At 43.4% G+C, this 288,358-nt stretch overlaps 2 protein-coding genes across 24 annotated transcripts in view; both read right to left on the bottom strand.

Annotated features, from left to right (window-relative positions):
- Positions 1-133,058: 133,058 nt before the first annotated feature.
- LOC142256686 (uncharacterized) lies at positions 133,059-265,030 on the bottom strand. 23 transcript variants are annotated; one of them, XM_075328510.1, is made up of 82 exons: positions 264,996-265,030; positions 261,409-261,465; positions 260,838-260,870; positions 257,316-257,366; positions 255,742-255,792; positions 255,478-255,528; positions 253,440-253,481; positions 251,381-251,419; positions 246,570-246,620; positions 241,119-243,956; positions 240,978-241,010; positions 240,829-240,879; positions 235,911-237,074; positions 234,202-235,425; positions 233,932-233,955; positions 231,960-232,007; positions 229,144-229,164; positions 228,335-228,364; positions 223,354-223,410; positions 217,982-219,205; positions 217,550-217,573; positions 217,413-217,460; positions 215,379-215,399; positions 215,142-215,192; positions 215,034-215,066; positions 212,170-212,223; positions 209,189-209,242; positions 208,220-208,246; positions 207,621-207,674; positions 207,237-207,290; positions 205,264-205,317; positions 204,167-204,193; positions 203,576-203,629; positions 202,893-202,922; positions 201,478-201,507; positions 201,093-201,146; positions 199,537-199,590; positions 198,175-198,201; positions 197,583-197,636; positions 196,900-196,929; positions 195,342-195,371; positions 194,957-195,010; positions 192,776-192,829; positions 191,681-191,707; positions 191,090-191,143; positions 190,407-190,436; positions 188,872-188,901; positions 188,487-188,540; positions 186,699-186,752; positions 185,338-185,364; positions 184,746-184,799; positions 184,061-184,090; positions 182,190-182,219; positions 180,255-180,308; positions 177,330-177,383; positions 174,382-174,435; positions 172,444-172,503; positions 171,747-171,776; positions 171,335-171,388; positions 171,094-171,120; positions 168,436-168,495; positions 161,883-161,912; positions 161,520-161,573; positions 159,987-160,040; positions 158,025-158,054; positions 157,799-157,834; positions 157,686-157,712; positions 152,383-152,457; positions 151,268-151,297; positions 151,026-151,070; positions 150,889-150,915; positions 150,714-150,755; positions 146,009-147,235; positions 145,887-145,916; positions 145,183-145,218; positions 142,760-142,783; positions 142,335-142,376; positions 139,427-139,465; positions 138,673-138,702; positions 138,283-138,322; positions 134,033-134,081; positions 133,059-133,313 (listed from the first exon to the last, which is right to left on the bottom strand). In XM_075328510.1, the coding sequence occupies exons 2-81, from the start codon at positions 261,458-261,460 to the stop codon at positions 134,075-134,077; spliced, it is 10,764 nt and encodes a 3,587-aa protein (XP_075184625.1). In that variant the 5' UTR covers positions 261,461-261,465; positions 264,996-265,030; the 3' UTR covers positions 133,059-133,313; positions 134,033-134,074. The 23 variants fall into 23 exon arrangements, with proteins under 23 accessions (XP_075184625.1, XP_075184626.1, XP_075184630.1 ...); XM_075328511.1 differs by lacking the exon at positions 145,183-145,218; XM_075328515.1 differs by lacking the exon at positions 174,382-174,435.
- A 12,095-nt stretch (positions 265,031-277,125) lies between these two features.
- LOC142256895 (TYRO protein tyrosine kinase-binding protein-like) overlaps positions 277,126-288,358 on the bottom strand; it is a 25,462-nt gene continuing 14,229 nt past the window's right edge. Inside the window, exons 2-5 of the mRNA XM_075328861.1 lie at positions 285,813-285,833; positions 284,264-284,395; positions 279,251-279,303; positions 277,126-278,015 (exon numbers count right to left, since the gene is read on the bottom strand). Of these exons, the coding sequence (XP_075184976.1) occupies positions 277,959-278,015; positions 279,251-279,303; positions 284,264-284,395; positions 285,813-285,833 (263 nt within the window). The 3' untranslated portion in view covers positions 277,126-277,958. The remainder of the gene's footprint in view (positions 278,016-279,250; positions 279,304-284,263; positions 284,396-285,812; positions 285,834-288,358) is intronic.

The following is a 288,358-nucleotide window of genomic DNA, read 5'->3' as shown; positions in this document are numbered from 1 at the left end:
TACTGGTGACACTATATATCATCTCCTCTATACAGTGTATACTGGTGACATTAAATATCATCATCTCCTCTATACAGTGTATACTGGTGACATTATATATCATCATCTCCTCTATACAATGTATACTGGTGACACTATATATCATCATCTCCTCTATACAATGTATACTGGTGACATTATATATCATCTCCTCTATACAATGTATACTGGTGACATTATATATCATCATCTCCTCTATACAATGTATACTGGTGACATTATATATCATCATCTCCTCTATACAATGTATACTGGTGACATTATATATCATCATCTCCTCTATACAATGTATACTGGTGACATTATATATCATCATCTCCTCTATACAATGTATACTGGTGACATTATATATCATCATCTCCTCTATACAATGTATACTGGGGACATTATATATCATCATCTCCTCTATACAATGTATACTGGTGACACTATATATCATCTCCTCTATACAGTGTATACTGGTGACATTAAATATCATCATCTCCTCTATACAGTGTATACTGGTGACATTATATATCATCATCTCCTCTATACAATGTATACTGGTGACACTATATATCATCATCTCCTCTATACAATGTATACTGGTGACATTATATATCATCTCCTCTATACAATGTATACTGGTGACACTATATATCATCATCTCCTCTATACAGTGTATACTGGTGACATTATATATCATCTCCTCTATACAATGTATACTGGTGACATTATATATCATCATCTCCTCTATACAATGTATACTGGTGACATTATATATCATCATCTCCTCTATACAATGTATACTGGTGACATTATATATCATCTCCTCTATACAATGTATACTGGTGACATTATATATCATCATCTCCTCTATACAATGTATACTGGTGACATTATATATCATCATCTCCTCTATACAATGTATACTGGGGACATTATATATCATCATCTCCTCTATACAATGTATACTGGTGACATTATATATCATCATCTCCTCTATACAATGTATACTGGTAACATTATATATCATCATCTCCTCTATACAGTGTATACTGGTAACATTATATATCATCATCTCCTCTATACAGTGTATACTGGTGACATTATATATCATCATCTCCTCTATACAATGTATACTGGTGACATTATATATCATCTCCTCTATACAATGTATACTGGTGACATTATATATCATCATCTCCTCTATACAATGTATCTATATGTGCCACATTAATAGTAATAATATCATAATATTATCTGAAAAACACAACATATTTTAACCCTTTCACCCTTTCTTGCAATCGTCCCCTCGTGACCCTTTATCCTGGTAATATGTATATATGTATATATGTATAATAAGGTTAGGTAATAGACACTATCATCTATAATGTCCTGCATTGCTCAGTTTCTATGTTTTATTTCTTATTTTAGGTTTTCCCAGAAAATTATACAGTCCAAAGATAAAACTTTATAATTGATGGAGACCTCATATCTAAAAAAAGAGAAAAAAAAGAAACAATGTTCTACAGATATTTGCTTCCATTCATTTACTCTTGGCTGCATCACAAGGTGTCTGATACTATGTGTCCAGATGTCGCCACTCAGTGGTCACGACGTGCACTGCAGCCTGTGAAGGGTTCATTACTGAGCTGCACTGATAAAGAGGCAGCAACTCAACTGATCCTGTTTGTTGATTAAATGCACCATTATCCCGTACCCCGCGTATCAGTGCCATTATCCTGTACCCCCAGTGTCAGTGTCATTATCCTGAATCCCCAGTGTCAGCATCATTATCCTGAATCCCCAGTGTCAGTGTCATTATCCTGTACCCCCAGTGTCAGTGTCATTATCATGTACCCCCAGTGTCAGTGTCATTATCCTGTACCCCCAGTGTCAGCATCATTATCCTGAATCCCCAGTGTAAGTGTCATTATCCTGTACCCCCAGTGTCATTATCCTGTACCCCCAGTGTCAGTGTCATTATCCTGTACCCCCAGTGTCAGTGTCATTATCCTGTACCCCCAGTGTCAGTGTCATTATCCCGTACCCCCAGTGTCAGTGTCATTATCCTTTACCCCGAGTTTCAGTGTCATTATCCTGTACCCCCAGTGTCAGTGTCATTATCCTGTACCCCCAGTGTCAGCGTCATTATCCTGTACCCCCAGTGTCAGTGTCATTATCCTGTACCCCCAGTGTCAGTGTCATTATCCTGTACCCCGAGTGTCAGTGCCATTATCCTGTACCCCCAGTGTCAGTGTCATTATCCTGTACCCCCAGTGTCAGTGCCATTATCCTGTACCCCCAGTGTCAGTGTCATTATCCTGTACCCCCAGTGTCAGTGTCATTATCCTGTACCCCCAGTGTCAGTGTCATTACCCTGTACCCCCAGTGTCAGTGTCATTACCCTGTACCCCCAGTGTCAGTGCCATTATCCTGTACCCCCAGTGTCAGTGTCATTACCCTGTACCCCCAGTGTCAGTGTCATTACCCTGTACCCCCAGTGTCAGTGTCATTATCCCGTACCCCCAGTGTCAGTGTCATTATCCTGTACCCCGAGTTTCAGTGTCATTATCCTGTACCCCGAGTGTCAGTGCCATTATCCTGTACCCCCAGTGTCAGTGTCATTATCCTGTACCCCCAGTGTCAGTGCCATTATCCTGTACCCCGAGTATCAGTGTCATTATCCTGTACCCCCAGTGTCAGTGTCATTATCCTGTACCCCCAGTGTCAGTGTCATTATCCTGTACCCCCAGTGTCAGTGTCATTATCCTGTACCCCCAGTGTCAGTGTCATTACCCTGTACCCCCAGTGTCAGTGTCATTATCCTGTACCCCCAGTGTCAGTGTCATTACCCTGTACCCCCAGTGTCAGTGCCATTATCCTGTACCCTCAGTGTCAGCGTCATTATCCTGTACCCCGAGTGTCATTATACTGTACCCCCAGTGTTAATGTTATTTTCCTGTACCCCCAGTGTCAGCATTATTATCCTGTATCCCCAGTGTCAGCGTCATTATCCTGTACCCCCAGTGTCAGTGCCATTATCCTGTACCCCCAGTGTCAGTGTCATTATCCTGTACCCCCAGTGTCAGTGTCATTATCCTGTACCCCGAGTGTCAGTGCCATTATCCTGTACCCCCAGTGTCAGTGTCATTATCCTGTACCCCCAGTGTCAGTGCCATTATCCTGTACCCTCAGTGTCAGCGTCATTATCCTGTACCCCGAGTGTCATTATACTGTACCCCCAGTGTTAATGTTATTTTCCTGTACCCCCAGTGTCAGCATTATTATCCTGTATCCCCAGTGTCAGCGTCATTATCCTGTACCCCCAGTGTCAGTGCCATTATCCTGTACCCCCAGTGTCAGTGTCATTATCCTGTACCCCCAGTGTCAGTGTCATTACCCTGTACCCCCAGTGTCAGTGTCATTATCCTGTACCCCCAGTGTCAGTGTCATTACCCTGTACCCCCAGTGTCAGTGCCATTATCCTGTACCCTCAGTGTCAGCGTCATTATCCTGTACCCCGAGTGTCATTATACTGTACCCCCAGTGTTAATGTTATTTTCCTGTACCCCCAGTGTCAGCATTATTATCCTGTATCCCCAGTGTCAGCGCCATTATCCTGTACCCCCAGTGTCAGTGTCATTATCCTGTACCCCCAGTGTCAGTGTCATTATCCTGTACCCCGAGTGTCAGTGCCATTATCCTGTACCCCCAGTGTCAGTGTTATTATCCTGTACCCCCAGTGTTAATGTTATTTTCCTGTACCCCCAGTGTCAGCATTATTATCCTGTATCCCCAGTGTCAGCGTCATTATCCTGTACCCCCAGTGTCAGTGCCATTATCCTGTACCCCCAGTGTCAGTGCCATTATCCTGTACCCCCAGTGTCAGTGTCATTATCCTGTACCCCCAGTGTCATTATCCTGTACCCCCAGTGTCAGTGTCATTATCCTTTACCCCCAGTGTCAGTGCCATTATCCTGTACCCCCAGTGTCAGTGTCATTATCCTGTACCCCCAGTGTCATTATCCTGTACCCCCAGTGTCAGTGTCATTATCCTGTACCCCCAGTGTCAGTGCCATTATCCTGTACCCTCAGTGTCAGCGTCATTATCCTGTACCCCGAGTGTCATTATACTGTACCCCCAGTGTTAATGTTATTTTCCTGTACCCCCAGTGTCAGTGTCATTATCCTGTACCCCGAGTGTCATTATCCTGTACCCCCAGTGTCAGTGCCATTATCCTGTTCCCCCAGTGTCAGTGTCATTATCCTGTACCCCGAGTGTCATTATACTGTACCCCCAGTGTTAATGTTATTATCCTGCACCCCCAGTGTAAGTGTCATTATCCTGCACCCCCAGTGTCAGTGTCATTATCCTGTACCCCCAGTGTCAATGTTATTATCCTGTACCCCGTATATCAGTGTCATTATCCTGTACCCTGATTATCAGTGCCATTATCCTGTACCCTGATTATCAGTGCCATTATCCTGCACCCCCAGTGTCAGTGTCATTATCCTGTACTCCAGTGTCAGTGTCATTGTCCTGTACCCCCAGTGTCAGTGTCATTATCCTGTACCCCCAGTGTCAGCATCATTATCCTGAATCCCCAGTGTCAGTGTCATTGTCCTGTACCCCCAGTGTCAGTGTCATTATCCTGTGCCCCCAGTGTCTTTATCCTGTACCCCCAGTGTCAGTGTCATTATCCCGTACCCCCAGTGTCAGTGTCATTATCCTGTACCCCCAGTGTCAGTGTCATTATCCTGTACCCCCAGTGTCATTATCCTGTACCCCCAGTGTCAGTGTCATTATCCTGTACCCCCAGTGTCAGTGTCATTATCCTGTACCCCCAGTGTCAGTGCATTATCCTGTACCCCCAGTGTCAGTGTCATTATCCTGTACCCCCAGTGTCAGTGTCTTTATCCTGTACCCCCAGTGTCAGTGTCATTATCCTGTACCCCCAGTGTCAGTGTCATTATCCTGTACCCCCAGTGTCAGTGTCATTATCCTGTACCCCCAGTTTCATAATCCTGCACCCCCAGTGTCATTATCCTGTACCCCCAGTGTCAGTGCATTGTCCTGTACCCCCAGTGTCAGTGTCATTATCCTGTACCCCCAGTGTCAGTGTCTTTATCCTGTACCCCCAGTGTCAGTGTCATTATCCTGTACCCCCAGTGTCAGTGCATTATCCTGTACACCCAGTGTCAGTGTCATTATCCTGTACCCCCAGTGTCAGTGCCATTATCCGGTACCCCCAGTGTCAGTGTCATTATCCTGTACCCTCAGTGTCGGAGTCATTATCCTGTACCCCCAGTGTCAGTGTCATTATCCTGTACCCCAGTGTCAGTGCCATTATCCTGTACCCCCAGTGTCAGTGTCATTATCCTGTACCCCCAGTGTCAGTGTCATTATCCTGTACCCCGATTATCAGTGTTATTATCCTGTACCCCCAGTGTCAGTGTTATTATCCTGTACCCCCAGTGTCAGTGTCATTATCCTGTACCCCCAGTGTCAGTGTTATTATCCTGTACCCCCAGTGTCAGTGTCATTATCCTGTACCCCCAGTGTCAGTGTCATTATCCTGTACCCCCAGTGTCAGTGTTATTATCCTGTACCCCCAGTGTCAGTGTCATTATCCTGTACCCCCAGTGTCAGTGTTATTATCCTGTACCCCCAGTGTCAGTGTCATTATCCTGTACCCTCAGTGTCATTATACTGTACCCCCAGTGTCATTATCCTGTACCCCCAGTGTCAGTGTCATTATCCTGTACCCCCAGTGTCAGTGTCATTATCCTGTACCCCCAGTTGAATGGAAGGGAATCATGGTTAAAGAATTTTGCAGTGTGCCAGTGTTTAAAGGGTTTGAGGAAGGTATCGTTTGCGCTGGATAAGAGGCGTCCTATTTCATTTGATTTGTTAAGAAGATTATGGGGAATACTTAGTGAGGTATGTTTTTATAGTTTTGAGCTTATTTTGTTTAGGGCTATTTTTATTGTTTCTTTTTTTGCTGCACTTAAAGTGGGTAAAGGGGTATCTAATAATAAGAATAGCACATCGGGTTAATTACGGGAGGATATAGTCATAAAAGGAGTGTGGCGCCCCTGAGGCTTTCGTCGCCACAGGAACATTGCATCCCAGCCAGAGGCGTAATGTCTAGTGATGAGCGAGTACTAAAAAGCTCGGGTGCTCGAAGCTCGGGCCGAGCCTCCCAAGATACTCGTGTACTCGGGCCGAGCAACGAGCCCAATGTTATCCTATGGGAGACCCGAGTATTTTTGTGAAATGACCCCCCGGCAGCATGGAGAAACCCTAAAAATGGCACAAAAGTCTCAGAAGAGTGCTCAAATGACCCTGCAACAGCATGGGGAAGACCCCTTGAAGCATTTATCACTGAAAAGTCACAGCTGTGAACAATTTTGTCCGCGTTTTACGCCATTTTTACGGACTCACCAGAAAACCTTCCAAAATGACCCCAAAATGATTTTTCATGGCGGAAATGTTAAGGGCACATACCCAATAGTGAGATAGAGCTGGTGTATGTTACTTTTTGAGATTAATACATGAAAGATTTTACGTGAAAAACATTGTGTGGCACTCCGATGTCCCTGAGAAGAGACGTACATGAAGGCCTCTTGAGTCTAATGTGCCCATTTTGAGGAAGTGAGTCTTTGTAGTATTTTCCTTTGCCAGGGCAGTCCAAAATTGTGAGGTTCACCAATGCCCCTGCATACAGACGTGCATGAGGGCCTGTAAACCTGAAGTGCCCATTGTAAGGAAGTGGGTCTATTGTAGTATAGCCCTTAGGCAGGGCAGCCAAAAATTGGGAGGCTCCACATTGTCCCTGGGTAGAGACGTGCATGAGGGCCTCAAAACATTAAGTGTCCATTGTCAGGAAGTGGGTGTATTATAGTATAGCCCTTAGGCAGGGCAGCCAAAAATTGGGAGGCTCCACGTTGTCCCTGGGTAGAGACGTGCATGAGGGCCTCAAAACATTAAGTGTCCATTTTAAGGAAGTGGGTGTATTATAGTATAGCCCTTAGGCAGGGCAGACGAAAATTGGGAGGCTCCACATTGTCCCTGGGTAGAGACGTGCATGAGGGCCTCAAAACATTAAGTGTCCATTTTAAGGAAGTGGGTGTATTATAGTATAGCCCTTAGGCAGGGCAGCCAAAAATTGGGAGGCTCCACGTTGTCCCTGGGTAGAGACGTGCATGAGGGCCTCAAAACATTGTTCCCATTGCAAAGGAGCTGGTCTCCTGTCGTTGTAATGTCCATTCTGAAAAGAATGGGCGAAAAAATTTACCACTGGGGGTATACCTGAAACAAAGGCCTAAGTATTGCAATTTGTAACGGTCATCATCATGGTGGCGCATGAGGAGAAGGAGGAGCAGTCCAGCGATTATCCAAAGTCCAGAAGTGTGTACCCATGGGTGAGTGGAGGTACATGGCAAACTTTAAATTCCGCTCTCATTTGCTGGTGGTGTGGTGAAGTCTGGCCCAATCCAACCCTTGTTCATCTTGATCAGAGTCAGCCTGTCAGCATTTTCAGTTGACAGGCGGGTGCGTTTATCTGTAATGATTCCACCTGCGGCACTAAAAACACGCTCTGACAAAACGCTAGCAGCAGGGCAGGCCAGGACTTCCAAGGCGTAGAGAGCCAATTCATGCCACGTGTCCAGCTTGGATACCCAATAATTGTAAGGCACAGAGGAATGTCGGAGTACAGTTGTTCGATCTGCAAGGTACTCCTTCAGCATCTGGGCAAACTTAGGATTTCTTGTGGCACTACCCCGCACCTCAGGGGCTGTGGTACGTGAGGGGCTGAGAAAACTGTCCCACATCTTAAAGACTGTTCCCCTACCTCTGGCGGATTGGACTTGTGCCTCTCTCGGCTGTACGCCTCGGTTGTCCACTGATTCATGACCTATGCCGCTAGCGTTTTGTGAGGGGAATGCTTTGCCTACTTCCGTGAGTATGGCCTTCCGAAACTGCTGCATTTTGGTTGACCTCTCCTCCACGGGAATAAGAGACAAAAAGTTCTCCTTGTAGCGTGGGTCTAACAGTGTTACCAACCAGTAATGATTGTCAGCCAAGATGTTCTTAACGCGAGGGTCACGAGACAGGCAGCTTACCATAAAGTCAGCCATGTGCGCCAGACTCTTAACAGCCAGGACTTCAGTAGCCTGACCAACAAGATGACTGAACATGCTGTCCTCCTCCTCCTCCTCCTCCTCCTCATCTACCCTGTCCTCTGGCCAGCCACGCTGAACCGAGGATATGACTGGTGTGCATGTCATATCCTCAATTTGGCCGGAGAGTTGCTCCATGTCTTCATCCTCCTCCTCGTCATAGTCCTCCACTGCACGTTGTGATGAGACGAGGCTGGGCTGTGTGTTATCACCCACACCCACTACTGTTTCTTGCTGCAACTCATCGCGCTCCGCCTGCAATGCATCATGTTTGTTTTTCAGCAGAGACCGTTTTAGAAGGCAGAGTAGCGGTATGGTGACGCTAATAATGGCGTCATCACCACTCACCATCTTGGTGGAGTCCTCAAAGTTTTGGAGGATGGTACATAGGTCTGACATCCATCTCCACTCCTCAGGTGTTATGTGTGGAGTTTGACCCATTTCCCGACGGCTTAGGTGATGCAGGTACTCAACAACTGCCCTCTTCTGCTCACATATCCTGACCAACATGTGCAGAGTTGAATTCCAACGCGTGGGGACATCACACACCAGTCTGTGAGCCGGAATATGCAAACTGCGCTGAAAGCCGGCAAGGCCGGCTGAAGCAGTAGGTGACTTTCGAAAATGTGCAGGCAGGCGGCGAACTTTTACCAGCAGATCAGACAGCTCTGGGTATGACTTTATAAACCGCTGAACCACGAGGTTGAGCACATGGGCCACGCATGGAACATGTGTCAGCTGGCCTCGCCTCAAAGCCGCCACCAGGTTCCGGCCATTGTCACACACGACCTTTCCTGGCTTTAGGTTCAGAGGTGTGAGCCAGTGATCTGCCTGCTGTTTCAGAGCTGTCCACAGCTCTTCTGCATTGTGGGGTTTGTCACCTATGCAGATTAGCTTCAGCACAGCCTGTTGCCGCTTCGCCGAGGCAGTGCTGCAGTGCTTCCAGCTTGTGACTGGTGTGGAGGGCACAGTGGATGAGGATGCGCAGGAGGAGGAGGAGGCTGAAGAGCATGACATTCCGGAGCTGTAGAGTGTGGGTGAAACACTGACTGAGGTAGGGCCTGCAAACCTTGGTGTGGGAAGGACGTGTTCCGTCCCTCGCTCAGACTGGGTCCCAGCTTCCACAATATTAACCCAGTGTGCCGTCAACGAGATGTAGCGGCCTTGCCCACAAGCACTTGTCCACGTGTCTGTGGTTAGGTGGACCTTGGGTGAAACAGCGTTGTTCAGGGCACGTGTGATGTTTTGTGACACGTGGTTATGCAACGCGGGGACGGCACACCGGGAGAAATAGTGGCGGCTGGGGACCGAGTAACGTGGGACAGCTGCCGCCATCAGGTCACGGAATGCTTCTGTCTCCACCAGCCTAAAAGGCAACATTTCCAGCGCAAGCAGTCGCGAAATGTTAGCATTTAGAACTGTGGCATGTGGGGTGTTGGCAGTGTATTTGCGCCTGCGTTCAAAGGTTTGCTGAATGGATAACTGAACGCTGCGCTGGGACAAGGACGTGCTTGATGATGGTGTTCTTTCTGCGTAGGCAACTGCAGATGCAGGAGTGGAGGAGGCTTGCTCGCAGGCAGCATGGACAGAGGATTGGCTCGCATGCACAACCAGCGAAGACGTAGCAGTGACATCAGCAAGCACTGCTCCTCGACTCTGTTGTACTTCCCACAAAGTCGGGTGCTTGGCTGACATGTGCCTGATCATGCTGGTGGTGGTCAGGCTGCTAGTTTTGGTACCCCTGCTGATGCTGGCACGGCAGGTGTTGCAAATGGCCTTTTTTGAATCATCTGGATCCAACTTAAAAAACTGCCAGACTCGGGAAGACCTAACATTTGTACAGGCAGCTTGTGTCGTCGTGTTGTTCCGGGGAACGGTTGCCTGACTTCTGCCTGGGGCCACCACCCTGCTTCTTACTGCCTGTTGTGATGCTACGCCTCCCTCCCCCTGTGCACTGCTGTCCTCGCTCTGCATATCCTCCTGCCAGGTTGGGTCAGTTACTGGATCATCCACCACGTCGTCTTCCTCTTCCGCACCCTGCTCCTCCTCCTGACTTGCTGACAATTGTGTCTCATCATCGTCCACCACTTGTTGAGACACGTTGCCAACTTCGTGAGAACGTGGCTGCTCAAATATTTGGCCATCTGTACAGACGATCTCCTCATGACCCACTTCAATATGAGCTGGCGAGAGGCCAGAATGTGTGAATGGAAACGTGAACAGCTCTTCCGAGTGTCCAAGTGTGGGATCATTAATGTCCGAGGAGGACGTGTACTCAGCCTGGTGGTAGGAAGGAGGTGTTTGTGGTGGTGCCAATCTGACTGGAAGCATTATCTGCTATCCAACTAACAACCTGTTGACACTGGTCTTGGTTCAAGAGCGGTGTACTGCTGCGGTCCCCAAGAATTTGGGACAGGACGTGCGAGCGACTAGATGTGGCCCTTTGTTGTGGCGAAATTAGAGCTTGCCCACGACCTCGGCCTCTGCCTGCACCACCATCACGTCCACTTCCTTGTTCCTTGCCAATGCCCTTGCGCATTTTGCAATGCTGTGCACGGCTGACGTGTATATTCACTACTTGTGCGTTATATCAAAGTTTGTGGAAATTGCACACAAGTGCACCTGTACGCTGCCACCAACAGGCACACACGTGCGGTTTTAAAAACCAAGCACGGACGCAATAATAACCTAACAGGTTTTTTTGGGGAGCGACAATTACAGACAAGTCAGACACTATCTGGACTGTTTTACACTGTGTACACCAGCCCCATATATGATGAAGGCTGGTATACGGTCACCACTACCCTGCCTGCCTGCCTGCCTGTATACTGGTACAATAGTCCTGACAAGGACTCTTTTGGTCACTAGCCTGTATTCAGACCTGGCTATACCCTGCCTGTATATAGCAACAATAGTCCTGAGAAGGACTCTGCTACTGTACTCCGACCTGGCTATACCCTGCCTGCCTGTATACAACTAGAATAGTCCTGAGAAGGACTTTTGGTCACACTGTTTGCAGCCCTGCAACTGAAAAAGCTATAAAGGGCCGCAAAGCTTTCCCTGAATCAGCGACACTCTCCCTACACTGACTGTCTGAATAGCTGTGAGCAGAGCACAGCGCGCCGGCCGATATAAAGGCTCGGTCACGCTGTGCAGGCCGGCCAATCACTGCAATTCCACAACTAACAGGGCTGTGGCATTGCAGTGGTCTGCCAGCCAATCCCTGCATGAGGGCTGGCTCTCAAAAGAGCGCCAACATGCAGGGATGAAGACCACGAGTACAGCACGAGTATCGCGAGATTACTCGGTCCCCGCCGAGCAGCCCAAGTACAGCGATACTCATGCGAGTACCGAGTAGTGACAAGCATGCTCGCTCATCACTAGTAATGTCCCATCCTGGGTAAGGAAAGGAGTAAACGCCGGTCCACAGGCAAATTTGCACTACATCCATTGTTAGGCACACACAGGGACCAGGGACAGTGGCAGCAACCCCCCAGGCTGCATGCTGGGGGGCCGTAAGACCCATTCCTGCTTCCATAGGGTGGGAGCTTAGCAACAGGGAGGTGGGAGGAGCCAACAGCTAGTGTTAGAGTAGAAGCAGGAATCAGTTTGTTTCAGTTTACCTCAGGTAGTGAGAGAGTGAAGACTGTGAGGCAAAGGAGAAAGAGGTAGTTACCTCAAGAAACGTCTGAAGAGAGCTGAGTTCCTGGTGAAGACCCTGGGACCCAGTAGGTCCAGGTGACACCACAGCAGAACAAAAGGGATTCCAGGGCCACTATAGAGCTTTCAAGCTGGTGGCCTGTTCCACAGAAACATCGGTGGAGGGATCAAGCTGCAGACAGGGGACGGTCCCTAGAAACTGGAGGAGGAAAAGTCATCTCCAAAAGTAAAAACCGAGGCCCAGGGAAAGCTGCAAGCTCCCCGGGCCACAGCCCACAGCAGAACCTCTAGAAAGGGGGTAAATTACCGACAGGCAAGCCCCTGGCCCGGAGGCTGTAGTGGAGGCCGAGACAGGTTCAGCCAGCAAAGGCAAAGCTTAGAAGTCAGCTGAAGAAAAGAACACATTAGAAGGGTGCACCGGTTTTTACCCCCAGATCTACCCAGGATCGGCGGAGGTCCCTGACAGTGGGTCCCAGCAATCCAAAGGCACCAGTGTGCTTCAATCCAGGAACTGTGAGTAAACAACTTGAAACTGCACCCCCTGGTGTTGCCTCTGTTATTTTGCCTGCACTATATCACCACTGCATAGACTTCCATCATTGCATAGACTTCCATCACTGTATAGACTGTAATAAGCACCAACTGTTGCCCCGGGGCACCGCTCCACCTGTGGGGAGCAGGACCATTCAAGCGGCCATTCCACCAGCCCCGGAGGCCTCATGCAGCAGCGGCGGCTTAATAGCCGCAAACCACAGGTGGCGTCACGAATATAAAGTTTAATTATCACCCCCACTGAAGCCTTATTAATTGACCCCACCAGGGTACGGAGTCGGGCCCAGCCACCACTGACGTCCCCCGGACTAGTCCGGCCCGGCATCGGTTGTCCCATAGCCCTGGGGTGGGCGAGTCAGGAGCGTTTGTTTTTCTTTTTATTAAAAAATCAAAAACAGACCAACTCAGAAAAGGTGTTTCCTTGAAGTTGAAAGCCATACCGGGTTGTACTGTTTGTGCATTCGTCCTGACATTGCAGGGGTTGCAGGGATGGTTCTTCAGTTTCCCGGTTTCAGTTTTCTTCAGTCTTAAAGAAATGTTTGGAGAAACTGAAGTTGGATGGGAAAGGTTATTCGTCCCATTCATTTAGAATTGGGGCTGCAACTGAGGCTGCGGCTGCGGGTGCAGGTTTAGGGGTAAAAAAGATTCGCAGCATTGGAAGACGGACTTCCAACAGGTACAGACTATATATTCGTCCTAACTTATTGTAATGTATGTATTTTTTCTCCAATTTTTTAGGCCCCTTAGTCACCTGGCTGTTTGGGCACTCGTTCATCCATTGGGCCCAGATCAGAGCATCGAGTAGAAATTATTCGGAGAACCTTTCATTTAATCTGGACTCTGTAAATGTTTTTTGGTTCGGTATTAGAGGTTTAAGAATTGGAAGTTTGGTTTCTAGTGTAAAAAAGTTCATAGGTCGGTACCCTAATCCTGATTTATTGGTTTTTCACATAGGGGGTAATGATCTGGGGAGAATAAAAACGTCAGAATTGTTAGGCCAATTGAAGAGGGATTTTTCTCTAATACAATCGCTTTTTCCGGGTTCTTCGTTGATTTTTTCAGAAATTGTTCCTCGACTTATTTGGAGCAGTAGCAAGTTAGTGTTTATGGACAAAAATGCGTAAAAGGGTTAATCGGTCAATGAGTAAGTGTTTCCAGCAAATGGGTGGTTTTTCCTATAGGCATATAGATTTGGAGGGCTATATTCAAGGTTTGTATAGGAAAGATGGGATACATTTATCGGAGGTGGGCCTTGACATTTATAATGTGGGAATTCAGAATGCAATTGGGCAGTGGCTGTGTTGTTTTGGGGGGCCTGCGCATCTTTGATACTCAAGCCGGTTTGGGAAAAAATCACCCAATTTTTATTGGGTGGATTTTTGGTATTATATTTATATGTGGATTTTTGGAGTAATTTTGGTATTTGGTATATTTAATATTTGATGGAAAGTTATCTAATTTATTCTAATTTATGTATTTTAACATAACCATTAATAAAACAACACGACCATTTGCCAATCTATTTCTGTAGTCATGTGTAATTATTTATTGTTGTGAATGTGCATGTGTGTGGGCTTTATGCTACCATGGTATTTTTAGCCCAAATATGTACAAAAAAAAGGTGAATGGTGTCATATACAAGGACAACAACATATACGAGGATGGGGGACAAAAATACAAGCATGGGATGGAAAAATTGGATGCTGAGAGAATAAGGCTCTTTCCCTCAGGACCCAGCTTCTGCATGCTTTGCTGTACATTTGTGCCTAAACCCCACTTTCCCATGTTCTGCTATACATCTTTCCCTCAGTACCCAGCTTTCCCATGCTCTGCTATACATCTTCCCCTCAGCACCCAGCTTTCCCATGCTCTGCTATACGTCTCTCAGCACCCAGCTTTCCCATGCTCTGCTATACATCTTCTCTCAGCACCCAGCTTTCCCATGCTCTGCTATACATCTTCCCCTCAGTACCCAGCTTTCCCATGTTCTGCTATACATCTCTCAGCACCCAGCTTTCCCATGCTCTGCTATACATCTTCTCTCAGCACCCAGCTTTCCCATGCTTTGCTATACATCTTTCCCTCAGTACCCAGCTTTCCCATGTTCTGCTATACATCTCTCAGCACCCAGCTTTCCCATGCTCTGCTATACATCTTCTCTCAGCACCCAGCTTTCCCATGCTCTGCTATACGTCTCTCAGCACCCAGCTTTCCCATGCTTTGCTATACATCTCTCCCTCAGTACCCAGCTTTCCCATGTTCTGCTATACATCTCTCAGCACCCAGCTTTCCCATGCTCTGCTATACATCTTCTCTCAGCACCCAGCTTTCCCATGCTCTGCTATACATCCTTCCCTCAGCACCCAGCTTTCCCATGCTCTGCTATACATCTTTCCCTCAGTACCCAGCTTTCCCATGCTCTGATATCAACGGCAGGTTGGGTGCTGAGGTAAAGATGTACAGCAGAGAATCGGACAGCTGAATGCTGAGGTAAAGATGCATAGCAGGACATCGGAAAGCTGGATGCTGAGGTAAAGATGTACACCATAGAATCGGAAAGCTGGATGCTGAGGTAAAGATGTACACCAGAGAATCGGAAACCTGGATGCTGAGGTAAAGATGTACACCAGAGAATCGGAAACCTGGATGCTGAGGTAAAGATGTACACCAGAGAATCGGAAACCTGGATGCTGAGGTAAAGATGCATAGCAGGACATCGGAAAGCTGGATGCTGAGGTAAAGATGTACACCAGAGAATCGGAAACCTGGATGCTGAGGTAAAGATGTACACCAGAGAATCGGAAACCTGGATGCTGAGGTAAAGATGTACACCAGAGAATCGGAAACCTGGATGCTGAGGTAAAGATGCATAGCAGGACATCGGAAAGCTGGGGGCTGAGGTAAAGATGCATAGCAGGACATCGGAAAGCTGGGTGCTGAGGTAAAGATGCATGGCAGGACATCGGAAAGCTGGGTGCTGAGGGAAAGATGCATAGCAGAGAATCGGAAAGCTGGATGCTGCAGTAAAGGTGTACACCAGAGAATCGGAAAGCTGGATGCTGAGGTAAAGGTGTACACCAGAGAATCGGAAAGCTGGGTGCTGAGGTAAAGGTGTACACCAGAGAATCGGAAAGCTGGATGCTGAGGTAAAGATGTACACCAGAGAATCGGAAAGCTGGATGCTGAGGTAAAGATGTACACCAGAGAATCGGAAAGCTGGTTGCTGAGGTAAAGATGTACACCAGAGAATCGGAAAGCTGGGTGCTGAGGTAAAGATGTACACCAGAGAATCGGAAAGCTGGATGCTGAGGTAAAGATGCATAGCAGGACATCGGAAAGCTGGATGCTGAGGTAAAGATGCATAGCAGGACATCGGAAAGCTGGATGCTGAGGTAAAGATGTACACCATAGAATCGGAAAGCTGGATGCTGAGGTAAAGATGTACACCAGAGAATCGGAAAGCTGGATGCTGAGGTAAAGATGTACAGCAGAAAATCGGAAAGCTGGATGCTGAGGTAAAGATGTACAGCAGAAAATCGGAAAGCTGGATGCTGAGGTAAAGATGCATAGCAGGACATCGGAAAGCTGGATGCTGAGGTAAAGAAGTACAGCAGAGAATCCGAAAGCTGGATGATGAGGTAAAGATGTACACCAGAGAATCGGAAAGCTGGATGCTGAGGTAAAGATGCATAGCAGGACATCGGAAAGCTGGGTGCTGAGGTAAAGAAGTACACCAGAGAATCGGAAAGCTGGATGCTGAGGTAAAGATGCATAGCAGGACATCGGAAAGCTGTGTGCTGAGGTAAATATGCATAGCAGGACATCGGAAAGCTAGGTGCTGAGGTAAAGATGCAGAGCAGGACATCGGAAAGCTGGGTGCTGAGGTAAAGATGCATAGCAGGACATCGGAAAGCTGGGTGATGAGGGAAAGATGTATAGCAGAGCATGGGAAAGCTGGGTGCTAAAGGAACGAGTGATATCAGAGCATGGGAAAACTGGGTGCTGAGGAAAATATGTATAGAAGACCATGGGAAGGTAGGGTGCTGAGGGAAAGATCCGAGTGTTAGCATTATTAGCCTGTACTCCGAACTGTGGGGGGGGGTGAGAGGAGATGGGGTGGGGGGCCAGGTCAAAATTTTGCACCTGGGCCCATTGAACTCAAGTTACACCACTGATTGTGCAGTCCAGAACTGAGTTGCCCCCTGGTGGTGGAAATAATTACAGAATACGATTTTGCTGGATGATTTTTTATTGTATAAGCGCGGTATAATATTTATTGCATCAATCACCATAAAGTATTTATCCACCCATATCATTATTAGTATCCTGAAAATAAAAATCTCACTTCCAGGTGTAATCAGAAGGCTGCAGTCACCAATTTCATGATTGCAGATTTAGAAAGAAAATAAAGATCATTTATTAGCATTTTTCTTTTTAAGCAAATTTCAATAAGTGAATATATGAGACCCTCCAGGTTCTGCGCTGCTTATTCCAGGTGACAACTTTCCTCCAATCTCTTCCAGGAATCACAATATTAGAGGTTATTATATAGGCACAGAACCTGCGGACGAGAAAAGAGAATTAATGGCCAATTTCTAACCAGACGATTTTATTTCTTATTTTTCATTTATTCTTATTTTGCATGGATCTAGGAATTACACTTCCATTATCGTTTTTATTTATTAAAGGGGTTTTTTTTATTTTTTTTTTTTTAAAGTAAAAAATAGTCACGCCATTCAAATATGGCCATTTTGTTTACTGATTTGTGATGTTTCTTTTTAGAATGTTGATATAGAATGTGATTATCTCATTTATTCTTCATTGTTAGTAAACATAACGCTCTGACTTTTCTTTTACCACTTATAGAGTTATATTGAGATGTATCTAAAGATTGCTACAAATATTTTTTAATTTTTTTTTTGGTCAATGTAAAGTGTAACTGTGAATTACCATTTTATTCAGGCACCACCAAACCCTCAGGCGCTGGAAAAATAAAGGAAAAAATATTCATAACAAGTCAAAAAGACAGAAAAAATAAATGTTAAAACTGAAGAATATGACATTTACACTTTGTATACCCGGGGCCTCTGACCAACACACCATGGACTTTGAGTACCCAGATGTAAGAAGACTGAATGGTGTTCTGCAGAGTGGAATTGAACCCAGATGTTAGGAGACTGAATGGTGTTCTGCAGAGTGGAATTGAACCCAGATGTTAGGAAACTAAATGGTGTTCTGTAGAGTAGAATTAAACCAAGATATTAGGAGACTGAATGGTGTCCTGCAGAGTGGAATTGAACCCAGATGTTAGGAGACTGAATGGTGTTCTGCAGAGTGGAATTGAACCCAGATGTTAGGAGACTGAATGATGTTCTGCAGAGTGGAATTGAACCCAGATGTTAGGAGACTGAATGGTGTTCTGCAGAGTGGAATTGAACCCAGATGTTAGGAAACTAAATGGTGTTCTGTAGAGTAGAATTAAACCAAGATATTAGGAGACTGAATGGTGTCCTGCAGAGTGGAATTGAACCCAGATGTTAGGAGACTGAATGGTGTTCTGCAGAGTGGAATTGAACCCAGATGTTAGGAGAATGAATGGTGTTCTGCAGAGTGGAATTGAACCCAGATGTCAGGAGAATGAATGGTGTTCTGCAGAGTGGAATTAAACCCAGATGTTAAGAGACTAAATGGTGTTCTGCAGAGTAGAATTGAAGCCAGATGTTAGGAGACTGAATGGTGTTCTGTAGAGTGGAATTAAACCAAGATATTAGGAGACTGAATGGCGTTCAGCAGAGTGGAATTGAACCCAGATGTTATCAGACTGAATGGTGTTCTTTACAGTGGACTTGAACCCAAATATTAGGAGACTGAATGATTTTCTGTAGAATGAAATTGAGCCCAGATATTAGGAGACTGAATGGTGTTCTGCAGAGTGGAATTGAACCCAGATGTTATCAGACTGAATGGTGTTCTTTACAGTGGACTTGAACCCAGATATTAGGAGACTGAATGATTTTCTGTAGAATGAAATTGAGCCCAGATATTAGGAGATTGAATGGTGTTCTGCAGAGTAAAATTCAACCCTGATGTTAGGAGACTGAATGGTGTTCTGCAGAGTGGAATTGAACCCAGATGTTAAGAGACTGAATGGTGTTCTACAGAGTGAAAGTAAACTCAAACATTAGGAGACTGAATGGTGTTCTGTAGAGTGGAATTGAACCAAGATATTAGGAGATTGAATAGTGTTCTGCAGAGTGGAATTAAACCAAGATATTAGGACACTGAATGGTGTTCTTTAGAGTGGAATTGAACCTAGATGTTAGGAGACTGAATGGTGTTCTGCAGAGTGGACTTGAACCCAAATATTAGGAGACTAAATGATGTTCTGCAGAGTGGAATTGAACCCAGATGTTGGGAGACTGAATGGTGTTATGCAGACTGGAATTGAACCCAGATGTTAGGAGACTGAATGGTGTTCTGTAGAGTGGAATTGAATTCAGATGTTAGGAGACTGAATAGTGTTATGGACAGTGGAATTGAATTCTACTCAAATTTTACAAAAAAAACCCCACATTTGTAAAAATCTGGATTTTTTTGTAATTCACTGTTGCCATTTTTCTACACCTTAGAGGGCCATCAGAACATCACACCTCACCTCTTCGCTCCTCGCCATCACCCGTCAATTCATTACTGCATCTTCAGATCGCCGCCACTCAAGCTGAAATCCTTGGGCTCCTTACACTGGGATGAGACTTTTGGATTTGTCTAGGAGAGTTCTGTACATGCGGTCAGGACATAATATATGCCGTGATCTTTCTCACACTTCCGAGTCTAATCACAACCGGAAATCCTGACCCTGCCTGAGAGGTTCAGCTTGAGCAGCTCAATCTGAAGATGTGGCCAGGACTGGATGAATGACGTTGAGGAAACTAAATCTCTATCTCAGCGCACATGCATACAGAACTATAAGACAAAAAGAGCTTAGGAGAAAAATAAGAGTAGGGAGGAAACAACAAGACAATGATAGAATTCCACAACAACTCTTCGCACAAAGTAATACATTCACTAGCAGGACTGGAATACAACAGCACACGGACCGGTTTAGCAAAAGCTATAGTTGGCATGAGAAGACAAGCTCTACCATCTTTAAAAGGTGGGGAGTGATGCCCATAACATGTGATCCAAGAGGTATCAGAGATTAACTCCTGTAAACCCGATCACTAATGAGCACACATCTGGCTGACGCCCGAGCCTTTCTGTGCAACTCAGAAGCACCAAAGGAGGCATAGTGTAAAGTGTCAGATTCTGCAGTGTGAACGGTGTCAGATGCCGCCAATACACTCGGCGAATTTAGAGCCAAACACCGTGTGACAATAACAGTGACCTGATTACATAAAAAAAACAGATTTTTTTAAAGAAAGATATAATTTTATCATTACAACACTATTCATTTGTAGACTTACCCGTCTCCGCCTTCTCTGCGTTTCCTTTGCAAACTCGCTTCTATACCAATTCCTAAAACAGAAATAACAATTGTTCAGCCCCCGATGCAAACACGGATTATCCCCAAATTTATAAACTTTCTGCTCTTTGAAATTAACAAGAAAAATGTAAGTATCTTCAAAAACAAACAATGTAACGATTGGTTTTGATATTTCGATTTTTCTCTGCATTTATTGCAGTTTGATAGATTTGACTTTATGAAAATGCAAATGGCTACAAAATGTTTCCTTTATTTTGATTCATTATAATGTATAGATGTCAATTACCCCCAATATCCAGTTCTGCACACACAGGATCTGGAAAGATAAAACAAAAAATAGTAAAGACAAGTCCAAGCCCAGAACCAGTAAATATGAGATACTGAGGAATATGTCTTACACACCTGGAATACTCGGTGCCACCGTCCCATAGCACTTGCCATCTGATGAGTACCCAATACTTAGGAGACCGTAAGGTGCTATGAAATTTTGCACTTCATTGACACTGGAGCCTGCACCGTAACAAATTTCTGACCAGACGTACTGAGGGTCAGGGAAGGGATTCCATATTGCATTTTGTAGAGGTTTTCCATTAAATAAGAATCCGGATATACTGGAAGACTTCGCTGTGATCATGGCACAATTATGCGCAAAACCCTCCTGTCCAATGAGATTGTAAATATGGGCGAAGGATTCAGTGTCCGGGATTTTGGTCATGAAAGTACCGTAGGAATTGCCTTGAAGATTTTGAGCCAAGGCATAAAATATGACCTGGGTTTTCTCTGTGCTGTGGAGGATTAAGGGCACGGAGTGAGAGACCGTAAATGTCATCACTTTTCCTGCGTCGAGGGTGGTCTTCAGCTTTTGTCCACCTTGCTGGTACTCGAGAATGGTGGGTTTAGAAGCCAAGACATAAACTAGGCAGTTACTAGGTAAGAAGGAAGGGGCTGAGACATAGAAGTGCTTTCCCCAATTATCTACAGGCAGGAGCTGTTCATAAACGAGGCTGCAATCTTCGACACCAGGAACACATGAATGGCCAGATAGGACGGCCACAGGATGTTGGGAATCCACCGTGGTTCCGGAGAGGCCATCTCCAGTCCACAACTTCAGGTACTGGTAGGGCCCCAGATCCACGATCAGGGTGTCCCCCTTATTATAATTCTCCCCATTGTATTGCACAGCTCCGCCGAGGACCATGGTGACTCTTGTTAATATTTTATTAGCAATAATAGTAACCAATGCATAGTTCTTCGAAGGTCCATCGGTCGGGGTGATTATGGCATATTTGTTTCCCCAATGGTTAACCGCGTAATTCAAAGCAATATCTCCGCTGTTTCCTACAAAGCTACTCGAAATCACATTGATGTCCCTCTCGGCCGTAATGATCATGCTGTCGGAAGATATCCCTGGTTCTGTCATCTGCTGGGGATTTGGGAACTCGAATGTCGCTGTTTGTCCTTTCGCAACTGTGGCCTCTTTCTTATAATTAGAATTATTTATAGATGTAGATACTGGGGTGGAAGGTTGACAAGGCCGATTAACAATAATTAATCCATCTGAAGGGATGCCTACTTCATTGTGCAAATACAGTGTGACATATTCTCTTCCTCCGGGGGTGACTATATCCACACCTAAAATGAAACTTGCAGTTAGATTTACAATATGGGGTTTTATTTAATAAAATAATATTGTCATAAATCTAAATTGGTCAATGAACACAGAAAGTGACTCCATAGACTTCATTAATTCAAATGTCCACAGCTTAGAGGGAATGTCCACATTGTCCATCTTTGTCTTCTCAACTGCTCTCCGACGTCATATTCACCATACCTGACATATGTTCACTGTGAGAAAGAAAGCCGGACTCTTTACCGGCCACGGTGAACGCCATCCTCTCTACTGAATAGCAGATGGGGCAGGAAAGACAATGCCAGCAGAGCAATACAGAAGGGTCACGGTGCATCGTGCAATTACAAGGACCCTCGGGGGATGAACCTATTAGTGACCAGTGATGAATATGTGGCCACATTGTTTTCCCCTTTCCTATCTTCAGCAGGGGCCATATTTATATATTTTCATCTTTACATTACAAACTTAAACACTTGCGGACTTACTGAATTGTCCTGCTGTTCCTTGAAATCCCACCATCAGACCAATCCCTGGAGAATAAAAAGCACAAATTACTTAATCTTCCACAAAGTCTTCAGTTTCACTAATAAATAACCATAGACAAATATTACACACAATTATGTTTTATTTTACAAAGGTTCAATGTCTTGGACTCCTAGACAGACAGATAGATAGATACAGTCATATGAAAAAGTTTGGGCACCCCTATTAATGTACCCTTTTTTCTTTATAACAATTTGGGTTTTTGCTATTTCAGTTTCATATATCTAATAACTGATGGACTGAGTAATATTTCTGGATTGAAATGAGGTATATTGTAATAACAGAAAATGTGCAATCTGCATTTAAACAAAATTTGACCGGTGCAAAAGTATGGGCACCTCAATATAAAAGTGACATTAATATTTTGTAGATCCTCCTTTTGCAGAAATCACAGCCTCTAGTCGCTTCCTGAAGCTGTTAATGAGTTCCTGGATCCTGGATGAAGGTGGATTTGACCATTCCTGTTTACAAAACAATTCCAGTTCAGGTAAGTTTGATGGTCTCGAGCATGGACAGCCGCTTCACATCATCCCACAGATGTTCAATGATATTCAGGTCTGGGGACTGTGATGGCCATTCCAGAACATTGTAATTGTTCTTCTGCATGAATGCTTGAGTAGATTTGGAGCGGTGTTTTGGATCATTGTCTTGCTGAAATATTCATCCCCTGCGTAACTTCAACTTCGTCACTGATTCTTGCACATTATTGTCAAGAATCTGCTGATACTGAGTTGAATCCATGCGACCCTCAACTTTAACAAGATTCCCGGTGCCGGCATTGGCCACACAGCCCCAAAGCATGATGGAACCTACACCAAATGTTACTGTGGGTAGCAAGTGCTTTTCTTGGAATGCCGTGTTTTTTGCCTCCATGCATAACGCCTTTTTGTATGACCAAACAACTCAATCTTTGTTTCATCAGTCCACAGGACCTTCTTCCAAAATGTAACTGGCTTGTCCAAATGTGCTTTTGCATACCTCAGGCGACTCTGTTTGTGGCGTGCTTGCAGAAACTGCTTCTTTCGCATCACTCTCCCATACAGCTTCTCCTTGTGCAACGTGCGCTGTATTGTTGACCGATCCACATTGACACCATCTGCAGCAAGATGAAGCTGCAGGTCTTTGGAGGTGTTCTGTGGATTGTCCTTGACTGTTCTCACTATTCTTCTTCTCTGCCTTTCTGATATTTTTCTTGGCCTGCCACTTCTGGGCTTAACAAGAACTGTACCTGTGTTCTTCCATTTCCTTACTATGTTCCTCACAGTGGAAACTGACAGTTTAAATCTGAGACAACTTTTTGTACCTTCCCCTGAACAACTATGTTGAATAATCTTTGTTTTCAGATCATTTGAGAGTTGTTTTGAGGAGCCCATGATGCCACTCTTCATAGGAGATTCAAATAGGAGAACAACTTGCAAGAGGCCACCTTAAATACCTTTTCTCATGATTGGATACACCGGCCTATGAAGTTCAAAGCTCAATGAGGTTACAAAACCAATTTAGTGCTTTAGTAAGTCAGTAAAAAGTAGTTAGGAGTGTTCAAATCAAGAAATTGATAAGGGTGCCCATACTTTTGCACCGATCAAATTTTGATTAAATGCGGATTGCACATTTTCTGTTAGTACAATAAACCTCATTTCAATCCAGAAATATTCCTCAGTCCATCAGTTATTAGATATATGAAACTGAAATAGCAAAAACCCAAATTGTTATAAAGAAAAAAGGTTAACATTAATAGGGGTGCACAAACTTTTTCATATGACTGTAGATGGATAGATAGAGGGAGGGATAGATAGATGGAGGGATAGATAGATAGATAGAGGGATAGATAGATAGATAGAGGGATAGATAGATAGATAGAGGGATAGATAGAGGGATTGCATTTCTGCAGTAGAAGAGAGTGGCTGGATGATGGCTGTAGACATGGGTGGAGAGTGGCTGGATGATGGCTGTAGACATGGGTGGAGAGTGGCTGGATGATGGCTGTAGACATGGGTGGATAGTGGATGGATGATGGCTGTAGACATGGGTGGAGAGTGGCTGGATGATGGCTGTAGACATGGGTGGATAGTAGCTGGATGATGGCTGTAGACATGGGTGGAGAGTGGATGGATGATGGCTGTAGACATGGGTGGATAGTGGCTGGATGATGGCTGTAGACATGGGTGGATAGTGGCTGGATGTTGGCTGTAGACATGGGTGGATAGTGGCTGGATGATGGCTGTAGACATGGGTGGAGAGTGGCTGGATGATGACTGTAGACATGGGTGGATAGTGGCAGGATGATGGCTGTAGACATGGGTGGATAGTGGCAGGATGATGGCTGTAGACATGGGTAGATAGTGGCTGGATGATGGCTGTAGACATGGGTGGATAGTGGCTGGATGATGGCTGTAGACATGGGTGGATAGTGGCTGGATGTTGGCTGTAGACATGGGTGGATAGTGGCAGGATGATGGCTGTAGACATGGGTGGAGAGTGGCTGGATGATGACTGTAGACATGGGTGGATAGTGGCAGGATGTTGGCTGTAGACATGGGTGGATAGTGGCAGGATGATGGCTGTAGACATGGGTAGATAGTGGCTGGATGATGGCTGTAGACATGGGTGGATAGTGGCTGGATGATGGCTGTAGACATGGGTGGAGAGTGGCTGGATGATGGCTGTAGACATGGGTGGATAGTGGATGGATGATGGTTATAGACATGGGTGGATAGTGGCTGGATGATGGCTGTAGGCATGGGTGGATAGTGGCTGGATGATGGCTGCAGACATGGGTGGATAGTGGCTGGGTGATGGCTGCAGGCATGGGTGGATAGTGGCAGGATGATGGCTGTAGACATGGGTGGAGAGTGGCTGGATGATGACTGTAGACATGGGTGGATAGTGGCAGGATGTTGGCTGTAGACATGGGTGGATAGTGGCAGGATGATGGCTGTAGACATGGGTAGATAGTGGCTGGATGATGGCTGTAGACATGGGTGGATAGTGGCTGGATGATGGCTGTAGACATGGGTGGAGAGTGGCTGGATGATGGCTGTAGACATGGGTGGATAGTGGATGGATGATGGTTATAGACATGGGTGGATAGTGGCTGGATGATGGCTGTAGACATGGGTGGATAGTGACTGGATGATGGCTGCAGACATGGGTGGATAGTGGCTGGATGATGGCTGTAGACATGGGTGGATAGTGGATGGATGATGGTTATAGACATGGGTGGATAGTGGCTGGATGATGGCTGCAGACATGGGTGGATAGTGGCTGGGTGATGGCTGCAGACATGGGTGGATAGTGGCAGGATGATGGCTGTAGACATGGGTGGAGAGTGGCTGGATGATGACTGTAGACATGGGTGGATAGTGGCAGGATGTTGGCTGTAGACATGGGTGGATAGTGGCAGGATGATGGCTGTAGACATGGGTAGATAGTGGCTGGATGATGGCTGTAGACATGGGTGGATAGTGGCTGGATGATGGCTGTAGACATGGGTGGAGAGTGGCTGGATGATGGCTGTAGACATGGGTGGATAGTGGATGGATGATGGTTATAGACATGGGTGGATAGTGGCTGGATGATGGCTGTAGACATGGGTGGATAGTGGCTGGATGATGGCTGCAGACATGGGTGGATAGTGGCTGGATGATGGCTGCAGACATGGGTGGATAGTGGCTGGGTGATGGTTATAGACATTGGTGGACTTTAGATATTGTCTTGCCTGGATGATGGCTGTAATCTGGAGTGGAGGATAACTATAGACACGGCTACATGATGGCCTTCAGAATGGCCTAATGTTAGTGTTATGCCGGGCTGGAGCATGGCCGTAGACACTGTAGGAATTCCCTCCTAATATAATACAATTGTCATCCAGCTCATAGGGATTCGATGTCCTTTTCATGAACATTACAGGATCTTTGTTGGATTTAATGGACTTTTGTTTTTACATACTAGAATAGTAGATTTCATATAGTGTCTTGTAATACCGCTCCACACCACACGGAGCGCTGTTTATATTACCATGACCGATTATGCACAGATCAGTTTCAGTGATGAATAATGCTCTATCCTGCCATCTAGTGGTGGATACAATTATTACATTAAAATATAAACACTATAGCTAATAGAAAATATGATCTCGTGTATCCTGGTAACTACTCTCTGTGGTTCAGTTTCTTATTAGGAATATTGTGTCATTTACAGAGGATTTATTAAATGCTATTTTAGGTCTTACCACAGAGTAATATAGACCACAGACAAAATGTCATGATTGATTGAGACCCCATATCTGAAAAAGAAGAGGATAAAGGATACAATATTATACAAATATTTCCTTCCATTCATTTGGTCTTGGCTGTATCACAAGATGTCTATTACCCTCTATGTGTCCATATGTCGCCACTCAGTGGTCATGACCTGCACTGCAGCCTGTGAGGGGTTAACTACTGAGCTGCACTGATGTGGAGTCAGTACAGATAAGGCACAGCTCAGGACTGATCTTGTCTTTTTGGTTATCAACATCATTGTCTTGAAGATTCTTAGCAAACATCCTTATCTAATGGAACTACGACTTTCAGAGGTCACTAAGGAGGCATCACTACTGTGAGGGGCACTAAGGAGGCATCACTACTGTGAGGGGCACTAAGGAGGCATCACTACTGTGAGGGAAACTAAGGAGGCATCACTACTGTGAGGGGCACTATGGAGGCATCACTACTGTGAGGGGCACTAAGGAGGCATCACTACTGTGAGGGGCACTAAGGAGGCATCACTACTGTGAGGGGCACTAAGGAGGCATCACTACTGTGAGGGGCACTAAGGAGGCATCACTACTGTGAGGGGCACTAAGGAGGCATCACTACTGTGAGGGGCACTAAGGAGGCATCACTACTGTGAGGGGCACTAAGGAGGCATCACTACTGTGAGGGAAACTAAGGAGGCATCACTACTGTGAGGGGCACTATGGAGGCATCACTACTGTGAGGGGCACTAAGGAGGCATCACTACTGTGAGGGGCACTAAGGAGGCATCACTACTGTGAGGGAAACTAAGGAGGCATCACTACTGTGAGGGGCACTATGGAGGCATCACTACTGTGAGGGGCACTGAGGACACATCACTACTATGTGGGCACTAGGGAGGCATCACTACTGTGAGGGGCACTAAGGAGGCATCACTACTGTGAGGGGCACTAAGGAGGCATCACTACTGTGAGGGGCACTGAGGACACATCACTACTGTGTGGGCACTAGGGAGGCATCACTACTGTGAGGGGCACTAAGGAGGCATCACTACTGTGAGGGGCACTAGGGAGGCATCACTACTGTGAGGGGCACTAAGGAGGCATCACTACTGTGAGGGGCAGTGAACACACATCACTACTGTGTGGGGCACTAGGGAGGCATCACTACTGTGTGGGGCATTTAGGAGACATCACTACTGTGAGGGGCACTAAGGAGGCATCACTACTGTGAGGGGCACTAAGGAGGCATCACTACTGTGAGGGGCACTAAGGAGGCATCACTACTGTGAGGGGCACTAAGGAGGCATCACTACTGTGAGGGGCACTAAGGAGGCATCACTACTGTGAGGGGCACTAAGGAGGCATCACTACTGTGAGGGGCACTAAGGAGGCATCACTACTGTAAGGGGCACTAAGGAAGCATCACTACTGTGAGGGGCAGTAAGGAGGCATCACTACTGTGAGGGGCAGTAAGGAAGCATCACTACTGTGAGGGGCACTAAGGAGGCATCACTACTGTGAGGGGCACTAAGGAGGCATCACTACTGTGAGGGGCACTAAGGAGGCATCACTACTGTAAGGGGCACTAAGGAAGCATCACTACTGTGAGGGGCACTAAGGAGGCATCACTACTGTGAGGGGCACTAAGGAGGCATCACTACTGTGAGGGGCACTAAGGAGGCATCACTACTGTAAGGGGCACTAAGGAAGCATCACTACTGTGAGGGGCAGTAAGGAGGCATCACTACTGTGAGGGGCAGTAAGGAGGAATCACTACTGTGAGGGGCACTAAGGAGGCATCACTACTGTGAGGGGGCGCTAAGAATATTTTACAACTATATAAGAAAATGCTAAGGGGACCTCTTTACTATGTGTCATCCATTGTGGACAGTATAAAGTTTATGGGACACTTTTTATATGATTACTGTTTGGGAGCTTTAATAGTGCAGCATTACTGGGATATTTTTAAGGGATGATGCTATAATTGTGGGGAAACACTGTAACCAGATTTGTGTCCTTATTATTAGAGGGGCCCCACATGATGCGACCAACGTCTGCTGACAACACCCCATTTGTTGCAAGATATTGATTAATTTTGTTCTGACTACCAGGGTCTATAAAACAAAAATTCCTGAAAACAGCCCCTTTAATTAAAAGCAGTAACACCAAGGGTTTTCTAAACCAAATATTCCCTTTAAGTAGAATATTATTATTTTTTTCTTAATTCTTAATATCTTTCACTATTTTGGGTGTTTTATGGATATTAAATGTAAAATATTTTAAAATATTTTACAATATTTATTTATTTATTTCCGTTTTACAATAAATAAATAAATTAATAAATAATAAATAAATGTAGAAAATTAAAAATATTAAAGTATTTTTTTATATATCTATATCTGCGTAATGAGTGTAATGGATAATGGAAAAGGTGATAGGTGATAGTAAAGCTTACCTGCTGCTCCTGTGCTCAGGACTGTGACTGCCTTGGATGGGGCGCTGTATATATATATATATATATATATATATATATATATATATATAGGGTCCTGGCTCCCTACTTACCTGAATTTACATATATTACAAAAGTGATGTTGTCCAGTAAACCTCCCCTAATAATTGTGCGCAACACATGTATTCAGCTCATTGTGATAAGACTGGCAGAGCACCAACATGTACAATTATAGCAAGTGACTGCTCCGAGGCATCCCTGTAGGATTGTATGTACCTGATTGCCTCCTTATCTAAGGTGGATATGAAAAGTTTGCACACCTATGTTAAAATGCCAGGTTTTGTAATTCCCACCTTTAATATAACCTATAATCTGTACAATTCAATCTTTTTGGGTGTAAAAACAAAAATAAACAACTAAAATAATGTGGTTGCATAAATCTACACACCCTTACACTAACATTTTGTTGAAGTCCCCTTTGAGTCTTTTTGGGCTGGAGTCAATCACACAGCACATCTACAATCATCGATCTTTGCTCGCTCTTCCATGAATTAGCTTCTCTTCTGTGTACAGCGCCCTCTTCAGCTCACTCACAAATGTAGGTCTCATTGAACTCAATCAGTTCACCTGAGATGAGATACTTGAGTTCAATGAGTTCACCTGAGGGGAGGTAACTGAGTTCAATGCGTTCACCTAAGGTGAGGTACTTGAGTTCAATTAGTTCACCTGAGGTGAGGTAACTGAGTTCAATGTGTTCACTTGAGGTGAGGTAACTGAGTTCAATGTGTTCACTTGAGGTGCGGTAACTGAGATCAGTGAGTTCACCTGAGGTGAGGTAACTGAGTTCAATGAGTTCTCCGGAAGTGAGTTTACCTGCAGTCACAGGGGGTACCGTGATAACCTCCAACTGGGACCACAGGTAAACTCAGTGACGTCATCGATCACAGCTGCAGCTCAGTCAGTGTCTGACTGAAGCCACAGCGGGTGGCCATGTTCTCTAATATGCCCAACTTCAGTATGTAGCAGAGCCTGGATTGTTGTGGGACATCAAGGTGTGGATTATATTGGACCTTGGTGTTTGGGGGGTTAATAAATTAGAGAGAGAGGGTTTTTTGTTTTTTTAAAGTATTGTTTTGTGTGTTTTGTTTATTTTTATTTACAGGATTAGTGGGGGGTCTCATAGATTCCTACCCATTACTAACCCAGTGTTCAATGGCAGCTGGGACTTTTGACAAATCACAGCTGTCATTAACTCCTTATATTACCATGATTGTCACCACACCAGGGCAATCGGGATAAGCCAGGTAAAGTGCCAGAATTGTCACATCTAATGGATTCGACAATTCTGAGTGGCTGCTGGCTGCTATTTTTAGGCCGGGGGGTCCCAATAACCATGGACCTCCCTTGCCTGAGAATAACAGCCCCCAGCTGTCGGCTTTATTTTGGCTGAGTATCAAAACTGGGGGGACGACATGTCGTTTTTTTTTAAATAATTTAATTAAATAATAATAAAAAAAGCTGCATGGGGTTGCTTGTATTCTGATACAGTACACAGCCAAGAGAATGTGCAGGGCTGGGGGCTGCAGCCTGTAGCTGTAGGCTTTATCGGCTCTAGGTATCAATATGCGGAGGACCCTATAACATTTTTATTTTACATTTATTTATTTTTACAACACTATGAGGACACAGACAGCGTTTATGATTCCAACTGATCACAGAAGCTGTCATAGAGGGTGGCGGCGTGGACTGTAGCCGTCTGCTTTATCTGCAATAGGTATCAATATACAGGAAATGCTAAGTCTTTTTTTAATTGATTTATATATTTATTTATTTATTTTTACACTCCATTAGTGGATCCAGACAGCCTTTGTGAGGGCAGCCAATTAGGGATGCTGTTAGGTCCAGGTGGTAGTGGATCCTCTGGGCCGTGTACGGGACTCCCCCAGTGAAGGTTTCAACCCGGAGCTAACCCCTATACAGGGACTGTCCAGTCACCCCACCAGAGGGCCTAGGTACACGGTAGCCGGAGTACTAACGGGCCAAAGTCAATGTCCTTCAGGAGACGAGTAGAACGGGGTCCCAGGAGCCACGGGGGTCCAAACAAAGATGACTTGAGGGTGGTACCGGTGCCGGGAATGGACCGTGAGCGGGGTCCAGGTGAAGCTGGTGTGACGGTATCGATAGCCGGATTTGACCGGGAACACAGACGGAGACCGGGAGGTGTAACGATAAGGATCTTCTCTGCCGGTAGTCACAGGAGGACCTTTTGCTAATCCCGGATACAGGACCCGATCACGGAGGCAGGACGGGTACTAGAAAGAAGACAGGGTTAATGTCTGTGCAGCACAAGAGGACCTGGACTTTTGGCTACTGAAATTCGACGAATAGGCAACGCCCCCAGCAGGAAGACCCCTATATACCCTACACCTGATTTAAGCGATATCCTGTTTCCGAATGCTGGCCCTTTAAGAGGAGGTCAATGACCGCGCGCGCGCCCTAATGCGCATGCGCGATGCTCGAGTGCCGGAGACCAGCGCAGGAAGCGGTACATAGGATGCAGGGGAGCCCGTGTGTGTGTGTCCGGGGTCGCAGATGTATGCCGGGAGCGGGGAGCAGGGAGCCTGGAAGGCGCAGAGGAGGCAGAGCGGGCTGAGCAGCCATGGGCTGAAGGAACGTGGACCGGAGCGGTGAGTGGAGGGCGGGGTCTGGACCTGGGAAGCGTGACAGACTGCAACCAATCAAAGATGCTGTCTCAGATAGTGGGTGGGGGAAACGGTGAATATGTATGAAGGCTAATGAGCGGACTCGGAAGCAGTGTGACAGCCGCGCTTGTGGAGACTTGAAGGTAGTCCCCTCATCAAACACCTCCCCCCGCTCATCATACATTACTACTATCCCAGCCAAAGTCATAAGTAGAAGAAAAGCAGAAGTGAAGATGTGAACAGATGTAGCGTCCACGGGGCCTTGGGGTACTCGTCACCGGGTCAGTGGTTCCTTGGGGTAGCTGTGACTGGCCTGACCCAGTTCCATGACCCCATCGGCTACATGTTAAATTAGAACATCAAATGGACAAGTGTCCAATACCGATGGGGATGGAAGGAGGGTGACGGGCCCCTGGGAAGCGTCTCGCCGGTTGCTGGTGTCTTGGCCTCCTCCGCTGCGGACCCTTCCTGCGACTAGTCCTCTCCCAGGGGCAGTGCTGGATGGGGAGTGGGGATGCTTTGCAGCGCCATCCCCAGTATGCAGTCAGGAACTAGCGGCCGCTGCACAGTCTCTCTACGGGGCAGGTGTTATGTGCAGCCGGGATGGTATTGCCCCCCACGGGCGGAGCGGGGTACCCTGGGAGGTTGGTGAGAACAGGGGCGGCAGTCCACAGGAGCGCAGGGCGGCGGCAATTACTACTCACAGAGTCACCAGTCACTTTATTTACTGGCTCAGGTGGTATCGCACCCCGGGTGCTTGTCCTCGCCATCAGAGTCTCCGGTCGCTTTCCGGTCAGGTAAGAGGCTGGATCCGGTTTGGTAATCTGTGGCCTTTTTCCTCCATGCACAACTCTGTGCTCTTCCCTGGTCTCGGTCTGCACGGCCGGCAGCCTGGGCCTCTCGTGGGCCGCACCTCTATCCCCCTCTCTCAGGCTCCCTCTCTGCGGCCGCACCTCGGCCACCCGAACTAGGGCTCTGTACCTCTCTTGTGCCCAGTCCCGTCTCTCTGGCGACTGCTCCCTTTTAGTCCACGATTACAGGTGCCGGGTCCCGTCTCTTTAGATGTTACTGGCCCCCCAGCTTAGTGGAGCTGTCTGTTACACCCAGACAGCTCTGCTCTGCCTCCCTGAAGGCCTGACAGCCTCCCCTTCACGGAGCTGCACCACTGTGCATCTGCTCTGTCTCATGTCCAAGCTTATTCTGAGGTAAAGTGAAACTGTTTTCTACTCCTAACTGCTCATGCCCCCACTTTTGCAAGTTGCTATGGGTCTGCTAAGAACTGGCTGAGTCACTTCCTGCGTCTGTAGAAACATTGTTAACCATTTCCTACTGACTGCTTCTCCCTGCTGTATAGTGGTCTGAGGTGTGTGTAGAACTTACTAGATTAGCATCTTGACCTGCCAGGGAAGGATATAATGAGATACCCTCTAGCGACCAGTCTCAGGGGCGCTACACAGTTACCGAACAAATGCTGAGTTTTGCCAATTTTGAGAAAAGTGTTCGGGGATCCGAATCCGAATGGGCAAGTCTCTTACCAAATTTCAGATTTGTGAACTTTTTCGAACAGGTTCACTCATCTCTACTGATTACATCTGCTATTTGGCCAATAGTAGAATTAAACTGTTCCTACACAATGCAGCCCTAACATAGGAGGAACAATCCCTAATGTGACCAGAATTGGCTCCGGCTTCATAATATTCCCCACTTATTAGAATCGCTGAAACTTTAATTTCAATCGCACTTAATCACAATTAATATGAGATTTGGGGTTGGAGCCAGGTTCCTCAGTATCTGTTTTGTTTTTTGGATGTCCCTATTCAGACCAAAAATGTACGTGCCCATTTATATATCTATAGACGCATTATATTCCGTCCTGGCACTGGGAAATGCAAAATCTGATCATATTCTTGTGTCTTTCACATTATGACCCTGTAGATTGGGGAATTCCGGAGGAGACCACCAGAGATTCCCACACAGCAACTATACTGTATATACTGTAATCAGGGGTTCCCAACCGGAGCTCGGGAGCCACATGTGTCTCGTGGGCCTGTGATGTGTGGCTTGTGGCTGTCTGCCACCAAATGGCTATGAAAAGCGGGTCTCTACACAGAAGAGCAGATCTGGATGTGCGTATGAGCTCCTTGGGGGTGGAACAATACCACTTTGTAAAGTAAATTCGCTTGAATCTGCCTCAAAGGTCGCAATTTAAAATATTTGTATGTAAAACAATAAAAAACTTGAAGTCCTTGTTTTATTTAGTGTTGCCATTCACACCATGATTTCAGGAGCTGCCTGTCACGCTTCACTATGTTGTCTTGCAGTCATTCCACCAAGTAGCTATCACTGGTGACAGACAGTCATGTGGTTTCTGGCCATAGAAGGTCACAGCATTTGACTGCGCAGAATGCTCCCTGAATTTCCATTGTTGCTGCTGTCAGTATTCATTCATTAATCTCGCTCCCTTTTTGACCCAGCAGGAGCTCACCTTGCACTCAGCTGCTGATGATCAGTATTCTCTTGGTGCTTAAATACCCCTTCTTTCCTTTAGACTGGTGCTGGTGATATTTTCAGTTCCTTCAAGCCTAAGTTGCAAACAGGTGGCTTGTACTCCTCTGTGGTATCGTTGCTGAATACTTTGCTGATCTTTTACCTGTGTCATATGGGGATAAGTAGTTCATCCTTTTCCCCATGAGTGTCCTCCTTGGGACTTTTATAGTGTTTAGTGGGGTTTATGAAGCTCATCCCATCCGTTCCCTTTTTAGGGCCCAGCCCTAGGGATACCTAGGGTCAGGTAGCCGGCTTGGTGCATAGGTGTGAAACCTATCTAAAGTGTGGAGGGACCCTAGGAACCAGCAGTAGGTTTGGTCAGGGGTCACCACCCTCCCAGGGTTTTCCGTCCTTTTTTGGCTTCAAAGAACTGAAAATATCACCAGCACCAATCTAAAGGAAGGATGGGGTATTTAAGCACCAAGCGAATACTGATAATCAGCAGCTGGGTCCAAAAGGGGGAGAGATGAATCCAGCAGGAAAAACTACCTATACCAATGAATACTGACAGCAGGAACAATGGAAAGTCAGGGAGCATTCTGTGCAGCCAAACACTGTGACCTTCTATGGCCAGAAACCACATGACTGTCTGTCACACGTGACACACCCATGACAGTAATGTCACACTAGGTACGGGGAAGTACCAATCACATGGCAAAAAGGACGGAAAACCCTGGGAGGGTGGTGACCCCCTGACCAAACCTACTGCTGGTTCCTGCTTTCCCTCAACACTTTACATAGGTTCCTCATCTATGCGCCAAGCCGGACACCTGGCCCCAGGTATCCCTAGTGCTGGGTCCTAATTAGGGAATGGGTGGGATGAGCTCTTTGTCAACTCCACTAAACACTATAGAAGACACAAGGAGGACACAAGGGCGAAAAAGCATGAACTACTTATCCACAGATGACACATGTAGAAGTTCAGCAAAGCTTCAGCAATGACACCACAAAGGAGTACAAGCCACCTGTTTGCAACATTGGCTTCAAAGAACTGAAAATATCACCAGCACCAGTCTAAATGAAGGAAGGGGTATTTAAGCACCAAGCGACTACTGATGATCAGCAGCTGGGTGGGAGGCGAGCTCCTGCTGGGTCCAAAAGGAGGAGAAATGAATCCAGCAGGAAAGCTACCTATACCAATGAATACTGACAGCAGGAACCATGCAAAGTCAGGTAGCATCCTGCACAGCCAGACACTGTGATTTTCTATTGCCAGAAACCACATGACTATCTGACACACGTGACACACCCATGACAGTAGCACAGCCAATCATAATAGTCTCTCAATAGACTCTCACATTCACTATCTTCTCATCATACTGTCACGTCCCCACCGGAGCCCGCTCCTGCGACTTCTGCTCCGATCGCCAGACGACGCCATGTTCCCACCATGGATAGTGCTGGTGATGGGAGAGGAGTCGGTGCCCGTGGCTCTGCGGAGCACAGGCTCCGCTCATCCACTAGGCTGGGTTTCCCTAGAACCTGCAGTACAATTGGCTGACTGTAGGTGGCGTGTGTGTCTTCCAGCTGAAGTTGCCAACATTCACCTGCAGCCAATGGGAAGACACCACACCCTTCTTATTCCCCCTCCTGTCACATGACCACTGCCAGAGATAGTTCTGTACTCCTGGCTCATGTTCTGTTTGTATGTTGATTCCTGTGCGCTGACGTTTGCTTGTTGTTTGACTACCCTCCTGCCTGTCATTTTTGTACCTTGCTGCCAGTTCCGGATTTGACCTCTGCGTTGTCTCCTCACTATGCCCTTGCCTGCCGATTCAGTTCCTGTTTTGCATCTCCTGGTTTTTGACCCTGCCTGATGACCACGGACTACAGCCTACCACAGGTAGCGATCTCTGGAGCTCTGTGTAATTCCGAATCCCTGTATAGGGGTTAAAGGGTTGCAGAGTTCTTGGGGTCCTGCATTGTGAGCGGCTTTTCACTAGATTCCCCTTACAGCCAGTCTGAGTCTGTGGCTCCAATCAGGCATTACACATACGCACTGTCTTATCTGCTATTATTTCTGACTGCGCTCTGAGATCCTCTCTGCTATCTTCTTCTTCGGCTCCCAGAAAATAACAGTTTAATTTCCTGCTTGGGCTTTTATAGTGGCTATGATTCATCAGTGACCTTATAAGGTTACTGATGAATCATAGCCACTATAAAAGCCCAAGCAGTTAATTAAGCTGTTATTTTCTGGGGGGAAAAGAAGAAGATAGCAGAGAGGACCTCAGAGCGCAGTCAGAAATAATAGCAGATAAGACAGTGCGTATGATGAGAAGATAGTGAATAGGTTTAATTTCCAGAAATTAATACAGACCGGGAAAGGCACCAAATGTTCTCCTTATAATGCCAGGCTGTGTGCTGCCAAATGTTGCATTTTCTTCCTTGCTGTACCCAATAAAGTAATTTTAAGAAGGTCCGGTGCCTTGGACATCCATTACCATTAGACAATCCTCTATCTCATGTATAAATGTGACTTGCAAACAGTTGTCAAGTTTCAAAAACACTAAAAAAAAATATTTCCAAATATTTAGTAAAATAGAAGAAAAATGCATTTATGAAACTGATCTGCTAATATGAAGGGCATCACTTACAGTCTATACATTAACATTAATGTGTGAGACTTTCCGGGGGTCTTCAGGATCTTCCTAGCTGGTGACAATGTGATAGACACAAGTATAATATCAGTGCTTGTTTTTCCCTGTGCCAGGATGGAATATAATGCATCTATAGATATACACATTCCTTGTCATAATGGAGACACCCACAATACAAAGCAGATACTCAAGGATTTGGCTTCAACCCAAAATGTCACATTAACTTTATACACTTCAGAATTAAATGTCATTTAAATTAACATGTCAGCAATTATAAGGAGTGGGGGCAATTATTAAACTGGCGCCCGTTCTTCTATGCTATGGCTCCATTGTATCGAAACAGCTTCACTCTCCTAATAGCCAAATAGCAGATTTAAAGGGAACCTGTCACCAGGAATTTCCCTTATGAGCTGCGCCCACCACCAGTGAGATCTTATGTACGAGAGTCTGCTGATAAGTCTTTGGCTTCACCCAAAAAGAAACGAGCTAGGATGATAAAGCTTTACATTGTCTCCACTGATGACAACACACGTCTTACATCGGTATTCCAAGTTCTGTAAGTCTAGCAAAAAGAAAGATTTCGGTTGTGCCTCATCCAGTCATCCGTAGCAGCCATGGCATTAGAAATGGTGTGAAATTTGGTACCCTTGAAGTAGTTCTTCAGGTTTGGAAACAGATGATAGTCGGAGGGAGCTAGATCTGGTGAATAAGGTGGGTGGTCACCAGCTGGAAGCCCGGCTCTGCCAGTTTTGCCGTGGTCGCTTGTGCAGTGTGAGTGGAGGTGTTGTCTTGCAAGAAGAAGATTCCTTTGGACAGCTCGCCGCGCCTTTTGGCTTTAGAGCTGCCTTCAATTGGTACAAAAGTTCAATGTAATACCTTGCATTGATGGTGGAACCCTTTTGAAGGTAGTCCACTAGCAGCACACCCTCCTTATCCCAGAACACAGACGCCATCACCTTAGTGGCTGATTTTTGCCCCCTGAACTTCTTTGGATGACGAGAACCACTGTGCCTCCGCTCTTTTGACTGCTCCTTGTTTTCCGGGTCATATAAATAAATCCAGGTCTCATCCATAGTGACCGGTCGCTCCAGGAAGCTCTGATCAGTCCGGAAACGCTGACAAATGACCCGGAAAGTTGTCACTCGCTGCTTCTCTGATCTGTTGTCAGACATTTGGGGACCCACTTTGCAGAAGCTTCCTCATGTCCAAATATTCATGGATAATTACACAAACACATTCACGGGAAATCCCCATGATGTCTGCTATTGCTTTACCTGAAATTGGTGGATTCTCCAGTATGAGGTTGTGTGCAGCATCGACAATCTCCGGAACAACAACCGCTCTCGGGCGTCCAGGACGTTTCTCATCACTGGTGCTGAAGTGGCCCATTTTAAATTTGGCGATCCAGTTCTTAACTGTGGAATATAAAAGGCATTGATCCCCAAATGCCTGCGACATATCACCATGAATATCTGCCGAGGACTTTCCTCGCAGAAACAAGAATTTTATCACTCCTCTGCTCTCAGTTGCTGTGAATATCGCATTAGACTCCGCCATTTTTTTTTCCCGAGTGCCTAGAACACTTTTGCCATAAGCAACAAACACAAAATTTTGAAAACATATATTAGACACATAAGGCTTTCATGGGATGTAACATTCGTTACCATACAAACAAGAAAACATCACAAAGCCAAAGACTTATCAGCAGCCCTCGTATAGTGTTCCAGAATACTGTATATAAGATCCCGGGCTGCTGTGTAGACTGTAAAAGAACACCTTAATAATACTGACTAGGGGGTGCTTGGTTCCGATGGGTGTTGCTGGTCTTGGTCCAGCGCCTTCTCCATCTTGTGCGATTGCCATCCTCCTGCCCATCCCTGTGTGCATGACGCGTCCTATGTCAGCTACACAGTGCCCTCTATTGCCCTCCTGACCTGCTGAGGTCAAATCAGAGTACAGTCGTGCGCATGAACGGGCGGTCTTTAACCTTTTTTTGCGCCTGCGCATTACAGAACTTTGCTCTGCCCTCAGCAAGGCAGATCAAAGTACACATGCGCAGGAGCACAATGGAGGCCTCTGTGTGAATGATGCAGGATGCGTCATCCACATGGTGCTGGGCAGGAGGGCGGCGATTGCACAAGATGGAGGAGGCGCCGGAATAAGAGCAGCGACGCCCATCAGACCAGACTGCCCCCTAGGTGAGTATAATAAAGTTGTTTTTTACATTATACAGATCAGCTTGGGCTCTGAAATAATAATGTATTGGGCCATTACAGAGGTGACATTAGGAGTCTCATGCAGTTAGGGAGATGTGGTAGCACTGGATGGGGAAGGATATAAAAGTAGCGATAAGTGTGTGGAATACACTCATCCCTTTGCATTTGGTTCTTCGAACGATTTAAAGGGGTTGTCCACTAATTGGACAACCTTTTCTCATTCCCATGTCATTGTTACGACACGCGAGCCCCATGACCAATTAGTGCCCGGTGTCTGTCTCCTTGACTTCGGATATTGAGCAGGATATGAGCCCTGTGCTAACTTCCTGCTCAAATGTCCAAAGGTGGGGAGAAGGAAGGTGGTGTTGGTCGCCGGGCTGGCATGTCATAACAATGTCACTTGGGCCTCGAGAACGCGACTTCAATCATTGATGGAGCTGCCGCTGTATCGGAGGTGAGTATAGGCTTATTTATTTTTAAGGTGGCGAACCAGTGGAATGAGTAGAGGTTGTCCAAGTAGTGGACAACCCTTTTAGGATAAGTGAAGAGCTGGTCTGCAGGGGTGCAGTGGTGCACTGTCCACCAAGTAAAAGAAGTCTCTTACCCATTGTGCACAAAAGAAATATAATAAGCTCCCCACCTAGCTTGATTTTGAATGAGAAAAAAACTGTCACCATTGGGTACCGGTACCAAAGTTGAAAGCAACCCAAATCATTGAAGATTACCTTAATTTTACCAATTGTAACCATGTAAACATTGTATGTTTACCATGGGATACCTTTATTAAAAGATTCTTAAAGCACACAAACCGGTTTTTGGCTCTGGACCAAAGCCTTCATAGGGTTAGATTCTGGCCTGGAGCCTTTATCAGGTGGTACTGTGGATCGGAGCCTTCATCAGGTGTTAGTCTGGACTGGAGCCTTCATTAGATGATACTCTAGACCAAAGCTTTCGCAGTGTGAGACTCCTGACCTAAGCCTTCATCAGATGTATCTCTCTACCAGAGCCATTGTCAGGTGGTACGTGGGACCATGGCCTTAGTCAGTTGATTCTCTGGACCAGAGTCTTCGTTAGGTGACTATTTGGACCAGAACCTTAGTCAGATGATTCTCTGGACTGGAGTCTTCATCAGGTAATTCTCTGGATGGCAGCCTGTATCAGGTGATACTTTGAGCTGGAACCTTGGTCAGATAATACTCCAGGTCAGAGTCAAAAACCATTTCTTGAGTTTTAAGAATTTTCGAATAAAGTAGTTACAACTATAATTGGTAAGAGACTTTTACTTGGTGAAAAGCGCACCACCGCACTCCTGCAAACCCGCTCATCATTTGAAGTTTTTGTCATAGAGCATACATTAATGCTTCCATTTTTCTGCATAATTACTGTAGTTTCAAAACGTTGACCAATTTGGACAGCCCCTGTTCTTGTGATTGGTCCCTAGTAATGTATTGATTGCAGGAAGCCAACAAGTCTTATCAGAAATGGTCCCGGCAGATGGACCTACTTGGTCTTCCATTTCTTGAGCAGATGCTTTTTGTTCAGTCTTCTGACTTCTCTTTTAAGACTCTTTGTGGTATCTCTTCCCTTTGGCTTATAAGATGTAATGGTTGATGTATCGATGAGGTAGACCATGGCTCCAACTGTTATGGTGTTGACCATATTGGACAGCCCCTGTTCTTGTGATTGGTCCCTAGTAATGTATTGATTGCAGGAAGCCAACAAGTCTTATCAGAAATGGTCCCGGCAGATGGACCTACTTGGTCTTCCATTTCTTGAGCAGATGCTTTTTGTTCAGTCTTCTGACTTCTCTTTTAAGACTCTTTGTGGTATCTCTTCCCTTTGGCTAATAAGATGTAATGGTTGATGTATCGATGAGGTAGACCATGGCTCCAACTGTTATGGTGTCCATGGAAGGAGAGAAGAGGCAAAGCTCTGGTTGGTGTCATCTCCTTTCCTGATGGTTGATGAGAAGCTGGAGAAGTTGTGCAGGACCCCAACAATAGAGAAACTGCAAAAAACACCAAAAGAAATTGAGCTGTAACAAATGTTCGGTAAAGATGCATCATTACAAGCATGTGAATGGCAGCCTCAAGACTAGAAAAAAAACAAAGAGAAAAATTGTATGAAAAATACCTGACTATAAATAAATAAATTGCAAATGCTTAATAACAGGGTACTAAAGGCCACTTTACACGCTGCGATATCGTGACCGATATCGCTAGCGTGGGTACCCGCCCCCATCGGTTGTGCGACACAGGCAAATCGCTGCCCGTGGTGCACAACATCGCCCAGAACCGTCACACATACTTACCTGCTCTGCGACGTCGCTGTGAACGGCGAACCGCCTCCTTTCTAAGGGGGGCGGTTCGTTCAGAGTCACAGCGACGTCACTGAACCGCCGCCCAATAGAAGCGGAGGGGCGGAGATGAGCGGGACGAACACCACCTTCCTTAGTTCCTTACTTCCGCATTGTGGCCGGGACGCAGGTAAGGAGAGCTTCCTCGTTCCTGCGGTGTCACACGGAGCGATGTGTGCTGCCGCAGGAATGAGGAACAACTTCGTTACAGCTGCAGCAGCGATATTCGAGAATTGACCCCCCCATGTCACCAATGAGCGATTTTGCATGTTTTTGCAACGATGCAAAATCGCTCAAAGGTGTCACACGCAACGGTATCGCTAATGCGGCCAGATGTGCGTCACAAAATCCGTGACCCCAACGAGTTTGCTTGGGCGATATCGCAGCGTGTAAAGCGGCCTTTAGTATATACATTTTTGCAAAAAGGTAAGCTGTCCCACCTCGTCACGGTGTACCCATCTGAGACAGTCCCTAACCTACTAAAGTTAAAAACATTTTCTATACCTGACTTGTGTCTATCAAAACTCCAATGTGAATGGTGGCAAGTGGTCAGCTGGGTCCCATTACCATCCATATTGAAGTTTTGACATGACACAAGTCAGGTACAGAAAATGGTTTTAACTTTAGTAGGTTAGGGACTGTCTCAGATGGGTACACCGTGTCGAGGTGGGACAGCTTCTTACCTTTTTGCAAAAATGTATATACTAAGTACCCTGTTATTAAGCACTTGCAATTTATTTATTTATAATCAGGGTATTTTTCATACAATTTTTCTCTTTGTTTTTTTTCTAATAGAGAAACTGCGTGATAAGTCATAAAAATGCTGTAGGTCTCGATACAAAGTTGAATGTGCCCTCTCTTCAGGTAATGATGACCCTGGTCTTATAGTAATGAATTGGCGGCTGAATGTTATTTACAGCGTCTTACAGTCAGGATTATTGACTTATTGGCCAAGAGAAAGTAAAGCATAATTAAAGTAAACATTTTATGAGCTGTACATCAAACTTTCTAGGAATTTACACGTAATTCAAGGAGAGAAAAAAGAGAATTCCCCGAGGGCCAATATTATCTTCCAAGTCATTAAAAGTCAATTACATTTATAATGACAAGGGCCATTGTTCAGCAGGAAAACAAATGCAGAAGAGAATGCCGACATGTGACATCGGTTGTACTGAGGATTTACTAATCACAGTGGTCCGATGTTGAGACCCCCAGCTGAGGAAATCCACCAGAAAGGAAAGTGTTAGACATTTACTATTAAAATTACAGCAATTTTCATGGAATGAATAAATGTATTGGGTCCTCCAGAATGGCACAGATGGTAGCTGCTGCCTATTCTTGGAAGGGTTGTGGCTAGGGATTAGCTGACCCATGGATATTCGGGTTCGCCAAACCAGCACAGACTAAAAAATAATTGGGTTTGGCAGCAGAACTTGACCCCAAACTTGACCTAGGCCAACGAACCTCATACAGGTCAATAAGGACAAGAAGTTCTGGGCTGTAAAATGGCCTGTCACGTCCCCACCGGAGCCCGCTCCTGCGACTTCTGCCTCGATCGCCAGAGGACGCCATGTTACCACCATGGATAGTGCTGGTGATGGGAGAGGAGTCGGTGCCCGTGGCTCTGTGGAGCACAGGCTCCGCTCATTCACTAGGCTAGGTTTCCCTTGAACCTGCAGTACCACTGGCTGACTGTAGGAGGCGTGTGTCTCCCGGCTAAAGTGGCCAACATTCACCTGCAGCCAATGGAAAGACACCACACCCTTCTTATTCCCCCTCCTGTCACATGACCACTGCCAGAGATCGTTCTGTACTCCTGGTTAATGTGTTGTTTGTATTTTGAGTCCTGTGCGCTGACCTTTGCTTGTTGTTTGACTACCCTCCTGCCTGTCGTTTTTGTACCTTGCTGCCAGTTCCGGATTTGAGCCCTGCTTTGTCTCCTCACTACGCCCTTACCTGCCAATTCGGTTCCTGTTTTGCATCTCCTTGTTTTTGACCCTGCCTGATGACCACGGACTACAGCCTACCACAGGTAGCGATCTCTGGAGCTCTGTGTAATTCCAAAATCCCTGTATAGGGGTTAAAGGGTTGCAGAGTTCTTGGAGTCCTGCTTTGTGTGCGGCTTTTCTCTAGACTCCCCTTACAGCCAGTCTGAGTCTGTGGCTCCAATCAGGCATTATATGGCCGTAGTAAGCACTAGGGGGCTACAAATGAAAGTTAAATGGTAGTAAGAGCAGAATAGTTATACATACTTGTTCCCGGTGTTTCCTGGAGGATAACACTGCAGTCAGACTCTCTTCTGGGCTCGCTAATTAAAGTTCATCAATATTCACTGCTTACCCTGCCCTCCATGTGTACCAGTGTCTGTGATTGGTTGCTGACTGCTATCCACGCCCCACAACCCTGTTTCTGCATCTGTGATTGGTTCCAGTCAGTTTTCTGTATGGTAATGTAAAAATAATTAAATAATTAAAACAATTAACACTGTCTCCTGCCATATATTTATAGCCAGCACGAATAAAACCGCAGCGGACGGCCTCCACCTGTGAGCTTTACTGTGACTGGATATCAAAATAGAGGGGGATTCTATGCCATTTTTAAAAACTTAACTAAATAAATAATTTTAAAAAAAGGTGTAGGACCCCCCCATAATTGGTAACCAGCCACGGTAATGCAGACAGGTGGGGCTGGTATTATCAGGATGGGAGGAGCCATGGATATTGGCTCCACCAGCCTAAAAATACCAGCCTGCAGCTGCCCAGAATTGACACATTACATTAGATGTGCCAATCCTGCCACTTTTCCTGGCTCATCCCAATTGCCCTGGTGGGGTGGCAATTGGTTACCCTTTCTGGTTAATTTCAGCACCAAATCTGCATCTCTTGGCAAAAAACCTTGTTTTTTTTACCAGGAGACGCAGGTCTGATTGAACTAATTTCACCTGAGTGAGGTCACTGAGTTCAATCAGTTCATTTGAGGTGGGGTTACCTGTAATAACAGGTGGGGCACCATGGGAACCTCCAACTGTGACCGCAGATAAACTCAGTGACATCACCGCTCACAGCTGCGGCTCAGTCAGTATATGTCTGAAGCCGCAGCGGGTGATCATGTTCTGTGCCTGTGCTTTGCCACTTGAGGATGTAGGAGATCCGGGATTGTTATGGGACCTCGTGTAGATTATGTCAGACCTGGGTGTTTTGGGTGTTAATAAAAGGGTGAAAGAGGGTTATTTTGGGTAGATTTTATTTCAAATAAAGGATTTTATTGGTGTTTGTGTTTATTTCTTTTCACTTACAGGAATAGTAATGGGGGCTGTCATAGATCCATACCATTTACTAATCTAGGGCTTAGCGACAGTGAGCTGTCATTAACCCCTCATATTACACTGATTGCCACTGCTCCAGGGCAATCGGGATGAACTGGTATAGACTGAAATTGTCTCATCTATTATACGTGACAATTCTGGGCTGCTGCGGGCTGCTATTTTTAGCCTGGGGGCCCAATAGCCATGCGCCTCCCCAGCCTCAGAATACCAGCCCCCAGCTGTTGGCTTAATTTTGGTTGGGTATCAAAATTGGGGGAGACCGCATGCCGATTTTTAAATTTTTTTATTGAAATAATTTAAAAAAGCTGCATGGGATCACTCTTATTTTTATACACAGCCAAGATAAGAAAACAGCTTTGGGGCTGCAGCCTGTAGCCATCTGCTTTTTCTGAGCTGGGTATCACAATATGGGGGGACCCTACACCAATTTATTTATTTTTAGACCACTATAGGGACACAGACAAAGAGTGTCAGTCCAACCAATCACAGACGCTGTCTCCCAGTGGGGGAACGGTCTGACTGCAACCAACCAGAGACGCCGAGACTCCTGGTGATCTGGGGAAGCAATGAATATGTATGAGGCTTAATAAGCAGACCTGGAAGCACTGTGACAGCGGCGGGGAAGGTTGGTAAGTATTCCTTGCCCTGCTTTATTCCTTATTTTCTTTCTTTCGCAGCCCACCTAGCCCTTACTAATAGCATTCACCCTAGCCCTTACTAGCACATACGTTTTGCCTCCCATTGAATTCAATATTGTTCGGATATGTTCCTCATTATTTAGGGTTAAGCTTTTTTTGTCATGGGTAGGAGAATCTTAATCATAAAGTTGGTTAAATTTGTTCATATAGTTGAGAAACAAATTAAATGCTATATTTTTGTCCAAAGTATGACATAGGCAACGGACGCGGCAGTGGGATAGAAAAAAAATCTAACATCACGGATAAGAATGTGGTAGCTATTAGTAGCAGCTCTAACACCCAGGGCTGCCACCAGGAGTTTCAGGGCCCCTTACTGTCAAAATTTTGGAGCCTCTTTGAGATTCTGCCCAGGCTCCACCCCAGCTCCACCTCCACTCCTCAACTCCACAGTCTTACCGCCACTCTTGGAAAAACTCTACATGTACACTACATCCTCACCAATCACACATTAACAGTTCCTATCAAACACCACCTGCTGGCTGTATAAATATATATGGCAAAAATGTTGGTGTCCCTAAAATTGCTCCAGAAAATGAAGTATTTTGCTCCAAAAATTATTATTAATGATAATAATAATAATAATGCACCCCCTACACTGCTCCTCTATATAATGCACCCTCTACACTGCTCCTCTATATAATGCACCCTCTACACCGTCCTTCTCCATAATATCTCTTCCACACTGCCCCTATGTGTAATATCCTCCCATTCACACTGCCCTTCTGCATAATATACCCCCACATATTGCCCCTCTGTATATAGCCCCCACACACTGTCCATCTGTATAATATAATCCCACACACAGCCCCTCTGTATAATAGCCCCCGTAGACTGCCCTTCTGTATAATACCTACATGCACTGCCCCTCTGTACAATAATCCCCACATACTGCTCCTTTATATAATATACCCCCACATACTGCTCCTTGTAATACTGTGGCCCTTTCACAATTTCCCCTATAATGCGTCCTCGTAGTAACATTTTGCCCATGCCCCTGCCTTCCCTCCCCAGTAAATGTTAGGACATATAGTCTTCAGCTCATCCATGGAATGCTTACCATTCCTCACCTCATGCTCGCCTCCTTCACTCAGCTCCTCATTGCCTGGAGGAGTGTGATGAGGTCGCAGCATGATGATCTCATCACACTGCTGAACGCTGTGCCACGGGATGATGAACACTGCTGTTCCCCACTGCCTCTTTTGCCACCACATGGCTATCTTGCATGCAACAAGCCCGAATCTGCATCGCATGCAAATAGCCATGTGTTAGCGTGCACTCAGCTTAAAGTGGTTGAAGCAACACGGCTTGCCCACTAGGCTGCGGCCATACTTTCTGCAGCCTGGGACTACGATGGGGCTTAATAAAGCTAAATAATTGCCCCTGGGCTTGGGCTCCCCCTTCACCAGGCCCCATACAGAAGTAAAGACAGTAATTCCCTAATGGTGGCCCTGCTAACTCCACGAGTGATAGTGGCAGCAACAGTCCTGGCAATAGTAGTGCTAAATGCAAGTCCCATTTTGTGGCCTTTTTATACTCTGTCATGATCATTAGCAGGGATTAAGCAGAGGGCATAATGGCGTATATGTTCAATCACTAATCTGAATCATAGCAGGTTTAAGTAGCCTCTGACATCAACATCATCAGGCTGAATCAGTGTTCTGCTTAATTACCTTCTCAGACACCATAACAGTTGAGGACGCACCTCCATCAAAATTTGTATCCTCTTAATGAATTGCAATCATCATATTATACAGTTAGGTCCAGAAATATTTGGACAGTGACACAAGTTTTGTTATTTTAGCTGTTTACAAAAACATGTTCAGAAATACAATTATATATATAATATGGGTGAAAGTGCACACTCCCAGCTGCAATATGAGAGTTTTCACATCCAAATCGGAGAAAGGGTTTAGGAATCATAGCTCTGTAATGCATAGCCTCCTCTTTTTCAAGGGACCAAAAGTAATTGGACAAGGGACTCTAAGGGCTGCAATTAACTCTGAAGGTGTCTCCCTCGTTAACCTGTAATCAATGAAGTAGTTAAAAGGTCTGGGGTTGATTACAGGTGTGTGGTTTTGCATTTGGAAACTGTTGCTGTGACCAGACAACATGCGGTCTAAGGAACTCTCAATTGAGGTGAAGCAGAACATCCTGAGGCTGAAAAAAAAGAAAAAATCCATCAGAGAGATAGCAGACATGCTTGGAGTAGCAAAATCAACAGTCGGGTACATTCTGAGGAAAAAGGAATTGACTGGTGAGCTTGGGAACTCAAAAAGGCCTGGGCGTCCACGGATGACAACAGTGGTGGATGATCGCCGCATACTATCTTTGGTGAAGAAGAACCCGTTCACAACATCAACTGAAGTCCAGAACACTCTCAGTGAAGTAGGTGTATCTGTCTCTAAGTCACCAGTAAAGAGAAGACTCCATGAAAGTAAATACAAAGGGTTCACATCTAGATGCAAACCATTCATCAATTCCAAAAATAGACAGGCCAGAGTTACATTTGCTGAAAAACACCTCATGAAGCCAGCTCAGTTCTGGAAAAGTATTCTATGGACAGATGAGACAAAGATCAACCTGTACCAGAATGATGGGAAGAAAAAAGTTTGGAGAAGAAAGGGAACGGCACATGATCCAAGGCACACCACATCCTCTGTAAAACATGGTGGAGGCAACGTGATGGCATGGGCATGCATGGCTTTCAATGGCACTGGGTCACTTGTGTTTATTGATGACATAACAGCAGACAAGAGTAGCCGGATGAATTCTGAAGTGTACCGGGATATACTTTCAGCCCAGATTCAGCCAAATGCCGCAAAGTTGATCGGACGGCGCTTCATAGTACAGATGGACAATGACCCCAAGCATACAGCCAAAGCTACCCAGGAGTTCATGAGTGCAAAAAAGTGGAACATTCTGCAATGGCCAAGTCAATCACCAGATCTTAACCCAATTGAGCTTGAATTTCACTTGCTCAAATCCAGACTTAAGACGGAAAGACCCACAAACAAGCAAGACCTGAAGTCTGCGGCTATAAAGGCCTGGCAAAGCATTAAGAAGGAGGAAACCCAGCGTTTGGTGATGTCCATGGGTTCCAGACTTAAGGCAGTGATTGCCTCCAAAGGATTCGCAACAAAATATTGAAAATAAAAATATTTTGTTTGGGTTTGGTTTATTTGTCCAATTAATTTTGACCTCCTAAAATGTGGAGTGTTTGTAAAGAAATGTGTACAATTCCTACAATTTCTATCAGATATTTTTGTTCAAACCTTCAAATTAAACGTTACAATCTGCACTTGAATTCTGTTGTAGAGGTTTCATTTCAAATCCAATGTGGTGGCATGCAGAGCCCAACTCGCCAAAATTGTGTCACTGGCCAAATATCTCTGGACCTAACTGTATAGCAATATGTACTTACAATTGCTCATTTGGTCCTTCTACCCAGTTAATTCTTCTGTTTTCCATTCAGTCTATGATATCATATGTTTTAAAACAGACTACCTGAATCGTTCTAAGCTCTTTATGGAAAAAGGAAGTCTATTTTCCCTTCACAAGTCATCACTGCAGAAGTCTCTGGCAAGAGTTGAAGAGGATGATGAGTCATCCTCTTTTAATGTCATTTGGACACTAAAAAGGCTATGTTTGCATTGCAGAGCTCAAAATATGTTCCATTGATTCCAAGGAGAACTGACAGTTTTTTACACATATTTTCTAGGCAATCAGCGGCTTTTTAACTCCTTAATGCCATATGAATTACAGCATATGTCATATAAGGGTTATCTGACTTTGCGCACACATCTTTACTGGGCGATGATGGCTGTGGTAATCAGCCATCATCTGCCTCTAACAGTACCCTAAGGGTACTAACAAATACAGTAAGAAGTAAAAAAAAGTTTTAAGAAATATGAAAAAATGTATTTGATTTTGCAGAAAAAAATAAGTATTTGATCCCTCTGACAAACAAGGTGGCAAAAACCTTGTTGGCAGCCCAGCAGTCAGACGTTTTCTGTAGTTGATGATGAGGTTTGTGCACATGTCAGGAGGAATTTTGCTCCACTCCTCTTTGCAGATCATCTCTAAATCATTAAGGTTTGAGGCAATTGCTTGGCAATTTGGAGCTTCAGCTCATCCATAAGTTTTCTATGGGATTAGGGTCTGGAGACTGGCTAGGCCACTCCATTACCTTAAGTGCTTCTTTTTGAGCCACTTCTTTGTTGCCTTGGGTGTATGTTTTGGGTCATTGTCATGCTGAAAGACAGAGGGAAGGAGGTTGTCACTCAGGATTTTACAGTACATGGCTCCATCCATCGTCCTTTGATGCAGTGAAGAAGTCTTATGCTCTTAGCAGAGAAACACCCCCAAAACATAATTTTTCCCCCTCCATGCTTGACAGTGGGGATGGTGTTCATTGGGTCATAGGCAGCTGTAATGATCTGATAACCGTGGACGATCATGAAAAATTGCATTAATAAGGAAAAAAAAAAAACACAAGAGTAGTTGGAAACTGAGCTAACCGTAATTCCCTATCTATCAGACAACACTAGAAGTAGCAGTGGAATGTACCTAACACACCTAGACACCTTGTCACTGCCAGAGAAACTTGCTACACCTCTAGGATAGAAATGAGGAATCCTAACTTGCTTCAGAGCAGTCCCCAACGAAATAGCAAGCCCCCAACATGTAATGACAGAGATGTAAGAAAACACAATACACAGATAGAAAATATAGATCAGCATAGGTGAGGCCCGACTTTCTAGATAGAACAGGACAGGACAGATAACTGATTGCGGCCAGCAAAAAACCCTGCAAACAATACCAATCTCCTGATAGGAAAAATATCTGAGATCACACAGTCTCTTCCCCACTATATCAGGTAATCTTGTGCTAGACACTTTAAACAGAACTGCAGATATAATGGGACGAAACAAAATCACAGAACAAATAATATTCTAAAATGCAAATACTCCAAATATGAACAGGGAGCAAGCTCCCTTTCTTTGCTGGAGGAACTGCCCTGCTCACAGAAGCAGAAAGACAGATTTTCACATGCAAGAAACCAAACACAGAACCAAATGGAATATGCAGAACACTCTAAGTGCAAATCCAGCAATTAAGCATAGAAACATTAAGCTTATCTGGAGTAGATTCAGGTACCAAATAAATGGGAAAAGCAGAAGGGAAAACTCCCAGCCATCTTCAGAAGCAGGCAGGAACATTTATCATTTGTTAATGACACACACTGGATCAATGTGTGATGCCCTGGACTAGCCAGGTAGTCACAGGTAGGCCCTTGCATAACACCAGTCCCACACAGGTAACACCAGCAAAACACATACACCCTAGTCACCTCCCTCAGTGCTTAATGGACACACTAGGAGGGCAGAGCCAGGCAGTTGGCCACGCCCACCGAGGAGTTCAGAGGGCCTGAGGCAGGAAACAAACAAGTTCAGTTCAGTTCTAAGTCAGATCAGTCTGTAGTGTTGAGGAGTGAAGGAGTGTGCAGCAGGCCTGTGGTGACAGGTCTGCAGCGGGAACTGACAGGTGCCAGGGTCGTAGCCCTGGTACCTTGGCTAGGAGTAATACGGTGGCCTTAGCCTGCAGGAGCCGGCCAGGTGGAACAGGGTAGTGGCCCACCGGTACCGACCCAGGGAACCGACTGGAAACCGGAGCACACAGGAGGGTACTCAGACCCTGAAACGAGGTCCAGAAGCCTGGACTGGACTGAGTTAATTCACTGATTGAGGTCTGGACTATAGTTCCTTTCCCACCCAAGTCCCGACTGAAGACAACAGCCCACCAAGGGGGATAGAAAGCCACCGCACAGGCAGAAAGATCCCACGGGCCAGCATCTGAGAGCAAACAGACTTTCCCAACACACATACCGCCGGGGAGCGGACTCCCAGCACTGAAGCGAAGGCAGTCTACATACACACTACATGGTGCAGGAGAAACGCAAAGACCACTGAACCGGGTGGGGGACCAGACGCAGCCGGCTGCGGGCATCGATCACCATCATCTTGGTTTACCAGAGACTCTTGTGCATCAATCATAGTGAGTACAACTGTGCCCTCGGGCCGCGCACCGCCCTGCACCGCCAAGCATCGACATACCATCCCAATCGGGTCCTGGGGCCATCACCCCTACCCATGGAGGGGTTAACACCTTTTCTGTGCAACATCTCCCCCGGGTGCCTAGTAAACAGCAGCGGTAGTGTCCACATTCACCACAGCCTGTGGGTGGTGTCACGAACTTAACTAAAAACCACGGCCCGGCCGTAAACCTAACCCCTACATAGCGCCAGCATTCTTTCAGAGCGAAGTGATCCCAGGTCCGGAGGTGCTCGAGCCACCCACCAATGAGCCGGGATCCGAGCGGCTCGGCTGCAGCCGAACGGGGCGGTACACATCTCTTCTTCATCACCAGAGTTTTCTGCTCCCATTACCTCTTCCTCCTCAATTTGTTGCTAGGCTCCTGCACTTGCTTTACTAGTTTCTCTACCAAAATATGTGAAAACACACAATGAAGTATGATAATCCAATAAATTTATTTGAGGTATATAAATAGCATACAAACATATATCAGAGAAAAGAACTCTGTAAAATAATACACAGTAGAAAAAAGAGACAATATCATGGAGGAGGTAAATCTCAACAAGGCGGGGACCAGGTGACTAGATTAGTATCAATTACCTGTAATAGTCTGGGGGGGTGGGCAACAGAATGCAGGTTGGGTGAAAAACACTCATTATCCTACTTCCCACAGACATAATATCCTAGCAAAATCCTGCTTATAATTAGAGCGTTATATTCATTGTGACCCACAACAACCCGTGATCCATGCAATATAATATCATAAACAATGGATGATCAGGGGTGTTTGGATGAAGGTACACATAGTAAACACATTACATACCCTTTGAGTAGATAAACAGGATTCAATAGTCCCCAGTCCAGGCCCGACGCGCGTTTCATGATCCTTTTTCAAGGGTCACCACACGTTGTCTGAATAGACCCAGTATACCCGTCTTTATATTCGTAATTCCCGCCGCGAACAGCTGAGCCAGCCGTCTATTGCGCGTGCGCCGTCATAGGAACCCGGAAGTCAATTGCACCTCACCCGGCGGTAATCATCGGGCATACGTGCATGCGTCGGGAAAATTCTTTTCCCAGACGTCACTTAACGCATGCGCGGCTCGATATCTGCCACTGCCAGGTGTATGCACCAGGAAGTCCCATTTGCACGGCCCACACAACGCGGTTACCCAGCTGCCCGCATGGGGAAGCACCAAGAAAATTAGAACACATCACATGCAGGTCAGTGTATAAAGCATAACAAAATAAGACCAAACAGGCAATCAAATAAGTGCCCACAGTCTAGTCACTTGGGGTAAGTCACATATGCTCAGGCCCACATAATTAAAGAAATTCATCAGTTAGAATAACGTTCAATGGGTCATACATCTGCATAAGAATAGTAACTAAATAGACGCATATGCGAAATAGAGCAAATGGTGACAATAACACCTACACTGTTATTATGGGATTACGTGTACATAATTATTATAACGCAAGACCATTTATTTATTCTTTATCCATCAGGGTGGTGTAGTCCTTGGACTTGAAACAGGAAAGTGTCCATGTTATTTCTGGTAATCGTCGCGCATGAATAGAAGAAGTCTGCATAAGGTAATTCATCAATCAGATTTACATTACTAAAAGAAAAACAGACAACATATCATTAAAAATAAGCATAAAAACACCCGAGCATCCGGACTTGCGACAGTCTTTTCACGAACCAAATTAAAAAAGTACATAGCTACCACAAGTAGAGATAGTTATGGGGCTATTATGTATTGAGATACGGAGCAAAGCTGAACTGCTCCTGCTCATTTAGGGGCACTTTCCACGCTGCGACATCGCAGGCCGATTGTTACGGTTGCTGCGAGCACTGGAGACTATGTCCAGATTTCTTGCTACTGCACATGTGCGAGCGCTGGAGACTAAGTCCAGATTTCTTGCTACTGCACATGTGCGAGCGCCAGAGACTAAGTCCTATCTTGGAGCCATTGCACATGTGCGGGTGACATGATCGCTGACACGAGGTCACATGTCTCTGACACCTTCTATGCCGATTGGTCGCTGGTCATGTGCTTGTGATGCCTTGCTCAGTGATAGGCCAGCATGACGTCACTCCTGTCGTTCTGGCAGCGGATTGGCTCTGGTGTCCTCCATCTTGGATGAGGCACAGAGTCTATATAAGACCCTGACACACGCCGCATGGCGCTCAGTCCTCTTGGTTCATGCATAAGAGTAGACGCTCTGTGCGCGTTCCTCTAGGCATTCCTCTGTCTATGCTAGGTGAGCGCTACCGGCAGGGTAGCGTTCTTATACCTTACAGCTTCGGCTGCTGTCCGTATCCTTACCTCTTAGGGGAGCGGACATAGGCAGGTGCCTGAGGCACATGGTCTGGCTGGGCCTTGTGGTTCGACTCGTAGGTGGACGTTGCCGCTAGGGTAACGTTCCTTATACTGCGTCTGGCAGTTGTTCGTATCCTCGCACACTAGGGGAGCGAACAGAGGTAGGAGCTTTGTGCGGCTTACGCTGCTGTTCGTCTCTTTTGCACCACTAGAAGAGCGGACATAGGCAGGTGCCATATCTAGTGGTTCGTGTCCTCGCACACTAGTGGAGCGAACGCAGGTAGGAGCTTTGTGCGGCTTACGCTGCTGTTCGTCTCTTTTGCACCACTAGAAGAGCGGACCTAGGTAGGTGCCATTTCGCACACATTGCCTTTGTCTCTGTGATTATTAACAGAGATCATTCCACATACCCTCCAAGTACGGGAGGAATTGCTTTACTTACTTATTATATCCTTCTGTGAGTTAACAGAGGTATTGCACTCTGCCATAGTCTGCAGCAGAGTCTTTGCACGGTGGACCCTGACTGTCTGATACTCCTTTAGGTTATTATCAGACAGCTCCCCGTAACACTGATGCTGCAATGCCGAGCGCGATAGTGCCCGCCCCCGTCGCAACTGCGATATCCTTGTGATAGCTGCCGTAGCGAACATTATCACTACGGCAGCTTCACATGGACTCACCTGTCCTGCGACCGTCGCTCTGGCCGGCGACCCGCCTCCTTATTAAGGGGGCGGGTCGTGCGGCGTCACAGCGACGTCACATGGCAGGCGGCCAATAAGAGCGGAGGGGCGGAGATGAGCGGGATGTAAACATCCCGCCCACCTCCTTCCTTCCGCATATTCTACGTCGGTAGGAGATGTTCCTCGCTCCTGCGGCTTCACACACAGCGATGTGTGCTGCCGCAGGAGCGAGGAACGACATCGGACTGTCGCGTCAGCGTAATCATGGATTACGCCGACGCTGCACCGATGATACGATTACGTCGCTTTTGCGCTCGTTAATCGTATCATCAAGCTTTTACACACTACGATGTCGCATGCGATGCCGGAAGTGCGTCATTTTCAATTTGACCCCACCGACATCGCACCTGCGATGTCGTAGTGTGCAAAGCCCGCCTTAATCCTGCAGGGGATAATGTTCCAATTGAGAAAATCCACTTGCATTCCAATCTGGCTAGCATGGCCTTTAAGTTACCACCAAGGGTCCCGCCATTGATCAAGTCTATCCCCATCACCTTCAGACCTCTTGGGTCACAGTTGTGATGTATTTTGAAGTGTCTGGGGAGAGTCCTCAGCAATGACGGGTCCGTGGCGGATGGTGCTTTAAGGATATTGCGTACATGTTCGCGTATGCGTATCCGCATTTGTCTCGATTTGAAGCCCACGTATATTAGGTCACATGGGCATGTGGCATAATAGATGACGTGTGTACTACTGCATGAAATATATTTTTTTTATTTTAAAACATTGTTTTTTGTCTGCTGAGTGGAATTCTTTTCCCCTCACGATGTTTCCAGAACTGCAGGTTACACAATCGCCACAAGTAAAGCATCCAACTCTAGGAGGGTCACATCCCAAAAGGTCTGTTGGAGTTTTTGCCACATAGTGGCTATTAACCAATAAGTCTCGAAGACTCCTACCCCTCCGTGGGGTCACAAGTGGAGTCTCGGATAGCTTATTCTCTAGCACTGTATCCGTCTGTAAGACAGACCAGTGTTTCGAGAGTGCCTCCTTCATCCGTCCCCATTGTCCATTGAATGTTGTGATAAAACCTATCTCGCCACCACCTGCTTTTCGCGTGGCTGGATGGGATTGATATACTAGTTGGTTCCTTGATGTGGCTTTCGCTCTTTGGTATCCATTTCTGACACCGCGGATGCCATAGACCCTCTCTCTAAATCGCATGCACAGGTCTCTGGCCTGTTCTTCAAATCTCTGTGGTGTAGAGAAGATTCTTTTTGCTCTGAGGAACTGCCTCGTGGGTATGGCTCTGATCGTGGACCTCATGTGGGCTGAAGACGCGTGTAACAGTGCGTTAACCGAGGTGGTCTTATGGTATAGAACGGTCTCAATCAGTCCATCCTCCCCCACCTCCACCACGACGTCCAAGAAATCTACCCTTCTCTTATCAACTTTGTATGTTAATTTTATATTAGAGTCATTCTGGTTTAAATCTGACATAAATTGATCCAGCAGAGGTCAGGTACCTTGCCACAGGAGCAGCACATCATCGATATAGCGGTACCAACATACTATATTCTGGGCAAGGGACAAGTCATGAAGTATAGACTGTTCCCACTTGCCCAGAAATAGCCCTGCATAAGATGGTGCACATGCCGCTCCCCTGGCGGTACTACACCTCTTTACTAGTTTCTCTGTTAACATGAGCCTGCCTCTATTGATGGCCTACTCTCTCCTGTGACACCCACCAGTGCGACGACTGTCCAGACCTTCCAGGAAATGTTATCCTTTCCGCATCCAGCTTTTCCTCTGGGACCCCAACCTCCTCCCGCAGACTATTCAAAGCGTGCTCCAACATGTAGATGAACGGAATAGTGATGCCGATGACGGCATCATCAGCACTAACCATGTTTGTAGCCATTTCAAAACTGTCAAGGAGGGTGCAAAGGGCCTTCATCTGTGTCCACTCCGCAAACATGATTTATCCCACATCTGTATGGCGTTGTCCAAGGTTATGCCTTAAGGTGTGCTGCAGCAGGCCGTGTTGCTGCTGGCACAGTTCCTGCAACATGTGAAGAGTGTAATTCCACCATGTCAGCACATCGCATATCAACTGGTTAACCAGTAGGCTGAAAATCCTTTGTATCATTGCTAGTTGATTAACCGCGGTGTGCGAACAGCACACACCAACCATACCTTCTGCAGAAGTGCATCCAGCCCGGGATACTGGGCTAGAAATATCTGTACAAGTAGGTTCAGAACGTGAGCCATGCAAGGCACATGTGTGATGTTGCCCAGGCGTAGGGCCGCTAACAGGTTTGCACCCTTGTCACACACGGCCTTCCCTGGCTCCAGGTTCAGTGGACACAGCCATTGATCTAACTCAGCCCGGATAGTGATCCACAGCTCCGCAGCTGTGTGACTGCCTTCTCCAATGCAGATTAATTTCAGCACTGCCTGATTGCGTTGAGCCCTGGCCGAGCTGTACAGAGGTGAGGGGATACTCTCTGCATTCTCTGCACTTGTGTTACATTAAGAGAGAGGTTGATAGCGCAGGTGAAGGCAGTAGAGGAGGTGGAGGAAGCAGAAGAGGAAGCGATAGATCCACAATTTTGGCCTGCAATCCTTGGGGAGTTCAACACATGGGAAACAGCCCGTTCCCTGCCACCAGAGTAATCTAGTGCTCAGGCAGCAAGATGTAATGTCCCTGCCCATGCTTGCTCGTCCAGGTGTCAGTGGTGAAATGCACTCTGAGAGACAGTTTTCCAAACAAAAGGTAGTCTTGGCTACAACCTGATGATATAGCGCAGGCACAGCTTTATTAGAGAAGTAATGGCAACTGGACAACTGGTACTGGGGGACTGCAACAGCCATGAGGTTTCGGAAGCCGTCTGTATCCACCAGCCGGAAAGGCAACATTCATGGTTAGCTGTGGCTTACAGTTTTGATATGGAGAAATTCAAGCACTTTGCTTTCTCATGTGTGGTAGGAAATTCTATTTTATATTTTTTATGTGACCAAAATTGTGTGTTCGAAGGCTGGCTCCAGTGCTGAGAGAGGGTGGAGGAAGAAGTGCATGGTCTACCAGTGGACCGTGCGGGGGTGTATGGGTAGATGTAATGCTGGACTGAGAACCATTTTGGGTGCTCAATTCTCACATGGATCTAAAAAACCAGGCACGGTCACATCCGGAACACCTGACAGTCCCTTACTCACCCCCACTGTAGCGGGTAGACAAGAGGAGGTTCTGCAGTCGGAGACCTGTTTTACAATACTTTCGCCAGTGATGCAGTAGGAGGAAGAAGTGGCAGACTATGTTGATTTGGCAGCTGGTGGTTGGGTAGGCCCATTAGTCCATATTTTCGTTCAGTGAGATGCCCACAGTAATGCATGTTATTTGTGCATGTGCCTGTTCATGCTTGTAGTAGTCAAATTATTACAATTTCTGCCTCTGCTTAATCGCTGTTTACAACATTCGCAGATAATGGAAGTTGGGTCATCTTTTGCGGTTTCAAAAAAGGCCCAGGCTAGGCAACACTTCCTGCGAAGTGCAGACTCGCAATCGCTGCTGGCCACAGCCAGAGTTGTAGCTAAGGAAGCAGTGGTTCTCATGGATGCACCACTACATGTTTGTGTGGGAATCGCCACTGTAACATCTCCGCCTTCCTCATACTCCTCTTTAGAGATGAGCCACCCCCTAGAGTTCGGTTCGGTTCTTGGAATGGAGGACAAGTTCGTCGAATGTTCGACGAACGTTCGACGAACCAATTTGAACCCCATTGAAAACAATGGCAGGCAAACACAAGCACATAAAAACACATTATACATGTACACATACAGTTAATAAACATTGCCATAACACTTACAGGTCCCCACGATGCGTCCTGCACTCTGGCTCCCGCCGCTTTTCCTTCCGATAATCGCTGCATCCTCCCGGTAGCCAGCAGTGATGATAGGACCTTCCGTGACGTCAAAATAGCATGGGACCAGTCACGTGTCTATTATCTCATTGGCTACAGACTGGTCACATGGCTAGACGTCATGCTAGGTCCTGTCAGTGCATCTTTCCGGTACGCGGTGCTTGTTCCAGCATCTCCGTATACCAGCGAGATGCTCTGGCACATGGTCGGCTTCCTCGTTCCTGCATGTGGGCGCTCTTTACAGAGTCAGCCCACATGCAGGGACTGGCTGCCACAGCCAGTAAATAGCGGCACTGGGAATCACTTGATCGGAGATTGTCGTTGCTATAGTAATGGTGGCAGCGGTGACGTCACCGCTTACAGCCAGCAGCCTCTGCTCACTCTCACTGACGGCTTTTATACAATCAGCTGATGCATCAGTGCAAAAAAAAAAACTACACACTTCTGTGCAGACTCCTGTCCGACAGCATCAGCTGATAGTTTAGCCAGCCGGGCGGTAAAAATCCGGCCTCACCGCTCGACTTATAGTGTCAGGTGACCACATCAGCTGATCATCGCCAGGTCTGAGAGAGAGAAAAGAGAGAGAAAGGAGAGAGAAAAGAGAAGAGAGAGAGAAGAGGAGAGAAGAGGAGAGAAGAGGAGAGAAGAGGAGAGAAGAGGAGAGAAGAGGAGAGAAGAGGAGAGAAGAGGAGAGAAGAGGAGAGAAGAGAGAGAGGAGAGAGAAGAGAAAGGGGGAGAGAGAGAGAGGAGAGAGAGAGAAAGTGAGAGAAAGAGAGAGAACAAGAGAGAGAGGAAAGAGAGAGGAGAGGGAGGAGAGAAAAAGAGACAGAAAGAGAGAGAAAGAGAGAGAGAGAACAAGAGAAAGAGAGAGAAGAGAGAGAGGAGAAAGCAATGCAGCCTCATTCCATGAACTGCTCCTATTTTAGAGGTGTGTCCCGCGGCTCACAGCTGATGTCTGACTCCTCCACTCAGTGCATAATTAAATTAAATTAAATTTATAATTATAAGTAATTTAAAATAAATTAAAATCTTTAAGCTGGCAGGCGGGACTTGAACTCGTGAACTAATGCACCCTAGGCAGTATCTCTACCCATTGAGCCACTGCCTCTAATGGGAACCATAGGAAGATTTGGTTATCTTGACGTCTGCATTGCAGAGTGAAGTCTCCGGTGACAGCACGGCTCACTTCAGGTGCTGCGTAGAGAGGACACAGAGCGATCATGTTCTACGATGCTGCTGCATCTTCATTAGCAGAGCTGACATTGTCGTGTGGATTACTTCAGACCTGGATTGTTATTTGGGGATTAATAAAGAGGTAAATGAGGTTTTTTTTTGTCTTTTATTCCAAATAAAGGATTTTTTGTTGTGTGTGTTTATTTACTTTCACTTACAGGTTAATCATGGAAGGTATCTCGGGGAGACGCTTGTCATGATTAACCCCGTTATTACCCCGATTGCCACCGCACCAGGGCAATTAGGGATGAGCTGGGTAGAGTCCCGGGACTGCCGCATCTAATGGAGTGGCAATTCCGGGCGGCTGCTGGGTGATATTGTTAGGGTGGTGGGCTCCCCATAACGTGGCGCTCCCCATCCTGACAATACCAGCCTCCAGCCGTGTGGCTTTATCCTGGCTGGTATCAAAATTGGGGGGAACCGCATTTTTTTTTTTTTAATTATTTATTTATTTTACTGCACGATATAGACCCGCCCACCAGCGGCTGTGATTGGTTGCAGTGAGACAGCTGTCACTCATCGTTGGGGCGTGTCTGACTGCAACCAATCATGGGCGCCAGTGGGCGAGGAAGGCACGGAACACCTGATTGAATAATGCAGCGGTAGCAATTTTCAAAAAAGGAAAAGCCGCCGGAGATTTGTGACAGCCGGGCAGCGAGGCGCCAGTGATCAGTGAGTAGGAAAGAGAGAGGGATTGTGCTAGGGATGCAGGACACATGCAGATACGCAATGTACGCACATACTTACTGTGAAAAGCCACGCTTTTGGTGATCGAACCGTTCTCAAATGGAACTCGAACTGCTGAACTTTTAGCAAATTGTTCGAGTTCGTCAAACGACTCGAACACCCCACAAAATCACTCGAACATGGAATTGGCGAACCGTTCGACTCGAACATCGCTCAACTCTACTCCTCTTCACCTGGTGAGCTGCTCGGTTCCGAGCCTGTGGGTTGAGAATAAGTGGAATCTTCAATTTTGTTGTCATGCTCTATGATGTCCCCCTCCTTCTCTTCCTGACCTGACATCATAGCACAGTATGCTTGCGACTGAGGTATATGAGGCCTCATCATCATCACCTTCACCCCCAGGGGTTCTCAGTTGATGAGGGTTGGGATCCTGCTGAGACAGTACTTTGTTTGGCACAGGATCCAACTCACAAAGATTTTTTGGCATCAGTGCATATGCTTTCCTCTTCTTCAGTCTGGGAATCTTTGGAGCGGACCTGTGATGCCCATGGGATAGAATGTGTGTACAGTGCTGCAGACTAACCCATGTGTGGTTCCCACCAGTCAGTTTGCCGGTTAGAGATTTGTGACGTGGTCGCAAACAAGTGTAATTGGGGTGGCATCTCTGAGGAATGAACTGTGTGTTATGTTGAGGTGGAGGAAGAGGAGGATAGGCCACTTGATGCAGCACTTGCTATCCACTCCAGCACCTGCTGTTTATCACCTTCATTTTCAAGTTCAGTTGATGTGAGGCTGTCAAACAAATTTACTGTAGTAAGCTTTCCAGTAACAGAAGTTGTTCTCATTTCTCTTGGGACAGGCTGAGCTGGTGTTTGCTCACTAGACCTTTGACTAACAGAACTTCCTACACGTACACCTCCAACACCCTGCCTGTTCCCCCTTCAACAACAACCTCGATTTACCACTCATGGTGTATGTACCCTTCCCCTTTCAAACAGATGTTTCTCAATCCTACACCCACACCTGTCAGACAAGTGACTCAAAGATAAACTATTGATTTCCTGCCTAAGTTGCCAGTATTGAGAAGGCACGAAAAAGTACCACTACCTACCATACCTACTGAATATTTTTGAACAGACACGGAAAAGTTAGAAGAACTCCATTTTACCTTCTTCAATAGAAATTTTTTAGCAGTCACCACTAACAATACCTATAAATTGATATCAGTGCGTAATTTACAGCAGACCCAGAAAAGTGGCAATAAAACCTATATTAGGCCCGCCAATAATAAGTGGGTATACCGAGAGTGGTATTTTTAAATTGTTGTAAGGGCAATAAAAATTGTCAAGATACAGTGTGTAGATACTTCACTAACAATACCTATAAATGTATTAGCCTGTGTAATTTGGAAAAGGAAGCAATATCTATTTGGAGGCCTCACTGACAATGTTAAAGAGAATTCCACAGTTTCGGGAAAGATATCTCCTTTTTAACAATGAATGTCTGCTGTAGTCTCAGATTGAAGGTCACTGAGAGCCGGCGGAGAAATTCCGACCACACAATATAGCTGGTATGAATTCCTTCCCAGTGAAGGTGCACATGTGACGTGCTTTTATTATCACAAGTCTCTTTATAGAGCAACAATGGGTTAATCTTTTAGCAAAATTCCCAAGTATACCATTGGTTATATTAAAAGCATATGCAAAAAGCCTGGGGTGTTTATCCATTTTTTGGGACTTCCCCTCCAGCCCTTCCTGTGTTCCAACTACATAACTTGCAAAGTTTTTGTCACATAGCATCTCAGCCATGGATCCAAACTTTGTAGTCAGTCATCATCATTATCAATCTCTTCATTCTGTTCCCTCGTTTCATGATATCAGCTGCTGACCTTGGTATACACATCTTTTGTTACTTATATAGAAAAGAACGCTTGGTTATAGAAAAGGGATGAAGTAGAAATATATTGGTTTCTCACAGTAGTAAAGCACACAGAAAAATATATTGTATTCTCACAACAACTATTTTTCAGGTTCTAGAAGTACCTCCAATCCCTATTTCTATGATTACATGTGCCGATTTATGGCATGATAACACCTGTCCCTGCACTGCACGTCCCTATTCTAAACTATCGCTTTCTATCTAGCTAAACTACCAGCATTAAACCCCTAATCTCACTGTCTACCAGCAGCACCTTCCCTGACGAGCAACATTCAGAAAATGGAGCTCACGCAAAATAACTACTATGTATATGCACACTGACATGTGACTTAGCAAGCCAATCACTGAAGCAATTGGCTGCAGGAACATCGACAAATAAAGTTAAGAAAAAAAAAAACATGGTGCCACATACCAAAACCCTTCTCCCGGTGCAGAGTCTTCCCCTCCTCCACTGATTTTACACATCCTAACATCAAACAGCACCGCAATCCTATCCAAAAGCACACAAAAGGCTATAAAAAAAGGTATTTTTGGAAACGTTGCCAGCGTTTGGGGGGGGGCAGAAAACGAACCAAAATGAACTTTACCAACTTTTGGTGGTGGGGCTCAGGTTTGAATTTGAAATTGGCAAACCTTTATCAAACAGGTTCACTCATCTCTAATCAGGAGTGTCCCTGAGATTAAGAAAAGTTTAGTGTTCCCTAGCTTGAGGGACAGCTAAGGAGTCCCAGTTCCCCACCTGTTCCCAAAGTCATTGTGACACTGTCTCTACTGCTGTGCTATACAGATTCACCTCAGTTTGGCTGCTGCATTCCCTGCCTCAGCTTTTATACAGGCTGTGATAGTTCCGTCTGATTGGCTGTGCTATACCATGTGATGTGATAGTTTCAAGACATAATGGGAGGTCATGTAGGCCTTCTCTGTCTGATGAAATCTGCAATGTGGAACACGGTGGCACCATTTTATTTTTTTTTTTTATTTTTTTTAGAAATTCACAATAATCAGATCACACACCAGGTCCAGGAAATTTTCTAAAATTTGAAATAAATTTAAATCACATCAAATCAATTTGCTCTTCCCTTCAGGTTTGTGTGACTGCACCCTGAGGGGTCAGAAATGATGAGCAGCCGCGGAACATGTTCCCCCCGACCCCATATAACCTCATAGTCAGGGACTTGTATGGTGATGGATTGTGCAGTCCGGAACTGAGTCGCCCCCTGGTGGTGAAAAGAATTACAGAATCTGCTTTTGCTGGATGATTTTTTATTGTATAAGCGCGTGATAACATTTATTGCATCAATCACTATAAAGTAAAGTAATTATCCACCCATATCATTATTATTACCCCAAAAAAGAACATTTCACTGCATTCATCAGTTTCTCGATTGCAGATTTAGAAAGAAAATAAAGATCATTCATTATCATTTTTCTTTTTAAGCAAATTTCAATAAGTGAATATATGAGACCCTCCAGGTTCTGCGCTGCTTATTCCAGGTGACAACTTTCCTCCAATCTCTTCCAGGAATCACAATATTAGAGGTTATTATATAGGCACAGAACCTGCGGACGAGAAAGGAGAATTAATGGACAAAACTTCACTAAAAAGACAAGAAAGACCATTTCTAACCAGACAATTTTATTTCTTATTTTTCATTTATTCTTAATTGTAACAGCCATAACTTTTATTTACTCTTTGTAAGTTAAGCTGCCATTTTGTAGGGGCCATGTATCTAGAAATTAGACTTCCGTTATATTTTTTTTGCATTTTTTTAAAAATTAATAAATAATTCACGCCGTTCACCAATGACCGCATAAAAACCGATTTGTAAGAGGGACGGAGATACCAAATATGGCCACCGTTCTGTTTACTGATATCGGATGTTTATTTTGAAAAAGTGAATAAGGAACGTGATTATCATATTTATTCTTCATTATTTGTCATTTTTTGTAAACAGGACTTTTCTTTTACCACTTATAGAGGAGCTACAGTTGAAACCAGAAGTCTCCTCCGCGCTCTATACAGACACATCTGCAGGTTTTTCCCTCCACTCTCTATAAAGACACATCTGAAGGTTCCCCCCCCCGCTCTCTATACAGACACATCTCCAGATTTTTCCCTCCACTCTCTATACAGACACATCTGCAGGTTTTTCCTTCCTCTCTCTATACAGACACATCTGCAGGTTTTTCCCCTCCGCTCTCTATACAGACACATCTGCAGGTTTTTCCCTTCGCTCTTTATACAGGCACATCTCCAGATTTTTCCCTCCATTCTCTATACAGACACATCTGCAGGTTTTTCCCTTCACTCTCTATACAGACACATCTCCAGATTTTTCCCTCCACTCTCTATACAGACACATCTGCAGGTTATTCCTTCCTCTCTCTATACAGACACATCTGCAGGTTTTTCCCTCCACTCTCTATACAGACACATCTCCAGATTTTTCCCTCCACTCTCTATACAGACACATCTGCAGGTTTTTCCTTCCTCTCTCTATACAGACACATCTGCAGGTTTTTCCCCTCTGCTCTCTATACAGACACATCTGCAGGTTTTTCCCTTCACTCTCTATACAGGCACATCTCCAGATTTTTCCCTCCATTCTCTATACAGAAACATCTGCAGGTTTTTCCCTTCACTCTCTATACAGACACATCTGCAGGTTTTTCCTTCCTCTCTCTATACAGACACATCTGCAGGTTTTTCCCTCCGCTCTCTATACAGACACATCTCCAGATTTTTCCCTCCACTCTCTATACAGACACATCTGCAGGTTTTTCCTTCCTCTCTCTATACAGACACATCTGCAGGTTTTTCCCTCCGCTCTCTATACAGACACATCTGCAGGTTTTTCCCTTCGCTCTCTATACAGACACATCTCCAGATTTTTTCCTCCACTCTCTATACAGACATATCTGCAGGTTTTTCCTTCCTCTCTCTATACAGACACATCTGCAGGTTTTTCCCTCCGCTCTCTATACAGACACATCTCCAGATTTTTCCCACCACTCTCTATACAGACACATCTGCAGGTTTTCCCCTCCGCTCTCTATACAGACACATCTGCAGGTTTTTCCCTTCGCTCTTTATACAGGCACATCTCCAGATTTTTCCCTCCACTCTCTATACAGATACATATGCAAGTTTTTCCCTTCCTCTCTCTATACAGGCACATCTGCAGGTTTTTCCCTCAGCTGTCTATAAAAACACATCTGAAGGTTTTCCCTCTGCTCTCTATACAGACACATCTGAAGTGGAGGGAAAAACCTGCAAATGTGTCTTTATAGAGAGCGGAGGGAAAAACCTGCAAATGTGTTTTTATAGGGAGCAGAGGGAAAACCTGCAGATGTGTCTGTATAGAGCGGGAGGGAAAAACCTGCAGATGTGTCTGTATAGAGAGCGGAGGGAAAAACCTGCAGATGTGTTTTTATAGAGAGCGGAGGGAAATTTCTGGTTTCTGTATCTAGAGATTGCTACAAATATTTCCCTCCATTCTCTATACAGACACATCTGCAGGTTTTTCCCTTCACTCTCTATACAGACACATCTCCAGATTTTTCCCTCCACTCTCTATACAGACACATCTGCAGGTTTTTCCTTCCTCTCTCTATATAGACACATCTGCAGGTTTTTCCCTCCACTCTCTATACAGACACATCTCCAGATTTTTCCCTCCACTCTCTATACAGACACATCTGCAGGTTTTTCCTTCCTCTCTCTATACAGACACATCTGCAGGTTTTTCCCCTCTGCTCTCTATACAGACACATCTGCAGGTTTTTCCCTCCGCTCTCTATACAGACACATCTGCAGGTTTTTCCCTCCATTCTCTATACAGAAACATCTGCAAGGTTTTTCCCTTCACTCTCTATACAGACACATCTGCAGGTTTTTCCTTCCTCTCTCTATACAGACACATCTGCAGGTTTTTCCCTCCGCTCTCTATACAGACACATCTCCAGATTTTTCCCACCACTCTCTATACAGACACATCTGCAGGTTTTTCCCTCCGCTCTCTAAACAGACACATCTGCAGGTTTTTCCTTCCTCTCTCTATACAGACACATCTGCAGGTTTTCCCCTCCGCTCTCTATACAGACACATCTGCAGGTTTTTCCCTTCGCTCTCTATACAGGCACATCTCCAGATTTTTCCCTCCACTCTCTATACAGACACATCTGCAGGTTTTTCCCTTCGCTCTCTATACAGGCACACCTCCAGATTTTTCCCTCCACTCTCTATACAGACACATATGCAGGTTTTCCCCTTCCTCTCTCTATACAGGCACATCTGCAGGTTTTTCCCTCAGCTGTCTATAAAAACACATCTGAAGGTTTTCCCTCTGCTCTCTATACAGACACATCTGAAGTGGAGGGAAAAACCTGCAAATGTGTTTTTATAGGGAGCAGAGGGAAAACCTGCAGATGTGTCTGTATAGAGCGGGAGGGAAAAACCTGCAGATGTGTCTGTATAGAGAGCGGAGGGAAAAACCTGCAGATGTGTTTTTATAGAGAGCGGAGGGAAATTTCTGGTTTCTGTATCTAGAGATTGCTACAAATATTTCATTATTTTTGGTCATTATAAAGTGTAAATGTGAATTACCATTTTATTCAGGCACCGACCACTCAGGCGCTGGAAAAATAAAGAAAAAAATATTCAGAACAAGTAAAAAACAGGAACAATAAATGTATAATACTGAAAAATATGACGTAGACACTTTGTATGGATTTTGAGCACCCAAGTGTTAGGAGACTTAAGGGGGCTTTACACGCTGTTTTGTCGTCGGGGTCACGTTGTTAGTGACGCACATCCGGCGTCATTAACGATATCGCAGCGTGTGACACTGACCAGCGACCTTAAGCAACCTCAAAAATGGTGAAAATCGTTCACCATGGAGAGGTCGTCCCAAAACCAAAAATCAGTAATGATTGATTATCGATGTGGTTCATCGCTCCTGCGGCAGCACACATCGCTATATGCGACACAGCAGGAGCGAGGAACCTCTCCTTACCTGCCGCCGGCCCCAATGGGGAAGAAAGGAGGTGGGCGGGATGTCCCACTCATCTTCGCCCCTCCGTTTTGATTGGCCGGCCGCTTAGTGACATCGCTATGATGCCGAACGTCCCTCTCCCTTAAAGGGAGGGATTGTTCAACAGTCACCGCGATGCCGCCGACCAGGTAAGTGCGTGTGACGCTGCCGTAGCGATAAAGTTCTCTGCAGCAGCGATCACATGAAATCGAATGCACGATGGGGGCGGGTGCTTTTGCATACGATATCGCTACCAATTGCTAACAATATCATAGCGTGCAAAGCCCGCTTTAATGGTGTTCTGCAGAGTGGAATTGAATCCAAATGTTAGGAGACTGAATGGTGTTCTGCAGAGTGGAATTGAATCCAAATGTTAGGAGACTGAATGGTGTTCTGTAGAGTGGAATTGAACCCGGATATTAAGAGACTGAATGGTGTTCTGCAGAGTGGAATTGAACCCGGATATTAAGAGACTGAATGGTGTTCTGCAGAGTGGAATTGAACCCGGATATTAAGAGACTGAATGGTGTTCTGTAGAGTGGAATTGAACCCGGATATTAAGAGACTGAATGGTGTTCTGCAGAGTGGAATTGAACCCGGATATTAAGAGACTGAATGGTGTTCTGCAGAGTGGAATTGAACCCGGATATTAGGAGACTGAATGGTGTTCTGTAGAGTGGAATTGAACCCGGATATTAAGAGACTGAATGGTGTTCTGCAGAGTGGAATTGAATCCAGATGTTAGGAGACTGAATGGTGTTCTGCAGAGTGGAATTGAACCCAGATATTAGGAGACTGAATGGTGTTCTGCAGAGTGGAATTGAATCCAGATGTTAGGAGACTGAATGGTGTTCTGCAGAGTGGAATTGAATCCAAATGTTAGGAGACTGAATGGTGTTCTGTAGAGTGGAATTGAACCCGGATATTAAGAGACTGAATGGTGTTCTGCAGAGTGGAATTGAACCCGGATATTAAGAGACTGAATGGTGTTCTGCAGAGTGGAATTGAACCCGGATATTAAGAGACTGAATGGTGTTCTGTAGAGTGGAATTGAACCCGGATATTAAGAGACTGAATGGTGTTCTGCAGAGTGGAATTGAACCCGGATATTAAGAGACTGAATGGTGTTCTGCAGAGTGGAATTGAACCCGGATATTAGGAGACTGAATGGTGTTCTGTAGAGTGGAATTGAACCCGGATATTAAGAGACTGAATGGTGTTCTGCAGAGTGGAATTGAATCCAGATGTTAGGAGACTGAATGGTGTTCTGCAGAGTGGAATTGAACCCAGATATTAGGAGACTGAATGGTGTTCTGCAGAGTGGAATTGAATCCAGATGTTAGGAGACTGAATGGTGTTCTGCAGAGGGGAATTGAATCCAGATGTTAGGAGACTGAATGGTGTTCTGCAGAGTGGAATTGAATCCAGATGTTAGGAGACTGAATGGTGTTCTGCAGAGTGGAATTGAACCCGGATATTAAGAGACTGAATGGTGTTCTGCAGAGTGGAATTGAACCCGGATATTAGGAGACTGAATGGTGTTCTGTAGAGTGGAATTGAACCCGGATATTAAGAGACTGAATGGTGTTCTGCAGAGTGGAATTGAATCCAGATGTTAGGAGACTGAATGGTGTTCTGCAGAGTGGAATTGAACCCAGATATTAGGAGACTGAATGGTGTTCTGCAGAGTGGAATTGAATCCAGATGTTAGGAGACTGAATGGTGTTCTGCAGAGGGGAATTGAATCCAGATGTTAGGAGACTGAATGGTGTTCTGCAGAGTGGAATTGAATCCAGATGTTAGGAGACTGAATGGTGTTCTGCAGAGTGGAATTGAATCCAAATGTTAGGAGACTGAATGGTGTTCTGTAGAGTGGAATTGAACCCGGATATTAAGAGACTGAATGGTGTTCTGCAGAGTGGAATTGAACCCGGATATTAAGAGACTGAATGGTGTTCTGCAGAGTGGAATTGAACCCGGATATTAAGAGACTGAATGGTGTTCTGTAGAGTGGAATTGAACCCGGATATTAAGAGACTGAATGGTGTTCTGCAGAGTGGAATTGAACCCGGATATTAAGAGACTGAATGGTGTTCTGCAGAGTGGAATTGAACCCGGATATTAGGAGACTGAATGGTGTTCTGTAGAGTGGAATTGAACCCGGATATTAAGAGACTGAATGGTGTTCTGCAGAGTGGAATTGAATCCAGATGTTAGGAGACTGAATGGTGTTCTGCAGAGTGGAATTGAACCCAGATATTAGGAGACTGAATGGTGTTCTGCAGAGTGGAATTGAATCCAGATGTTAGGAGACTGAATGGTGTTCTGCAGAGGAGAATTGAATCCAGATGTTAGGAGACTGAATGGTGTTCTGCAGAGTGGAATTGAATCCAGATGTTAGGAGACTGAATGGTGTTCTGCAGAGTGGAATTGAACCCGGATATTAAGAGACTGAATGGTGTTCTGCAGAGTGGAATTGAACCTGGATATTAAGAGACTGAATGGTGTTCTGTAGAGTGGAATTGAACCCGGATATTAAGAGACTGAATGGTGTTCTGCAGAGTGGAATTGAACCCGGATATTAAGAGACTGAATGGTGTTCTGCAGAGTGGAATTGAATCCAGATGTTAGGAGACTGAATGGTGTTCTGCAGAGTGGAATTGAACCCAGATATTAGGAGACTGAATGGTGTTCTGCAGAGTGGAATTGAATCCAGATGTTAGGAGACTGAATGGTGTTCTGCAGAGGGGAATTGAATCCAGATGTTAGGAGACTGAATGGTGTTCTGCAGAGTGGAATTGAATCCAGATGTTAGGAGACTGAATGGTATTCTGCAGAGTGGAATTGAACTCAGATATTAGGAGACTAAATGGTGTTCTGCAGAGTAGAATTGAACCCGGATATTAGGAGACTGAATGGTGTTCTGCAGAGTGGAATTGAACCCGGATATTAAGAGACTGAATGGTGTTCTGCAGAGTGGAATTGAATCCAGATGTTAGGAGACTGAATGGTGTTCTGCAGAGTGGAATTGAACCCAGATATTAGGAGACTGAATGGTGTTCTGCAGAGTGGAATTGAATCCAGATGTTAGGAGACTGAATGGTGTTCTGCAGAGGGGAATTGAATCCAGATGTTAGGAGACTGAATGGTGTTCTGCAGAGTGGAATTGAATCCAGATGTTAGGAGACTGAATGGTGTTCTGCAGAGTGGAATTGAACCCGGATATTAAGAGACTGAATGGTGTTCTGCAGAGTGGAATTGAACCCGGATATTAGGAGACTAAATGGTGTTCTGTAGAGTGGAATTGAACCCGGATATTAAGAGACTGAATGGTGTTCTGCAGAGTGGAATTGAACCCGGATATTAAGAGACTGAATGGTGTTCTGCAGAGTGGAATTGAATCCAGATGTTAGGAGACTGAATGGTGTTCTGCAGAGTGGATTTGAACTCAGATATTAGGAGACTGAATGGTGTTCTGTAGAGTGGAATTGAACCCGGATATTAGGTGACTGAATGGTGTTCTGCAGAGTGGAATTGAATCTAGATGTTAAGAGACTGAATGGTGTTCTGCAGAGGGGAATTGAACCCAGATATTAGGAGACTGAATGGTGTTCTGCAGAGTGGAATTGAATCCAGATGTTAGGAGACTGAATGGTTTTCTGCAGAGGGGAATTGAACCCAGATATTAGGAGACTGAATGGTGTTCTGCAGAGTGGAATTGAACCCGGATATTAGGAGACTGAATGGTGTTCTGCAGAGTGGAATTGAACCCGGATATTAGGAGACTGAATGGTGTTCTGCAGAGTGGAATTGAACCCGGATATTAAGAGACTGAATGGTGTTCTGCAGAGTGGAATTGAATCCAGATATTAGGAGACTGAATCGTGTTCTGCAGAGTGGAATTGAATCCAGATGTTAGGAGACTGAATGGTGTTCTGCAGAGGGGAATTGAACCCAGAAATTAGGAGACTGAATGGTGTTCTGCAGAGTGGAATTGAACCCAGATGTTAGGAGACTGAATGGTGTTCTGCAGAGTGGAATTGAACCCGGATATTAGGAGACTGAATGGTGTTCTGCAGAGTGTAATTGAATCCAGATGTTAGGAGACTGAATGGTGTTCTGCAGAGTTGAATTGAACCCGGATATTAAGAGACTGAATGGTGTTCTGCAGAGTGGAATTGAACCCGGATATTAGGAGACTGAATGGTGTTCTGCAGAGTGGAATTGAACCCGGATATTAAGAGACTGAATGGTGTTCTGCAGAGTGAAATTGAATCCAGATGTTAGGAGACTGAATGGTGTTCTGCAGAGTGGAATTGAACTCAGATATTAGGAGACTGAATGGTGTTCTGTAGAGTGGAATTGAACCCGGATATTAGGAGACTGAATGGTGTTCTGCAGAGTGGAATTGAACCCGGATATTAAGAGACTGAATGGTGTTCTGCAGAGTGGAATTGAACCCGGATATTAAGTGACTGAATGGTGTTCTGCAGAGTGGAATTGAACCCGGATATTAAGAGACTGAATGGTGTTCTGCAGAGTGGAATTAAACACGGATATTAAGAGACTGAATGGTGTTCTGTAGAGTGTAATTGAACCCGGATATTAAGAGACTGAATGGTGTTCTGCAGAGTGGAATTGAACCCGGATATTAAGAGACTGAATGGTGTTCTGCAGAGTGGAATTGAATCCAGATGTTAGAAGACTGAATGGTGTTCTGCAGAGGGGCATTGAATCCAGATGTGAGGAGACTGAATGGTGTTCTGCAGAGGGGAATTGAACCCAGATATTAGGAGACTGAATGGTGTTCTGCAGAGTGGAATTGAACCCGAATATTAAGAGACTGAATGGTGTTCTGCAGAGTGGAATTGAATCCAGATGTTAGGAGACTGAATGGTGTTCTGCAGAGTGGAATTGAACCCAGATATTAGGAGACTGAATGGTGTTCTGTAGAGTGGAATTGAATCCAGATGTTAGGAGACTGAATGGTGTTCTGCAGAGTGGAATTGAACCCGGATATTAGGAGACTGAATGGTGTTCTGTAGAGTGGAATTGAATCCAGATGTTAGGAGACTGAATGGTGTTCTGCAGAGTGGAATTGAACCCGGATATTAGGAGACTGAATGGTGTTCTGCAGAGTGGAATTGAACCCGGATATTAGGAGACTGAATGGTGTTCTGTAGAGTGGAATTGAATCCAGATGTTAGGAGACTGAATGGTGTTCTGCAGAGTGGAATTGAACCCGGATATTAAGAGACTGAATGGTGTTCTGCAGAGTGGAATTGAACCCAGATATTAGGAGACTGAATGGTGTTCTGCAGAGTGGAATTGATACCAGATGTTAGGAGACTGAATGGTGTTCTTCAGAGGGGATTTGAACCCAGATATTAGGAGACTGAATGGTGTTCTGCAGAGTGGAATTGAATCCAGATGTTAGAAGACTGAATGGTGTTCTGCAGAGGGGAATTGAACCCAGATATTAGGAGACTGAATGGTGTTCTGCAGAGTGGAATTGAACCCAGATGTTAGGAGACTGAATGGTGTTCTGCAGAGTGGAATTGAACCCGGATATTAGGAGACTGAATGGTGTTTTGCAGAGTTGAATTGAATCCAGATGTTAGGAGACTGAATGGTGTTTTGCAGAGTGGAATTGAACCCGGATATTAAGAGACTGAATGGTGTTCTGCAGAGTGGAATTGAACCCAGATATTAGGAGACTGAATGGTGTTCTGCAGAGTGGAATTGAACCCGGATATTAAGAGACTGAATGGTGTTCTGCAGAGTGGAATTGAATCCAGATGTTAGGAGACTGAATGGTGTTCTGCAGAGTGGAATTGAACTCAGATATTAGGAGACTGAATGGTGTTCTGTAGAGTGGAATTGAACCCGGATATTAGGAGACTGAATGGTGTTCTGCAGAGTGGAATTGAACCCGGATATTAAGAGACTGAATGGTGTTCTGCAGAGTGGAATTGAATCCAGATGTTAGGAGACTGAATGGTGTTCTGCAGAGTGGAATTGAACCCGGATATTAGGAGACTGAATGGTGTTCTGCAGAGTGGAATTGAACCCGGATATTAAGAGACTGAATGGTGTTCTGCAGAGTGGAATTGAATCCAGATGTTAGGAGACTGAATGGTGTTCTGCAGAGTGGAATTGAACTCAGATATTAGGAGACTGAATGGTGTTCTGTAGAGTGGAATTGAACCCGGATATTAGGAGACTGAACGGTGTTCTGCAGAGTGGAATTGAACCCGGATATTAGGAGACTGAATGGTGTTCTGCAGAGTGGAATTGAACCCGGATATTAAGAGACTGAATGGTGTTCTGCAGAGTGGAATTGCACCCGGATATTAAGAGACTGAATGGTGTTCTGCAGAGTGGAATTGAACCCGGATATTAAGAGACTGAATGGTGTTCTGTTGAGTGTAATTGAACCCGAAAATAAAGAGACTGAATGGTGTTCTGTAGAGTGCAATTGACCCCGGATATTAAGGGACTGAATAGTGTTCTGTAGAGTGCAATTGAACCCGGATATTAAGAGACTGAATGGTGTTCTGTAGAGTGGAATTGAACCCGGATATTAAGAGACTGAATGGTGTTCTGCAGAGTGGAATTGAACCCGGATATTAGGAGACTGAATGGTGTTCTGCAGAGTGGAATTGAACCCGGATATTAAGAGACTGAATGGTGTTCTGCAGAGTGGAATTGAATCCAGATGTTAGGAGACTGAATGGTGTTCTGCAGAGTGGAATTGAATCCAGATGTTAGGAGACTGAATTGTGTTCTGCAGAGGGGAATTGAACCCAGATATTAGGAGACTGAATGGTGTTCTGCAGAGTGGAATTGAATCCAGATGTGAGGAGACTGAATGGTGTTCTGCAGAGGGGAATTGAACCCAGATATTAGGAGACTGAATGGTGTTCTGCAGAGTGGAATTGAACCCAGATGTTAGGAGACTGAATGGTGTTCTGCAGAGTGGAATTGAACCCGGATATTAGGAGACTGAATGGTGTTCTGTAGAGTGGAATTGAATCCAGATGTTAGGAGACTGAATGGTGTTCTGCAGAGTGGAATTGAACCCAGATATTAGGAGACTGAATGGTGTTCTGCAGAGTGGAATTGAACCCGGATATTAGGAGACTGAATGGTGTTCTGCAGAGTGGAATTGAACCCAGATATTAGGAGACTGAATGGTGTTCTGCAGAGTGGAATTGAACCCGGATATTAAGAGACTGAATGATGTTCTGCAGAGTGGAATTGAACCCGGATATTAAGAGACTGAATGGTGTTCTGCAGAGTGGAATTGAATCCAGATGTTAGGAGACTGAATGGTGTTCTGCAGAGTGGAATTGAATCCAGATGTTAGGAGACTGAATGGTGTTCTTCAGAGGGGATTTGAACCCAGATATTAGGAGACTGAATGGTGTTCTGCAGAGTGGAATTGAATCCAGATGTTAGAAGACTGAATGGTGTTCTGCAGAGGGGAATTGAACCCAGATATTAGGAGACTGAATGGTGTTCTGCAGAGTGGAATTGAACCCAGATATTAGGAGACTGAATGGTGTTTTGCAGAGTTGAATTGAATCCAGATGTTAGGAGACTGAATGGTGTTTTGCAGAGTGGAATTGAACCCGGATATTAAGAGACTGAATGGTGTTCTGCAGAGTGGAATTGAACCCGGATATTAAGAGACTGAATGGTGTTCTGCAGAGTGGAATTGAATCCAGATGTTAGGAGACTGAATGGTGTTCTGCAGAGTGGAATTGAACTCAGATATTAGGAGACTGAATGGTGTTCTGTAGAGTGGAATTGAACCCGGATATTAGGAGACTGAATGGTGTTCTGCAGAGTTGAATTGAACCCGGATATTAAGAGACTGAATGGTGTTCTGCAGAGTGGAATTGAATCCAGATGTTAGGAGACTGAATGGTGTTCTGCAGAGTGGAATTGAACTCAGATATTAGGAGACTGAATGGTGTTCTGTAGAGTGGAATTGAACCCGGATCTTAGGAGACTGAACGGTGTTCTGCAGAGTGGAATTGAACCCGGATATTAAGAGACTGAATGGTGTTCTGCAGAGTGGAATTGAACCCGGATATTAAGAGACTGAATGGTGTTCTGCAGAGTGGAATTGAACCCGGATATTAAGAGACTGAATGGTGTTCTGCAGAGTGGAATTGAACCCGGATATTAAGAGACTGAATGGTGTTCTGTTGAGTGTAATTGAACCCGGAAATAAAGAGACTGAATGGTGTTCTGTAGAGTGCAATTGACCCCGGATATTAAGGGACTGAATAGTGTTCTGTAGAGTGCAATTGAACCCGGATATTAAGAGACTGAATGGTGTTCTGTAGAGTGGATTTGAACCCGGATATTAAGAGACTGAATGGTGTTCTGCAGAGTGGAATTGAACCCGGATATTAGGAGACTGAATGGTGTTCTGCAGAGTGGAATTGAACCCGGATATTAAGAGACTGAATGGTGTTCTGCAGAGTGGAATTGAATCCAGATGTTAGGAGACTGAATGGTGTTCTGCAGAGTGGAATTGAATCCAGATGTTAGGAGACTGAATTGTGTTCTGCAGAGGGGAATTGAACCCAGATATTAGGAGACTGAATGGTGTTCTGCAGAGTGGAATTGAATCCAGATGTGAGGAGACTGAATGGTGTTCTGCAGAGGGGAATTGAACCCGGATATTAGGAGACTGAATGGTGTTCTGTAGAGTGGAATTGAATCCAGATGTTAGGAGACTGAATGGTGTTCTGCAGAGTGGAATTGAACCCAGATATTAGGAGACTGAATGGTGTTCTGCAGAGTGGAATTGAACCTGGATATTAGGAGACTGAATGGTGTTCTGCAGAGTGGAATTGAACCCGGATATTAAGAGACTGAATGGTGTTCTGCAGAGTGGAATTGAACCCGGATATTAAGAGACTGAATGGTGTTCTGCAGAGTGGAATTGAATCCAGATGTTAGGAGACTGAATGGTGTTCTGCAGAGTGGAATTGAATCCAGATGTTAGGAGACTGAATGGTGTTCTGCAGAGGGGAATTGAACCCAGATATTAGGAGACTGAATGGTGTTCTGCAGAGTGGAATTGAATTCAGATGTTAGGAGACTGAATGGTGTTCTGCAGAGGGGAATTGAACCCAGATATTAGGAGACTGAATGGTGTTCTGCAGAGTGTAATTGAACCCAGATATTAGGAGACTGAATGGTGTTCTGTAGAGTGGAATTGATCCCAGATGTTGGGACACTGAATGGTGTTCTGCAGAGTGGAATTGAATCCAGATGTTAGGAGACTGAATGGTGTTCTGCAGAGTGGAATTGAACCCGGATATTAAGAGACTGAATGGTGTTCTGCAGAGTGGAATTGAACCCGGATATTAGGAGACTGAATGGTGTTCTGCAGAGTGGAATTGAACCCGGATATTAAGAGACTGAATGGTGTTCTGCAGAGTGGAATTGAATCCAGATGTTAGGAGACTGAATGGTGTTCTGCAAAGTGGAATTGAACTCAGATATTAGGAGACTGAATGGTGTTCTGTAGAGTGGAATTGAACCCGGATATTAGGAGACTGAATGGTGTTCTGCAGAGTGGAATTGAACCCGGATATTAAGAGACTGAATGGTGTTCTGCAGAGTGGAATTGAATCCAGATGTTAGGAGACTGAATGGTGTTCTGCAGAGTGGAATTGAATCCAGATGTTAGGAGACTGAATGGTGTTCTGCAGAGGGGAATTGAACCCAGATATTAGGAGACTGAATGGTGTTCTGCAGAGTGGAATTGAATCCAGATGTTAGGAGACTGAATGGTGTTCTGCAGAGTGGAATTGAATCCAGATGTTAGGAGACTGAATGGTGTTCTGCAGAGGGGAATTGAACCCAGATATTAGGAGACTGAATGGTGTTCTGCAGAGTGGAATTGAATCCAGATGTTAGGAGACTGAATGGTGTTCTGCAGAGTGGAATTGAATCCAGATGTTAGGAGACTGAATGGTGTTCTGCAGAGGGGAATTGAACCCAGATATTAGGAGACTGAATGGTGTTCTGTAGAGTGGAATTGAATCCAGATGTTAGGAGACTGAATGGTGTTCTGCAGAGGGGAATTGAATCCAGATGTTAGGAGACTGAATGGTGTTCTGCAGAGTGAAATTAAACCCAGATGTTAGGAGACTGAAATGTGTTCTGTAGAGTGGAATTGAACCCGGATATTAGGAGACTGAATGGTGTTCTGTAGAGTGGAATTGAATCCAGATGTTAGGAGACTGAATGGTGTTCTGCAGAGTGGAATTGAATCCGGATATTAAGAGACTGAATGGTGTTCTGTAGAGTGGAATTGAACCCGGATATTAGGAGACTCAATGGTGTTTTGCAGAGTGGAATTGAACCCGGATATTAAGAGACTGAATGGTGTTCTGCAGAGTGGAATTGAACCCGGATATTAGGAGACTGAATGGTGTTCTGCAGAGTGGAATTGAACCCGGATATTAGGAGACTGAATGGTGTTCTGCAGAGTGGAATTGAACCCAGATGTTAGGAGACTGAATGGTGTTCTGCAGAGGGGAATTGAATCCAGATATTAGGCGACTGAATAGTGTTCTGTAGAGTGGAATTGAACCCGGATATTAGGAGACTGAATGGTGTTCTCTAGAGTGGAATTGAACCCGGATATTAGGAGACTGAATGGTGTTCTGTAGAGTGGAATTGAACCCAGATATTAGGAGACTGAATGGTGTTCTGTAGAGTGGAATTGAACCTGGATATTAGGAGACTGAATGGTGTTCTGCAGAGTGGAATTGAACCCGGATATTAGGCGACTGAATAGTGTTCTGTAGAGTGGAATTGAACTCAGATATTAGGAGACTGAATGGTGTTCTGTAGAGTGGAATTGAACCCGGATATTAGGAGACTGAATGGTGTTCTGTAGATTGGAATTGAACCCGGATATTAGGAGACTGAATGGTGTTCTGTAGAGTGGAATTGAATTCTACTCAAAGTTTAGAAAAAGAACGATATTCGCCAAAATGTGGATGTTTTTGTAATTCACTTCTGCCATTTTTCTACACATTAGAGGTCCATCAGAACATCACACCTCACCTCTCCGCTCCTTACCGTCATCCGTCAGATCATTACCGCATTTTCAGATCGCCGCCACTCGAGCTGAAATCCTTGGGCCCCTCATGCTGGGATGAGACTTTTGGGTTTGTTTAGGATGGGTGAAGTTCTGTACATGTGCACAGGGTCAGGGCATATTTTACGCCGTGATCTTTCTCACACTTCTAAGGGGTACTTTGCACACTGCAACATCGCAGGCCGATGCTGCGATGCCGAGCACGATAGTACCCGTCCCCGACGCAGCAGCGATTTCCTTGTGATAGCTGCCGTAGCGAACATTATCGCTACGGCAGCTTCACATGGACTCACCTGTCCTGCGACCGTCGCTCTGGCCGGCGACCCGCCTCCTTGTTAAGGGGGCGGGTCATGCGGCGTCATAGCGACGTCACACGCCAGGCGGCCAATCGGAGCGGAGGTGCGGAGATGAGTGGGATGTAAACATCCCGCCCATCTCCTTCCTTCCGCATATCTTACGGAAGTCACAGTGACGCCGGTAGGAGATGTTCCTCGCTCCTGCGGCTTCATACACAGCGATGTGTGCTGCCGCTGGAGCGAGGAACAACATCGGACTGTCGCGTCAGCGTAATCATGGATTACGCCGACGCTGCACCGATGATATGATTACGACGCTTTTGCGCTCGTTAATCGTATCATCTAGGCTTTACACACTACGATGTCGCATGCGATGCCGGATGTGCGTCATTTTCAATTTGACCCCACCGACATCGCACCTGCGATGTCGTAGTGTGCAAAGCCCGCCTAAGTCTAATAACAATCGGACTTCCTGACCCTGCCTGAGATATTCAGCTTGAGAAGCTCAATCTGAAGATGCAGCCAGGATTGGATGAATATATTGACAAAAGGTATATAAGTATACCTTACAGGTATAAGACAAAAAAAAGGAGAAAAATAAGAGTAGGGAGGAAAAACAATACAATGGGAGAATTCTGCAACAACTCGTCACACAAAGTAATACATTCACTAGAAGGACAGGGATACTACGGTTTAGCAAAAGCTATAGTCGGCATGAGAAGACAGGCTCTACCATCTTTAAAAAGCGGAGAGTGACGCCCATAACATGAGATCCAAGAGGTATCAGAGATTAACTCCTGCAAGCCCGATCCCTATGAGAATAGGTGGTCGACGCTCATAAGCACCAAAGGAGGCATATTGTGGAGTATCAGATTCTGCAGTGTGAACAGTGTCAGATGCCACCGATACACTCGGCGAATTTAGAGCCAAACACCGTGTGAGAATAACAGTGACCTGATTACATAAAAAAAACAGATTTTTTTTTAATGAAAGATATAATTTTATTTTGTTTGTAGACTTACCCGTCTCCACCTTCTCTGCGTTTCCTTTGCAAACTCGCTTCTATACCAATTCCTAAAACAGAAATAACAATTGTTCAGCCCCCGATGCAAACACAGATTATCCCCAAATTTATAAACTTTCTGTTGTTTGAAATAAACAAGAAAAATGTAAGTGTCTCCGGAAACAAACAATGTAACGATTGGTTTTGATATTTCGATTTTTCTCTGCATTTATTGCAGTTTGATAGATTGGACTTTATGAAAATACAAATTGCTACAAAATGTTTTCTTTATTTTGAGTCATTTTAATGTATAGATGTCAATTACCCCCAATATCCAGTTCTACACACACAGGATCTGGAAAGAAAAAACAAAAAATAGTAAAGACAAGTCCAAAAACCAGAACCAGTAAATATGAGATACTGAGGAATATGACTTACACACCTGGTATACTCGGTGCCACCGTCCCATAGCACTTGCCATCTGATGAGTACCCGTAAGTTAGGAGACCGAAAGCTTCTATGAAATTTTGCACTTCATTGACACTGGAGCCTGCACCGTAACAAATTTCTGACCAGACGTACTGAGGGTCAGGGAAGGGATTCCATTTTGCATTTTGTAGAGGTTTTCCATTAAATAAGAATTTGGATACACTGGAAGACTTCGCTGTGATCATGGCACAATTCTCAAAACCCTCCTGTCCAATGAGATTGTAAATATGGGCGAAGGATTCAGTGTCCGGGATTTTGGTCATGAAAGTACCGTAGGGATTGCCTTGAAGATTTTGAGCCAAGGCATAAAATATGACCTGGGTTTTCTCTGTGCTGTGGAGGATTAAGGGCACGGAGTGAGAGACCGTAAATGTCATCACTTTCCCTGCTTCTAGGGTGGTCTTCAGCTTTTGTCCACCTTGCTGGTACTCAAGAATGGTGGGTTTAGAAGCCAAGACATAAACTAGGCAGTTACTAGGTAAGAAGGAAGGGGCTGAGACATAGTGGTGGTTTCCCCAATTATCTACAGACAGGAGCTGTTCATAAACGAGGCTGCAATCTCCGACACCAGGAACACATGAATGGCCAGATAGGACGGCCACAGGATGTTGGGAATCCACCGTGGTTCCGGAGAGGCCATCTCCATTCCACAACTTCAGGTACTGGTACGGCCCCAGATCCACGATCATGGTGTCCCCCTTATTATAATTCTCCCCATTGTATTGCACAGCTCCACCGAGGACCATGGTGACTCTTGTTAATATTTTATTAGCAATAATAGTAACCAATGCATAGTTCTTCGAAGGTCCATCGGTCGGGGTGATTATGGCATATTTGTTTCCCCAATGGTTAACCGCGTAATTCAAAGCAATATCTCCACTGTTTCCTACAAAGCTACTCGACATCACATTGATGTCTCTGTTGGCCGTAATGATCATGCTGTCGGAAAATATCCCTGGTTCTGTCATCTGCTGGGGATTTGGGAACTCGAATGTCGCTGTTTGTCCTTTCGCAACTGTGGCCTCTTTCTTGTAATTAGAATTATTTATGGACGAAGATACCGAGGTGGAAGATGGACAAGGCCCAGGAATCACCAGACTAAGCAAAGGGACACCACTGTATAAGTCCTGTGAAGATATTGTGACATATTCTCTTCCTCCGGGGGTGCGTATCTCCACACCTAAAATGAAACTTGCAGTTAGATTTACAATATTGGATTTCATTTCATAAAGTTATATTGTCGGGAATCTAAATTCGTCAATTAACACAGAAAGTGACTCCATAGACTTCATTAATTCAAATGTACATACCTTGGAGGGAATGTCCACACCTTGGAGGGAATGTCCACACCTTGGAGGGAATGTCCACACCTTGGAGGGAATGTCCACACAACTGCTCCCTGACATGTGACATTTACCATACCTGACATATGTTCACTGTGAGAAAGAAAGCCGGACTCTTTACCGGCCACAGTTACCACCATCCTCTCTACTGAATAGCAGATGGGGCAGGAAAGACAATGCCGGCAGAGCAATACAGAAGGGTCACGGTGCATCGAACGATTACAGGGCCCATTGGGGGGATTTACCTATTAGTGACCAGTGATGAACATGCGGCCACATTGTTTTCCCCTTTCCTCTCTTCAGCAGGGGCCATATTTATATATTTTCACCTTTACATTACAAACTTAAACATTTGAGGACTTACTGAATTGTCCTGCTGTTCCTTGAAATCCCACCATCAGACCAATCCCTGGAGAACAAAAAGCACAAATTACTCCATCTTCCACAAAGACTTCAGTTTCACTAATAAATTAACAATAGACAAATATTACAGAAAGATAGATAGAGGGATGGATAGATAGATAGAGGGATAGATAGATAGATAGATAGATAGATAGAGGGATAGATAGATAGAGGGATAGATAGATAGATAGAGGGATAGATAGATAGATAGATAGATAGAGGGATAGATGGATAGATAGAGGGATAGATAGAGGGAGAGATAGATAGATAGATAGATAGATAGATAGATAAATAGATAGATAGATAGAGGGATAGAGGGATAGATAGATAGATAGATAGAGGAATAGATAGATAGATAGATAGATAGATAGAGGGAGAGATAGATAGATAGATAGATAGATAGATAGATAGAGGGATAGATAGATAGAGAGATAGATAGATAGATAGATAGAGGGATAGATAGATAGATAGAGGGATAGATAGATAGATAGAGGGATAGATAGATAGAGGGATAGATAGATAGATAGAGGGATAGATAGATAGATAGATAGAGGGATAGATAGATAGAGGGATAGATAGAGGGATAGATGGATAGATAGATGGATAGATAGATAGAGGGATGGATAGATAGATAGAGGGATAGATAGATAGATAGAGGGATAGATAGAGGGATAGATAGATAGATAGATGGATAGATAGATAGATAGATAGATAGAGGGATAGATAGATGGATAGAGGGATAGATAGATAGAGGGATAGATAGATAGAGGGATAGATAGATAGAGGGATACATAGAGGGATAGATAGATAGAGGGATAGATAGAGGGATAGATAGATGGATAGAGGGATAGATAGATAGATAGAGGGATAGATAGATAGAGAGATAGATAGAGGGATAGATAGATAGATGGATAGAGGGATAGATAGATAGATAGATAGAGGGATAGATAGATAGATGGATAGAGGGATAGATAGATAGATAGATAGAGGGATAGATAGAGGGATAGATAGAGGGATAGATAGATAGATAGATAGATAGATAGATAGAGGGATAGATAGATAGATAGAGGGATAGATAGATAGATAGATGGATAGAGGGATAGATAGATAGATAGATAGATGGATAGAGGGATAGATAGATAGATAGATAGATAGATAGATAGATAGATAGAGGGATAGATAGATAGAGGGATAGATAGATAGATAGATAGAGGGATAGATAGATAGATAGATAGAGGGATAGATAGAGGGATAGATAGATAGATGGATGGAGGGATAGATAGATAGAGGGATAGATAGAGGGATAGATAGATAGATAGATGGATAGATAGAGGGATAGATAGAGGGATAGATAGATAGATAGATAGAGGGATAGATAGATAGATAGAGGGATAGATAGATGGATAGATAGATAGATAGAGGGATAGATAGATAGATGGATAGAGGGATAGATAGAGGGATAGATAGATAGATAGAGGGATAGATAGATAGAGGGATAGATGGATAGATAGATAGATAGATAGAGGGATAGATAGATAGAGGGATAGATGGATAGATAGATAGATAGAGGGATAGATAGATGGATAGAGGGATAGATAGAGGGATAGATAGATAGATGGATAGATAGAGGGAGAGATAGATAGAGGGATAGATAGATAGATAGATAGAGGGATAGATAGATAGAGGGATAGATAGATAGATAGAGGGATAGATAGAGGGATAGAGGGATAGATAGATAGATAGAGGGATAGATAGAAATTAGATGGATAGATAGATAGAGGGATAGGTAGATAGATAGATGGATAGATAGATAGATAGAGGGATAGATAGATAGAGATATAGATAGATAGATAGATAGATAGAGGGATAGATAGATAGAGATATAGATAGATAGATAGATAGAGGGATAGATAGAGGGATAGATAGATAGATAGATAGATAGATAGAGGGATAGATAGAGGGATAGATAGATAGATAGATAGATAGATAGATAGATAGATAGATAGATAGATAGATAGATAGATAGAGGGATAGATAGATAGAGATATAGATAGATAGATAGATAGAGGGATAGATAGATAGATAGATAGAGGGATAGATAGATAGAGGGATAGATAGATAGATAGATAGAGGGATGGATAGATAGAGGGATAGATAGAGGGATAGATAGTAGATGGATAGATAGAGGGATAGAGGGATAAATAGATAGTAGATGGATAGATTGCATTTCTGCAGTGGAATATGCTGGATGATTCTTCACCTGTTGATGGACTGTTGATGCAATAAAGAGGTAAATAATCAGGGATAATGATGGCTGTAGACATTCTGCCATTATGACCCATATCTACAGCCATCATCCAGCCATTATCCTTTTATGTCTACAGCCATCATCCAGCCACTATCCGCTCATGTCTGCAGGGTATGATGGCTGTAGACATGGGTGGATAGTGGCAGGATGATGGCTGTAGACATGGGTGGATAGTGGCTGGATGATGGCTGTAGACATGGCTAGATAATGGCTGGATGATGGCTGTAGACATGGGTGGACAGTGGCAGGATGATGGCTGTAGACATAACTAGATAATGGCTGGATGATGGTTATAGACATGGGTGGATAGTGGCAGGATGATGGTTATAGACATTGGTGGATAATGGCTGGATGATGGCTGTAGACGTGTGGATAGTGGAAGGATGATGGCTGTAGACATGGGTAGATACCATAGTGGCAGGATGATGGTTATAGACATTGGTGGATAGTGGCAGGATGATGGTTGTAGACATGGGTCAATAGTGGCTGGATGATGGCTGTAGACATGGGTGGATAGTGGCTGGATGATGGTTATAGACATTGGAGGATAATGGCTGGATGATAGCTGTAGACATGGGTCAATAGTGGCTGGATGATGACTGTAGACATGGGTGGATAGTGGCTGGATGATGGCTGTAGACATGGGTGGATAGGGGCTGGATGATGACTGTAGACATGGGTGGCTAGTGGCTGGATGATGGCTGTAGACATGGGTGGATAGTGGATGGATGATGGCTGTAGACATGGGCGGATAGTGGCTGGATGATGACTGTAGACATGGGTGGATAGTGGCTGGATGATGGCTGTAGACATGGGTGGCTAGTGGCTGGATGATGGCTGTAGACATGGGTGGATAGTGGCTGGATGATGGCTGTAGACATGGGTGGATAGTGGATGGATGATGGCTGTAGACATGGGCGGATAGTGGCTGGATGATGGCTGTAGACATGGGCGGATAGTGGCAGGATGATGGCTGTAGACATGGGTGGATAGTGGATGGATGATGGCTGTAGACATGGGTGGATAGTGGATGGATGATGGCTGTAGACATGGGCGGATAGTGGCTGGATGATGGCTGTAGACATGGGCGGATTGTGGCAGGATGATGGCTGTAGACATGGGTGGATAGTGGATGGATGATGGCTGTAGACATGGGTGGATAGTGGCTGGATGATGGCTGTAGACATGGGTGGATAGTGGATGGATGATGGCTGTAGACATGGGTGGATAGTGGATGGATGATGGCTGTAGACATGGGCGGATAGTGGCTGGATGATGGCTGTAGACATGGGCGGATAGTGGCAGGATGATGGCTGTAGACATGGGTGGATAGTGGATGGATGATGGCTGTAGACATGGGTGGATAGTGGCTGGATGATGGCTGTAGACATGGGTGGATAGTGGCAGGATGATGGTTATAGACATGGGTGGACTTTAGATATTGTCTTGCCTGGATGATGGCTGTAACCTGGAGTGGAGCATAACTATAGACAAGGCTATATGATGGCCTTCAGAATGGCCTAATGTTGGTTTTATACGGGCTGGAGAATGGCCATAGACACTGTAGGATTTTCCTCCAAATATAAGACAATTGTCATCCACCTCAAAGGCCTTTGATGTCCTTTTCATGAACATTACAGGATCATTGTTGGATTTAATGGACTTGTGTCCTTACATACTAGAATAGTAGAAGATTTCATATAGTGTCTTGTAATACCGCTCCACACCACACGGTGCGCTGTTTATATGACCATGACCAGTGTAGTGCACAGATCAGTTTCAGTGATGAATAATTCTCTATCCTGACATCTAGTGGTGGATACAATTATTACATTAAATTAGAAACTAAAGATAAATAATATAAAATATTATCTTGTGTATCCTGGTAACTCTACTCTCTGCTGCTCAGTTTTGTGTTAGGAATATTGTGTAATTTATAGAGAATTTATTAAATGCTATTTTAGGTCTTACCACAGAATAATACGGACCACAGGCAAATTGTCATGATTGATAGAGACCCCATATCTGAAAAAGAAGAGGATAAAGGATACAATATTATGCAGCTATTTCCTTCCATTCATTTGGCCTTGGCTGTATCACAAGATGTCTATTACCCTCTATGTGTCCAGATGTCGACACTCAGTGGTCATGATGTGCACTGCAGCCTGTGAGGGGTTAACTGCTGAGCTGCACTGATGTAGAGGCAGCACAGATAAGCCACAACTCAGCACTGATCTTGTCTTATTGGTTATCAGCATCATTGTCTTGAACCCTAAGATTCTTAGCAAATATCCTTATTGTGTGCTGAGTATGTAATGGAACTACGACTTTAAGAGGTCACTAAGGAGGCATCACTACTGTGAGGGGCACTAAGGAGGCATCACTACTGTGAGGAGCACTAAGGAGGCATCACTGCTGTGAGGGGCACTAAGGAGGCATCACTACTGTGAGGGGCACTAAGGAGACATCATTACTGTGAGGAGCACTAAGGAGGCATCACTACTGTGAAGGGCACTAAGGAGGTATCACTACTGTCAGGGGCACTAAGAAAGCATCACTACTGTGAGGGGCACTAAGGAGGCATCACTACTGTGAGGTGGCACTAAGGAGGTATCACTACTGTGAGGAGCACTAAGGAGACATCACTACTGTGAGTTGCACTAAGGACGCATCACTACAGTGAGGAGCACTAAGGAGACATCTCTACTGTGAGGGGCACTAAGAAGGCATCACTACTGTGAGGGGCACTAAGGAGGCATCACTACTGTGAGGGGCACTAAGGAAGCATCACTACTGTGAGGAGCACTAAGGAGGCATCACTACTGTGAGGAGTACTAAGGAGGCATCACTGCTGTGAGGGGCACTAAGGAGGCATCACTACTGTGAGGGGCACTAAGGAGGCATCACTACTGTGAGGGGCACTAAGGAGGCATCACTACTGTGAGGAGCACTAAGGAGGCATCACTACTGTGAGGTGGCACTAAGGAGGTATCACTACTGTGAGGAGCACTAAGGAGAAATCACTATTGTGAGGGGCACTAAGGAGGCATCACTATTGTGAGGAGCACTAAGAGGCAACACTACTGTGAGGTGCACTAAGGAGGCATCACTACTGCGAAGGGGCACTAAAGAGGCATCACTACTGTGAGGAGCACTAAGGAGGCATCACTACTGTGAGGGGGCACTAAGGAGGTATCACTACTGTGAGGGACACTAAGGAGGCATCACTACTGTGAGGGGCACTAAGGAGGCATCACTACTGTGAGGGGCACTAAAGAGGCATCATTACTGTGAGGGGGAACTAAGGAGACATCACTACTGTGAGGGGCACTAAGGAGGCATCACTACTGTGAGGGGCACTAAGGAGGCATCACCTACTGTGAGGAGCACTAAGGAGGCAACACTACTGTAAGGTGCACTAAGGAGACATCACTACTGTGAGGTGCACTAAGGAGGCATCACTACTGTGAGGAGCACTAAGGAGGCATCACTGCTATGAGGGGCACTATATTCAGTGTAAAAGACTGATGAAAACGGGTTTTCTTGCCGCGCTAAGAGACCACGAGCATGTATAAAACAATTTGTTCTTTTATTTTAGATCATTCCTATGAGGAGCACTAAGGAGGCATCACCACTGTGAGGGGGCACTAAGGAGACATCACTACTGTGAGGAGCACTAAGGAGGCATCACTACTGTGAGGGGCACTAAGGAGGCATCACTACTGTGAGGAGCACTAAGGAGGCATCACTACTGTGAGGGGCACTAAGGAGACATCACTAGTGTGAGGGGCACTAAGGAGGCATCACTACTGTGAGGGGGCACTAAGGAGAAATCACTACTGTGAGGAGCACTAAGGAGGCATCACTACTGTGAGGGGCACTAAGGAGACATCACTACTGTGAGGGGCACTAAGGAGGCATCACTACTGTGAGGGGGCACTAAGGAGACATCACTACTGTGAGGAGCACTAAGGAGGCATCACTACTGTGAGGGGCACTAAGGAGGCATCACTACTGTGAGGGGCACTAAGGAGACATCACTACTGTGAGGGGCACTAAGGAGACATCACTACTGTGAGGGGCACTAAGGAGGCATCACTACTGTGAGGGGCACTAAGGAGACATCACTACTGTGAGGGGCACTAAGGAGGCATCACTACTGTGAGGGGCACTAAGGAGACATCACTACTGTGAGGGGCACTAAGGAGGCATCACTACTGTGAGGGGGCACTAAGGAGACATCACTACTGTGAGGAACACTAAGGAGGCGTCACTACTGTGAGGGGCACTAAGGAGGCATCACTACTGTGAGGGGCACTAAGGAGACATCACTACTGTGAGGGGCACTAAGGAGGCATCACTACTGTGATGGGCACTAAGGAGGTATCATTACTGTGAGGAGCACTAAGGAGGCATCACTACTGTGAGGAACACTAAGGAGGCATCACTACTGTGAGGGGCACTAAGGAGGCATCACTACTGTGAGGGGCACTAAGGAGACATCACTACTGTGAGGGGCACTAAGGAGGCATCACTACTGTGATGGGCACTAAGGAGGTATCATTACTGTGAGGAGCACTAAGGAGACATCACTACTGTGAGGAGCACTAAGGAGGCATCACTACTGTGAAGGGCACTAAGGAGGTATCACTACTGTGAGGGGCACTAAGAAAGCATCACTACTGTGAGGGGCACTAAGGAGGCATCACTACTGTGAGGTGGCACTAAGGAGGTATCACTACTGTGAGGAGCACTAAGGAGGCATCACTACTGTGAGTTGCACTAAGGACGCATCACTACTGTGAGGGGCACTAAGGAGACATCTTTACTGTGAGGGGCACTAAGAAGGCATCACTACTGTGAGGGGCACTAAGAAGACATCTCTACTGTGAGGGGCGCTAAGGAGGCATCACTACTGTGAGGGGCACTAAGGAAGCATCACTACTGTGAGGAGCACTAAGGAGGCATCACTACTGTGAGGGGCACTAAGGAGGCATCACTACAGTTAGGAGCACTAAGGAGACATCTCTACTGTGAGGGGCACTAAGAAGGCATCACTACTGTGAGGGGCACTAAGTAGACATCTCTACTGTGAGGGGCGCTAAGGAGGCATCACTACTGTGAGGGGCGCTAAGGAGGCATCACTACTGTGAGGGGCGCTAAGGAGGCATCACTACTGTGAGGGGCACTAAGGCATCACTACCGTGAGGGGCACTAAGGAAGCATCACTACTGTGAGGAGCACTAAGGAGGCATCACTACTGTGAGGAGTACTAAGGAGGCATCACTGCTGTGAGGGGCACTAAGGAGACATCACTACTGTGAGGGGCACTAAGGATGTATCACTACTGTGAAGGGCACTAAGGATGCATCACTACTGTGAGGGGCACTAAGGAGGCATCACTACTGTGAGGAGCACTAAGGAGACATCACTACTGTGAGGAGCACTAAGGAGGCATCACTACTGTGAGGAGCACTAAGGAGGCATCACTACTGTGAGGGGCACTAAGGATGTATCACTACTGTGAGGGGCACTAAGGAGACATTACTACTGTGAGGAGCACTAAGGAGGCATCACTACTGTGAGGGGCACTAAGGATGCATCACTACTGTGAGGGGCACTAAGGATTCATCATAGGAAAATGCTAAGGGGACGTCTTTACTATGTGTCATCCATTGCGGACACTGTAAAAGTTTATGGGACACTTATTTATATGATTACTGTTTGGGAGCTTTAATAGTGCATCATTACTGGGATATTTTCAAGGGATGATGCTATAATTGTGGGGAAAACACTAAATAGAATTGTGTCCTTATTATTATAGGTGACCTACACGATGCGACCAACATCTGCTGACAGCACCCCATTTGTTGCAAGATATTGATTAATTTTGTTCTGACTACCAGGGTCTATAAAACAAAAATTCCTGAAAACAGCCCCTTTAATTAAAAGCAGTAACACCGAGGGTTTTCTAAACCAAATATTCCCTTTAAGAAGAATATTATTATTTTTTTCTTAATTCTTAATATCTTTCACTTTTTTGGGTGTTTTATGGATATTAAATGTAAAATATTTTACAATATTTATTTATTTATTTCCCTTTTACAATAAATAAATAAATAAATAATAAATAATAAATAAATGTAGAAAATTAAAAATATAAAAGTATTTTTTTATATATCTATATCTGCGTAGTGAGTGTAATGGATAATGGAAAAGGTGATAGGTGATAGTAAAGCTTACCTGCTCCTCCGGTGCTCAGGACTGTGACTGCCTTGGATGGGGCGCTGTATATATATATATAGGGTCCTGGCTCCCTACTTACCTGAATTTACATATATTACAAAAGTGATGTTGTCCAGTAAACCTCCCCTAATAATTGTGCACATCGCATGTATTCAGCTCATTGTGATAAGACTGGCAGAGCACCAACATGTACAATTATAGCAAGTGACAGCTTCGGGGCATCCCTGTAGGATTGTATGTCCCTGAATGCCTCCTTATCTAAGGTGGATATGAAAAGTTTGCACACCTATGTTAAAATGCCAGGTTTTGTAATTCCCACCTTTAATGTAACCCATAATCTGTTTAATTCAATCTTTTTGGGTGTAAAAACAAAAATAAACAACTAAAATAATGTGGTTGCATAAATCTACACACCCTTACACTAAGATTTTGTTGAAGTCCCCTTTGAATCTTTTTGGGCTGGATTCAATCACACAGCACATCTACAATCGTCTATCTTTGCTCGCTCTTCCATGAATTAGCTCCTCTTCTGTGTACGGCGCCCTCTTCAGCTCACTCACATATGTAGTTCTCATTGAACTCCATGAGTTCACCTGAGATGAGGTACTTGAGTTCAAAGAGTTCACCTGAGGGGAGGTAAATGAGTTCACCTAAGGTGAGGTAACTGAGTTCAATGAGCTCACCTGAGGTGAGGTAACTGAGATCAGTGAGTTCACCTGAGGTGATGTAACTGAGTTCAATGTGTTCACTTGAGGTGAGGTAACTGAGTTCAATGAGTTCACCTGAGGTGAGGTACCTGAGTTCAATGAGTTCACCTGAGGTGAGGTAACCGAGTTCAATGAGTTAACCTGAAGTGAGGTAACTGAGTGCAATGAGTTTACCTGAGGTGAGTTTACCTGCAGTCACAGGTGGTACCGTGGAAACCTCCAACTGTGACCACAGGTAAACTGTGACGTCATCGATCACAGCTGCGGCTCAGTCAGCGTCTGACTGAAGCCACAGCGGTTGGCCATGTTGTCTAATATGCCCGACTTCAGTATGTAGCAGAGCCTGGATTGTCGTGGGACATCAAGGTGTGAATTATATTGGACCTTGGTGTTTTGGGGGTTAATAAATTGGAGATAGAGGGTTTTTTATTTTTTTTAAAGTATTGTATTGTGTGTTTTGTTTATTTTTATTTACAGGATTAGTGTAGGGGGGTCTCATAGATTCCTACCCATTATTAACCCAGTGTTTAATGGCAGCTGTGACTTTTGACAAATCACAGCTGTCATTAACTCCTTATATTACCATGATTGTCACCACACCAGGGCAATCGGGATAAGCCAGGTAAAATGCCAGAATTGTCACATCTAATGGATTCGACAATTCTGAGTGGCTGCTGGCTGCTATTTTTAGGCTGGGGGTCCCAATAACCATGGACCTCCCTTGCCTGAGAATAACAGCCCCCAGCTGTCGGCTTTTCGGCTTTATTTTGGCTGAGTATCAAAACTGGGGGGACGGCATGCCGTTTTTTTTAAATAATTTAATTAAATAATAATAAAAAAAGCTGCATGGGGTTCCTTGTATTTTGATACAGTACACAGCCAAGATAATATGCACGGCTGGTGGCTACAGCCTGTAGCTGTAGGCTTTATCTGCTCTAGGTATCAATATGCGGGGGACCCCATAATATTTTTATTTTACATTTATTTATTTTTACAACACTATGGGGACACAGACAGCGTGTATGATTCCAACTGATCACAGAAGCTGTCATAGAGGGTGGCGGCATGGTCTGTAGCCGTCTGCTTTATCTGCAATAGGTATCAATATACAGGAAATGCTAAGTCTTTTTTTAATTGATTTATATATTTATTTATTTATTTTTACACTCCATTAGTGGATCCAGACAGCCTTTGTGAGGGCAGCCAATTAGAGATGCTGTTAGGTCCAGGTGGTAGTGGATCCTCTGGGCCGTGTACGGGACTCCCCCAGTGAGGGTTACAACCCGAAGCTAACCCCTATACAGGGACTGTCCAGTCACCCCACCAGAGGGCCTAGGTACACGGTAGCCGGAGTACTAACGGGGCAAAGTCAATGTCCTTCAGGAGATGAGTAGAATGGGGTCCCAGGAGCCACGGGGTTTCAAACGAAGATGACTTGAGGGTGGTACCGGTGCTGGGAATGGACCGTGAGCGGGGTCCAGGTGAAGCTGGTGTGACGGTATCGATAGCCGGATGGGACCGGGAACACAGATGGAGACCGGGAGGTGTAATGATAAGGATCTTCTCCACCGGTAGTCACAGGAGGACCTTTTGGTAATCCCGGATACAGGACCCGATCACGGAGGCAGGATGGGTACTAGAAAGAAGACAGGGTTAATGTCTGTACAGCACAAGAGGACCTGGATTTCTAGCTACTGAAACTCGACAAACAGGCAACGCCCCCACGGCAGGAAGACCCCTATATACCCTACACCTGATTTAAGCGATATCCTGTTTCCGGATGCTGGCCCTTCAAGAGGAGGTCAATGACCGCGCGCGCGCCCTAATGCGCATGCGCGATGCTCGAGTGCCGGAGACCAGAGCAGGAAGCGGTACATAGGATGCAGGGGAGCCCGTGTGTGTGTGTCCGGGGTCGCAGATGTATGCCGGGAGCGGGGAGCAGGGAGCCTGGAAGGCGCAGAGGAGGCAGTGCGGGTTGAGAAGCCGCGGGCTGAAGGAACGGGGACCGGAGCGGTGAGTGGAGGACGGGGTCTGGACCTGGGAAGCGTGACAGACTGCAACCAATCAAAGATGCTGTCTCAGATGGTGGGTGGGGGAAATGGTGAATATGTATGAAGGCTAATGAGCGGACTCGGAAGCAGTGTGACAGCTGCGTGTGTGGAGACTTGAAGGTAGTCCCCTCATCAAACACCTCCCCCCCGCTCATCATACATTACTACTATCCCAGCCAAAGTCATAAGTAGAAGAAAAGCAGAAGTGAAGATGTGAACAGATGTAGCGTCCACGGGGCCTTGGGGTACTTGTCACCGGGTCAGTGGTTCCTTGGGGTAGCTGTGACTGGCCTGACCCGGTTCCATGACCCCATCGGCTACATATTGAATTAGAACATCAAACGGACAAGTGTCCAATACCGATGGGGATGGAAGGAGGGTGACGGGCCACTGGGAAGCGTCTCACCGGTTGCTGGTGTCTTGGCCTCCTCCGCTGCGGACCCTTCCTGCGACTAGTCCTCTCCCAGGGGCAGTACTGGATGGGTAGTGGGATTGCTTCGCAGCGCCATCCCCGGTATGCGGCCAGGAACTAGCTGCCGCTGCACAGTCTCTTTCCGAGGCAGGTGTTATGTGCAGCCGGGATAGTATCATTCCCCACGGGCAGAGCGGGGTACCCCGGGAGGTTGGTGGGAACAGGGGCGGCAGTCCACAGGAGCGCTGGAATGCAGGGCGGCGGCAGTTACTCACAGAGTCACCAGTCACTTTATTTACTGGCTCAGGTGGTATCGCACCCCGGGTGCTGGTCCTCGCCATCAGAGTCTCCGGTCGCTTCCCGGGCAGGTCAGAGGCTGGATCCGGTTTGGTAATCTGTGGCCTTTCTCCTCCATGCACAACTCTGTGCTCTTCTCCGGTCTCGGTCTGCACGGCCGGCAGCCTGGGCCTCTCGTGGGCCGAACCTCTATCCCCTTCTCTCAGGTTCCCTCTCTGCTGCCGCACCTCGGCCACCCGAACTAGGGCTCTGTACCTCTCTTGTGCCCAGTCCCGTCTCTCTGGCAACTGCTCCCTTTTAGTCCACGATTACAGGTGCCGGGTCCCGTCTCTCTAGATGTTAGTGGCCCCCCAGCTTAGTGGAGCTGTCTGTTCGGTGTTACATCCAGACAGCTCTGCTCTGCCTCCCTGAAGGCCTGACAGCCTCCCCTTCACGGAGCTGCACCACTGTGCATCTGCTCTGTCTCATGTCCAAGCTTATTCTGAGTTAAAGTGAAACTGTTTTCTACTCCTAACTGCTCATGCCCCCACTTTTGCAAGCTGCTATGGGTCTGCTAAGAACTGGCTGAGTCACTTCCTGCATCTGTAGAAACATTATTAACCATTTCCTACTGACTGCTTCTCCCTGCTGTATAGTGGTCTGAGGTGTGTGTAGAACTTACTAGATTAGCATCTTGACCTGCCAGGGAAGGATATAATGAGACACCTGTGACGACATGGACTCTCATGGGTTATAGTTTCTTAAAATTCATCCAGACAGCATGATAGATTGTTTATACACGGGGGGAGAAGTCCCTCATTGTTTTTACAAGACTCTTGTTGATTCAATGTAATTGTGTTGGCCACTGAAAGCCAGACGTATTGTTCTCTAGACTCTTCCAGTAATCCTTGTATTGTAGTTGTGTATTGCTAATGTGATTACCTTAGTAGCCATTGTCTAGTCGGTGACTCCCAGACTACATGTAGATATCCTCAGTCTTTCTGTAGACATCATTTGGATGAACATTGTCCATGCAGCTTGAGATTCATCCAATGGGAGAGGCGATCTTGTCCAACCAATCGATGAGGACGCAGTGTATCTAAGTGGAAGGCTGTGGCTATAAAAGGGACTTCTTTAAGCCACCAGGTTGTTGATGGATGCTGATGGATCCAGTCTAAAGGCCCCGTCACACTAAGCAACATCGCTAGCAACATCGCTGCTAACGAACAACTTTTGTGACGTTGCTAGCGATGTTGCTTAGTGTGACATCCAGCAACAACCCGGCCCCTGCTGTGAGGTCGTTGGTTGTTGCTGAATGTCCTGGGCCATTTTTTAGTTGTTGCTGTCCCGCTGTGAAGCACAGATCGCTGTGTGTGACAGCGAGACAGCAACAACTAAATGTGCAGACAGCAGGAGCCGGCTTCTGCGGAGGCTGGTAACCAATGTAAACATCGGGTAACCAAGACGCCCTGTCCCTGGTTACCCGATATTTACCTTTGTTACCAGCCTCCGCCGCTCTCACTGTCAGTGCCGGCTCCTGCTCTGTGCACATTTAGCTGCAGCACACATCGGGTAATTAACCCGATGTGTGCTGTAACTAGGAGAGCAGGGAGCCAGCGCTCAGTGTGCGCTGCTCCCTGCTCTCTGCACGTGTTGCTCCGTGCGCTGGTAACTAAGGTAAATATCGGGTTGGTTACCCGATATTTACCTTAGTTACCAAGCGCAGCATCTTCCACGCGGCGCTGGGGGCTGGTCACTGGTTGCTGGTGAGCTCACCAGCAACTCGTGTAGCGACGCTCCAGCGATCCCTGCCAGGTCAGGTTGCTGGTGGGATCGCTGGAGCGTCGCAGTGTGACATCTCACCAGCAACCTTTTAGCAACTTACCAGCGATCCCTTTCGTTGTTGGGATCGCTGGTAAGTTGCTTAGTGTGACTGGACCTTAAGCTCTTTGGAGCTGACTAGAGGATCAGGATATCTTATGGCTTCAATCTAGGGGCTCCGTTGAAGACCATATCCACAGCCTAGGGATTTCAATTTTGGCTGCCAGGATTGTAACATCAAACCAGGTCTACCTAAGGAGGACACTCAGGTTGGGACAGTTCAGTCACCTGTTACAGACTTTGCAGACCTCACACAGCTTCCTAAATCTGGCGTTATTCCAGTCACGGTGGGTGCCCGCCGAAAGCGGGGTGCTGCTGGATTGGAGTAAGTAGCCCTGGAACCTGTGAGGCACGGACATTCTAATCCCTGGTGAGCAGTGGAAGGGTGAGACTCTGTTGCCTGTTACATTTGTGTGTTTTGCTGGTTATGTGTTATGTGCCATTAATTGTTTGGGGATCCAATAAAGTCTAATTATTGTGGTTCCCTCACCCTGTGTTGTCTGAGTAGTTTCCGCCCACGGTTAAGGAGGCCGGCGTTCAGTTGGGATGAGCCCTGAGCCACGCTGTCTTTCTAAAGGCGGCGGGTTTTAGTGGACGAGAGCACCCACTGAGCCCCGTGTCTCCAAAGGAGAGCACCCACTAAGCCCCGTGTCTCCAAAGGAGAGCACCCACTAAGCCCCGTGTCTCCACAATACCCTGTAACGTCTCAGGGGCGTTACACAGTTACCGAACAAATGCCGAGTTTTGCCAATTTTGAGAAAAGTGTTCGGGAATCCGAATCCGAATGGGCAAGTCTCTTGCCAAATTTCAGATTTGTGAACTTTTTCGAACAGGTTCGCTCATCTCCACTGATTACTTCTGCTATTTGGCCAATAGTAGAATTAAACTGTTCCTACACAATGCAGCCCTAACATAGGAGGAACAATCCCTAATGTGAGCAGAATTGGCTCCGGCTTCATAATATTCCCCATTTATTATAATCGCTGAAACTTTAATTTCAATCGCACTTAATCACAATTAATATGAGATTTGGGGTTGGAGCCAGGTTCCTCAGTATCTGTTTTGTTTTGTGGATGTCCCTATTCAGACCAAAAGTGTACGTGCCCATTTATATATCTATAGATGCATTATATTCCGTCCTGGCACTGGGAAATGCAAAATCTGATCATATTCTTGTGTCTTTCACATTATGACCCTGTAGATTGGGGAATTCCGGAGGAGACCACCAGAGATTCCCACACAACAACTATACTGTATATACTGTAAATCAGGGGTTCCCAACCGGAGCTCGGGAGGGACATAAGTCTCGTGGGCCTGTGATGTGTGGCTTGTGGCTGTCTGCCACCAAATGGCTATGAAAAGCGGGTCTCTACACAGAAGAGCAGATCTGGATGTGTGTATGAGCTCCTTGGGGGTGGATCAATACCACTTTGTAAAGTAAATTCGCTTGAATCTGCCTCAAAGGTCGCAATTTAAAATATTTCTATATTAAACCATTAAAAAACTTGAATTCCTTGTTTTATTTAGTGTTGCCATTCACACCATGATTTTCAGGAGCTGCCTGTCAGGCTTCACTATGTTGTCTTACAGTCATTCCACTGGTGTCACACAGTCATGTGGTTTCTGGCCATAGAAGGTCACAGCATTTGACTGCGCAGAATGCTCCCTGTCTTTCCATTGTTACTGCTGTCAGTATTCATTCATTAATCTCGCTCCCTTTGGACCCAGCAGGAGCTCACATTCCACCCTGCTGCTGATTATCAGCATTCCCTTGGTACTTAAATACCCCTTTACTTCCTTTGGGTTGGTGCTGGTGATATTTTCAGTTCCTTCAATCCCTGGTTGCAAGCAAGTGGCTTGTACTCCTCTGTGGTGAAGTTGCTGAAAACTTTGCTGAACTTCTACTTGAGTCATCTAATGATAAGTCATTCATGCATTCCCCCCTTGTGTCTTCTTTAGTGTTTACTGGGGTTGACGAAGACCTCATCCTATCCGTTCCTTTTTTAGGGCCCAGCACTAGGGATACCAAGGGTCAGGAATCCAGCTTGGCGCATAGGTGCGAAACCTATCTAGGGTGGTGAAGGACCCCAGAGGCCAGCATTAGGTTTGGTCAGGGGTCACAACCTTCCCTTTCCCTAAGCACAGGGTTTCCCGTTTCTTTCGCTGTGTGCTAGGTACTTCCCCCTCCCTTGCGTGACATTATCACCAGCCCCAGTTCACAAGAAGGAAGGGGTATTTAAACACTGATAATCAGCAGCTGGGTGGAAGGGGAGCTTCTGCTGGGTCCAACAGGGGGAGAGATGAATCCAGCAGGAAAGCTATCTATACTACCTATACCAATGAATACTGACAGCAAGAGCAGCCAGGTGCTCTGACCTTCTATGGTCAGAAACCACAGGACTGTCAGTCACATGTGACACACCAGTGACAGTAATGTCATGCTAGGTACAGGGAAGTACCAAGCACACGGCAAAAGGGAAGGAAAACCCTGTGTTTAAGGAAAGGGAAGGTGGTGACCCCTGACCAAACCTACTGCTGGTCCCTAGGGTCCCTCACCACCCTAGATAGGTTCTGCACCTATGCGCCGAGCAGGATACCTGACCCTAAGTATGGCGAAATACCAAGAGAACACCAAAAGGGAAGGAAAACCCTGTGTCTAGGGAAAGGGAAGATGGTGACCACTGACCAAACCTACTGCTGGTCCCTAGGATTGTTCAACACTTTAGATAGGTTCCGCATCTATGCGCCAAGCCGGATACCTGACCCCAGGTGTCCCTAGTGCTGGACCCTACTTAGGGAATGAATGGGATGAGCTCTTCATCAACTCCACTAAACAACTATAGAAGACACCAGGGGGACACATAGGGGAAAAGCATGAGCTACTTATCCACAGATGACACAGGTAGAAGTTCAGCAAAGCTTCAGCAATGACACCACAAAGGAGTACAAGCCACTTGTTTGCAACCTTGGCTTCAAAGAACTGAAAATATCACCAGCACCAGTCTAAATGAAGGAAGGGGTATTTAAGCACCAAGCGACTACTGATAATCAGCTGCTGGGTGGGAGGCGAGCTCCTGCTGGGTCCAAAAGGGGGATAGATGAATCTAGCAGGAAAGCTACCTATACCAATGAATACTGACAGCAGGAACAATAGAAAGTCAGGGAGCATTCTGTGCTGCCAGACACTGTGACCTTCTATTGCCAGAAACCACATGACTGTCTGTCACCTGTGACACATCCATGACAGTAGCACAGCCAATCATAATAGACTCTCAATAGACTCTCACATTCACTATCTTCTCATCATACGCACTGTTTTTATCTGCTATTTATTTCTGACTGCGCTCTGAGGTCCTCTCTGCTATCTTCTTCTTCGGCTGTCAGGAAATAACAGTTTAATTTCCTTCTTGGGCTTTTATAGTGGCTATGATTCATCAGTAGTCTTATAAGGTCACTGATGAATCACAGCCACTATAAAAGCCCAAGCAGTTAATTAAGCTGTTATTTTCTGGGGGCAAAAGAAGAAGATAGCAGAGAGGACCTCAGAGCGCAGTCAGAAATAATAGCAGATAAGACAGTGCGTATGATGAGAAGATAGTGAATAGGTTTAATTTCCAGAAATTAATAAAGAGCAGGAGAGAGAAAGTAGTGATAGGTGTTAAAGGCACCAAATGTTCTCCTTACAATTCCAGGCTGTGCGCGGCCAAATGTTGCATTTTCTTCCTTGCTTTAACCAATAAAGGAATTTTAAGAAGGTCCGGTGCCTCGGACATCCATTACCATTAGACAATCCTCTATCTCATGTATAAATGTGACTTGCAAACAGTTGTCAAGATTCAAAAACACTAAAAAAAATATTTCCAAATATTTAGTAAAATAGAAGAAAAATGCATTTATGAAACTGATCTGCTAATATGAAGGCCATCACTTACAGTCTATACATTAATGTTAATGTGTGAGACTTTCCGGGGGTCTTCAGGATCTTCCTAGCGGGTGACAATGTGATAGACACAAGTATAATATCAGTGCTTGTATTTCCCTGTGCCAGGATGGAATATAATGCATCTATAGATATAGACATTCCCAGTCATAATGGAGACACCCACAATACAAAGCAGATACTCAAGGATTTGGCTTCAACCCAAAATGTCACATTAACTTTATACACTTCAGAATTAAATGTCATTTAAATTAAAATGTCAGCAATTATAAGGAGTGGGGGCAATTATTAAACTGGCGCCCGTTCTTCTATGCTATGGCTCCATTGTATGGAAACAGCTTCACTCTCCTATTAGCCAAATAGCAGATTTAAAGGGAACCTGTCATCAGGATTTTCCCTTATGGTAATAATAATCTTTATTTCTATAGCACCAACATATTCTGCAGCGCTTTTCAATTCAGAGGTACAGTATATACCAGGATGGGGAACATTTTTACCAGGATTGGGTTATATATACCAGAATGTGGCCTAGAATGGGGAAGATATATATCAGGATGGGGACATGTATACCAGGATGGGGGACATATACAAGCAAGTAACAGTTACAGAAGATACAATAATTAGAGAAAAAATACAGACAATCCTGCTCATGAGAACTTACAATCTATAGTGGGGTCAGGTGGAGGTGACACAAGGTACAGGGGCTTATTTACAACGACGGTCCAGCCATCTCAAAGAAATGGGGGATAGATAAAGGTTGCATGAGCTGTTGTGGCGCCCTGGACAAGCCAGGTAGCCACATAAATAACATTCGCACCCCCACCCCCCCCGTACAGAAACACACGTCAAACACAAAACCCTTGTTGCCTCCCTCCAGGGGCTGATGTCCACACCAGGTGGGGTGGAGCCAGGCGGTTGGCCCCACCCACTGAGTTCACAGTCCTGGAGGCGGGAAAACAGTGCAGAACAGTTTAGAGAGTGAGAGTGTGAGGAGCAAGTCTGGTGTCTGGGTTGGAGCCCGGACACGTACAGCAAGGTTGGCAGACGGTGGTGGCCGTCTGCAGGAGTTAGTGGAGCTCCGCAGAGCCGAAAGGACCGGGGTCAGGCGTCGGCCCGCCGGTACCGGAACGGGGAACGGAGTGAAACTAAGCACACACAGGCAGGGCCATCGGACCCCGACCAGGCTTGGAGCCGCCGTTTAATTGTCAAATCCGACTGTGACGGGAACCCCAGGGGTTTCCCAACTACCAAGTCCCATTTGAAATCAAACGTCCGCACCGTGCGGGTATACAGCCACCGCCAAAGGCTAGAAACCCAAGGGCCAGCGCCTGCGGGCAAACCGGGCTCCTACGGCACCTATACGCCGGGGAGCGGACCACCGTTGGGAAGCCATCTGAGTCAAAAGCAAACTACTAAGGTGCAGGGAAAGACAGCCACCATCACCTGTCCGGGGAGAGAGACACTGCGGCCGGCCGCGGGAACCGTTCATCCAGCCGTTTGGTTTACCGGAGACTCTTGTTACTTTCCATTGCTGAGTGAGTACACCAGTGCCGTCCGGCACCACGCCGCGCTGTCCCAGTGACCCTGCACCTCGCCAGCCCTGCCTCCCCGTCACCTCACCGGGACCACCAGCCCCTAGCCACGGAGGGGGATAACATCCCAGCTGCTCCCTAACAACTCTCCTGGGATCCCTGTCACCAGCAGCGGTGGTGTCCACCTTCACCACAAACGTCACGGACTCAATCCCCAAACAATCCTCCCCTTTTCACTCACGGGTGAGGAGCGCCGCTCGAGTCCCCGGATCCGGCCCACCGCTCGAGCCACCGAGCAGCAGCAGCAGCAGCAGCGGCTGTACCCGAGCGTTAGCGTTAGCCAAGCAGCGCCCCGCCGCCCGCGACACTGTCATCTGCAAATCTTTGTGATTCTCTTGGGTGCGGTGGAGTTTGATAGAGAATTATGTTCTGAGGAACAGTGGAGGAACTCTGTGAATTTAATTTGATTAGGCAATGTGATAGGCCGCCCTAAAAAGATGCATTTTTAGGGAGTGTCTGAAGCTGAGTAAATTGTGGTTCGTCCTAGTTTCTTAGAGTAGACCATTCCAGAGGATTGGTGCAGCTCGGGAGAAGTCTTGGAGCCGGGAATGCGAGGTTCGGATTAGTGTGGATGTTAGTCATTTGCGGAGCATAGAGAAAAGGAAGGGTGATAGACAGAGAGGAGGGTGGAGATGTAGGGGGGTGCAGCACTGTGGAGAGGACGGGTAGGTGATAGAAAGTAAGGAGGGTGAGGGTGTAGTGGGGTGCTGCTCTGTGGAGAGCTTTGTGGGTGAGAACAAGCAATTTGAATTGGATCCTGTGATATATGGGTAGCCAGTTCAATGACCCGCACAGAGCAGAGGCGTCCGAGTAAAAGCCCCGTTACACGCAACGACGTATCTAACGAAATGTCCCTGGGGTCACGGATTCCGTGACGCACATCTGGCATCGTTAACGACGTCATTGCATGTGACACCAACGAACGGCTGTTAACAATCAAAAATACTCACCTTATCGTCCATCGTTGACACGTAGTTCATTTTAAAAAAATCGTTGATTGTTGAGGACGCAGGTTGTTCGTCGTTCCCGAGGCAGCACACATCGCTACGTGTGACACCCCGGGAACAACAAACTACAGCTTACCTGCGGCCGCCGGCAATGAGGAAGGAAGGAGGTGGGCGGGATGTTACGGCCGCTCATCTCCGCCCCTCCGCTTCTATTGGGCGGCGGCTTAGTGACGCCGCTCTGACGCCGCACGAACCTCCCCCTTTGAAAGGAGGTGGTTCGCCCGCAACAGCGACGTCGCTAGGCTGGTAAGTCCGTGTGACGGCTCCTAACGATTTTGTGCGCCACGGGCAGCGATTTGCCCGTGACGCACAAACGACGGGGGCGGGTGCTTACACCAGTGATATCGCTAGCAATATCGCTGTGTGTAAAGCCCCCTTTATGGTTAGCCAGATAGGTGACCCTGGCTGCTGCATTAAGGATGGACTGTAGAGGAGAGAGTCTAGTTACGGAGAGACCAATTAATAAAGAATTGCAGTAGTCAAAGTGGGAGTGGATCAGGGCAACGGTGAGGGGTTTTGTGATTTCTATGGTGATAAAGGTGCGGATTCTAGAGATGGTCTTCAGGCGCAGGCGACAAGAATGGGTGAGAGATTGTATATAGGAGGTGAAGCATAGATTTGTGTCGAGCGTATCCCCAAGACAGCGAGCCTGCTGCTTAGGAGTTATTGTGGTGCCACACACAGAGAGGAAGATGTCAGGTTTAGGGAGGTTAGAAGACAGAGGGAAAAGAAGAAGTTCAGTTTTGGAAAGGTTACGTCCGGATAGAGAGCAGACATGATGTTGCAAACTGCGGAAAGACAGTCACTGGTGTTCTGTAGTACAGCGGGGGTGAGCTCAGGGGATGAGGTGTATAGCAGTGTGTCAGCATAAAGATGGTACTGAAAGCCAAATCTGCTGATGGTCATTCCAATTGGGGCAGTGTAGAGGGAGAAAAGAAGAGGGCCGAGGACTGAACCTTGAGGGACCCCAACAGTGAGAGGAAGAGGAGAAGATGTGGAGCCAGCAAATGATACACTGAATGAGCAGACAGAAAGATAGGAAGAAAACCAGGAGAGAACGATCCGAGAGAAAGGGAGAAAACCAGGAGAGAGTGGCCCGAGAGATAGGAGGAGAACCAGGAGAGTGCGGTGTCCTTTAGGCTGATAGACTGGAGCATAGAGAGAAGGAGATGGTGGTCAACAGTGTGGAAGGCAGCAGAGAGGTCAAGAAGAATAAGCAGAGAGTGGTCACCGTTAAGTTTTGCTGTCAGAAGGTCATTGGTCACTTTGACAAGGGCAGTTTCTGTCGAATATAAGGGGCGGAAGCCAGACTGTAAAGGATCTAGAAGAGAGTGAGTGGAGAAGTAATGGGTGAGGTGGGAATAAACCAGGCGCTCCAAGAGTTTAGAGATGAAGGGGAGATTGGAGACTGGTCTGTAGTTATTTGTACAGGATGGGTCAAGAGAAGGTTTTTTTTTAATAATGGAGTAATGAGAGAGTGTTTTAGGGAGGAGGGGAAGATACCAGAAGAGAGAGATTGAAGATTTTAGTTAGGTGAGTAGTGAAGACTGGAGCGAGGGACTAGAGTAGGTGTGAGGGCAAGGGATCAGTAGGGCAAGTGGTAGGACGAGAAGAAGAGAGGAGCCTGGAGACTTCTTCCTCAGTGACTGGGTCAATTGTGGAAAGTGAGCTGGATGGGATGTGGCGAGGGATGGGAATCACGACTCTTGGTGGCTGTGAGCTGATCTCTCGGTGGATGTTGCCTATTTTCTCTCTGAAATAGGAGGCCAGATCATCAGCATGAAGGTCTTTGATAGGGGTCTGTACTTTGGGACTGACGAGGGAATGAAAGGTGTTGTGGAGCTTTTTTGGATTGTTGAAATGTGAAGAGATCAGGGTGGTGAAGTAGGTCTGTTTGGCGAGGTGAAGGTGATACTTAGGATCAAAGCCTAAAGGGTACTTTACACGCTGTGATATCGGTACCGATATCGCTAGCGAGCGTACCCGCCCCCGTCGGTTGTGCATCATGGGCAAATCGCTGCCTGTGGCTCACAACATCGCTAACACCCGTCACTAAGGGGGAGGTTCGTTCAGCGTCATAGCAACATCACTAAGTGGCCGCCCAATAGCAGAGGAGGGGCGGAGATGAGCGGGCCAAACATCCCGCCCACCTCCTTCCTTCCTCATTGCCGGCAGGACGCAGGAGGTACGGTGAGTTTCCTCATTCCTGCAGTGTCACACATAGCGATGTGTGCTGTCGCAGGAAGGACGAACAACCTCGCTACTCACCTGTCAACAATTTTTGGTGTTGGAGCGACCTCTCCAAGACCAACGATTTTAACCTCTTTTGCGATCGTTTTAGGTCGCTCAGAGGTGTTACATGCTGCGATGTCGCTAACGACGCCGGATGTGCGTCACAAACACCGTGACCCCGACCATATATCGTCAGCGATGTCGCAGCATGTAAAGCACCCTTTAGGCAGATGATTCTCTGGACCAGAGTCTTCGTCAGGTGACACTTTGTATCAGAGCCTTCATCGCATAATTCTCTAGACTGGAGTCTTCATCAGGTGATTCTCTGGATAGGAGCCTGCATTAGGTGATACTTTGGGCTGGAGCCTTGGTCAGATAATACTCCAGATCAGAGTCAAAAAACATTTCATGAGTTTTAAGAATTTTCTAATAAAGTAGTTACACCTATAATTGCTAAGAGACTTTTTTTATTTGGTGGAAAGCGCACCACCGTGTTCCCGCAAACTAGCTCTTTATTAGAAGTCTTTGTCATAAAGCATACATTAATGCTTTCACTTTTCGGCATAATTACTGTAGTTTCAAAATATTCACCAATTTGGACAGCCCCTGTTCTCGTGATTGCTCCCTAGTAATTAGAGATGAGCTTTAGTGTTTATTGTGAAATTGTGTTTAGTGTGAAATTAGTGTTCGAGTTCGGTTCGGTTCATCGAACGGCGGGTGTGTTCTGTCCTGCATGGAGGATGCTGAGCCTTGTAGTTCTGCAGCTGCTGTCTGCTCTCCTCCATACAGACAGCAGACAGCAGCTGCAGAACTAGAAGGCTCGGCATACTCCATCCAGGACTGACGTGGGCTTCGTCATATTTTTGTATGCTAGCCAGGTACAGCAGGCAGCTACGATCTGCCCCCAACCCCCAGCTGCATGTACCCAGGTGGGAACCAAAAATATAGGGAACCCCTTTTTTTTAATTATTTCACGAATTTCATGAAATAATTAAAAAAAAATAACGTGGGCTTTGCCCAATTTTTGTGTCCAGACAGGTACAACTAGGCAACTGGGGATTGGAATCCTCAGCCCAGGTTGGCCCAAGTATTCTGGGCACCCCCGCTGTGAATTGCAGTCCGCAGCCGCCCCAGAAAATGGCGCTTTCATAGAAGAGCCATCTTCTGGCGCTGTATCCAACTCTTCCAGCTGCCCTGGTGACGGGTGGCTTGCTGGGTAATAATGGGCTTAGGGCTAGCTGTATATTATCAACTGTCTCTAAGCCCGAAATTCATGGTGTCACGCCAAATTTCTAGTACAGATAAAAAAAACACAACACACAGAAAAATATTTTTATTAGAAATAAAACACAACACAATAAGTGACTCCATCTTTATTGAAATAAAAAAAAACCCTCCACAGTAATCCTGGGTCAAGGGTCCCGCGCCGTCCAATCCGGATCCAATATCATATGATCGGTTTGCTGGAAGGCAAAGCAATCAGATGATGTGTCAGGTTCAAGGGCCTGAATCACATGACACATCAGCTAATTGTATAAACGGCTTTTATTCAATCAGTTGATTCATCAGTGCAAAAAAACCCAAAACTACACACTTCTGTGCAGACTCCTGTCCGACAGCATCAGCTGATAGTTTAGCCGGCCACACGGTAAAAAGCCAGGCTCACCGCTCGACTTATAGTCTCAGCTGATTCCGTCAGGTGACCGCATCAGCTGATCATCGCCAGGTCTGAGAGAGAGAAGAGAGAGAGAAGAGAGCGAGAGAAGAGAGGAGAGAAGAGAAGGAAAGAAGAGAGAGAGAAGAGAGTAGAGGAGAGAAGAGAGAGGGAGAGAGGAGAGAGAGAAGAGGGAGGAGAGAGAGAAGAGTGAGAGGGAAAGAGGAGAGAGAGAGGGGAGAGAGAGAAGAGAGAGAAGAGAGAGGGAGAGAGGAGAGAGAGAAGAGGGAGAGACAGGAGAGAGAGAGGAGAGAGAGAAAAAAGAAAGAGAGAAGAGAGAGAAGATAGAGAGAAGAGAGAGAGGAGAGAGAAGAGAGAGAAGAGGAAGGGGAGAGAGAGAGGGGAGAGAGAAGAGAGAGGAGAGAGCGAGGAGAGAGAGAAGAGAGGAGATAAGAGAAGAGAGGGAGAGAGGAAAGAGAGAGAGGAGAGAGGAGAGAGAGGAGAGAGAGGAGAGAGAGGAGAGAGAGGGGAGAGAGAAGAGAGAGGAGAGAGAGAAGAGAGAGGGAGAGAGGAGAGAGAGAGGGAAGAGAGAGAAGAGAGAGAGGAGAGAGAGAAAAGGGAGAGACAGGAGAGAGAGAGAAGAGAGAGAGAGGAGAGAGAGAAAAGAGAAAGAGAGAAGAGAGAGGAGATAAGAGAAGAGAGGGAGAGAGGAAAGAGAGAGAGGAGAGAAAGAGAGAGAGACACTGGACACTGAAGGAGCAAGACACTGTAAGATGAGCTCCTGATTCAACCAGAGTTTATACCTTATAATGAGCAGATTGGAGGACATAATACGGAAATCTACAGATATGACGGAGTACTAAGCACACTGGACAAACTTTTTAAGGACTTTAAGCAATGACAAGAAAAATCACAAGAAAAATTAATACACAGATGGAAAAGGAGGACAAGATTGCCTAGTGGAAACCCAGCAAACAGACCACCATCAAACCCTACCAGCACAGCGCATCCCCAAGGTAAGGGCTCCATGCCAATCCACTGCTAAAATAAGAATTGATCGTATATTACGCATTAGAAAATATAAAAGAAAGCCCTTTAAAATGAAACAACACGGGGATAGCACTGTAGTCAATGCAGGAGACCTGGAGAAGGCAACTGGAGCTAGCAGGGGGTCTGACACATTAGAGATAACCTTCCCTGAGAATGCCAAATCCAAGGAAGCTAGAAAAGCCATAAAACTAGACTCTATGAAGAAAAACCCAGAGACACTACTAATAGACTTGAATGAACAGGGGGAAAAAACAAATCTGTTATTCTACTCAGGGCACCATGAAGCCTGGGACCAGACTCTCAGCAAACATTACAAGAACATCAAAAAACGGGGCATTAGCAGGGGCAAACAAATTAGAGTACAGGATGAGGAGGACCCTGAGACCTTTAATCTCTCCATAAATATGTATAGAAATGGAACTATCATGGTCCAAGGAACGGAACAAAAAATGGAGGAATTTCATCAACAATTCCTGCACATTAAAAAGCAAGTGAAAACCCTAATGAAGGAAGGAAGCATATCCACAAGTGACCAGACCATAGCAGACAGAATCTCCAGCCCCCCCCCAGCCCCATCTACATCCCAATCATCACAACCCCCCAGGGATATACTCAGAGACTGCCTGTCCCAATTAGAATGCGAGTTTATTCAATTCAAAGAAGAATTTCAAAGAAGCCAAGGTGAGAAAAATGCAAATGACCAACTGAGGGGGGAAATGTCAAGTGTGAAAACAGACCTGTGGGAATTGCAAAGGTCACTTCAAAGGCTGCAGGAAGAAAATGCATACCTCAAAGAAGAAATAACCCAGCTAAAATCCTCAATCCTACAACAAAAACCAGAGAGGGCACCTCAAAGTATAAGCACTCCCCCAAAACAAATGCCTGCACCAACTACCCTGGTGCCAGATATATCACAGACCTGCGACAACCTCAGCCAGACGGACTCTACACATAACCCCAGCAATATCAATACAGCCCCACAAGCACAGCATATCAGGGTGTCCAACACCCCTGGACCCAACAACACGAAGGAAACCCCTACCATCAACCCCAGCAATGAAAATGCATCATCACAACAAACAAGGGCAACCAACACGCAAAGGCCCAACACACAGAAAACAAATGGGCCAAATAAAACACTGGATCCTGACATAGTCCTAATAATAGACTCAAATGGGAAATACCTGGACACTCAGAGACTGTTTCCGACGGCTCGGGTTACAAAAATTCACTGCTCAACGATCCTACAAGCAGAGGAGGTGATCAGTAACCCATATTTCACCGAGCCCACACACCTCATACTACACACCGGCACAAACGATATCCACCAAAAGACAGTCACAAAGGACCTATCAAAACTCGCACTAGCAGCCCAGCAAAAATTCCCCAGAACCAAAATAATCCTGTCTGCCCTGCTTCCAAGGAAAGATGTACACCAACAAATAACCCAGCAAATCAACTCAGAGCTGGCCGCCAGTATTACCTCAGCACCAAACATACAGCTGGCAAGACACCCCGAAATAACGCTCCATCACCTCTATGACGACAAACACCTCAATAAACAAGGAGTCAGCCATCTAGCAAGAGAGCTAAAGGACATGGTTCTAAACAGACCTCCAAGACCACAAGCAAGACACCCACCAAACAGATGGCAGCCCACAGAGACCCCTGGAGAGAGTCCACAGAGATGGCAGAAATACTCAAGACCACATGCCCCAAAATGGCAATACAAAGCAACAGAGGGCAGCAACATGGCAGAAATAAGGACATTGCTCAACACATTGTGCAGCAAACTCTTAGGACACTACTAAAATATGCCACCCAAACCCACCACTAAATCCGGTTATGTCCTATGAAAATCTATCCTTCCTCATTATAAGGTATATCAACTAAATATGACATCCTTAGTTATCAGCAGCTGGAACATTCAAGGATTGAATGCCTCAGCTTTTGGGTCCAAGACAAATGACCCAGACTTCAAACAAAGGCTAAAGAACATTGACATCCAGATCCTCCTGGAGACATGGGCCCGGGCAGAGGAGGAATCTCTCGCACCCATGGGATACAAGGAATTTTCTGTCTCCGCCCAGAAAAACAAGAACACCAAACATGGCCGCTGCTCAGGGGGCATACTAATATGGTACAAGGAGGAGATCCAAGAACATATCAAGGCAATAAAAAGAGGAGAAAGCCATATCTGGATGCAGATAAGCAGCTCCATCCTCACCTCTCAGCAGGACATCTACCTCTGCGCAGCCTACATCCCTCCATCAGAATCCCCATACTATAAGCCGGACATCTACGAGGAACTTCAGAGGGAGGCTGCCCAATTCCAGTCCAAAGGTAAGGTGCTCATCTGTGGAGACCTGAACGCCAGGACAGGTACAGAGAAGGACTACCTGTCACCTGACGGAAACATATACGTCCTGGGAGATGAGCCCTTCTACCGAGACTCAGTACAGACAACAAGAAACAGCTATGACAGAGTGGTGAATAAAAGCGGCAGAAAACTGCTGAACCTGTGCCGGAGCTTGGGGCTGCATATACTGAACGGGCGCACCAGGGGGGACTCATTAGGGAGATTTACACTAAACTCCCACACGGGCAGTAGTGTAGTGGATTATGCCATAACAGACATGGACCCAGCAAACATGAATGCCTTCATAGTCACCCCCGACACCCACATGTCAGACCACAACCAGACACTGCTGTACCTGAGATCCACGGACAAGTCACCCACACAAAAGCCCCACTTGAGCGGTCTCCACAATTTGCCACCATCCTTCAAGTGGTCCAAACAGTTAGCCATTGAATACACCAACACGACCAACAGAACAGAGATTAAAGAGCTGCTTGTAAACTTTCACACAAAATCCTATACATCAAACCAGCAAGGGGTCAACCTGGCAGTAAACGACTTTAATAACATCCTATATACCATGGCAGAGCTAGCAGGCCTCAGAAGGACCAACTCCAAGAGACCTACAAATAAACAAGGCCAAAAATGGTTTGATAAAGAATGCAAGACACTGCGCAACTCCCTAAGGATAGCCTCAAATCAAAAACACAGAGACCCGGACAACAAGGAGCTAAGAGTGGTCCATGACACCCTACAGAGGCAATACAAGCGAACCCTCAAGGAGAAAAAACAAAAGCACATCTCCCACAAACTGCAGCAGCTCGAAGACTCCCTCCAGGATAACTCATTCTGGGAGACATGGAGCCATATCGGTACAAGTCCCAAGCAAAGTACCCTCCACATTCAAAATGGCAACATCTGGCACAGCTACTTCAAGGGCCTCTACAAGAATATCCCAGAAGACGACCTAACCCCAGAACAAGAGCATATAATGACTAAACTGAGGGACATGGAGGAGACAATCAAGGACTTTCAAAATCCTCTGGACATACCAATCAGTGTGCTGGAAATAAAAGACAGAATCAAACTGCTAAAATCTAAGAAGGCCGCGGGCAGTGACGGCATCCTGCCAGAGATGATCAAATACAGTTCCCCAGATATTCATGCAGCACTGGCTAAACTATTCACCCACGTCCTGAGTTCCGGCTACTTCCCTCAAAGCTGGAATCAAGGTCTCATAACGCCCATCTACAAGGATGGAGACCGATATGACCCAGCAAACTACAGAGGGATCTGTGTCAACAGCATTCTGGGAAAACTGTTTAACAGCATCATTAATAAAAGGATTATCGCCTTCCTCACCCAGGGTGACGTCCTCAGCAGAAGCCAAGCTGGGTTCATGCCAAACCACCGCACCACGGACCACATTTACACCCTGCAAAGCCTCATCAAGACCCACGTCCACGACAAAAAACAGGGGAAAATATTTGCATGTTTCGTGGACTTCAAAAAGGCCTTTGACTCAGTGTGGCATCCAGGCCTGTTCCTGAAACTCCTGGAGAGCGGAATAGGTGGCAGGACCTACGACGTGATCAAGAGCTCATACACTGAGAACCGGTGCAGCGTGAAGGTGAACGGAAAGAGGACGGCTTTCTTCCGACAGGGCCGTGGGGTCAGACAGGGCTGCAGCCTGAGTCCAACTCTATTCAACATCTATATAAATGGACTAGCAACAGCTCTAGAGTCCTCCCCCACTCCAGGCCTCAGTCTGCATGACCGAGAGGTGAAGTTCCTGCTGTACGCAGATGACCTCCTGCTACTCTCCCCAACTGAAAGAGGCCTCCAAGATAGCCTGGCAGTACTGGAAACATTCAGCACCACATGGGCGCTTCCCATCAACCAAAAGAAGACCAAAGTCATGGTGTTTCAGAAGAGGAACCAGAACAAAATAAACACTCCCTCCTTCACATTAAATGGCTCCACGCTGGAGAACACCAGCAGCTACACCTACCTCGGTCTGGAGCTAAGCAATAACGGGAGCCTCAAGCAAGCAGCAGAAGCCCTGAAAGGAAAAGCGTGCAGAACCTTCTACGCCATCAGAAGACAACTGTACCACCTCAAACCACCTGTGAGAGTCTGGCTCAAGATATTTGACAGCGTCATCACCCCTATACTGCTATATGGCAGCGAGGTATGGGGCCCAGTGACCTACCCAGACCACACAAAGTGGGATTCCAGCCCTACCAAAGTCTTCCACATGGAGTTCTGTAAATATCTCCTCCAAGTCCATCGCAGCACCTCAAACATAGCCTGTAGGGCAGAGCTGGGCCGATTCCCCTTATGGTTCACTATACACAAGAGGGCGCTATCACACCAGGCACACACACAGAACAGCAACCCCAGCTCCTACCATCATAAAGCCCTGCTGAGCCGGAGCCCAGAGCAAGCCAGGAACCCCGGCAGCCAGTCCAGCCAAAGTCAGCAACACCCCCTGACAAAAGCCCAAATAAAAGAGATCTCAGAGAGCTGCAAGATGCAATACATAGAGGACTGGAAGAGTGAATTAGAGAACTCCCAGAAACTCACCATCTACCGGTCACTGCGGAGGGACTACACTCTGGCCCCATATCTGGAAAGGCTACGCCACCCCAAAGACAGGCAGACCCTGAGCCTGTACAGACTGAGTGCCCACAGCCTAGAGGTGGAAACAGGGCGGCACCGACAGACATACAAGCCGCGAGAGAACAGACTGTGCCAGCACTGCCAGCAGGGGGCTCTGGAGGACGAGACGCATTTCCTACTGCACTGTGACAAATACTCAGCAGTGAGGGGCTCCCACTTCCAGAAATTTACCACCCATAGCCCGGGCTTTCCATCCATGGATGAGGACATGAAACTCCGCTTCCTACTGGGGGAAGAGGAATCAATGGTGGAGATCGCCGCCCAATATGTCACCACATGTCATAAGCTGAGGGGAACCTAAGACCCCTAAATGGACTGTCAGAGCCCAAATTGTGCCCCCCAACTCCCCATAACCCTGATCCCCTCCCACCACACTTACTGTATTTCTCTTGCTTTGGCAACACTAATTGTATTTTGGTCCTGCCAATAAAGCATATTTGAATTTGAATTTGAATTTGAATTTGAGAGGAAAGAGAAGAGAGAGAAGAGAGAGGGAAGAGAGAGAGGAGAGAGAAGAGAGAGGGGAGAGAGATAGAAAGAGAGAGAGAAGAGAGAGAAGAGAGAGGGGAGAGATAGAAAGAGAGAGAGAAGAGAGACAGGAGAGAGAAGAGAGAGGGGAGAGAGAGAGGAGAGAAAGAGCAGAGAGAGAAGAGAGAGGGAAGAGAGAGAGGAGAGAAAGAGCAGAGAGAGAAGAGAGAGGGAAGAGAGAGAGGAGAGAAAGAGCAGAGAGAGGGAGATAGGAAAGAGACAAGAGAGAGGGAGAGAGGAGAGAGAGGAGAGAGAGAGGAGAGAGAGAGGAGAGAGAGAGGAGAGAGAGAGGAGAGAGAGAGGAGAGAGAGGAGAGAGAAGAGATAGAGAGAGAGAAAGAGAGAGAAAGAGAGAGAAAGAGAGAGAAAGAGAGAGAGGCACGCATGCACTACCGCCCCCATCATCATCACCGCACACACGCCGGCAGTACTGCCCCCATCATCATCCCCGCACACACCCCGACACTATCGCACACATCATCATTCCCGCACACACCCCGACACTACCATACTCATCATCATCCCCACACACACCCCGGCACTACCGCCCCCATCATCATTCCCACACACACCCCGACACTACCGCATCCATCATCATCCCCGCACACACCCCGACACTACCGCAATCCTCATCACCGCACACACTCCGGCAGTACTGCCCCCATCATCATTCCTACACACACCCCGACACTACTGCACACATTATCATCCCCGCAACACCCCGGCACTACTGCAGCCATCATCCCCGCACACACCTCGGCACTACCGCACACATCATCATCCCCGCACACACACAGGAACTACCGCACACATCTTCGTCCCCGCACACAACCCGGCACTACCGCACACATCATTGTCCCCGCACACACGCAGGCACTACCTGAGTGAAGTCTCTGGTGACAGCGCGGCTCACTTCAGTTGCTGTGTGGAGCTGACACAGAGCGGTTGTGCTCTACGGCGCTCCCTGTCAGCTTCATGTAGCAGAGCTGAAAGCGTCGTATGTAATACTTCAGACCTGGATGGGTGTTTGGGGATTAATAAAATGGTAAAAGAGGGTGTTTTTGTCTTTTATTCCAAATAAAGGATTTTTCGTTGTGTGTGTTTATTTACTTTCACTACAGATTAATCATGGAAGGTATCTCGGGGAGACGCCTGCCATGATTAACCTAGGACTTAGTGGCAGCTATAAGCTGCCATTTAACTCCTTATTAGTCCGATTGCCACCGCACCAGGTCAATTCGGGATGAGCTGGGTAGAGTCCCAGGATTGTCGCATCTAATGGATGTGGCAATTCCGGGCAGCTGCTGGCTGATATTGTAAGGTGGTGGGCTCCCCATAACGTGGTGCTCCCCATCCTGAGAATACCAGCCTCCAGCCATGTGGCTTTATCTTGCCTGGTATCAAAATTGGGAGGAACCACAGGTTTGTTTGTTTTTTTTTTAAATTATTTATTTATTTATTGTACTACACAATATAGACCAGCAGGCCGGCGGCTGTGATTGGTTGCAGTGAGACAGCTGTCACTCAGCGTGGGGGCGTGTCTGACTGCAACCAATCATGGGCGCCGGTGGGCGGGGAAAGCAGGGAATACCAGATTGAATAATGAGCGGCAGCCATTTTCAAAAGAGGAAAAGCTGCCGGAGCTTTGTGACAGCCGTGCAGCGCCGCGCCGGTGAGTAGGAAAGAGAAAGGGATTGTGCTGGGGACGCAGGACACATGCAAATACACAACGTGCACACATAGCCTTACTGTGAAAAGCCACGCTTTTGGTGATTGAACTGTTATCGAACGTTAACTCGAACTGTCGAACGTGAAGCAAATCGTTCGAGTTCGTCGAACGGCTCGAACATCGCCCAAAACAACTCGAATTTGATATTGGCGAACGGTTTGCTTCGAACACCGCTCATCTCTACTAGTAATGTAGTGATTGCAGGAAGCCAACACATATTATTAGAAACAGTCTGATTAGAAAAAATCTGATTACCAAAAATTAATATTTTATCTGTAGCATAGAGTATACATTAATGCTTCCATTTTTCAGTATAATTACTGTAGTTTCGAAACGTTGACCAATTTGGACAGCCCCTGTTCTTGCGATTGGTCCCTAGTAATGTAGTGATTGCAGGAAGCCAACAAGTATTATCAGAAACGGTCCCTGTAGATGGACCTACTTGGTCTTCCATTTCTTGAGCAGATGCGTTTTGTTCAGTCTTCTGACTCCTCTTTTGAGACTCTTTGTGGTATCTCTTCCCTTTGGCTAATAAGATGTAATGGTTTATGTATCGAAGAGGCAGACCATGGCTCCAACTGTTATGGTGTCCATGGAAGGAGAGAAGAGGCGAAGTCCTGGTTGGTGTCATCTGCTTTCCTGTTGGATGATGAGAAGCTGGAGAAGTTGTTCCTCCAACAATAGAGGAACTGGGTCATAAGTCAGGAAATGGTGTAGGTCTCGATACAAAGTTGAATGTGCCCTCTCTTCAGGTAATGATCACCCTGGTCTTATAGTAATGAATTGGCGGCTGAATGTTATTTACAGTGTCTTACAGTCAGGATTCTTGACTTATTGGCCAAGAGAAAGTAAAGCATAATTAAAATAAACATTTTATGAGCTGTACATCAAACTTTCTAGGAATTTACACGTAATTCAAGGAGAGAGAAAAGAGAATTCCCCGAGGGCCAATATTATCTTCCAAGTCATTAAAAGTCAATTACATTTATAATGACAAGGGCCATTGTTCAGCAGGAAAACAAATGCAGAAGAGAATGCCGACATGTGACATCGGTTGTACTGAAGATTTACTAATCACGTGGTGGTCCGATGCTGAGACCCCCAGCAGTCAGCTGCAACCTAAGGGGAAATCCACCAGAAAGGAAAGTGTTAGACATTTTCTATTAAAATTACAGCGGTTTTCATGCAATGAATAAATGTATTGGATCCTCCAGAAGGCACAGTTGGTAGCTGCTGATTATTTTGGGTAGGGTCGTGAGTATTGATGAGCGAGCGTGCTTATCAAAGCTCATTACTCGATCAAGCGTTAAGCAAAGTTTCCCATTGACTTCCATTATACTCAGTACTCAAGTCGTGTCAGAGCAACCCGAGTAACGGGCCATGTGAGCACGTTCTCCGATCAATAGTGGTGGGTCATGGTTTGTGATTTTTGCTGGTGCATGTGTAGATTCGTCCTGTACCTATCAAAACCGGAATACCCCGTCCAAACATGAGAAGTCTAGAGCAGTGGCGGAACGATCATGCCAACCTCAGTCCCTACTCTAGCTATATTTGCACCCTAGAGTTCAGATCCAGCTGAAATGTATTGTGGCGCAGAGTCCCGACGGGTCCCTGTACTGCAATGCACACTGCTGGCCAGACAGAAGCCACCAGATTTCATCTGTGTCCCAGTAACTGAGTGTGGTGCATGACAATGACGTCATGCGTTGCCATAGCACCAACGCCATTGAAAGCTGCTTACCACAAGAGGATGCCAGAGAAGGTGAGTACAATGAGTTTTTTTTCATTAGACAGAATGGAGACATATTTACTAGGATGGGGTCATATATACCAGGAAGAGGACAGTAGATACCAGGAGGGGGACAGTATATACCAGGAGGGGCTCAGAAAAGGAACAGTAAATACCAGGAGGAGGACAGTATTTACCAGGAGGGGTGCAGTATATACGAGGAGGGGTGTATATATTAGGAGTACCCCAGGAGGGGAACAGTAGAGACCAGGAGTGCCCCAGGAGGGGTACAGTATATACCAGGAGGGGCTCAGAAAAGGGACAGTATATACCAGGAGGGGGACAGTTTTACCAGGAGGGGTACAGTATATACCAGGAGGGGCTCAGAAAAGGGACAGTATATACCAGGAGGGGGACAGTTTTACCAGGAGGGGTGCAGTATATACCAGGAGGGGTGTATATACTAGGAGTACCCCAGAAGGGGAACAGTAGAGACCAGGAGTGCCCCAGGAGGGGTACAGTATATACCAGGAGGGGGACAGTATATACCAGGAGGGACAGAGTATATACACGGAGGGTAACAATATATATCAGGATGGCCACAGGAGGGGGACAGTAGATACTAGGAGTGCCCCCGGAGGGGTACTGTATATGCCAGGAGGGGAACAGTATATATCAGGAGGGCCCCAAGGATGGGGACAATATATACAAGGAGGGACCAAGGAGGGTGACAGTATATGCCAGGAGGGGACAGTATATAAAACGAGGGCCCCAGGAGGGTTACAGTAGATACTAGGAGTGGGACAGTATATACAAGGAGGGCCGCAAGGATGGGGACAGTATAGACTCTGAATAAGGACACAGTCCGAAAGGCTTCCTCTCTAATTTTTTTGCCTTGATTTTATCATCTATTTTTAAATAATTTTCTACTATTTTTACTTGGATGTCCTTACCGGATTCCTCTTCTGCCTCCTGTAGGGCTGTGGTCTGCTTCGGTTTACTATCCCTGCACCATCCACTGATATGGACTTTCCAGAAATGCGGTGAGCTGAAAATTGAAACTTTGTTTCTCTCTTCACAGGAGTGGGACAGTATATACCAGGAGGATTCCAGGATGGGGAACATATATACCAGGATGGGGAACATATATACCAGGATGGGGAACATATATACCAGGATGGGGAACATTTTTAGCAGGATGGGGTTATATTTATACCAAGATGTGGCATAGAATGGGGAACATATATACCAGGATGGGGTATAGTATATATATATAAGGATAGTGTCAGAGTCTCAGGATTTCCAGTTTTCTTTTGAAGGATCTTGCCCTTTGTTAACATGGAGTTTGCTGTTCTGTTGCCCTACTTCCTGTCCATCTGTTTAAAAGCCCGCCCCTAAGCTTAGTCCAGTGCCTGAGTATACTGCTTCCTGTGTACTCCTGCTCTGCTGCTCTTGGTTCCTTATTGATATTTGGATCCTGTTGAAAAACACCCGACACTGGCTCTGGACTTCACCTGGTCTCATCAAGCTGTGCCCGGACTCCGTCTGCCGTCTCCGGTCGGCACTTCTGCCCGGTTCCTTCCGTTCATATCCACCCTAGGACTCACATCACGTACGGACATTTTTGGACTATACCTGTTGCCCTTTCGTGTCCCGGCTGCTGTGCATTTAGGCCTTCTGGGGTGATCGCCAGACAGTCCCTGTATAGGGGTTCGCTCCTGGTGGTCTCCCTGGGGGAGTCCGGTGCGTGGCCCCGGGTATTCCCCTTTGCTCCGACCCTGGCAGGTATTTACTGTGTTTATGTTCTACTGTGTTTATGTTCTGTTTTGTGTACATATTGTTGGTTGCATATTATAAACGTCTTTGCACCAAGAACTCGTCTCTGGTTGTCATTGCCCTAACGCAATCGAAATCCTCAGTTCATACAGTAGTATTACATTATACTCAGGCCCATAAGAGGATTTCGCTGGGGCAATGACTGAGACACGAGTAGATCAGCTTTTCTCCATGATTAACTCCTTGCAGCAGGAGATGGAGGTGGTGCAAACTAAGCTTAGAGATGTGGAGGCACAGCTGGGCCATGATCACCAGGTACTGGGTCCGGCTATTCAGGATTTGCAAGTCAGAGTGGAGGCTCAGGAAGCCATCCCCACTACGTCCGTATCAGCTGCCGGTATGCCTAGGTTACCTCCATTTCGTTTCAGTGGTGATCGAAGTCAGTTCCGGGGGTTTGTTAACCAGTGTATATTGTTTTTTGATGTACATGCTGATTATTACCGATCTGACCGGTCAAAAGTGTTATGTATAATCATGTTGTTAACCTCCCGAGCGCTGGCTTGGGCTAATCCTATGATAGAGAATCGTGATATCCGTTTAAATAACCTGGATGACTTTTTAACAGCAATGGCGCAAATGTTTGATGATCCTAATCGCCGTGCTACCGCTGAATCGGCTCTGCTTTCCTTACGTCAGGGAAAGCGGTCTGTTGTCGAATACGCCACTGAGTTCAAAAGGTTAGTGGTAGACACCGACTGGGGAAACAATGCGCTATTGTCAGTATTCAGAAAGGGTTTGTCCGGTACCATCAAGGACGAGTTAGCTCGTGCCGAATCTCCACGGGATTTTGAACTGTTTCTCCAACACTGTGTGCGTATCGATACCCGCTTGACGGAACGGCGACAGGAAAAATGGGCAGCTGTAAACCGGGTAACCAACTTTGCGTTTCCTTCTAGAGAACCCGCTCACAAGACACCACGGGAGGTCGAGGATGCTCCTATGCAAGTGGACTCTCTACTAAAGCGAGAGACCAACGAACGTCGTGAACACCGCCTCCGTGAGCGTTTGTGTTTCTATTGTGGTCAATCGGACCATTTTCTGATTGACTGCCCAAAACGTCCAAATCGCCCGAATAAGGTACTGGCAGCAATGGCAGAGTGTGACAACACGGACGCAGAGTCCGACGTCTCTGAGGCAAGTTTACACCTGGATGCGGTATTTCCCTCGACATTGATGTCAACTTCACCTAAGGACCCAGAAGGGAAATACACCCATTGCTCGCTTCCCATTCAGATCCGGTGGGAGGGACAGTTAATTCCTACATCTGCTATGATAGACTCTGGGGCAGGGGGAAATTTCATGGACTCCTCTTTTGCCAGGAAACACGGTATCCAGACTCAACAAAGATCTTCACCAGTTACCATGGAGACGGTAGACGGTTCTCCATTAGTTTCCGGACCAGTTGATCGGGAGACAGTACCCCTTGAATGTGTGATGAAACCAGGTCAGCAGGAGACCCTTGTTTTCATGTTAATTTCTTCTCCCCATTTTCCGATAATTTTAGGAATTCCTTGGCTACGGTCTACAAATCCAGTCATCGATTGGGAGACTAAGGAAGTATCCTTCCCACCGCAGAGTGGTCCAACCATTAGTCCAACTGTACCAGTTCCAGTAACATCGAATGTGGAGGGCACTGTACAGGTACCTGTTCTACCCCCGGTTTATAATGACTTCGCTGATATATGCGACAAAAGAAAAGCAGATCGGCTTCCCCCGCATAGACCGTATGATTGTCCCATAGACTTACTCCCAGGGGCAGAGATCCCGTTTGGTCATGTCTACCCGTTGGCGGCACCTGAGTTACAAGCACTAAAAGATTACATCGATGAAAGCCTAGCCAAGGGATTTATTCGACCTTCTACCTCACCAGCAGGGGCACCCATCTTTTTCGTGAAAAAGAAAGAGGGGACTCTGAGACCTTGTATCGACTACCGGGAACTAAATAAGATAACCATCCGGAACCGGTATCCGTTACCGTTGATTCCCGAACTATTGGAGAGAGTACAACAGGCCAAAATATTTACTAAATTGGATCTCCGTGGGGCATATAATCTACTCCGCATACGTCCCGGGGACGAGTGGAAAACTGCGTTCAGATGTCGGTATGGACATTATGAGTATCTAGTGATGTCTTTTGGACTTTGTAACGCTCCAGCGGCTTTCCAACACCTAGTCAACGATATATTTAGGGATATAATGGACCAGTTCATGGTGATTTACCTGGATGATATCTTGATCTTTTCTGATTCCCTACAGGAACACCAGGAGCACGTCAAGACAGTACTTACCCGTCTGAGGGATAACCACCTGTATATCAAACTGGAGAAGTGCGAATTCCATTGCTCAAAGATACAATTTTTAGGATATGTCATCTCTCCTCAGGGACTGAACATGGAGTCTGGCAAGATACGGGCAATTCTAGACTGGCCGGAACCGGGAAACATCAAGGAGGTACAACGCTTTGTCGGTTTTGCTAACTTTTACAGACGCTTTATCCGTAACTTTTCAGAGATCGTCCGTCCTATCACTCTGTTAACCAAAAAAGGGCAGAAGTTTGTGTGGTCCGCCCAGGCCCAGGAAGCTATCAATTGTCTCAAGGTTTGTTTTACCTCAGCACCAATACTAATACACCCGAATCCCGCACTCCCTTTTATTGTGGAAGTCGATGCTTCCGATTATGCATTAGGGGCTATCCTTTCACAAAGGACTGGGGACAAGAGTCTCTTGCACCCGTGTGCTTTCTTTTCTCGCCGGTTGTCCCCTGCAGAAAAGAACTATGACATTGCGGACAAGGAATTGTTGGCGATTATTTCTGCTTTTAAGGAATGGAGACACCACTTACAGGGAGCAGCGCAACAAGTGATAGTTCTCACAGACCATTGTAACCTAGAATTCCTTAAATCTGCCAGGTGCCTGTCTCCACGGCAAGCCCGTTGGAGCCTGTTCCTTAACCAGTTTAATTTTATCGTTACATACCGTCCAGGGTCACGTAATGGGAAAGCCGATGCCTTGTCCCGAATCCACGCCATGGACTCCGTGCCTGGAACCCCATCTCAGACCGTTTTATCAGATGCCAATTTTGTTGGAGTAATCCGGGACCAGGACTTGTGGAAGGACATCAAGCTGGCCTATGATGGTAACGTATTTCTTGCTGCCCCCCCGAATGATGTGACTCTTGTTCTTCGGAATGGTGTGTGGTTGAGAGAGCGACGTATTTATGTCCCGGAGGCTGTAAGACTTCGGGTTCTCAAGTTGGTCCATAACTCCGTGTTGGCAGGTCATAGGGGGGTACAGAAGACGCAGAAATTTCTGAGTCGTTTTTTCTGGTGGCCTACCTGTTTAAAGGATGTGAAAGACTATGTCCACTCATGTGTGGTTTGTGCCCGGTGCAAGGTCCCTCGTGTGGCTCCTACGGGACTCCTTCAACCGTTACCCGTACCTTCTCACCCTTGGGGATCCATCTCAATGGATTTTATTGTGGAGTTGCCCGTCTCAGGCGGTAACAATACCATTTTGGTGGTAGTGGACCGGTTAACAAAGGCTGCTCACTTCATTCCATGTACCGGTCTTCCCTCAGCCGCAGAGACAGTGGATTTGGTTATCCAGAATATATTTCGATTGCATGGGGTACCGGATGAGATCATCTCTGACCGGGGCGTGCAGTTCACGTCTAAGTTCTGGAAAGGGTTTTGTTCGGCACTCCATATTGATGTCTGTTTGTCTTCTGCATACCATCCCCAGACAAATGGGTAAACCGAACGGACTAAACAAACCCTGGAGCAGTACCTACGATGTTATGTCAGCCATCTGCAGGACGATTGGTTGCAGCTGCTTCCTTTGGCGGAGTTCTCGTATAACAACACTCAGAGCAGCTCCACTAAGGTAACGCCCTTTTTCGCTAACTTGGGTTACCATCCGAATATTTTGCCTAGGTCACCGGTGGCGGTTTCGGTGCCAGCGGTGGAGGACAGATTGACGGAGCTACAACGGAATCTGGAGGTTTTAAAGGACTGTTTGGCTTCGGCTCAGGAGCGTTACAAGAAGTCGGCAGACACTCACCGGAAACAGGCACCCATGTATAAGGTAGGGGACTCGGTGTGGTTATCCACCAAAAATCTGAAACTAGGTGTTCCTTCGCAGAAGCTGGGGCAGAAATTCATTGGTCCGTTCAAGATCACCGGGATAGTGAGCTCTGTGGCCTGTCGGCTGAGGTTGCCGCAGAATTTAAAGGTACACCCGGTCTTTCACGTTTCTCTGCTAAAACCAGTTTCCCCTAATATGTTTCATGGTCGTATCGTGCTTCCTCCTCCGCCGGTGATGGTTGATGGCCAGGAGCAGTTCGTGGTTGAGGACATTATTGACTCTTGGCTCCATCGGCATCGCTTCAGTATCTGGTACGTTGGCAGGGGAACTCCCCCGAGGACGATTCCTGGGAACCTGTGGGTAACATCCGAGCGCCCCGGAAGGTTGCTCAGTTTCATCGGAGGTACCCGGACAAGCCTGGCCCTGATCCGTCCTGAGGCCGTTTCTGGGGGGGGGGAGTACTGTCAGAGTCCCAGGATTTCCAGTTTTCTTTTGAAGGATCTTGCCCTTTGTTAACATGGAGTTTTCTGTTCTGTTGCCCTACTTCCTGTCCATCTGTTTAAAAGCCCGCCCCTAAGCTTATTCTAGTTGCCTGAGTATACTGCTTCCTGTGTACTCCTGCCCTGCTGCTCTTGGTTCCTGATTGATATTTGGATCCTGTTGAAAAACACCCGACACCGGCTCTGGACTTCACCTGGTCTCATCAAGCTGTGCCCGGACTCCGTCTGCCATCTCCGGTCGGCACTTCTGCCCGGTTCCTTCCGTTCATATCCACCCTAGGACTCACATCACGTACGGACATTTTTGGACTATACCTGTTGCCCTTTCGTTTCCCGGCTGCTGCGCATTTAGGCCTTCTGGGGTGATCGCCAGACAGTCCCTGTATAGGGGTTCGCTCCTGGTGGTCTCCCTGGGGGAGTCCGGTGCGTGGCCCCGGGAATTCCCCTTTGCTCTGACCCTGGCAGGTATTTACTGTGTTTATGTTCTACTGTGTTTATGTTCTGTTCTGTGTACATAATGTTGGTTGCATATTATAAACGTCTTGCACCAAGAACCCGTCTCTGGTTGTCATTGCCCTAACTCAATCGAAATCCTCAGTTCATACAGTAGTATTACAGATAGGGACATATATACCAGGATGGGAGACATATATACCAGGATGGGGACATACTGTATATACCAGGATTGGAGACATATATATCAGGATGGGGGACATATATACCAGGATGGGGGGCATATATACCAGGAAGGAGTCCAGGATGGGGTATATTAGAACAGGATTGGGGCCATTACTACAGAATGGGGGATGTCAACTTGTATGTCTTAATAGGGTTTAGAAAGCTAAATGTATATGTGCCGCCGCCGTAGAAGCAGCCGAGCTGCTTGGATCCGGGTTCGCTGTGGCTCGAGGGTCTCCGGACCCGGGGGTCATGCTGCAACTCAAATGAAAGGGGGGTATTTACAGGGGAGTTGATGTATAGTTCGTGACGCCACCTGTGTAATTTGGGAAGTACCGCCGCTGCCGTTGGGAGTACCTGGGGTGATGAAGCGGGGCAGCAAGGTATCGTAGCCCTCCACGGATAGGGGGAATGCCCCGGGACTCAGTGAGGGGTGCCGTGGGGTGCAGGAGTCACTCTCGTACTCACTCAGTTCATAAGCAGACGCTGACAACCGGGTAAACCAATTCTCTGGGTACCGCTGCCACTGAGGGGAGCTCGTCCGGGTCCCATCCCCTATAGTGTTGCCTGGTGATCCCTGACCTGCCTCCTAGCACTAAGTTTAACTTCAACTTGGTGGCCCAGTAGTATGGAACTTGCCGGGCCCCGCTCTCCACTAAGGCTAAGGGCGGCTTTGCACGTAGCGACATTGCACGTGCGATGTCGATGGGGTCAAATCGAAAGTGACGCACATCCGGCGTCGCAGTCGATATCGCAACGTGTAAAACCTTTTTGATACGATGAACGAGCGCAAAAGCGTCGTTATCGTATCATCGCTGCAACCTCCGACATTTCCATAATGCCGATGGTGCGACAGGTACGATGTTGTTCCTCGTTCCTGCGGCAGCACACATCGCTGTGTGTAAAGCCGCAGGAGCGAGGAACTTCACCTTACCTGCCGCCGGCTGCAATGAGAAGGACGGAGGTGGGCGGGATGTTTACATCCTGCTCATCTCCGCCCCTCCGCTTCAATTGGCCGCCTGCCGTGTGACGTTACTGTGACGCCGCACGACTTGCCCCCTAAGGAAGGAGGCGGGTCGTCGGCCAGAGAGACGTCGCACGGCAGGTATGTGCGTGTAAAGCTGCCGTAGCGATAATAATCGCTACGGCAGCTTTCACTAGATATCGCACGTGCGACGGGGGCGGGACTATCGCTGCAGCATCGGTAACACATTGTTACCGATGTCGAAACGTGCAAAGCCCGCCTAAGTGTGAGAGCTTGCTCTCAGGGCTCACGCTTGGGATTTTCTGGACCATTTTGGACTGGAAAGTCCTATCCCCCTTGTTGCGCTAATGCCCCAATTCTGGAGTGGATGGGAACAGATCATAAAGGCTCCGTTCGTTCTCCTCAGGTGAATTATCAGGTTGCCTGAAGCTACTCCCTGACCTAGGGTCCGTGTACCCCGTTGTGCCTTCGGTCCCGGACCGGTGACAGTGCTAGGCTGCCGGCTGTCCTCCTAAACAAACAAGTCCTGACACCTTGCCACAATTCCCTATGACCGGGGGTCCGACTCCTCTAGGCCCAGATCACCGTCTGCAACCTAGACAGCTTCTCTAGGAGCCACCGCTCCCGACCTGCTCTCTCTGTCACTACTGACTCACTCACTGACTACACTCCTCACCTTTCTTTCCTGACCCCCCAGGTGGGCGACTCTATTCCACTCAAGCCATCCACTGGTGGGTGTGGTGCATGGTGTATCTAGGATTTGATTTGCTGTTGGAGGCAACACTAGTAGATAGGGACCCAGAACCAAGAGGAAGGTGGAATACTGCACGGAATGGCAGCTTGTGTAGTACTCTGTGACTACCTGATAGTCCAGGGGTGTCACATTCCCCCTTGGTTAAACGTACAGTTAGGTCCAGAAATATTTGGATAGTGACACAATTTTGGCGAGTTGGGCTCTGCATGCCACCACATTGGATTTGAAATGAAATCTCTACAACAGAATTCAAGTGCAGATTGTAACGTTTAATTTGAAGCTTTGAACAAAAATATCTGATAGAAATTGTAGGAATTGTCACATTTCTTTACAAACACTCCACATTTTAGGAGGTCAAAAGTAATTGGTCAAATAAACCAAACCCAAACAAAATATTTTTATTTTCAATATTTTGTTGCGAATCCTTTGGAGGCAATCACTGCCTTAAGTCTGGAACCCATGGACATCACCAAACGCTGGGTTTCCTCCTTCTTAATGCTTTGCCAGGCCTTTACAGCCGCAGCCTTCAGGTCTTGCTTGTTTGTGGGTCTTTCCGTCTTAAGTCTGGATTTGAGCAAGTGAAATTCATGCTCAATTGGGTTAAGATCTGGTGATTGACTTGGCCATTGCAGAATGTTCCACTTTTTTGCACTCATGAACTCCTGGGTAGCTTTGGCTGTATGCTTGGGGTCATTGTCCATCTGTACTATGAAGCGCCGTCCGATCAACTTTGCGGCATTTGTCTTAATCTGGGCTGAAAGTATATCCCGGTACACTTCAGAATTCATCCGGCTACTCTTGTCTGCTGTTATGTCATCAATAAACACAAGTGACCCAGTGCCATTGAAAGCCATGCATGCCCATGCCATCACGTTGCCTCCACCATGTTTTACAGAGGATGTGGTGTGCCTTGGATCATGTGCCGTTCCCTTTCTTCTCCAAACTTTTTTCTTCCCATCATTCTGGTACAGGTTGATCTTTGTCTCATCTGTCCATAGAATACTTTTCCAGAACTGAGCTGGCTTCATGAGGTGTTTTTCAGCAAATTTAACTCTGGCCTGCCTATTTTTGGAATTGATGAATGGTTTGCATCTAGATGTGAACCCTTTGTATTTACTTTCATGGAGTCTTCTCTTTACTGGTGACTTAGAGACAGATACACCTACTTCACTGAGAGTGTTCTGGACTTCAGTTGATGTTGTGAACGGGTTCTTCTTCACCAAAGAAAGTATGCGGCGATCATCCACCACTGTTGTCATCCGTGGACGCCCAGGCCTTTTTCAGTTCCCAAGCTCACCAGTCAATTCCTTTTTTCTCAGAATGTACCCGACTGTTGATTTTGCTACTCCAAGCATGTCTGCTATCTCTCTGATGGATTTTTTCTTTTTTTTCAGCCTCAGAATGTTCTGCTTCACCTCAATTGAGAGTTCCTTAGACCGCATGTTGTCTGGTCACAGCAACAGCTTCCAAATGCAAAACCACACACCTGTAATCAACCCCAGACCTTTTAACTACTTCATTGATTACAGGTTAACGAGGGAGACGCCTTCAGAGTTAATTGCAGCCCTTAGAGTCCCTTGTCCAATTACTTTTGGTCCCTTGAAAAAGAGGAGGCTATGCATTACAGAGCTATGATTCCTAAACCCTTTCTCCGATTTGGATGTGAAAACTCTCATATTGCAGCTGGGAGTGTGCACTTTCAGCCCATATTATATATAGAATTGTATTTCTGAACATGTTTTTGTAAACAGCTAAAATAACAAAACTTGTGTCACTGTCCAAATATTTCTGGACCTAACTGTAGCTCGTCCTCGAGCTATAGGACATCCAGAGGCTTATTTTTATAACTGAAAGAAAAAGGGATAACATTTTATTTAAAAGTTTTTCATCCCACATTAGGGAGGCATATCACTTAAACGTTACTTTAACCTTTAGAGTTCATCCTTTAACCATGGAACGCTACCGGTTATGCTAGTAGCGGAGGCTCAACCTACTCTGTTGCAGCCTCTTCCTGCGACAGTCCAGTCCCAACAACCCGCCACCCAAACAACCTGACCCACTGCATTCCTATTCATGGGTCCGTGACCAGGTTAAGGTCCCGGGTGTTGAAAAGACGACTCTGGTGGGCACAGGAGGTGCAACTATGTACAATAACACAAATCCGTGTTGGCCACAACCAGTCCCGTGGCCATGATCCATTTTTACAACTAGAATATCTATTATATAAAGCTCAGTGTATGTATGTGTGTATGTATGTGTGTATGTATGTATGTATGTCCGCAAAAGGAATCCGCACAGTAGCATTTACAATCACGAAATTTTTCACAGACGCCCCATATGACCCAGGGAATGTCGTAGACTATGTTTTGACAGAAAAATTTAAGCGCATGCTTTACAGTTAGTCTCTAAAATCCTGCCGCCATTAAACTGAATGGAGGTGGGAGCTATAGGTGGTTGCTATAGGAACAAAATAAACTGTTAGTTGAAGCTTATGTGTGAGGTTATATGATGTCGGTGGAGAGATGGATAGAGAGACAGAAAAAGACAGACAGAGACACAGAGAGAGACAGATGGGCAAAGAGACAGACAGACATATGAGGAAAGAGACAGACCTGGAAAGAGACAGACGGGCAAAGAGACAGACGGGCAAACAGACAGCTGGGCAAAGAGACAGACGGGCAAAGAGACAGCTGGGCAAAGAGACATACCTGGAAAGAGACAGCCCTGGAAAGAGACAGACGGGCAAAGAGACAGACCTGGAAAGAGACAGCTGGGGAAAGAGACAGTCGGGCAAAGAGACAGCTCTGGAAAGAGACAGACGGGGAAAGAGACAGACCTGGAAAGAGACAGCCCTGGAAAGAGACAGACGGGGAAAGAGACAGCCCTGAAAAGAGACAGTCCTGGAAACAGTCAGCTGGGCAAATAGACAGCCCTGGAAAAAGAGAGCCCTGGAAAGAGACAGACAGGGAAAGAGACAGACAGGGAAAGAGACAGACAGGGAAAGAGACAGACAGGGAAAGAGACAGACAGGGAAAGAGACAGACAGGGAAAAAGACAGACAGGGAAAAAGACAGACAGGGAAAAAGACAGACAGGGAAAAAGACAGACAGGGAAAAAGACAGATCTAGAAAGAGACAGACCAAGACAGACAGAAAAGAGACAGATGGGGATACAGACAGACACACACATAGAGACAGACCCAGAGATAGAGAGAGACAGACAGACAGAGATGGAGACAGATAGACTGATACAAATACAGACAGAGATAGAAATAGTCAGACAGAGACACAGACAGACAAGGAAAGAGACAGACAGAGAGACAGACAGACAGCGACACACAGACAGAGACTGGGAGAGAGACAGAGAGACAGTTACTATCCCGGGCAATGCCGGGTTATACAGCTAGTATATATATAAAACCGAGGTCCATGCACCTAGTGCAAACACTATAGTAACTTTTCTTAATCTGGTGATATTGTCTCTTGATTAAACCCGGTATGATTATTCAGCATTTTTCTTTTATAAACACTACTATTTATTACTTATTCAAGAAAAATAACAAACTATGAAAGATAATAAAGGAAAACACAGATTTTCCGCACTTTTAACTTTAAATCTCAACACTAATACTCATAATCCATGGTGGAGACTGGCATGACCTTCTCATCGATCATAACGAGCCTCTTCACATCTAGGGCATACCAGCCCCGCTCTCCACAATGCCGGGTATAAGACACCCCCTCTCCCGGTTCCAGGTTACGGCCCAGATGCCCCCTCGGGAGATGCTCCTCTACATCCCTCCGGGAGATGAACACCTCCTCTGTGAGGCCTACTTCCTTTGTGAACCCCCATCCTCTATCGGGGTCAAAATGCCTCACATGGTCCCGGTACTGTGGCCCTCTGACACGGAAGGTGGCTTTCCATAGATGATCTTTTTCTCTTTGAGTACGGGCAGCAATCTCCCGTCGTCGCTGATCTTGTGTTGTCATCTCCTGTTGTAGCTTTCGCTGGTGTCGTTCCAGTAGGGAGCGTCAGCGTCCGGCTTCGCCACCCTGGCTGGCATTGGTTGTAGGTGCACTTCAGCGGCCACAGCAGCCGCCGGGATGCTGTGTGGTGGTGGAACTAGCAGCTTCTCAGGTTCCGCCTCCGCTATGATAGGAAGAAGGACCAACTGCTCCGCAGCCGGGGGTGCAGAGTCCGGGTGCTCCGTATCAAGGTACGGGCCTGGTGATGCGGCCGGGTCTGGTTGGGCCGGTGTTGGGGTGACCGCTGTCGTGGCCTGGTCGGGTGACGGGGCCAGGAGCTCTGCAGCTAACTCCTCGTACATCGGGGCTGAAGGTTCCGCTGCTGTGGTTTGGATAGGCAGCTCGGCATCCGCCGAGGACGGGGGTGACGGTGGCGAAGTGCTTGCCGTGAGCGGGGGCGGACCGTATTCCACAGCCGCATCGTCCGGATTAGTGGAATCAACTGGGACTGGGTAACCGCTTACCCGCTCCTCACGTGGGATTTTGATGCATGTGGGGGGGGGGGGTAGGTCCATATTTTACACCCGGGACCTATCGAACTCTATTTATGCCACAGAGTCCATCATACACATTTGTAGACTGAAGTCCCCTATTTTCCAACCATGCACCTCAGTCCCCACCAGACCCCATTATCTTTATTGAATTGAAACCTATGTCCATTCTTGTTAAAATAGTAGACAACCGAAAAGAGAAAAACCAAAAACAAGAACCATGCAAGAAAAGTAATAAACTTTATTGATTGAAAATGCTTATGCCAAAATAATTGTATGGACTGAGGCACCGCATGAACAGATAAATCATACTATAGTAAAAAGGACCCCCCACCCCTGTAACCTCTGCAATGTGCAGTGTATGGTCTGAGCATTGAAAGGCGGGCCCCCACCCCTGTAACCTCTACAGTGTGTGGTGTATGGTCTGAGCATTGAAAGGCGGACCCCCCACCCCTGTAACCATTGCAATGTGCGGTGTATGGTCTGAGCATTGAAAGGCGGACCCCCCACCCCTGTAACCTCTGCAGTGTGTGGTCTATGGTTTGAGCACTGACAGGCTGACCCCCCAACCCTGTAACCTCTGCAGTGTGCGGAGTATGGTCTGAGCACTGACAGGCTGACCCCCCAACCCTGTAACCTCTGCAGTGTGCGGTGTATGGTCTGAGCACTGACAGGCTGACCCCCCAACCCTGTAACCTCTGCAGTGTGCGGAGTATGGTCTGAGCACTGACAGGCGGACCCCCCACCCCTGTAACCTCTGCAGTGTGTGGTGTATGGTCTGAGCACTGACAGGCGGACCCTCCCACCCCTGTAACCTCTGCAGTGTGTGGTGTATGGTCTGAGCACTGACAGGCGGACCCCCCACCCCTGTAACCTCTGCAGTGTGTGGTGTATGATCTGAGCACTGACAGGCGGACCCCCCACCCCTGTAACCTCTGCAGTGTGTGGTGTATGGTCTGAGCACTGACAGGCGGACCCCCCCACCCCTGTAACCTCTGCAGTATGCGGTGTATGGTCTAAGCACTGACAGGCGGACCCCCCACCCCTGTAACCTCTGCAGTGTGTGGTGTATGGTCTGAGCACTGACAGGCGGATCCCACACCCCTGTAACCTCTGCAGCAATGCTGGCTGCATTCATATGTTTATTTTGAACAGACGACCTCTGGATATGACGCTGTCCTTTTGCACTCAGCTCCTGAGGTTGGCCATGGTGGGACATGTTCTGAGACTATTCAGTCTGGTTATACCACTGTATGGTGTTGGCCACCATGCTGCAGCTCAGGTTCAGGGTGGTGACAATCTTCTTATAGCCTTGACCATCTTTATGTAGAGCAGCAATTCTTTTCTTCAGATCATCAGAGAATTCTTTGCCATGAGGAGCCATGCTGAACTTCCAGTGACCAGTATGAGAGAGTGTGTGAGAGATAACACCAAATGTAACACCCCTGCTCCCATTAACACCTGAGACCTTGTAACACTAATGAGTCACATGACACCTAGGGGGAATGGCTAATTGAACACAATTTGTCCTTTTTTCACTTATGGGGTGTACTGACATTTGTTGCCAGTGGTTTAGACATTAATGGCCCTGTGTTGAGTTATTATACAAGCTGCACACTGACACTGCACATTGTATCACAGAGTCAGATCTGCAGCGCTGTCCCAGGAGAAGATATAATAAAATGTTTAGAAAAATGTGAGGGGTGTACTCATTTTTTGGACATACTGCACATGGTTTAATGGAAGAATTATAATTGAAATCAATGATGCAAATGAGTAGGGACTGTTCATCGATGGCTTGAAGTGCGTCCTCCACCACCACCATGGCAATTTATTTGGTGCAATCCCAATTGGCTATTCAGCTTCTCTTTGTGAAAAATACGGAGACATAAAGAGTCGTTGAGTTGTTGCAATGTCACAAACACAATTGGATGATTCGCGTTGACGTTAAAATGGTGTTCTTGCTTGGTCCTTGGTCAGCAACGCGGATACACCAAGTATCTTTGATCTCTGTGCATGTGGGACAGCAGAGCTCGTGAGGAGCATTGGGTGGAGAGGAATTGGCCTCCAAGATCTGACCTCAAACCTGGTGATCCAAACATCTACATGAGACCTTTGTTGGCAGAAAAAACATTATATTGCATTATTTTCCATTGTATGTACATTTTGTACGGTTTTATGGTTTTGGAGACAGAGGGAGGGTATCCTGTATCTTAAAAAGTCGATGTGATAGAGAAAAACTGAGGTCACTTTTGGATTCAGAAGCCAAAAGTTAGTCAAAAACATGTGTCAAATTTGACATACGGGGCTTGGCTGAAATCTCACCAAGTGTCAGGGCGGCATCTGACCCTGTCCACACAGCAGAGTCTGACACTACACACTAGGTCTCTTGTTAGGCTTCTGAGTCGTGGGCCAAGCTGTGTTCACTTGCAGGAGTTAAGCTCTGCTAGCCTGTTGATTGTCTCTGAAGTCACATGTTGTTATAGACCTATCACAGCTACTCCCTGCCTTTTTAAGAAGGTGGATTTAATGGTCCTGTGCCGATTATAGCTTTAGCGACACCAGTCCTTGTGCAATGATAATCCAGTTTCTGGTGAAATTCTGGTGTGTTGTGGGGACGCTCTTGTTTGTTTATTTCCTCGCTGCTCTTTATTTCCCCCAAGGACATATTATTTATCCTCTGTGTGTGTTTGCTGTGAGTTTGAATTTTGTTTTTTCCCTGTCTGTCTATTTTGTGGGGGATTAATCACTTCTGTGCCGGCTCTATCCTAGGTTGGGGGAGAGGGGTTATTAAACCAGGGCCAGGGTGGCGGTTCAGACCTTCTCACCATCAGAAGTACCTCTGGGATAAGGGACAGTTTAGGAGCACCAATCCTCGGTTATCCCCTTATAGTGCATGATATTATTGAAGCAAAAATTGTGTTCTCTAGTATAATAATTATATCTTCTTCCATAGCAGGAGAGAATGCGAGCTCCTTGGGGGAAGATACATAAGAAGGTTTTCTTTTATGCTGGGCAAAGAATTCGTTTCCGTCTCTAACCCTGGTAAAGTGTCCATTGTGACTCTACCAGCAATCATACTCTTCATGTGCTAACCAACAGCTACACCCCTGAGGACCCGGGCAGGGATGGAACCTTGACCCCACCCCCGAAAATGTCCATGAAAGAAAAAGAACTTGATCTCATCTCGCCTTTACCTGCACTTACACTTATTCTATTATTTAATGACGACCATTTTTATTTTTCTTCTCTAACCCTGGCAAAGTGACCAGTGTGACACTACCGGCATTCATAATCTTCATGTCCCAACCAACAGCTACGCCCCTGAGGATCCGGGCAGGACTGGAACCTTGGTCCCACCCCCGAATATGTCCATATAAAGAAAAAGAACTTGATCTCATCTCTCCTTTACCTGCACTTACACTTATTCTATTATTTAAGGACGACCATTATTTTTTTACAGAAAATTTGATATTATTTATTGCATCAGTCACTGTACATTAATGTTAATAATTCATAGAAGAAAATCACAAAATAGGATTAATTAATTAAATTTATTATTTCCATAGAATCAGTAAATATTTCAGGCTTAAAAGGAAATTAAAGAAAAAAGTAAAGATAATTAATTGCAATATTTTAATAAGCAGATTTCAGTAAGTGAATTTGTAGGAGACCCCCGAATTCCTGCGGGCGCTGTTTATTTCAGGTGACAATATTCTTTCCGCCTCTTGGTTTATATCAGAAATGGCAGTGATCGGGGTAATAGAAGTTGTAGATAAAGGCACAGAACCTGCCGGACACAGAAGACGTCATGTTATATAGAAACAAGTGATGGCGCTAAAAGACGAGAATGAGGAAAACTTCTACAATCAGATACAATTAAATAGATGGATAGATCATGAATATAATGTTACATAGATAGATAGATGGATAGATAGATAGAGGGATAGATAGATGGATAGATAGATAGATAGATAGATGGATGGATAGATGGATAGAGGGATAGATAGAGAGATAGATAGATAGAGGGATAGATAGAGGGATAGATAGATAGATAGATAGATAGAGGGATAGATAGATAGATAGATGGATAGATGGATAGAGGGATAGATAGATAGATAGATAGAGGGATAGATAGATAGAGGGATAGATAGATAGAGGGATAGATAGATAGATAGATAGATAGATAGATAGATAGATAGAGGGATAGATAGCGGGATAGATAGATAGATGGATAGAGGGATAGATAGATAGAGGGATAGATAGATAGATAGATAGATAGATAGATAGAGGGATAGGTAGATAGATAAAGGGATAGATAGATAGATGGATAGATAGATAGATAGCGGGATAGATAGATAGATAGCGGGATAGATAAATAGATAGATGGATAGATGGATAGAGGGATAGATGGATAGATTATGGATAGAGATAGATAGATGGATAGAGGGATAGAGGGATAGATGGATAGATTATGGATAGATAGATGATAGTCATTACCATACTCACATTTTGCTATTTACTACTGATGCTATATCCTCCTAATCTTCTTCATCCCCTACAATAGAAAACAAAGCAGGTTGATCTGATGGAACAATTTATTACAATAATTTTATTATATTTTGTAATTGTTACACTTATGACCTCTAAACCTGATTGAATCATTAAAGGTAGCGTGTTACTTACTCACCAGTGGTACGGACCGAAACGGTACGGTCCATTGTTTGTCGCAGTTCTCGGGTTCGGCCCCTCCTCTATCCTTGCTGGTTTTGGGACCAGCGCCTTCTCTATCCTTGCTGTACTCAGGACCGGTGCCTCCTCTATCCTTGCTGTTCTCAGCTCTACTACCCCCCTTGGAAAAAAGCGACATGTCGAAACGCGCGTCGGGAACGGAGGGCATGGCACATCATTGTTAGGAATTACCCACTGCTTTAATTATTTTATCTTTCAGCTGTACACACCACTATTGATCTCTCTCCTGAGGGAATTGTGTTCAGCATTCATATACTAAATATCAGTTTATTATTTCTACTACTTTCACTTAGTTCTTTGGTGAATGACTTTATGCTGGACACATTTACATATTTTCCTTGGAACTTATGGGTTTAACCCTCAAATTTCCATGTGATATTTGATAATATATCAGTACTATTTTTTAACCTTGGAACTAGGGTCAAATTGAGCTTTATTTTGGGTTTATTGTCCATTGTCAGTGATTTATCTATTTACAGGTCACGTCACTATTTTTGGTTGGAACTATTTATTATTCATATATTTAGTATACTCACCTGCAGTATACTTACCTGTCCTGTTGTGCTGTGCATTCTCCTTCATTTCTCCGTTGTTAGTCTGTCCACCCATTTTTAATAATTATAATAAAAATATGGTTTTTTTTAATTTATCTAATGTCTCGAGCGCAATTTTCTTCATATGACTTATGTTTATCTTGCGCTGATGCAAGATCCAAATCTAAACTTTGGCACATGCCATTTCACTAAATATATCTTAGAGGGCAATTGTTTGACTGCTATTCTCAGGTCCGGTGCCTCCTCTATCCTTGCTATTCTCAGGTCCGTTGCCTCCTCTATCCTTGCTGTTCTCAGGTCCGGTGCCTCCTCTATCCTTGCTATTCTCAGGTCCGTTGCCTCCTCTATCCTTGCTATTCTCAGGTCCGTTGCCTCCTCTATCCTTGCTATTCTCAGGTCCGTTGCCTCCTCTATCCTTGCTGTTCTCAGGTCCGGTGCCTCCTCTATCCTTGCTATTCTCAGGTCCGGTGCCTCCTCTATCCTTGCTATTCTCAGGTCCGGTGCCTCCTCTATCCTTGCTATTCTCAGGTCCGGTGCCTCCTCTATCCTTGCTATTCTCAGGTCCGGTGCCTCCTCTATCCTTGCTATTCTCAGGTCCGTTGCCTCCTCTATCCTTGCTGTTCTCAGGTCCGGTGCCTCCTCTATCCTTGCTATTCTCAGGTCCGGTGCCTCCTCTATCCTTGCTATTCTCAGGTCCGGTGCTTCCTCTATCCTTGCTATTCTCAGGTCCGGTGCCTCCTCTATCCTTGCTATTCTCAGGTCCGGTGCCTCCTCTATCCTTGCTATTCTCAGGTCCGGAGCCTCCTCTATCCTTGCTGTTCTCAGGTCCGGTGCCTCCTCTATCCTTGCTGTTCTTGGTCTGGCGCCTCTTCTATCCTTGATGTTCTCAGGACCGGTGCCTCTTCTATCTTTACTGTTCTCGGGTCCAGTGCCTCCTCTATCCTTGCTGTTCTTGGGTTTGGCGCCTCCTCTATCCTTAAGGCCCTGTCACACACAGAGATAAATCTTTGGCAGATCTGTGGTTGCAGTGAAATCATGGACATATTGTTCCATTTGTACACAGCCACAAACCTGGCACTAATTGTCCACAATTTAACTGCAACCACAGATCTGCCACAAATTTATCTCTGTGGGTAAAGTGGCCTTTACTGTTCTTCGTCTGGCGCCTCCTCTATCCTTACTGTTCTCAGGTCCAGTGTCTCTTCTATCCTTGCTGTTCTCGGTCTGGCGCCTCCTCTATCCTTGCTGCTTTTGGTCTGGCGCCTCCTCTATCCTTGCTGTTTTGGGTCTGTCACCTCCTCTATCCTTGCTGTTCTCGGTCTGGCGCCTCCTCTATCCTTGCTGCTTTTGGTCTGGCGCCTCCTCTATCCTTGCTGTTTTGGGTCTGGCACCTCCTCTATCCTTGCTGTTTTGGGTCTGGCACCTCCTCTATCCTTGCTGTTTTGGGTCTGGCGCCTCCTCTATCCTTGCTGTTTTGGGTCTGGCGCCTCCTCTATCCTTGCTGTTTTGGGTCTGGCGCCTCCTCTATCCTTGCTGTTTTGGGTCTGGCACTTCCTCTATCCTTGCTGTTCTCAGGTCCGGTGTCTCCTCTATCCTTGCTGTTTTGGGTCTGGCACCTCCTCTATCCTTGCTGTTTTGGGTCTGGCGCCTCCTCTATCCTTGCTGTTTTGGGTCTGGCACTTCCTCTATCTTTGCTGTTCTCAGGTCCGGTGTCTCCTCTATCTTTGCTGTTCTCAGGTCCGGTGTCTCCTTTATCCTTGCTGTTTTGGGTCTGGCACCTCCTCTATCCTTGCTGTTTTGGGTCTGGCACCTCCTCTATCCTTGCTGTCTTGGGTCTGGCACCTCCTCTATCCTTGCTGTTTTGGGTCTGGCACCTCCTCTATCCTTGCTGTTTTGGGTCTGGCACTTCCTCTATCCTTGCTGTTCTCAGGTCCGGTGTCTCCTCTATCCTTGCTGTTTTGGGTCTGGCACTTCCTCTATCCTTGCTGTTCTCATGTCCGGTGTCTCCTCTATCCTTGCTGTTCTAGGTCTGGCGCCTCCTCTATCCTTGCGAATGCCGTCCTCCTTGCTTCATGTGGATCACCGTCCTACGTCTTCCACACAGGCCGGCATTGCACTCCTGCACATGTGCACTTTGCTCTGCCCACCTCTTGCTTTGCGAGAAAAGGCCAAAGAACGCTCGTGCCTGTGCATTACAGTACTTTACTCTGCCCTCAGCACAGTGGAGGGCACTGTGTGGATGACACTGGATGTGTCATCCATATGAACCAAGGAGGATAACAATGGACAAAAGAGAGGAGCAAGGATAGAAGAGGCGTCAGACTCAAGAACAGTGATGCCCATCAGACCGAGCCGTATCAGACCCCACCGCAGGTGAGTAGGTGACAGGTTCCCTTTAATGACTGATCTCTGAAGTCAGAGCTCCGGCCCCTCCTCCGGATCACATCAGATCCCCCCCCCCCCGCAGGTGAGTAGGTGACAGCTTCCTTTTAATGACTGATCTCTGAGGTCAGATCTCCTGCTCTTCCTCCGGACCGTATCGGACCGCCCCGCAGGTGAGTAGGTGACAGGTTCCTTTTAATGACTGATCTCTGAGGTCAGATCTCCTGCTCTTCCTCCGGACCGTATCGGACCGCCCCGCAGGTGAGTAGGTGACAGCTTCCTTTTAATGACTGATCTCTGAGGTCAGATCTCCTGCTCTTCCTCCGGACCGTATCGGACCGCCCCGCAGGTGAGTAGGTGACAGCTTCCTTTTAATGACTGATCTCTGAGGTCAGATCTCCTGCTCTTCCTCCGGACCGTATCGGACCACCCTGCATGTGAGTAGGTGACAGGTTCTCTTTAATGACTGATCTCTGAGGTCAGATCTCCTGCTCTTCCTCCGGACCGTATCGGACCGCCCCGCAGGTGAGTAGGTGACAGGTTCCCTTTAATGACTGATCTCTGAAGTCAGAGCTCCTGCTCTTCCTCTGGATCATATCGGACCACCCTGCATGTGAGTAGGTGACAGGTTCTCTTTAATGACTGATCACTGAAGTCAGAGCTCCGGATCACATCAGACCCTCCCCCCCCCCCCGCAGGTGAGTAGGTGACAGGTTCCCTTTCATGACTGATCTCTGAAATTAGATCTCCTACCCCCTCCTCCCAACTCATTACATGCAACCATATTGACATTGTGGAGTATATCTGCAGCTGCACACCCCTCCTCTCCCTCTCTTTCCTCTCCTTTATTTCATTTACAGAGAGGCTGCCAGCAGAAAAGGGAAACTGTAGGTTGTAAGAGAAGATGAGACCGACCCCTGGTGAGATAAATTATATGTTCTCCTGGAGATTTTTATTAAGAATTTAAATAGAAGGAACCCTAAAATAGGTGACGGCCGACACAATACCTAGGGGACTGGGCAGCCCCTCCAGTACAGCTGGACAGCTTATAGTTCGCTGCTTTCTACTTACTTGGACTTTTTATGCTTCTTTTCTTCAGAGCTGCTGCTGCCTGAAAACGAAATGGAATATGTGAGATAAATTAGACAAATAATAAATAAATAAATAATAATAAATATAATAAATAAATATATATATAAAATAAATAATAAATAATAAATATATAATAAATAAAAATAAATAAATAATAAATAATAAAAAAATAAATAAATAATAAATTATAAATATATATAAAATAAATAATAATAAATAAATAAATAATCCCACTTCTTCTGAAACAAGATTATCGACCAAATGACCCATTCTTTTACTCTGAAGATTCGACTAAGATAAGTGATCGCCCACACAATGCGGCGTCCATCGATAAGTCAGGACCTGCCGTTGGAGCTGGTTTATACTCACTTGATTTATATGTGTATTTTCCTTTATTTTCTGAAATTGAAATGTAAAATGTGGAGATAATGTTAAAAATCCCCAAATTCACTACATATAGAATATATCTATCATCGCATTGTGCCAAACGACAAGCCTAGACCCCCTCATCTCATATAGTCTGCTACATCAGCCTCAAGGTTCCAGATGTTCCATCCATGGATAGTTTACTTTGTAAGAGAGAATGGCACTCACCCGATTTTTGCTGAGCAGGAAACAATTTTATTCACGCTTGGAAGTTACATGTTTTGGGCGGGCAGGAGGGGAGGGGGCGCTAGACACGTCCGACGACGGCCGTTTCGCACTTACGAAGCACTTTGTAAGTGCGAAACGGCCGTCGTCGGACGTGTCTAGCGCCCCCTCCCCTCCTGCCCGCCCAACACATGTAACTTCCAAGCGTGAATAAAATTGTTTCCTGCACAGCAAAAATCGGGTGAGTGCCATTCTCTCTTACAAAGTAAATGATACATTGTCTTCACACTAATGTGCACCCCTGAGCTGCATTGATTCATGCTATTGTGGAAAAGGACTTTTTGTGAGAAAAAGGCATAAACAGTGCTGAGTAGTGCCCCGGACCCTATTACACATATATTGAAGTTCACCATCCATGGATAGATTTGCCTTTTTTATGATCGTGAACTATCATGACTATGTGACTCCCGGCACCGCACACAGTCTATAGATATGACGGGAGCCCCGGCCGGAGTGGTTGGCTTATACTTACCTTTATTTTTGTGTTTTTCTTCAGAGCTGCTGCTGCTCCCTGGAAATGAAATTGTAGATGGTGAGATAAAATTATAATGACCAAGTTTAGTATAACAGAATATATGGATTACAAGGAGATTTGAGGCTCCGAATGGTGCTACTAACACCTAGTCTCATTTTCACCACCCCCTTTCTTCAGCTCTTCCCTCGGTACCCTACCGGTCCCATGCTGCCGTCTTGTGATCTCAACTTCTGACTGTTCGGTAGTCAGAGGTAACAGTCACCAGCTCTCAATACTAGTCTATGAGAGCCAGAACAAGACCTTCATAGACTTGCAATGCTCACTCCAGCAAATACTGGAGAGATTCAGCAGGTCACAAACTGCTGGAGACCAACTGGAGAGGTGTACACCCTGCCGGTTCTACTTTGTGTTTCTAGACCAGTATCCTTTTCAATCTTTCCCAGCTGAACCTCAATGCATGTTCTGATGTCATGGCTCAAGTGATTGAGTGGAGCAACACACATTCTGACATCATGATGTCAAAACTGGAGGAAAAGAGTAAGGACAAGACCAGCACAAGAGTGAAAGCAGATGAGACAGGAGCCAGTGTGGAAGCAGATGAGACCAGTGCCAGTGTGGAATCAGATGAGACAAGTGCCAGTGTGGAAGCAGATGAGACCAGTGCCAGTGTGGAATCAGATGAGACAAGTGCCAGTGTGGAAGCAGATGAGACCAGTGCCAGTGTGGAATCAGATGAGACAAGTGCCGGTGTGGAAGCAGATGAGACCAGTGCCGGTGTGGAAGCAGATGAGACCGACGCCGATATGGAAGCAGATGAGACCAGTGCCAGTGTGGAAGCAGATGAGACCGACACCAGTGTGGAAGCAGAAAAGACAAGTTTGGAAGCAGATGAGACCGACGCCGATATGGAAGCAGATGAGACCGGTGCCGGTGTGGAAGCAGATGAGACCGATGCCGGTGTGGAAGCAGATGAGACCGGTGCCGGTGTGGAAGCAGATGAGACCGGTGCCAATGTGGAAGCAGATGAGACCAGTGCGAGTGTGGAAGCAGATGAGATTGGTGCTGGTGTGGAAGCAGATGAGACCGATGCCGGTGTGGAAGCAGATGAGACCAGTGCTGGTGTGGAAGCAGATGAGACCGATGCCGGTGTGGAAGCAGATGAGACCAGTGCTGGTGTGGAAGCAGATGAGACCAGTGCGAGTGTGGAAGCAGATGAGATTGGTGCTGGTGTGGAAGCAGATGAGACCAGTGCCGGTGTGGAAGCAGATGAGACCGATGCCGGTGTGGAAGCAGATGAGACCAGTGCTGGTGTGGAAGCAGATGAGACCGGCGCTGATGTGGAAGCAGATGAGACCGGTGCCAATGTGGAAGCAGATGAGACCAGTGCGAGTGTGGAAGCAGATGAGACCAATGCCGGTGTGGAAGCAGATGAGACCAATGCCAGTGTGGAAGCAGATAAGACCAGTGCCGGTGTGGAAGCAGATGAGACCAGTGCCGGTGTGGAAGGAGATGAGACCAGTGCCGGTGTAGAAGCAGATGAGACTAGCACTGGTGTGGAAGCAGATGAGACCAGTGCCGATGTGGAAGCAGATGAGACTGGCGCTGGTGTGGAAGCAGATGAGACCAGTGCAAGTGTGGAAGCAGATGAGATCGGCGCCAATGTGGAAGCAGATGAGAGCAGTGCCGGTGTGGAAGCAGATGAGACCAATGCCGGTGTGGAAGCAGATGAGACCAATGCCGGTGTGAAAGCAGATGAGACCAATGCCGGTGTGGAAGCAGATGAGACCAGTGCCGGTGTGGAAGCAGATGAGACTGGCGCTGGTGTGGAAGCAGATGAGACCAGTGCTGGTGTGGAAGCAGATGAGACCAGTGTCGGTGTGGAAGCAGATGAGACCAATGCCGGTGTGGAAGCAGATGAGACCAGTGCCGGTGTGGAAGCATATGAGTCCAGTGCAAGTGTGGAAGCGGATAAGACTGGTGCCAAAGTGGAAGCAGATGAGACCGGCGCCGGTGTGGAAGCAAATGAGACCAGTGCCGGTGTGGAAGCAGATGAGACCAGTGCCGGTGTGGAAGCAGATGAGACCAGTGCCGGTGTGGAAGCAGATGAGACCAGAGCTGGTGTGGAAGCAGATGAGACTAGCACTAGTGTGGAAGCAGATGAGACCAGTGCCGGTGTGGAAGCAGATGAGACCAGTGCCGGTGTGGAAGCAAATGAGACCAGTGCCGGTGTGGAAGCAGATGAGACTGGTGCCAAAGTGGAAGCAGATGAGACCAGTGCCGGTGTGGAAGCAGATGAGACCAGTGCAAGTGTGGAAGCGGATAAGACTGGTGCCAAAGTGGAAGCAGATGAGACCAGACCCAGTGTGGAAGCAGATAAGACCAGTGCCGGTGTGGAAGCAGATGAGACCAGTGCCGGTGTGGAAGCAGATGAGACCAGTGCAAGTGTGGAAGCGGATAAGACTAAGACTGGTGCCAAAGTGGAAGCAGATGAGACCAGACCCAGTGTGGAAGCAGATGAGACCGGTGCTGGTGTGGAAGCAGATGAGACTGGCGCCGGTGTGGAAGCAGATGAGACCGGCGCTGATGCGGAAGCAGATGAGACCAGTGCCGGTGTGGAAGCAAATGAGACCGGTGCCGATGTGAAAGCAGATGAGAAATGTGCCTGTATGGAAGCAGATGGAGAACCGGCAAAATTCTCCCAAATTTGAATTGTCCATCTGATTTTACAGCACCCCAGATTTAATCATTGGGGGTCATTACTGAGCAAGGTATCCAAATGAGGGAACATTTTTGTATGATGCTACACTCAGTGATCATACAATCTACATTTAGTGGAGATACAGAGTTACAATACAAATGTATACACAATCTACTCAGCTTCATGTCACATGTGCTAAAGCATTACCGCGATTCTTGTATGGCACGGGCTTCGGCTTCGGCGCTGGAACTAAAAAAAGAGATTTAATTCAGGATTAATTCGTTTTTCAATCATTTGTGATTCAGGTGTTGAAGGGGGTTTTCACTTTTTCAGGAAAGTCGACCTTAAACAATTCCAAAAATGTCAAATAACAAATACAGATAATATTACCCCCCCCCCCCTCCCATTCTGGTGCTGAGTCCCCACCGCTGCTCTGCTCTCTGTGTTTTGGATGCAGCTCACATCACCACTGCAGCCAATCACACAGATTAGCAGCTCCAGCTGTCTATATCATCAGAGCTGCTGAGCTCAGTGATTGGTGGCAGCGGTGGGCTGAGATTAAGATCACTATTGTGAAGAATTAGAAGTGGAATAAAATAAATTCTTCATAATAATATAAATATAATAATTACCTGGTTTGACGGGTGCTACAATTGCTGGTTATATGGGAAAAAATGAAACATGAGATTACAATCAGGATTTCTTAATCTTTATTGAAAAAAATTATTTCTAGACAGTGATTCAACTTTGGACCCCCCCAGCTTCTCCTAAATTTTCTCACAATTTATCTCTCAATTCTAAATCTCTTCATTTCTACATCTGCTTCATCTGGATATCATGTAAAAGGGTGATAAACTCCAGCTTCATACCCCTCCTCTCCCCTCCCTCTCCTTCCTTCTTTCTACTCTATCTTTCTACTCTATCACCTGCTTCTTTAGAGGCAGTCAGAGGTAACAGTCACAAGCTTTCAATACAAGTCTATGAGTGCCAGAATAAGGTTCTTATAGACTTGTATTGAGAATTGACCCCCAGCTTGCTCCAGCAAACACTGGAGAAATTTGGCAGGTCACAAACTGCTGGAGACCGGCTGGAGAGGTGGACATCCTACCAATTCTACTTTGTTCCTAGACCAATATCCTCCTCACTCTCTCCCAGCTAAACCTCCACGCATGTTCTGATTTGATGGCTCAAGTGATTAAGTGGCACAACACACATTCTGACAAGATTTAAAAAATGCTAGAGAAGAGTAAAAACAAGACTGGCACCGGTGAGAAAGCAAATGAGATTGGCGCCAGTCTGGAAGCAGATGAGACCAGTGCCGGTGTGGAAGCAGATGAGACCAGAGCTGGTGTGGAAGCAGATGAGACCAGTGCCGGTGTGGAAGCAGATGAGACCAGTGCCGGTGTGGAAGCAGATGAGACCAGTGCCGGTGTGGAAGCAGATGAGAGCAGCACTAGTCAGGAAGCAGATGAGACCAGTGCCGGTGTGGAAGCAGATGAGACCAATGCCGGTGTGGAAGCAGATGAGACCAATGCCGGTGTGGAAGCAGATGAGAGCAGCACTAGTCAGGAAGCAGATGAGACCAGTGCCGGTGTGGAAGCAGATGAGACCAATGCCGGTGTGGAAGCAGATGAGACCAATGCCGGTGTGGAAGCAGATGAGACCAATGCCGGTGTGGAAGCAGATGAGAGCAGCACTAGTCAGGAAGCAGATGAGACCAGTGCCGGTGTGGAAGCAGATGAGACCAATGCCGGTGTGGAAGCAGATGAGAGCAGCACTAGTCAGGAAGCAGATGAGACCAGTGCCGGTGTGGAAGCAGATGAGACTAGCACTAGTGTGAAAGCAGATGAGACCGGTGCCGGTGTGGAAGCAGATGAGACCAGTGCTGGTGTGGAAGCAGATGAGACTAGCACTAGTCTGGAAGCAGATGAGACCAGTTCCGGTGTGGAAGCAGATGAGACCAGTGCCGGTGTGGAAGCAGATGAGAAATATGCTGGTGTGATAGCAGATGAGACCGGTGCCAGTGTGGAAGCAGATGAGACTAGCACTAGTGTGGAAGCAGATGAGACCAGAGCTGTTGTGGAAGCAGATGGGACACTTAATTAAGCCCCTCCATCTAAAGGGTAGGCCCGGGTCACCCTTGTGGTCCAGTGGGTCCACTAACCTTGTTCGCTGCCCCTAAACTGGCTGTGAGCATTATATTAGCGCACCATTTTGCTGAATTCTTAGTGGATGGAAAGGGCTTAAAAATAATAGTGACCAACCCCCTGTGGTTACAGTCCCTTACTGGTCCTTTTCATCTCCGTAAGTCCTTACTCTGGCACCAATCTGCTAATTCCTATACACCAGTGGTTCCCAAACTCCAGTCCTCACGAACCCCAACAGTTCATATTTTCAGGATTTCCTTAATATAGCACAGGTGATGCCTTGATAATGATTCCATTAGCTGTTCAATAGTAAGGAAATCCTGAAAACATGACTTGTTGGGGGCCATGAGGACTGGACTTTGGGAAACACTGGTCTACACCAAAGCTTTGAGCTCCAGCTAAGCCTCAATACATGTTCTGCCCCGAATGATTGAGTAGTGATATACATGTCCTGACATCATGATGTCAGAAGAACCGGCAAAGAATGACAAGGAGACCAACATCAAGTGCTACCAAGTGGAGAACCGGCGGGGAGCTGTGGTGGAAGAGACAGTTGACGGGCTGGATGAGTATGACTTTTAATTGTTTTTTAACTCCTCATGAGACCGAAATCCATAATAATTATTTTTTTGGTTTGTTATTTTATGCCAGTTTGGATGCATTCAATGGAAATCAAATTTTGTGACCGAATTTTGTAAAATGTACTCATCTGTAGCACACCTGATCTTAGTGCACCCCAGGTATACAAACTGGGTATCAGATGAATGATCCATTACTCGACCAGGTATCTACATGAGGGTCGATGATTCTACGTGAGTCTAGATTCATTGAATATACATTATAATGTCTAAGCAAGGTCTATTCTCGATTTATATACAATCTCTCCAGTCCATGTATAAAAGGAATACCGGCAATCTTTGTTGGCACCGGAATCGGCACTGGAGCTAAAAGAAGAGAATTCATTCAGGATTGGTTAATTTTTCGATTGATTTACTATTCTGAGTCATGTCAAAGGATTTTCGAATTTTTAAAAAATGGACCCAATTGATTTTCAATAATGTATCATATCATAATGTATTCACCGCTGCTCTAGTCTCTGCCAATGACGGCGGTTATTCGCTCTAACCATCTACATCAGCAAAGCATATAAGCCCAGTGATTGGCTGCAGCGGTGAAGTTGTCTTTTGTCAAAACACAGGGGTAGGGAGTTGGCAATGGAGTGAGTTAGGGTGAGTATCAATTGAATTCAGTTTTCTAAAAGTGGAAAAAATAAAACCTTTCGCAGACTTTTTCAGAAATCCCATTTGGAAATTTTGGGAGCCAGATTTGAGGTCTTCATCATGTCTTGGGAACACAATGTCCAGTATCCGATAAGATCGATCATTTGATCCTGCACTCAGCTCTGCTAGAAGCCATATCTGAAGGCTATACATCACCAATGAGATATAACAGTATCCGCCTAACCTTCGGAGGTCTCAGGTATCACCGGCTGGGATGCCGGATGACGATGATGGAGGTGTTGGTTGTAATTCGTTATTACTTAGTATTTTTCTATTTTCATATGTAAAATCGTTTTTATTTTGGGACATTATTAAGTGTAAATGTGAATTACCTTGTATTTCAGTTGATGGAGCACTTGGGGCTGGAAGAGAAAGTCAAAAATGGTCAAGAGTAAGACAAGTCCAAGAACAAGACACAATGGCTATGAAATATTGAAGGATAGGACATACACACCTTGTATTCCCGGTGCCACTGACCCATATGCCATATCCTTTGAGTACCCAATAGTTAGGAGACAGAAAGGTGTTATGGGATGTTGCATTATGTTGGAGCTGAAGCCTCCACCATAGTTGTATTCCAACCAGGAATATTCGGATTGAGGGAACGTCTGCCACTTTGCATTTGGTAGAGGTTTTCCATTGAATAAAAATCCAGGCACACTTGAGGTCTTCGCCATAATAATGGCCATGTTATTGGAAAAATTATTCTGTCCAATGATGTCGTAAGTAAGGTCGTAGGATTCAATGTCTGGGACTCTGGTCATAAAAGATCCGAAGGGTTTGCCTTGGAAAATTCCACCAGTGCCATAAAGGAAGGCCTGGATTTTCTCTGTACTGTGGATGGATAAGGGCTCGGCTGCAGAAACCTTAAACTTCATCACTTTTCTTGCTTCTAGGTTGGTCTTAAGTTTCTTTTCACCTAATTGATACTCAAGACAAGTAGGTTTAGAAGCCAAGACGTAAACTACATCGTAATTAGGCTGGAAGGTAAAGCCTGGAACAAAGAAGGAAATTCCCCAATTATCTTCAGGCAGGAGCTGTTCATATACGTGGTTACAACCTTTGACACCAGGAACACATGAATGGCCACATATGACACCCACAGGGTATTGGGAGGTCACCCTCGTTCCGGAAAGGTCATCTTTACTCTGCAATTTGATGAACTGGAACGGCTTCAGATCCAGGGTCATTGTGTCCCCCTTTTTATAATTCTTCCCGTTGTACTGCACAGCTCCGGTGAGGACCATGGTGACTGTTGTCAAACTTGCATAAGCAATAACACAAAATTCTGCATAGTGTTTGGATGGTCCATCGGTTGGGGTGAATATGTTATATTCAGTTCCCCACTGCTCAACTGGATAAATCAAAGCAACATCTCCGCTGGTTCCTTCGTAGTTTCGGCTCATCACGGTGATGTCATTGTCGGCTGTAATGATAATGCTTCCTAAACCTGTCCCTGATCCGGAGATCTGACTGGGCTTTGGGTGATCGAATGTCACTGTTTCTCCTTTCCCAACACTCATAACCTTCTTGAAATCAGAATTATTATTTAATATCGTTACGGAGGTGGAAGATGAAGTCCCAGTAATCAGGATGCTCCACTGTAGATTTGTATTGTCCACTAAGTTCTGCAAAAACATCGTAACGAATTGTTTTCCTTGGGCGGTGATTTTCCTCCAGCCTAAAAACGAAATTTGGAGTTAGATTTACAGTTCGGGGTCAATTTTTTTGGTCAATGAAGCCAAGAAAATCTGAAGCCAAAGACTTTACTTATCCAAGGTCAACATCTTAAAGGGAAAGTCCACATTGTCCTCCTTTGTCTTTGCAACTCCTCCACAACACAAGACATGTAACTAACAATTAGAGATGAGCGGTGTTCGAATCGAACTGTTCGCCAATCTCAAATTCGACCTGTTTTAGGCGATGTTCGAGTCGTTCGACGAACGCGAACAATTAGCTTCAAGTTCGACAGTTCAAAGTTATGTTCGATAACGGTGCGATCACCAAAAGCGTAACTGGCTTTTCACAGTAATACTGTCATTCAATGTTAATACAGTGGAACCTTGGTTAATGAGAACAATCCGTTCTGGGAGTGGCTTGTTAACCAAATTACTCGTTCAGCAAAGCAAGATTTCCCATAAGAAATCATTGCAATGCAGACAATTCGTTCCACAACTTGTTAAATGTCCCATCCTGGTCCCCTATTGTGCCATTCCACACATGCACAAACACACACACAAACATACACAAACATACACGCACACACACACATATTATGCTCACCTTATCTTCCGTTCCATCGCCGGCCTCCTGGGACTTGCAGTTTGCCGGTACAAGATGTGTATCGGGTAACCATCGCGTCCAATGCCGGAACTTCCGCTGCTACAGCGCTGACATCAAAGTCAGGAGCCACTTGCCTCTGATTGGCCAGCGCGCTGCCTCTGAGTAGCGTCTGACAGAGGAAGTTCCTCCCTCGTCGCGATGGTTACCCGATACACATCCTGTAGCGGCGAACTACGTGTATTGGGTAACCATCGCGACGAGGGAGGAACTTCCTCTGTCAGACGCTACTCAAAGAGTAGTAGAGACGGGTATCACAACCGCGCCAAAGGACTACTGACGCTACTCAAAGGCAGCGCGCTGGCCAATCGGAGGCAAGCAGCTCCTGCCTTTGACGTCAGCGCTCTGGCAGCAGAAGTTCCGGCATCGATCACGATGGTTACCTGATACACATCTTATACCGGTGAACTGCAAGTCACAGGAGGCCAGCGATGGAACGGAAGGTAAGGTGAGCATAATATGTGTGTTTGCGTTTCGTGTTTGGGCATGTTTCTATGTGTTTGTGTTTGCCTGCCATTATTTTCAATGGTGTTCGAAGGTGTTCGACGAACGTTCGACAAACACACCCGCCGTTCGACGAACCGATCTCGAACACTAGGGTGGTGGCTCAGCTCTAATAACAACTGATTGCAAGTGCTGGGATCACAGATCTAGTTGGGTGGGTCATCTACCAGCATATTCGGCCTCAATTTATTATCATGGGAATTGGGGCCCTAATGAGGACCACAAGCAGGACTTAACAGGACAATCATAAATTGTAATAAAAACTATCAAAAAATGTCAGGAGTGAGGCGTTTACAGCGTGATGACATGATACTCTTCAAATCTCATGAGAAAACATACTGACTACATTTACTTGCTAATAATTCTGCAATAGAGGTGACAAATGTAATAAAACTAAATATTTGATTCCTTTTTCCATGATGTGGCCAGTTCAACATGAAGAAGACCATGAAACATGCGTGTTGGGGCACGTTACACTGTGCAGTTGGCCCGCTATGGGTGAGTGTGAGATGCCCGCTTTATATCTATTTTCATAAATGATATGTTTACAATCGTTGTACTTAGTGTCCAATCATTATGCATTACCAGGGCATTGTTTTGTTTGGGATCTCTAGTACCATCCAGTGGCACTGAATGGTATTTTTGGACTTTACTCTATTTTATAAAATATCTGCATATTATCCCTTGTGATGTAGGCACTCATTTTACATTTTTTCCGCTCAGTATTTGTTTTTAGGGATTCTTCTTTGCACTTGACCTTTACATTCATGTAAATTATTTGTAATTTCTATATTCGCTCTTGCTGTTAGATATCTAATATATAAAGCTGAATGTGTGTGTGTGTGTGTGTGTGTGTGCGTGTGTGTGTGTGTGTGTATGTGTGTATGTATGTATGTATGTATGCCTGGGATTGGCATCTGCACCGTCGCAGCTACAGCCACAAAATTTTGCACACTCACACGTCTGGACACCGAGAGCGTCATAGGCTATGTGGCTATGTTTTGAGGGGAAATTTTAACCCCGTGCTTTACAGTTATTCACCAAAAAACCTGCCTCCATTAAAGCGAATGGAGCTGGGAGCATCAGTGCAGCCAGAACTTCAGAAGAATGTGCAGCCACGCCCTTAAATGGAATGTTGGCATGTCACAATGTAGCCAGGGAAAGAGACAGACACAGACAGGGAAAGAGGCAGACACAGACAGGGTAAGAAACAGACATAGGGTAAGAGACAGACACAAAGAGACAGACACAGACAAAGAGACAGACTGACAGGAAAAGAGAAAGAGACAGACTGACAGGGAAAGAGACAGACAGGGAAAGAGAGGGAAAGAGAGAGACAGGTTAAGAGACAGACACAGACAGGTAAAGAGACAGACACAGACAAAGAGACAGACACAGGGAAACAGACAGACAGGGAAAGAGAGGAAAAGAGACAGACAGGTAAAGAGACAGACAAAGAGACAGACACAAGGAAAGAGACATAGGGAAAGAGACAGACAGGGAAAGAGAGGGAAAGAGAGGGAAAGAAACAGACAGGGAAAGAGACAGACAGGGAAAGTGACAGAGATAGACAGACAGGGAAAGAGATAGATAGACAGACAGGGAAAGAGATAGATAGACAGACAGGGAGAGAGATTGAGACAGACGAAGAGAGAGACAGAGACTGTCAGAGACAGACAGGTAAAGAGAAAGACAAAGAGATAGAGAGACAGAGAGATATATACAGAGGGGGAGACAGACCATTTATATCTATTTGTTTTGTGGTTTTTGTGTGAAGAATTTTTTTTTTTAATACATTCTATTTTGTTAACAGCAGTTATTAACCCGGGCGAAGCCGGAGAGTACAGCTAGTTTAATAATAAAACGTTTCTATTTTTTGAAATGAGGTTTTTGTGATCTGTTTATTACCAAGTTTCTTATGACTTTGACAACTTTAGCCCCCTTGTTCTCCTTGCATAGTAAATTGTAAGTTTTGGGGTGCAGTCTTTGACCTAATTGCTAGTAAGGTCACTCTATCTGCCCTAAATTATTGGACTCATGATAAAACTAGTGACGTAATTAAAATTCAAGTCAAAAACGATATCCAGAAAAACGTCAGCTCACCACTGCAAAAAAACAAGACCCTAAATAGGTCCAAAAGTAAAAAAAAATTACGTAAAATAAAAAATGGAAACAAAAAACATACAAGGTATAAATTATGTAACTCACACAACCTTGCTTTGATTTAGAGTCATTTTGAAATATATTGTGTAAAATATGACCTAACAAGGTTTGTATTCATAAACATTCATTAATTGGTATTTTAGAAACCTCACCATTTTGCATCTCACTTCCGCCAATTTGGAATGTCCATCTCCCTATAAACAGGAAAGAAAAGTATCAGTAATTAGCGGGTAAAAATATTTCCGCCTTACAGCACTCCGTGTGGTCAGAGAGGGTATTACAGGAAAAACTCAATGATTTATACATTTTTTTACATTTATACTTTACCTGTCATAGGAAATCCTCCCATTCCATCTGAAATAAGATACGTTTTTATCGGTTGTATACCTGAACTTCATACATTTTTTTTTTTAAAAAAAGATATGTGATTTTTCCTTTACAAAGCTAAACTTTTATGGACTTACTGATTTGCATCTGCTGCTGTCCTGGTGTGCCCTGAAATCCATTTACTACAAAATAAAGAGTACAAATTGCAGTTTTTTCTTATTAATTAATAATAGAAAAAATATTACACATGATAATAGAATAAAAGTTACATTTTAAGCATCTCAATGACTTACACATATATATTTATATATATATATATATATATATATTTATTCATCAGAAAATAGATTGGAAAATAAATTAATTGAATGTGAGTTACCTGTAGATACGGTCATGCCAGGATTAAAAACTGCAAGATACAATATAGACGATATGTCAGCATTAGTGAACCTTTTGTGTTCACTATTGCAATTGGGCGAATCAATTAAATTTTGTGTTGAACGTTTAGAAATTTATTCAAATTTGAAATTTTAAATTTGACAGTTGCAAATTGACAAAAACGGCTGCTAACATTTACACATTGCACAGCATTACATTAGACAGAGAAAGCTCACGTTACCAGGGACAGTATTCACTTTGTTTGGAAGGGTATATTCCACTAGGAAATGCTATCAGAGCCAGTATAAAAGCCAGGGCAGGGAATGCAGCAGACATTTTTAAGGTGATTAAAGTTAATAGTATAAACATAGAAATAGGGAAAGAAAACCATAAAACTGAATAAACTGAACAGATAGTGTGTGACATTTGAAGGGTTAATTCCAGCAGGAAATGCTATCAGTACCAGTATAAAAGCCGAGGCAGGGAATGCAGCAGACATTTTTAAGGTGATTAAAGTTAATAGTATAGACATAGAAATAGGGAAAGAAAACCATAAAATGGAATAAGCTGAAAAGATAGTGTGTGACATTTGAAGAATATTCCACCAGGAAATGCTATCAGAGCCAGTATAAAAGCCAGGGCAGGGAATGCAGCAGACATTTTTAAAGTGATTTAAGCTAATAGTATAGACATAGAAATAGGGAAAGAAAGCCATAAAACGGAATAAACTGAACAGATAGTGTCTGTGACATTTGAAGGGTATAGTCCACCAGCAAATGCTATCAGAGCCAGTATAAAAGCCGAGGCAGGGAATGCAGCAGACATTTTTAAAGTAATTTAGGATAATGACAGATAAGCTGATAGTTTAGACATAAGAAATAGGGAAAGAAAGTCATAAAACTGAATAAACTGAACGGATAGTATATGACAGGCCATTTTTCCATTGCTAAGACTGTGTTTGCTTTACAAAGTTTGAAAGAGGTTGGATACAGTCCTTGGAAACCTCACAGTGTCATATGGAATAAGAGTAGAGATGAGCAGATCCGTGGAAGTTCATCCATTCTGCTTATTAGTTTTTTTCATATTGTGTTCAAAATAAATGTGATGACTACTCACTGAATCCTTGAGTCGTCCCTTCGGCTGCTCCACCGATTCCTTGAAGTCCTCCACCGATTCCTTGAAGTCTTCCACCTTAAAAATAAATGGCAACATTAGAACATGATTGGGTGTGTAATACAATGCTGTCTTATTTATAGTTTTAATTATTCCACCTTTAAACATAAATGGAAACATTACAATATGAATGACTGCTTTCTTGAACTAGCACACAACTGGTACTGTGGGGATGATACTTCTAATACTTCAGCCACTAAACAGAAACTTCTTTTACAACCATATTTTTCGGATTATAAGATGCACTTTTTCTCCCAAAAATTTGGGAGGAAAATGAAATGTGTATCTTATACTCTGAATGTAGCTTACCGGGAGATAGTGGACAGGGGTAGCAGGACGTATGGGCAATTGCTGCAGGTGCTGTGCTGCGTCCGCTGTGCTGGGGCTGCAGGCTGCTGTGCTGCAGGCGGCTGTGATGGGGCTGCGGGCTGCTGTGCTGTGGGCGGTGAAGGTGTCAAATAACAGCAACTGGGGTCAGCGAGTGCACAGATGAAGCTCTTGGTTCAAGATATCGTCTGCACACACGCCGCCTCTGGCCCACTGATCTCCAAGCAGCGAACTTAAGGAAAATGGTACCCGGAGGTGGCGCATGCGCAGATGAGATCTCAGCTTCTCATTGAGACAATAGCTCAATCTGCACACGTGCCAACTCCGGACGCCATTTCTTTGCCGACAGCTTCTGGGAAAACTTGCCACACCGCCTGCAGCATCGCCCTAGTCCACCACCGCCCCTGCCTTCTGTGACCCCGCTCCACCACCGCTTCCACCCCGCCCCAGTAAGACACCACCGTATTACAAGACTGCGGGTGGTAAAAGTTTCAAATAATGGCTCCTGGGGTCGGCGAGTGCCCAGATGGAGCTCTTGGCTGAAGATCTCATCTGCACTTGCGCCGCCTCCGACCAATTGATCTCCAGGCAGTGGACTTAAGGAAAATGGCAACCGGTAATGGCGCATGTGCAGATAAGATCTTGGCTTATCATTGAGCTGATAGCTCAATCTGTGCACGTGCCAACTCCGGGCACCATTTCTTTGAAGCCCGCAAAACTGACAGCATATGAGACACCCACCGCACCTCCCGCAGCATCGCCCTGGTCCACGACCACCCCTGCCTTCTGTGACCACGCTCCACCACCGCTTCCACCCCCCAGTAATACAGTCATGGCCAAAAGTTTTGAGAATGCTACAAATATTAATTTTTACAAAGTCTACTGCTTAAGTTTTTCTAATGGCAATTTGCATATACTCCAGAATGTCATAAAGAGTGATCAGCTTAACAGCAATTACTTGCAAAGTCAATATTGGCTAAGAAAATGAACTTTAACCCCCAAAACACATTTCAACATCATTGCATTACAGCCTTAAAAGGAGCAGCTAACATTGTTTAAGTGATTGTTCCATTAACACAGGTGTGGGTGTTGATGAGGACAGGGCTGGCGATCAGTCATGATTAAGTAAGAATGACACCACTGGACACTTTAAAAGGAGGCTGGTGCTTGGTATCATTGTTTCTCTTCAGTTAACCATGGTTACCTCTAAAGAAACATGTGCAGCCATCACTGCTCTGCACAAATATGGCCTAACAGGGAAGAGTATCGCAGCTACAAAGATTGCACCTCAGTCAACAATCTATCGCATCATCAAGAACTTCAAGGAGAGAGGTTCCATGGTTGCCAAAAAGGCTCCAGGGCGCCCAAGAAGGACCAACAAACGCCAGGACCATATCTTAAACTGTTTCAGCTGCGGGATCGGACTACCAGCAGTGCCGAGCTAGCTCAGCAATGGCAGCAGGCTGGTGTGAGTGCTTCTGCACACACTGTGAGGCGGAGACTGCTTGAGCAAGGCCTGGTTTCAAGGAGGGCAGCAAAGAAGCCACTTCTCTCCAGAAAAAACATCAGGGACCGACTGATATTCTGCAAAAGGTGCAGGGAGTGGACTGCTGAGGACTGGGGGAAAGTCATTTTCTCAGATGAATCCCCTTTTCGATTGTTTGGGACATCTGGAAAACAGCTTATTAGGAGAAGAAGAGGTGAACGCTACCACCAGTCTTGTCTCATGCCAACTGTTAAGCATCCTGAAACGATTCATGTGTGGGGTTGCTTCTCAGCCAAGGGAATCGGCTCACTCACAGTCTTGCCTAAAAACACAGCCATGAATAAAGAATGGTACCAGAATGTCCTCCAAGAGCAACTTCTCCCAACTGTTCAAGAGCAGTTTGGCGCCCAACAATGCCTTTTCCAGCATGATGGAGCACCTTGCCATAAAGCAAAGGTGATCACTAAATGGCTCATGGAACAAAACATAGAGATTTTGGGTCCATGGACTGGAAACTCCCCAGATCTTAATCCCATTGAGAACTTGTGGGCAATCATCAAGAGATGGGTGGACAAACAAAAACCAACAAATTCTGGCAAAATGCAAGCATTGCTTATGCAAGAATGGACAGCTATCAGTCAGGATTTGATCCAGAAGTTGATTGAGAGCATGCCAGGGAGAATTGCAGAGGTCCTGAAGAAGAAGGGTCAACACTGCAAATATTGACTTGCTGCATTAACTCATTCTAACTGTCAATATAACCTTTTGGTCTCATAATATGATTGCAATTATATTTCTGTATGTGATGTAAACATCAGACAAACACAATTAAAAACCAGAGGGCAACAGATCATGTGAAAATATAATTTTGGTGTCATTCTCAAAACTTTTGGCCATGACTGTACACCACCGTATTAGAAGACAGACCCCATTTTTGTTCACCTTTCTTTTCTCTAAATTTTGGGTGTGTCTTCAAAATCGAAAAATACCGTATTTTTGTATCTATTACTATTTTTTAAAAATTTATTTCATTCATTAAAGTAAAACAAACTTTTTGAAAAACTTGTAAAACATTTAAATTTAACTCTAAAGATCCTCAGTAATTATTGAGTGCTCATGTTCTTTCCCTTTGGATTTCAAGTGGCCGGAAAGTTGACGAGTTGATTAATGTGAAAATGAAGAGTTCTTCAATATATCGAGTTTTGGACTATGCTAACTTTCCTGAGATGATAAGGAATAAAATACCATAATAAAAAATGTCAGCTCATGGTTATTTATTAGGATCGTCTACCATTGTGAAGGTGGTCTGAGCTATAGTTTGTTTGTTTAAACGTAATAAGAATATCTGTGTATGTCAATAATAAAAATATAGATGTAGTCGCATAATTATCTGTCTGTCTATGTAGCAATTGCACAGACCTATTATATAATTCAAAGCTGTATAGTCATGAAGAGGTTACCAAGAATAAGTGAACAGATGTACAAACGATGGAAGTCTTTTAATGATGAGTAAAGGTCTTATCAGTAGTGTTCACACAGAAAGAATGTTTTAACGAACAAAGATGTGTTTCATAACATGCTAAGAGAAATTAAGGAGTGAAATACTCCTTACTCCCTGTTTAGCTTCAAGGCCAAAGTGGCATTTTGTATAATTAAGTTTCTTTCAAAATACACGAGTCAGTTGATGACGCTGGCTGAATGAGAGAACATGTCTGTGTGTTCATTGTCTGATACATTGATATATTGGCACTGATATACAGCTAATACGGCACTGTCTCTGGATTCCCTGTATAAAGATATCATTAGCAGTCTTCACCCAAAATTCCTCCCTTGACACCATTTCCAGATCTCTCGGAATACATGAATTATCCATTTCCTCTACATTCCACCGGTGATTTAGCCACCGTGTAACGTCATCTCCACTGCTTGTTTGTAATATGTTTACAATTAGGTAAATAATTGACTTTAGATTGTTGCATCTGGTTCTAGATCCAGATCTTTTGGTTCTTAGATTTTACTTTACATTTATGTCACACATTGATTCTCTGACTCTTTATTTTCTACATAATACAGATCTCAATAATTTTTCATGTTTTTTATTGTTACTTAGTGATGAGTGAATTTGTACAATTTTAAATTCTCAGTTCACTCAAATTTAGCCGGGAAATTTGACTTCCATTAAATAATTTCAATGAGAATCATATATTCCTTGTTATGTTTTGGTGTCACCGGAACCCTGAGCCGAATAAATATTGGGTGAAAAAAAAAATAATGTTCCTATTGTCCTTCACCGGTCATGTGCAAGAGATCTACTGCCTGCTGGAAGCTCCCGAGCATAGAATATGCGCCGGAAATGGAGCACCGGAAAAAAAAGAAACCGGCCATGTGCCAGAGATTTACTGACTCTTGAGAGCCCTGGAGCATAGAAAATATGCTGGAAATTGAGCACCGGTGGAAAAAAGAAACCGGCCATGTGCCAGAGATCTACTGATTGTTGAGGGCTCTGGAGCATAGAAAATATGCCGGAAATAGAGCACCGGAGGAAAAAAGAAACCGGCCATGTGCCAGAGATCTACTGATTGTTGGGAGCTCTGGAGCATAGAAAATATGCCGGAAATGGAGCACCAAAGGAAAGGAGAGACCGGTCACAGCTTAGAGGTGGGACAGTTGAATAAGAATTAAAGGGGTTGTCTACTACTTGGACAATGTAATGCTCGACACTATGTGGCATAGTGTGATGCTAGTCACTAGGTTGCACTAGATACTACTTGCGTGCCATGAACGGAGAGGTAGTCAAACAAGTCAGAATCAGGAACCAGGATAACACGACAGGAACAGGGAGCAGGCAGAGACAAGATCAAGATACAGGCTGGGGGTCAGGATCCAGGAGAGTAAGATACAGGGAGTAGGAGGAGATGTGGTCAGGCAAGGTCCGAGGTCAGAAGCCAGGAGATAATGACAAAGTCATTGGGGCAGAGCAAAGTCAACTACAGTCCAGGGTCAAAAAGCCAACATCAGATAACTGAACACAAACGGGAGCCAAGAGCACTTACTGCGGAACCAGGAAAACAACTGGCAACATTCTGGGTGAACATGCTCCCAAGCAGAGCATCTGAGAAAGCCCCTCCCAGCACCAGCGTAGTACTCAGTGCTGAGAAACAACCCATCCACAGGAGCTCAAGACAAACAGCAGAGCATCTAAACCTACAAAACGCGCTGCGCAATGGAGCAGGCAAGTATCGGCTCTGGAAGAGAGCATGGCAGAATATCACAGAGCACAAGATGCTCCGCACATTGGAACCGTGACAGACAACTCCTTCTCAATTGCTATATTACCCACTGTAAAATTAAAACGGCCTATACTTGTGACCTACTTTCAAACTCAAAGCTCCGCAATGATTTACACACATTCATTTTTACGTTTATACTTTACCTGTCATAGGAAATCCTCCTTTTCCACCTGAAATAAGAATATTTTTTATCGGTTGTATACTTCAGCTTCAAATTTTTTTTTTACTTTACAAAACTAAACTTTTGTGGACTTACTGATTTGCATCTGCTTTGTGCTCGGAAATCCAGTTACTACAAAATAAATAATACAAAGTACAGTTTTCTGATAAATTAACAATAAAAAAAAGTTACACATGATAATAGAATAAGCTATATGTTAAGCAATCTCAATGCCTTATATTCTTAGGTAGATAATATATACACATAAAAAATAGATATTCATAAAATAGATAAAAAGATAAATAACTTGTATGTTAGTTACCTGTAGTTAGGGGTATGCCAGGATTAATATCTGCAAGATACAATATAGACGATATGTCACCATTCCTGAACTTTTTGTGTTCACTATTAGAGATGAGTGAATCAATTCCATTTTGTGTTGAACGTTTAGGAATGAATTCAAATTTGCAAGTTCAAAAAATTTGAAATTTGACAGTTGCTAACTGACAAAAATAGCTACTAACATTTAGACATTGCAAGACATTACATCAGCCATAGAAAGCTCACAGGACCAAAGACGGGATTCACTTTGTTTTGAAGGATATATTCCACCAGGAAATGCTATCAGAGCCAGTATAAAAGCCGGCGCAGGGAATGCAGCAGACATGTATAAGGTGATTTAGGATAGTGACAGATAAGCTGATAGATTAGACATAGAAAAAAGGAAAGAAAGTCATAAAACTGAATAAATTGAAAGGATAGTGTTTGACATTTGAAGAGTATATTCCACAATGAAATGCTATCAGAGCCAGTATAAAAGCCGAGGCAGGGAATGCAGCAGACATGTATAAGGTGATTTAGGATAATGACAGATAAGCTGATAGATTAGACATAGAAAAAAGGAAAGAAAGTCGTAAAACTGAATAAATTGAAAGGATAGTGTGTGACATTTGAAGAGTATATTCCACAATGAAATGCTATCAGAGCCAGTATAAAAGCCGAGGCAGGGAATGCAGCAGACATGTATAAGGTGATTTAGGACAGTGACAGATAAGCTGATAGATTAGACATAGAAAAAAGGAAAGAAAGTCATAAAACTGAATAAATTGAAAGGATAGTGTGTGACATTTGAAGGGTATATTCCACAAGGAAATGCTATCAGAGCCAGTATAAAAGCCAAGTCAGGGAATGCAGCAGACATTTTTAAGGTTATTTAGGATATTGACAGATAAGCTGATAGTTTAGACCAGTACTCATGGCCCACAACAGGTCATGTTTTCAGGATTTCCTTACTATTGAACAGGTGATCAAGGCATCATCTGTGCTATATTAAGGAAATTCTGAAAACATAACTTGTTGGGGGACGTGAGGACTGGAGTTTGGGAACCACTGGTATAGACATAGAAATAGGGAAAGAAAGCCCTAAAACTAAATGGATAGTGTGTGACATTTGAAGGGTGTATTCCACCAAGAAAAGCTATCAGAGCCAGTATAAAAGCTGAGGTAGGGAATGCAGTAGTCATTTTTAGGGTGATTTAAGCTGATAGTTTAGCCATCGAAATAGGCAAAGAAAGCCATAAAATGGAATAAACTGAACGGATAGTGTGTGACATCTGTAGTGTATATTCCACCAGGAAATGCTATCAGAGCCAGTAAAAAAACCAAGGCAGAGAATGCAGCAGACATGTTTAAGGGGATTTAGGATAGTGACAGATAAGCTGATAGTTTAGACATAGAAATAGGGAAAGAAAGACATAAAACTGAATGGATAGTGTGTGATATTTGAAGGGTAAATTCCACCAGGATGCTATCAGATGCTATCAGAGCCAGTATAAAAGCTAAGGCAGGGAATGCAGCAAACTTTTTTAAGGTGATTTAAGCTGATAGTTTAGACATAGAAATAGGGAAAGAAAGTCATAAAACTAAATAAACTGAACGGATAGTGTATGACATTTGAAGGCTATATTCCACCAGGAGATTCCAGTATAAAAGCCAAGGCAGAGACTGCAGCAGACATTTTTAAGGTGATTTAGGATAGTGACAAATAAGCTGATAGTTCAGCCATAAATCTGAATAAAGTGAATGGATAGTATATGACAGGCCATTTTTACATTTCTAAGACTGTGTTTGCTTTAAGAAACTTGAAAGAGGTTGGATAAAGTCCTAGGAAACCTCACAGTGTCATATGGAAGAAGAGTAGAGATGAGTAGATCCGTGGAAGTTCATCCATTTTGCCTATTAGTTTTTTCATATTGTGTTCTAAATAAATGTGACGACTACTCACTGAATCCTTGAGTCGACCCTCTGGCTGTTCCACCGATTCCTTGAAGTATTCCACCTTCAACGTAAATATAAACATTAGAATACGAATGACTGTTTTCTTCCATTTCCAAATTATTTCTGTATCTAATTCTCAAAAAAAAGTATCTGCTGTTGTGGTTTCACCCAGCTCCGGCCTGGTCATGTTAGGGGTTAATTCTTCCCTGCCTCACTCTGATTACCGGGACACTATATCCTGGTGCTGTACCTCCAGTTCAGTGCCAGTAATAGTTTATGCTCTGCAGCGTGATTTACTGGCTCTGGTGAGTTTTACGATCTGTCCTGCTTTCCTGCTACCTGGTTCTGACTTGTACCATCCTCCATCGTCCGTCTGTCCCGGTCCCTGATCACCCGCTCCTGTCTACTATGTATCCTTTCCTGTCTGTCTTATCCCAATGTAGACCTTTTTGTCCTCCTCCCTTGATTGTACTTGAACTTCCCGGCATCTGACCTGTATCCACGTTCCTAACCCCGACCTCCATCTTTCCCTTTGGTTGTATCTGTGACTTCCTGGCTTCTGACCCTCGGCTATCACCTGACCACGATTTGTTTATCCCTATGCTATTAACGAGATCTCCTGCTGGTGACCCAGTATTCTGACTACTCTATTGCCCTCTGGTGGTTTACTTGCTAACTTCACTCTGAAGTTACATTGCTTGTAGCTTCAGCATCTCCTAGTGCAGTGTGACACCAACTTTTTTTATATATTTTACTAGAGGATAAAATAAAAATAATTTGTAATATGTTTACAATTAGGTAAATAATTGACTTTACATTTAGATCTAGATACGGAAGTTTTGGTTCTTAGTTGTTACTCTACATTTATGTCACACATTGTAGGAGGAGTGAAAGCTGCCGCTGCTCTCTGACATCCTCTGAGTGTCAATTGTGTCTGAAGGAAGTGACCGCTTCTTGGCCTAAGTGGCATCACATATACCCCAAGAGACCCAGTACCAACACAGCAGGAATGATGCCGGTTCGGCGGCGGGCTGTGAGGCAGGAGCATCCTGAAAATGTCGCAAGTGGGGGGTTCAAATAATGGCGCCCAGAGGTGGCGCGTGCACAGATACAGCTCTCGGCTCAAGATCTCACTTGTGCATGCTCTACTTCTGGCCCATTCATCTCCCAGCAGCGGACTTAAGGAAAATGGTGCCTGGAGGTGGTGCATGCGCAGATTAGATCTTGGCTTGTTGTTAAGCCGATAGCTCAATCTGTGCATGCACCTACTCCAGGCACCATTTTGGTGAAGCCTGCACCACCGACAGTTTCTGTATGTTGCTTACCTCACAGCATCTGGGACACCCACCGCCCTCTGCACCGCCTGCAGCATTGCCCTACTCCACCACAGCCCCTGCCTCCTGTGACCCTCCCATCCACCCCCAGTAAGAGACCACCAGATTGTAAGACGAACCCCACTTTTTTTCACCTTTTTTTCCTCTTAATTTCGGGTGCGTCTTATAATCTGGTGTCTCTTATAAACCGAAAATACAGTACTCACCCAGTCCACCGGTCAGCCCTCCTGCCATTCCTCCGACACCTTTGATCATTCCTCCTTTGAAAAAAAAGGAAAAACTCAGCATATTTAAATAATTTAAACAAAAAATATGTTTTTGCACTTGAATATTTTTAAAATTAGTATCAATCAACAATCGAGACATCTGCAACATTTTATTGTTTGTTCACTTCTAGAAGTTTTCCCAAATAGCAAATGATGGAACTTGTGCAAAACGTCAGGAACAGACGTATCCATAGTGTATCAGGACCGATGTCTTACAGATCCCTCCTGGCTAGAGCTTAATAATGCGATCATACACATGAGGTATCATACACCGGTCAGGATACAACCATCAAGTAAGTTTACCTGCTTTTCCGAGCAGATTTTCTCCAGTATCTGAAAAAATATAGTATAAAGTTAGAAACTTTTCTCATACTTATACATATGTATTCATATTCACGTTTCCCTCCAAAAATAACATAACCTAGCATGATTTTACAAGATTTTTGGAGAATGCTTGCAACATAAGCCCTACCCCAAAAAGTAAGCCCTAGTTACAGTTAGGACTGGCGTTGTGGCTGTGTGTATTTAAATACATGTGTATGTGTATGTAGATGTGTATGTGCAGTGTGTGTATATACATGTGTATGTAGATGTGTATATAGATGTGTGTGTATGTGCAGTGTGCATTTACATGTGTATGTAGATGTGTATATAGATGTGTATGTAGATGTGAATATAGATGTGTGTGTGTATGTGCAGTGTGTATGTATATATATATATATATATATACACACTGCACATACACACACACAAATATATGTGTATGTAGATATGTATAAAGATGTGTATGTGCAATGTGTGTATATACATGTGTATGTAGATGTAAATATAGATGTGTATGGTGTATGTAGATGTGTATATAGATGTGTGTGTGTGTGTGTGTATGTGCAGTGTGTGTATATATATATATATATATATATATATATATATATATATATATGTGTGTATGTAGATGTGTGTATATAGATGTGTGTGTGTATGTGCAGTGTGTGTGTGTGTGTATATATATATATATATATATATATATATATACAGTTAGGTCCAGAAATATTTGGACAGTGACACAAGTTTTGTTATTTTAGCTGTTTAGAAAAACATGTTCAGAAATACAATTCTATATATAATATGGGCTGAAAGTGCACACTCCCAGCTGCAATATGAGAGTTTTCACATCCAAATCGGAGAAAGGGTTTAGGAATCATAGCTCTGTAATGCATAGCCTCCTCTTTTTCAAGGGACCAAAAGTAATTGGACAAGGGACTCTAAGGGCTGCAATTAACTCTGAAGGCGTCTCCCTCGTTAACCTGTAATCAATGAAGTAGTTAAAAGGTCTGGGGTTGATTACAGGTGTGTGGTTTTGCATTTGGAAGCTGTTGCTGTGACCAGACAACATGCGGTCTAAGGAACTCTCAATTGAGGTGAAGCAGAACATCCTGAGGCTGAAAAAAAAGAAAAAATCCATCAGAGAGATAGCAGACATGCTTGGAGTAGCAAAATCAACAGTCGGGTACATTCTGAGAAAAAAGGAATTGACTGGTGAGCTTGGGAACTCAAAAAGGCCTGGGCGTCCACGGATGACAACAGTGGTGGATGATCGCCGCATACTTTCTTTGGTGAAGAAGAACCCGTTCACAACATCAACTGAAGTCCAGAACACTCTCAGTGAAGTAGGTGTATCTGTCTCTAAGTCACCAGTAAAGAGAAGACTCCATGAAAGTAAATACAAAGGGTTCACATCTAGATGCAAACCATTCATCAATTCCAAAAATAGACAGGCCAGAGTTACATTTGCTGAAAAACACCTCCTGAAGCCAGCTCAGTTCTGGAAAAGTATTCTATGGACAGATGAGACCAAGATCAACCTGTACCAGAATGATGGGAAGACAAAAGTGTGGAGAAGAAAGGGAACGGCACATGATCCAAGGCACACCACATCCTCTGTAAAACATGGTGGAGGCAACGTGATGGCATGGGCATGCATGGCTTTCAATGGCACTGGGTCACTTGTGTTTATTGATGACATAACAGCAGACAAGAGTAGCCGGATGAATTCTGAAGTGTACCGGGATATACTTTCAGCCCAGATTCAGCCAAATGCCGCAAAGTTGATCGGACGGTGCTTCATAGTACAGATGGACAATGACCCCAAGCATACAGCCAAAGCTACCCAGGAGTTGATGAGTGCAAAAAAGTGGAACCTTCTGCAATGGCCAAGTCAATCACCAGATCTTAACCCAATTGAGCATGCATTTCACTTGCTCAAATCCAGACTTAAGACGGAAAGACCCACAAACAAGCAAGACCTGAAGGCTGCGGCTGTAAAGGCCTGGCAAAGCATTAAGAAGGAGGAAACCCAGCGTTTGGTGATGTCCATGGGTTCCAGACTTAAGGCAGTGATTGCCTACAAAGAATTCGCAACAAAATATTGAAAATAAAAATATTTTTTTTGGGTTTGGTTTATTTGTCCAATTACTTTTGACCTCCTAAAATGTGGAGTGTTTGTAAAGAAATGTGACAATTCCTACAATTTCTATCAGAGATTTTTGTTCAAACCTTCAAATTAAACGTTACAATCTGCACTTGAATTCTGTTGTAGAGGTTTCATTTCCAATCCAATGTGGTGGCTGCAGAGCCCAACTCGCGAAAATTGTGTCACTGGCCAAAGATTTCTGGACCTAACTGTATGTGTGTGTGTATGTAGATGTGTATAAAGATGTGTATGTGCAGTGTGTGTGTATATATATATATATATATATATATATATGTGTGTGTGTATGTAGATGTGTATAAAGGCGTGTATGTGTATGTGCAGTGTGTGTATATACATGTGTATGTAGATGTGTATATAGATGTGTGTATGTGCAGTGTGTGTGTATATATATATGTGTAAGTAGAAGTATATATAGATGTATATGTGTATGTGCAGTGTGTATATACATGTGAATGTAGATATGTATATAGATGTGTGTGTGCAGTGTGTATTTACATGTGTATGTACATGTGTATATAGATGTGTGGGTGTGTGTATGTGCAGTGTGCGTATATACATGTGTATGTAGATGTGTATATAGATGTGTGTATGTGCAGTGTGCGTATATATACATATATATATATATGTAGATGTGTATATAGATGTGTATGTGTATGTGCAGTGTGTATATATATATATATATATATATGTGTAAGTAGATGTATATATAGATGTATGTGTATGTGCAGTGTGTATATACATTTGAATGTAGATGTGTATATAGATGTGTGTATGTGCAGTGTGCGTATATATACATATATATATATATGTAGATGTGTATATAGATGTGTATGTGTATGTGCAGTGTGTATATATATATATATATATATATGTGTAAGTAGATGTATATATAGATGTATGTGTATGTGCAGTGTGTATATACATTTGAATGTAGATGTGTATATAGATGTGTGTGTATTTACATGTGTATGTACATGTGTATATAGATGTGTGGGTGTGTGTATGTGCAGTGTGCGTATATACATGTGTATGTAGATGTGTATATAGATGTGTGTATGTGCAGTGTGCGTATATATATATATATATATATGTAGATGTGTATATAGATGTGTATGTGTATGTGCAGTGTGTATATATATATATATATATATATATATATATGTGTGTAAGTAGATGTATATATAGATGTATGTGTATGTGCAGTGTGCGTATATACATGTGTATGTAGATGTGTATATAGATGTGTATGTGTATGTGCAGTGTGTATATATATATATATATATATGTGTGTAAGTAGATGTATATATAGATGTATGTGTATGTGCAGTATGCGTATATACATGTGTATGTAGATGTGTATATAGATGTGTGTGTGTATGTGCAGTGTGTGTATATATATATATATATATGTGTAAGTAGATGTATATATAGATGTATGTGTATGTGCAGTGTGTGTATATACATGTGTATGTAGATGTGTATATAGATGTGTGTGTGTGCAGTGTGTATTTACATGTGTATATAGATGTGTGTGTGTGTGTGTATGTGCAGTGTGCGTATATACACGTGTATGTAGATGTGTATATAGGTGTGTGTGTATGCGCAGTGTGTATTTACATGTGTATATAGATGAGTTTTTGATGATGATTTTGGCATAAATTTTTTTGTAATTTTTTTTTTGTTCAAGAATAAATGTCAATTGTTGTCCATGGAAAAAAAAGACACCCCCTGAAAATAATCCCTAGCACATCATTCAGAGAAATAACATAATATAACACCCTGTCTTATTTTCAGAGACTAAATAAAATCACAAATAATATGATTACAATTAGGTAAATAATTGACTTTAGATTGTTACATTTGGATTTAGATCCGGATGTTTTGATTCTTGTTGTTACTCTACATTTATAATCAATAGTGAAGAGAAAAGGGTTAAGAACTCGGCACTGTGAGGATTTAATTGTCAACGCGTTTCGGAGACATCTAGGCTCCTTCCTCAGGACAAAATCATAAACTGTGGTAACACATATAGAGAGTATACATATAGAGTGGAATTCCTCCTGTCCGGGGTTGCATTTGATACATCTTTACTCTTTCTTCCTTTCTTCCAATACCTTGTCACCACTTTATGCTATGCTTTATGTTATTGTGATCCTACACATCGGCTTCTTTACTCACCATTAGAGGAATATTTCTCTCTATATCCCCCAATGAACATTAGTATAGCGGTCTGACATATTAACCACATGCATATATCCTTTGGGTTCCCTTTCATCGCCTGTCATTTTATATATCAGTATTATTTTCCACTTTATTTACTACCCCATCAATCCCAAATAAATCCATGAATAAACAAATTTTTGTTTTAATATTATTAATTTTATTATTTCCACTTGTTTTTTTTTTTAATGAATTATCTGAAAAATGATTCTCTCCTGCTCTTCTCGTAACTTGTTTCAGGATTTCCTTGGGGCACCTGGGTTTTCTCCGCTTCTTCGAAAGAGTATGCCTCTACTCTTACCTTTTTTTCCATTCAGGGAACCTAAGATACAATATGATTTTTATTAATACTTATTTTTTATGTTTTAAATTCTGTTCTATAGTTCTTATGAACATGTTATTAACTGATTGTAACTTAGGGTGCTTTATTATTAACTGATTGTAACTTAGGGTGCTTTATTATTAAATGATTGTTACTTATGGTGCTTTATTAACTGATTGTTACTTAGGATGTTTTATTATTAACTGATTGTAACTTATGGTGTTTTATTATTAACTGATTGTAATTTAGGGTGTTTTATTATTATTAACTGATTGTAACTTATGGTGTTTTATTATTAACTGATTGTAATTTAGGGTGTTTTATTATTATTAACTGATTGTTACTTATGATGTTTTATTATTATTAACTGATTGTTACTTAGGGTGTTTTATTATTAACTGATTGTTACTTAGGGTGTTTTATTATTAACTGATTGTTACTTAGGGTGTTTTATTATTAACTGATTGTTACTTATGGTATTTTATTATTAACTGATTGTTCCTTAGGGTGCTTTATAATTAACTGATTGTTACTTAGGGTGCTTTATTATTAACTGTTGCTTAGGGTGTTTTATTATTAACTGATTATAACTTAAATTGTTTTATTATTAACTGATTGTTACTTATGGTGTTTTATTATTAACTGATTGTTACTTAGGGTGTTTTATTATTAACTGATTGTTACTTAGGGTTTTTTATTATTAACTGATTGTAACTGAGGGTGTTTTAATATTAACTGATTGTAACTTAGGGTGTTTTATTATTAATTGATTGTAACTTATGGTGTTTTATTATTAACTTATTGTTACTTAGGGTGCTTTATTATTAACTGATTGTAACTTAGATTGATTTATTATTAATAATTGATACTTATGGTGTTTTATTATTATTAACTGATTGTTATTTATGGTGTTTTATTATTAACATATTGTTACTTATGGTGTTTTATTATTATTATTAACTGATTGTTACTTAGGGTGTTTTATTATTGACTGATTGTTATTTATGGTGTTTTATTATTAACATATTGTTACTTATGGTGTTTTATTATTATTATTATTAACTGATTGTTACTTAGGGTGCTTTATTATTAACTGATTGTTACTTATGGTGTTTTATTATTATTAACTGATTGTTACTTAGGGTGCTTTATTATTAACTGATTGTTACTTAGGGTGTTTTATTATTGACTGATTGTTACATAGGGTGCTTTATTATTAACTGATTGTTACTTATGGTGTTTTATTATTATTAACTGATTGTTTCTTAGGGTGCTTTATTATTAACTGATTGTTACTTAGGGTGTTTTATTATTAATTGATTGTAACTTATCGTTTTTTATTATTAACTTATTGTTACTTAGGGTGTTTTATTATTAACTGATTGTAACTTAGGGTGTTTTATCCATGTGGTGTTACATCAGATCCGTAACATGCACACTCTTTTTGAATGTGATGAGCATGCCTATTTTCCACTCTATATGTACACATTCTCTATGTGTCACCACAGTTTATGATTTTTACCTGAAGATGGCTCTGAAACGCGTTGACAATTAAATCATGATCATTTCATTGATCTCACCACTACGGCAGTGCATTTTTTAACCCTTTTGTCTTCACTATTGATTATACTCCATTTGAGTCTTTGCCGCAGACATTTATGCTACGATAGTGGTTGTGTCTTTCTTAGACCCCTCTTGTATTTGTTATATTTGGATAAGATCCTATTGCGCATTATTTCTATACAGCATTTATTTATTAATCTACATTTATGTCACACATTGTATCCTCTTATCACATCCAGTGTCTTTCCCATGACACTCACTGAGGAGTCCGGACACTACGCCTGGTCCTTGCCCGGTTGCAGTGATGGTTGGTAAGCCACCTGTTCCAAGAGGAGATCATCATTAGTAAATGGCTCCAGTAGATTTGTTGCTATTTTAGCTGAAATTGTTGTTTTGCCAAATTTTTAACACTATGGTTCAGATACAACTTTAGAAAAAGCAATTATGTAATCTAATATATAAAGCTGAGTGTATGTGTGTGTATGTATGTGAGTATGTATTATGTATGTAAAATGTGTGTATGTATGTGTGTATGTATTATGTATATTTGTGTGTATTTGTATGTATGTATGTGTATGTATGTATTTGTATGTATGTATGTGTATGTGTGTATGTATGTGTGTGTGTATGTATGTATGTGTATGTGTGTGTGTGCATGTATTTTTGTGTATGTCCGTTAAAGGAATCCGCACCATCGCATTTACAATCACAAAATTTTGCACAGACGCCTCATGTGACTCAGGGAACGTCATAGACCATGTTTTGCGGGGAAAATGTAACCCCGCGCTTTACAGTTATTCACCAAAAACCTTCTCACATTAAAGTCAAGGGAGCTGGGGGCTAGAGGTCATTAATAGGAGCTGAGATTGGTGCTATAGGAAACGAATAATATAACACCTATAATATAAGACACATAAGAAGCTTATGTGTGAGGTAATATGATGTCGGTGGAGAGATGGACAGATGGAGAGACAATTAGACAGAGAGGGACAGACAGAGAGAGAGGCAGAGACAGAGAGACAGACAGACAGAGAGAGACAGACAGGGAAAGAGACAGACAGAGAAAGACAATCAGTGAAAGAGACAAAGAGAGAGACAGACAGAGAGAGAGACAGACAGACAGATAGAGAGACAGACAGAGGCAGACAGGCAGAGAGACAGAGAGAGACAGACAGGGACAAAGAGAGAAACAGATACAGACAGAGAGATAGAGAGACAGAAACCAACAGACAGAGAGAAAAAGAGAGAGTGACAGACAGGAAGAGAGACAGATAGAGATAGAGTGAGATGGAGAGAGACAGACAGAGGGATGGGGAGAGAGACAGACGGAGAGACAGACAGGGAGACAGAGATAGAGAGAAACAGACAGAGAGAGACAGAGAAACGGATACAGAGATAGAGAGAGAGACAGAGAGAGAATGATAGAGAGAGACAGGCAGACATTGATTTACACAGACAGAGAGAAACAGAGAGACAGACAGAGAGAGACAAAGACAGACAGAGAGAGACAGACAGAGAGAGACAAAGACAGACAGAGAGAGACAGACAGAGAGAGACAGACAGAGAGAGACAGACAGAGAAAGAAAGACAGACAGAGAGGGAGACAGAGAGAGACAGAGAGAGAGAGACAGACAGAGAGGGAGACAGAGAGGGAGACAGAGAGACAGACAGAGAGAGACAGACAGAGAGACAGAGACAGACAGAGAGGGAGACAGAGAGAGAGAGAGAGAGAGACACTTAGTTACTATCCCGGGCAACGCCGGGTACCACAGCTAGTTTTATTATAATGGTTAATATAAAATACAATATTGAAGAAAAAGTATGATATTACGTACACTTTTGTATATTCAACATACAAAGGTTTAATATATACATCACCAAGGAGCTTGTGAACATCATCTGTCTGGAACATCAATCGGAGAAGCACGACAAAGACAGAGAACTCCTGGAAGTCCCACAGGTTCACAAAGAGCTTCTGTCATTGCCATATTTCTCTGAGTTTAAATAGTGGCTTTCACTATATTACACAAGCCTTGTAAATGTGTTGTAGGTCTAGTTCACCTTTGCCCTCCAGTGGCCGGCCTTTGGGATTAGATGAATCAGAGATACAACTCAAACATCAGACAATGGGGCAATGAGCCCACACAATTCAAAACCCCAAGAATAAAGATATTTGGGTTAAAGAAAGTTTTGCTACAATGAATACACTGTCTATCTGTATATATATAAAGCAAATGCACAAAAACCCTCAAGAATGACATCAAGAGCAGATATTTTGGTTAAATAAATGACAGGGTTTTGTTACAGTGAACACATTGTCTGTCTGAATCAGCAATATGTTTAACATAATGTATGAACTCAAAATAGCCATTTTTACATTTGAAATACAGTTGTAGATGTACATTCTACATAATCTGTCTCTCAATTTTTTTTTCTAGATTTAATATTTCTTATGTTAATTATTTTGTTCCAAACCATTTATAAGTAGCAATATGGAAGCTTCTCTCCGCCATTTTTCTGAATTCGCACAAAAGTCAATCATAAGAAATTTAAATTGTAGGGAATCAGAATTTTTGGTAAAGTTTAAGGGAAATTCAATTCTCCCTTGGATAGGCTCTTCATCAGTATTAATATTTTGGTGTCTGTATTTTTTAACATACGGTTTTGATAACATGACATCGGTAGAGAACAAAATTTGTGAATCGCAATTGCAGGGTGTCAGTTGAGAATTTAATTTATAAAGTTGACAATGTCGTTCGTTAACTCTCAATATTTTACGTTATTATTATGTCTATGGTTTAACTTTCAGTTCCGGCAAAGGCATTCCGAAGTAATTTGCTACATTGTATCCTAAAGAATGTTCATATGTCTCCCCACTAAACGCTTAACATTACTAGACATTGGTTGGGTGCAATTACCTGTTATTGATATTCCACCACCAACATCTAAAATATATAAAAAAAATATTTTATTGTACATGGCAGTGAGAAAATCGGCAGCATGTGTAGGAGTCCACTGCCCCTTTAGTTTTAGAAGCTTCCCGGTGACTGTGGTGGAGCCGCTGCTCAGCCCCTTTCTATGAAATGTGGAGTTTATGCTCTTGATTATTAGTTTTGTTCATGTTGTTGTGTTGGAAACAATGTAACAATCACCACTCACTTAATCCATTGGTTACTCCTCCTGCCGTTCCCCCGATTCCGTGCAGTATATCACCTATGGACACAAAATACAGAACACCATCGATCATTTCGGCACAACTTATTTCTGCATGTCTTACTTCTTTCAAAAACTTAACTTCATTCTTTGTTTAAAAAAACTTTAACTTTTTGCAAAAGTTTTGAAAACTTTTTGTTGAAAATCAAAAGTGATGAAAAAGTTTCAGATATATAGAATTCATAGAGCAACCAGAGAAGAAGGAATACAAAAGTATAATAAAAATGTCTCATGGCCGTTTATTAGGGAGCACCGGGCTCTGAAGATCTCCTGAATATATAAATGAGCCGTTTCCTCTCCATCCGGCAGCTGATTGTTCCAACATGTACCATCACATTCACTGCCAGAGTTGATTTACCTGCAGTTCCTAAAACTTGTTGTCCAGCATCTGAAAAATACAATTTTTTATGTTAGTAACTTTTTAAATTATTTTTTTTTTAGGCTAAAAAAAAAAATCACCTATAATATATAATATTTACAACTACAGTAAGTAAATCCTTTTTGTTAGATTTGTTGCATTTGGACCTTGATCTGTAAACTTTGATTCTTAGTTGTCGGCTTGGTTATTCTTCTATATTCTGACTAGAGATGAAATATATATCAAATTATACCGGACACGGACTTTACAAAAAATCAGTTCCCGAATTTGAGTTTAGGTGCAGTACATATGCTAACCACTTGGTTGAGCATCTTAGTGCTCAGGTACACTCAATTTTTGGCTCAGTGGGAGCAACTTGTGGTTTCTGAGTTGCTCTCACTGGGAAGGGGGGATAATAAAAGTTTTCCGAGATGTAGTGTGTTCCAAAAAAAACCCCACCCTCCCTCCGGAAATGCTCTATTTATGGCTGTCTGTATGTTAGCAGAGAGCCAAATTGCCCAATTAGTGACTTCCAATGAGGTTTGGGCTCCGGGATCTATTTTAGTTCAAATCAAGGTCTCGAATTTAACTTTCTGTAAAGACAGAAGTCGGCGAACCTCAACGTCAATGGGTCAGCTCATCTCTAATTACGACACATTGTATCCTCTTATACTCATGTCTTCCCCATGACACTCACTCAGGGCTCCCGACAGTAAGCCTTCTCCTTGCACGGTCACGGATGGTACAACACCTATTCCTAGAGAAGAAGATCATCATTAGTAAATGGCGCTTGTAGATTATCTGATGAAATTGAAACTCATGAACGCCAATGCAAAAAGCTAAAACAAGGTCCCCAATTATTGGAAGTTTTTAGTAGCATTGATCTTTTTATATAGTGGACTTTTTCGACTCCAGAGTAGACTGTGCACCTATTGTAGTTACGCCCCAGGGTGTTGGTGCCATTCCAGCAATGAGTGCACCGGGTCTCCCGAGTAACACACAATGTTGTTATCCAATGTGACCCCTGCAGACAGTCCACTAACAGGCATCCAGTCTCACTTCCTTTGGATGAAACTGTTGAAGTGAGACTACAAAGGTTCTCTTAAGGTCTAATTGCCGATTTCAAACTAAAATGTCATGTGTGCACACGAGACTAAAATAACAGACTACGAGTCAGTTATAACTATCTCCATGACAGACGCCAGAGCTTCTGGCTCTCTTTACTGTTTGAAACTTTTTTATAGATTTAGAGAAGTCAAGGGTGTAGACAAAATACAGTTCAATCAGGTATCACAGGCTGGACTCAGGATGTATAGGAATTTGCATGGTCTCTGCTGGATTAGTTGTTCCAAACTTTAGGAATTCCTTTGTTCCTTAACTTTTTTGGGCGTTGTCCAAGATGCAGAAGCCATCTTTAAGTTACATGTACTGGTATACTATATTAAGGAAAACCACTAAATATGTAATATATATATATAATATACGTGTTACTAAAAAACAAAAGCATTCATAAATATGTGTGTTAGGTTACATCTACTAAACTATATATTTGAGTCTATGAAATGGCTGAATTAAGTATTTTTGGTTACTCAATTCTTATCCTCAACAAAACGAACAACAGAGAGGAGTAAGAGGTGCCGCTGCTCTCTGACTTCTCCTCAGATTAAATGATGTCTGAAGGAAGGGGCCGCAGATTGGCTTAAGTGTAGAGTTGAGAGGACTGTAAATAATCCGGGTCCGGTGGATCACCGGCGGGTTGACAAAGAAGTCAGGATCCAATCTGGAATCCGGACCCATATATGTCAATAGGGAGCGGAAAGAGAGAGAGAGAGAGAATGAAAGAGAGAGAGAGAATGAGAGAGAGAGAGAGAATGAGAAGAGAGAGAGAGAGAGCGAGAGAGAGAAAAAAAAAAAAGAAACGGATCCGGATCCAGATTGTGCTCCCGGAATCCCGCGTCCTGGTCGGACTCGGATCCGCCGCTCAAACCGCACGGATACGGATTTTGCCGGTCCGGGTCCGCTCAACACTACTTAAGTGGCATCACTATTTCACGCATGCCACAAGAGACCCGGCACCAACGCTGCAGAATGACACTGGCACCAGAGCTGAGTACAGGCTGCTTTTATTTTACACAAGGAAAATTTAGCAATTAAGAAAGGGGTGTCCAAGTAGTGGACAATCCCTTTAATATATATTTTTTTACACTCTTGTTCCCATCCTCTATAAACAATGAGATGTTAAGAAAGTGTTGACCAAGAAGTTGACACAATATTGTTCAGTAAATTGTTACGCATTGTATCCTCTTATCACACTCGTGTCTTCACCATGATCATTTTACTAAGGCCGGAGTCACACTTGTAAGAGACTCACGCGAGTCTTGCATCGCATCACCCGGCACAGCTGCACACTCTCCTGAAAGGAGCAGGTCATTCGCATGTATTTCTATGCAGCTGAGACGCTCCAGTCCGGAGAGTGTGTGGTCATGCTGGGTGATGTGATGCAAGACTCGCGCGAGTCTCTTGCAAGTGTGACTCCGGCCTAACAGTCACTACTCCGCTTCTAATGCAACTACTCCTGTGGGGATGATACGTCTAATACTTCCGCCACTAAAGAGAAACTTCTGGAACCACTCACCCAGTCCACCGGTCAGCCCTCCTGCCGTTTCTCCGACACCTTTGAGCATTCCTCCTTAGAAAAAAAATGAAATAACGAGTTGATACAAAATTTCTTCTTTTGCCCTTGAATATTTTTAAAATCAGTATCAATCAGCAATTGACACAACTGTAACAGTTCATTTTTTGTTAACCTCTATCATTTTTACAAATAGCAAATCATGGAACTTGTACAAGACCTCGGTACAAATGTAGCACCGAACTGAGGAACAGCCTCATCCGTAGTCTATCAGGACCGCCGATGTCTTACAGTTCAGTATCGGACACATCTTGTAAAGAACATTGTTAGTAATACGATCATACACATTAGATATCATACACTGTTCAGGATATAACCATCAAGTAACTTTACCTGCATTTAAAAATACAGTTTTAAGTTAGCATTTTTTTAATATTTATACATATGTTGTCAATGTATGTAAAGCTCTGTGGAATTAATGGTGCCATATAAGTGAATAAATATTACTATTATATTATTATATTCATATTTCCTCCAAAAATAAGACCTACTCTAAAAAAAGATCTACTCTGAAAATAAGCGCTTGTTACAGTCAGGGCTGGCACTGGGGGCTGTATATATGTATACATGTGTATGTGCAGTGTGTGTATACAGTGGGTACGGAAAGTATTCACACCCCTTTCAATTTTACCCTCTTTGTGTCATTGCAGCCTTTTGGTACATTTTCCTCATTAATGCACACTCAGCACCCCATCCCCCATCCCCCATCTTGACAGAAAAAAACAGAAATTAGAAATTTTTGCAAATTTTTTAAACAAGAAAAACGTGAAATCTCACATGGTGATAAGTATTCAGCCCCTTTGCTTATTATATCACATGGACATAAGTATTCAGCCCCTTTGCTCAGTATTGAGTAGAGGCCCCCCTCCCTTTTGAGCTAGTACAGCCATGAGTCTTCTTGGGATTCTGGATTTGGGGATCCTCGGCCATTCTTCTTGCAGATCCTCTCCAGTTCCGTCAGGTTGGAGGGTGAACGTTGGTGGACGCCATTTTCAGGTCTCTCCAGAGATGCTCAATTGGGTTTAGGTCAGGGCTCTGGCTGGGCCAGTGAAGAATGGTCACAGAGTTGTTCTGAAGTCGCTGCTTTGTTATTTTAGTTGTGTGCTTAGGGTCATTGTCTTGTTGGAAGGTGAACCTTCGGCCAAGTCTGAGGTCCAGAGCATCTGGAAGAGGTTTTCTTCCAGGATCTCTGTACTTGGCCACCTTCATCTTTCCTTCAATTGCAACCAGTCATCCTGCCCCTTCTCCCATAGCATGATGCTGCCTCCACCATGTCTCACTGTGGGGACTGTATTGGGCAGGTTATGAGCAGTGAATGGTTTTCTCCACACATACCACTTAGAATCATCACCAACAAGTTCTATCTTCATCTCATCAGACCAGAGAATCTTATCTTATTTTTCATAGTCTGGGAGTTCTTCATGTGTTTTTTTGTAAACTTTATGCGGTTTTCATATGTCTTGCACTGAGGAGAGGTTTCCATCAGGGCACTCTGCCATAAAGGCCCGACTGGTGGAGGCTGCAGTGATAGTTATTTTATGGAACTTTCTCCCATCTCCCTACTGAATCACTGGAGCTCAGCCGCAGTGATCTTGGGGTTCTTCTTCACCTCTCTCACTGAGGCTCTTCTCCTAGGACTGCTCAGTTTGGCTGGACGGTAAGGTCTAGGAAAAGTTCTGGTGGTCCCAAACGTCTTCCATTTAGGGATTATGGAGGTCACTGTGCTCTTAGGAACCTTGAGTACTGCAGAAATTCTTTTGTAACCTTGGCCAGATCTGTGCCTTGCCACAATTCTGTCTCTGAGCTCCTTGGGCAGTTCCTTTGACCTCATGATCCTCATTTGGTGTGACATGCAGTGTGAGCTGTAAGGTCTTATATAGACAGGTGTGCGCCTTTCCAAATCAAGTCCTATCAGTTTAATTACACACAGCTGGACTCCAATGAAGGAGTAGAATCATCTCAAGGAGGATCACAAGGAAATGGACTCATGTGCAGCAATGCAAAAGTTCCAACAACATCCCCAATTATTGCAGGTTTTTCTTATCAGTGGTCTTTTTATGAGACTCTTTTGGTTCCAGGGCACTTGGCTTAAGTGGCATAACCATGTCTCTCCAAGAGACCCGGAGCTCATGGTTCAGCAACGCAGGAGGTGAGTACAGGCTGCTTTTACGTTACACAGGGAAATTTAGCAATTCAGCAGGTGTTGTCTAAGAAGTGGATAATCCCTTTAATATCTTTTTATAAACAGCAAAATTCCCACTGGATTAATGAATTTGCACAAAGACAATACACAAAAAATTACATTCTAGGGAATCAGAACTTCTTGTAAAATTTGTTTTCGAGATTATTCGCTCATTTCTTGTGTTAATATTTTTTTACTCTATTTTTTAGTATAAGGTTCTGTTGACATCCCATTATTAATGAAGCATATTGATGAGTCCCATATGCAGCTTGTCATTTATATACAACCTCATGTCTACTCATGCTAATTGTATTTATGACAATGTTGTTCATTTACTCAATATTTTTTTATTTCTGGACTCCTATATTACTATGTCTACGCTTTTCTTTACTACATTGTATCCTAAAGAATATCCATATGTCTCATAAGTCCCTATACAGGTTCCTCACCTGTTGCCAAGAAGGAACCTGAAGCCCTGAGTGACAATACAATAGCCCTGGCTAGGGTGGGGGTAGGTAAGGATCACTAGTCCCACCACCGCACTTAAACAACACATCAGTGAAGGAAGACAGATGGGGGGAAAACACCACGACAGACTAAAGCAGTCAGACCCAAGACTGGAGCCATCATAGCAACTTCAAGAGAGGGTTCCAACAGTTCCTTTCACCTCCTGGGCAAGCATCCAAATGAATCAACTATAACTACTCACCCAGTCCACCGGTCAGCCCTCCTGCCGCTTCTCCGACACCATTGAGTATTCCTCCTTAGAAAAAAAAGAAAAAATTAATCATATCATCTATAGATGAAACAAAAAAAAATATTTTGCACTTGAATTTTTGAAAACTCAGTATCAATCAACGCAGTATCAATCATCCTTTGTTGACTTCCAGTGATGCATCTGGATTGAAATCCTTGAGTCTGTGGACGGCTCCTCTGTCTGCTGGACCACAGCAGGTACATCTTTTTACAAGTTTCTGTTATTCTTCCTTTAGTTCTATTAGAGTAACAAGTATATTCATTTACTCACTTGTCTGCCCAATCACATTCAGGTGAGGCTTTAAATATATTCCTGCTGTGGGAAGTTCCTGCTGATTATAATCTCATTTGGATGTCCAGCCATGCTGCTGCTTGTTTATGCCAGTCAGGTGTACTTGCATTTACTCATTTGTCTGCACGATCACCTTTTGGGTTCAGCTTTACATATATTCCCGCTTTCTGAAGTTCCTGCTGATTTTATTCTCATTTGGATTTCTGTTTGCTTCTGCCAGTTAGTGTAAGACCAGCTAAAGATATCTCTCCTGTTTCTATTCTCTACTCTGCACCAACCTTCTGTCTGTTGTTATAAAGTGGGCATCATATTCTGCATTTTGTTTTCCATTGTTTTGCACACTCTGGGCTCACTTTCTATCTCAGCACACCTCCCCTTCTGTAGGTAATGTGCACTCTGCTCTGTCCACCGGTTCTTTTGTAGGAACATGAAGCGCTCGATGGCCAATCAGGCAGAATAGGTCTGAGCGGCCATAGTTTACTCTGTTGTCAGTGCTATCCCAGCTCACGCAGGAACCATATGGTTCACATAAAGGAAAAGTCCTGCACCGCCAGCCTTCAGGTTACCTTGTGGTTTTCACACACGTGCAGGGGATGGGGTTTACAGCGCTTGGTAAGCTTCGGGTGCAACGTGCATGTCAGGAAAAAAAATCAATCTCGATAATCCGTATAAAGAAGAAGGAAACCTGACTGCATACAGCTGCTGTGGCGGAAAAATTTATTTAGGAATTTTCTCCATAAGTGCAGGTAAAATCAGCGGGAGGTGACCTGGATGCGAGTCCCTCCGGGAGGACGACAGCCGATGTGCATATACATATGTATGCGTATGTGCAGGGTGTGTATATACATGTCTATGTGCAGTGTGTGTATATATATGTGTATGTATATTTGTATATAGGTGTGTATGTGTAGTGTGTGTATTTATATGTGTATGTAGATGTGTATATAGATGTGTGTGTGTGTGCAGTGTGTGTATTTAAATGTGTATATAGGTGTGTATGTGTAGTGTGTGTATTTATATGTGTATGTAGATGTGTATATAAGTGTGTATGTTCATTGTGTGTATTTATATGTGTACTAGCTGTACTACCCGGCTCCGCCCGGGTTAATAACTGTTGTTAACAAAATAGAATGTATTAACAGAAATGTATTCTGCACACAAACACCACAAAACAAATAGATAGAAATGTAATTATTAAAAGGCAAAAACTAAGCTAATAGAAGCATTTCACAACATATATTTCAACACCACAGATATTCCACACAGATTTAACTAAATTGGCCAAGTAATGTGCTCCGTCTGTCTCTTTCCAGGTCTGTCTCTTTCCCCGTCTCTCTCTTTCCCAGTCTGTCTCTTTCCCTATCTGCCTGTCTCTGTCTGTCTCTGTTTTTGTCTGTCTCTATCTCTCTGTTTCTTTCCCCATCTGTCTCTTTCTAGGTCTGTCTCTTTCCCAGGTCTGTCTCTTTCCCCGTCTGTCTCCCCGTCTCTTTGTCTGTGTCTTTTCCTGTCTGTCTCTTTCCCTGTCTGCCTGTCTCTTTCCTTGTCTGTCTCTATTTCTCTGTCTCTTTCCCCGTCTGTCTCTATCAAGGTCTGTTTCTTTCCCCATCTATCTTTTTCTGTCTCTCTGGCTGTCTCCTCCTTCCCTGTCTGTCTGTCTCTGTCTGCATGTCTGTCAGTCTCTTTCCCCATCTGTCTCTTTCCCTATCTGTCTCTTTCCCCATCTGTCTCTTTCCAGGTCTGTCTCTTTCCAGGTCTGTCTCTTTCCAGGTCTGTCTCTGTCTCTTTCCAGGTCTGTCTCTTTCCAGGTCTATCTCTGTCTCTTTCACTGTTTGTCTCCGCCTGTCTCTTTCCCTGTCTATCTCTAGCTCTCTGTCTCTTTCCCTGTCTGTCTCATTGTCCGTCTCTCTGTCCGTCTCTCTGTCTGTCTCTCTGTCTCTGTTTATCTCTCTCTGTCTGTCTCCCCACCAACATCTTATTACCTCACATATAAGCTTCTTATACTATGAATGTCTTTTGTTCCTATAGCAACCAATCACAGCTGCTACAAATAACCTGTAGTTCCAGTCTCCATTTACTTTAATGGAGGCATGCTTTTTGGAGAGTAACTGTAAAGCGCGGGGTTACATTTTCCTGTCAAAACATAGTCTATGACGTTCCCTGGGTCACATGAGGTGTCTGTGCAAAATTTCGTGATTGGAAATGCGACGGTGCGGATACACTTTTCGTTTCACTTTTTCCCCATTATGTAGATATTATTGGTAAATTGGAACGCGCGGGGTTAAAATTTTGACTCACAACATAGCCTATGACGCTCTCGGGGTCCAGACGTGTGAGTGTGCAAAATTTTGTGGCTGTAGCTGCGACGGTGCAGATGCCAATCCCAGACATACATACATACACACACATACATACACACATTCAGCTTTATATATTAGATGTAGATGTGTATATAGGTGCGTATATATCACAATCACTCACTGTGTATTACTATCAGCCATCACTACTCTGCTTCTAATACAAGTATTACTGTGGGGATGATACTTCTAACACATGCGCTACTAAACGGAAACTTCTGGAACCACTCACCCAGTCCACCGGTCAGCCCTCCTGCCGTTTCTCCGACACCTCTGAGTATTCCTCCTTAAAAAAGGAAATAATAACTATATCTTCTATGAATGTATACAATAATTCTCCTTTTGCACTTGAATTTTTTAAAATTAGCATCAATCAACAATCAACACAACTGCAACATTTCATTGTTTGTTAACTTCTCTCATTTCTCAAAAATAGCAAATCATGGAATTTTTACAAAACCTCAGTACAAATGTAGCACCGTACTGAGGAAGAGACTTGTCCGTAGTCTAACTAGACCGATTTCTTACAGATCGGTATTGTATAAAGCTTGTAACGAGCAGTAATACTATCATACATATGAAATATCATACACTATTAAGGATACAACCATCAAGTAAGATTACCTGCACTTTTTCTTTTAAATGTTTTTATTAATTTAACACAAAGTAATATGAATATAACCAGACATGTTATGAAAATATACATTTCTGATTTTAGTAAACAACTCACATGTCAATATTCTAAGTTATAGAATGTTACTTTTAAATTTAACCACTACATACTAAACTTCTATAACAATAAAATACATCAACTTTTAATCTGTCTTCTTTACTTATTGGAGTGAAAATCACCAAATCACAACATATCGATCAATCATAACCACAAGGATATTTTAGAAACATAAATTATTAAATATATAACTGGGATAGGGGAAAAAAAAACAGGTTTAAATAGAGTTGTTTATCATTAGGTTATTCCATCTTTCCTAAATTTTTTGGTATTTTGGGTATAGATTATTAAAGGTGGCGAAACTTCTCTCATGATTATTATGAAGCATTATCGTGTCTTTAATTTCTGTAATAGATGGTATATCTGTCTTTTTCCATTTGGCCGGTATATGAATTTTGACAATTAAAAAAATGTGAATAATTAGGTATTTGTCTTTGGTAATACTATCTAAATCTAATGAAAGAAGAGCCATTTGAGGCGTAATAGTGATACTATTTCCAAGAATTTGATTTATTAAAAAGTTAACCTCCCTCCAGAGACATCTCAATTTGGGACAAGACCAAAATATGTGAAGAATATCTCCCTTTAAATTACATCCTCTCCAGCATAAATGGGAATTATTACTTGAAAAGAGCGATAGCTTATTATGAGGAGTAAAGTACCACCTAGAAAGCAATATATAATAAGCTTCATGAAGTGTTAAACATATATTAGAGGAGTATGTACCTCTAATACACCTATTCCACTTTTCCAAGGAAAAGGTGTTTTTTAACTCTTTTTCCCATTTTATCATAAATGGCCTTTTTTCAAAGAGAATGTCTCTGTTGAATATTTCATACAGGTTGCCAAATAATATTATTATTATTGGCATTACAGAGAAGATGACAAGATTCTTCAGTTAATAAATGGTTGTCTTTTAGTAAAGCGGAGATAATTTTTCTGATGGATAAATAGCTGTAGAAATCAATATCTGGTAAATCATGTTGTTTTTTTAGAATTTGAAAACAAATAAAATTAGTCCTATCATGTAGATCCAAAATTTTTTTTTTAGATTTCTCTTCCTCCATAATTCTGGAGTTTTGACTTCTGGGAGCCAATTGAAAAAGGTAAGGGGGATATTCTTGATTTGCTCATATTTATTATTTTTTTGATTTAAAGCCGCTAATTTTCTCCATGTTAAGATAGTTGCACATAAAATGGGAGATTCAGGAAGAGGTTGATGAGGATTCATTAGATTATGAATGATTAATGAATATAAAGGAATATTATTATGTAAGTCAGTTTCAATCTCTTTCCATGTAGTAGTAAGATTATCTTTAAACCAAATTTGACTTTGTCTAATTAAATTAGTATAGAAATAACTGTAAATATTAGGTAAGCCTAAGCCTCCTCTTTTTTTCTTTTTCATTAGAATATAGTTAGCTACCCTTGGATTACCTGCACTTTTTAACACATCAACTCCAGCATCTGAAAAAAAGTACAGTTTTAAGTTAGCAATTTTTTTCATATTTATACATATTTATTCAAATGTTGTCAATGTGTACAAGTGAATACATAATAATAATAATAATATATTTCATGTTTCCCCTGAAAAATAAGATCTACTTTAAAAATAAGATCTAATCTGAAAATAAGATCTACTCTAAAAATACGATCTACTCTGCAAATAAGATCGACTCTAAAAACAATATCTACGCTGAAAATAATATCTACTCTAAAAATAATATCTACTCTGAAAATAAGACCTACTCTAAAAATAAGATCTACTCTAAAAATAAGATCTACTCTTAAATAGGATCTACTCTGAAATATTATCTACTCTAAAAATAAGACCTACTCTAAAAATAATATCTACTCTAAAAATAAAACTTACTCTAAACATAAGACCTCCTCTAAAAATAAAACTTACTCTAAAAATAAGACCTCCTCTAAAAATAAAACTTACTCTAAAAATATGACCTCCTCTAAAAAATAAGACCTACTCTACTCTAAAAATAAGACCTACTCTAAAAAATAACACCTACTCTAAAAATAAGATCTACTCTAAAAATAAAAAACTTACTCTAAAAATAAGACCTACTCTAAAAATAAGACCTACTCTAAAAATAAGATCTACTCTAAAAAAATAACACCTACTCTAAAAATAAGATCTACTCTAAAAATAAAAAAATACTCTAAAAATAAGACCTACTCTAAAAATAAGACCTACACTGAAAATAAGACCTCTAAAAATAAGATCTACTCTAAAAATAAGATCTACTCTAAAATTAAGATCTAATATACAAATAAGACCTACTCTAAAAATAAGACCTCTAAAAATAAGACCTATTTTAAAAATAAAACTTACTCTAAAAATAAGACCTAATATACAAATAAGACCTACATTAAAAATAAGACCTAATATACAAATAAGACTCACTCTAAAAATAAGACTTAATATACAAATAAGACCTACTCTAAAAATAAGGTCTAATATAAAAATAAGACCTACTCTAAAAATAAGACCTAATATACAAATAAGACCTATTCTGAAAATAAGACCTAATATAAAAATAAGACCTACTCTAAAAATAAGACCTAATATACAAATAATACCTACTCTAAAAATAAGACTTAATATACAAATAAGACCTACTCTAAAAATAAGGCCTAATATAAAAATAAGACCTCCTCTAAAAATAAGACCTCTTCTAAAAATAAGACCTACTTTAAAAATAAAACTTACTCTAAAAATAAGACCTATTCTAAAAATAAGACCTAATATACAAATAAGGCCTCCTCTAAAAATAAGACCTACTCTAAAAATAAAACACTCTAAAAATAAGACCTCCTCAAAAAATAAGCCCTGGCATGATTTTACAGGATTTTTAAAGAATGCTTGCAATATAAGCTGTACTACAAAAATAAGAGCTAGTTACAGTCAGGGTTGGCTTTATTGGTGTATATATGTATACATGTGTATGTGCAGTGTGTATATATAGATGTGTGTGTGATGACTTGATCATAGTTGAATAAATGTTGGATTTTTTTGTTCAGGAAAAAATATGGATTTTTGTTCATGAAAAAATTAAGACATCCCCTGAAAATAAGCTCTAGCTTATTTTTTGGAGAAAAAAAATAATATAAGACCCTGTCTTATTTTGGGGAAACACAGTAGAGACTGCAAAAAAAATCATAATATAATATGTTTACAATTAGGTAAATAATTGACTTTGGATTGTTGTATTGTTTAGGTTCTTAGTTGTTACTTTACATTATGACACATTGTATTATTCTTATCATACTCATGTCTTCCCTATGACACTCACTTAGGCCCCCGGTCACGGAGGGTAAGCCACCTATTCCAAGAGAAGAACATTATAATTAGTAAATGGCGCCGGTAGATTCTCTTCAGTTTTTAGCTGCAATTTCTACTATATAGATCTCAATTATTATTATTTTTTTTATGTTAATTATCTTCTTTTCAGCCTTCTATAAATAGAACCTTCTCTCTACCATTTTGCTGAAAAAAATCATTTAAAAAATAAAATAAAATTCTACGGAATCGGAATTTTTTGCAACCTTTGAGGGAAATTAAATTCTCCTCAAACCGATACGATCTTCTGTGATTTTAATATTTTTTTGTCTCCATTTTTTAGTATAAGGCTCTGTTGCCATCACATTATTCGGAAAGTATTTTTGTGAGTCTCAATTGCAGCGTGTCAGACATAGGATGCGCTCAGACGAACGTAAGACCAGCACGATTATCGGATCGGCATCACCCGGTGTGGCTGGCTTCTCTCCTGACAGGAACAGGTCTGCTGCATGTATTTGTATGCAGCTGAAACGCTCCTGTCCAGAGAGTGTGCGTCCATATCGGGTAAATTATATTATTTATACAATTATTGACTTTAGATCTGTTGGATTTGGATCTGGATGGTTTGGTTCTTAGTTGTTACACAGTTATTCCTCTATATTATGATACATTGTATCCTGTGATCCCATGACACTCACCGAGGGCACCCGACGGTAAGACTTGTCCTTGCCCGGTCACCGATGGTAAGCCACCTATTCCAAGAGAAGAAGGTCCTCATTAGTAAATGGTGGGTTCTCAGCCGTTGCGGCCGAAACTAGAATACAATGTTACTGGACAAGACAGAACTCCATGATTTTCTTTTATAGATTGTGTTTGATAATATTTTTGGGGTCTTTATTTTGTAATTGTGAAAACATATCATGGTAATAGTAAAGCGGTTGGCCTATCCTTATGATAGGTCATCAATGTCTGATTGGCTGGGGTCCGACAATGGGAATTTCCGCCAATCAGATGTTCTCGGTGGTGGCGGCTTTAGCAGGAGGCTGGAAATGCTCAGTTCCACCGCTGTCCCGTCTGCTAATAGAGGACGTGGCCGGGTACTACAAATCCACTTCCTATTGATTTGAATGGAAGGCGGATGTGCAGTACCCGGCCGCGGCTACTATCAGGAATCGGAGCAGTAAAGTTTAGGCAAAGATAAAGAACTATTTCGGCCAAATTTATTTCAGAGTGTCCTTATCACCTTATGTAAAATTTTGAGCATTATAAACACGACTCTACCGCACTTACCTGTCAATGATATCCCACCACCAACATCTATAGAAAAAAATATAAAAGTGACCATATTGTATATGGTAAAAAGCCACAACAGATCTCAAACACTCAACTAAAGACAATTTCAAAAGAAGATAATTAACAGGATTGTGATTCATCAGGATAAAGAAACAAAGCACTAAATATAATTTCCTAAGGAAGACAATTAAAGGGTGCAATGCTAGCCACAGGAGATGGTAAAGCGGCGAACAGGAGTTGACCTACTGGACCACAGGGGGACCCTGAATTTACGTCAAGGAAAAAGAAAATTGAGGATCCAGCACGATTTTTCTTATTTAGGTAAAAACATCAAGGCTTTATTTGAAAAGGTTAAAAATAGTAACAATGTGAAGACCTAGATATTGATAACAAAAAAGGGGGGCCTTAACGCGTTTCAGACTTTGTTTTTAAAAACATGCGGAGTCCTTAATCATAAGGAGATGGTAAAGCGGCGAACAGGAGTTGACCCACTGGACCACAGGGGGACCCTGAATTTACTTTTTAGTGGGACAGGCTTGACTAAGAGCCCTCCATGAGGCAGATGCCAGGGACCATTCCCTGAGTAGTGCCAGGGACAGTGGCAGCAGACCCTCAGGGTAGGGAGGGCTATGGGAACAAACGGTCCCAGTCACTAGTATAGCAAGGACCACCGGGGTAGCTGAGGCAGGTGGCATGGCCGGGGTGAACTGACTCAGTCACTAGGGTAGCAGGGACCACTGATGTTGCTGAGGCACTTGGCTCAGCTGGGCTGGGCGGACACAGTCTGAAGTACAGCAGGGACAACCTAAATATTTAGGTTATATGTGTAATACAGAGTAGGTACTCGAGGTCAGGGAAATGATTTACATGGTCTTTGTCCAGTGGCCACATTGGTAGCCCGAGTAGAGCTCTGCAAAACTCCGAACAATACCTGGTATTTCCAGCCCTACTTTTGATCTGGGAGTATATCTTGCCATATTGAGCCATATTGAGCCATATTTTGCCATATTGAAAATGTTATGAAAGATCTACTAATCGGAAGAGGATTCCAGTGGTAAGAGCAATGATTAACATAGACCAAGATCCGGCAAAGATTTTAGCTCAACTTTTCTAGATGCTCAAGAATGAGAAACATTCTCCATAACCTCTCTCATCGTTTCCCAGAGATGAGGATCCGAAACAGAATATCTCAACTCAAAATTTCATAGTGAGGTTTATGACGATGGACAACCGGAGTAATCAAGTCACCGATGTGTGATCAATGCGAGAGAACCATCAGGATCGCTAGAAATTAGAATAAAAATGCCCCGAGTTTCCTGGAGCTCGATGACCTTGAATTAAAAGTAATGATCACTCACTTAATCCATTAGTTAACCCTTCCACTGCTCCTCCAACTCCATGGAGTAGTCCACCTTCAAAGTAAATGCAAACATTAGTACAAGGTCTACGCGGCTTTTTTTTTTTTTTTTACCAGAAAACTTGTTTTTGTACAATCTGACACATCTTTAAAAAATTTACTTTTTTTGTGTCTAGTTACGAGTACTAAGCACACGAGCATGGTAGTGCCCGCTCATCACTAGCTACCAATACAGAGCACCCGAGCATGGTAGTGCCCACTCATCACTAGTTACGAGTACTGAGCACCCGAGCATGGTAGTGCCCGCTCATCACTAGTTACCAGTACAGAGCACCTGAGCATGGTAGTGCCCGCTCATCACTAGTTACCAGTACAGAGCACCTGAGCATGGTAGTGCCCGCTCATCACTAGTTACCAGTACTGAGCACCCGAGCATGGTAGTGCCTGCTCATCACTAGTTACCAGTACTGAGCACACGAGCATAGTAGTGCCCGCTCATCACTAGTTACCAATACAGAGCACCCGAGCATGGTAGTGCCCGCTCATCACTAGTTACGAGTACTGAGCACCCGAGCATGGTAGTGCCCGCTCATCACTAGTTACCAGTACAGAGCACCTGAGCATGGTAGTGCCCACTCATCACTAGTTACCAGTACTGAGCACACGAGCATAGTAGTGCCCGCTCATCACTAGTTACCAATACAGAGCACCCGAGCATGGTAGTGCCCACTCATTACTAGTTACGAGTACTGAGCACCCGAGCATGGTAGTGCCCGCTCATCACTAGTTACCAGTACAGAGCACCTGAGCATGGTAGTGCCCACTCATCACTAGTTACCAGTACTGAGCACCCGAGCATGGTAGTGCCCACTCATCACTAGTTACCAGTACTGAGCACACGAGCATAGTAGTGCCTGCTCATCACTAGTTACCAGTACTGAGCACCTGAGCATGGTAGTGTCCGCTCATCACTAGTTACCAGTACAGAGCACCCGAGCATGGTAGTGCCCGCTCATCACTAGTTACCAGTACTGAGCACCCGAGCATGGTAGTGCCCGCTCATCACTAGTTACCAGTACAGAGCACCCGAGCATGGTAGTGCCCACTCATCACTAGTTACCAGTACTGAGCACACGAGCATAGTAGTGCCCGCTCATCACTAGTTACCAGTACTGAGCACCTGAGCATAGTAGTGCCCGCTCATTACTAGTTACCAGTACTGAGCACCCGAGCATGGAAGCGCTGAGTGACCCTACAATAGCCCTGGCTAGGGTGGGGGTAGGTAAGGATCACTAGTCCCACCACCGCACTGAAACAACACACCAGTGAAGGAAGACAGATGGGGGGAAAACACCACGACAGACTACAGCAGTCAGACCCAAGACTGGAGCCATCATAGCAACTTCAAGAGAGGGTTCCAACAGTTGCTTTCACCTCCTGGGCAAGCATCCAAATGAATCAAGGATAACCAGTGGCACCATCTGCTGGTAGCAGGGGATATATATATATATATATATATATATATATATATATATATAAAGGGACTGGGATTAGTCCAAACCGGAAACACCTGTGAGATCATAATGAGACTGCTTGCTGGCAGGGAATACTGACATTAACCCTCAAAGGAAAGAGAATACATTTAAATAGCAGAGTCTCCCAAAGAAAAGTGAGACTGAAACCCAGAACCTGTCACTAAACTCTTACAGAGACGAGCGTGACGCTACTCCTGTGGGGATGATACTTCTAATACTTCTGCCACTAATCAGAAACTTCTGGAACTACTCACCCAGTCCACCGGTCAGCCCTCCTGCCGCTTCTCCGACACCATTGAGTATTCCTCCTTAGAAAAAAAAGAAAAAATTAAGCATATTTATTATTTATTTGATTTAAAGCCGCTAATTTTCTCCATGTTATTATAGTTGCACATAAAATGGGAGATTCAGGAAGAGGTTGATGAGGATTCATTAGATTATGAATGATTAATGAATATAAAGGAATATTATTATGTAAGTCAGTTTCAATCTCTTTCCATGTAGTAGTAAGATTATCTTTAAACCAAATTTGACTTTGTCTAATTAAATTAGTATAGAAATAACTGTAAATATTAGGTAAGCCTAAGCCTCCTCTTTTTTTCTTTTTCATTAGAATATAGTTAGCTACCCTTGGATTACCTGCACTTTTTAACACATCACCATCAACATCTGAAAAAAAAGTACAGTTTTAAGTTAGCAATTTTTTTCATATTTATACATATTTATTCAAATGTTGTCAATGTGTACAGGTGAATACATAATAATAATAATAATAATAATATCTTTCATGTTTCCCTGAAAAATAAGATCTACTTTAAAAATAAGATCTAATCTGAAAATAAGATCTACTCTAAAAATACGATCTACTCTGCAAATAAGATCGACTCTAAAAACAATATCTACTCTGAAAATAATATCTACTCTAAAAATAATATCTACTCTGAAAATAAGACCTACTCTAAAAATAAGATCTACTCTGAAAATAAGATCTACTCTGAAAAAGGATCTACTCTGAAATAATATCTACTCTAAAAATAAGACCTCCTCTAAAAAATAACACCTACTCTAAAAATAAGATCTACACTAAAAATAAGACCTACTCTAAAAATAAGACCTACTCTAAAAATAAGACCTACTCTAAAAAATAACACCTACTCTAAAAATAAGATCTACTCTAAAAATAAAAAACTTACTCTAAAAATAAGACCTACTCTAAAAATAAGACCTACACTGAAAATAAGACCTCTAAAAATAAGATCTACTCTAAAAATAAGATCTACTCTAAAATTAAGATCTAATATACAAATAAGACCTACTCTAAAAATAAGACCTCTAAAAATAAGACCTCTAAAAATAAGACCTATTTTAAAAATAAAACTTACTCTAAAATAAGACCTAATATACAAATAAGACCTACTCTAAAAATAAGACTTAATATACAAATAAGACCTACTCTAAAAATAAGACTTAATATACAAATAAGACCTACTCTAAAAATAAGGTCTAATATAAAAATAAGACCTACTCTAAAAATAAGACCTAATATACAAATAAGACCTACTCTAAAAATAAGGCCTAATATAAAAATAAGACCTCCTCTAAAAATAAGACCTATTCTAAAAATAAGACCTAATATACAAATAAGACCTCCTCTAAAAATAAGACCTACTCTAAAAATAAAACTTTCTCTAAAAATAAGACCTCCTCAAAAAATAAGCCCTAGCATGATTTTACAGGATTTTTAAAGACTGCTTGCAATATAAGCTGTACTACAAAAATAAGAGCTAGTTACAGTCAGGGTTGGCTTTATTGGTGTATATATGTATGTGCAGTGTGTGTATACAGATGTGTGTGTGATGACTTGATTATAGTTGAATAAACGTTGGATTTTTTTTGTTCAGGAAAAAATATGGATTTTTGTTCATGAAAAAATTAAGACATCCCCTGAAAATAAGCTCTAGCTTATTTTTTTGGAGAAAAAAATAATATAAGACCCTGTCTTATTTTGGGGAAAACACAGTAGAGACTGCAAAAAAAATCATAATATAATATGTTTACAATTAGGTAAATAATTGACTTTGGATTGTTGTATTGTTTAGGTTCTTAGTTGTTACTTTACATTATGACACATTGTATTATTCTTATCATACTCATGTCTTCCCTATGACACTCACTTAGGCCCCCGGTCACGGAGGGTAAGCCACCTATTCCAAGAGAAGAACATTATAATTAGTAAATGGCGCCGGTAGATTCTCTTCAGTTTTTAGCTGCAATTTCTACTATATAGATCTCAATTATTATTATTTTTTATGTTAATTATCTTCTTTTCAGCCTTCTATAAACAGAACCTTCTCTCTGGCATTTTGCTGAAAAAAACATTTAAAAAAATAAAATAAAATTCTACGGAATCGGAATTTTTTGCAACCTTTGAGGGAAATTAAATTCTCCTCAAACCGATACGATCTTCTCTGATTTTAATATTTTTTTGTCTCCATTTTTTAGTATAAGGCTCTGTTGCCATCACATTATTCGGAAAGTATTTTTGTGAGTCTCAATTGCAGCGTGTCAGACATAGGATGCGCTCAGACGAACGTAAGACCAGCACGATTATCGGATCGGCATCACCCGGCGTGGCTGGCTTCTCTCCTGACAGGAGCAGGTCTGCTGCATGTATTTGTATGCAGCTGAAACACTCCTGTCCAGAGAGTGTGCGTCCATACCGGGTAAATTATATTATTTATACAATTATTGACTTTAGATCTGTTGGATTTGGATCTGGATGGTTTGGTTCTTAGTTGTTGCACAGTTATTCCTCTATATTATGATACATTGTATCCTGTGATCCCATGACACTCACTGAGGGCTCCCGACGGTAAGACTTGTCCTTGCCCGGTCACCGATGGTAAGCCACCTATTCCAAGAGAAGAAGGTCCTCATTAGTAAATGGTGGGTTCTCAGCCGTTGCGGCCGAAACTAGAATACAATGTTACTGGATAAGACAGAACTCTATGATTTTCTTTTATAGATTGTGTTTGATAATATTTTTGGGGTCTTTATTTTGTAATTGTGAAAACATATCATGGTAATAGTAAAGCGGTTGGCCTATCCTTATGATAGGTCATCAATGTCTGATTGGCTGGGGTCCGACAATGGGAATTTTTGCCAATCAGATGTTCTCGGTGGTGGCGGCTTTAGCAGGAGGCTGGAAATGCTCAGTTCCACCGCTGTCCCGTCTGCTAATAGAGGACGTGTCCGGGTACTACAAATCCACTTCCTATTGATTTGAATGGAAGGCGGATGTGCAGTACCGGCCGCGGCCACTATCAGGAATCGGAGCAGTAAAGTTTAGGCAAAGATATAGAACTATTTCAGCCAAATTTATTTCAGAGTGTCCTTATCACCTTACGTAAAATTTTGAGCATTATAAACACGACTCTACCGCACTTACCTGTCAATGATATCCCACCGCCAACATCTATAGAAAAAAATATAAAAGTGACCATATTGTATATGGTAAAAAGCCACAACAGGTCTCAAACACTCAATAAAGAACTAAAGACAATTTCAAAAGAAGATAATTAACAGGATTGTGATTCATCAGGATAGATAAACAAAGCACTAAATATAATTTCCTAATGAAGACAATTAAAGGGTGCAACGCTAGCCACAGGAGATGGTAAAGCGGCGAACAGGAGTTGACCCACTGGACCACAGGGGGACCCTGAATTTACTTTTTAATGGGACAGGCTTGACTAAGAGCCCTCCATGAGGCAGATGCCAGGGGCCACTCCCTGATTAGTGCCAGGGACAGTGGCAGCAGACTCCAGGGCAGGGAGGGCTATGGGAACAAACGGTCCCAGTCACTAATATAGCAAGGACCACCGGGGTAGCTGAGGCAGGTGGCATGGTCGGGGTGAACTGACACAGTCACTAGGGTAGCAGGGACCACTGATGTTGCTGAGACACTTGGCTCAGCTGGGCTGGACGGACACAGTCTGAAGTACAGCAGGGACAACCTAAAGTTTTAGGTTATTTGTGTAATACAGAGTAGGTACTCGAGGTCAGGGACATGATTTGCACGGTCTTTGTCTTGTGGCCACATTGGTAGCCCGAGTAGATCTCTGCAAAACTCCGAATAATACCTGGTATTTCCAGCCCTACTTTTGATCTGGGAGAGTCCATATTGAGCCATATTGAAAATGTTATGAAAGATCTACTAATCAGAAGAGGATTCCAGTGGTAAGAGCAATGACCAACATAGACCAAGATCCGGCAAATCTTTTAGCTCAACTTTTCTAGATGCTCAAGAACGAGAAACATTCTCCATAACCTCTCTCATCGTTTCCCAGAGAAGAGGATCCGAAACAGAAAAGCTCAACTCAAAATTTCATAGTGAGGTTTATGACGATGGACAACCGGAGTAATCAAGTCACCGATGTGTGATCAATGCGAGAGAACCATCAGGATCGCTAGAAATTAGAACAAAAATGCCCCGAGTTTCCTGGAGCTCGAAGACCTTGAAATAAAAGTAATGACCACTCACTTAATCCATTAGTTAACCCTTCCACTGCTCCTCCAACTCCATGGAGTAGTCCACCTTCAAAGTAAATGCAAACATTAGTACAAGGTCTACGTGGCTTTTTTTTTTTTTTACCAGAAAACTTGTTTTTGTACAATCTGACACATCTTTAAAAAATTTACTTTTTTTGTGTCTAGTTACGAGTACTAAGCACACGAGCATGGTAGTGCCCGCTCATCACTAGCTACCAATACAGAGCACCCGAGCATGGTAGTGCCCGCTCATCACTAGTTACGAGTACTGAGCACCCGAGCATGGTAGTGCCCGCTCATCACTAGTTACCAGTACAGAGCACCTGAGCATGGTAGTGCCCGCTCATCACTAGTTACCAGTACAGAGCACCTGAGCATGGTAGTGCCCGCTCATCAGTAGTTACCAGTACTGAGCACCCGAGCATGGTAGTGCCTGCTCATCACTAGTTACCAGTACTGAGCACACGAGCATAGTAGTGCCCGCTCATCACTAGTTACCAATACAGAGCACCCGAGCATGGTAGTGCCCGCTCATCACTAGTTACGAGTACTGAGCACCCGAGCATGGTAGTGCCCGCTCATCACTAGTTACCAGTACAGAGCACCTGAGCATGGTAGTGCCCACTCATCACTAGTTACCAGTACTGAGCACACGAGCATAGTAGTGCCCGCTCATCACTAGTTACCAATACAGAGCACCCGAGCATGGTAGTGCCCACTCATTACTAGTTACGAGTACTGAGCACCCGAGCATGGTAGTGTCCGCTCATCACTAGTTACCAGTACAGAGCACCTGAGCATGGTAGTGCCCACTCATCACTAGTTACCAGTACTGAGCACACGAGCATAGTAGTGCCCGCTCATCACTAGTTACCAGTACTGAGCACCTGAGCATGGTAGTGCCCGCTCATCACTAGTTACCAGTACAGAGCACCCGAGCATGGTAGTGCCCACTCATCACTAGTTACCAGTACTGAGCACACGAGCATAGTAGTGCCTGCTCATCACTAGTTACCAGTACTGAGCACCTGAGCATGGTAGTGTCCGCTCATCACTAGTTACCAGTACAGAGCACCCGAGCATGGTAGTGCCCGCTCATCACTAGTTACCAGTACTGAGCACCCGAGCATGGTAGTGCCCGCTCATCACTAGTTACCAGTACAGAGCACCCGAGCATGGTAGTGCCCACTCATCACTAGTTACCAGTACTGAGCACACGAGCATAGTAGTGCCCGCTCATCACTAGTTACCAGTACTGAGCACCTGAGCATAGTAGTGCCCGCTCATTACTAGTTACCAGTACTGAGCACCTGAGCATGATAGTGTCCGCTCATCACTAGTTACCAGTACTGAGCACCCGAGCATGGTAGTGCTCGCTCATCACTAGTTACCAGTACAGAGCACCCGAGCCTGGTAGTGCCCGCTCATCACTAGTTACCAGTACTGAGCACCCGAGCATGGTAGTGCTCACTCATCACTAGTTACCAGTACAGAGCACCCGAGCATGGTAGTGCCCGCTCATCACTAGTTACCAGTACTGAGCACCCGAGCATGGTAGTGCTCACTCATCACTAGTTACCAGTACAGAGCACCCGAGCATGGTAGTGCCCGCTCATCACTAGTTACCAGTACAGAGCACCTGAGCATGGAAGCGCTGAGTGACCCTACAATAGCCCTGGCTAGGGTGGGGGTAGGTAAGGATCACTAGTCCCACCACCGCACTGAAACAACACACCAGTGAAGGAAGACAGATGGGGGGAAAACACCACGACAGACTACAGCAGTCAGACCCAAGACTGGAGTCATCATAGCAACTTCAAGAGAGGGTTCCAACAGTTGCTTTCACCTCCTGGGCAAGCATCCAAATGAATCAAGGATAACCAGTGGCACCATCTGCTGGTAGCAGGGGATATATATATATAAAGGGACTGGGAGTAGTCCAAACCGGAAACACCTGTGAGATCATAATGATACTGCTTGCTGGCAGGGAATACTGACATTAACCCTCAAAGGAAAGAGAATACATTTAAATAGCAGAGTCTTCCAAAGAAAAGTGAGACTGAAACCCAGAACCTGTCACTAAACTCTTACAGAGACGAGCGTGATGCTACTCCTGTGGGGATGATACTTCTAATACTTCTGCCACTAATCAGAAACTTCTGGAACTACTCACCCAGTCCACCGGTCAGCCCTCCTGCCGCTTCTCCGACACCATTGAGTATTCCTCCTTAGAAAAAAAAGAAAAAATTAAGCATATTTATTATTTTTTTGATTTAAAGCCGCTAATTTTCTCCATGTTATTATAGTTGCACATAAAATGGGAGATTCAGGAAGAGGTTGATGAGGATTCATTAGATTATGAATGATTAATGAATATAAAGGAATATTATTATGTAAGTCAGTTTCAATCTCTTTCCATGTAGTAGTAAGATTATCTTTAAACCAAATTTGACTTTGTCTAATTAAATTAGTATAGAAATAACTGTAAATATTAGGTAAGCCTAAGCCTCCTCTTTTTTTCTTTTTCATTAGAATATAGTTAGCTACCCTTGGATTACCTGCACTTTTTAACACATCACCATCAACATCTGAAAAAAAAGTACAGTTTTAAGTTAGCAATTTTTTTCATATTTATACATATTTATTCAAATGTTGTCAATGTGTACAGGTGAATACATAATAATAATAATAATATCTTTCATGTTTCCCTGAAAAATAAGATCTACTTTAAAAATAAGATCTAATCTGAAAATAAGATCTACTCTAAAAATACGATCTACTCTGCAAATAAGATCGACTCTAAAAACAATATCTACTCTGAAAATAATATCTACTCTAAAAATAATATCTACTCTGAAAATAAGACCTACTCTAAAAATAAGATCTACTCTGAAAATAAGATCTACTCTGAAATAGGATCTACTCTGAAATAATATCTACTCTAAAAATAAGACCTCCTCTAAAAAATAACACCTACTCTAAAAATAAGATCTACACTAAAAATAAGACTTACTCTAAAAATAAGACCTACTCTAAAAATAAGACCTACTCTAAAAAATAACACCTACTCTAAAAATAAGATCTACTCTAAAAATAAAAAACTTACTCTAAAAATAAGACCTACTCTAAAAATAAGACCTACACTGAAAATAAGACCTCTAAAAATAAGATCTACTCTAAAAATAAGATCTACTCTAAAATTAAGATCTAATATACAAATAAGACCTACTCTAAAAATAAGACCTCTAAAAATAAGACCTACTCTAAAAATAAGACCTCTAAAAATAAGACCTATTTTAAAAATAAAACTTACTCTAAAATAAGACCTAATATACAAATAAGACCTACTCTAAAAATAAGACTTAATATACAAATAAAACCTACTCTAAAAATAAGACTTAATATACAAATAAGACCTACTCTAAAAATAAGGTCTAATATAAAAATAAGACCTACTCTAAAAATAAGACCTAATATACAAATAAGACCTACTCTAAAAATAAGGCCTAATATAAAAATAAGACCTCCTCTAAAAATAAGACCTATTCTAAAAATAAGACCTAATATACAAATAAGACCTCCTCTAAAAATAAGACCTACTCTAAAAATAAAACTTTCTCTAAAAATAAGACCTCCTCAAAAAATAAGCCCTAGCATGATTTTACAGGATTTTTAAAGACTGCTTGCAATATAAGCTGTACTCCAAAAATAAGAGCTAGTTACAGTCAGGGTTGGCTTTATTGGTGTATATATGTATACATGTGTATGTGCAGTGTGTGTATATACAGATGTGTGTGTGATGACTTGATTATAGTTGAATAAACGTTGGATTTTTTTTGTTCAGGAAAAAATATGGATTTTTGTTCATGAAAAAATTAAGACATCCCCTGAAAATAAGCTCTAGCTTATTTTTTTGGAGAAAAAAATAATATAAGACCCTGTCTTATTTTGGGGAAACACAGTAGAGACTGCAAAAAAAATCATAATATAATATATTTACAATTAGGTAAATAATTGACTTTGGATTGTTGTATTGTTTAGGTTCTTAGTTGTTACTTTACATTATGACACATTGTATTATTCTTATCATACTCATGTCTTCCCTATGACACTCACTTAGGCCCCCGGTCACGGAGGGTAAGCCACCTATTCCAAGAGAAGAACATTATAATTAGTAAATGGCGCCGGTAGATTCTCTTCAGTTTTTAGCTGCAATTTCTACTATATAGATCTCAATTATTATTATTTTTTTATGTTAATTATCTTCTTTTCAGCCTTCTATAAACAGAACCTTCTCTCTGGCATTTTGCTGAAAAAAACATTTAAAAAATAAAATAAAATTCTACGGAATCGGAATTTTTTGCAACCTTTGAGGGAAATTAAATTCTCCTCAAACCGATACGATCTTCTCTGATTTTAATATTTTTTTGTCTCCATTTTTTAGTATAAGGCTCTGTTGCCATCACATTATTCGGAAAGTATTTTTGTGAGTCTCAATTGCAGCGTGTCAGACATAGGATGCGCTCAGACGAACGTAAGACCAGCACGATTATCGGATCGGCATCACCCGGAGTGGCTGGCTTCTCTCCTGACAGGAACAGGTCTGCTGCATGTATTTGTATGCAGCTGAAACGCTCCTGTCCAGAGAGTGTGCGTCCATACCGGGTAAATTATATTACTTATACAATTATTGACTTTAGATCTGTTGGATTTGGATCTGGATGGTTTGGTTCTTAGTTGTTACACAGTTATTCCTCTATATTATGATACATTGTATCCTGTGATCCCATGACACTCACCGAGGGCACCCGACGGTAAGACTTGTCCTTGCCCGGTCACCGATGGTAAGCCACCTATTCCAAGAGAAGAAGGTCCTCATTAGTAAATGGTGGGTTCTCAGCCGTTGCGGCCGAAACTAGAATACAATGTTACTGGACAAGACAGAACTCCATGATTTTCTTTTATAGATTGTGTTTGATAATATTTTTGGGGTCTTTATTTTGTAATTGTGAAAACATATCATGGTAACAGTAAAGCGGTTGGCCTATCCTTATGATAGGTCATCAATGTCTGATTGGCTGGGGTCCGACAATGGGAATTTCCGCCAATCAGATGTTCTCGGTGGTGGCGGCTTTAGCAGGAGGCTGGAAATGCTCAGTTCCACCGCTGTCCCGTCTGCTAATAGAGGACGTGGCCGGGTACTACAAATCCACTTCCTATTGATTTGAATGGAAGGCGGATGTGCAGTACCCGGCCGCGGCTACTATCAGGAATCGGAGCAGTAAAGTTTAGGCAAAGATAAAGAACTATTTCGGCCAAATTTATTTCAGAGTGTCCTTATCACCTTATGTAAAATTTTGAGCATTATAAACACGACTCTACCGCACTTACCTGTCAATGATATCCCACCACCAACATCTATAGAATAAAATATAAAAGTGACCATATTGTATATGGTAAAAAGCCACAACAGATCTCAAACACTCAACTAAAGACAATTTCAAAAGAAGATAATTAACAGGATTGTGATTCATCAGGATAGATAAACAAAGCACTAAATATAATTTCCTAAGGAAGACAATTAAAGGGTGCAACGCTAGCCACAGGAGATGGTAAAGCGGTGAACAGGAGTTGACCCACTGGACCACAGGGGGACCCTGAATTTACGTCAAGGAAAAAGAAAATTGAGGATCCAGCACGATTTTTCTTATTTAGGTAAAAACATCAAGGCTTTATTTGAAAAGGTTAAAAATAGTAACAATGTGAAGACCTAGATATTGATAACAAAAAAGGGGGGCCTTAACGCGTTTCAGACTTCATTTTTAAAAACATGTGGAGTCCTTAATCATAAGGAGATGGTAAAGCGGCGAACAGGAGTTGACCCACTGGACCACAGGGGGACCCTGAATTTACTTTTTAGTGGGACAGGCTTGACTAAGAGCCCTCCATGAGGCAGATGCCAGGGATCATTCCCTGAGTAGTGCCAGGGACAGTGGCAGCAGACCCCCAGGGCAGGGAGGGCTATGGGAACAAACGGTCCCAGTCACTAGTATAGCAAGGACCACCGGGGTAGCTGAGGCAGGTGGCATGGCCGGGGTGAACTGACACAGTCACTAGGGTAGCAGGGACCACTGATGTTGCTGAGGCACTTGGCTCAGCTGGGCTGGGCAGACACAGTCTGAAGTACAGCAGGGACAACCTAAATATTTAGGTTATATGTGTAATACAGAGTAGGTACTCGAGGTCAGGGAAATGATTTACATGGTCTTTGTCCAGTGGCCACATTGGTAGCCCGAGTAGAGCTCTGCAAAACTCCGAACAATACCTGGTATTTCCAGCCCTACTTTTGATCTGGGAGTATATCTTGCCATATTGAGCCATATTGAGCCATATTGAGCCATATTGAAAATGTTATGACAGATCTACTGATCAGAAGAGGATTCCAGTGGTAAGAGCAATGACCAACATAGACCAAGATCCAGCAAAGCTTTTAGCTCAACTTTTCTAGATGCTCAAGAATGAGAAACATTCTCCATAACCTCTCTCATCGTTTCCCAGAGAAGAGGATCCGAAACAGAATATCTCAACTCAAAATTTCATAGTGAGGTTTATGACGATGGACAACCGGAGTAATCAAGTCACCGATGTGTGATCAATGCGAGAGAACCATCAGGATCGCTAGAAATTAGAACAAAAATGCCACCGTGTTTCCTGGAGCTCGATGACCTTGAAATAAAAGTAATGACCACTCACTTAATCCATTAGTTAACCCTTCCACTGTTCCTCCAACTCCATGGAGTAGTCCACCTTCAAAGGAAATGCAAACATTAGTACAAGGTCTACGCGGCTTTTTTTTTTTACCAGAAAACTTGTTTTTGTACAATCTGCCACATCTATAAAAAATTTACTTTTTTTGTGTCTAGTTACGAGTACTAAGCACACGAGCATGGTAGTGCCCGCTCATCACTAGTTACCAATACAGAGCACCCGAGCATGGTAGTGCCCACTCATCACTAGTTACGAGTACTGAGCACCCGAGCATGGTAGTGCCCGCTCATCACTAGTTACCAGTACAGAGCACCTGAGCATGGTAGTGCCCACTCATCACTAGTTACCAGTACTGAGCACACGAGCATAGTAGTGCCCGCTCATCACTAGTTACCAGTACTGAGCACCTGAGCATGGTAGTGCCCGCTCATCACTAGTTACCAGTACAGAGCACCCGAGCATGGTAGTGCCCACTCATCACTAGTTACCAGTACTGAGCACACGAGCATAGTAGTGCCCGCTCATCACTAGTTACCAGTACTGAGCACCTGAGCATGGTAGTGTCCGCTCATCACTAGTTACCAGTACTGAGCACCCGAGCATGGTAGTGCTCGCTCATCACTAGTTACCAGTACTGAGCACCCGAGCATGGTAGTGCCCGCTCATCACTAGTTACCAGTACAGAGCACCCGAGCATGGTAGTGCCCACTCATCACTAGTTACCAGTACTGAGCACACGAGCATAGTAATGCCCGCTCATCACTAGTTACCAGTACTGAGCACCTGAGCATAGTAGTGCCCGCTCATCACTAGTTACCAGTACTGAGCACCTGAGCATGATAGTGTCCGCTCATCACTAGTTACCAGTACTGAGCACCCGAGCATGGTAGTGCTCGCTCATCACTAGTTACCAGTACAGAGCACCCGAGCATGGTAGTGCCCGCTCATCACTAGTTACCAGTACAGAGCACCCGAGCATGGAAGCGCTGAGTGACCCTACAATAGCCCTGGCTAGGGTGGGGGTAGGTAAGGATCACTAGTCCCACCACCGCACTGAAACAACACACCAGTGAAGGAAGACAGATGGGGGGAAAACACCACGACAGACTACAGCAGTCAGACCCAAGACTGGAGCCATCATAGCAACTTCAAGAGAGGGTTCCAACAGTTGCTTTCACCTCCTGGGCAAGCATCCAAATGAATCAAGGATAACCAGTGGCACCATCTGCTGGTAGCAGGGGATATATATATATATATATATATATATATATATATATATATATATATATAAAGGGACTGGGATTAGTCCAAACCGGAAACACCTGTGAGATCATAATGAGACTGCTTGCTGGCAGGGAATACTGACATTAACCCTCAAAGGAAAGAGAATACATTTAAATAGCAGAGTCTCCCAAAGAAAAGTGAGACTGAAACCCAGAACCTGTCACTAAACTCTTACAGAGACGAGCGTGATGCTACTCCTGTGGGGATGATACTTCTAATACTTCTGCCACTAATCAGAAACTTCTGGAACTACTCACCCAGTCCACCGGTCAGCCCTCCTGCCGCTTCTCCGACACCATTGAGTATTCCTCCTTAGAAAAAAAAGAAAAAATTAAGCATATTTATTATTTATTTGATTTAAAGCCGCTAATTTTCTCCATGTTATTATAGTTGCACATAAAATGGGAGATTCAGGAAGAGGTTGATGAGGATTCATTAGATTATGAATGATTAATGAATATAAAGGAATATTATTATGTAAGTCAGTTTCAATCTCTTTCCATGTAGTAGTAAGATTATCTTTAAACCAAATTTGACTTTGTCTAATTAAATTAGTATAGAAATAACTGTAAATATTAGGTAAGCCTAAGCCTCCTCTTTTTTTCTTTTTCATTAGAATATAGTTAGCTACCCTTGGATTACCTGCACTTTTTAACACATCAACTCCAGCATCTGAAAAAAAAGTACAGTTTTAAGTTAGCAATTTTTTTCATATTTATACATATTTATTCAAATGTTGTCAATGTGTACAGGTGAATACATAATAATAATAATAATAATATCTTTCATGTTTCCCTGAAAAATAAGATCTACTTTAAAAATAAGATCTAATCTGAAAATAAGATCTACTCTAAAAATACGATCTACTCTGAAAATAAGATCTACTCTGAAAAAGGATCTACTCTGAAATAATATCTACTCTAAAAATAAGACCTCCTCTAAAAAATAACACCTACTCTAAAAATAAGATCTACACTAAAAATAAGACCTACTCTAAAAATAAGACCTACTCTAAAAATAAGACCTACTCTAAAAAATAACACCTACTCTAAAAATAAGATCTACTCTAAAAATAAAAAACTTACTCTAAAAATAAGACCTACTCTAAAAATAAGACCTACACTGAAAATAAGACCTCTAAAAATAAGATCTACTCTAAAAATAAGATCTACTCTAAAATTAAGATCTAATATACAAATAAGACCTACTCTAAAAATAAGACCTCTAAAAATAAGACCTACTCTAAAAATAAGACCTCTAAAAATAAGACCTATTTTAAAAATAAAACTTACTCTAAAATAAGACCTAATATACAAATAAGACCTACTCTAAAAATAAGACTTAATATACAAATAAGACCTACTCTAAAAATAAGACTTAATATACAAATAAGACCTACTCTAAAAATAAGGTCTAATATACAAATAAGACCTACTCTAAAAATAAGGCCTAATATAAAAATAAGACCTCCTCTAAAAATAAGACCTATTCTAAAAATAAGACCTAATATACAAATAAGACCTCCTCTAAAAATAAGACCTACTCTAAAAATAAAACTTTCTCTAAAAATAAGACCTCCTCAAAAAATAAGCCCTAGCATGATTTTACAGGATTTTTAAAGACTGCTTGCAATATAAGCTGTACTACAAAAATAAGAGCTAGTTACAGTCAGGGTTGGCTTTATTGGTGTATATATGTATACATGTGTATGTGCAGTGTGTGTATACAGATGTGTGTGTGATGACTTGATTATAGTTGAATAAACGTTGGATTTTTTTTGTTCAGGAAAAAATATGGATTTTTGTTCATGAAAAAATTAAGACATCCCCTGAAAATAAGCTCTAGCTTATTTTTTTGGAGAAAAAAATAATATAAGACCCTGTCTTATTTTGGGGAAACACAGTAGAGACTGCAAAAAAAATCATAATATAATATGTTTACAATTAGGTAAATAATTGACTTTGGATTGTTGTATTGTTTAGGTTCTTAGTTGTTACTTTACATTATGACACATTGTATTATTCTTATCATACTCATGTCTTCCCTATGACACTCACTTAGGCCCCCGGTCACGGAGGGTAAGCCACCTATTCCAAGAGAAGAACATTATAATTAGTAAATGGCGCCGGTAGATTCTCTTCAGTTTTTAGCTGCAATTTCTACTATATAGATCTCAATTATTATTATTTTTTATGTTAATTATCTTCTTTTCAGCCTTCTATAAACAGACCCTTCTCTCTGGCATTTTGCTGAAAAAAACATTTAAAAAAATAAAATAAAATTCTACGGAATCGGAATTTTTTGCAACCTTTGAGGGAAATTAAATTCTCCTCAAACCGATACGATCTTCTCTGATTTTAATATTTTTTTGTCTCCATTTTTTAGTATAAGGCTCTGTTGCCATCACATTATTCGGAAAGTATTTTTGTGAGTCTCAATTGCAGCGTGTCAGACATAGGATGCGCTCAGACGAACGTAAGACCAGCACGATTATCGGATCGGCATCACCCGGCGTGGCTGGCTTCTCTCCTGACAGGAGCAGGTCTGCTGCATGTATTTGTATGCAGCTGAAACACTCCTGTCCAGAGAGTGTGCGTCCATACCGGGTAAATTATATTATTTATACAATTATTGACTTTAGATCTGTTGGATTTGGATCTGGATGGTTTGGTTCTTAGTTGTTGCACAGTTATTCCTCTATATTATGATACATTGTATCCTGTGATCCCATGACACTCACTGAGGGCTCCCGACGGTAAGACTTGTCCTTGCCCGGTCACCGATGGTAAGCCACCTATTCCAAGAGAAGAAGGTCCTCATTAGTAAATGGTGGGTTCTCAGCCGTTGCGGCCGAAACTAGAATACAATGTTACTGGATAAGACAGAACTCTATGATTTTCTTTTATAGATTGTGTTTGATAATATTTTTGGGGTCTTTATTTTGTAATTGTGAAAACATATCATGGTAATAGTAAAGCGGTTGGCCTATCCTTATGATAGGTCATCAATGTCTGATTGGCTGGGGTCCGACAATGGGAATTTTTGCCAATCAGATGTTCTCGGTGGTGGCGGCTTTAGCAGGAGGCTGGAAATGCTCAGTTCCACCGCTGTCCCGTCTGCTAATAGAGGACGTGGCCGGGTACTACAAATCCACTTCCTATTGATTTGAATGGAAGGCGGATGTGCAGTACCGGCCGCGGCCACTATCAGGAATCGGAGCAGTAAAGTTTAGGCAAAGATATAGAACTATTTCAGCCAAATTTATTTCAGAGTGTCCTTATCACCTTACGTAAAATTTTGAGCATTATAAACACGACTCTACCGCACTTACCTGTCAATGATATCCCACCGCCAACATCTATAGAAAAAAATATAAAAGTGACCATATTGTATATGGTAAAAAGCCACAACAGGTCTCAAACACTCAATAAAGAACTAAAGACAATTTCAAAAGAAGATAATTAACAGGATTGTGATTCATCAGGATAGATAAACAAAGCACTAAATATAATTTCCTAATGAAGACAATTAAAGGGTGCAACGCTAGCCACAGGAGATGGTAAAGCGGCGAACAGGAGTTGACCCACTGGACCACAGGGGGACCCTGAATTTACTTTTTAATGGGACAGGCTTGACTAAGAGCCCTCCATGAGGCAGATGCCAGGGGCCACTCCCTGAGTAGTGCCAGGGACAGTGGCAGCAGACCCTCAGGGTAGGGAGGGCTATGGGAACAAACGGTCCCAGTCACTAATATAGCAAGGACCACCGGGGTAGCTGAGGCAGGTGGCATGGCCGGGGTGAACTGACACAGTCACTAGGGTAGCAGGGACCACTGATGTTGCTGAGACACTTAGCTCAGCTGGGCTGGACGGACACAGTCTGAAGTACAGCAGGGACAACCTAAAGTTTTAGGTTATTTGTGTAATACAGAGTAGGTACTCGAGGTCAGGGACATGATTTGCACGGTCTTTGTCTTGTGGCCACATTGGTAGCCCGAGTAGATCTCTGCAAAACTCCGAATAATACCTGGTATTTCCAGCCCTACTTTTGATCTGGGAGAGTCCATATTTTGCCATATTGAAAATGTTATGAAAGATCTACTAATCAGAAGAGGATTCCAGTGGTAAGAGCAATGACCAACATAGACCAAGATCCGGCAAAGCTTTTAGCTCAACTTTTCTAGATGCTCAAGAATGAGAAACATTCTCCATAACCTCTCCCATCGTTTCCCAGAGAAGAGGATCCGAAACAGAAAAGCTCAACTCAAAATTTCATAGTGAGGTTTATGACGATGGACAACCGGAGTAATCAAGTCACCGATGTGTGATCAATGCGAGAGAACCATCAGGATCGCTAGAAATTAGAACAAAAATGCCGCCGTGTTTCCTGGAGCTCGATGACCTTGAAATAAAAGTAATGATCACTCACTTAATCCATTAGTTAACCCTTCCACTGTTCCTCCAAGTCCATGGAGTAGTCCACCTTCAAAGGAAATGGAAACATTAGTACAAGGTCTACGTGGCTTATTTTTTTTTACCAGAAAACTTGTTTTTGTACAATCTGACACATCTATAAAAAATTTACTTTTTTTGTGTCTAGTTACAAGTACTAAGCACACGAGCATGGTAGTGCCCGCTCATCACTAGTTACCAATACAGAGCACCCGAGCATGGTAGTGCCCGCTCATCACTAGTTACCAGTACAGAGCACCCGAACATGGTAGTGCCCGCTCATCACTAGTTACCAGTACTGAGCACCTGAGCATAGTAGTGCTCGCTCATCACTAGTTACCAGTACAGAGCACCCGAGCATGGTAGTGCCCGCTCATCACTAGTTACCAGTACCGAGCATGGTAGTGCCCGCTCATCACTAGTTACCAGTACTGAGCACCCGAGCATGGTAGTGCTCGCTCATCACTAGTTACCAGTACTGAGCACCTGAGCATGGTAGTGCCCGTTCATCACTAGTTACCAGTACTGAGCACCTGAGCATGGTAGTGCCCGCTCATCACTATTTACCAGTACAGAGCACCCGAGCATGGTATTGCTTACTCATCACTAGTTACGAGTACTGAGCACCTGAGCATTGTAGTGCCCGCTCATCACTAGTTACGAGTACAGAGCACCCGAGCATGGTAGTGCCCGCTCATCACTAGTTACCAGTACTGAGCACCTGAGCATGGTAGTGCCCGCTCATCACTAGTTACCAGTACTGAGCACCTGAGCATGGTAGTGCCGGCTCATCACTAGTTACGAGTACTGAGCACCCGCGCATGGTAGTGCCCGCTCATCACTAGTTACCAGTACTGAGCACCTGAGCATGGTAGTGCCCGCTCATCACTAGTTACCAGTACTGAGCACCCGAGTATGGTAGTGCCTGCTCATCACTAGTTACCAGTACTGAGCACCCGAGCATGGTAGTGCCCACTCATCACTAGTTACCAGTACTGAGCACCTGAGCATGGTCGTGCCCGCTCATCACTAGTTACCAGTACTGAGCACCTGAGCATAGTAGTGCCCGCTCATCACTAGTTACCAGTACAGAGCACCCGAGCATGGTATTGCTCACTCATCACTAGTTACAAGTACTGAGCACCTGAGCATTGTAGTGCCCGCTCATCACTAGTTACGAGTACAGAGCACCCGAGCATGGTAGTGCCCGCTCATCACTAGTTACCAGTACTGAGCACCTGAGCATGGTAGTGCCCGCTCATCACTAGTTACCAGTACTGAGCACCCGAGCATGGTAGTGCCCACTCATCACTAGTTACCAGTACTGAGCACCTGAGCATGGTAGTGCCCGCTCATCACTAGATACCAGTACTGAGCACCTGAGCATGGTCGTGCCCGCTCATCACTAGTTACCAGTACTGAGCACCTGAGCATAGTAGTGCCCGCTCATCACTAGTTACCAGTACAGAGCACCCGAGCATGGTATTGCTCACTCATCACTAGTTACGAGTACTGAGCACCTGAGCATTGTAGTGCCCGCTCATCACTAGTTACGAGTACAGAGCACCCGAGCATGGTAGTGCCCGCTCATCACTAGTTACCAGTACTGAGCACCTGAGCATGGTAGTGCCCGCTCATCACTAGTTACCAGTACTGAGCACCCGAGCATGGTAGTGCCTGCTCATCACTAGTTACGAGTACTGAGCACCTGAGCATGGTAGTGCCCGCTCATCACTAGTTACGAGTACTGAGCACCTGAACATGGTAGTGCCAGCTCATCACTAGTTACCAGTACTGAGCACCTGAGCATGGTAGTGCCCGCTCATCACTAGTTACGAGTACTGAGCACCTGAACATGGTAGTGCCAGCTCATCACTACTACTTCAGCAGTCACGTCTGTACTCATCATAACATTAGTGCCATTAAATAGAGACTTCTGGAACTTCTCACTCAGTCCACCGGTCAGCTCTCCTGTTGTTCCTGTGACACCATTGAGTATTCCTCCTTAGAAAAAATATAAGAAATAATAAGCATATCCTCCATGATCATAAACAAAAATTCTTCTTTCGCACTTCAATTTTTGTTAAATCATTATGAATCAGCAATCGACAGAACGGTTCATTCTTCTTTAACTTCTATCATTTTTCACAAATAACATCACATGGAACTTGTACAAGACCTTAGTAGAACGGCTGAGGAACAGTTACCCATAGTCTAAAAGGAGCAACGTCTTACAGATCAGGACTGGACGGAGCTTGTAAGGAGCAGTATATACATTTAATACATTTAATACATATTATGATACATTGTATCCTGTGATCCCATGACACTCACCGAGGGCTCCCGACGGTAAGACTTGTCCTTGCCCGGTCACCGATGGTAAGCCACCTATTCCAAGAGAAGAAGGTCCTCATTAGTAAATGGTGGGTTCTCAGCCGTGGTGCCGAAACTAGAATACAATGTTACTGGACCCGACAGAACTCTATGATTTTCTTTTATGGATTGTGTTTGCTGTTTTTGATAATATTTTTGGTGTCTTTATTTTGTAATTGTGTTAAAATCTCATGATAATAGTAAAGCGGTTGGCCTATCCTTAGGATAGGTCATCAATGTCTGATTGGCTGGGGTCCGACAATCGGAATTCCTGCCAATCAGATGTTCTCGATGGCGGCAACGGTAGCAGGAGGCTGGAAATGCTCTGTTCTGCCGCTGTTCCGTCTGCTGATAGTGGCTGCAGCCGGGTACTGCAAATCTACTTCCTATTGATCTGAATGGAAGGCGGATGTGCAGTACCGGCCGCGGCCACAATCAGCAGACGGAGCAGTACAGTTTAGGCAAATATATACAACTATTTCAGCCAAGTTCCTTTCAGAGTGTCCTTATCTCCTTACATAAATCTTGAGCATTACTAAACATTACTCTACTCTACATACCTGTCAATGATATTCCACCACCAACATCTATAGAAAAAAATATAAAAATTACCATACTGTATATGGTGAAAAACCACAACAGGTCTCAAATAAACAATAAAGAACTAAAAAGACAATTGCCTAAGGAAGACAATTAAAGGAATTGTCCACTGCCAACTGCCAGGTCAAAAATTATGTATCCACTGGGACCCTAGTGATGAGCCATTTTTGGCGGGAATTACTGGCAGTAAATATATAATTTTCCTACAGCAGCACCACAAGGTAGAGTCAAGCATTACAGTTCGGGAATTTGTGTAATGCAGGGTAGGTACCGGAGATGAGGAAAATGATTTACAAGGTCTTTGTCCAGTGGCCACATTGGTAGCCCATGGATGAGGGAGTAGAGCTACGACTAACACCTAGTATCTCCAGCACTACTTTTGATTTGTGAGTCCATCTTCCCATATTGAGCCATATCTTGGCATCTTGCCACATTGCTAATCTTATGAAAGATCTACTAATCAGAAGAGGATTCCATCAATAAGAGCTACGACCAACGAGGACCAAGATCCTGCAAATCTTGTAGCTCAACTTTTCTAGATGCTCAGGAATGAGAAACATTCTTCATAATCACTCTCATCACTTTCTGGAGCCCAGAATCCTAAACAGAAAATGCTCAACTCAAAATTTTGGTGATGGTGGAAAAACCGGACTAATCAAGTCATCAATGGGTGATCAGTAGAGTTGAGTGGACTGCCAATAATCCGGGTCCGGCGGATCAGCCGTGGGTTGACACAGAAGTCCAGATCCGATCCGGAGTTCGGATCTATATAAGTCAATGGGGAGCGGATCCGGATTTTTAAAGTTCGGGTCCGCTCAACAATTAGTGATCAGTCCAAAAGAACCATCAGGATCAAAAAAATTAGAACAAAAATGCCACCGTGTTTTCTGGAGCTCGATGAACTTGAAATAAAAGTAATGACCACTCACTTAATCCATTAGTCAACCCTTCCACTGTTCCTCCAAGTCCATTGAGTACTCCACCTTCAAGGTAAATGCAATCATTAGTACAAGGTCTACGCGGCTTATTTTTTTTTTTACCTGAAAACTTATTTTTATACAATCGGACAGAGAGAGGGAGAGAGAGAGGGAGAAGGAGAGGGAGAGGGAGAGAGAGAGAGAGAGAGGTAGAGGGAGAGAGAGGGAGAGGGAGAGAGGGAGAGGGAGAGTTAGAGGGAGAGGGAGAGGGAGGGAGAGAGAGAGAGGGGGAGAGAGAGGGAGAGGGAGAGAGATAGAGAGAGAAAGGGAGAGGGAGAGAGAGGGAGAGGGAGGGAGAGAGAGAGGGAGAGAGAGAGGGAGAGTTAGAGGGAGAGGGAGAAAGAGAGGGGAGGGAGAGAGAGAGAGAGGGAGAGGGAGGGAGAAAGAGAGAGAGAGAGGGAGAGTTAGAGGGAGAGTTAGAGGGAGAGTTAGAGGGAGAGGGAGAGGGAGAGAGAGGGAGAGGGAGAGAGAGAGGGAGAGGGAGGGAGAGAGAGAGAGGGAGAGGGAGAGTTAGAGGGAGGGAGAGAGAGAGAGAGAGAGAGAGGGAGAGGGAGAGGGAGGGAGAGAGAGAGAGGGAGAGTTAGAGGGAGAGGTAGAGGGAGAGGGAGAGGGAGGGAGAGAGAGAGGGAGAGGGAGAGTTAGAGGGAGAGGGAGGGGGAGGGAAAGGGAAAGAGGGAGGGAGAGAGGGAGGGAGAGGGAGAGAGAGAGAAAGAGAAAAAAAAAAATCCCGGATCCGGATCGTGCAGCCGGATACCCGGGTCCGGGTTAGACCCGGATCGGACTCTGAAACCGCGCGGATCCGGATTTTTAAAGTTCGGGTCCGCTCAACACTAATTAGTATGAATCGAATCCCATGGTGAAGTTCTATAATCTATCTCAATTTAAGAATTATAGCCTCTAAAGATCCCTTTCCTGTGTTTTGAATATTATTTTGTAGTAGAGAGGGCGCACCATATGGGAGGTGTATAAACCTGGCGCCTGTGAAACATAAATGCACTCCATTGCGGTTTCCTGTTTACTCTGCATGAGGTGGTATGCATGATGCGTTCCACTAAATTAGGAGAATACATCCCGAAAACGTAATGGGTCACATGATCGAAGAGAAAGGGGCGGAACCAGAATTCACATGACGCCCTGAGAAGGTGGAGCACATTGTGCGCTCTATTCTGCCATGCATTTGTAATACTAATGATAATCATATGATCTACATGAGATTGAAGTGATCCCCTTGGACCGTTAGACCGTTCTTCTGCTCTAGTTATGATTCTGTGTTGCATTTAATAACGCGGGGAAGGGGGGGCGGAACCAATATGATCACGTGACTGCTCACTGGAATGACTTCCTGGTATACAAACACTGATTGGGAGCAAGTATAAACAAACGGTGGTGCCCATGGTAACAGGGCGTTACTTACACAGATGAATGATGATCACATTAGAAGGGGTATTTAAGTGGGATGAATGAAGGTGATCACTGTTTATCATATGCGTCCTCCCAGGGAGGCATGTGCTGACCTACAAAGTTGTGCATAATCTGTCTCCTCGGTATATCTCTGAACTAATCTCCTACTACACTCCAACACGTCACCTCCGGTCCTCCCAAGATCTCCTTCTCTCCTCCTCTCTCATTTGCTCCTCACGCAACCAAATCCAAGACTTCTCCCGAGCATCCCCAGTCTCCTGGAACTCGCTGCCTCAACACGTCAGACTATCCCCTACTCTTGCAAACTTCAAACGGAATCTGAAAACCCACCTGTTCAGAAATGCCTACAATCTACAATGAACTCGCTGCCGCCCGACCACCGTGCGGAGCTGACGTCCCACCACCGTGTGGAGCTGCCGCCCCACCACCGGGTGGAGCTGCCGCCCCACAACCGTGCGGAGCTGCCGCCCCACCACCGGGCAGAGCTGCTGCCCCACAACCGTGCGGAGCTGCCGCCCCACCACCGGGCAGAGCTGCCGCCCGACCACCGTGCAGAGCTGCCGCCCGACCACCGTGCGGAGCTGCCGCCCAATCTACACCCCACCTACTGTCTCCTCCCCATAATCCTATAGAATATAATCCCGCAAGGGTAGGGCCCTCTTCCCTCTGTAAAAACGTCTGAGATAAGTACTTTTTTCTGGTATCATATATTATTACCCTATTTATCGGGAGATATAGGGATAGATACCGAGGGACAGCCGCCGAGGAATGGGGGCACCAATTCCAATTTAGGGTGCGTGTAACATCAGTTATATCTCCATTGCTAGGTAGTGGAGAGAATTAGCGAGGGTCCTCTTCGAATCTATTGTAAATTATTAATGAATACTGGTTTATTATTCCAATGACGTATCTATATTCAATTATCTATATTTAATTAACTCTCTTTGTGGTCCTGTTCTTATTGGGTTATGCGTTCACGGTGTGACTTTATTTTAATGAATACGAAATAAAGATATGTTTTTATATATAGCAATTTAGGTAGTCCCTATAAAAACTAATTTAACTGCCTTATAATATATATTTTTTTCTGGTTGGCAAATCTTTTAGCTCAACTTTTCTAGATACTCAAGAATGAGAAACATTCTCCATAATCACTCTCATCACTTTCTGGAGACCAGGATCCTAAACAGAAAATGCCCAACTCAAAATTTTGGTGACAGTAGAAAAACCGGACTAATCAAGTCATCAATGGGTGATCAGTAGAGTTGAGCGGACTGCCAATAATCCGGGTCCGGCGGATCAGCCGCGGGTTGACACAGAAGTCCGGATCCGATCCGGAGTTCGGATCTATATAAGTCAATGGGGAGCGGATCCGGATTTTTAAAGTTCGGGTCCGCTCAACATTAGTGATCAGTCCAAGAGAACCATCAGGATCGCTAGAAATTAGAACAAAAATGCCGCCGAGTTTCCTGGAGCTTGATGACCTTGAAATAAAAGTAATGACCACTCACTTAATCCATTAGTCAACCCTTCCACTGTTCCTCCAAGTCCATTGAGTAGTCCACCTTCAAGGTAAATGCAAACATTAGTACAAGGTCTACGCGGCTTATTTTTTTTATTTTTTTTACCAGAAAACTTGTTTTTATACAATCTGACGCATCTATAAAAAATTAACTTTTTTTGTTCTTTTAGCTAATTTTAACTTTTTTTATTTCTACTGACAAATACTCCAAACATATATGCAATAATTGTCAGTCATTTACTTGATTCTCTCATGTATTGATTAGAGATGAACCAGACAGTTTGATACAAATTGAACTCGTGTAGAATATTTGGAAATTCATCGAAGGGAATTTAAACAGTTTTTGCCTTTTGTGCATCAGCCAATGAAGGATTGCATGAACTGAGGTGCAGCAGGGCTTTTCTATAATGCCTTGTAGCTATCACATCATATAGTATATCACAGCTAGTCAGGAGGAACTATAAAAGCTGAGGCAGGGAATGCAGCAGCCAGTTTGTGAGATGATACCACAGCTAACACCTTAGCCATAAAGATAGAAGGGAAAAAACTTTTAAACACTAAAGAAACTGTACAGATAGTGTGTGCTACACAGAAATTAAGTCAGAATAGTATCAAAAACTTTTTTCCAAGACAATTCTTAGTTTTTCAGTAACTTTTATTCCCCGCAATTAGCATGAACCGAATCCCTTAGGAAATTTTGGTAAATTTGGCAAAGTCAAATTTTAAAACTTTACTCATTTCTAACTTCTACCTATAATATTATTATCCATTTTCCAATAGGCATAAATATCAAGGTCACTTCGTCATTACAATTGGGTTTGGGGGTTTGTTCAGAACCATCCTACGAAACCTCAGAGCATTACACTATGATTTTTAAGGACAGACTTGGAAATACTTTCAATTTGCGATAAATTGATTCACTGTATACAGAATTCCTGGCAAAATGTATCAGTTTCATGGTTCTGCTCCGCCGTGCTCTGCTCTCCTACAGAGCCGATGCTCTGTTTTGTATTGTTCTCTGGTGGACGGGTTATTCCTGGGCTAAGGTCCTGCGTTGGTGTTGGGAGGAGCCTGCTTCATTAGGTCGTGATCTTAACCAGAAGGCCGCCAGTTGTAGTTCCTGCTCTGCAATGAGTGCTCTGGCTCCCGTAAGTGCTTTGTTCTGATCTCGTCTTGCTACCTCAGACCCTTGTGACTATAGTTGAGCGGATCGGCTATAATCCGGGTCCGACGGATCCGGATCGGGTTGACGCTGAAGTCCGGATCCGATATGGAATCCACGGCTATGCAAATGAATGGGCAGTCGGATCCGGGACGAGAGAGAGAGATAGAGAGAAAAAAAAACACGGATCCGGATCGTGCACCCCGGATCCCGGGTACTGGTCGGACTCGGATCGGAACCTCGAACCGTGCGGATCCAGATTTTTCAGATCCGGGTCCGCTCAACACTACTTGTGACCCTTTTCAACTTGTAACCCTGACTCTGATATTTTCCCCTGGCTTTTGACCCCCTAGCTTGTACCCTAACCTTGGCTTTGCTTTCTTCCTGTGTACATTACATGACTTTCTGGCTTCTGACCCCCTGGCTCAAACCCTGACCATGGCTCCGCTTTCTTCCTTTGTACCTTAAATGAATTTTTGGCTTCTAACCCCCTGGCTTTACCCTGACCTTGGCTCCACTTTTTTCCTGTGTACCTTACGTGACTTCCTGGTACTGACCTCTGGCTCATACCCTGACCTTGGCTCTGCTTTCTCTATGTGTTCCATATGTGACTTCCTGGGTACTGACCTCCGGTTCATACTCTGATCTCAGCTCCGCTTTCTCCCTGTGTTCCATATGTAACTTACTGGTTCCTGACCTCCGGCTCATACCCTAACTTCGTCTCTGCTTTCTCCCTGTGTACTTTACATGACCTCTGGCTTGTTTGACTACTCCTCTACTGGTTGCATGTAGTGACACCTAGTGGTTTATCATCACACAAAGTTCCAAATCAAATTTAAAAAAAATATGATATCCTCTTGTGCTCAAAAGTCTTCCTGACTCTTTGAGTACACCCAACACCAATCCATGTTACTTTTTTATGTTAATATTTTTGGTGTTTTTATTTTTAATTCTCAGGGCTACTTTGCACGCTGCGACATCGCTAGCCGATGCTAGCGATGACAAGCGCAATAGTCCCCGCCCCCGTCGCACATGCGATATCTTGTGATAGCTGCCGTAGCGAACATTATTGCTCTGGCAGCTTCACACACACCCGCCCTGGCCGGCGAACCGCCTCCTTCCTAAGAGGGCGGGTCATGCGGCGTCACAGCGACATCACACGGCAGGCGGCCAATAGAAGCGGAGGGGTGGAGATGAGCGGGATGTAAACATCCCGCCCACCTCCTTCCTTCCGCATAGCCGGCGGAGGCAGGTAAGGAGATGTTCCTTGTTCCAGCGATGTGTGCTGCCGCAGGAACGAGGAACAACATCGTAACAGCAGTCAACCCGACATTATGGAAATGACCAACGCTACACCGATCGCCGATTTACGACGCTTTATCGGCGCATCTAGGCTTTACTCGTCCCAACATCGTTACTGGCGCTGGATGTGCGTCACTTTCGATTTGACCCCAACGATATCGCAACGTGCAAAGTACTCCTTAGACTTTGTTGACATCACTTTATTAGAGTATTATATATTTGATACCTCTTCCTTCTGTTGGATCTCCCGGTGAGAAGTGGGGTCCATTCTTAACTGTACTTTCGGACCCTATCATTTCTGAATATGATTCCATGGTGCAACTTTAGGTGAATTTTTGAGCAATCGATGGAAACACAAAGAATGCATTGTCCTTGTGTATCTCACTTACCCAGGCCGGGGATTATTTCTCCTGACTGTCCATCTGTTAAGAAGAAAACATAATGTGGTTTCATAAAATTCACACTTAAGATTCCCATTGAAGAACCACCCTACTCACTTAGACCGGTCACCGTCCATCGTCCTTGCTTTACACCCGTCTGCCATTCTCCTGTTCGGTGAATGAAATAAACATCAGTTTCGTGTTAAGTATAAGTTACCCATTTTTTTTCCATAATTTAATTTTTTTATCAATTAAAATAGCAAAATAAAATACATTCTCCACATTAATAAACTATTGTCTCCATCATACGACAATTTGGGTTTAAGGTTAAATATTACAATGATATAATATTACCTGGAATTGCACCACCAATTTCTACAAAAAAAAAACAAAATCAAAAAATGTCAAATGTCGAACACCTACATGATTTATTTAAAAGGTATTTTGTAGTATTTTAATCTGTAGAACCTGCCAATAACCACAGCTAATTGGCCTAATAATAATTTTATTTGTAGGGCACCAACATAGTCCGTAGGTCGTAAACGTTGACATCCTACAGATCAAACATTTTCTGTCTATTCAAGAAGAAGCCAATAATGGGAAATTCCTAAAATAAATATTTTTCGAAAACCTTCAAATAAACATAAGGGGTTTAGGTCGTGTACCTAGATCTCATTTTCTGTACTAGGTACATACATAGGAAAACATGAGCTTCTCATTATGATGACAAGTTGTGCCCCCCAGGACAAAAGGCTTGGTGACCGTTCCATGATACTTGACCCATTTTCGCACCCAGAGAGGAACGTTTTTCCAAGACTTCAGCAGCAGGTTCTATCGGAGAATTGGGGTTGGGATCACTTGTTACAAGAGTTTGTTATGTAAATATTGTAATAAAAATACTTCCCAAATCTAACAACCAGTTGTGAGCGAAATACACTTCTTGTATGCCTTTTGAACTCCAAATTAATAAGATTTGTTTTACGAGCGCTTGGGAAATCAATACAGCACACATTTAGTATGCTGCACTCAAAGAATTCTCCTTTATTAAGGTGATGAGGAAAACTCAGGTGTAATAAGACACTACACGACGAACCCTATGACATCATTCAGGTATAAGACAATATTTTTTTTAAGAACAAAATAGATTCTGTTCTCTCACACCATTCTTCTGAATTATTGCTATGGTATATTTTCATGAAACCTGCCTGGATCCACAGACTCAAATGGGCTGTGATGGGGAGGCTAGAGGGAAGCCAATCACCAAGCAGGACCCCCAGAACCCTGAAACCCTTTAACCCCTATACAGGGATTTGGAATTTTACAGGGCCCCGGTGATCACTGCCTGTGGAAGGCTGCAGTCCGATGAGAGTAGTCGCCAGGTAGGGTCAAACCAGGAACAGCAGAACAGGGACAGAATCGGCAGGCAAGGACGTAATCAAAAAACATAGCAGAGGGCAAATCCGGATCGGGCAGCGAGGTACAAACACAGTAGGCAGGAGGGAAAACATGCAGAAGTCAGCACACAGGAATCACTAAACAGAATAGGACGGAACAGGAGCCAGGAAATCAGAACTATCTCTGGCAGAGGTCAGCAGACAGGAGGGGAACTAAGAAGGGTGTGGTGTCTTCCCATTGGGTGTAGCTGAATGATGGTACTTTAGCTGGGAGACACCCGCCACCTACAGTTAGCCAGTGGTACTGCAGATCCCCAGAAATCCCAGACCAGTGGATGAGAGGAGCCTGCGCCCACCAGCGCTGCCGGCATAGACTCCTCTTCCATCACCAGCACTATCCACGACAGGAACTCGGCGTCACCTGGCGATCGAAGTAGTAGTCGATGGAGCGGACTCCGGTGGTGACGTAACAGCTTCCTTGAAAGATATTCACTGGTCTGGTGGCTACATATCCCATAACTAAGGGGATGTTCACATCATGTTTTATCCACTCGTCAGTGGCTCCATCGAGGCTTATGGCTGACACCATGAAAAACCCAATTTGGAAGTTTGCATTGACCAAACCATTGACTTTATGGTGGAGATTAGAGATGAGTGCATCGCTTCGCTCAACCCTGCTCCACGGTCCATACCAGTGTTTTTTGGCTGTAGACTATGACGAACTACCACTAGGTGTCACCAGATGCAACTAGTGATGCGGAAGTCAAACAAGCCAGAGGTCAGGAGCCAGGAGGTCATGTATGGAGCACAGGGATGAAGCAGAGCTGAGGTCAAAGCACTAGCTGGAGGTCAGAAACCAGGAAGTCATGTAAAGTGCACTGGGGAAAAGCGGAGCAGAGGTCAGGGTACAAGCCAAAGGTCAGGACCCGGGGAACGGATAAGAACCGTGACATAGACTTTCTCTATTGTTCGGTGCATGAAATTTTATACTTACTCCATTTATATTCTGTGGGCTCGGTGTTGTATTGATACTTCCATGATCCTAAATGTAACACAAATAAATATTCCTTAGTCAAGAAAAGCATTGTTTAATGACCAAAGTACTGAAATTGTTAAGTAGAATTTAATTACCTTTTGTCCAATGTTTTATTAGTCCTACAAAAAGGAAATAAGTAGATGTATTAAAACTGGTATATTTAGGAGAAGTCGCATGTCTGAAGGTGACACGGAGAATTAATTTAATTTAGTGGCTCTTTGGATCCCATGTCATACTTCACCCCTCGGCTCCTGTACTGGGCATAACACCTTTTTGCATGAAGCTTAATTTAAGTCAACTAGACTTCAACTAAGAAGAATATAATGGGTTAATTTTAGTGATGGGTAAGCGTGCTCACCACAGCTCATCACTCGATCGAGCCTCGAGCATCTTAGTTTGAAAATACTCGAGTTTCCCATTGTCTTCCATTATACTCGGTACTCAAGTTGCGTCAGAGTAACCCAATGCTCGATTGAGTAATGAGTAGTGACGACTACGCTAGCCCATCACTAGTTAATGTGACTTACCTCTAAAGCAGGGAGCCAAAGATCCATAGGCCTTATTCCCGCCATATCCAATGCTTAAGACTGCAAAGGAAACTGTAGGATGCTGAATCATGTGAGTGCTAAAGCCACTGCCATAGTCATATGCCGCCCAGGAGTATTCGGATCCTGGGACTTGTTTCCAAACAATATCACTAGAAGATTTATTGTCAAACAAAATTTCCGGAGCACTTGCGGTCTTAGCTATGATAACACCCAAATTGTCGAAATCATTTTCTGTAACGACACTATAACCAAGACCATATGAATCGGTATCTGGAATGCGTGCAAGGAATGAACCAAATTGTTTGCCTTTGTCTGTTCCTCCACGGCTATAAAAGACAACCTGGATGTTCTGGTTACTTTTGATGTAGTGTGGAGAAGATCCAGTTAGTTTAATCTGAGTGAAATCTCCGGCGGCCATCTGTTTGGTTTCGTTGGCTGTTCCAGACTGGTATGTCATGGTAGTGGGTTGGGAAGCCGTTATAAACACCAGGTCATATTCACTTTGGAAGGACAGGCCTGGGACAAAGAATGAGGTTCCCCAACTCCCAATGGGCTTGAGTTGTTCATAGACATGGCTGCAGCCATTGTTGTTCTCAGCACAGGTGTGTCCGGCCATGACGGCAATAGGTTTGTTAGCAACAACTTTGGTACCGGAGAGGTCATCCGTACTCTGAATCTGGTAACCCTCATAAGGCTTCAGGTTCAGGGGGAGCTGGTCCCCTTTAGAATAATTTGTACCATTTAGGGTGACCGATCCCTTTAGGTAGATGATAACGGTTGTTTCTTCTTTACAAGCTTGTACCAAAAACTCTTTGTATTGATCTTCAGGTCCAGTTGGAGGGGTGATGATGTAATATTCTAACCGTAGTTGCTCTACAGGGTAGATCAGAGCCATGTCACCACTATCGCCTTTGTAATTTCTGGACATCACGGTGATATCTACATCCGACTCAATCCTCACGGAATTTGCATAGTTTATTGTCCCCCTCAGTTCTTCCTTGATATCTATAGGAATTGCTACAGTTTGTCCTTTTTCAACTGTCACTTGCTTTGAAAAGTTAGACTTGTTTAGAGTAACCGAAACTTTGGCAGGTATTGAAGCCGCAGTCACCATGATCTGTCTGTCGGGGATCTGGTCAGAATTGTCGTTTTGCATAAATGCTGTGATAAAAGATTTTCCTGAGGATGTTGAATCTCTAATGCCTGTGGATAAAGAAGTACAATATTACACCTTATGTATAGTTTATAGCAGGGGTCTCAAACACGCGGCCCGCATGCGGTCCCTCAGGCTAGTTTGTGCGGCCCCCAGGCCCGTGCCCCTGTTCACTATCGCGGCAGGTGCAGGGGCCGCAGCCACTGTCTGCGCTTTATGTCAGATGAATATGTTGTCGGTGCTGTGCTCTCGCGCCGGCAATACAATCATCTCACATAAATCACTGACAGTGACACTGCAGCTGCCGCGATAGTGACCGGGGGCACGGGCCTGGGGGCTGCACGAAGCAGAGATGAGGCAGCGGAGGGAGCGCGGGACAGGTGAAAAGAATGGTGTGTGTGTGTGTGTGTGTTGGACGTTAACCCGTTAGCGACCTTACTGGGTACGTTATGGCTCCCTGGTACTTAAGGACCCATGACGTACCCAGTACGTCATGGCGAAATCGCAGACCCGTTGGCTGCGATGCGATCGCTGCAAATACCTTAGATTTGGGGAGGAGGGGACCTCAGGAGGGGCGGTGTCACCTCCCCGGACCTACGGAGGCTGTGATTGGCTGACGAACGCCGCTCAGCCAATCACAGCCACTAATGTTTCAGCCATTGAAAATCGCTGAAACTTTGAAATCCAGCCAAGATCAGTGCAGCTGTAGCCCTGATCATTGGCTGGAGCTAGGTGACCTGTGTTTCACCCGCCCCCAGCTCTGATTGGAGAGGCTGGCCTTGTGAACGATCTCTCCAATCACTGTGGATCTGGGGGCCGAAGACCGCCCCCTCAGCTTCACTCTAGCGTCTGTGGAAGGTGAAGGGGGAGCTGCTGACCCATTACTACAGGATGGGGACAAAGTGCGCACATTACTGAGATGGGGATAAGGCTGGGGCCATTACTATAGGATTGGGACATTACAAGGATGGGCAAAATACTATTGGATGGGGACATTATTACTATAGTATGGGGACATTACTATAGGATAGGGATTAGGATGGGCACATAACTATAGAATGGGGACAAGGCTGGGCACAGTACTATAGGATGGGGACTAGGATGGGGACATTACTATAGGATGGGGACAAGGATGGGCACATGACTATAGAATGGGGACAAGGCTGGGGACATTACTATAGGATGGGGACTAGGATGGGGACATTACTATAGGATGGGGACAAGGATGGGCACATGACTATAGAATGGGGACAAGGCTGGGCACAGTACTATAGGATGGGGACTAGGATGGGGACATTACTATAGGATGGGGACAAGGATGGGCACATGACTATAGAATGGGGACAAGGCTGGGCACAGTACTATAGGATGGGGACTAGGATGGCCACATTACTATAGGATGGGGACTAGAATGGGCACATGACTATAGAATGGGGACAAGGCTGGGCACAGTACTATAGGATGGGGACTAGGATGGGCACATGACTATAGAATGGGGACAAGGCTGGGCACAGTACTATAGGATGGGGACTAGGATGGGGACATTACTATAGGATAAGGACAAGGATGGGCACATTACTATAGAATGGGGACAAGGCTGGGGACATTACTATAGGATGGGGACAAGGTGGGCACAGTACTATAGGATGGGGACTAGGATGGGCACAGTACTATAGGATGGGGACATTACTACAGGATAGGGATTAGGATGGGACAGCACTATAGGATGGGGACTAGGATGGGCACAGCACTATAGGATGGGGACTAGGATGGGCACAGTACTGTAGGCTGGGGACATTACTACAGGATGGGGACAAGGTGGGCACATTACTGTAGGATAGGGACATTACTACAAGGGGACAAGGATGGGAAACATTACTTTAGAATAGGGATAATGCTGGGGACATTACTATAGGGCGGGGACAAGGTTGGCACATTACTAAAGGATGGGCACATTACTGTTAGAATGGGGACATTACTATAGGATGGGGACAAAGATGAACACATTACTACAAAATGGGGACAAGGATGGGGAACATTACTTTAGGATGGGGACAAGGATGAGCACATTACTGTGGGATGGGAACTAGGATGGGGTACAATACTACAAGGGGACAAGGATGAGCACGTTACAACAATATGGGGAACATTACTAAAAGATCTTGGTCAAAATTTCTATATAGTGCTAATTGTAAGACTATTAGTTACAAGAAAGGGATAATATGTAAAAAAAAAAGTTTATATTTAAACAAAGAATGTGCACGTTTGCTATAATAAACAAGTGAAAATGTTCAAAATCAGTGATCCAAAGGTGTGTAAAAAAATAAAATATATATTATATATGGTACCAATAAAAATGTCACTTTGTCCTGCAAAGAATGCGACCCCCCAAATTATTTTTTTTCCTCTGTGCAGCCCATACACCCAGCCGAGTTTGAGACCCCTGGATTATAGTGACATCACATGCAATAATCAAATGTAAGTCATGGTAAAAGAAAGGGAAGAGGTCATCCCCGAACTTTCCCCTCCTATTGGGTCTCCATAACTGCACCCTTCTTCTTCACCCCTCATGTCTTAGAGGAAAAATAATCAACTGCAGCTACATCCCCCTCCTTACCATCCCGAATGTCTTCTATTTACCAAAACTATCTCTCAACATTTATAGAGAGCACAATGTTATATTAAGCTTTTTTAAAAAATATGAAAAGATTTTCTGTTATTTGTGACATTCCTGAATTCCATTGAGCTGTAAGAATTTTTTAGAGGGTATTTTTTTTATATATATTTTTTAATCAAACCTGCCAAAATTTGAATTTGCAAGTTTGCTCAAATTTGCCTAAAAAACGCAAATTTAAAGTACATTATTATGCTATGAGTTCTCTCTAGACATCAGAGCATAGTAAACATGTAAAAAGTGTTGATGGGAGAAAAGAAGACCGTAAAGTGAGTATCCAAATTTTTTTTGTAATCTGCCATAGAGAAATTGTAAAAAAATAAAGACATCTCTTTTGGTTCTAGAGAGGAGACATATCCACCACCACATTGAATATGTGGATTTTATGAAAACAGGGGAAATAGAGAGAGGTGACACTTCAGCCTTTATTGAAGTGGGACCTCCTAGTGTGAACAGGTAACTACATCAATGCTTTGGGAAAAAGACAGCAAGACTGAGATTCATTTATGCAGAGACAGTCAATTATGCCTTTCAGGCCAAAAGCTAAACCTTAGTAAAGCAGGATCAAAGGTTTCTCAGAGCCAGCATACAGTTATGATTATTGGGGTTTGCATCAATCCAATATTTATGGGAGGTGCATTCTCAGCATCGTGATCACAAGAGGAAGAGCATGCATATTTTTTCATAATTGTGAGGCTTGCCTTTGAGCACTAAATTAATATAGGGCAGATGGATAACTAGACATATATCATATTCCCTATCTACTAAAATGTAAAATCATGATAGGGAATATGGCAGTAAAATCTTCCACCTGGGACCTCTAGGAGCAAAGACATCTTATAAATTGGAGGGGATTACTTAAAATTCTGAAGAGCTGAACACATCCCACAAACATCTCCCACATGAGCTCATCAAGGGGAATTATATGGGCATAAATTTGATAAAATAAAAAGCAGAAATTAGGTTTGGTCCTTTGTCAGTCCTTGGAAGGTACAGCTTTCTGTGGGTTATGTCCATTTTATCTAAGGAGTACCTCCCTCCTATAAACTCTAAAGCCATTGCATTAACATAGTTACATAGGTTGAAAAAAGGCCCAGTTAAACCTTCCTCCACAAATTTTACATTTTGTCATTAAGTCATTTCTAACCAACAATGTTGTGTAACGGGCGAAAACATCCAGCCTTTTTTAAAAGCTTAAGCTTTAAGGTTAGTAATTTTCTTTTGCCTATATATTCCTTTCATTTTATGTGATCAAACAGTATATACCAAATTGACTTGTCCTATTTTTTGTATTAAATAACTAAAATTTAATAGTTTTGTTCCGCTTGCTCTATAAACCCCATCCCCAAAGCCATACGCCACCGGATGAGTGTCCAATCTACCTGTAAAAATGATTGATGGTGGTATCTAGTAGATTTTTTTATTATTGTGTAGCTGGGCAGTCACTGTACTGAGGTATATCTTGTATTCATTGCATGTTCTCTGATTTTTCATCCATATTTGCTCTTTTGTACCATATCCTACCTGTCTGCTGTTCATTCCCAATTAGCCCCCCAGCTCCAGGTGTTCCAGGTTTCCAACCTGTCCAAAATAAAACAAAATATCAATATTACTTTTTTTTTTTAATTGACACTTTGTTTTCCATAAAGTCACAGATTTTGCTTTTCTGGAAGACTCTTAGTTCAATCTCAGCCGTTACAAATTAAAATATAAAAATAAATTGAAATTTGTCTCAGTTTTAAATTTACCAAATTTTTTCTTTTTATTGAAAGTTACTTTTTATACTAAAAACATTCCACGCCTGGTTTTCCAAATAATCCAAATAAGACAAAACACGTCTCCTCTGATTTTTGTGAATGGTGGCTCCTTCTTTAATGGAAGTTCCCACATTGTTCTACAATTGTGCACTGGTTTTAGCAAATAAATCACTTACAAATGGAGGAATTGGGGTATTTGCACTTGGAGTTTTTGAAGAGTTTATTTCAAACCGCCTTTGATTAAAAAAATATTTAAAATTTTCTGGAATTTTTTTTTCTATTAATTTCTATTGTAAAACCTCTTTAGTGTTTATATATTAAGTCTTTTGAGTTGTTTTTTTACTTCAAATTTCCAAAAACATCTAGTGAAACTAAACAACATGCATGTAGCGTCTCTGCAGTGGCTCTGGATGATATTTGCTCCAAACGAGGCAGTGTCCAATGAAGAGGCTGCGAAAAACTCTTCAGAAAAAAATCTGGTAAAAAAATTAAGTTGCTTCAGAAAATGAGAGTGCTCCAAAAGGAATGTTTCCACGAAAAAAATAGGGGTTTTTTTTACAAAAAAACCCCTTAAAATGCAAATATCTTCTTCAGAGAGGAAGCTGTCTAGAAATCCAGTACAACCTATTGGAAATAGCAATGCTAAAAATCAATATCCAACATTTAATGAGCTTTGCCATATCACTATTTGCAGACACAGGTTTTGGGATGTTTTTCCCCTCCTCAGTGCAAAGCAGGAGGTCTGATTTGACTAAGTGAGAGGCCTTGGACAGTGGGTCTAAGGGGAGAAAATTTGGGCATAATCAAACATATAGGCTATGCAATGCTTTTCTCTGAAATTCAATATGTAAATATTCTTTGCACTAATGAGGGGCAAGAAGTCCGAAACAGGTGTCTGCAAGTTGAGTGTCTAAAGGGTCAATATTGACTTTTAGGATTGCTACATCCAATACGTGGCGCAAGAAATCAAATCATCTTCCTCTCTGAAGAGGATGTCTGCATATTTTTTTTTTCCCAGAAGAGCATTGCATGGCTTATAAGTCTCCTTATGCCTCCACAAGGAGAAATGTTCCCCCTTAGGCCCACATACCCTAAGCCACAGGCAAAGTTTTGTATGGAGTCATATGCACGAGACTGAAAGGGAAGAAAGAATTTTCAAGATTACAAAAGTTGCTCTACAATAAACCCCCTCATGATCCAACTATTTCTTTAAATTAAAATTATGGGAAACATATATTTGGAAACTCAGTGAATCCTTCCTGAATTTACTTTTAAGATTCAATAATGTAAATTTATTTTACATCTATTCTTTCATTCTATTATCAAATTGCTACTTGGATTTCATTTTATTTTTCTTTCCAATGTATCAATTTAAAATAAAATCGTTAACCATTGTTTTGTTGTTGCTACAGTACTTACGCATAGTTTTATTTATCATCCATTGTCCACCAGTTATATTTGGAAAATGAAGAAACAAATGGTTACTTTTGTTTCATTTTTAATGTGGCATCCTGGGTGACATACAGATTTGAAGGTTCAGCCCCTGAGGTAGCATTGACTTTTTTTTGCCTTCCTCTGAATCAATATGTTAGAGTCACGGTGTACAAAGGAATGGTAAGAAGTAGTACAGCGTAATCCCCACTAGGTGGCAGCAGATTAGTGGGCGAGAGTTAAAATAGCACTGTACCAGGAGAGAGGCAGAAGTACAGCAGAGTAACTTCAGTGGACAGTTAGCAGGCGAACCACCAGGGGGCAATAGTGTACTCAAGCAGTCAGGGTCAAGCCGGGATGTCTCGTCAGTACAGAGGGAGGATCAAGATCAGGTCAGTAAACAGAGCCAAAGTCGGATGCTGGGAGATAAGGTATGCAGAGGTTGAAATGTAGGGCACAGAGAAAAGGAGACAAGACCGGAGGGCGAGGAGGTATAAACACAGAGGGGTGAACCGATGACAGGAGCGGATAGTCAGGGTCTGGGACAGACGGACGAATGAACAAACCGAGGAGGTGTCATGCTGTACTCTAAAATGTACAATAGCAGTACAGCGCAGTAATGTGGGACAGACAGGATTCCTGAAACTACCTGAGAAGGTAGTTAGCTGGTAAACCACTAGGGGGCGTTAGAGTGGAGAAAATGTATAAGCAGAGAACTCCCTAGCAGAGGTAATACTAGTCAAGCCCACCAGATGGCAGTAGAATCGTCAGAAAGCCGTGTCACAACATGAGGTCTTGTAAATACACAGGGGCAAAGTCTAAACGTAGTCAAAGGGATGCAAACAGTCAGTAGCCAGGAAATCAGAACTCAGAAGCAAGGGAGAATGGGAAGACAAGAACAGAATCAAGGTAAACAGATAAGGAACGAACAGGGAGATAGACGAGCAGGGAGCTGAAGGGAGACAGCGGGAGAGACACTGACAGGATGGAAACAGAGAACCGAGGAGGTTAACAACAGGACAGGTGAACACGGAGGTCAGGAGGGGGCAGGGCAGACAACAGGTCACTCCCGAGCAGAACACAGCAGAGCCAGAAATATCACTGGCGTAGTCCCAGAGAAACAGTGCCCTAATAAAGTAGCCTGACCTCCAGAACGAGGCAGGAAGGATTAACCCCTAATGTGACCTGAATCAGAAGTGAAACTAAAAAAAAGGCTCAGCTACAGCTGAGCCAGGAGTAAATCATGACAGGAGGGTACAGGTCAAGGCAAGGTAAACAGGTGTCAGATCACACAGGGAATCTCACCAGAGCCAGTCAGATGCTGCAGAGCAAAACTATAACCAGCGCTTTACTGAAAGTGCAGCTCCCAGATATAATTTCTTTGAAACTGGAACGAGGCTGAGGGGAATTAACCCCGGACTTGACCAGGCCGGATCTGGGAAACCCTGGAGCAGTGAATACTGGTCCTGGATGATAACAGTTAGGTCATGGGTTGACCTCAATGGACTTAAGTCTACCTTCAACCTTAAACACAGTTATGTGGCTGAGGTCCTGGTCCTCCGCCAGTCTAATGTTGATGGCTTTAAAGGGAGTTTTCTCAACTTGTCCTCTGGAGCTCACTGCTTCTCTACTTGACGTTCACTCCTTCCTTTCCTTCCAGTAGCGGCACTCAAAGATGTTCAAAATGCTATTAATCTGCAGACTAACCCCATATCTGCAGGTTAATAGCATTTATTCACATGACAGGTTTCCGCATTTTGTTTTAGCTGTACATATATTACTAGTTTTAGAGTTTAAACCAGTTTTAAGTGAAACTTTTATGGACACTGAACATCAACATCATTTTTCATTTTTAAGGGGTACTCTGTAATTCTACAAACCCACATTTTGCAAAAAGGAAAAGAAAAATATGCAAAATGTGAGATGATTGCATTCAAAGTAAAGACCGTTGACACAACAATGAAAAATCAAGATGTTTTCGAAACAAATTTTTGAATATTTTTGGAATTCCATATTAACTAGATTTTGTCCCAACTATGCAGCCGTCTAATGTGTATAGGGGCCTCCTTACTCTTCTCGGACAGATGTTTGGGGTAAAAAGCATCAAGAATTTTGTATTCCAATGCATGATCATTTTGTTTCTAAAGAAAATAGCCACTAAGCTAATTGTCCATCAGAATATTACTCTTCTCCTTGTGATGCCCGTCACTAGGTGGCACTAGACACATTTGTCTGCTGTGAATGGAGAGGTAGTCAGAAAAGTCGAAGTCAGAAGCCAAGAGGTAACATCAGGACACTGGGAGCAGACAGAGATGAGGTCAAGATACAAGCCGAGGGTCAGGATTCCAGGAGAGTATGTACAGGATACAGGGAGCAGGTGGGGACATGGTCAGGAGGAGGTCCAAGGTCAGTAGCCAGGAGGTAACGACAAGACACTTGGGAGCAGACAGAGATGAGGTCAAGATACAAGCCGATGGTCAGGAATCTAGTAGAGTATGTATAGGATACAGGGAGCAGGTGGGGACATGGTCAGGAGGAGGTCCAAGGTCAGTAGCCAGGAGGTAACGACAAGACACTTGGGAGCAGACAGAGAAAAGGTCAAGATACAAGCCGATGGTTAGGATTCCGGGAGAGTACGTACAGGATACAGGGAGCAGGCAGGCATGTGGTCAGGAGGCGCTCCGAGGTCAGAAGCCAGGAGGTAACAACAAAAATAGGGAGACAGGCAGGGAAGAGTCAACAACATTCCAGAGTCGAGAGCCAAGATCACTAAATATAAGATCACTAAACACTACAGGAGCCCAGAGCACTACTGTAACTTGGAAGTACGACTGGCAACGTTCCGGGCAAGCTTGATCCCCAATGAAGCAGAACAATCAGCCAGAACGAGGAGCATCTGCATTGGAACCTCCCAGGACCAGCGTAGAATCCATAGCAGAGAGACAACCCATCAATGGGTGTTCAAGACAAACAGCAGAGCCAGCAACCTGCAAAAGGCTCTGCGTGGAGAAACAGCAAGTACCGGCTCTGCAGGAGAGCATGGCAGAACATAACAAAAAAAAATGCTCTGCGCATTGGAGCCATGACACTCCTAGTTTTCATGTGTGTTGGGGAAGGATGGACAGGAGAGATAGTTTTCATCCAAAAATCTATCTAACAAATATGGAAAGCTTGAAATCTTTTTTACTGTAAAAAATGGAAACTATTTATAAAATTAAACACATCCATCGGTTGTCCTGATTGGTGCATATGAAGGTGCTTTACTAAATTAACACTTTGATTAACCATCCAATATATTTAAAAATTAAGTCACTCACTCATTCCTGCTGGAAATTCGGGAAATCCATCTAGAAAATTCGAAGACATAAATATCAATCCGCTTTTTAGAATATATAAAGTTGCTAGTTTTAATTTGTACTTTAAATTTAAATTATTTTACTTTTGTAATATATTTATTTTTTTGCTTGTTTTTGACAACAAGATACTGTCTTTAAACAAAAATATCTCCATTTATGGTTAAAAAAATAACATTATTATTTGTTCTAATCTCCAATCCCTTAATTAATTGTCTGGATACCAATATAAAATTGATCGCCTATTCTACGGTTGGGATCACTCAACTGTATTGTCTACATCCGAGAAAACAGTCCGATTTTGCTAATCAGACTCTGACCTGAGAGTTATCAGCATGGGATCCATTTTTTGCGGATGTGAAGAATAATAATAAAAATAAAAAAAATTTCCTCCATCTTCTCCATTCTGAGCGGTATGTGAAAATTAGACGGGTATTGATTAAAATATATTTATTTATTTTTATTTAATTTTTTTTAGCTTCCTTAGGGGGCATGAACACATCTTGTAAGGCAAATGGTGAGCACGAGCACTGGCAACCGCATTACTTTTTGTGGTTAACAGCAGCGATCAGAACTTGGCTCCGACCGCTGCTGCTGTTCAACAGAAATACCAGCATTGGAGAAAACTCATTATCCGGAGCCTTTTTCACACACGGGCACTGTTACATTGATGTCGAACTGGGTGGTATTGCATTAAAGGGGTAAATACATGTTTTTTTAATTAAAAAAAGGCATTATAAATCATTGGGGATAAAAATAAATAAATAAATTACCTTGATATGTTCTGGTGATATCTACAACAAAAGGGAAGAAACACACGTTATACACAGCTAAAAAATCTATTTGCCCTAAATAGAGTATCAAAACTTTAACTTTTGGGACTTACAAAAAGAATGCAAATGGGGAAGTCCCTTCATGAAAAAGGGACTACGAAAAAAAAGATCATCAACGGAACTTCCAGAGAATCTATTTGCACTTAGAAATCGATGAGTGGACAAATCGTACTGATACATTTTCGTAAACCAATATTATGATAAACAGTTTCCATTCATCCTTCTATAATAATAATAATCTTTATTTCTATAGTGCCAACATATTCCGCAGCGCTTTACAATTCAGAGGCTCATATATAAACAAGTAACAGTTATAGAAAATACAATAATTAGAGCAAAAAAGACAACCCTGCTCGTGAGAGCTTACAATGTACAATGAGATGGTGTAACGTCTGCCTGGATCAACAGACTCAGGTGGGATGTAATTGACAGACTAGAGGGAAGCCACTCACCAAGCAGGACCCCCAGAACCCTGAAAGCCTTTAACCCCTATACAGGGATTTGGAATTACACAGGGCCCTGGAGTTCACTACCTGTGGAAGGCAGCAATCCGATGAGAGTAGTCGTCAGGCAGGGTCAAACTAGGAATATCAGAACAGGGACAGAATTGGCAGACAAGGACGTAATCAGAAAACGTAGCAGAGGTCAAATCCAGATCAGGCAGCCAGGTACAAAAACACCAAGCAGAAGGGTAGTCAGAAAACACGCAGAAGTCAGCACACAGGAATCACAAAACAGAATAGGGTGGATCAGGAGCCAGGAAATCAGAACTATATCTGGCAGAAGTCAGCAGACAGGAGGGGAACTAAGAAGGGTGTGGTGTTTTCCCATTGGCTGTCGCTGAACACTGGCAACTTCAGCTGGAAGACACACGCCACCCACAGTCAGCCAGTGGTACTGCAGATCCCAAGATAACCCAGCCCAGTGGATGATCGGAGCCTGCGCCCACCAGTGCCGCTGGCATCGACTCCTCTCCCATCACCAGCACCATCCACGGCAGAAACACGGCATTGCCTGACGATCGGAGCAGAAGTTGCTGGAGCAGACTCCGGTGGCGACGTAACAGATGGGGGGGACAAGGTACAAGTGCTTATTTACAATGACAATCCAGCCATCTCAAAGAAATGGGTTATAGATAAAGGGTGCCTTTACCAGTCAGCCAAAACTTCAAGATGCTTTTGGGTGTGGTGGAGTTTGAAAGGGAGTTATGTTCTGGGCGGTCATGGAGGGACTATGTGAATTTAATTCGGCTGGGGAATGTGATAAGCTTCCCTAAAAAGATGTATTTTTAGGGAACATCTGAAGCTGAGTAAGTTGTGATTTGTCCTAGTTTCTTGGGGTAAAGCATTCCAGAGGATTGGTGCAACTCGGGAGAATTCTTGGATCCGGGAGTGGGAGGTTCAGATTAGTGTGGATGTCAGTCAAATGTCGTTTGCAGAGCGTAGAGAATGGGTGGGGTGATAGACAGAGATGAGGAGGAGATGTAGGGGGGTGCAGCACTGTGGAGAGGTTGGGTAAGGCGATAGACATAGATGAGGAGGAGATGTAGGGGGGTGCAGCACTGTGGAGAGGATGGGTAGGTGATAGATAGAGATGGGTGTGGAAATGTAGGGGGGTGCAGCACTGTGGAGAGGATGGGTAGGTGATAGATAGAGATGAGGGTGGAGATGTAGGGGGGTGCCGCATTGTGGAGAGCTTTGTGGTGATAGATAGAAATGAGGGTGGAGATGTACGGGGTGTCGCACTGTGGAGAGCTTTGCGGGTGAGAAAAAGCAGTTAGCCAGATAGGTGACCTTGTCTGCAGCATTAGGGATGGACTGTAGAGCAGAAAGTCTAGTTAAGGGAAGACCAGTTAATAGAGAATTGCAGTAGTCAAGGCGGGAGTAGATCAGGGCAACAGTGAGGGGTTTTATAGTTTTCAGGGTGAGAAAGGGGCGGATTCTAGAGCTGTTCTTGAGGTGCAAGCAACAGGACTCGGGCAAGAGATTGCACATAGGAGGTGAAGAAGAGATCGTTGTCGAGCATAACCCCCAGACAGCGGGCCTCCGGCCTAGGTGTTATCATGGTGCCGCACACAGAGAGGGAGATGTCAGGTTTAGGAAGGTTAGAAGATGGAGGGAATAGAAGCAGTTCAGTTTTGGAAAGGTTAAGTTTCAGATAGAGAGCAGACATGATGCTGGAGATTGCAGTCAGGCAGTCGCTTGTGTTCTGTAGTACAGCGGGGGTGAGGTCAGGGGATGAGGTGTATAATGTGTGTCATCAGCATAAAGATGGTACTGAAAGCCAAATCTACTGATGGTCTGTCCAATTGGGGCAGTGTAGAGGGAGAAAAGAAGAGGGCCAAGGACTGAACCTTGAGGGACACCAACAGTTATCGGAAGAGGAGAAGATGTGGAGTCGGCAAATGATACGCTGAATGATAAAAATATTTCCTAATCCAACAAGTCTATTCTTACTATCTCAGGGTACATAATGTCCTTAATGGCAACCGAGCATTGCACCCTACTGTAAATGCCATGACCGGCCATCGTAAGCCATCAAGGAGGAAATGTCACAACTTGGTATTAAAAAGCAAAAACTTTCAACATTGGTGTTTTCTAAATAAATTTGAAATATTGTTGCTTTTTAGATTAGTCTTAATCGAAAAAACCCTCCTTAAACCCATTTTTAGGTGTTTTTTTTATATTAGATTGATAAGTATATATTGGGTCTCAATATTTCCTCGATTTAGGTGTTTCATGAAATTGTATACTTACTCCAATGGAAGTATGCAGGTAACATTCTATAATAAATTCTCCACATTCCTATAATGTAACATGGATGAAAAATATGATAATTAGTAGGAAAAATGTACAATAAAAAAATATATTATGGTACAGATTTAAAAAGGAGTTTCTGTAAATACTTTTATGCCAAAAAAAGCAAATACGTGTTTTAGGACTGATATATTTACTGGCTAATCAGAAAAATTGAACTGGCAAGTCAAATTTTCAAATGAACGGCTGAGACCTGAGCAAAATATTCAGTCGATGCTCCAAAAAAGCTTTTGTATTTGGGATGGATAGGGTAACGAACTCAAAGATATGTCAAATGATGATGACATTATGACATTAGGGATCTGGAGTCATTGGTGGACATGTGAAATGTATCCACGTAGTGGCTGTGTTAGACTTAGTCATTTTGTCAAATACTAGAATATTATTGAATTCCCAGCTTTTTCTCAATCTGTTGTTATTAAAATTACTTTTCAATATTAAGACTTTAAAATAAATAATAAAAGTGTTTACCAAGTATGTCCGGCCCTTTGATTTATCTGTATAGATTTGACCACGGCAAGCCGAGGAAGATATTCGAAACGTGCGGGTTGGGGCACGTTTATCTTGGCCATTTCTAATCACCATGGGTGAGTGAATGCTGTTGTTCAGGATCTTTTCATGGATTCAAAACTGATTTGGATTAATATAATAAATGAGAGTTCACTGGTGGAAACCTTGATTTAGCTGAGTGTTGCACTTCAGCAGGGAAAAGTGATGATCTACTTGATAAATTAAATCTGTGATCTGTATCTGTATATAGGATAAATGTGTTGTTTTTTTTGCCATTAGTTTCACACTTCCATCAACTTCTTCTCATGTATATTATATCTATTTACAAACTATTTAATATGTGTGTTGTTGATGAATATGGAAATAACTGTACACACCCAGTCATATGTGGCTGTTGGCCCCTTGTGATTTGTCTTCAGGGACTTCCTGAAAAAACCTGATAAATATGAATTGATGACTTGATGAATTTTGTATGTCACTTCTTGCTATATTATCTAAATAAAATGATTTATACTTTTTCAAAAAGTTGCATTTCATGTATTTTTGATGCTTCTGGTGACGGTATGACCAGGACTACATTTTCCCTAGTTCTCTTATTATAAATATTGCATGTTTAGGGTGTAGTCTACTTACACATTTTTGATATGGTGCCATTTTCTGTCCTAACTTGTGTAATCTGTATAGATTTGTAGTTTTTGTAAAGTTTCGCCAACACAGGATCTTTCATGGTATCCTTTACATGGTATTATGTACACCCCATTGAAGTATGTACATGAGAAGACATCAGTTATTTTACAATCCTTTTATGTGTTGGTTATGTGGACTGTGTTTGTTGATTTGTAACTGTTGCAGGTAAATTTTCTAATCGTCAATGTAGCGGAAGAATGCAAAAGTTTAAATAACATAACTTGATAAAACTCGTCCTCTATGTCAGCCATGTTAGCATATTTGGGGTGACATTTTTCATCTCATGACACTGTCCATATGCTGCAGGAAAAAATCCTTCCTAATGGAAAAAATATTTTGATGGTGTACAAAACTGGCTCTCCAATGGTGAAACTACTGATGGAGATGTCTTACTTTTTCTGGGGAGAAGTGGTAGATCTCTGAATTTTACTTTCAGCCTGTGATCCCTGTAAACTCTTGGTTAATGATCAACACCAATTTTCTGATGGTTGGATTTGACCACAAGAGGCACTGTTCTATTTGGGATCCAGGAGACCCTTGAGATCCTTGTAGATCTGCTCATCTATAAGGTATCCTTACAATAAGGATGTATTCCTCAGTAAAAGCATGGATAGTTGAACAATTTAGTCTTTTTGGCATAAAGATATTTAAATTTATTAATAGGAACAATATATAAAAGTTAATTTATTACAATTTTACAGAAAGATCTTATTACCTATTGTCCATTGATTCATTGGTCCTAAAAAAAGGAAATTAGTAGATTTATTATTAGTTTAAATTTTAAAAGAAGACACGGTAAAACACGGTGCTACGACCCAAAGTTGCTGAGTTTGGCACAGATGTTCTTTGTTTGGTGGCTCTTTCCGTCTTTGGGTTATACTTTACCGCTTAGGTCCGGTCGTACGCACTAACATTGTATCAGTTTTGCCTGAAATGTTAATAACACTTTTACTAAGCAGAATATAATAATTAAAATGTGATTTACCTTTAAAACAGGGAGCCAAAGATCCATAGGCTTTATTCGTGGAATATCCAAGGCTTAAAACTCCAAAGGGAATTGTAGGATGCTGAATCACGTGGGTGCTAAAGCCACTGCCATAGTTATATTCCGCCCAGGAATAATCGGATCCTGGGAATTGTTTCCAATCAATATCTTTAAGAGTCATGTTGTCAAATTGGATTTCCGTAATGCTTACTGTCCTGGCTACGATAATGCACAAATTGTCAAAATCCTTTTCTCCAATAACACTATAACCAAGGCCAAATGAATTGATGTCACGAATGCGTGAAAAAAATGAGCCGAATGGTTTGTCGTTGTATGTTCCTCCGAGGCTATAATACAGAACCTGGATGCCTTGGGAACTTCGGATATAGAGTGGAGAAGATCCAGTTAGTTTTACCTGAGTGAGATCTCCAGCGGCCACCTGTTTGAGTTCGTTGACTGTTCCAGACTGGTATGAAATGGTAGTTGTCTGGGAAGCCATTATAAACACCAGGTCATATGTATTTTGGAAGGATATGCCTGGGATGAAGAACGTGGTTCCCCAACTCCCAATGGGCTTGAGTTGTTCATAGACGTGGCTACACCCATTGCTATTCTCAGCACAGGTGTGTCCGGACATGATGGCAATAGGATTGTTGCCAACCACTCTGGTACCGGAGAGGTCATCCTTACTCTGAATCAGGTAACCCTCATAAGGCATCAGGTTCAGCGTGAGCTGGTCCCCGTTGGAATAATTCTTACCATTTACGGTGATGGATCCCTTTAGGTCGATGGTCACGCTTGTTTCGTTTTTAGAGGCAAGTACAAAAAACTCTTTGTATTGATCTTCAGGTCCATTTGGAGGGGTGGTGATGCAATATTCCCTCCCTAGTTGCTGTTCAGGATAGATCAGAGCCATGTCACCGCTATCGCCTTTGTAATTTCTGGACATGACGGTGACATCTACATCCGACTCAATCCTCACGGAATAAGTGAAGTTTACTGTCCCCCTTAGTTCTGCCTTGATATCTATGGGAATTGCTACAGTTTGTCCTTTCTCAACCGTCACCTCCTTTGTAAAGTTGTATTTGTTTAGAATAACCGAAACTTTAGCAGATTCTAAAGCCGCAGTCACCAGGATCTGTCTATCGGGGATCTGGTCAGAATTGCCATTTTGCAGAAAGTATGTGATAAAATATCTTCCACAGGATGTGGCTTCTTGAATGCCTGTGGAATATAAGCAAAATATTAAAGGGAATTTGTCACCAAGTTTAGCCACCCCATCTGAGAGCATGAACAATTAAAGTAATCCTCAATATGTGTATTAATCCTTGAAGCACATAATGATGCACTCTGAATACAATTTTATATCTTGTGATCAAACCTGCGGTTCTCATAAAAAATCTGAAAAACTCTCTATAGTGTGTGTGTGTGTGTGTGTGTGTGTGTGTGTGTGTGTATTGCATATCAATGTGTGTATATATATATATATATATATATATATATTTATATATATAAAAATATATATATATATATATATATATACAGTATGTCTTCAATAGATCATTAGGTGTGAAACAGGAACCCATTTTTAAACTAAAATAAAATGAATAGAAAAGCAAAATCATGAATATAATTTCTTTAAAATATAAAATATTATTTCAAATGAAAATCTGTCTTCACCGCCAGCATTTCTGGCACTCTTAGCATACCTGGCACTCCTGGCATCTCCGGTATCCCTGGCCTTCCTGGTATTCCTGGTATCCCTGGTATTCCTGGCCTTCCTGGTATCCCTGGCCTTCCTGGTATCCCTGGCCTTCCTGGTATCCCTGGTATTCCTGGTATCCCTGGTATTCCTGGCATCCCTGGTATTCCTGGTCTTCCTGGTATCCCTGGTATTCCTGGTATCCCTGGTATTCCTGGTGTTCCTGGTATCCCTGGCCTTCCTGGTATCCCTGGCCTTCCTGGTATCCCTGGTATTCCTGGCATCCCTGGTATTCCTGGTATCCCTGGTATTCCTGGCATCCCTGGTATTCCTGGTCTTCCTGGTATCCCTGGTATTCCTGGTGTTCCTGGTATCCCTGGTATTCCTGGCATCCCTGGTATTCCTGGTCTTCCTGGTATCCCTGGTATTCCTGGTATTCCTGGTCTTCCTGGTATCCCTGGTATTCCTGGTCTTCCTGGTATCCCTGGTATTCCTGGTGTTCCAGGTGTTCCTGGTATTCCTGGCATCCCTGGTATTGCAGGTATTCCTGGTGTTCCTGGTATCCCTGGTATTCCTGGTCTTCCTGGTATCCCTGGTATTCCTGGTATTCCTGGTGTTCCTGGCATTCCTGGTATTCCTGGCATCCCTGGTGTTCCTGGTATTCCTGGTCTTCCTGGTATCCCTGGTATTCCTGGTGTTCCGGGTGTTCCTGGTATTCCTGGTATTCCTGGCATGCTTGGTATTCCTGGTATTCCTGGCATCCCTGGTATCCCTGGTATTCCTGGCATCCCTGGTATTGCTGGTATTCCTGGTGTTCCTGGTATTGCTGGTATTCCTGGTGTTCCTGGTATTCCTGGTGTTCCTGGTATTGCTGGTATTCCTGGTGTTCCTGGTACTGCTGGTATTCCTGGTGTTCCTGGTATTGCTGGTATTCCTGGTGTTCCTGGTATTGCTGGTATTCCTGGTGTTCCTGGTATTGCTGGTATTCCTGGTGTTCCTGGTATTCCTGGTATTCCTGGTGTTCCGGGTGTTCCTGGTATTCCTGGGGTTCCTGGTATTGCTGGTATTCCTGGTGTTCCTGGTATTGCTGGTATTCCTGGTGTTCCTGGTATTCCTGGTATTTCTGGTGTTCCTGGTGTCCCTGGTATTCCTGGTATTTCTGGTAATTCACCTATAGGGATTAAAACAATAATATTAGCACTGTTGCCATTGTTGATTTATTATAATCTCTTCACTACAAGTCCAATTTCCATTTTTTCCCAGAGCCATAACTTTTATATTTTCCTGTCCATATAAATGTGTCAGGGCTTGATATTTGCAGAACATGTTGTACTTTTGAATGACACCATTCATTTTCTCACATAATGATAATGAACTGCAAAATTTGGGGAAAAAATTCCAAGAGTGGTGAAATTGTGAAAAGCAGATGTTACTTGCTTTTCGGGCGCACATTGAGTGGTAAGCGTTACCCGGCTGTATCATTCTCCTCATCAGAACAAAATAGGTCCAGTGTTTTCAATAATTTAGTAGTGAAAAAAATCAGGAGCTTGAAAAAAAAAAAAATGGGGTGGTTGTATCAACATTTTCCGAGTCCTGTAACATTTCGTGAGAGCTTATTTCTTGCTGGGAGAGATAATGCTTTTATTGCTACAATTTGGAATAGCTAAGACGTTCTGATCACTTTTTACAGTGTTTTTGGGGGGTATTGCAAAAAAAAAACAAAAAAAACCCAAATGTTTTATTTTTTCTATCTTTTTTCTGTTTACGGTGTTTAATGATTGGGTTAATTGTTTTTATATTTTGATAGATGGCAGAGCACACAGCTCTGACAGGAGGAGCTGCGGAGGAGCGAGGTCAGGACATGCTGCAGCGAGAGGCAGTCACAGCCTGCCATGGTGTGTGTGTGTGTGTGTGTGTGTGTGTGTGTGTGTGTGTGTGTGTGTGTGTGGCAAATTGGAGAGGTGTTCTCTTCACGGATCAATCATGCCTTTAACTGTACAGAACAGATGTCAGACTGGCAAATGGTGGTTAGACCAGATACTGAGTGGGTTTTTTACTCCCCTGGAACCAGCAACACTGTAAAACTGCACATTTTAGAGTGGCCTTTTATTGTGGTCAGCCTAAGGCACACCTGTGTAATAATCATGCTGGCCAGCCTAAGGCACACCTATGCAAAAATCATACTGGCCAACCTAAGGCACAGCTGTGCAATAATTATGCTGGCCAGCCTAAGGCACACCAATGCAAAAATCATACTGGCCAACCTAAGGCACAGCTGTGCAATAATTACAATAATTATGCTGGCCAGCCTAAGGCACACCTGTGTAATAATCATGCTGGCCAGCCTAAGGCACACCTATGCAAAAATCATACTGGCCAACCTAAGGCACAGCTGTGCAATAATCATGCTGGCAAGCCTAAGGCACACCTGTGCAATAATCATGCTGGCCAGCCTAAGGTACACCTGTGCAATAATCATGCTGGCCAGCCTAAGGCACACCTATGTAAAAATCATACTGGCAAACCTAAGGCACACCTATGCAAAAATCATGCTGGCCAGCCTAAGGCACACCTGTGTAATAATCATGCTGGCCAGCCTAAGGCACACCTATGCAAAAATCATACTGACCAACCTAAGGCACAGCTGTACCATAATCATGCTGGCCAGGCTAAGGCACACTTATGCAAAAATCATACTGGCCAACCTAAGGCACACCTGTGCAATAATCATGCTAGCCAGCCTAAGACACACCTGTGCAAAAATCATATTGTCTAATCAGCATCTTGATATGACACACCTGTGTGGTGGATGCTTTATCTCAGCAAAGCAAATGTGATCACTAAGGGTGCGTACACACATCAGTTTTTGGCCATCAGGTGCAATCCGGCAGAAACATGAAAAAACGCATCTGGCATCTGTTGACACCAGATGCGTTGTTACGGGGGGCTGTCTGATAATAACTTAAAGGAGTATCAGACAGTCAGGGTCCACCGTGCAAAGACTCTGCTGCAGACTATGGCAGAGTGCAATACCTCTGTTAACTCACAGAAGGATATAATAAGTAAGTAAAGCAATTCTTCCCTTACTTGGAGGGTGTGTGGAATGATCTCTGTTAATAATCACAGAGACAAAGGCAATGTGTGCGAAATGGCACCTACCTAGGTCCGCTCTTCTAGTGGTGCAAAAGAGACGAACAGCAGCGTAAGCCGCACAAAGCTCCTACCTGCGTTCGCTCCCCTAGTGTGCGAGGATACGAACAACTGCCAGACGCAGTATAAGGAACGTTACCCTAGCGGCAACGTCCACCTACGAGTCGAACCACAAGGCCCAGCCAGACCATGTGCCTCAGGCACCTGCCTATGTCCGCTCCCCTAAGAGGTAAGGATACGGACAGCAGCCGAAGCTGTAAGGTATAAGAACGCTACCCTGCCGGTAGCGCTCACCTAGCATAGACAGAGGAATGCCTAGAGGAACGCGCACAGAGCGTCTACTCTTATGCATGAACCAAGAGGACTGAGCGCCGGGCGGCGTGCGTCAGAGTCTTATATAGACTCTGTGCCTCATCCAAGATGGAGGACACCAGAGCCAATCCGCTGCCAGAACGACAGGAGTGACGTCATGCTGGCCTATCACCGAGCAAGGCATCACAAGCATATGACCAGCGACCAATCGGCATAGAAGGTGTCAGAGACATGTGACCTCGTGTCAGCGATGATGTCACCCACACATGTGCAATGGCTCCAAGATAGGACTTAGTCTCCGGCGCTCGCACATGTGCAGTAGCAAGAAATCTGGACTTAGTCTCCAGCGCTCGCACATGTGCAGTAGCAAGAAATCTGGACTTAGTCTCCAGCGCTCGCACATGTGCAGTAGCAAAAAATCTGGACATAGTCTCCAGTGCTCGCAGCAACCGTAACATGCGTTTTTTCCCCCATAGACTTCTATTACCGCCGGATTGCGCCGGATGGCCTTGCTTGTCCGGCGGCTGGATGAAACGTCGCGGTGAACGTTTTTTGTCCCTGGCGAAAAAACGTATTGCGCTGGATCCAGCGCCATACGGCGTGTTTTATAATGCAAGCCTATGGATGCCGGATCCGGCGTAATACGGCAAAAAATTGATTACGGCCGCCGGGTCCGTTTTTTGAAACTGAGCTTGCTCAGTATCACAACGGATCTGTCAGATAACTGAAGGAACTGATGGAAAAAACTGATCCGTTTTTTCGCCGGATCCGTCGCATCAGTTTTATCGCCGGATTGTGCCTGATGGCAAAAAACTGATGTGTGAACTTAGCCTTACACAGATTTAGACAAATTTGTGAATGATAGCCCAGCCGCAAGCAAGGTTTCAAGGAATCTCCATAATGACAAGCACAGAGGTCTTCTGCAGACCCCTGGCTGTCACAGCAGCCCATCTGCGCCCCACGATCATGTCATGGGTGAACTCCTGGGCACATAGTATGGCGCACTCCCATGCAGATACGTTAGAGTTTGACAGTGGCATCTACCAGGGTAACAATCGTGGACGGAGCTGGGTGCCGAGGCAGGTGCTGGCTGTAATACACAGCCATTACTTGCTGAGAATGGGGCGCGCTCACCCCATGGGCACGCTCCAAACACCCGTTCCAAACTTGTGCCGTACATGTAGGGTGGATGTCAGTAAGGGGTTAATTTATAATCATTACTTCAAATATATTTTTCGTTTTTTTTAATGTAAAAGATATTTTTGGCGACTGAACACGGACTTCGTTCTGTGGGAACCATCGCAGATACAGCAGGGATTTCCGGTAAATCACCCAAACTTCAATGATTTATCAGAAAGGATACATTTTATAGATTTATTTTTTTGTTTCCTTTTAATTTTTGTGATCACTCGATCTTCTTGCCTCCACATGGTCACATTGGTTTTGTTGGATAAGTCACTTACCCGGTTCTTCCTCATTCAGCTCTTGTGTTTCCCGGTTGGGATATATTACTTCTGTAAACGTCAAAACAGGAAAATTGTGTTAAGTCAATCAGACGTTGCATTGCTTTTCTTTGTAGCATTTGTTTAGTTGTGTAAGACCTCACGTTCACCTTTAATGATCTCTGGTATTGACGGTAATCCACCTGTGCGAGATAAAACAAAAACAATTACAGTTTTATAAAGAAGATTCAACTATTTTAGTTCACAGTCAATGCTTCAAGAAAATATTGTGTTACTGACAGAACACTCACCGGGTATTCCTGGTATTGCTGGTGTCCCTGGTATTGGTGGTATTCCTGGTATTGGTGGTATTCCTGGTATTGCTGGTGTTCCTGGTATTGGTGGTATTCCTGGTATTGGTGGTATTCCTGGTATTGGTGGTATTCCTGGTATTGCTGGTGTTCCTGGTATTGGTGGTATTCCTGGTATTGGTGGTATTCCTGGTATTGGTGGTATTCCTGGTATTGGTGGTATTCCTGGTATTGCTGGTGTTCCTGGTATTGGTGGTATTCCTGGTATTGGTGGTATTCCTGGTATTGCTGGTGTTCCTGGTATTGGTGGTATTCCTGGTATTGGTGGTATTCCTGGTATTGGTGGTATTCCTGGTATTGCTGGTGTTCCTGGTATTGGTGGTATTCCTGGTATTGGTGGTATTCCTGGTATTGGTGGTATTCCTGGTATTCCTGGTATTTCTTGTATTGGTGGTATTCCTGGTATTGGTGGTATTCCTGGTATTGCTGGTGTTCCTGGTATTGGTGGTATTCCTGGTATTGGTGGTATTCCTGGTATTGGTGGTATTCCTGGTATTGCTGGTGTTCCTGGTATTGGTGGTATTCCTGGTATTGCTGGTGTTCCTGGTATTGGTGGTATTCCTGGTATTGGTGGTATTCCTGGTATTGGTGGTATTCCTGGTATTGGTGGTATTCCTGGTATTGGTGGTATTCCTGGTATTGCTGGTGTTCCTGGTATTGGTGGTATTCCTGGTATTGGTGGTATTCCTGGTATTGGTGGTATTCCTGGTATTCCTGGTATTTCTTGTATTGGTGGTATTCCTGGTATTGGTGGTATTCCTGGTATTGGTGGTATTCCTGGTATTCCTGGTATTTCTTGTATTGCTGGTATTCCTGGTATTGGTGGTATTCCTGGTATTGCTGGTGTTCCTGGTATTGGTGGTATTCCTGGTATTGGTGGTATTCCTGGTATTCCTGGTATTTCTTGTATTGGTGGTATTCCTGGTATTGGTGGTATTCCTGGTATTGGTGGTATTCCTGGTATTGCTGGTGTTCCTGGTATTGGTGGTATTCCTGGTATTGGTGGTATTCCTGGTATTGGTGGTATTCCTGGTATTCCTGGTATTTCTTGTATTGGTGGTATTCCTGGTATTGGTGGTATTCCTGGTATTGGTGGTATTCCTGGTATTGGTGGTATTCCTGGTATTCCTGGTATTTCTTGTATTGCTGGTATTCCTGGTATTGGTGGTATTCCTGGTATTGCTGGTGTTCCTGGTATTGGTGGTATTCCTGGTATTGGTGGTATTCCTGGTATTGGTGGTATTCCTGGTATTCCTGGTATTTCTTGTATTGGTGGTATTCCTGGTATTGGTGGTATTCCTGGTATTGGTGGTATTCCTGGTATTGGTGGTATTCCTGGTATTGGTGGTATTCCTGGTATTGCTGGTGTTCCTGGTATTGGTGGTATTCCTGGTATTGGTGGTATTCCTGGTATTCCTGGTATTTCTTGTATTGGTGGTATTCCTGGTATTGGTGGTATTCCTGGTATTGGTGGTATTCCTGGTATTCCTGGTATATCTTGTATTGGTGGTATTCCTGGTATTGGTGGTATTCCTGGTATTGGTGGTATTCCTGGTATTTCTTGTATTGGTGGTATTCCTGGTATTGGTGGTATTCCTGGTATTGGTGGTATTCCTGGTATTGGTGGTATTCCTGGTATTCCTGGTATTTCTTGTATTGGTGGTATTCCTGGTATTGGTGGTATTCCTGGTATTGGTGGTATTCCTGGTATTCCTGGTATTTCTTGTATTGCTGGTATTCCTGGTATTGGTGGTATTCCTGGTATTGCTGGTGTTCCTGGTATTGGTGGTATTCCTGGTATTGGTGGTATTCCTGGTATTGGTGGTATTCCTGGTATTCCTGGTATTTCTTGTATTGGTGGTATTCCTGGTATTGGTGGTATTCCTGGTATTGGTGGTATTCCTGGTATTGGTGGTATTCCTGGTATTGGTGGTATTCCTGGTATTGCTGGTGTTCCTGGTATTGGTGGTATTCCTGGTATTGGTGGTATTCCTGGTATTCCTGGTATTTCTTGTATTGGTGGTATTCCTGGTATTGGTGGTATTCCTGGTATTGGTGGTATTCCTGGTATTCCTGGTATATCTTGTATTGGTGGTATTCCTGGTATTGGTGGTATTCCTGGTATTGGTGGTATTCCTGGTATTCCTGGTATTTCTTGTATTGGTGGTATTCCTGGTATTGGTGGTATTCCTGGTATTGGTGGTATTCCTGGTATTGGTGGTATTCCTGGTATTCCTGGTATTTCTTGTATTGGTGGTATTCCTGGTATTGGTGGTATTCCTGGTATTGGTGGTATTCCTGGTATTGGTGGTATTCCTGGTATTCCTGGTATTTCTTGTATTGGTGGTATTCCTGGTATTGGTGGTATTCCTGGTATTGGTGGTATTCCTGGTATTCCTGGTATATCTTGTATTGGTGGTATTCCTGGTATTGGTGGTATTCCTGGTATTGGTGGTATTCCTGGTATTCCTGGTATTTCTTGTATTGGTGGTATTCCTGGTATTGGTGGTATTCCTGGTATTGGTGGTATTCCTGGTATTGGTGGTATTCCTGGTATTTCTTCTATTGCTGGTATTCCTGGTGTTCCTGGTATTGCTGGTATTCCTGGTGTCCCTGGTGTCCCTGGTGTTCCTGGTATTCCTGGTGTCCCTGGTGTCCCTGGTGTTCCTGGTATTGCTGGTATTCCTGGTGTTCCTGGTATTCCTGGTATTCCTGGCATCCCTGGTGTTCCTGGTATCCCTGGTTTTCCTGGTATTCCTGGTACTCCTGGTAATCCATCTATAATGATTTAAACAAGACAAATATCACTTATATCAAAGTCCATCTATTTTAATTTATAATCATTACTTTAGGTAAGAACATTTGATGTTTCTCTATGTGATGCAAAACATGTTTGTGTTGTCTGTTTACTCACTATGTAATATTTACCTCATGGATGATGGATTTAAATTGAAAATACATTTTATCAGTAACACTTAGCAAATTTTGGTACACGAAAGCCCTTGGCAGACAGACAAAGAGACAGACAGATAAAGAGACAGACAGGGAAAGACAGGAAAAGAGATAGAAAGGTAAAGAGACAGACGAGGAAAGAGACAGGGAAAGAGACAAACAGTGAAAGAGACAGACAGGGAAAGACAGGGAAAGAGACAGACAGGGAAAAAGACAGACATGGAAAAACAGGGAAAGAGACAGACAGGGAAAGACAGGGAAAGCGACAGACAGGGAAAAAGACAGACAGGGAAAGAAACAGACAGGGAAAGAGAGGGAAAGAGACAGACAGAAAGGAAAGAGATAGAGAGACAGACATAGACCTACCACACATCCAATCCCTCACCACCTCCTGCCGTCTTCAACTCAAAAATATTTCCAGAATCCGCCCTTTCCTCAATTTGCAATCTACTAAAATGCTAGTGCATGCCCTCATAATCTCCCGCCTCGACTACTGTAACATCCTCCTCTGTGGCCTCCCTGCCAACACGCTCGCCCCTCTCCAGTCCATCCTTAACTCTGCTGCCCGACTTATCCACCTCTCTCCTCAATACCACCCCGCTTCTCCCCTCTGCATGTCCCTCCACTGGCTTCCAATCCTCCACCGTATCCAATTCAAACTTCTAACACTGACCTACAAAGCTGTGCATAATCTTTCCCCTCCGTACATCTCCGAACTAATCTCCCACTACACTCCAACACGTCACCTCCGGTCCTCCCAAGATCTCCTCCTCTCCTCCTCTCTCATTCGCTCCTCACGCAACCGACTCCAAGACTTCTCCCGAGCATCCCCAGTCTCCTGGAACTCGCTGCCTCAACACGTCAGACTATCCCCTACCCTTGCAAACTTCAAACGGAACCTGAAAACGCACCTGTTCAGAAATGCCTACAATCTACAATGAACTCGCTGCCGCCCGACCACCGTGCGGAGCTGCCGCCCGACCACCGTGCGGAGCTGCCGCCCGACCACCGTGCGGAGCTGCCGCCCGACCACCGTGCAGAGCTGCTGCCCGACTACCGTGCGGAGCCGCCGCCTGACCTACACCCCACCTATTGTCTCCTCCCCATAATCCTATAGAATGTAAGCCCGCAAGGGTAGGGCCCTCTTCCCTCTGTACTAGTCTGTCTACTGTAACTTGTATACGTATTTTGTATGTAACCCCCCTTCTCATGTACAGCACCATGGAATTAATGGTGCTCTATAAATAAATAATAATAATAATAATAATAATAATAATAGACCAAAAGGAAAAGATACAGAGACAAACAGGGAAAGATACAGACAAACAGGGAAAGATTCAGACAGACAGAGACAGGGAGAGACAGACAGACAAAGATACAGACAGGGAAAAGGACAGACAGGGAAAGAGACAGACGAGGAAAGAGACAGGGAAAGAGACAAACAGTGAAAGAGACAGACAGGGAAAGACAGGGAAAGAGACAGACAAGAAAAGACAGGGAAAGAGACAGACAGGGAAAGACAGAGAGAGACAGAAAGGGAGAAAGACAGAAGGGAAAGAGATAGAGAGACAGACATAGACAGACAGGGAAAGATTCAGAGACAAACTGGGAAAGATACAGACAGACAAAGAGACAGACAGGGAAAGATACAGACAGACAGAGACAGGGAGAGACAGACAGACAAAAAGACAGACAGGGAAAGAGAAAGACAGAGACAGACATGTAAAGAGATAGATAGAAAAATAGACAGAAAGGGAAAGAGACAGACAGAGAGGGAAAGACACAGACAGGTAAAAAGATAAACAGGGAAAGAGATAGAAAGATAGACAGACAGGGAAAGAGTTAGAGAGAAAGACAGAGACAGACAGGGTAAAAGTCAGACAGAGACAGGCAGACAAAAAGCTAAAGACAGACAAAGAAATAGAGAAAGAGACATACAGACACAGAGAAAAAGCGAGCGGGACAGAGCCTGGGAGAAAGGGAGGGACAATTACTATCCAGGGCAATGCCAGGTATATATACCTATATATATATATATATATATATACCTGGCATAATAAATAATTAAAAAAATAAAGCTATATATATATATATATATATATATATATATATATATATATAGCTTTATTTTTTTAATTATTTATTTATTTTGTAATAACTAAAAATATTTTATACAAGTTCATTTTAGATTTGATTAAGACACTCATTTCATTTGCTTATTCCCGTTATTCTAGGTAATCCACCTACATTAATTACAGCAAAAAGCAATAGCAATTTTACCAAAATCCATTGTAGGGATTTTTGTTTATTTCACTTACATGTATGCATTTTTGTCCAAAAAAATGTATTTATTTTTTTTCCCACATGAAAGTTTGTAAATCAGTTTTAGAACAACTAAAAATTAACCCCACATTTATATTTGTTATTGATAACACTCACTCAGGTCCTCCTTGATTATATCAAATATTCCCGGTATTCCAAGTTTTCCATCTATATTAAATAAAATCAAGAAAAGAAACATTTTTTTTTAGAACTTTTTTTTTAGAACCCAAGTTAATTTTTTTATTATTTCAATTGCAAAATTTTTGTAAAAAATTACATTATTTAATGCAACTAAAGTGCTAAAAAGGATGAAAAAATATTTTTATTAACAAAAACATTCATTTTTTTGGGATCACTAGAGAAGTACCGTGAAATCCACCTATTATACACAAATGAGATGTAAATGACCTTGAAATTATGGCCATATTTTGCCTACTGAGAGGTATTCAGGTCTATGAGTCCCAGTAGATGGGAACCCGAATAGATGTCTTTGTCTGAGATTGATAGTGACATTTAACCCCTTCGCGACGCGACCAATTTCCATTTTTGCATTTTCATTTTTTTTCCTCCCCTTCTTCCCAGAGACATAACTTTTTTTTATTTTTCTGTCCACATAGACACATGTGGGCTCGTTTTTGCAGACGAGTTGTACTTTTGAATGACACCATGCATTTTACCACAATTGGTTAAAAATTGCAAATATGGAAAAATTGTGGAAAAAAACCCCCCACATTTCTGACATGGTTTTTTGATAATTATTTTTACCCTGTACATTTTGGGGTAAAAATGATTAGCAGTAAGATTCTCCTCATCGGTATGATTACAATGATACCAAACATGTCCAGTTTTTTTTTATAATTTTAATGGTGAAAAAAAAAATCAAATAAATCAATAAAAATTTGGCGGTTTTGTCTCCATTTTTCAAGATCCCTAATGTGTCCATTTTCCGGTGTATGGTATTGTGTGGTGGCTTAATTTTTGCTGGGCAAGACAATGTTTTTATTGATATTTTTTGGCATAGATATGACGTTTTGATCTTTTGTTATGGCATTTTTTGTGGTATTGTGGCACCCCAAAAAAACGAATTTTTTTTGTTTACAATGTTTACCGATCAGGTTAATTATTTTTATATTTTGATACATCAGAATATTGTGAATGTGGCAATTCCACATCTGTGTAGTTTGAAAAATGGAGTGATTTATTATTATTATTATTATTACTGTTGTTGTTATTAATAATAATAATAATAATAATAATAATAATAATCTTTAGTTTAATATAGTGCCAACATATTCTGCAGCACTTTACATGTTTAAACTTTTATGGGGTTTTTTATTTTTTAAAACTTTTTTTTCATTTTTCAGTGTTTTAGCTGCGATTGTCTGATCACTTGTGATATATACAGTAATGCCAGTGCTTTGAATCTTACAGTGAAAATTATAGTCTCCTTTTTAGCCAAAATATTCTGCAGCAATTTATATATTTGAACTTTAATGTTTTATTTTATTTTTTAAAACATTTTTTTTATTTTTCACTGTTATGAATAGTCTCCTTAGGGGACTTGAAACTGAGATTTTCTGATCACTTTTTCTATATACAGCAATGTCTGTGCTTTGCTGCTTACAGTGAAAATCACAGTCTCCTTTGAAGCCAAACTATTCTGCTCTGCAGTGCTTTACATATATGAACTTTAATGTTTTTTATTTTTTTTTAAACTTTTTTTTACTTTTCACTGTTTTTAATAGTCCCCTTGGGGAACTTGAAACTGCGATTGTCTGATCACTTGTGATATATACAGCAAAGCCAGTGCTTTGCTTCTTATAGTAAAAATCCCAGTTTCCTTTGTAGCCAACATATTCTGTAGCTCTTTACATATTTGAATATTAATTGTTTTTATTTTTTAAAACCTTTTTTTACTTTTCACTGGTTTTAATAGTCTTCTTAGGGGACTTGAAGCTGTGATTTTCTGATCACTTATGATATATACAGCAATGTAAGTGCTTTGCTATTACAGTGAAAATCACAGTCTCTTTTGAAACCAACATATTCTGCAGTGATTAATATATTTAAACTTTAATTTATTTTAGTTTTTAAACATTATTTTGTTTACATTTCACTGTTTTTAATAGTCACTTTGGAGGACTTGAAGCTGCGATTGTCTGATCACTTGTGATATATACAGCAATGCCAGTGCTTTGCTTCTTATAGTAAAAATCACAGTCAACTTTGAAGCCAACATATTCTGCAGTGCTTTACATATTTGAACTTTAATAGGCTTTTTTATTTTTTACAACTTTTTTTACTTTTCACTTTTTTGAATAGTCCCCTTAGGTGACTTGAAGCTGCAATTGTCTGATCACTTGTGATATATACAGCAACGTACCAGTGCTTTGCTTCTTATAGTAAAAATCACAGTCTCCTTTGAAGTCAACATATTTTGTAGCGCTTAACATATTTTAATCTTAATTTTTTCATATATATATTTTTTTAAACTTTGTTTTACTTTTTACTGTTTTTAATAGTCACTTTAGGGGACTTGAAGCTGTGATTGTCTGATCGCTTGGCATATATAAAGCAATGCCACTGCTTTGCTGCTTACAGGGAAAATCACAGTCTCCTTTGAAGCTCGGCCACAGGCAGGTTTCAAAGGAGTTCTGTATGATGGAGATCTTCAGCAGTCCGCCTGCTGTCATAGCTACCTGTCGGCGACCCATGATCACATCACGGGCACCGACGGGTGCTTAAAAATGCAGCTCCCTAAGCCGACGCATGGTAAATCCCACTGTCAGGGTTAACAGGTTAAGAATTGTGGGCAGAGGTCCACTCCAGCCATCACCTACCAAGTATGGGGTGGGCTCAACCCAAACACCCACTACATGTAAGGTGGATGTCATGAAGGGGTTAAAGGAGACCTCTCACTTGATTTTTTTTATTGGTTTTATTCCACTGGCTCTGGAACAGCTTTTTTCCTGCCCTTTGATTCAAAAGTTACGCCCCCCTATAATAAAGATGCACATTTTTACTTAAACCAATTGGCCATAAACTAAAGATCTTCTATGCCAGCGTAATCAGCATCAGAGAGGAAAAACAAAACACCCACACACAAGTTTTGTGGGGAATAAAGATACATTTTGCACCATTTTTTGGGGGGGTGGCATAACTTTTAAATGGAGGTGACAAAAAAAAGCAAAACTGTCTTAGAATCAGTAAAGATGGAGGAGATACTCAATTTAGGTAACAAATTCCAGCAAAAGGCCCTCTAAGTGGCTAAAAAGCAACAGTGATTAAGCTGGTTAGAGGCAGATGCTGGCTGTACAATACAGCAGACATCTGCACTGTATAGAATGGGCTGATCACCTCAATCTGCTCCATCTAAATTCCCCAGCTTCATGATGTAATAAACTAGTACATCTAGTGGTGGGAAAAAGTTAAAATATTTGTCCAGTTAAAAAAAGTGCTTAAATATTCTTGAATTAGTAAGTTATAGAATTTACTAAAGTGCCAGCTCTGTTGTCTCCACACATTTTTATTGGCTGGGCATTAAAACAAAAAGGATGAAAATGTCATCACATTTTGGTGGTATTAATTTAAAGGGGTGTTCCATTAAATTATCCATAGAGAAAGGAACACTATAAATAAAGGAATAACTACTCCAGTCAGTCAACACTCCCTCGGTGAACACTGTGATGATCTCCACTTGACCACTGAGGCTAATAATTGGCTGCAGCGTTGGGCGACTGATAGACAATCCCTTCTGCCTGCTTATTGGTGGGAACAAACTTTTAACCCCTTCACCCCCCCCAGCCTCTTTTCACCTTCATGATCAGCCCAATTTTTAAATTCTGACCAGTGTCAATTACGATGTAACAACTCTGGAGCGCTTCACCGGATCCTGGTGATCCTGAGATTGTTTCTTCATGGCATATTATGGTAAATTTTGTACAAAATATTTTGTGTTTATTTGTTAAAAAATCAGATGTTATAGAGGATAGCAAAGGGTTAACATCATCAGGACCTGAGACAATCAGGTTCCGATGATGTTTTTTGTCAGAACTAGAGTTTGCGAGATTCTTGGGGTTGCGATCCCCTCCTGACCGCCGACTGTAACAAAACATTGGCGCTAACAAAGTCCAGCAGAAGCCGAGGTATATCTAAAGTGGGCGGTCTGGAACAGGTTAAAGCAAGTGTGTGATAAGACCTATTGTTTAAAAAGTTTTTCTAAAAAAAACCCCAAAACAAATTATTGAAAACTTGCTGATTGCAGGACTGTGACTAGGGGGAAACCTCAGCGATCGGGAGATCAAGGCTCTGCATGAAGCGTAGGTGTAAATGACCAGCTATGCTCCCTATATCGTCTATGGAAATAACTCCGCATTGACAGTGAATAGAGCATGTGCACCTCCCATACAATTTGGACGGGGTTGCCGAGCTCCGTTCTCAGGGGTTCCAGAACCCAATTCTTAGGAACACTGGGGAATCTTGTGGTTGGAGCAACAGTGATCATCAATATATCCCCCATACTATGGATAGGAAATAACTTGTTTTTTTTAATAATAACCCTTTAAATTAGGTTTTTATGTTAAAAAATGTTATTTATTTTTTAAAATTTTTAAGTTTTCATTTTATTTTTGTTAATTTTTTTAATTTTAATTTTTAATCCAATGGCAGAAATGAGTACTGTAAGGGGTAACACAATATATTGTGTGAGTCCATTGAGTGACTGTTCATCAGAATGAATGCCAAAAAAGCAAAGTTTTCCCCAAATAATGTTCATGTGACCTAAGGAGGAACTTATTCTTATGCAACAAGCCCTTTATTCAACTCTACAAATTCTAAGAATTAAAACAATTTAATTTTGACTTTTGTTACAAATATACATTTAAAAATAAGATAAAAGTTAAAAAACAATTTGTGTAACAAACACTTACACTGTTTTTCAATCTTCCACAGTATCCAAGGTAATCTACCTGTAAGAAGTTAAGCAAAAGTCATTTAATGGATTTTCCTATAAATAGAGAAAGTTTTAGGAGGTCAAACATTTTCTTGAAAGAAATTACTACATGTATCATAATTTCTTTTAGTTTCCTTATTTTACAACAAAAAAATATTTTTCTTCCAAACCTTTATACATTTCTTGGTTCAAGAAAAAAGACAAAAAGGGTTGTTAGCCAGTTGAAAAAAAAATATTGAATGAAAAATAATAATTGTGTTGTAGTTATTAATAATGATCATAAATATGTATCAAATATATAAATTATTAAATATTAATATACATTTTAAAATATATTGTAAATATTAATAATTATTAAAAAAATATTGCATGAAATATAATAATTTTCTTGTAGTTATTAATTATCAGAACTATGTATTAAATATTTACATTAAATATTTATATACATTTTAAAATATATTATAAATATTAATAATTATTATACAAAAAAGACCCGAAGTTCTGTTTCAATTTTTAAATACTGTATATTCTTTATTTTTACGAAATAAAGAAAAATGTTTTTGTGCAATAAAAGTTAAAAATAATTTATTTAATCTGCTTTTAAAGCACCATAAGACATTTAGTGCCATTTGTTATGGTTACTAATAACTATTTGATGGCTCATTTCTTCTATGTCCATTTTTCACACAAAAAAATAATTTTTATTTAAAAAAAAATAATATTTTTTTTATTTAAAAAAATATATTTTACACAGTTTTACAAATTTGATTATTGACTATACTCTTTCTAAACCATTATTTTGGTTTCTTGCTGTATGACAGCTCCTTCTAACATGTCCATTTTTTGCAAACAATACATTTATTTTTTATTTAAAAAATATTTTTAATTATTTTACTAAAAAAAATATATTTTACAGTTTTACAAATTTTATTATTTGATTATGATACTCTTTCTCAAACATTATGTTGGTTTCTTGCTGTATGATAGCTCCTTCTAACCATGTCCATGTTTTACAAAAAATATATATATTTTTTTTAAATAATTTAATTTTCTTTTACTATTTTTATAAAAAAAATATTTTACAAATTTGATTATTTTATGATATTCTTTCTCAAACATTATTTTGCTTTCTTGCTGCATGACAGCTCGTTCTAACATGTCCATTTTTTCTTACAAAAAAAGTTACAAATTTTATTAAAAAAAATAATTTTATTATTTTTCTAATAAGAGAAATTATTTTACACAGTTTTACAAATTTGATTGATTATTGGTTATTAAAAAATGTATTTTTTATTATTTTTCTAAAAAAAAAATTATTTGACCCAGTTTTACAAATTTCATTATTTTATTTTTTATGATACTCTTTCTCAATCATCATTTTGGTTTCTTGCTGTATGACAGCTCCTTCTAACATAGCCATTTTTTTCTTCAAAAAATATTTTTTTATTTAAAAAAATATTTACTTTTATTATTTTTCCCCAAAAAATTTATTTTACACAATTTTACAGATTTGATTGATTATTGATTATTTAAAAAAAATAGTATTTTTTAAATATTTTTCTAAAAAAAAATATTTGAGCCAGTTTTACAAATGTCATTATTTTATTATTTACGATACTCTTTCTCAATCATTATTTTGGTTTCTTGCTGTATGACAGCTCCTTCTAACATATCATTTTTTTTTACAAAAAATAATTTAATTTTTATTTAAAAAAATATTTAATTTTATTATTTTTCTAAAAAAAATATTTTACACAATTTTACAGATTTGATTGATTATTGATTTTTTTTAAAAAAAATAATATTTTTAATTCTTTTTCTAAAAAAAAAATATTTGACCCAATTTTACAGATTTGATTGATTATTTACAATACTCTTTCTCAAACATTATTTTGGTTTCTTAGTATTTCAAGAAACTAACCTATATACAATAAGATAAGACAACAATATTAATTTCAGTAAAAAGTTAAATTGTAATGTTTACTAAAACTTTATGTAAAAGTTTAATATATTTTTTTGTAGAATAAAACATTCACCTATTTTTTTCTCAATCATCCAATGATTTCCGGGAAATTGAACTATAAATAATAAGACATTTATAGTTATAGTTATGATACATTTAGTGAAATTTCTTATATTTCCGAAAATCCTCCCATTAAGTACACTGTTTAACACATTAAAATAAATAGATACATTTCTTGATATTTTGCAAATTGCCTCTTTCAAAGAATTGAACTTGAACTCTAGTGCCACCTATTGGAAGTAGAGATCTTAAAATCAATATTTACTCTTTACCAAACCTTACCATGTGACTTAGGATGAGAGCCAAATCTGAATCTCAATTATAAGTGCAAAAGTAGATAAATTTAATGATATAACTGGCACAAATGGAAATTGGCAAAGTAATCTATGGACATGCGGGTAAATATCAAATGTACAGCATATGGCATAACCAATAAAAAATGGTAAAAAACAAGGATGCAATCATAGTCTGGATACATAAAAGGCAGTTAAAAATGCCAAAATATACATAGGTAATAAAGGACCCCACAGGTGTATATTGCACAAAGATATTGCACACTGCCCTGGCAGCAATAACAAAATGTATCCGCATCACAATACATCATACCCATTGAGTATACCAGCACCAAGTTCAATAGATGGCAGCAGAGAGGTCCCCCGATACTTGGACCCCGACGTATGTTTCACAATGTTATATGATCTTATATAAATGATTATACTCCAAGATTGTGAAATGTACGTCGGGGTCCAGGTATCGGGGGACCTCTCTGCTGCCATCTATTGGACTTTGTGTTAGTATACTCAATGGGTATGATGTATTGTGATGCGGATACATTTTGTTTGTTACATTTAAAATATTTGTTGCCCCATATACTATTTATGTATTCATGTTTAACATTCTTATATTATATTACCATTGTATATTTGGGCATTTGTAAGTGCCTTTTATGTATCCGGACTATGATTGCACCCTTATTTTGCACCATTTTTTATTGATTATGCCATATGCTGTACATTTGATGTTTACCCGCATGTCCATAGATTGCTTTGCCAATTTACCTTTGTGCCAGTTCTATCATTAAAATGATTTACTTTTGCACTTTACTTTACACTTTACTTTTTGTAATGTCCCCCCTTTCTTGACTGATGGATATCTGGATATTAATTAGAATCTCAATTTGCAGACACCTGTTTCTGAGTGTTTCCCCTCATCAGTGCAAAGAATGAGATCTGATTTGACTGTATTGCGCAGCCTATAAGCCTCCTTACACTGGCATGTCACTCTCCAAAAGGAGAAATATTACCCCATAGACCTCAGTTAAAGCGTCTCATTCAGCCGAATCAAATCCCCTGCTTTGCACTGATGAGGGATAACACCCCCCAAAACATGTGTCTGCAAACTGAGATTCGGGTTTGGCTTTTATCTTAAATCATATGACAAGGCTTGTTAAAGGGCCGATATTGACTTTTTGGATTGCTACTGTTAAAGTTCAAATCCTATTCCTCTCTGAGGAGGCAGTCTAAATATTTAATTTCCCAGAAGAGCATTGCACGGCTTTTTAAGCCTCCTTACACTGGAATGTCACTCTCCAAAAGGAGAAATATTAACCCTTAGACCACAGTTAAAAGCGTCTCATTCAGCCGAATCAGATCTCCTGCTTTACACTGATGAGGGACAACACCCCAAAACATGTGTCCGGAAAGTGAGATTCTGGTTGCTCTTTTATCTTAAATCATATGGCAAGGCTCGTTAAAGGATTGATATTGACTTTTTGGATTGCTACTGCTAAAGTTCAAATCCTCTTTTTCTGTGAAGAGGCAGTCTGCATATTTAATTTCCAAAAGGAACATTGCATGGCTTATAAGCCTCCTAACACTGAATTTTTGAGACATGTCATTCTACACATTAGAAATGTTACACTTTCATATTTTGGCGTTATAAGAGAAAGAATTTGAATTTGGAGCTTCCTAAACTCCTCGAAAAAAAAAGTAAAGTTACTATCAGTTTCGTTACTGTAACAGAATATTTTATAATATAAAAATAATACTCACTTAGTCTTTCCAGAAGTATGACATATTTATAGATTCCCTCCGGAAGTTCACCTATGAATGAGCACATGATTATAAATCTTCCATCTTTGTTAACTTTTCCAAACAAATTTGCTGTTCTTTCTTTTTTTCATGGTTATTAATTTATTTTTTTAATTGTTTCATCTCAGATTTATTTTAAAAATATATTTTTTAATTGACCCCAGTAGAAATTAATTCACAGATCATTTATTGCCATTGAAAAAAATGTAATTTACGTAAACTTACTCCATTCTTTCAGGATCCAGTTTGGTTTTTTCTCATGTCCAAAAATGTCTTCTATTTTTCCCAAAAATTATGAAACAAAAAATTATTTAGTAATAATAAATATAGGACAAAACTAAATGATTACAAGAAACTAAAACATCAACTTTAAAAAAAAAATATGCTAATGAAAAAAATGTCATCTATATACCTATACCGATGTTTCTCATAATCCAAGCAACCCATGTGAAGATGAAAATGCCCCCTAAGAATTAAGCATTCATACTAACCCTCACTATGTACCAATTTTTAGGTATTTTGGATTAGTAATTTATGGTAACTTTTCAGAATAAGTTATTTTCCCCTCTTCCTAGACTAGAAGCTGCAACAACCTCTTTTTTACAATCTCTACCTGTCTCCTCCTCGTTCCCCTATTCGATAGACTGCAAAATTTAGAGGTTTTATGCATCACTAAAGATAAAACTGTAGAAACTGTAGACAGATTTGAGTTTTTGGGAGTGAATGATCAGTGCAGGAAAGAAAAGCTGGAGGAGTTGGCATTTTTTATTTTCCCCTCTGCTAAGACTAGAATCTGCAGCAGCTTCTTTTTCCAATCTCTACCTGTCTCCTCCCAGTTCCTGTAATCGATAGACTCAAGTTTTATCCATCACTGAAGACAAAGCTGTAAACAGATTTGAGTTTTTGAGAGTGAATGATCAATGAAGTAAAGAACAGTTGGAGAGTTGCCATTTTTTAGTTTTCCCTCTGCAAGACTAGAAGCTGCAGCAGCTTCTTTTTATAATCTCTACCTGTCTCCTTCCAGTTCCCCTATTCGATAGACTGAAGTTTTATCCATCACTGAAGACCAAACTGTAGACAGATTTGATTTTTTGAGAGTGAATGATCAGTGCAGGAAAGAAAAGTTGGAGAGTTGGCATTTTTTATTTTCCCCTCTGCCAAGACTAGAATCTGCAGCAGCTTCTTTTTACGATCTCTACCTGTCTCCTCCCAGTTCTCCTAATCGATAGACTGAAGTTTGATCCATCACTGAAAACAAAACTGTAGACAGATTTGAGTTTTTGAGAGTGAATGATCAGTGCAGGAAAGAATAGTTGGAGAGTTGCCATTTTTTAGTTTCCCCTCTGCTGAGACTAGAAGCTGCAGCAGACTCTTTTTGCAATCTTTACCTGTCTCCTCCCAGTTCCCCTAATCGATAGACTGAAGTTTTATCCATCACTGAAAACAAAACTGTAGACAGATTTGAGTTTTTGAGAGTGAATGATCAGTGCAGGAAAGAAAAGTTGGAGAGTTGCCATTTTTTAGTTTCCCCTCTACTGAGACTAGAAGCTGCAGCAGCCTCTTTTTGCAATCTCTACCTGTCTCCTCCCAGTTCCCCTAATCGATAAACTGAAGTTTTATCCATCACTGAAAACCAAACTGTAGACAGATTTGAGTTTTTGAGCATGAATGATCGGTACAAGAAAGAAAAGTTGGCGAAGTTGTTAGTTTTCTTTTGGACGATGTTACCATTTAGTTTCTATTTATTTTACATTTATTTAAAACAAATAAATAGTGTAATTATTGCTCATTGATCTCACCCTTTAGTTCTTTAAGCTTTATTCCATATCCTCTGTGGGTGACACATTTGCCTAAAAAAATTTAAAATAAAATAAGTCAAAATTCCTCAACTTATCAGAAGATTTGCAATAAATAATTTCGATGGCATCTTACAGAACAACATTGTCACAAAATTATGTTAGCACCATATATTTACAAATAGATACTACTTAGCATCAACTAATTATTTCCAGTGATATCTAATATGAAGTTTCCGACTTTCCACTCGGCTGTCACGCTGCTTCCGGGTCCGCTCATTAGATCTCATGCATATTCACTGCTTCCCCCACCCACTCTCTGTGACAGGGTCTGTGATTGGTTATAGTTAGACTGCCAGCGTGCTGGCGTCTGTGATTGGTTGCCCTCACAGTAGCTGTCTGGGTCCCGAAAATGGAGTGTAAAAATAAAGAAATAATAGGGAAAAAATGGCATAGGGTCCCCCATATTTTGATGCCAGCTACAAACTGCAGCCCTCAGCTGTGCGCATTATCTTGGCTGTGTATAAAAATACAAAGGACCCCATGTGGCTTTTTTTTAATGATCAAAATAAATAATTTTATACAATGGAGTACGGTCCCACCAATTTTGATACCTAGTCAAGATAAAACAGACAGCTGAGGCTGATATTCTCAGGTTGGGGAGATCCACGGTTATTGGGCCCTCCCCAGCCTAAAAATAGCAGCCTGCAGCCACCCCAAAATTGGCACATACATTAGATGCACCAATGCTGGCGCTTTACCCAGGTCATCCCGATTACCCTGGAGTGGTGGAAATTGGGGTAATATAAGGGGTTAATAACAGCTATGATTTGTCAAAAAATCCACAGCTGTCATCAAGCCCGAGGTTAGTAATAGGGAGGGGTATATGAGATCCCATTACTAATTGTGTAAGTAAAAATAAATATACACAAAGCAAAGAGAAAAACTCCTTAGTTATAAAAAAAACCTTCTATTTCTCCAATTTATTATCCACAAAACACCCCTGCAGGTCCCACGTAATCCACAGTTACAACATCTCACAACGTCCCACTGCTCTGCTACATCTGAGGTCGCAGTGCACAGTCACATTAGAAAACATGATCAAGCACTGTGTCGTCAGGGACACACTGATGGAGCCACAGCTGTGAGAACGGTGATGTCAGTGAGTTCACCTGAGGTCACCAGTTCCCACAGTACCTCAGCTGTGACCTCAGGTGAACTGTCCTGAGGTGAACTCATTGTACTCAGTGACCTCACATCAGGTGAAGCCATTGAATTTAATGTCAGATTAACAGATTAGGAGATGAGTATTTGGTTGCATCAAATTGCATCAAAACGTATGCAGTTTTGGTGCATTTTTTATTCTGTAGATGCAGATTTGATGCAGAAATGTCTGCAACCAAATACTGAAGGTCACTCATAACCTCATAATCATCACCTAATCCGGTAATCCGGCATTTAATTCAATAACTTCACCTGACATCGCAGCTGAGGTTCCCACAGTACCCCAGCTGTGACCTCAGGTAAACTGACCTGAGGTGAAGTCATTGAACTCAGTGACCTCACCAGCAGAATAATGAGTGCAACACTGGAGTATAATACAGGAATTAACTCAGGATCAGTAATGTAATGAATATAGGCAGTATAGTGAGTGCAGCTCTGGAGTATAATACAGGATGTAATTTAGGATCAGTAATGTAATGTATGTACACAGTGACTGCACCAGCAGAATAGTGAGTGCAGCTTTGAAGTATAAATACAATATGTAACTCTGAATCAGTAGAGGATAAGTAATGTAATGTATGTACACAGCGACTGCACCAGCAGAATAGTGAGTGCAGCTCTGGAGTATAATACAGGAAGTAACTCAGGATCAGTAATGTAATGTATGTACACAGTAACTGCACCAGCAGAATAGTGATTGCAGCTGTGAAGTATAATACAGGAGGTAACTCAGGATCAGTAACGTAATGTATGTACACAGTGACTGCACCAGCAGAATAGTGAGTGCAGCTCTGGAGTATAATACAGGAGGTAACTCAGGATCAGTAATGTAATGTATGTACACAGTGACTGCACCAGCAGAATAGTGAGTGCAGCTCTGGAGGATAATACAGGAGGTAACTCAGGATCAGTAATGTAATGTATGTACACAGTGACTGCACCAGCAGAATAGTGAGTGCAGCTCTGGAGGATAATTCAGGAGGTAACTCAGGATCAGTAACGTAATGTATGTACACAGCGACTGCACCAGCAGAATAGTGAGTGCAGCTCTGGAGTATAATACAGGAAGTAACTCAGGATCAGTAATGTAATGTATGTACACAGTGACTGCACCAGCAGAATAGTGAGTGCAGCTCTGGAGTATAATACAGGAGGTAACTCAGGATCAGTAATGTAATGTATGTACACAGTGACTGCACCAGCAGAATAGTGAGTGCAGCTCTGGAGTATAATACAGGAGGTAACTCAGGATGTAATGTAATGTATGTACACAGTGACTGGACTTAGCAGAATAGTGAGTGCAGCACTGGAGTATAATACAGGAGGTAACTCAGGATCAGAAATGTATGTACACAGTGACTGCACTTAGCAGAATAGTGAGTGCAGCTCTGGAGTATAATACAAGATCAGTAATGTATATACACAGTGACTGCACCAGCTAAAAAGTAAACAGACTTGTGGTTTATAATTTAGGATGTATTGGAAGATGATTTCAGAGCTTAATTTATAGAACATTGTGAGAATCTTCCCTTCAGGCTCAGCACGTGCCAAAATGCAGAATACCAGTTCTAAATTAGATGGGTTTTTTTTGTTCTATCATTTATGCACTGGAGAAGTTTATATACTTTATAATTCGCTCTAAATTAGATTTTTCTATTTCCATGTCTATTGTACTTTGCATATTTGCAGGCTAAATATTTATCTATCAATATTTCCATAATTTTACAATTCATTTGCTCTTTGGCTGGATACTCAAAATATGTGGTTAAATTCAGATTAAATAAATGTTTGTTCAGCACTTGTGTATTAATGATACATCTTAGTGAGCGTTCTATGATGCATTAAATAGAAGCTGAGCTGCAGTACCCCATAATTACCATTATGTATTTTTTTTAATTACCAATTACTTTGTTCAAATTAGTAGGGGATTCAGCACACAACAATTTTGGAATAAAAAAATGATTATAGCTACTCATGTGTGCTGGATCCCCTGCTACCTTTGTATGGAATTGACCCTCCAAATTGCCCATATGCACCATGTTTAATGCTATCGCTGGCAATAAGAGGGTGAGCTGAGTCGTTTTTCTTTTCCTTTTTATGATTTGCACAATTTTGCAAAGTGCATACAAAGCTTGTCACCAATAGAGGGCAGCACTGAAAAACCAAAAAAAACGAAAAAATTAAAAAAAAAAAAAAAAAAAAAAAAAAATATATATATATATATATATATATATATATATATATATATATATATATATATATATATATATTTATTTATTTATCATTGCATTAAATACTTACAGAACGCCTCTCTCTGGATGAGGTGTACCCCCCCTGTTATAAAACAAAATATAAAAACATGTTGCTTTACTTTCTAAAAATTCAGTCTCCTTGATCATTATTTAACAATTCAGTCTCCTTGATCCTTAACCCCTTCCATCCTCAAGAATAAATCCATTATTTCCCAATAGATTATTTAGTTGCATAATGACTTATGTAATGGTCACACTTTGTGTACGTAAATTTGATACTTTTTAGGTTACAAATCCAACATAAAGGAAAAGATACAAAATAACAAAAATAAAATATAACAGAACACGGATTGTATGATGTGCAATCCCTCCGCTGGCCACTAGGTTGTGATGTTTCTTGGATTTACAGGATATATTTACAAATAATCTATAAGTGTTGGGGGATTGAATGAAAGACAAAAGGTAAAAATGAGAAACAATGGGATCAAGAGAGAAACAAATGTCAGCGTAAAAGATATTTAGTGTTGGGTTTATGTTGCCTTTTTGCTTATCGTCATTTTTGGAATTTGGAGTTTATAGTAAAAGTGGCCAAAAAAAAAAAATTGGGTTTTATCTCTTACCATAGGCATCCAAAGCGTAGGTCAATAATAGGAAGACCCCCAACCAGTCCATGACGCCTGCGGAGAGAAGGATAGCAGATAATGTATAGTGGAGCCAGATATGGGACAAAAGGGAGCGTGACCGCTAAAAAAAGCATCATAAAAAATATAAATAGTCATAGCCAAAAGCAAAAAGAATTGAACAGATCAGTAGTAGGTCAAAGAGGTTGTCTCATCTTCTATCTCTGAAAATGCCCCTCTCCCTGTCTCCTGCCCTCCACCTTACCAGAGTGCACCCCTCTCCCCGTCTCCAGCCCTTCACCTTACCGGAGTGCACCCCTCCCCGTCTCCTGCCCTCCACCTTACCAGAGTGCACCCATCTCCCCATCTCCAGCCCTTCACCTTACCGGAGTGCACCCCCCTCCCCGTCTTCTGCCCTCCACCTTACCAGAGTGCACCCATCTCCCCATCTCCAGCCCTTCACCTTACCGGAGTGCACCCCCCTCCCCGTCTCCTGCCCTCCACCTTACCAGAGTGCACCCATCTCCCCATCTCCAGCCCTTCACCTTACCGGAGTGCACCCCCCTCCCTGTCTCCTGGCCTCCAACTTACCGGAGTGCACCCCCCTCCCTGTCTCCTGGCCTCCAACTTACCGGAGTGCACCCCCCTCCCTGTCTCCTGCCCTCCACCTTACCAGAGTGCACCCCTCTCCCTGTCTCCTGCCCTTCACCTTACCGGAGTGCACCCCTCTCCCTGTCTCCTGCCCTCCACCTTACCATAGTGCACCCCCCTCTCCCTGTCTCCTGCCCTTCACCTTACTGGAGTGCACCCCCCTCCCTGTCTCCTGCCCTCCACTTTACCAGAGTGCACCCATCTCCCCATCTCCAGCCCTTCACCTTACCAGAATGCACCCCTCTCCCTGTCTCCTGCCCTCCACCTTACCGGAGTGCACCCCCCTCTCCCTGTCTCCTGCCCTTCACCTTACTGGAGTGCACCCCCCTCCCTGTCTCCTGCCCTTCACCTTACCAGAGTGCACCCCTCTCCCTGTCTCCTGCCCTCCACCTTACCATAGTGCACCCCCTCTCCCTGTCTCCTGCCCTTCACCTTACTGGAGTGCACCCCCCTCCCTGTCTCCTGCCCTCCACCTTACCAGAGTGCACCCATCTCCCCATCTCCAGCCCTTCACCTTACCAGAATGCACCCCTCTCCCTGTCTCCTGCCCTCCACCTTACCGGAGTGCACCCCTCTCCCTGTCTCCTGCCCTTCACCTTACCAGAGTGCACCCCTCTCCCTGTCTCCTGCCCTCCACCTTACCGGAGTGCACCCCTCCCTATCTCCTGCCCTCCACCTTACCAGAGTGCACCCCTCTCCCTGTCTCCTGCCCTTCACCTTACCGGAGTGCACCCCTCTCCCTGTCTCCTGCCCTTCACCTTACCAGAGTGCACCCCCCTCCCTGTCTCCTGCCCTTCACCTTACCAGAGTGCACCCCTCTCCCTGTCTCCTGCCCTCCACCTTACCGGAGTGCACCCCTCCCTGTCTCCTGCCCTCCACCTTACCAGAGTGCACCCCTCTCCCTGTCTCCTGCCCTTCACCTTACCGGAGTGCCCCTCTCCCTGTCTCCTGCCCTCCACCTTACCGGAGTGCACCCCTCTCCCTGTCTCCTGCCCTCCACCTTACCGGAGTGCACCCCTCTCCCCGTCTCCAGCCCTTCACCTTACCGGAGTGCACCCCTCTCCCTGTCTCCTGCCCTTCACCTTACCGGAGTGCCCCTCTCCCTGTCTCCTGCCCTCCACCTTACCAGAGTGCACCCCTCTCCCTGTCTCCTGCCCTCCACCTTACTGGAGTGCACCCCTCTCCCTGTCTCCTGCCCTCCACCTTACCGGAGTTCCCTCGTCTCCCTGTCTCCTACCCTTCACCTTACCGGAGTGCCCCTCTCCCTGTCTCCTGCCCTCCACCTTACCAGAGTGCACCCCTCTCCCTGTCTCCTGCCCTTCACCTTACCGGAGTGCCCCTCACACTGTCTACTGCCCTCCACCTTACCGGAGTGCACCCCTCTCCCTGTCTCCTGCCCTTCACCTTACCGGAGTGCCCCTCTCCCTGTCTCCTGCCCTCCACCTTACCGGAGTGCACCCCTCTCCCTGTGTCCTGCCCTCCACCTTACTGGAGTGCTCCCCTCTCCCTGTCTCCTGCCCTCCACCTTACCAGAGTGCACCCCTCTCCCTGTCTCCTGCCCTCCACCTTACCAGAATGCACCCCTCTCCCTGTCTCCTGCCCTCCACCTTACCAGAATGCACCCCAATCCCTATCTCCTGCCCTCCAACTTACCGGAGTGCACCCCTCTCCCTGTCTCCTACCCTTCACCTTACCGGAGTGCCCCCCTCCCTGTCTCCTGCCCTTCACCTTACCAGAATGCACCCCTCTCCCTGTCTCCTGCCCTCCACCTTACCAGAATGCACCCCTCTTCCTGTCTCCTGCCCTCCAACTTACCGGAGTGCACCCCTCTCCCTGTCTCCTGCCCTCCACCTTACCGGAATGCACCCCTCTCCCCGTCTCCTGCCCTCCACCTTACCAGAGTGCACCCCTCTCCCTGTCTCCTGCCCTCCACCTTACCGGAATGCACCCCTCTCCCCGTCTCCTGTCCTACACCTTACTGGAGAGCGCCCCTCTCCCTGTCTCCTGCCCTCCACCTTACCATAGTGCACCCCTTTCCCCATCTCCTGCCCTCCAACTTACTGGAGTGCCCCCTCTGCCCATCTCCTGCCCTCCACCTTACCGGAGTGCACCCCTCTCCCTGTGTCCTGCCCTCCACCTTACCAGAGTGCACCCCTCTTTGCGTCTCCTGGCCTCCACCTTACCGGACTGCACCCCCTTCCCCATCTCCTTCCCTTCACCTTACCGGAGTGCACCCCTCTCCCTGTCTCCTGCCCTTCACCTTACTCATCTCACGCCCTTACCATAGTGCACCCTTTTCTCCATCTCCTGCCCTCCACCTTACCAGAGTGCACCCCTCTACCCGTCTCCTGCCCTAGACCTTACCATAGTGCACCCTTTTCTCCATCTCCTGCCCTCCACCTTACCAGAGTGCACCCCTCTCCCCGTCTCCTGCCCTCCACCTTATCGGAGTGCACCCCTCTCCCTGTCTCCTGCCCTCCACCTTATCGGAGTGCACCCCTCTCCCTGTCTCCTGGCCTCCACCTTATCGGAGTGCACCCCTCTCCCTGTCTCCTGCCCTCCACCTTATCGGAGTGCACCCCTCTCCCTGTCTCCTGGCCTCCACCTTATCGGAGTGCACCCCTCTCCCCGTCTCCTACCCTCCACCTTACTGGAGAGCATTCTGTTCACAGAGTTCACCAACTGTATGTTGGTATTATTTATGGTATGGTTTGGTGCTATTATTACAAGCTCTACAGCAAACAACTCTTTCTCTAGAAAACTCACCACCTCTGATAGACTCCAAAGGTGGCCGGTAACCTAGGCAATGGGCAACGAGCTATAGAATTAAGAATCCCTCCATGCTTGAGAACGGAGAGGTAAAGTGCAAACCCTTTAATTTCCCCATTGTTGGACTTCTTGGTTCAGATATATGGCAAGATTTTGGGGAGACTCACCTCGTCAGGACCGTGGGTGCCGCGTCACCTTCCTCCGGCTGCCCTCCTTAATATCTGCCTGCTATATCTGTGCGTGGATCTCTGGTCCTTCCTCTGGGAGGAGGCGTCAGCGCCTCCTCGCCCCAATGGCTGTGCTTCTAGGTGTCCTGAGCCAGGTGAGAAGGATCAGCTGAGACCTCAGGTATTTACCAAGAGGCATAAATACAAATAGAATCCGTGCTTCATGTATCTTTCCCATGGAACAATCTCAAATATGAAAAGACATTAGACCCCAGAGGAGCTGTCAGTGCCGCGCCCCCATCGGCTGACCCCGGGGGGCCCTTCAGCTACACCATTATATGACCCCCTTATAGTAAAAAAAAATGATAACATGACGAGATACTAAAATTGGATACATTTTTTTATTAAAGTGGTGAAAAAATAAAGGTTTTAATATCATTATTTTCTGAAATCCATAATTTTTATTTTTTCCCTCTATGGAGTCAGTTATTATTTTAGCACTGTATAGTGGTATTATTTACGCACTGTTTGGTAGAATTGTTTAATCCGTTTGGTCGGGGTTTTTTTGAGCAGTGGATTTTGGTATTATTTGTGCACTATTTGGGGATTTATTTTAGCACCTATATTTGTATTATACATGTTCTGTTTAGTAATACTTGTTGAGATGCAGCAATGTAACGGTGCTAATATTTGGGCACTGTGTGGCGATATTATTTTAACTTGTTTTGGTTAATTCGTTTTCTGTTTGCGGTATTTTTTAGGCAGTTTCTTTGCATTATATGGCCACTATTTGTTACTATTACTTAAGCACTGTATTTTACTATTATTTATGGTATTATATAATCATATTACTTGAGCATTGTATGGCAGTATGTTTTCAAAAGTATTTCTTTGCATTATATGTACGCTGCTTGCTAGCATTATTTAAGCATTGTATTTTATTATTATTTATGGTATAGTGATATTATTTGAGCATTGTATGGCGGTATTTTCTCAGGCAGTTTCTTTGTACACTGTTTGTTAGTGTTACTTAAGCACTATAGTTTAGTTTTATTTATGGTACTGTATAGTAATATTACTTGAGGATTATATGGTGGTATTTTTTACACAATATTTCTTTGCATTATTTGTACACTGTGTATTAGTATTATATAAGTACTGTATTTTACTATTATTTATGTCATTACATAATCATATTACTTGCGCATTGTATGGCGGTATCTTTTCAACAATATTTCTTTGCATTATATGTACACTGTTGCTATTATTTAAGCACTGTATTTTACTATTACATAATTATATTACTTAGGCATTGTATGGCGGTATTTTTTCAACAATATATATTTTTTGCATTATATGACTACTGTTTGTTAGTATTATTTAAGCACTGTATTTTACTATTATTATGGGATTATATAATCATATTGCTTGAGCATTGTATGACGGTATCTTTTCAACAATATTTCTTTGCATTATATGTACTGTTACTATTATTTAAGCACTGTATTTTACTATTATTTATGGTATTTTATAGTGATATTAGTTGAGCATTGTATGGCGAGTTTTTTCAACAATATTTCTTTGCATTATATGTACACTGTTTGTTAGTATTATTTTAGCACTGTATTTTCCTATTATTCATGGCATTGTATAGTGATATTACTTGAGCATTGTATGGCGGTAATATTTGGGTACTATTTGGTTGTATTATTTCAAAGATGTATGGTAGTACTGTGTTCCCCAGTGATATTATTTAGGTGCTGTTTTTGTTTTGGATAGTTTTTGCTATGGTTTTACTTCCACTGCTCCCCTGAAAATTCTATTTTTTTTTTTTGCTTTTAAATCCATCACAAGGTTTCAGACATAGAAGCCTTTACATTTAGCAATTATTTTTATGATTTTAAGTAGGAGTTATAATGCAGAGCAAACAAAAGACATGCATGGTAAAGACTATAAAAGTGAGCATTAATTAAAAAGACCTACAGTATATTCTGGAGTCGTATAGCGGATTATAAAAAAGAACATCACTAGCTTCTTGAGATTTGTCGTCACTTCCTCTTTAAAATATTGTATGGTGTTAGTATTATTTATGGTATGGTTTGGTGCTATTATTTGTGCACTGTGTGTTGGTATTATTTATGGTATGGTTTGGTGCTATTATATGTGCACTGTGTGTTGGTATTATTTATGGTATGGTTTGGTGCTATTATTTGTGCACTGTGTGTTAGTATTATTTATGGTATGGTTTGGTGCTATTATTTGTGCATTGTGTGTTGGTATTATTTATGATATGGTTTGGTGCTACTATTTGTGCACTGTGTTGGTATTATTTACAGTATGGTTTGGTGCTATTATTTGTGCACTGTGTGTTGGTATTATTTATGGCATGGTTTGGTGCTATTATTTATGCACTGTGTGTTGGTATTATTTATGGTATGGGTTGGTGCGATTATTTGTGTGCTGTGTGTTGGTATTATTTATGATTTGCTGCTATTATTTGTGCACTATGTGTTGGTATTATTTATGGTATGGGTGACTGCTATTATATGTGCACTGTGTGTTGGTATTATTTATGGTATGGTTTGATGCTATTATTTGTGCACCGTGTGTTGGTATTATTTATGGTATGGTTTGATGCAATCATTTGTGCACTGTGTGTTGGAATTATTTATGGTATGGTTTGGTGCTATTACTTGTGCACTGTGTGTTGGTATTATTTATGGCATGGTTTGGTGCTATTATTTGTGCACTGTGTGTTGGTATTATTTATGGTATGGTTTGGTGCTATTATTTGTGCACTGTGTGTTGGTATTATTTATGGTATGGTTTGGTGCTATTATTTGTGCACTATGTGTTGGTATTATTTATGGTATTGTTGACTGCTATTATTTGTGCACTGTGTGTTGGTATTATTTATGGTATGGTTTGGTGCTATTATTTGTGCACTATGTGTTGGTATTATTTATGGTATTGTTGACTGCTATTATATGTGCACTGTGTGTTGGTATTATTTATGGTGTGGTTTGGTGATGAGCAGCTCCTGCGCTAACGACCTGCCACATGATGACGCCTGAGGGCAGCGCCGCTCCTCCACTACCTCCAGCTTTTTATCGCTTTCATTACTCTTCATTTACATATTTCCTCACTTTGCTGCTGCTGTTGTTTTATTTTCCCACCAATTATAACTCTTAATTACAACCACAAATAAGCAGTAAATCTTCAGCATTTCATCACACTCCTCATGTCAGTATTTATTCTTTAGTCACTTTGTTACTTTGTTACTTTTTCCTCCTCTTTTGACCTCTTCTACTTTCTTCAATCTTTTGTATTTTTCTTATTGGATTGTGCCTGTTACATCTGTTGTATAAATACCGTCATTGATCGGCCGCTCACAAGTCTTTATATATATTTGTCATCCTTATGTTTCATTTTGTATCTTCTTTTGGTTTCAACTATTGAAAAAGTTAAGAAAAACAAAAGAAAGATAGAATTCATCATCATCGCAGCAGCAATCTGCAAATGTCTCCAGTAGGAAAATGATGCAAATGATGAGAGTCGTTCTCCCCAGCAGGAAACCGCATGATCGCGGCCTCTGATATCTCGTTACTATATTTAAGGGCATTTTGAGAAGTTCAGGAAATGCTCAGAAAGGAAGTTATCGGAGGAGGTGAAATATCCGTGAGTGTCGTCACATAACGGGGCCCCTGGGGGCCAAATGTGTCCCAGCCTGATGTGACCTAGGATGAGAAGGTCACAGCGCATTGTTGAACGCAGATCCACTTGTCATTTACCTAAGTTGGAGCTTATTTAATTCCATGCAGTACTTAATAGGTTAAGGCTATAGCTAATACCTATGCTGACTGTATTGAAGGAGGATCAGAAGGTCACAGCACATTGTTGATCGCAGATCTGCTCTACTGCAGACTCATCATTTACCCTGAGTTGGAGCTTATTTAATTCTATGCAGTACTGAATGGTTTAAGGTTATAGCTCATACCTATGCTGACTGTATTGAAGGAGGATCAGAAGGTCACAGCACATTGTTGATCGCAGATCTGCTCTAGTGCAGACTCATCATTTAGTTACACCCAAGGCTACCTCAATTAGTATATCTAAAAACAATTTTTAATGAAATAGATTAAAACAATTTAGAATTCCACCTGTGAAAATGTGACACACACAAAACATCCCAGGACCATGATACAGCCTCAATAGTATTCACCTATGGAACACAACAGTTGTTCCAATTTTATATCACTCTCATGGGATTCAACAGTTAGAAAGATCTCTAAATGACCCTCCTTCTCTCTTTCCTCTACCTGCCAATGGAGATATAACCAAGGTTACACGCACCCTAACGGTAAAAAGGTGCCCCCATTCCTCGGCGGCTTTCCCTCCTATGATATCCCTATACTCCCTTCTTATCGGGTAGTCTAAGGGGCTATACCATCAAATAGTGAGGAGATATAGAAAATAGTATACACTTATCTGAGATAATTCAGGTCAAAAAATTCGTTAGCGTTTGTTTCTCCCTTGAGGTGAAGGTGTCCCGGCTTTCATGGTCCATGCGATACATCTGCATGGAGAGGTGCGTGCTGCAGAACAAGTAGCCCTCTGAAAACTCTCTGGCGATTGGGCCCCTTATTAAATATCGTCTCCTGATGAACCCCAGTGGATGTAATGGGGAGAAACGCGTCGAGACTTTTTTGATTTTATAGTATTGGGTTGAGGACCATGAAAGCCGGGACACCTTCACCTCAAGGGAGAAACAAACGCTAACGAATTTTTTGACCTGAATTATCTCAGATAAGTGTATACTATTTTCTATATCTCCTCACTATTTGATGGTATAGCCCCTTAGACTACCCGATAAGAAGGGAGTATAGGGATATCATAGGAGGGAAAGCCGCCGAGGAATGGGGGCACCTTTTTACCGTTAGGGTGCGTGTAACCTTGGTTATATCTCCATTGGCAGGTAGAGGAAAGAGAGAAGGAGGGTCATTTAGAGATCTTTCTAACTGTTGAATCCCATGAGAGTGATATAAAATTGGAACAACTGTTGTGTTCCATAGGTGAATACTATTGAGGCTGTATCATGGTCCTGGGATGTTTTGTGTGTGTCACATTTTCACAGGTGGAATTCTAAATTATTTTAATCTATTTCATTAAAAATTGTTTTTAGATATACTAATTGAGGTAGCCTTGGGTGTAACTAATTGATATACTACCTTTAAACTGTTTTATAAGTGTAAAAAGACTCATCATTTACCCTGAGTTGGAGCTTATTTAATTCCATGCAGTACTGAATGGTTTAAGGTTATAGCTCATACCTATGCTGACTGTATTGAAGGAGGATGAGAAGGTCACAGCACATTGTTGATCGCAGATCTGCTCTACTGCAGACTCATCATTTACCCTGAGTTGGAGCTTACTTAATTCCATGCAGTACTGAATGGTTTAAAGTTATAGCTCATACCTATGCTGACTGTATTGAAGGAGGATCAGAAGGTCACAGCATATTATTGATCGCAGATCTGATCTAGTGCAGACTCATCATTTACCCTGAGTTGGAGCTTATTTAATGGCATGCAGTACTGAATGGTTTAAGGTTATAGCTCATACCTATGCTGTCCATGTTGAAGGAGTTTGTCACTGTATAGCTGTGGTGTCGTTTCTATTGCAGCTGTGAAGTTCCTTACTGAACAAACCTTGGAGTGATTTTTCTTGTATCTTTCCCCACCCATTTGTCTTACCTACCTCATATTATCTTATTGTAGTAGCGAGACTGGTGTCTTACTGACCCTCACTAGCCAGGGTGAGATCAGGGCCATCGAGGGCCTAGGCACGTGACTGTGCACGGGGGAAGGACCCATCTAGTGAAATTAGGGAGTGCAGGGATCACCCTCAGGTGAGTGATAGGAGCTGACCCCTCTCCCCTTTCCCCAGTTCCAGGACCCACCATTTAATTGTTCTCCTGGTGTACCCTGCAGGTTGCGGAGCTCACCGGGGGTCCTCCTATTATCAGAAAGAAGCTTTTCTTACTATAGTCGATGTTTTGACTTTGCTTCCTCAGAAAATACTGAGTGGAAATCCCCGGGTGAAGAATTCCAACCACAAGAATGGCTGATCTCTGAGAAGCGATTCCGTCATTTTCTCAAAACAAAAAAAAAAAGAAGATAAAAACAAAGGGCAAAAATTTTCAGAAAGTAAGAAAGTATTTATAGCTAACATCCTGGAGACGTGTGAGAACGGCCTCAGTCTGTGCCTCCTTGAAGGTTGCAGAGCAGAAGGTTGAGTAGACGAGGACCATGGACCATTGACCTTGTCCAGTTTTGGGCTTGTGATTGTTCCCCTGCATTGTTACAGAGCACACTCGGCTTCTTGACTTTTAGTTACATTGTAACAGTTTTGAAATCAATAAGTTAAAGGAAAACCCATCTATTAAAAAGACCCTAATGGTTGGCGTTTAGCATCTTAGATGATTGAGGTTGTCTTCTGCTCGAAGCCACTTATTGTGTCTGCACCCTACAAGAGTCTTCAGGGGGACGGTGGATCTACACTTTCTCCACCAGGTTCTTCTTAGCCAATAGTTGTCTCAACCAGTCAACAGAGGCAACAGTGGTCTTCTTGTATCCAGTAGAACATTCTTGGGTGTTACGTCAAGGCCCAACTTTCTGGCAAGAAAGGTCAACCTGAATAAAGTTCATAGGATGGTGAGACACATAGCCATAGTTCAAGGCAGGGCTGGGTGAAGATCGAGACAGCTGAAGGGTGGAAAACACTGGACGGAAGCCTTCACCATACCGTCCGCCGCTGCCCGTCTGCCGCCACTCATCACCGTATACCACTGTTATTTGTATCCACTGGATGCAGACAGCAGGAAACACATTAGTGGAGGAGGGGACGCGGCTCCATCTTCCACCAATCAGCGTGAGGCACAGCAGTGCACGGGAGGCTCATACTGTATATAGGAGGCAATGTGGGGGCTCATACTGTATATAGGAGGCAAAGTGGGGATCACACTATATATAGGAAGCAAGGTGGGGCTCACACTGTATATCGGAGGCAAGGTGGGGGCTCATACTGTATTTAGGAGGCAACGTGGGTGCGCATACTGTATATAGGAGGCAATGTGGGGGCTCATACTGTATATAGGAGGCAATGTGGGGGCTCATACTGTATTTAGGAGGCAACGTGGGTGCTCATACTGTATTTAGGAGGCAACGTGGGTGCTCATACTGTATATAGGAGGCTATATGAGGGCTCATACTGTATATAGGAGGCAATGTGGGGGCTCATACTGTATTTAGGAGGCAACATGGGTGCTCATACTGTATATAGGAGGCAATGTGGGGGCTCATACTGTATATAGGAGGCAAAGTGGGGGCTCATACTGTATTTAGGAGGCAACGTGGGTGCTCATACTGTGTATAGGAGGCAATGTGGGGGCTCACACTGTATATAGGAAGCTAGCTGGGGGCTCACACTGTATATAAGAGGCAATGTTGGGGCTCATACTGTATATAGGAGGCAATGTGGGGGCTCATACTGTATATAGGAGGCAATGTGGGGGCTCATACTGTATTTAGGAGGCAACGTGGGTGCTCATACTGTGTATAGGAGGCAATGTGGGGGCTCACACTGTATATAGGAAGCAAGCTGGGGGCTCACACTGTATATAAGAGGCAATGTGGGGGCTCATACTGTATATAGGAGGCAATGTGGGGGCTCATACTGTATATAGGAGGCAATGTGGGGGCTCATACTGTATTTAGGAGGCAACGTGGGTGCTCATACTGTGTATAGGAGGCAATGTGGGGGCTCACACTGTATATAGGAAGCAAGCTGGGGGCTCACACTGTATTTAGGAGGCAACGTGGGTGCTCATACTGTGTATAGGAGGCAATGTGGGGGATCACACTGTATATAGGAAGCAAGCTGGGGGTCACACTGTTTATAGGAGACAATGTGGGCAATGTGGGGGCTCATACTGTATTTAGGATGCAACGTGGGTGCTCATACTGTATATAGGAGGCAATGTGGGGGCTTATACTGTATATAGGAAGCTATATGGGGGCTCATACTGTATATAGGAAGCTATGTGGGGGCTCATACTGTATATAGCATGCTATGTTGGGGCTCATACTGTATACAGGAGGCAGGGTGGGGCTCACACTGTATATAGGAGGCTATATAGGGGCTCATACTGTATAAAGGAGGCAATGTGGGGGCTCACACGGTATAAATGAAGCCAGTATGAGAGAGTGTGTGAGCGATAATACCAAATGTAACACCCCTGCTCCTTCAGACACACTGGAGACCTTGCAGCACTTGTGAATCACATGGCATTCAGGAGGTGAAAATGGATAATTGGGCACAATTTGTCCATTATCACTTAGGGGTGTAGTAACTTTTGTTACTAGCAGTTTAGACATTAATGGCTGTGTGGTGAGTGATTTACACTGTTATACAAGCTGCGCACTGACACTGTACATTGTATCACAGGCTCAGATCTGCAGCGCAGTCCCAAGAAAAGACATCAAATATTTAGAAAATGTGAGGGGTGTGCTCACTTTTGTTATATACTGTAGATAGGGGGCTATGTGCGGGCTCATCCTGTATATAGACAGCTATGTGGGTGCTTATACTGTATATAGGGGCTGGTGGGAGCTCACGCTGTATATAGGGGCTGGTGGGGGCTCGTGCTGTATATAGGGGCTATGTGGGGCTCATCCTGTATATAGACGGCTATGTGGGGGCTTATACTGTACATAGTGGCTGGTGAGGGCTCATCCTGTATATAGACAGCTATATGGGGGCTCGTGCTGTATATACGGGCTATGTGGGGCTTATCCTGTATATAGACGGCTATGTGGGGCTTATACTGTATGAAGGGGCTGGTGGGGGCTCGTGCTGTATATAGGGGCTGGTGGGGGCTCGTGCTGTATATAGGGGCTATGAGGGGCTCTTCCTGTATATAGCCAGCTATGTGGGGGCTCGTGCTGTATATAAGGGCTGTTGGGGGCTCGTGTTGTATATAGGGGCTATGTGGGTCTTTTCCTGTATATAGACAGCTATGTGGGGTTTCGTTCTGTATATAAGGGCTGGTGGGGGCTTGTGCTGTATATAGGGGCTGGTGGAGGCTCGTGCTGTATATAGGGGCTATGTGGGTATTTTTCTGTATATAGACAGCTATGTGGGGTTTCGTTCTGTATTTAGGGGCTGGTGGGGGCTCTTCCTGTATATAGACAGCTATGTGGGGTTTCGTTCTGTATATAGGGGCTGGTGGGGGCTCTTCCTGTATATAGGCAGCTATGTGGGGGCTCGTGCTGTATATAGGGGCTGGTGGGGGCTCGTGCTGTATATAGGGGCTGGTGGGGGCTCGTGCTGTATATAGGGGCTAGTGGGGGCTCGTGCTGTATATAGGGGCTGGTGGGGGCTTGTGCTGTATATAGGGGCTGGTGGGGGCTCGTGCTGTATATAGGGGCTGTGGGGGCTCGTGCTGTATATAGGGGCTGGTGGGGGCTCGTGTTGTATATAGGGGCTATGTGGGTCTTTTCCTGTATATAGACAGCTATGTGGGGTTTCGTTCTGTATATAGGGGCTGGTGGGGGCTCGTGCTGTATATAGGGGCTGGTGGAGGCTCGTGCTGTATATAGGGGCTATGTGGGTCTTTTTCTGTATATAGACAGCTATGTGGGGTTTCGTTCTGTATGTAGGGGCTGGTGGGGGCTCTTCCTGTATATAGACAGCTATGTGGGGGCTCGTGCTGTATATAGGGGCTGGTGGGGGCTCGTGCTGTATATAGGGGCTGGTGGGGGCTCGTGCTGTATATAGGGGCTGGTGGGGGCTCGTGCTGTATATAGGGGCTGGTGGGGGCTCGTGCTGTATATAGGGGCTGTGGGGGCTCGTGCTGTATATAGGGGCTGGTGGGGGCTCGTGCTGTATATAGGGGCTGTGGGGGCTCGTGCTGTATATAGGGGCTGGTGGAGGCTCGTGCTGTATATAGGGGCTATGTGGGTCTTTTTCTGTATATAGACAGCTATGTGGGGTTTCGTTCTGTATGTAGGGGCTGGTGGGGGCTCTTCCTGTATATAGACAGCTATGTGGGGGCTCGTGCTGTATATAGGGGCTGGTGGGGGCTCGTGCTGTATATAGGGGCTGGTGGGGGCTCGTGCTGTATATAGGGGCTGGTGGGGGCTCGTGCTGTATATAGGGGCTGGTGGGGGCTCGTGCTGTATATAGGGGCTGGTGGGGGCTCGTGCTGTATATAGGGGCTGGTGGGGGCTCGTGCTGTATATAGGGGCTGTGGGGGCTCGTGCTGTATATAGGGGCTGGTGGGGGTTCGTGCTGTATATACAGGGATGTCAGCATACTTACTGCTCAATATCAAGTGATACAATTAATATTATTATAAGATAATAATTCTAATGCATATGTTAATAATATTGAGCAGAATTAATTTCAGGCCATTGGTCCGGGCTCCACAGCAGTGGTGGTGTCTTATGCAGCACCTAGGAAAATTAATTACCCCACTTTTTTAAGGGGTTCTTGGAACCCACCACTTCTGCCAGAAGGTGATCAGTCCCAATGACGCAACAACCCGGCACCCCGGCTATGTCACCATGTGCACGATGAGCAGGGATTCTCCTGTTCTAATGGATCCGTGCTGAGGACAGGAAGGGTTAAAATACCACGCGGGATTTACATTTTGTTTTATAATTTAATATACGTCTCTGTACAATGTGAGAATACATAAAGCAATCAACATATGTGAATCAAAGCAAAACACCTTCACACAGGACAGCTCTAAAGTACAGAGAGACCTGAGCATGTGAGCTTACAATCTATGGAATCTAGAGAGAGGAGAAGGAAAGGGAGGGGAAGACTAGAGATGTAAGAGGAGGGGAGAGGAGAGGAGAAAAGAGGGAAGGGAAAATAAGAGAAGAAGAGAGGAGAGGGAAGGAGGGGAGAGGAGAGGAGAGGAGAGGAGAGGGAGGAGAGGAAGGACGGGAAAATAAGAGAGGAAGAGAGGAGAGGGAAGGAGGGGAGAGGAGAGGAGAGGAGAGGAGAGGAGAGGGAGGAGAGGAAGGACGGGAAAATAAGAGAAGAAGAGAGGAGAGGGAAGGAGGGGAGAGGAGAGGAGAGGAGAAACGAGGGAAGGGAAAATAAGAGAAGAAGAGAGGAGAGGGAAGGAGGGGAGAGGAGAGGAGAGGAGGGAAGGGAAAATAAGAGGAGAGGACGGGAGAGGAGAGGAGAAAAGAGGAGAAAAGAGGGAAGGGAAAATAAGAGAAGAAGAGAGGAGAGGGAAGGAGGGGAGAGGAGAGGAGGGGAGAGGAGAGGAGAAAAGAGGGAAGGGAAAATAAGAGAAGAAGAGAGGAGAGGAGAGGGAGGAGAGGAAGGACGGGAAAATAAGAGAAGAAGAGAGGAGAGGGAAGGAGGGGAGAGGAGAGGAGAGGGAAGAGAGGAGGGAAGGGAAGGGAAAATAAGAGGAGAGGAGGGGAGAGGAGAGGAGAGGGAGGGGAAGACTAGGGGAAGAGACCACAGGAGAGGTGAGGGAAGGAAAAGGAAAATAAGAGAGGAGAGGAGGGGAGACAAGGGAAAGACGAGAGGAGAAGAGAAGAGAAGAGAGGAGAAGAGAAGAGAGGAGAAGAGAAGAGAGGAGAGGAGAAGAGAGAAGGGGAGTCAAAGGAAGAGATGAAAAGAGAGTAGGGGACAGGAGAAGAGAGGAGGGGAGACAAGGGAAGAGATGAAAGAAGAGGTGAGAGAAGGAAAGGGAAAATAAGAGAAGAGGAGAGGAGAGGAAAGGATGGGAGACAAGGGAAGAGACGAGAGGAGAGGAGAAGAGAGGAGAGGAGACAAAGGAAGAGACGAAAGGAGAGGAGAAGAGAGAAGTGGAGGGGAGAGGAGAAGAGAGGAGGGGGACAAGGGAAGAGATGAGAGGAGAGAAGAAGTGAGGAGAGAGAAGTGGAGAGAAGAGAGGAGAGGAGAAGGAAAGGGAGCGGAAGGCTAAAGGATGTAAGAGGAGGGGAGGGAAGGCAAGACAAGGGAAGAGGATAGGACACAGAGGAGAGGAGAGGAGGGAAATGGAGAAGAGAGAAGAGAAAAAGAGAGGAGGATAAGAGTGGAGGGTTCAAAAGAGTAGAGGAGAACAGAACAGATAAAAAAGAGAGAGGAGGAAAAAAAGAGAAATGAAAAAGGAATAGGGACAGAAAGAGAAGAGAAAGGAAACAGAGAAGAGGGAAGATGAGAGGGAGAAAGAAAAGTGAAAAAGAAGATGAGAGGGAGATACAAACAGAAGACATCAGCAGACAGGTTTCCATAGACTGAATGTTGCCGTTTGGTTGGTAAAGGGATATTAATTATTCCATGTACGGAGGAGCCAGGATGCACTTGTGTATATTGTATTCTCTGGAGGACAAATGTAACCACTCAGAGGAGTTTCCTTATGAGACATGAAGAAGTGACTGGAGACGACAGAGGAGAGGAGCTCAGAGACCAGGCTGAGACATTGCTCCACTCTGTACATTACTATTTATATCGGCAATTCCCTGGATATATATATTGTATATAATTTAATTACTGTATACGACACAGAGCCCTCTTTAGGTTGGGGTAGTGGAGGTTTATGCTTGAATGTCATATAACACAAAGGTATTGATGGTACATGATGGGTGCGGACCTGATATGGTTTCTACGTGATCCAGGTGCACCGAGGACAGTAACGAGCCCGGTCATGGGTCTGACGTCCGTCCATAGGTCCTCCCGGTGCACGACAAGATGCTTTGTGTCTTCCTCCTTGACTTTTATACATAGCAATCTAGAAGGGATGAAGCAGAGAGGGGCGACCTTCTGCTCCTTCATTCTTCTCTCTTCATAATAGTGAAGATATAACATTTAGAGGCCGGTGCCACTAATTGCGAGAAGAGAAGGGTTTACCGTCTTCTTTAAAAAGTCCAAGAGTCAATTGCGCATTGCATGTAGGTCATTGTAAATGTCAACCCTCTGTCCATGCAGCTCCTTAAAAGAGACAAGACACATAATTAAATGGGGAAATGAGGTCATAAAAGACTCCCCCAACCACTTCTCCCCCAACTATCCCTCCCTCCAACCACCTCTCCCAACTATCTTTCCCTCCAACCACCTCTCCCCCAACTATCTCTCCCCAACCACCTCTCCCCCAACTATCTCTCCCCAACCACCTCTCCCCCAACTATCTCTCGCTCCAACCACTTCTCCCCCAACTATCCCTCCCTCCAACCACCTCTCCCCCAACTATCTCTCGCTCCAACCACCTCTCCCCCAACTATCTCTCCTTCCAACCACCTCTCCCCCAACTATCTCTCCCTCCAACCACCTCTCCCCCAACTATCTCTCCCCCAACCACCTTTTCCCCGACTATCTCTCCTCCAACCACCTCTCCCCCAACTATCTCTCCTCCAACCACCTCTCCCCCAACTATTTCTGCTCCAACCACCTCTCCCCCAACTATCTCTCCCCCAACCATTTCTCCCCCAACTATCTCTCCCTCCAACCACCTTTCCCCAACTATCTCTCCCTCCAACCACCTCTCCCCCAACTATCTCTCCCCCAACCACCTTTCCCCAACTATCTCTCCTCCAACCACCTCTCCGCCAACTATCTCTCCTCCAATCACCTCTCCCCCAACTATCTCTCCCCCAACCATTACTCCCCCAACTATCTCTCCCTCCAACCACCTTTCCCCAACTATCTCTCCTTCCAACCACCTCTCCCCCAACTATCTCTCCTCCAACCACCTTCCCCCCAACTATCTCTCCCTCCAACCACCTCTCGCCCAACTATCTCTCCCCTAACCACCTCTCCTCCAACTATCTCTCCCCCCAACCACCCCTTCCCCAACTATCTCTACCCCCAACCACCTCTCCCCAACTATATCTCCCCAACCACCTCTCCCCCAACTATCTCTCCTTCCAACCACCTCCCCCAACTATCTCTCCCTCCAACCACCTCTTCCCCAACTATCCCTCCCCAACCACCTCTCCCCCAACTGTCTCTCCCCCAACCACCTCTCCCCCAACTATCTCTCCCTCCAACCACTTCCACCCAACTATCTCTCCCTCAACCACCTCTCCCCCAACTATCTCTCCCCCCAAATACCTCTTCCCCCAAATAACTCTCCCTCAACTATCTCTTCCCCCACCATCTCTCCCTCAACTATCTCTCCCTCCTCTCCTATTGTGGCCAAACAAGAAACCATAAACACAGAGACTCACTTCATATGTGGGGTCATTGGTTGGAGGAAGGGTCTTCAGCTTCTTCAGTTTCTCTAATTACAAAAATGGAAGAGATTATCCAAAAATTATTACAAAATTATTTAGAACATCTAACAGTATTATAGTGGTTATATTCTTGCACATAGGGGGCCGTATTACAGTAGTTATATTCCTGTACATAGGAGCAGTATTATAGTAGTTATATTCTTGTACATAGGAGCAGTATTATAGTAGTTATTTTCTTGTACATAGGGGCAGTATTATAGTAGTTATATTCTTGTATATAGGGGCAGTATTATAGTAGTTATATTCTTGTATATAGGGGGCAGTATTATAGTAGTTATATTCTTGTACATAGGAGCAGTATTATAGTAGTTATATTCTTGTACATAGGAGCAGTATTATAGTAGTTATTTTCTTGTACATAGGGGCAGTATTATAGTAGTTATATTCTTATATATAGGGGCAGTATTATAGTAGTTATATTCTTGTACATAGGAGCAGTATTATAGTAGTTATATTCTTGTATATAGGGGCAGTATTATAGTAGTTATGTTTTTGTACATAGGGAGCAGTATTATAGTAGTTATATTCTTGTACACAGGGGGCAGTATTATAGTAGTTATATTTCTGTACATAGGGGCAGTATTATAGTAGTTATATTCTTGTACATAGGGGCAGTATTATAGTAGTTATATTTTTGTACATAGGGGGCAGTATTATAGTAGTTATATTCTTGTATATAGGGGGCAGTATTATAGTAGCTATATTCCTGTACATAGGGGCAGTATTATAGTAGTCATATTCTTGTACATAGGGGCAGTATTATAGTAGTGATATTCTTGTACATAGGGGGCAGTATTATAGTAGTTATATTCTTGTATATAGGGGCAGTATTATAGTAGTTATATTCTTGTACATAGGGAGCAGTATTATAGTAGTTATATTCTTGTACACAGGGGGCAGTATTATAGTAGTTATATTCTTGTACATAGGGGCAGTATTATAGTAGTTATATTCTTGTACATAGGGGCAGTATTATAGTAGTTATGTTTTTGTACATAGGGAGCAGTATTATAGTAGTTATATTCTTGTATATAGGGGCAGTATTATAGTAGTTATATTTCTGTACATAGGGGCAGTATTATAGTAGTTATATTCTTGTACATAGGGGCAGTATTATAGTAGTTATATTTTTGTACATAGGGGGCAGTATTATAGTAGTTATATTCTTGTACATAGGGGGCAGTATTATAGTAGTTATATTCTTGTATATAGGGGCAGTATTATAGTAGTTACATTCTTGTACATAGGGGCAGTATTATAGTAGTTATATTCTTGTACATAGAGGACAGTATTATAGTAGTTATATTCTTGTACATAGGGCGCAGTATTATAGTAGTTATATTCTTGTACATAGGGGGCAGTATTATAGTAATTATCTTCCCGTACATAGGGGCAGTATTATAGTAGTTATATTCTTGTACATAGGGGGCAGTATTATAGTAGTTATATTCTTGTGCATAGGGGGCAGTATTATAGTAGCTATAGTCCTGTATATAGGGGCAGTATTATAGTAGTTATATTCTTGTACATAGGGGCAGTATTATAGTAGTGATATTCTTGTACATAGGAGCAGTATTATAGTAGTTATATTCTTGTACATATGGGCAGTATTATAGTAACTATATTCTTGTACATAGAGGACAGTATTATAGTAGCTATATTCCTGTACATAGGGCGCAGTATTATAGTAGTTAAAATCTTGTACATAGGGGCAGTATTATAGTAGTTATATTCCTGTACATAGGGGGCAGTATTATAGTAATTATATTCTTGTACATAGGGGCAGTATTATACTAGTTATATTCTTGTACATAGGAGCAGTATTATAGTAGTTATATTCTTGTATAAAAGGGCAGTATTATAGTAGTTATGTTTTTGTACATAGGGAGCAGTATTATAGTAGTAATATTCTTGTACACAGGGGGCAGTATTATAGTAGTTATATTTCTGTACATAGGGGCAGTATTATAGTAGTTATATTCTTGTACATAGGGGCAGTATTATAGTAGTTATATTTTTGTACATAGGGGGCAGTATTATAGTAGTTATATTCTTGTATATAGGGGGCAGTATTATAGTAGCTATATTCCTGTACATAGGGGCAGTATTATAGTAGTCATATTCTTGTACATAGGGGCAGTATTATAGTAGTGATATTCTTGTACATAGGGGGCAGTATTATAGTAGTTATATTCTTGTATATAGGGGGCAGTATTATAGTAGCTATATTCCTGTACATAGGGGCAGTATTATAGTAGTCATATTCTTGTACATAGGGGCAGTATTATAGTAGTTATATTCTTGTACACAGGAGCAGTATTATAGTAGTTATATTCTTGTATATAGGGGCAGTATTATAGTAGTTATATTTCTGTACATAGGGGCAGTATTATAGTAGTTATATTCTTGTACATAGGGGCAGTATTATAGTAGTTATATTCTTGTACATAGGGGCAGTATTATAGTAGTTATATTCTTGTACATAGGGGGCAGTATTATAGTAGCTATATTCCTGTACATAGGGGCAGTATTATAGTAGTTATATTCTTGCACATAGGAGCACTGTTATAGTAGTTATATTCTTGTACATAGGGGGCAGTATTATAGCAGTTATATTCTTGTATATAGGGAGCGGTATTATAGTAGTTATATTCTTGTACATAGGGGCAGTATTATAGTAGTTATATTCTTGTATATAGGGGCAGTATTAAAGCAGTTATATTCTTGTATATAGGGGCAGTATTATAGTAGTTATATTCTTGTACATAGGGGCAGTGTTATAGTAGTCATATTCTTGTACATAGAGGACAGTATTATAGTAGTTATAGTCTTGTACATAGGGCGCAGTATTATAGTAGTTATATTCTTGTACATAGGGGGCAGTATTATAGTAGTTATATTCCTGTACATAGGGGCAGTATTATAGCAGTTATATTCTTGTATATAGGGGCAGTATTATAGTAGTTATATTCTTGTACATAGAGGACAGTATTATAGTAGTTATATTCTTGTACATAGGGGGCAGTATTATAGTAGTTATCTTCCCGTACATAGGGGCAGTATTATAGTAGTTATATTCTTGTTCATAGGGGGCAGTATTATAGTAGTTATATTCTTGTACATAGGGGGCAGTATTATAGTAGTTATCTTCCCGTACATAGGGGCAGTATTATAGTAGTTATATTCTTGTACATAGGGGGCAGTATTATAGTAGTTATATTCTTGTGCATAGGGGGCAGTATTATAGTAGCTATAGTCCTGTATATAGGGGCAGTATTATAGTAGTCATATTCTTGTACATAGGAGCAGTATTATAGTAGTGATATTCTTGTACATAGAGGACAGTATTATAGTAGTTATATTCCTGTACATAGGGCGCAGTATTATAGTAGTTAAATTCTTGTACATAGGGCGCAGTATTATAGTAGTTATATTCTTTTACATAGGGGCAGTATTATAGTAGGTATATTCTTGTACATAGGGGCAGTATTATAGTAGTTATATTCTTTTACATAGGGGCAGTATTACAGTAGTTATATTCTTGTATATAGGGCGCAGTATTATAGTAGTTATATTCTTGTATATAGGGGCATTATTATAGTAGGTATATTCTTGTACATAGGGGCAGTATTATAGTAGTTATATTCTTGTATATAGGGGCAGTATTATAGCAGTTATATTCTTGTATATAGGGGCAGTATTATAGTAGTTATATTCTTGTACATAGGGGCAGTATTATAGTAGTTATATTCTTGTACATAGAGGACAGTATTATAGTAGTTATATTCTTGTACATAGGGGACAGTATTATAGCAGTTATATTCTTGTACATAGGGGCAGTATTATAGTAGTTATATTCTTGTACATAGGGGGCAGTATTATAGTCGTTATATTCCTGTACATAGGGGCAGTATTATAGTAGTTATATTCTTGTACATAGGGGGCAGTATTATAGTAGTTATATTCTTGTGCATAGAGGGCAGTATTATAGTAGCTATAGTCCTGTATATAGGGGCAGTATTATAGTAGTTATATTCTTGTACATAGGGGCAGTATTATAGTAGTGATATTCTTGCACATAGGAGCAGTATTATAGTAGATATATTCTTGTACATATGGGAAGTATTATAGTTGTTATATTCTTGTACATAGAGGACAGTATTATAGTAGTTATATTCCTGTACATAGGGCGCAGTATTATAGTAGTTAAATTCTTGTACATAGGGGGCAGTATTATAGTAGTTATATTCTTTTACATAGGGAGCAGTATTATAGTAGCTATATTCTTGTACATAGGGCGCAGTATTATAGTAGTTATATTCTTGTACATAGGGCGCAGTATTATAGTAGTTATATTCTTGTATATAGGGGCAGTATTATAGTAGGTATATTCTTGTACATAGGGGCAGTATTATAGTAGTTATATTCTTTTACATAGGGGCAGTATTATAGTAGTTATATTCTTGTACATAGGGCGCAGTATTATAGTAGTTATATTCTTGTATATAGGGGAAGTATTATAGTAGTTATATTCTTGTATATAGGGGCAGTATTATAGAAGTTATATTCTTGTATATAGGGGCAGTATTATAGTAGTTATATTCTTGTATATAGGGGCAGTATTATAGTAGTTATATTCCTGTACATAGGGGCAGTATTATAGTAGGTATATTCTTGTACATAGGGGCATTATTATAGTAGTTATATTCTTGTACATAGGGGGCAGTATTATAGTAGTTATATTCTTGTATATAGGGGGCAGTATTATAGTAGGTATATTCTTGTACATAGGGGAAGTATTATAGTAGTTATTTTCTTGTATATAGGGGCAGTATTATAGCAGTTATATTCTTGTATATAGGGGCAGTATTATAGTAATTATATTCTTGTACATAGGGGGCAGTATTATAGCAGCTATAGGCCTGTGTGTTAAGAAGCTTTTCTCACCCTGATATTTCTTCTTTTGTATCTTAGTAGATATCCAGAATGCCATGCTGGCAATTATTAAGGTGATTAAGGCATCACAGACCACAATTCCAATAATGGTCCCAGTATTGAGCTGAAAACAATTTCCACATCCTGCAAGTAAAAGAATATTTATATTGTCTTTCATCCATAATTGTCTCATCTTTCTGCATTGGTTATCATTTATATTAGTATTGTTTCTTGGAAAGTTAATCTTTTTTTCCATTTTTAAAACTTTCAAAAGTAATTAAAAATATTTATTTACTAGCCTTTGTAACGTATTCTTTGTAATAGACTCCATTACCTTCTTTTGTTTCCTTTTCTCTTAATCACCATGCCTGAAGATGTTGGCTTATCTACCTTCTTTGAGCACCTTTAGAAGCTGCTTTGAACTGCTGCTCTTGTTTAACAAGAGACCATACTCAAACACTGTTTACAAACCTTCTCCCTGTTGGAGGATCTTTGCTGCCCTCCCCCCAAAAAATGTGTTTGTAACCTGTGTTTGAGTACAGATTCTTCTGCAGTGGTCATCATTTATATTAGTATTGTTCCTTGAAGAGTGAATTCTTTTTTTCCCATTTTTAAAACTTTTAAGAGTAAGTAAACTTCTTTATTCACTAGCCTTTGCAATGTTAGTAGTCTTCTTAATAGACTCTATTACCTTATTTTTCTTCCTTTTCTTTTAGTCACAAAGCAAAAGGTGTTGGTTTAACTATGGTACATTCTTTGTGCTCCTTAAGAAGCTGCTTTTAACTGCTGCTCTAACAAGAATCCATATGCAAACACTGTTTACAAACCTTTTCCCTGTTAGAGGATCTTTGCCACCCTCCTCCCAAAAATGTGATTGTAACCTGTGCTTGAGTACAGTTTCTTCTGCAGTCATCATCATTTATATTTGTTCCTTTAGAAGCTGCTTTGAACTGCTGCTCTAACAAGAATCTATACTCGAACTCTGTTTACAAACCTTTTTCCTGTTGGAGAATCTTTGCCACCATCCTCCCACAAATGTGATTGTAACCTGTGTTTGAGTACAGATTCTTCTGCAGTCATCATCATTTATCCTTGTTCCTTTAGAAGTTGCTTTGAACTGCTGCTCTAACAAGAATCTATACTCGAACTCTGTTTACAAACCTTTTTCCTGTTGGAGGATCTTTGCCACCATCCTCCCACAAATGTGATTGTAACCTGTGTTTGAGTACAGATTCTTCTGCAGTCATCATCATTTATCCTTGCTCCTTTAGAAGCTGCTTTGAACTGCTGCTCTAACAAGAATCCATACTCGAACACTGTTTACAAACCTTCTTTCTGTTAGAGGTTCTCTGCCTTCCTCCCCCACAAGTGTGTTTGCAATGTGCAAAGATTTTTTACTAGAGCAGCAGTACAAAGCAGCTTCTAAAAGAGCAGTTAAAAAAATGATATTGGTAAGGTGTTTTAGCAAATAGGAAGCAAAATAACACAGTTTCTAATTAGGCTTAGGTATTATTTCATAACTCAATACTTATCTACAATTTAGTTTTGAATTGTAGCTTACCTTCCTGAGCAAAAGCAGAACCTGTAAAAAAAAGAAAGGAGGTTGTGTCATGAAACTATCATATAAATAATGAATTGTTAGAGGCGCAAACTTCTGAGTAAATTATATGTGACAAGAAACCAAACAGGATGCGCTAGATCTCAGAGCTCCGTTTCATTTAGTAAGTGTCCAGTCGTGTGGTTATCTGACCTACTTAATGTCTCACATGGTCTTCAAAGTTCATAGACTGGGTGATTCACAGCGTAAAGTCACCATATACTTCCCTTATTGCATATGTTGCATCCAATGTCCTCTTTTCTGCTGCCGCTGACTCCATCTCTAAATTAATCACCGTGGAAAATCTGAACCACGCCTCGCCGGCCGGCTCACTGGCAGCAGGAAGGACATCACCAATGGTGCCAGCGCAAGCACTGTGGAGACTGTCTGTAGCAACTGCCTTGCTGTGGTCATTTTGGAATTAAAGATGGGGCATGGGTATCAAATATTGAGCAGAAAGGTATAGTGACCATAAATTAGAAATGCATAGCCACTTTTATCATGGAGGGTCCCTTTACAAGAGTTGTGTGGCCTTAGGCTACAAATATACAGTGACTACAGACTTGTGAATCCTCACGTCATGCACATTGCGGACTATGAGGATTCTCCAATGCCAAAGCCGTAAGCGGGAGGTCATTTGACCATACATATGCAATTTGCCACATTCCAACTAGACTATATCTGATTTGCATACTTCTGGCCACATTCCAACTAGACTGTGCCTGATTTGCATACTTCTGGCCACATTCCAACTAGACTGTGCCTGATTTGCATACTTCTGGCCACATTCCAACTAGACTGTGCCTGATTTGCATAATTCCGGCCACATTCCAACTAGATTGTGCCTGATTTGCATAATTCCGGCCACATTCCAACTAGATTGTGCCTGATTTGTATACTGATGGCCACAATATTTGCATACTTCCGGCCACATTCCAACTAGACTGTATCTGATTTGCATCCTTCTGGCCACATTCCAACTAGATTGTGCTTGATTTGCATACTTCCAGCCACATTCCAACTAGACTGTATCTGATTTGCATCCTTCCGGCCACATTCCAACTAGACTGTAACTGATTTGCATACTTCCGGCTACATTCCAACTAGACTGTATCTGATTTGCATCCTTCCGGCCACATTCCAACTAGACTGTAACTGTTTTGCATACTTCCAGCCACATTCCAATTAGACTGTATCTGATTTGCATCCTTCCGGCCACATTCCAACTAGACTGTAACTGATTTTCATCCTTCCGGCCACATTCCAACTAGACTGTAACTGTGTTGCATACTTTCAGCCACATTCCAATTAGACTGTATCTGATTTGCATCCTTCCGGCCACATTCCAACTAGACTGTAACTGATTTGCATACTTCCGGCTACATTCCAACTAGACTATACCTCATTTGCATACTTCCAGCCACATTTCAACTTGATTGTGCCTGATTTGCATACTTCCGACTACATTCCAACTAGACTGTACCTGATTTGCATACTTCCGGCTACATTCCAACTAGACTATACCTCATTTGCATACTTCTAGCCACATTCCAACTAGACAGTGCCTGATTGGCATATGTCCGGCCACATTCAACGTAACTGTGCCTGATTTGCATACTTCCGGCCATATTCCAATTAGACTGCGCCTGATTTGCATAATGCCGGCCACATTCCAACTAGACTGTACCTGATTTGCATACTTCTGACCACATTCCAACTAGACTGTGCCTGATTTGCATACGTCCGGCCACATTCCAGCTAGACTGTACCTGATTTGCATTCCTACAGTAACATTTCAACTAGAGTGTACCTGATTTTGCATACTTCTAGCCACATTCCAACTAAACTGTACCTGATTTGCATATGTTCAGCCATATTCCAACTAGACTGTGCCTGATTTGCACACTTCCGGCCTCATTCCAACTACACTGTACCTGATTTGCATACTTCCAGCCACATTTCAACTGGACTGTACCTGATTTGCATACTTCCGGCCTCATTCCAACTAGACTGTATCTGATTTGCATACTTCCGGCCACATTTCAACTGGACTGTACCTGATTTGCATACTTCCAGTCACATTCCAACTAGACTGTGCCTGATTTCTATACTTCCGGCCACATTCTAACTAGACTGTCCCCCATTTGTATACTTACAGCCACATTCTAACTAGACTGTGCTTGATTTTCATACTTCCAGCCACAATATTTGCATACTTCCAGCCACATTCCAACTAGACTGTGCCTGATTTGTATACTTCCGGTCACATTCTATCTAGACTGTCCCTCATTTGCTTACTTCCAGCCACATTCCAACTAGACTATACTTGATCTTGTTCAGTACAAATGCATTGAATGAGACTGTGCATGTCTAGTTGGCATGTAACAGCTTGTATACAAATCCCAAATTCACAGTGCAAGCAATGTGAGGGTTCACCAGTCTGCAGTTACATAGAGTGACTACAGACTTGTTGCCTAAGGCCGGACATCCCCTTTCAATTAAAGGAACAC

Source organism: Anomaloglossus baeobatrachus, chromosome 11 (genome assembly GCF_048569485.1).
Source record: "Anomaloglossus baeobatrachus isolate aAnoBae1 chromosome 11, aAnoBae1.hap1, whole genome shotgun sequence".
Taxonomy (NCBI): domain Eukaryota; kingdom Metazoa; phylum Chordata; class Amphibia; order Anura; family Aromobatidae; genus Anomaloglossus; species Anomaloglossus baeobatrachus.
The sequence above is the reverse complement of the archived record's forward strand: the minus strand, read 5'-3'. Positions and strand labels throughout refer to the sequence as shown.

Coding starts and splice junctions, on each gene's coding strand:
- LOC142256686 (XM_075328510.1), bottom strand. CDS start 261,460: ATGGACTGGTTGGGGGTCTTCCTATTATTGACCTACGCTTTGGATGCC. Junction 174,436..177,329: donor AGGGCTGACCGGTGGACTGG/GTGAGTAGTTAT, acceptor TTTTTTTCTAAG/GAGGAATGCTCAAAGGTGTC. Junction 142,784..145,182: donor GGTGCCAACAAAGATTGCCG/GTATTCCTTTTA, acceptor CCATATAACCAG/CAATTGTAGCACCCGTCAAA.